Source organism: Adelges cooleyi, unplaced genomic scaffold (assembly GCF_023614345.1).
Source record: "Adelges cooleyi isolate 19-005CV unplaced genomic scaffold, UGA_ACOO_1.1 ACOO_flye_CR_arks_rails_tigmint_CR_PRNA_519, whole genome shotgun sequence".
Classification (NCBI taxonomy): domain Eukaryota; kingdom Metazoa; phylum Arthropoda; class Insecta; order Hemiptera; family Adelgidae; genus Adelges; species Adelges cooleyi.
In genome coordinates, this window is record NW_026096208.1 from 746,054 (window position 1) to 1,034,411 (window position 288,358).

The 288,358-nt window shown below is 29.9% G+C and overlaps 16 protein-coding genes and 1 long non-coding RNA gene across 21 annotated transcripts; 7 read left to right on the plus strand and 10 right to left on the minus strand.

Moving 5' to 3' along the window:
- Window positions 1–19,935: 19,935 nt before the first annotated feature.
- Window positions 19,936–55,167, minus strand: LOC126842419 (BTB/POZ domain-containing protein 9-like). The gene is made up of 11 exons (XM_050579430.1): window positions 55,044–55,167; window positions 49,266–49,392; window positions 46,430–46,513; window positions 45,343–45,472; window positions 45,001–45,231; window positions 44,666–44,933; window positions 21,358–21,487; window positions 20,743–20,981; window positions 20,434–20,659; window positions 20,098–20,287; window positions 19,936–20,037 (listed from the first exon to the last, which is right to left on the minus strand). Exons 1-11 carry the CDS (start codon window positions 55,093–55,095, stop codon window positions 19,936–19,938), a joined length of 1,779 nt encoding a protein of 592 aa, XP_050435387.1. The 5' UTR covers window positions 55,096–55,167.
- A 4,277-nt stretch (window positions 55,168–59,444) lies between these two features.
- LOC126842420 (BTB/POZ domain-containing protein 9-like) lies at window positions 59,445–63,458 on the plus strand. The gene is made up of 6 exons (XM_050579431.1): window positions 59,445–59,583; window positions 61,899–61,982; window positions 62,539–62,668; window positions 62,807–63,037; window positions 63,107–63,280; window positions 63,447–63,458. The coding sequence occupies exons 1-6, from the start codon at window positions 59,501–59,503 to the stop codon at window positions 63,456–63,458; spliced, it is 714 nt and encodes a 237-aa protein (XP_050435388.1). The 5' UTR covers window positions 59,445–59,500.
- Window positions 63,459–68,592: 5,134 nt separating this feature from the next.
- LOC126842421 (BTB/POZ domain-containing protein 9-like) lies at window positions 68,593–78,096 on the minus strand. The gene is made up of 11 exons (XM_050579432.1): window positions 77,980–78,096; window positions 73,378–73,504; window positions 71,323–71,406; window positions 70,620–70,749; window positions 70,295–70,525; window positions 69,955–70,219; window positions 69,769–69,889; window positions 69,402–69,640; window positions 69,093–69,318; window positions 68,755–68,944; window positions 68,593–68,694 (listed from the first exon to the last, which is right to left on the minus strand). Exons 1-11 carry the CDS (start codon window positions 78,029–78,031, stop codon window positions 68,593–68,595), a joined length of 1,767 nt encoding a protein of 588 aa, XP_050435389.1. The 5' UTR covers window positions 78,032–78,096.
- Window positions 78,097–85,705: 7,609 nt separating this feature from the next.
- On the plus strand, window positions 85,706–87,625 carry LOC126842422 (BTB/POZ domain-containing protein 9-like). Its single transcript, XM_050579434.1, has 7 exons — window positions 85,706–85,747; window positions 85,817–86,090; window positions 86,157–86,283; window positions 86,462–86,691; window positions 86,781–86,970; window positions 87,255–87,447; window positions 87,509–87,625. Exons 1-7 carry the CDS (start codon window positions 85,706–85,708, stop codon window positions 87,623–87,625), a joined length of 1,173 nt encoding a protein of 390 aa, XP_050435391.1.
- Window positions 87,626–94,796: 7,171 nt separating this feature from the next.
- On the plus strand, window positions 94,797–101,160 carry LOC126842423 (BTB/POZ domain-containing protein 9-like). Its single transcript, XM_050579435.1, has 6 exons — window positions 94,797–94,882; window positions 95,635–95,830; window positions 95,892–95,997; window positions 100,326–100,518; window positions 100,779–100,974; window positions 101,038–101,160. Exons 1-6 carry the CDS (start codon window positions 94,797–94,799, stop codon window positions 101,158–101,160), a joined length of 900 nt encoding a protein of 299 aa, XP_050435392.1.
- Window positions 101,161–108,414: 7,254 nt separating this feature from the next.
- LOC126842424 (BTB/POZ domain-containing protein 9-like) lies at window positions 108,415–129,368 on the plus strand. The gene is made up of 5 exons (XM_050579436.1): window positions 108,415–108,501; window positions 128,443–128,641; window positions 128,827–129,013; window positions 129,072–129,158; window positions 129,261–129,368. The coding sequence occupies exons 2-5, from the start codon at window positions 128,472–128,474 to the stop codon at window positions 129,366–129,368; spliced, it is 552 nt and encodes a 183-aa protein (XP_050435393.1). The 5' UTR covers window positions 108,415–108,501; window positions 128,443–128,471.
- Window positions 111,674–113,383, plus strand: LOC126842369 (uncharacterized). The gene is made up of 3 exons (XR_007686323.1): window positions 111,674–111,784; window positions 112,806–112,923; window positions 113,300–113,383. It is a non-coding gene; the product is annotated as an uncharacterized LOC126842369 (long non-coding RNA).
- Window positions 129,369–132,364: 2,996 nt separating the features above from the next.
- On the minus strand, window positions 132,365–213,732 carry LOC126842364 (BTB/POZ domain-containing protein 9-like). Of its 3 annotated transcripts, none has more exons than XM_050579303.1 (11): window positions 213,617–213,711; window positions 136,135–136,249; window positions 135,080–135,163; window positions 134,724–134,853; window positions 134,399–134,629; window positions 134,056–134,323; window positions 133,861–133,990; window positions 133,367–133,599; window positions 133,049–133,283; window positions 132,712–132,901; window positions 132,365–132,651 (listed from the first exon to the last, which is right to left on the minus strand). In XM_050579303.1, exons 1-11 carry the CDS (start codon window positions 213,666–213,668, stop codon window positions 132,550–132,552), a joined length of 1,770 nt encoding a protein of 589 aa, XP_050435260.1. In that variant the 5' UTR covers window positions 213,669–213,711; the 3' UTR covers window positions 132,365–132,549. The 3 variants fall into 3 exon arrangements, with proteins under 3 accessions (XP_050435260.1, XP_050435259.1, XP_050435261.1); XM_050579302.1 differs by lacking the exon at window positions 213,617–213,711 and adding an exon at window positions 136,850–136,973 and having other exon boundaries at window positions 132,366–132,651; XM_050579304.1 differs by lacking the exons at window positions 132,365–132,651; window positions 132,712–132,901; window positions 133,049–133,283; ... (5 more) ...; window positions 135,080–135,163; window positions 136,135–136,249 and adding exons at window positions 208,484–208,626; window positions 208,684–208,873; window positions 209,245–209,353; ... (5 more) ...; window positions 211,346–211,429; window positions 212,944–213,058 and having other exon boundaries at window positions 213,617–213,732.
- On the minus strand, window positions 173,539–179,132 carry LOC126842363 (BTB/POZ domain-containing protein 9-like). 2 transcript variants are annotated; one of them, XM_050579301.1, is made up of 12 exons: window positions 179,017–179,132; window positions 178,403–178,517; window positions 176,899–176,982; window positions 176,160–176,289; window positions 175,753–175,983; window positions 175,395–175,674; window positions 175,205–175,328; window positions 174,683–174,924; window positions 174,402–174,603; window positions 174,047–174,242; window positions 173,863–173,983; window positions 173,539–173,616 (listed from the first exon to the last, which is right to left on the minus strand). In XM_050579301.1, exons 1-12 carry the CDS (start codon window positions 179,063–179,065, stop codon window positions 173,606–173,608), a joined length of 1,785 nt encoding a protein of 594 aa, XP_050435258.1. In that variant the 5' UTR covers window positions 179,066–179,132; the 3' UTR covers window positions 173,539–173,605. The 2 variants fall into 2 exon arrangements, with proteins under 2 accessions (XP_050435258.1, XP_050435257.1); XM_050579300.1 differs by lacking the exon at window positions 173,539–173,616 and having other exon boundaries at window positions 173,744–173,983.
- Window positions 213,733–220,178: 6,446 nt separating the features above from the next.
- Window positions 220,179–221,126, minus strand: LOC126842367 (BTB/POZ domain-containing protein 9-like). The gene is made up of 4 exons (XM_050579309.1): window positions 220,900–221,126; window positions 220,713–220,821; window positions 220,373–220,562; window positions 220,179–220,312 (listed from the first exon to the last, which is right to left on the minus strand). Exons 1-4 carry the CDS (start codon window positions 221,102–221,104, stop codon window positions 220,214–220,216), a joined length of 603 nt encoding a protein of 200 aa, XP_050435266.1. The 5' UTR covers window positions 221,105–221,126; the 3' UTR covers window positions 220,179–220,213.
- A 16,065-nt stretch (window positions 221,127–237,191) lies between these two features.
- LOC126842366 (BTB/POZ domain-containing protein 9-like) lies at window positions 237,192–239,129 on the plus strand. The gene is made up of 7 exons (XM_050579307.1): window positions 237,192–237,289; window positions 237,365–237,632; window positions 237,698–237,827; window positions 238,107–238,339; window positions 238,423–238,648; window positions 238,762–238,954; window positions 239,014–239,129. Exons 2-7 carry the CDS (start codon window positions 237,515–237,517, stop codon window positions 239,113–239,115), a joined length of 1,002 nt encoding a protein of 333 aa, XP_050435264.1. The 5' UTR covers window positions 237,192–237,289; window positions 237,365–237,514; the 3' UTR covers window positions 239,116–239,129.
- A 2,392-nt stretch (window positions 239,130–241,521) lies between these two features.
- Window positions 241,522–246,357, plus strand: LOC126842365 (BTB/POZ domain-containing protein 9-like). Of its 2 annotated transcripts, none has more exons than XM_050579306.1 (12): window positions 241,522–241,644; window positions 242,247–242,361; window positions 243,263–243,346; window positions 243,841–243,970; window positions 244,065–244,295; window positions 244,371–244,638; window positions 244,704–244,833; window positions 245,089–245,321; window positions 245,405–245,630; window positions 245,744–245,936; window positions 245,997–246,167; window positions 246,261–246,357. In XM_050579306.1, the coding sequence occupies exons 1-11, from the start codon at window positions 241,596–241,598 to the stop codon at window positions 246,096–246,098; spliced, it is 1,761 nt and encodes a 586-aa protein (XP_050435263.1). In that variant the 5' UTR covers window positions 241,522–241,595; the 3' UTR covers window positions 246,099–246,167; window positions 246,261–246,357. The 2 variants fall into 2 exon arrangements, with proteins under 2 accessions (XP_050435263.1, XP_050435262.1); XM_050579305.1 differs by lacking the exon at window positions 241,522–241,644 and adding an exon at window positions 241,692–241,790.
- A 5,370-nt stretch (window positions 246,358–251,727) lies between these two features.
- LOC126842425 (BTB/POZ domain-containing protein 9-like) lies at window positions 251,728–255,628 on the minus strand. Its single transcript, XM_050579437.1, has 11 exons — window positions 255,546–255,628; window positions 255,039–255,122; window positions 254,290–254,419; window positions 253,808–254,038; window positions 253,454–253,727; window positions 253,247–253,382; window positions 252,745–252,980; window positions 252,472–252,658; window positions 252,026–252,212; window positions 251,890–251,964; window positions 251,728–251,775 (listed from the first exon to the last, which is right to left on the minus strand). The coding sequence occupies exons 1-11, from the start codon at window positions 255,626–255,628 to the stop codon at window positions 251,728–251,730; spliced, it is 1,671 nt and encodes a 556-aa protein (XP_050435394.1).
- A 2,134-nt stretch (window positions 255,629–257,762) lies between these two features.
- On the minus strand, window positions 257,763–263,735 carry LOC126842426 (BTB/POZ domain-containing protein 9-like). Its single transcript, XM_050579438.1, has 12 exons — window positions 263,658–263,735; window positions 262,519–262,636; window positions 262,059–262,142; window positions 261,584–261,713; window positions 261,177–261,419; window positions 260,815–261,100; window positions 260,618–260,747; window positions 258,865–259,097; window positions 258,567–258,765; window positions 258,119–258,305; window positions 257,973–258,059; window positions 257,763–257,870 (listed from the first exon to the last, which is right to left on the minus strand). The coding sequence occupies exons 1-12, from the start codon at window positions 263,722–263,724 to the stop codon at window positions 257,763–257,765; spliced, it is 1,872 nt and encodes a 623-aa protein (XP_050435395.1). The 5' UTR covers window positions 263,725–263,735.
- A 3,107-nt stretch (window positions 263,736–266,842) lies between these two features.
- Window positions 266,843–275,108, minus strand: LOC126842427 (BTB/POZ domain-containing protein 9-like). The gene is made up of 11 exons (XM_050579439.1): window positions 275,102–275,108; window positions 274,561–274,681; window positions 274,098–274,181; window positions 269,386–269,515; window positions 269,019–269,261; window positions 268,672–268,945; window positions 267,853–267,909; window positions 267,568–267,766; window positions 267,123–267,309; window positions 266,976–267,065; window positions 266,843–266,890 (listed from the first exon to the last, which is right to left on the minus strand). The coding sequence occupies exons 1-11, from the start codon at window positions 275,106–275,108 to the stop codon at window positions 266,843–266,845; spliced, it is 1,440 nt and encodes a 479-aa protein (XP_050435396.1).
- A 1,829-nt stretch (window positions 275,109–276,937) lies between these two features.
- LOC126842368 (BTB/POZ domain-containing protein 9-like) lies at window positions 276,938–277,837 on the minus strand. Its single transcript, XM_050579310.1, has 4 exons — window positions 277,795–277,837; window positions 277,346–277,532; window positions 277,199–277,288; window positions 276,938–277,097 (listed from the first exon to the last, which is right to left on the minus strand). Exons 1-4 carry the CDS (start codon window positions 277,797–277,799, stop codon window positions 277,050–277,052), a joined length of 330 nt encoding a protein of 109 aa, XP_050435267.1. The 5' UTR covers window positions 277,800–277,837; the 3' UTR covers window positions 276,938–277,049.
- An 86-nt stretch (window positions 277,838–277,923) lies between these two features.
- LOC126842428 (BTB/POZ domain-containing protein 9-like) lies at window positions 277,924–279,201 on the minus strand. Its single transcript, XM_050579441.1, has 6 exons — window positions 279,090–279,201; window positions 278,744–279,017; window positions 278,546–278,675; window positions 278,089–278,321; window positions 277,981–277,987; window positions 277,924–277,936 (listed from the first exon to the last, which is right to left on the minus strand). Exons 2-6 carry the CDS (start codon window positions 278,865–278,867, stop codon window positions 277,924–277,926), a joined length of 507 nt encoding a protein of 168 aa, XP_050435398.1. The 5' UTR covers window positions 278,868–279,017; window positions 279,090–279,201.
- Window positions 279,202–288,358: the final 9,157 nt, after the last annotated feature.

The following is a 288,358-nucleotide window of genomic DNA, read 5'->3' on the forward strand; positions in this document are numbered from 1 at the left end:
AGTCAAAATCCACTATAGACAAAGCATAATCTTATAACAACATTTAAGTTTACAAGTATCAATAGAAGGAATAATTACTTTAGCATGTATAGACATAAATTTCGTCACTAATTGTTTATTAATGACTGATTCATTTTTTTTGAAAAATTCTTTTTTGATGGTATGTGTTAAGGCGGAGGGTTCAAAAATAATATGACCTTATCTGGCCTTAAAGATCAAAATATTAAATCGTTTGACGCTAAATCCAAAAACTGGTTCTACTATTAACTATTAAATATGTACTGTATAGGTAATTTTGCTCATTAAAATAAAAAATAAAAACATTTGTTGTATGTAATTCTATAAAATTACTTCTCTATTGAATATAATATAATAACTCATATAATAATCTTACTTTCTGGCCAGAATACTAAGGAATATTGAAATACTTAAAACTAACATATAATAATAGGTGTTAACAATACCGACAATAATTTGATTTCCACTGTTGTTAACTGCCACTATGACGACCCGAAATTTTTGTGTGAAAGAAGACGGTCCCCGTTATGGCGCGCAGAACATGAGCTTAACTGGATATGAAACTTTCGGCGCGGCTCCTATGACTGCGACCGGTTATACGACGATAAACTATTTTATCTTTTTAGATAAAATTTTACAATTAAATAAAAAGCAGAAAAACAAAACAAAACGCCTCGACGGCCGAACACAACATAAAAAACGTCTCTGGTACGTCGCAGCGCGCGTAATTTGATTTGAATCCTATTTGCTGCACGAACAAACAATATCACTAAACTTATTTAAATATTTTTTTTTAGTATCGCTAATACAATTAATTCAATTTTAATGCCATTCAATTTATAACATTATATCCTTAAAGCAGAATATTTTAATTTATGTTGTAGTAAAAGCGCGTAAGAATATTATTATTATTAATAATTTTATTGAAGTATCAGCTTAAAACTATTTACTTCTACAATTAATAGGAATATGCTATGCACAAATTTGAATATTAACATCAACATCAAGTATACTTATTTAGCTATCTCTGAAACACTCCCTTTAATATGAATACAAAATGTATATAATTTATAAATATATTAAATATATAAAAAACACAAGCAGTTTGTAACTAAACTTATTTTTAGAATTTCTCTGTATTATTTTTAAAGATTTAATATTATACTTAAGTATTATTCATTTGTAGTATTTATAAGTATACTACTAATATATTTTAACATTTATTTTAGGTTTTCGGATGTTGTTTTAGTTGTAGATAATGAACGATTTCCCGCCCATCGTGATGTGTTAGCCTCACGCAGTGATTTTTTCAAGTAATAATATCTTTAAGCATATTATTCTATTTTTTAATTGATTGGTCAATTGTTCTAATATTAAAATTTTTTTTTACTTGTTTACTATTTTTAGAAAAGAATATTTTTTAATTTTTACGGTTAGGTTAGGCTCACTAATTTCCTAATCTACCAACCTAAATGTTTTTGAAACAACCGCAACATCGATTGCCTTAAGATTTTTTACTGTTTTGTAATCTATAATTTTTAGTTTACTTACTTGATATAAATTGATACTATGAACCATTACCACTTATACATGTTTATGACAACATTAATATATTTTTGTAAAACAAGTAAACAAGTGATTTAGTAATTATGCAAACTGATTGTATGGCTTATTACATATCTGTTAATTATAATCTAACATAATCAAACAAAACGAAAGTAAATTGAGTAGAACATACAATGTGCCTTACTGGTTGTAGCACATACAATGTATTTTTTTATGCTAATATTGGATACCTTTTTTAGTGGATTTCTGCGTAGCGGATATGAAGAAGCTCATAAAAAGGTGGTGACAATAAAGGAAGGATCGCCAACATCAATTAAAGAACTTCTTAAATATATTTATTTCGGTAAAATGAATTTAAGTGTTCTAGAGGTAACTTGTAATGTATATATTTAGAATATAAACATATTTTATAGAAAAGGATTTGTCGATAATACATATTATGTATTTTTTATGTATTAGGGTAACGTTATTTTGGAGTTATTAATTCTCTCGAATATATGGCGTTTTACAAACTTACAATTTTCACTGTCCGAGTACTTGTGTAATCACATCAATCTTGACAGTGTGATTGCGTTGTTTGTTGTTGCATTTTACTATCAAATCAAAGAACTTGAAGTCGCATCAATCAATTTTATTGACGCACACGCTTTGGACGTATTGCAATCTGAAGATTCTCAATCTTTGTCGGCCGTAATTATATTTTATAGTAAAAAATCAGTATTACTCTTGTTAGCTAACTAGTTGTGACAGAAATATTAATTTTTAGGAAGAATTAATTATAATTCTCAGTCGTCCCAAGGCGTGTGCTAACGAATTGGATATATTCCGTGCGGTTTGTCAGTGGATCAAAAAAAAACAAGACCACCTTAATCCTAACGATAAAATTAATATTTTATCGGCCGTCAGATATCAGCTTATGGATGAAAAAGAACTGTCTGAAGTTAGGCGATCAGAGCTGGTTTGTTCGGATACAATTATTTTAGATGTCATAAAGAAGTCCCTCACACAAATATTAATTGATCGAGGACGATTAGGTATGCTCAATGTAAATATAATATGTTAGGCAAACTATGTTAGTAACTACTACTTTATTCTTTAGAACCAAATGTGAATTTCGCTCAAGAAAATTTGATAGAGGTTTCTCAAATTGACGGCGGTACCATGATGGTGCTGGATCATCCAGTGAATATAAACTATATCGAAATGGAATTATGTTATTGGTGTGTTTTTATTTAATAATATTCTAATCAAAGATTAAAATTTAGTTTTTTTATGATTTATTTTAATAGTTGTTCATTTAAATTGTTCATGAATAAAAAAAAATGTAAATGCACCGACTTATAAAAATTTTGCACAACAATTAAATACATGATTTGCTTTTTTGCCATCCGTATTTATAAAAAGAAATACCACCATTCATTTGATCGACTTATTTAATTCTTTAGGATTGACTCCTATTATATTGAAGTATCAATAAATAAGTACAGTTGGTTTCGTGTGATTGATCATTCAAATTACGATTGTCGGTCAATTCAACGCTTGTGGATTAACCGATCATTTGTGAGATACATCCGTATTGTTGGCACCAAAAGTTCTCGTAATGAGACTTGTACTTTTAACATTTTAAAAGTCATGTACAATACGGATAAAATGCACTTGGTTGAAATCAAAAACGGATTAATAGGTATGGATTCCATGAAATTACATGATTCTTTAAATTATATAAAAAGAACTTATTTGTTTAATTAACTGATTTTAATCTATTAGCTCCAAAGTACAATGTTGCTTTATCATCTATGGATGCGACTGTAACCGAAGGATATCCAAATTGGATTATCTATACAAGGGAGAAATCGCCCGATAAGATTCAAAACGCCATTTTGTACGATGACTATAAAAACTTCCTTTTGGATCGTGGATATACATTTCATAAGCTGAAATCGGGGTGTATAGAGGTTCGACTCGCCCAACCGTATTTGCTAAGTTCAATGAGGTAATCGTTTACAGAATATTTACTTTTTACTTTGGTATCTGTTTTTTAATTATAATACTTCTTGTGCCTGAAATATATTTAAAAAAAATTTTAGGTCAACTGTGGCAATAAGATTAAGATTATATTAGTATTGTCATTATTTATAGGATGCTGCTTTGGGATGACAATAACGATACCTACGGTTACACTGTTTATGTTTCAGTCAATCATGAAGATTGGAACTTGATAATAGATAAATCTAATAAATCGTGCCGATCGTGGCAGTTGTTACAATTTGAACAAAGGCTGGTAGTGTATATACGTATTACTGGCGTTAACACTTCATATAGGAAACAAGTAAAATAATTGATCTAAGAATGTTTTTTAGACATTATTAAAAACTTTTTATTTTGTAGACTTTTAATTTAAAATATTTGGAGGCACCCGCTCAAGTATCGCTAAATTTTAAAATCACAAAACAGTGGCAGTCGATACGGCGGCTTTTGAAACGGAAATAGCGCAACCATTCGCCCGAGGGCCAACTTCTAAATGGAACTAATAGGGTGTTTTACATATTATTGTAATAGGTTACTATCAATTTTATTGCTTAATAAATATATATATTCAATTAAATTATTACTATTATTAGTTACTTATGCGCAAAAAAAAAAATATATATATAAATCAAATAATAAAGAAGATAGTTGGATGTCTAGTGTCGTTATCCATTTGACCGCGTTATCAGTAGGTTCTTTGAATTTTTTAATGCATTATAAATATAAATAATATTGAATGTAATGTTCACATACGACTATATATAGTTTTTAGCTTCGATGCAGAGCGGCGAAGGTAATGGTTTTACGCTGATGTGTGTTTTTTTTTATCTGTATACACTGTCACTTTTTTAATACTGGACCAATTACAAACATGGTGTACCAGATGTGAGTAACGAACAGACGCTAATAACTGTTGGTTGGTAAAATCGGCTCGTGTTAGGTTAGGTTAGGTCCCAACTGTCGGTATCAAAAATTTTGGTTTCTAGTAGGGAGGTTGTAAACGAGTTGGTTCGGATGACTATTGAGTTTAGAGTGGAACTTGCATAGTAGATTATGGCAGTTTAGTAAACTGTTTTGGCGTTTAAGTCTGAACAATTACTTCGACTAATGCAAACGCGACTGTTTATGTACTATAACAATAAAATAAATAATAATCCTACTTATTAAAAGACTAAAAAACAAAACTTCTCTTATCGAAGGGGAAAAAATTACAAGGACCTTGAAATAATATCGTATTAAAAAAAAACCAAAAACAATTCACGTAAATTGTTTTTTTTTATTATTCTAGAAAATCGTCAACAAGTCGGGTTGGTCATAAATTTCTTAAGACCTTGAATTGGTCGATTCGTATATTTCAATTTATGTAAACAGTGGAAATGGGAAAGCACATCGAACAACCCAAGTGTCTTTCCCAAATGCTTAGGCGAGAATTCGATAAATAATACTTCCATAGAAAATCGTAGATATAAATCTTTATTTACTTTTGAATTCGGTGGAACTTTTGAAACACATGCGCCAATGTGCGAAATTATACAAAATCATCCCTCTCTAACAATTAAATTAATTTATACACCTATCTCCTGGTCTTATCATATCATTAATGACTTATTGGTTCGTTTGACTTAAAACAATACCCTTAATTTGTTGAAAATTTTCCACCATCTTCACGGTCTCCGCCATTTTAAATATTTTAAAATTGAACGGAACACAAAGCAATAGGCATTTTCAAAATTGGTAAAACTTTTTTTATTAGACAAAAAGTTCTTTATGCAATTGTCACGGATGAATGTAGATTTCCCATTACAAAAACATTTAATCCTCTTTTACCCTGGATCTCAACCAAAATGTGTTAAATAAAACACACAACTATAGACACAGCAAAATCAGACGCGTTTTTGGAATTCTAATAAACACATTTGGAATACACTATCAAAAACTAAAAATTTGTCCAGACAATCTTGATAAACAGTTTGTGTACTTATTTTTTTATAGGAGACGATAATAATTTGTGGCATCTAGGTGAGTTATATAACTTTAATACAATTTTTAGCATACAAAATTTGCTCATAATCAGGGAAAATGCAACCAAACGAAGCAATCATCATAAGAGACTGCTTTAGTTCTTATTTCAATTTAAATGAGGACAGTGTTAAATGGTAAAATTATAAGCTTTATAGAAAACTACTATTTAATAATACTACATTTTTAGCTTCGATGCAAAGCGAGAAGGTATTGGTTGTACTCTGATGGGGGCTATTTTTTTATCTGTATACACTGTAACTTTTTTAATTTTGGACCAATTCCTTCGATTAGCAACTCTATTAATCACAAATTTTATTTAGTTTGTATTTTGGGGGGTAAAAGTTGAAACCGTTTACTTCTGTACAGTCTAAATTTGAAAAACAAAAAAAACCATACTAATTTTTAAGTTAGAACTTTTACTGGCTATAATTTTGAGAAAAAGAGTCGGATCGAGTTGAAATTTATAAGGAATATTTATTTGGTATGCCCGCATACGTCAGTTGTATCAAATTTAAACTTTACCCATTTCCCGACCCCCTAGGGGAATTTCATATTTCTTTAGTTTTTCAGTCGCAATTTTAAGACATGTAAGTTGAAAATTTGTCAGTAGTTAGAACTCATATGTATTCATAACATATTAAACGGAAAGCGAAAATTCGGCACTACAGTTTTATTTTAATTGCTGGAAAACTGTGTTTTCGCAGATTGCGTATTTATAAAAACAACTAAAATCTTTAAAAAAAATGTATCAAATTATTAAAATAATTTTATGTATATCTAAAATGTTAATTTTTTACCTGACTGACGTGCATGCATACAAAAATGATACCAGTGAACGTGTCAAATACTAATTATTTATTATGTTTTTTGCAGTTTTCTACTAAAAACATTTAAATAAGAACAAAATTGCTTATAAATTGTAACTGCTAAAATATAAACATATCGAGTTACGATAAACAGTTATCTAAGATGTATGTGAATTTATTATTTATTAAACTAATTAGAACAATTAACTTGCGCACGATGTTGTACAATGAGGGTATATACAAGACAAAGAATAAAGCCAAATTTAAATAAATAAAGAGGAGCTCAAAGAAGCTATCATTAACGTTTGCTTAGAAATTAATGGTTGTGTAATAGAAAAAGCCACAAATAACGATAATTCTGAAAAAAATAAATTTGTATTTACAGAATGGGCATCATTTTCAACATCTTTTGTAACAAATGTAAATAATGTACTTTTAAAAACAAATATTATAATAATTTAATGCTTCTAAAATTGTTTACTTTGATTTACCTAAGTGGCATAACTAATATAGAGAGTTGCTTACGCCTACTACTAAAGTTTACAATATTGTTATTATTTTAAATCTAAAGTAAAAAGTCATATTCTGCATACTGTATATTTATTTGTACAGACTTTTGAACTAAATAAATCAGTTTAGCATTAGAACCTGAAAAAAATATTTCAAAAAGTTTAGCCAAGTCATAGATTACAATTAAAATGCTTAAAATATGTCTTATTTTACCGGGTTGTTATATGATTCTTCTTCTTCAGGTGCCTATCCGATTCCAAATGTTGGTGAGTATCATAGCAATTTCCACTATGTTGGCCGCAACGTGGAACAACTCATGACATGATCTGCCAGGTCCTCTCTTCAAATATTTTTCCTTGCAGAATGGATTGAAGTATAGAATATCTCCTTTTATTTCTTATGATGTGTCTCAAGTATTATAATAATGGTGTTAATGAACTCAGTGTCTTAGTTTATTCTTCTGAGAAATTAGATGTTTGTAATCCGACAAGTCCAAGGTATTTTCAGTGCTATTTTTTATAATCACATCTCAAATGCTTCCAATTTATTTGTGATGTCATCGTTCAGAATCACTACTTCATAGAGCAGCACAGAGAACAAATAGAATATTGTAAGTCTCATATTTGTTTCAAGAGAGAGATTGTGACTTGATGGTTGCGATCATTTTTGTTAAATGTTGGTCTCACTTGTCCAATGTGATACTTTATTTTTATATGATTAGATAATACTTATTTAATAATCCGTACTTCAAGACTTATTTACGTTAACCACGAAGTTATTTATTAAAAAAAAATAAGTTTAAAAAAATATAGAACAATAACATAAGTAGTATGCAACTATAAAGTATAATCTATGAAATGCATAATTATTAATTATTGACATTCGACAATCTACAGACTACATTATCTTTATCAATTTAGTCTGTTTTGTTTCATAATATTAAACAAAATAATGATAATATGTATAAAATACTCAACCGTAAATAACCACAACGCTTCTATATTATAATATACTATCTTCTATATTATCTAATAGTGATTAATGATAAGTATGAAAGGTCAACCGAAAATAATTAGTTAGGTATATAATTTCATTATTATTGTGGCGACATGCATCCGCCACGTCATTATCTATAATAACTTTGTTATGTGGGATCAATGACTAGAGAAATTTATGACGGAATGTCCAGTGGATGAAAACTTAATTCTATAAATTTTCCCACAGCGATTATGATACCTCACAATAGCACCTACATAAAAGTGTTTACGAGCAGCATTGACGCGTGCTTTCCATTCCCCCCTGCCTATAAATTCAAATGATTGTATCTATGTAACTACACATCCAAAATTAAAAATTCAAGTGCACATATTTAAATACACTATAGCACTTGATAATTTTAACAATAAAAATATATGTCGCTATTTGAAAATCAAAAGTTGCTATCAAAATAAAAATTTGTGGATATTTGAGATCACATTATATAAAAGCTGTGTAAAAAAAAATCAATTATTAAATAAACCCAACGAAATATTAACTGGCCAATGATAAAAAAATCACCTTGTATATAGGTTCAACTTGCCTAACCGTATGTGCTCAGTTCAATGAGGTAATCGCTTCCATAACATTTAACTTAAATACTGTGGTTTCTATTATTTAATTATTATATACTTGTGTCTGAAATATAACTTTTAATTATTTAAATTATTATTTTATCTGAACTGTGGCAATTAGACTAAGCTTATATTAGTATTGTTATTATTTGAAGGATGCTGATGTTGAAGTTTCATCGATATCAGGGTTTATCAGTCGTAACAAATAGCTCAATCTTTCGCACGAACGCTCACTTTTATGTGGATCTAATAGAGTTTTTTTACATTTCATTATTACAGATTACTGTCATTGTTGTTGTTTAATTAATATAAATATATTTATAATTCAATTTAATGTATACACATGACTATAAATTATATATTGTTTTCAAACATAATCATATTGGTTCATGTATTTCTGTAATTATTTTTTCAAACTCATATATTATGACGTTGTGTGTTGGCTGATATGTTCTGTCAGCAGACATTTAGATCGATTTTCGATTGAATATTATAACTGGCTTTAAGGTCTGAGCTGAATGTCATGGAAATCATAAGATATATTCATCATCCAATGTCATTCCTTCAAGGAAGATACTAATATTTTTGTTGAAGAGCAAGTGGTAAATTATTTTAATGGTCCCTATAAAAAGACCGACGACGAAGAAGAAAACCCATACATATTAATTATCATTAAACATTTAATTCAGTGTATTCTAATACATCGACATCCATTTCATTAACACTCTGAAATCCGAAATACCAACTACTACATAAATATATTTTTGACTTGCATGGGTCTTATATTCGTCTTCCAGCCTCCACGTACCATAGGACATATTCATGATCTAATGTTATTCCATTAAGGGAAAAACTAACCCTGGCCAAAATACTGATGCCAATAGAATGACCAATGATGAAAAAGAAAATACTTATATAAAAATAATCATTATACATTAAATTTAGATCTTATTTACTGGGGGTGACATCAGGCTCAAATATGATCAACCAGAAACATAATTTTTATAAACAAACCTAATAGTCTATTTTTTAAAAACTCTTCTAAGAAAATATGGATGAAAAATCATCAAAAAAAAAAAAACAATTCCGTACACGTTTTTTGGCCTCAGTGTCGTCGAATTTCTAAAAACCGATATTCCCGCTTAATATCAGACAATAGGGTTACAGGAATAAAAAATATTTTGCTGATAAACTTTGCTACTGCATAATCCAATTCAACGAGGCGTCCCACAAAAACCGCACACCAGTTGAGTACACAATTCTTTCGTTTAAAAACACTATGTGAGCTAAAAAATTGTGCGCGATTTTATTAAAACAATATATTTCAGCTGGTTTTCAATACTTTTGGTCGGTGTATTATTTTATAAGTGTTTCATATAGTATTCATAAATCTTATTAACACGTAAACAAGATGGTGTTTATTTATTTTATTGTGCTCATCGTTTTAAGGTCAACACTAGGTACGTAATATATATATATCATACATGCCTGCTAAATTAATAATTATCTTATAATACAAGCAAATAGTCTTAAGCTATAAGTTCTGAACACAATTATGGAAACAATCGTATTCAGCGGAATTTGCTATTTGCTCAATAAAAGATGACCTAGTAAGGTTTACTTATCCTTTCACAAACCTCCTTTCCGACTAGTAATAATGTCTAAGATAAGCTATAAAAAGCTATAGGGGAGGCTTATTTAATATTTTAAACAAGTTTAACGGTTAATTAAACTTTAAGTTAGCTAAGGTTAGTTCGCAGTCTCTGTCCTTAATTTTATTTTAATTGCTAAAATTGGTAAATGATTTTACAATCATTATTAAACCTTACTGCAAATACGCAATTAATTTATGGTTATTTTTTCTTATGAAAAACCGAAAAAACAACATTTGAAAAAAAAATGGAAAATTTTTCAATTATCTTACAATTGTAAAACTATACTGCACTAGCGCATTAAAGATATCATTATTTTTTTTTTTTAAAGTAATACACACAATTTTAAAAACATATATCGTAAATAAAGTATACAAATTCGTTTGCAAAATCAGTTTTACTTTTTAGCAATCTCTGATCCTACCGAGGATCCATCGTCGTCGGTCAATCCGCTCGGTTACGAGCATATCGATCACGCTCACTTCATGGTCAACGACATTAGCAAGTTATATCTAAATGAAAAGTATTGTATTTATAACTTCTAAATTGTACTATTGTTCGTTAGGTACAATTTATGAACATTACCGTCAACATTATTCATTATACTTAAACAGCTATCGCTGAATCTATACCTCATATATAACACAACTTTTTTTAATAACTAAACAAATCGGGCTGTCTAATATTCACAGGTTGCCAGAAACGACACAGCATACGGTCAATACTAGACTGCATAGTTATAGTACATAGATTCTGTATATTTATTAATTTCTGCGCTAATGCAATTTGTTGAATTAATACCTCCCATGTAACCTTAAGCCTCTAAATTATTGACCAGAATTAACAATATCATTTAATATTGTCGAAGACAGTTATGAGCCCTGGGGAACCTCAAGCTTCATGTTAATTTGGTCAGTATATGTGAATGACCAATTATATCGAAGGAATTCGATATATCTATCATGACTATACAACAATCTGGCTTGTTAAATCTTGCGCTCTTAGACTATCGTCAAGCAATATGTTGTTGATGCTAGTGCCGCAAAAGCCCATGACAAAACCTCTTTGTGCACAATGAAACTTTATACAGCGACGCACTTCTCGTTTGAGACTGCGTCGTAAAAAGTGCCATATAATACTAAAAATGTTATAGGTTGCCATATTTTTGATCAGTCGGTCTTCTTTTGTCATTGTATATGAACATTTCTCTACCTAAGTGAAACTTTTTAGGTACTTCTTAGGGTAAGCGATGTATCAATCAAAATGTTCCTTAAGGAATCAAGGAACAATCGATTCAAAGGATAGATTAAAAAGCTCTGTACCAGTATGGCCAGACTCCTTATCAACGGGTCTTACAATATCATTAGATTTTTTTTTATTATTACTATTATACATTAGATAATTATTCCTTTTTTATTATACTAAGTTTATAAATAATTTGTTTTAACATTTATTTTAGGTTTTCGGATGTTGTTTTAGTTATAAATAATGAAGAATTCCACGCCCATCGTGTTTTGTTAGCATCACGCAGTGAATATTTTAGGTATTTAATTCTTATCATTAAATATATTATTCCCTTAGTAATAACGATACCTTAATAAGCATAACATTGTACATATTTGTCTAAAATCATTGTTAAACTTCTTTATTTATTTACTATTTTTTACGGTATCAGCAATTTTTTTGAAAAAACAACACGACGGCTTTGAATGTACAATATTTTTTATTTTTTTGTAAATGTTAAAAAAAAAATATAATTAGTTAACTTCCTTAATATAAATTTGTTATGTGAACCATTTATTAGTTAAAATATGATTCCGTTAGATGAGACCAATACATTGTTAAGACAATATTAATTAGTTCATGAAAAACAAGTGATATAGTATATATTTGAAATGATTGAATGACTTTTTATATATCTGTTCAATATTATGATCTATCCCACTCAAACTAATCGAGAGTAATATTGTATTTAATTTTAGAATAAAAATACACTTTTTGTAGCCCATACAATATGCCTTACTAGTTGTAGCATATAAATGCATCCTTTGTAATTATATTGTATACATTTTTCAGCTTATTACTGTATGGAGAGCATATAGAATCTCGAAAATTGAAGGTGCCAATAAAAGAAGGATCAGCAACTTCAGTTAAAGTTCTTCTTCAGTATATTTATTTTGGTCGAATGGATTTATGTATTCTTGAGGTAACATATTATCGACTTAGGTAATAAAAACGCAATATAAAGTACTTTTATCAAGGTTGTGCGTTTTTTTAGGATCGTTCAGTCGATCTGCAAGGGCATTTGAACGGCCAAAAATGTTTGATAAAGTAAAATAAGACCAAAACTTATTTTTTAAACACTACTTCGCTATTGCAAAATTAACTAAAAATAACACAAATTTAATCTGGCCAGGGCTTAAGCTTAAGGGACCATAGAAAAAAGGGGGGGGAATAACTTAAAACTAATAATTGGTTATAAATAAATATAAAGTATATAATATATTATCGACTTAGGTAATCGGTATTAAAAACGCAATATAAAGTACTTTTTTCAAGGTTGTGCGTTTTTTTAGGATCGTTCAGTCTATCGGTTGTGTTTAATATATTTGTTTACAAACCGAATATATCATTATGAAAGCGATTATTTAAAGACACATGTTATGCAATATACTATTTTTTAGAGTAATATTATTTTGGAATTATTAATTCTCTCGAATGTATATCGTTTTACGAACTTACAATTTTCAATCACCGAGTATTTGCAGAGGAAGATTAATGTACATAAAGTTAGTTCTTTGTTTGCTGTGGCACTTTTCTACCAACTCAAAGAACTCGAAGTCGATGCGCTCAACTATATGGTCATCCACGTATTGGACGTTTTGAAATCTGAAGATTCTGTCTCTTTGACGCCCGTAATTATCTTTTACATCATTAAATCAATATTTCTCGTGTTAAGTAACTAGTTTTGACAAAAATATTTATTTTTAGGAAACATTAATTCTAATTCTTAATCGTGTCACGGCCCGTGCCAACCAATTAGATATATTCCGGGCGGTTTGTCACTGGATCAAAGAAAACCAAGACGAACTGGGTCCTGATGATAAAACCAACATTTTATCTGCCATCAGATACCAGCTTATGGATGATGATGAACTTTCTGAAGCTGAGCGATCAGAGCTGGTTTGTTCGGATTCAATTATTTTGAATACCGTAAAATCGATAAAAGAGTCTCTCATAGGTGCACTTGATAACTATCGAGGGAAATTAGGTATGCTTAATGTAAATATAATATGTTAAGCAAACTATGTTAGTATCAACTACTTTATTCTTTAGAACCCAATGTGAATTTTGCTCATGGTACTCCGAGAGGGCCTGCTCAAATTGATGGCGGTACCATGCTCATGTTGGATCATCCATCGAATATAAACTATATAGAAATGAAGTTATCTGACGGAGATTCAAAGTATGTTTTTTTCTACCGATATTTCTAATTAAAGATTTAATATATTTTTATTTGAATAACAATGTGGTCAAAAATTTTCTTTTTATCAAGAATGGTATCATACCTTATAAATAATTTTGAATAGCCAATAATTTACTTTATACATGAAGAAAATATCAAATTTTTATCCACTACAATGTTTATCCACCGAATAATCAATTTGGTATGACTTTTAATCATTATTCCAATTATTTTTGCACAACAATTATACAATAATTAATTTCTTACATCTTTATTGATTGAAAAATTACACATTTTTTCATTTGATACTTTAGTTCTTACTCATATTACGTTGAAGTAACAACGGATATGCTCGATTGGTCGCGTGTAATTGATCATTCAAATTATAATTGTCGGTCAATTCAACGTTTGTGGATCCCCCGACAATATGCTCGATACATTCGAATTGTTGGCACCAATACTAATAGTAAAAAGACTTTCATGTTTTTGAAAATCATGTACAATACCGACCAAATGCACTTGATGGAAATCAAAAACGGATTAGTGGGTAAAGACAGCACAAAAGTAACTCATTTCTTTTTTTTTTGTTTATCAATCTAAAGATTGGTTTTTAACAAATTTTTCACAATAAATGCCTTCTCCATTTTTCTCTGTCATTCGCCATATTCTTGAGCTCCCTGTAGGAAGTAACTCCTGCATCCAATCATTACTTGGCTAATGTATCTCGTCCTAGGTCTGCTTCTTGATCTTGATCCTTCTTACATTCCTTCAATTATCCTATCATCTGCCATCTCCTTCTCTTTATAATGTCTATCAATGTTTTCATCTATTGTCCACAAGATGTCTTCATTTGATATTCTATCAGTCCAGCTTATTTACTGCATCTTTCTCCAACACCACCAGCATTTCCTTTATATAATATAAAAAACAAATTAAAATACGAATTATCTGATCAACTGATTTTAATATATTAGCTCCAAAGTACAATGTAGCTTCAAAATCAATGGATGCAATTGTAATTGAAGAAAGAATAAATTTCAAATCCCCTTTAAATGACGACATTCTAAACTACGAAACGATTAACAATTTTACATATCATTTACTGTCATCGGGGTGTATAAAGATTCAACTCGCCCAACCGTATATGCTTAGTTCAATGAGGTAATCGTTTATACAAAATTTAACTTAATTACTATGGTTTTTATTATTTAGTTATTATATATTTGTGCCTGAAATATAACATTTTAATATTGAAAATATTGTTTTGTCTCAACTTATTATTTATAGAATGCTGCTTTGGGACTGCAATAGCCGAACCTCCTATGGTTACACTGTTGAAGTTTCAGTCAATAATGAAGTGTGGGACATGATTGTAGATAGATCTAAAGAGTGGGCACGATCGTGGCAGTTGTTGCAATTTGAACAAAGGCCGATAATGTATATACGTATTACTGGTGTTCGGTCTTCAAATAAATATGACAGAGTAATATAATTATTAATCTAATAGTATAATTTAAATTGTTAAAATTTATTTTTAATTTGTAGGATTTTAGATGTGTATATTTGGAGGCACCGTCTCAAGTGTCACTAGATTCCACCGTCACGCCTAAACAGCAGCGGTCGATACCACGGCTTTTCGGTCGTAATAATTAGCTCCATCTTTCGCACAAAGGCTGACTTCTATGATTTCTACAAATACAGTTTTTTACATTTTATTATTATAGATTACTGTTACTGTTGCTGTTTAATAAATATATATATATATATATATTTATTTTATTTATTTATTTACGGAATTAATTCCATTAAACATAAATAATATTACAGCAGTATAGACAAAAAAGAACAGTATAAGAAAAACTTACAAACTGACAAAAACATTTTTACAACTACACACTAAATGTAGACCTAATATCACTTATACTACAAGAAAATAAATCTAATTTTACTGAATTTGTAGTAGACATTAAAATGTTTACAACCGAGGATAAATTATAATTAGTACGTATATTTTTTATAATAAACAAATCATTGTTTCTCGTAGAGTTAGACTTAACTCTAAAATTTAGTTTTTCTAATATTTGATGGCAATCAATTTGGTTGATTAATAATTTAAAAAGAAAAACGAAATTTAAATATTTTCTACGATTTCTTAAAGTAGGAATATTAAAAAATCCAGAAATTTCTTCATAACCCGAATGAGGAAGTCTTTCGACATTGCATTTATAAGATAAAAAACGTAAAAAAAAGTTTTGAATTGAATCTAGTGTTTGATTTAAAATTAAGGAGTGTGGAGACCAAATAAGTACCGCATATTTCAACTGTGGTCGCACAATAGTAAAATAGACATTTCCTAAAGCAAAATAATTATTAAAATTTGAACAAATTCGCTCTATTTTTTATCTGATTGATATGTTCTTTGAAATTCATTTTTGTATCAAAAAATACACCTATCTATATATATATATATAAAAATGAACGAATGTCTGTTTGCTTGTCCTTTATGCATTAGTGCACCATTCATCCGGTCGCCATGAAACTTTGCTTTGAAAAATTTTATCAAGATCAGTTAAGTAGTTTCGGAGTTCATAGCGAACAAATATCGTGAGTCGAGATTTTTATATACATAAAGATTTCAATTTAATGTATGAATATGACTAAAAATTATATATTATTTTCAAACATAATAATATTGGTTCATGAATGTTTGAAATCCAACCGAGTGCTACCGTTGAGTCGCTCCAAAAATAGTATGTTATGGTGGTATTGACAAATTAGTATGAACTCTATTAGCTAAGCGTGCAAGTATCAACTTGCCGCACAATTCTTAACTTGGAATGGATACTTTTTTAAAAGGAGTAACACGGGTTTTTGAACATAGGAGATTTACGTCAACCTTGTAGTCCTGTGTTTGTTGTCGTTAGTGAATACATGCCCCGTACCAATTTTTAGAAGCAACATAAAATGCGTGTATTTCTGCAGTGGATGTGCTGAATAATTGACTATGTGGACATATTATGTATCAAGGTATTGTTAAATCTTCTAGTTGTATAATTGATTTGAGTAACAATTCCAATTTAATTCGAGTTCCTCTGGTAATGGTTCATTCCACGATAACTTTAAAGCCCATAAACTTTGCATGATCATTTTTGTTTTTAGTACTACTGGCCCTAAAAGTACAAGTGGATCATAAAACTTTGCGATTTGTGATAATACTGATCTCCTTGTTTTGGTTGTAGGCTTATCAACATTAATTTTATAGAATAATGTGTCTGATTTTGAATCTCATTGGATGCCAAAGGTTTTAATAATATTATCATTGACGATTAATTTTTGTGTATTCAGTTGTCCAGTTGCGGCGATACCTTTCAAAATGTATGGTTGATTTGAGCATTATTTGTTGAGTACAAAACCACCTTTGGCTAAGACAAATATTAAACGGTCTTTTGTTGTTATTATATTTTCAAATTATCCCTTCTGCTGTTCGTTATTGAATGATTTAAAAAAATCCTCTTGCGAGCAAATCATCGACGTAGAAATCATGCAAAATAATGTGTCGTACATCAGGCATGTTCTTACATCCATCATTAGCTAAACTTCTATGTGCTTTGATAGCAAAGTTTTGGAGCTGACACTGTACCGTATGTGACTGTTGTTAATCTATATTTTTCGAGTTCCTTTTTTGAAAAGTTTCTCCACAGTATTATTTGTAAATTACAGTCATCTGTTATCAAAATATGATATTTCAAACTTTAAATATAGTATTTAGATATTTATAAAATACTGTTTAATATAATATAATATAGTGTATAATATAAAATTATAAACTTCATAAAATAAAATGTATTATTATGTTTCTGGAGTTGACCATATCCCAATACGGCTAAAAAATAAATCATCATCGTGTTTTTTCCCATTAATCAAACTTTTAAAAAATAGAACAAAATACATTCCGTTCAATTTAAACAATATAAATAAACTTGCTGCAACCAGTAAAAAGACTGTTATGCTTGAAAAAAAAATAGCTCACCTTTTTTGGCCCAACCATTAAGTCAATGATTTACACAAGGAAGTCAGGAAGAAATTATTTTGTTACATATCAAACCTCCAACCCTTAAGAGAAAATTAAAAGTTATGTTATATATTTCATAGACGACTACTAAAATTGTATTCTAATAATCCTAAGCGATAAGATCTGAACTCAGTTATGAAAAGTATCGCAATCTACGTTGATGTTTGCTCGCTAAGAGATGGTCCTATAAGTTATTTATTTTACTTTCGCAAACCTACTTACTGACTTATTTAAAATGTCTGAGATAATCTCTAGAAAATTCTGGTGGGCGCTAATTTGATATTTTTAACAAGTCTAACGGAAGGTCTGTCCTTAATTTTATATTTAACGCTAAACATGTTTAACGAATTTACAATTAATAACCATACTGCACTCGTGCAATACAGTTGTAATTTTTTTATTGGATTACCTCATTCCATTAGTGAAAAAATTCGACAAGTAACATTTTTCTGGATTTCAGTGTAAAAGACTTCAAAGGTGGTCAAATTATATGTTTTTGGGGTCGGTGATTACGAATTTAATATGAGTTCTAAATTTATATCAGCCAGAAATAAATTAAGTAAAAAAAAAAATTTAATTTGTGTAAACTTAAAGTCAAAAGTGGTACTTGAGCACAAATCTAGTATCATTCTGCATAGGTATACATAAAATTGTTTTAATGATTTGATACATTTTTTTTAAAGATTTTAAGTGTTTTATAAATACGCAATCTGCGAAAACACAGTTTTCCGGCAATTAAAATAAAACTGTAGTGCCAAATTTTTGCTTTCCGTTTAATATGTTATGAATACATATGAGTTCTAACTACTGACAAATTTTCAACTTACATGTCTTACAATTACGGCTAAAAAACTAAAAAAAATATGAAACCCCCTTAGGGGGGTGGGAAAAGGGTATAATTTAAATTTGATACAACTGATGTGTGCGGGCATACCAAAAAAACATTCCTTATAAATTTCAACTCGATCCGACTCTTTTTCTCGAAATAATAGCCAGTAAAAGTTCTAACTTAAAAACTCGTACGGTTTTTTTTGTTTTTTCAAATTTCGTCTGAGAATAAGTAAACGGTATCAACTTTTTCCCCCCAAAGTACCAACTAGATAAAATTTGTGATTAATAGAGTTGCTACTCGAAGAAATTGGTCCAGTATTAAGAAAGTTACAGTGTATACAGATTAAAAAAAAGCCCACATAAGAGTAAAACCAATTTATCGAATTCTCACCTAAGAGTCAACTCGAAAACGCAATTTTCTTATCTGAATTATAAATTACCTTAAAATCTATATGTTATTACTTGTTATAATTTTACATATTAGTATTATTATACAATTTACCAATCGAAAAATTCAAAGTCTTAAGAAATTCATGGCCAACCCGACTTATTGACGATTTTCTAGAAAAATAATAAAAAAACGACCTATGTCGATCATTTTTAATTTTTTTTTTTGTAATGCAATGTTATTTTAAGGTCATTGTGATTCTTCCTCCTTCGGTAAGAGGATTTAGGGAATGGGTGATTTTGGAATCTCTTATAATAACCTCTATAATAAATATAATAGATGTGCATATGTTGTTATTTTTTGTTTTTAAACAAGTTTTTAACTAGATCCGACTTTTTTTATCGAAATTATAGCCGGTAAAAGTTCTGTCTTAAAAACTCGTACGGTTTTTTTTGTTTTTTTCAAATATCGACTGTACAGAAATAAATTTTTCCACTTTTACCACCCCCCCCCCCTTAAAGTAATAACTAGATGAAATTAGTGATTTATAAAAATGCTACTTAAAGGAATTGGTTAATTATTAAAAAAGTTACAGTGTATACAGATAAAAAAAAACACACATCAGAGTAAAACTAACACCTTCGCCTCTCTGCATCGACGCTAAAAATTATATATAGCCCTATGTCAACATTACATTAAATGCTATTTATATTTATAATGCATTAAAAAATTCAAAGAACCTACTGATAACGCGGTCAAATGGATAACGACATTCGACATCCAACTATCTTGTTTATTATTTCATTTATATATATCTTTTTTTTGTGCATAAGTAATTAATAATAGTAATAATTTAATTGAATATATATATTTATTAAGCAATAAAATTGATAGTAACCTATAACAATAATATGTAAAAGAACCCATTAGTCCATATAGAAGTTTGCCTTCGGGCGAATGGTGCCGCTATTTCCGATTTAATAGCCACGATATCGACTTCCACGGTTTTTTGATGATGAAAGCTAGCGATACTTGAGCGGGTGCCTCCAAATATTTTAAATTAAAAGTCTACAAAAAAAAAAGTTTTTTAATAATGTCTAATAAACATTCTTAGATCAATTATTTTACTTTGTAAGTATCTGAAGTGTGAATGCCAGTAATACGTATATACACTACCAGCCTTTGTTCAAATTGCAACAACTGCCACGATTGGCACGATTTATTGGATTTATCTATAATCAAGTACCACTCTTCATGATTGACTGAAACATGAACATTGTAACCGTAGGTATTCTTATTGTGTTCCCAAAGCAGCATCCTATAAATAATGACAATACTAATATAATCTTAATCTTATTGTCACAGTTGACCTAAAATTATTTTTAAATATATTTCAGGCACAAAAAATATTATAATTAAAAAATAGAAACCAAAGTAAAAAGTATATATTCTGTAAACGATTACCTCATTGAACTTAGCAAATACGGTTGTGCGAGTTGAACCTCTATACACCCCGAATTCAGGAAATGATATGTATGCCCACGATCCAAAAGTGAGTTTTTATATTCATCGTACAAAATGTTGTTTTGAATCTTATCGGGCAATGTCTCCATTCTGTAGATAAACCAATTTGGAGTTCCTTTGGTTACAAACGCATCCATAGATGGTAAAGCAACATTGTACTTTGGAGCTGATAGATTAAAATCAGTTAATTAAACAAATACGTTTTTTTTATATTATTTAAAGAATCATGTAATTTCATGGAATCCATACCTATTAATCCGTTTTTGATTTCAACCAAGTGCATTTTGTCCGTATTGTACATGACTTTTAAAATGTTAAAAGTACAAGTCTTATTACAAGAATTTTTGGTGCCAACAATACGGATGTACCTCACATATATTCGGTTAATCCACAAGCGTTGAATTGACCGACAATCGTAATTTGAATGATTAATCACACGAAACCAACTGTACTTAGCTATTGATACTTCAATGTAATAGGAGTAATTCCTAAAGAATTAAATAAGTCGATCAAATGAATGGTGGTATTTCTTTTTATGAATACGGATGGCGAAAAAGCAAATCATGTATTTAAATAATTGTTTTGCAAAATAGTTTAAAAAAATTATTATAAGTCAGTGCATTTACAATTTTTTTTATTCATGAATAAATTAAATTAACAACTATTAAAATAAATCATGAAAAAAATAAATTTTAACTTTATTGGTATTCAAACAATATTATACTAAATCATCGATTAGAATATTATTAAATAAAAACACACCAATAACATGATTGGGGTTCATAATATATTTTAGTTCAAATGAATATTAAAATAAAATTATATAAAATCTTTGATTAGAAATATTGATAAGTAAAAACATACTTTGATGGTTTTTCTATTAATTCCATTTCGATATAGTTTATATTTACTGGATGATCTAGCATGATCATGGTACCGCCGTCAATTTGAGAAAGCTCTATCGAATCTTCTTGAGCAAAATTCACATTTGGTTCTAAAGAATAACGTAGTTGATACTAAAATAGCTTGCCTAACATATTATATTGCCATTGAACATACCTAATCGTCCTTGATCATTTAATGTTTGTGTGAGGGACTTCTTTATGACATCTAAAATATTTCTATCCGAACAAACCAGCTCAGATCGCCTAACTTCAGACAGTTCTTTTTCATCCATAAGCTGATATCTGATGGCCGATAAAATGTTGGTTTTTTCGTTAGGACCCAGTTCGTCTTGGTTGTCTTTAATCCACTGACTGACCGCATGGAACATATCCAATTCTTTAACATACGCCGTGTTACGATTGAGAATTAGAATTAATGCTTCCTAAAAATAATATTACTGTCACAACTAGTTACCTAACAAGAGCAATACTGATTTTTTACTATAAAATATAATTACGGCCGACAAAAAGCGAGACTCTTTAGATTGCAATACGTCCAAAGGTTGTGTGGCAATAAAATTGTTTGAGGCGTCTTCGAGTTCTTTGAGTTGATAGTAAGAAGCCACAACAAACAACGAACTTACATTGTGTACATCGATGTTATTACACAGGTACTCGGACAGTGAAAATTGTAAGTTTATAAAACTCCATAGATTCGAGAGAATTAATAACTCCAAAATGACGTTAATCTAATACAAAAAAAATACATAATATATATATATAATATATATTCGACAAATCCTTTTCTATAAAATATATTTATATTCTAAATATATACATTACAAGTTACCTCTAGAACACTTAAATTCATTTTACCAAAATAAATATATTTAAGAAGTTCTTTAATTGATGTTGGTGATCCTTCATTTATTGACACCTCCTTTGTATAAGTTTCTATATGTCCGTTACACAGTAATGCACTAAAAAAGTTATCTAATATTAGCATAAAAAATACATTGTATGGCTACAACTAGTAAGGCATATTGCATTGGCTACTCAATTTACTTTGGTTTTGTTTGATTATGTTAGATTATATTGAACAGCTATGTGATAAGTCATACAATCAGTTTGCATAATTTCTATATCACTTGTTTATACACTTGTTTTCCAAAATATATATTAATGTTGTCATAAATGAAGAGTGAAATTCAAGATGCAGCCGAAGAGACGATAGGTAGAGAACATCGATTAAAGAAACCGTGGTTCAATAAAATCTGCGAAGAAGCCATACAGAGGAGAAAGATCGCAAGAGCAATATGGTCTCCCACTAAAATTAGTCAATCTCATAAAGGCAAGCGTCATGAATACGGAAATTAAAGTACAGGTAGGAAACTCCTTATCAACAGCAGCCCAAGTCAGAACAGGATTAAGACAAGGGGATGCATTATCGCCGATTTTGTTTAACTTAGCACTGGAAAAAGTGGTTCAAAGCACTAGCTTCGAACAAAGAAGTGTACAAATAGGTAAGACAAAGTTTGGACTACTGGCGTACGTGGATGATTTAGTGCTATTAGCAGAAAATAAAGAAGAGCTCATTGAAAAAACTCATGAAATACTTGAGACAGAAAAAAGTTGCGTTAGAAATAAACGTGGAAAAAACAAAGTACATGATAGCTTATAGGACGATTTTGCCGGAGGATAAACGCACTCATCTTGAAGTGGGGGCATATAAATTTATGAGTTCAGAAGTTCAAGTACCTAGGTACACTTATAACTCAGAGTAGTGAAATACAAGAGGAGATAAAAACAAGAATACAGGCAGGCAATAGATGCTATTTTGTATTGAACAAGCTGTATAAGCTGTGTAAGTCAAGAATGTTGCCTAAGAGCTTAAAAGTACAACTGTATAGAACTCTTATTCGGCCAGTGGTGATGTATGGATGCGAAACTTGGACGCTTCATAAGATACAGCAGAATAACCTCTTAGTACATAAACGAATAGTTTTGAGGTCGATTTTTGGCACTTGCACAGATAGGAATACAGTTGAATAGAGAATAAGACATAATGTGGAGATCAGTGAGCTATACCAGAAACCAAACATAGTCGACGATATAACAAAGAGGCGGCTCTTTTGGGCCTGCCACGCATGGCGAAAAGAAAGCGCTCTTATACACAGAGTACTATGTGGCTCCCCAAAAGGTGTAAGACCACTTGGTAGACCAAGGTTGAGGTGGGAAGACCAGGTGTCAAAAGATGTGGAGCGGGTTGAACCGGATGCTGATTGGCAAGTCCTAGCACAAGATAGAGGGAAATGGCATGGAATATGTTGTCAGTTTGGTTTTAAAATCCGTCAACTACAATGAAAAGAAAACAATTATAATAAATATGTATAAGTGGTTATGGTTCATAGTATCCATTTATATCAAGCAAGTAAACTAACAATTATAGATTACAAAACATTCAAAAATCTTAAGGCAATCGATGTTGCTGTTTTTTCAAAAACATCTAGGTTGGTTGATTAGGAAATTAGTGAGCCTAACCTAACCGTAAAAATTAAAAAATATGCTTTTCTAAAAAATAGTAAAAAAGGAAAAAAAAGTGTACTATTAGTACAATTTACCAATCAATAAAAAAAGAGAATAATATGCTTAAAGATATTATTACCGGAAATAATTACTGCTTGAAGCTAACACAGCACGATGGGCGGGGAATCGTTCATTATTTACAACTAAAACAACATCCGAAAACCTAAAATAAATATTAAAATAAATTAGTAATATACTTATAAATACTACAAATGAATAATAATTTATGTATAATTTTAAATCTTTAAAAATAATACAGAGAAATTATAAAAAAAAATTTAGTTATTAACTGCTCGTGTTCTTTATATATTTAATACTACGTTTTGATAAATTATATATATTTTGTGTTCATATTTAAGGGAGTTTTTCACAGATAGCTAAATAAGTATAGTTGATGTTGATGTTAATTTATTTATTTATTTATTAAATAAACGCCCGTAGGCTCAAGTACATTACAGTAAAATAAAATAACACAATGAATAACGAATTGATAAAATTGATAAACATGACACATATAGAGAGAAAAAATTACTACACTTAGTACAATATAAAATAATTAAAGCAAGATAACACAAAATTTTAATGAGTAACAGTGCATATAATAGTCGCTCCAAGAAAAAAATCTTCTTCTTTATATAATCAACTTATTAAAGTACTAAACAATATATGTAAATCTATAGTATTATAAAAGTTAACGACCCCAACGGAATAGGTTAATTCATTTGTCCCTGTAATTAAGAAGAATAATAGGTCTGGATCCAAAAAAATTGAATAAGCCATCAAAAATTCACATTATATTCTTCCTACTTTTAATGTACTTTCAAAATTCAACTATCTAACGCCAAACATTTTCCAACATTAGATGCCAACTCAGTTTCTTGGCAAGAAAATGGTATAGGAGAAATAGAAAACAAATTATTATTTACATTGAAATATAATGAAGATGAGAATAAATTGCAGTAAGAAAACTAATTATTGAAATTGTCTCATAGTTCTTAAACAGCATAAGGCAGTAAACAGATATGGTAGGAAATAGTAAAATTTAAGATATATTTATGTTAATTGTTCATCATTTGTATGCCTGTATTATTTATTTTTATCTTGTTTTGTCCCTAATAGTTTTTGACATTTTCATGTCTTAACTCTGGCACATACCGAAAAAAGTTTTTCAGCCGAGTCTGCAACCACGAAAGAGCATTTTCATGTCTCGTTGAAGTACCGAATAAATTTAGAGTAGTGGTGGAATTATAGATAATGATATAGTATATTAACAAGCTAGTATAATAAAACGTCAAGTTTCTGGCTAAAATTGTAGTGTTTATTATCTGGCTTAAAACAATTCATTGAGAAATTGGGCCCTTAAACTGTTTTGAATGTATTATTTCGTTCTAATTTGAACGTTGAACATACAAAATATCTTTTATCTCCTATATCTTACCCCTATCACTAACCCCCATCCTCTACCCCTATCTCATATCACATAACAGCATAACAATTTTTTGGTAACACTTTTTTCGTTATTTTCGTTATGCTTTTTTGACATTTTCATGTCTTGGCTCTGGCACATAACCGAAAATATTGTAACGAAAATATTGTAACGAAAATATTGTAACGAAAATATTATAACGAAAATATTGTAACGAAAAATGCGTTACCAAAAGAGCGTTACCAAAAAAGAAATGGGGTTGAAGATGAGGTGGGAATGGGAAAAGGTTGGAATTAGCTATGGCAAATAACCGAAAAAAAGCGTAACGAAAAATGCGTTACCAAAAGAGCGTTACCACACGGAGATGGGTTGGAGGTGGAAATAGGGAAAGGAGATAAGGGGTGGGGGTTGGGGTTGGGGATTGAAGATAGGGGTGGAAGATAGGGGTGAGTGATAGGGACGGATAAGATATCGGAGCTAAGAGCTATGTTGTACGTTCAACGTTCAAATTAGAACTAAATAATAAAATCAAAACACTTTAATGGCCCAATTTCTCTATGAATTGTTTTAAGCCAGATAATAAACACTACAGTTTTAGCCAGAAACATGATTGTACATAACTTTTTAAATCTCTTTGGCTTATGCTGTAACTAGAGGCTCCGTATAATTTTTTTTTTTTATATTATAATTCCACAAATAATCTATATTTATTCGGTACTTCAACGAGACATGAAAATGCTCTTTCGTGGTTGCAGACTCGGCTGAAAAACTTTTTCGGTTTTCGGTTGATTTCCACAGCTAATTCCCACCGTTAACCTCATTCCGACCTCCACCTCATCTTCATCCCCATTTAAGGGGGGGTTGAGGGTGGGAATAGTGATGGGATGGGGTGGGAGATAGGAGATAGAGCTAGGGGTGAGAAATAGGGGTTGGAGATAGAGTTGAGTGATAGGGGTGGGAGTTAGTGGTAATAGATTGGGGTGAGAGATATGTTGTATTCACGACGATCAAATTATAGCTGAAAAACAAACTCAATTGTAATTTAACAGGTTAATTTCCGATGAATTGTTTTGGGCCAGATATTATGAAAACGCTAAAATATTAGGCAGAAACTTGATATGTTTATTAGCCACCTTAGATACTAGCTTGTTAATATACTCTAAATTTATTCGATACTTCAACAAGACATGAAAATGCTCTTTCGTGGTTGCAGATTCGGCTAAAAAACTTTTTTAATTTTATTGCTTTATTTTCTTATATGTGATAATTTTATATTTTATAATTACTATGTTTTGTTTATAAGAATTATTTTTATTTACTAGTTCAATTTTTTTTTTTTTAAGGGCATGTTATAGTAGGCAACACTGTTACAACACTGTCATTATACATATATTGTACAGGTATTATTATACATATATTAAACAGGTTAAGTGGTCAGTACTTAATAAAATGTAATGTACTTAATAATCAAAAACCACCAGTCCTTTACATCTAATGGAATATTATAAAATGTCATAATACATACTCCTCATTTAAAAACTGATTGTGATCGAAACGACGACATTCGTCGGTCAAGAAGTGAGTGTGATCAATTTGCTCGTCACCGGCCGGATTTGCCGAAGACGATGGATTCTCGGTAGGACCACAGTATGCTAAAATATAAAATTAATTTTACAAATGAATTTGTATTGTTTATTTACAGTATAAATTAACGTCCAGCGGTTTGATTTAACATTTATTTTTTAAATGGTAAATTTTGATATTTTTAATGAGATAATAATAATAATTATATAGCACTAGTGCAGTAAAGTTTTATAATTGTAAAATAATTGAACAATTTTTCATTTATTTTTAAATATTGTTTTTTAGTTTTTCAAATGAAAAACAACAATAACTTAATTGCGTGTTTGCAGTACGGTTTAATAATAATTGTGAAATCGTTTACCATTTTTTTAATTAATATAAAATTAAGGACAGAGACTACGAACTAACCTTCCGTTAAACTAGTTAAAAATATCAAATTAACCTCCACCAGAGCTTTTTATCGCTGAACTTAGATATTATAATTAGTCAGCAAGGAGGTTTCGTGAAAGGATTAGTAAATCTTACTAGGCCATCTTTTATTAAAAAAATTGCAAATACCGTAGATAATTACCATAGTCGGGTTTAGAATATATCGCTAAAGATTATATGCTTCGATTATAAGAAGGCGAAAAAAATTTATCGAGAAAAAAAAATTCTATCCGAAGCTTCTTTGGATACAAAAAGTGTTTCCTGCTTAACAAATAGATTATTAAATTGTCTTATAAAAAAAAATGACTTTTGTTAATGGTATATAACCCTGATCAACCCCTGTAAATACGACGCTTAATTAAATTTATCATGGTAATTTATATGTATGTGTTTTCTTTTTCTCCATCGGTCATGCTACAGGTGCCTTTAAAACAATTTACCACTTGCTATTGAAAGAAGGTTTATTTATTCCCTAAGATAAAGATAGTGCATCATGGATATGTTTATGGTACTTGGAGGCATACTTTATGGTACGGGAAGACGAATATATGATACATATCATGTCAGTACAGTATCAGCTGTTGTGCAGTTAACACGTATTTTACCGCGATAATCTAGAGCCTACTTTTTTCTTTAATACCTTATTTTATTCTATCTCATTATGCCTAAAAGTGATACTCCTATAAAAAAAACGGTTTCCTCAGCTAACGTGGCTCGAGTGGAGCCAAGTTTAACTGATATTCTTTTATCGCTAAACTCACTACAGTCATCCCAAGATGCCATGTTTGCTGCGATTGAAAGTAAGCTCAGTAATTACGAAAACAATTTTTCCTCTATTCAAATAACTATGAATAACATTACAGCTACCCTTAAAAGTTTGGAAAAAGAGAATGATTCTTTAAAAACTGAAATTAAGACATTACATGACAAAATACATCAGCTAGAATCTGCCGCACCATCAAATAATTCCACCGTTGATTTAATTAGAGAAACCCAAGACTGTATGCGGAGAGCTCATTATGTTATTGTTTACAATATACCTGAGGAATAAACTGAAGACTCGATTTCTATCCTTAGAACTGCGAAGACTCTAGTAGCTGCTCTAAACATTGATGTGCCTATTTGTAATGCTAAGCGCTTAGATAGCAAACAAGAAGAAAAAGGTCGTCCATTACTCTTAGAACTTAATAGTATAAATGATGTTTCCATCATACTTAAATCTAAATCAAAACTCCGTACGTTGAAGAACTGGGAAAAAGTTTGGATTGACTCTGATCAAACCTTGCACCAACTAAATGTCATGAAATCACTACGGCAAGAACTGCTTCAGAAGAGACAGCTAGGCGATTTCAACTGGATCATTAAGTATAAAAACGGTATTCCATCATTGTTTCAAAAAACTAAATACTCGGTTAATTAATATTTCTAATAATGTATATTATTCTAATTGTAAACAAAAATGTATTAGTAATAAGGGTATTCTATCTGGTTACTACTAAAATGTTCGAGGTTTGCGAACTAAACTAAACGTTTTAAAATGTAATATCCCATTGTGTCGGTTTGATTATTTTATACTAACTGAGACCTGGCTAAACGAATCTATTTTAAATGCAGAACTTGGTTTTGATGAGTACAATGTTTACCGTGTTGACCAGAGTGATAAAACTAGTTTTTGTTCAAGAGGTGGTGGGGTAGCCGTTTGTGTCCGTAAAAGCCTAATATCAGGTATTATTACCACTCCACACGATAACATTGAACAACTGTTTGTATCTGTTACCGGGAGTGGGAAACATAAGTATATTCTCGCAACTTGCTATATTCCGCCGGCTAGCTCGGTCAGTGTTTATTCTACCCATGCCGAGTCCGTTGAGTATATTTTATCGAACGCTAGTGCTAATACGACTATTATTTTGGTAGCCGATTACAATCTACCAGGTGTTAAATTTTATAATGATGGAGTTGGACTAATATATAGTGGTATAAGGACAAGTAGTTCTGACGTGATTTTTGACAGCTTTTCTTCCCTAAATATGTATCAACATAATTCAGTTCTTAATTTTAATGGTATATCCCTAGATCTACTGTTTTCAAACTCTAGTTTAGTTTTGATAAATCAAGCTCCAGATGTCTTAGTGCCTCTTGATCCTCATCATCCAGCACTTTCAATAGTCTGTAATAATAATACTCCAGTTCAACATGTTTGGTAGCCCACTTGGTTCTATAATTTCAAATCAGGGGACTATATATATAGGTATGTCTTATTCACTAGCTATGGCAGATTGGTCGCCTTTATATTGTTGTGAAAATGTAAACGATGCCTTAGATATTGTTTATGGTTTGATTCTACAAAACATTGATATCTTTGTTTGACTGACTAGTTTAGCTCATCGTCGATTTATTGCAGATGTTTGTTGGATTCATGGTCTAATTAATAATACTATACACTATCCTGAAATATTAAATATTGTTTGTCTTAATGCTCCTTCCTTTTCCTTACGCTCAAACCAACTATTTCATATCCTCATACAAACAGAACTATAGTTATTATTCTCCGGTAAATCGCATGTTAATGGCTTCTAATAAAGCAATACATGATTACAACTAAGATTTATTTAAGATTCCTTTAGCCAGGTTAAAAATGATTCTTAATAATGTCGTTTAATTATTTTTGTATAATTTTTTAATTAGCGTTATTGTAATTATTTAAAATTAATTTAAAAAAAATATTATCCTGTACTCTATTGCCCCATGGGCGTAAACTATTTTTTATATTTAAATAAATAAATAAAAATAAATATGTACGATATGAAGTAGCGTCCAGTCATTTGGTCTTACATTTTTTTAATATTGTATTCTGGTTACTTTTAAATTAAATAAAAGTAATGGATTTATGTCGCATTATGACAAAATAATTATACAATTATTTTAATGTTTTTAGCGTTTAATATAAAATTAAAGACAGAGCCTGAACTAACCTTACAATGTACATGTTGAAAAATATCAAATTAGCCTCAACTAGAGCTTTCTACAGAGTGGTTCTTTTATCATGAACCACTCAATATCTCAAAAGGTTTAATAGGACATTTTTTTTTACTTATAGGTTTTATACAATATGATCTCAATTTTTCACAACGTTCTTTGTTTTAAGTCGTAATTGTATTCAAAATCTATCGCTGAGGACTAATTGTTTGGCATACAAAGAGGATATTTATGTAAAATTGTATGAGTCATATTACGTACCTGGAATTGCGTACCTTAAAATGATCAAAGCTAAAAAATAACTAAACGACATCGTGCTATACTTGATAGTAAATTACTTTTTAAATTCTCTATAAAACACCTAAAAACAAACCTTTGTTCAAAATTCTTGAAGACCGATTGAAATATAAAAATGTTTGTAAGTAACGAACCATCTTTTTTCATACTCGATAGCGTTTATAAACATGTAATTGTGCTCATAACCTGTGTAAATACAAAAACATGTTATTGTTGTAAATATTGCCAAATAATACACAAAGATTCGAAAATGACGTAAAACATATACACCACGCTCACGCTCCACTGTTGATACTGAATTAAGAACAAACCGACATAACTTGGCAATAAGTGTAGGACAGCAAGATTACAATTTATCCTATTAATTTAAGTAATATATTTAATTATTATTAAATACCTGGAGTTGACCATAAAAAAATAATAAAATCTAATAATAACATCATTCTAGTGTTGTTTTATTATTGGAATATGTTGGGCGCTCTATAACCTAATCTTGTCTTAATATTTTTATAACCAATGTGACTATTTAGTTTTATTATGTGAGCTTACAATCGTTTTCCATACTTGATAATGTTAATAAACGATAAATTGTGTATACAATTGGTGCACGTTTTTTTTGTTTAAGCACATTAACACGACGATATTGTTGCACCTCTCTTGACTAATATTGCCCAAAAGATTTAAAAACGATTACGATTAAATTACGATTTTTGTATAGGTACAAAAACATGTTATCGTTGTACACTGTTAAAAATTAAACACAGATTTGACTCTGACGTCAATTATTTATTTATTTTTTTTATTGTTTGTTTTAACAAAAAATGTTTTACTAATTACCTACAAACCGCTTATGCAGATAAGTAATATATTTTTCTTTTATATTATGTATATTTAAAAAAAAAACAGAGCGATAATTTGGAGTTAAAGGAACATCGCCCCTTTAGAGATATTTTATAACCCTCATATATCACATGACAGTAAAAATAATAAATTTAAAAAATATTAAACACAACTGCAATAATTTAAAAGCACAATAGCACAGACACAAATTGTACAAACATGGCTGAACTAAAAAGTAATTTAAACAATTATTACTTAACGCAATATTTTATGAATCACGCTGCACCTACCATAATCAGTGGCATGGTAAAGAAAAAAAGGAGAACAAAAAATATTTAATCAGAATTTTTAACTAATCTTCCAATGAGTTAATGGCAAAAGTGATAAATTACAAGTTGAAAAATTGTTATGGAATACAAAACGTCATACTATTTACCTGATGTGGATGTTAAAACTATATAGACTAAAAAATAAATAAACATATTTGTATTCTTCTTGTTAATGTGCTGTCGAATTCTTGAATACTCTGTAAAGCAAAATAAAAAAAAATCAATGGATATTAAGAATGAAGATGGTAAGAATTAATAAAGATTGCTCAATGATAATTTAATTCCAGCAGTCTGCTTCAGCCGCCCTTTTAATTAAATAACTTGGTGGTCATTTCAATGATGAAATTTTAATTGACGGTAAACACATTCTATTACAACTTGTGTTTATCATATATTATAACATAAAATTATTTATGTTTGAATCTATATCAAACTCCAATATTATTATAAATACTACGAACTTGCATATTGTTCGGTAAACTGTGTCTCAAGACAACTCAATCGTTTGAGAAGTCCACTTTATTGTTTTTCTATTAATAATTTTTTTATATTTAATGACAACAATATCTGTTTTTAGGAGAATAACAAAACAGTTGATCAGATACCAGAAATATTGGCTCGATATCCTGTCGTTTTACCGAATTTAAAAAATAAGCATATTGTTGTTCCTTGTGAGCTTATAAAGATTGAAAGATATTAACATCTTTTTTATTATATATGGTACTGTTCTATTATTTGTATGTAATTACCTAAATATTTGTTTTTTGTTTTACGATTGTAAGTGAATTTTAGAGTCTAACATTATGTAGTTATACAGTAAATTTAAAAATAATCAAAAACTTCCAATCAGTTTATTGTGTATAATCTTGTAATGTCGTTGTCAATCCTTGCTGTATTTGGGGAAATGTTGTATAATTTTACATCAATTATATTACAAAAACCGAAAATAAATATAATAGTCATAAAATTGAATGTCCGACTTACCGGTTAAGAGTATGAAATAATGTGGATGTTGCTATTTATTTTGTAGTGATAGTAGGGAATGGTAAGATATCAAAAATAAACTCATAGATGATTTTGGCTAACAATTTGAGTGTGTGGTTAAAAAAAAATAAAAGTGTGTCGTAAAAAAAAATAATTTCTAGTAGATCTAATGGTTTTAAAATGAAAATACTTGAGCAACAAACCGCAAACGTATATAAAGATATTAACCCATTTCCGCCGACTGTTACATTCATGTAACAGAGAACTTGCCGACGCCTGTCTATTCCTGCAACGACCTGCATGAATATGTAAATTAGGATTTTTTTACAAACTTTGAATTCTCGGTGGATTAGGGTTAATTCATCACGGTGCCGCTGTAATGTTAGAAATGTGTCGTAGTTAAGAAGCTTTGTATAACACTGTAGACAAATATAAAACTACCAGCTATCTGCTATCCTTTTGTACTAACCACCAAAACACTGTACATTCCTTTCCTAATTTTGTGTTCCTGACTGAGTCTCACTTCACTAATAGTTTGAAATCTTCTTTTTTAAGTACCTTACCATACCACTCAATATAATTGAAACCATATATACATGAAATGTTGCATTAACCAAATGACCATTGATCCAACCTCATTAGTTTTTAGATACCTTTTAAAATTATTTTCTAGTCACTTTGAACTATACTTAAAAATACAACGAACTGAACTGTGTGATCATTAAGTGAATATTTTAAAATAATGTAAATTTACATTCATAATATATAGATACACAAAAGTATATATATATATATATACAGTAATATATATATAAAAAAAATTAAACAACATAAAATTTAAAAAATACTGCGTTATTGAATTGTCAATTATAGTAATTCTATACCACAAATTAATTTTTTTTTCTTAAAAATATCTCTAACATAATAGTGTTTAGCTAAAACACGTTGTTAAAATGATACTTGTCTTTATTAGCTACCAAAAATAATATATACCATTAAGAACAATATATTAATATGCAGGGTTATTCATTTAACGCAATGCACTCAATATCTCCTAATCTGTTGTTCTCCTAAATATAATTTTGTAGATTTAATTTATGTGCTTATGTTTTGTCAACTAATTGGATTTGCTGTACACTGTAAACAAATATTCTCAATTTTATCTGGTATTTTTCACAACTTTAAGAAATCTACCGACCTTTGAAACAAACTCATCTGAATTATTTTAATAAAACATATTTATCATACATTTTGTATTATAAATATGCCAATAAATAAAGATGTGCTGTTTTATAGTTTCAAAGGTCGATAATGTTTAGAGTACAATGTTAAGCTGTAGTTTTTGGATACACTGTAATTTATAGATATCGTTTCTTACAAGTTTTATGATATAATATTGTGTGTTTACTCGCGGTTTTTTAGTAATTTTATTTACAATTAATAAAGATTATAATATACTTGTGTGTAGCTTTTCAATGTTAGTACATTACTCGCGTAATAAACTGTTATTAAATAATGTATAAAACATAAATCGTTTTGGAGACCACAAAAAATTCTGTGACCTGTTTTAGTTTTGAAAATGCGCCCAATTTTTAATGTTCATACATAACCATATTATAATATAATACTAATACATAGAAGAATACTCTGCCGCTCATGATTCATAGTAAAAAAGCTGTTAAGTAAAAACAAATAATAAATATAAGCAATTAGACTAGCGTCATTTTCATATATTTGTTTAATATTTACCATATGCGAACTAGACTATTGTTTTAAGATATATCCTATAAAGTATAGAAAAAGTTGGTGCAGTATTTAAAAAAAAACATACACTCAATTGGCTCTCAATATCTTTTGACAAGAAGTCTTTTCAAAGTGTTTAAGAATTTGACAACATATTAGATAACGAAAATGTACAAGTCTCTTTTAGCCTTTATCGTCTTAACGTTTACTTTAGGTACATAATAGGTTTTGTATTCCATAATCATTTTTAGGGTATAAGCTATATAGTTCATAAAAATATTGCTTTTTATCGATTACTTAATTTACTCTTTAGTTCCACCAGTGCTAATTAGACTTATTGCTATCAAATCATTACATATGCGTGTATTTTATTTTATTATTATTTTTACTGTGCAATACAGTATACATTTTCAGTTGTGTGAAGTACGAGGGGCACGACTATAATACATACATAATTCATATAAACTCGTCCGGATAATCAGCTGTTCTTTTAATTTTTTTAGCATGTCCTGATCCTGTCGATTGTAAGTTGCCTTCGCCTATGCCCGAAGAGCACAGTAACGAGGAAATTGATCACAATCACATCTTGATCAACGATATAAGCAATCTGCATCGGAACGAGAGGTATGTGTTAATGCATTGGCCCTTATTGACTTTTTTATTTTCAGTAATGGAGTTTGAAATAATTATGAATGATGTTAAATATATTTTTATGATTTAAATAAAAATGGTAAATGTATGTTCTTATAAAATTGGTGAAACTGAACAAATTACATTTATCGTTAATTTATATTTTAGTTTTGCAAACTCAATTATTTATCTTTTTTGTAATAGATATGACTACATCGTGATGGTCGTTATAACTTTGATAATAATTTAAGACATACGAGTTGATCTTGTATACAGTTCTTTAATACTATAGGCTATAGCCCAACATGTATTCCAATATGTTAACTTTATAATGTGTTATACATGTAATACGATGGTATTACTTATTATTTTTTTATTTTACATAGCAAACGAAAATGTTCATCAATTATGTAATACATAGTACATATGTCTATGTCGTATAGATTGTTTTAATTTGGCATTAACTTGTATATGGTTTTGTCAAAGAAAAATACTTAAATAACATAATATGACGCATTATTAAATACAATTTTTCAGTCATTTAACTTGATGAGCATGTTGATTTTTAAAACTTTAAAAATATGAAACATAATAATTTTGAATTTTTGATAAATCGTAACTGTATAATACTGAACTTTGATGTTTATTTTACGTATTCTGATGTTGTTTTAGTTGTCGGTGGAAATCGGTTGCACGCCAATCGAGATGTTTTAGCCTCACGCAGTTCATATTTTAGGTATTTAATTTTTTTCATCAAGCTTACCACCTTAGTATTAATCGATGTTAATTCAAGGCCACTCGGTGGACGCAAGCAAAGCCAGACACCAACAAAATCATATTACACATCAAATAACCACAACGCTTCTATATTATAATATACTATCTTCAATATTATCTAATAGTGATTAATGATAAGTATGAAAGGTCAACCGAAAATAATTAGTTAGGTATATCATTTCATTATTATTGGGGCGACATGCATCCGCCACGTCATTATCTATAATAACTTTGTTATGTGGGATCAATGACTAGAGAAATTTATGACGGAATGTCCAGTGGATGAAAACTTAATTCTATAAATTTTCCCACAGCGATTATGATACCTCACAATAGCACCTACATAAAAGTGTTTACGAGCAGCATTGACGCGTGCTTTCCATTCCCCCCCTGCCTATAAATTCAAATGATTGTATCTATGTAACTACACATCCAAAATTAAAAACTCAAGTGCACATATTTAAATACACTATAGCACTTGATAATTTTAACAATAAAAATATATGTTGCTATTTGAAAATCATAAATCACTATCAAAATAACTAATTTGTGAGGGGGATAGGATCATACAAATTTGTGGATAATTGAGATCACATTATATAAAAGCTGTGTAAAAAAAAATCAATTATTAAATAAACCCAACGAAATATTAACTGGCCAATGATAAAAAAATCACCCTGTATAAAGGTTCAACTTGCCCAACCGTATGTGCTCAGTTCAATGAGGTAATCGCTTCCATAACATTTAACTTAATTACTATGGTTTCTATTATTTAATTATTATATATTTGTGTCTGAAATATAACTTTTAATTATTTAAATTATTATTTTATCTGAACTGTGGCAATTAGACTAAGCTTATATTAGTATTGTTATTATTTGAAGGATGCTGATGTTGAAGTTTCATCGATATCAGGGTTTATCAGTCGTAATAAATAGCTCCACCTTTCGCACGAACGCTCACTTTTATGTGGAACTTATAGAGTTTTTTTACATTTTATTATTACAGATTACTGTCATTGTTGTTGTTTAATTAATATAAATATATTTATAATTCAATTTAATGTATACACATGACTATAAATTATATATTGTTTTCAAACATAATCATATTGGTTCATGTATTTCTGTAATTAAACATATTATTTTTTCAAACCCATATATTATGACGTTGTGTGTTGGCTGATATGTTCTGTCAGCAGACATTTAGATAGATTTTCGATTGGATATTATAACTGGCTTCTGAGCTGAATGTCATGGAAACCATAAGACATATTCATCATCCAATGTCATTCCTTCAAGGAAGATACTAATCTTTTTGTTGAAGAGCAAGTGGTAAATTATTTTAATGGTTCCTATAAAAAGACCGACGACAAAGAAGAAAACCAATACATATTAATTATCATTAAACATTTAATTCAGTGTATTCTAATACATCGACATCCATTTCATTAACACTCTGAAAACCGAAATACCAACTACTACATAAATATATTTTTGACTTGCATGGGTCTTATATTCGTCTTCCAGCCTCCACGTACCATAGGATATATTCATGATCTAATGTTATTCCATTAAGGGAAAAACTAACCCTGGCCAAAATACTGGTGCCAATAGAATGACCAATGATGAAAAAGAAAAGACTTATATAAAAATAATCATTATACATTAAATTTAGATCTTATTTACTGGGGGTGACATCAGGCTCAAATATGATCAACCAGAAACATAATTTTTATAAACAAACCTAATAGTCTATTTGTTAAAAACTCTTCTAAGAAAATATGGATGAAAAATCATCAAAAAAAAAAAAAACAATTCCGTACACGTTTTTTGGCCTCAGTGTCGTCGAATTTCTAAAAACCGATATTCCCGCTTAATATCAGACAATAGGGTTACAGGAATAAAACATATTTTGCTGATAAACTTTGCTACTGCATGATCCATTTCAACGAGGCGTCGCACAAAAACCGCACACCAGTTGAGTACACAATTCTTTCGTTTAAAAACACTATGTGAGCTAAAAAATTGTGCGCGATTTTATTAAAACAATATATTTCAACTGGTTTTCAATACTTTTGGTCGGTGTATTATTTTATAAGTGTTTCATATTGTATTCATAAAGCTTATTAACACGGAAACACGATGGTGTTTATTTATTTTATTGTGCTCATTGTTTTAAGGTCAACACCAGGTACGTAATATATATATATCATACATCGATATTAATCGATGAGTATAGTTTCTCTAAAGCTTGCAAAAAAATAATGCACATTGTAAAAATCTATTGCTTTGTAATTTGTGGATAATAACCAGTACAGTGGGGTCAGGGCATATTGTGGACGGAGCATAGTTGTGTCGGGGCAGAGTGGGGATGGGGAGGTCCCAGGTTAACAGGCATTTTTAAATTAGAAAGTGATAAAATCACTTTCGAAAAAATCGATGTTGCCTCTTTACATAAAACTTACCATTTATAAACTCTTACTTAAACCACTATGGACATATGTAGTCCAACTCTGGGGTTCAGCTAAAAATTCAAACCTTAACAAAATACAAGTCTCACTAAATAAAATACTCCGTCTCATCATTAATGCACCACCATACATCTCAAACCATACTCTACACTCTGATTTACAAATAAAAACAATAACACAAGTTGCCAAAGACTACTACAGACGTTACCACAATTCTCTTCAAAATCACCCAAACCCCCTTGTAAATAATCCCACATTACCCTCAATGCCCAACAACCCACCAAAAAGACTTAAAAGGAAGTGTGCCGAGACCTTCTCAATACCAATTAATAAAAAACGAAGTTAATAAGAGTGCCGTCAGTGGACGGTTTCTCTTTACATGCTTTCAATGACTATAATTTACCTGTGTCATCGAATATACTTAGTGTACTAAAATTAAAATATATTATTGTAATATTGTATTATTACTTTTATGGAAGCCCCAATTTTATCAATTTTTACGTAGTCATTTGTTGAAAAATGTTTGTATTGATTATGATTAAGCTGATGCCATCCGTAAATACTATAATTGTCTATTTATTACCTCATTTTGGAGTTGATGCAATAGGTTTACAGAAATTGTTAACGCTTGATTCGGTGTCCGTTTCCTTTTTAAAATATTGAAATCCCAGTTTTAAGATATTTTGTAGTTTTTTATTAGATTTTCGACAATTTGTTTAAACGTGTTGTCAATGTGTGTTATTAAATATTCGACCGCATCATAGTAAGTAATTATTGTCAAATGCATGTGACTTCTATAATATTATTCTTGATGTCTCACAGACGTTCCACATCATTGAAATGCCCACACATTCGATCACGTTCATAAGCCAAATAAATGCGTCGACGTAACGTCCTTTATCTAAACACTCAACCACTACGTTGTACAATGATTTGCCCATGACAGTACCATCATAGTTTATCTGTACATAGGCCATTTAACTGTCTGGATATTGGTCACCGGTCATCAGCGATTTTTTAGTAAATAAAATATTACTGCTCAGGTTTTCAGTTACCGGGAAATGTGCAATCACACAGTATTTATTATAATCTACCATAACGTTCAGGATACTAACACATCTCATCGTCTCGTTAGTATAGCACGTACCATTCAACAAGAACTATATTTCATAAATTTGGACTCGGTTTCTTGTAAAGTTTTAAGGGTTTTCAATGTAGTCGACGTTTGACAACGGTCAAGACAGCATAGTGCAGTAACACAGACTTGGAACAAAAACATTTTTTAACATATACTTAATTATTTTACAAAAAAAAAAAAACAGGTGGGTATATTATAAACAATTGATATTGATTTATTTTAGTATGAAACGTACTATTTTTCACAAATATATAACTGCGCCCTACAAACGCTCATATCGACTGAATCATTATTGTTACGTATCAGCAGTTTATATAAATACATATGGTGGGAATTGTCTACCATACTTATGTGCTACACCGGCACAACTTGTCATTCGTATAATTTGGGTTTCATAATAAACATCAGCGAATATTATTATTTATATTAATCTAATTGTGTTCATTTACTTTCATACTAAGGTATAACAATTGTTATAAATTGCGTGGCAATCCAAAACACATTTTACAGAGACATCAAATATGTTTTTAACGCTAGTATTTTTGCTAGAAGATATATTTCTATTGTTTTTAATTTTTTTTTATTTTACAAAAACAATCTATACAAATATGTATGTACAATAAGTTTTTTTTTTATCTAAATTATAACAGGGCATATTTATCTTGAAAAGGATGCTACCCATTGGTAACACCTCTATAGTAAGTTGGGTTAGGTTATAAGTTGTTTATTTTATGTTAGTCAGGCTCTACTCGAGTTACGTTTTAGTCTGCGTGGAGGGTCGTCAGGGATATTGGCCGTGAGCATGCGTTTTATTAGGGGGTTTGAGTTTGAATTTAGTTTTTAGTGGAATCTAAAGTAATGTTTTTTGGCTAGTTCGTTAACAGTGACTATTTTTAGGTCTTTATGTAAGTTATTGTTTGTTATGTACCAAAGAGCATTTGTAATCATTCGCAGTGTAATATTTTGGAACGCCTGTATTGGTCTTATAGTTGACGGTTTAGCTGGTCCCCATATTTGTATTCCATAAGCCCATATTGGACGAATTATTGACTTGTATATAAGCAGTTTAGTCTTGAGTGACAGATTAGACTTTAGCAGAGGGCGCAAAAGATGTAGTCTGATATTTGATTTTTTCCTTTTTTCTTTGAGGTGTGGTCCCCAGGTTAGACGTTTGTCAAGAGTTAGACCAAGATATTTTGTTTCATTTTGAGTAGCGATAATTGTATTGTTAAGTATTATAGCGGGACTTATTTCCGGACGGAGGGCGAAGGTGACTTGACTGGACTTTTTTACATTGATTTTGATTTTCCAATTCCTTAACCATTTCTCACAAGCGTTAGTGTGTGGTTGGAGATGGTGAGCCACATCGTTTATATTTTTGTGACGACTTAGAATCGCTGTATCGTCAGCAAAAGTAGCTAGTAATGTGTTACAACTTTGCGGCATATCAGCAGTAAGTATGTTTTAAAGGTCGGGAGAAAGATCACTACCTTGAGGGACCCCGGCCTCAATTGTGCAGTAAGATGAATAAGCAGAACCTTGTCTGACAATCTATCTATCTATCTATCTATTTTCTATCTTGTGAATATGATTTTATAATGAGATATAAAGAGGCTGGAAATATTTTTTTTAATTTGAAAAGTAAACCATTGTGCCAAACTCTATCGAACGCTTGTGCGACATCAAGAAATAAGCCAGTACAATATTGCTTGTTTTCAAAAGATGAAGCGATCGCATCTGTCAGTCGGTGGATTTGATGAATTGTGGAATGCCTTGCACGAAACCCAAACTGGGTATTAGGGATTATATTGTGTTCCTGTATGACCGGTCGAATTCTTTTTAATAGTAATTTTTCAAAGAGTTTGCTCAATGTAAGCAATAAACTAATAAGCCTGTATGACATAACTAAGTTTTTTGGTTTGCCGGGCTTAGGTATGACAATAACTACGGCTATTTTCCAGATAGGGGGAAAGTAAGAAAGTCGGATTATAGCATTATAAATAAAGGTTAAAAGAAGAATACATTTTTGGGAAAGGTTCATCAATAATTTATTGGTAATAAGATCATTACCAGGAGCTTTGCCTTTAGGTAATTTTTTGATTGTCGTTTGAACTTCTCCTGGGCTGAAAGGTTTGACAGGCTTGGACATTGGCAGAGGGCTCGATAGAAAGTCATTGACCATATTAACGTGGCTTATATCTGGTATGATGTCTTGGTGTGGTTTGAATGTATTACTGAGATACTCAGCAAATAATAAAGCTTTTTCGTCATCTGTTAAAGCTAAGGTACCATCTTCTTTAAGTAATGGTGGGATAGTTTCTTTAGTTTTAGTTAGCCTTTTGGTAGCTCGCCATAGAGAGTTGTCCATGGGGTTGAGAGATCTTATGTAATTTACGTATTCTTCTGATTAATAATTTTGGAGTTCTTTTTTTAATTTATTAGCTAAATGATAAAATACGCGTTTATCAGAATAATAACGAGTGTGTTGCCATGTGGCTCTAGCTCTTCTTTTATCAATAATTAGGCATTTTATATGGAGTGGTCGTCGTAATTCTTCCCCCTTCGGTAAGAGGATTTAGGGAATGGGTGATTTTGGAATCTCTTATAATAACCTCTATAATAGATATAATAGATGTGCATATGTTGTTATTTTTTGTTTTTGAGTAAAATAGAATTTGATTGAACTATGAAGTTTATAATATTATTTCAAAGGGCCGTAGCCTTTAATTTAAAATAGTAAGGTAACGTGAAATAATAAGTAATGGCTTTAGAATAATTAGGTCGCGGTCCGAAGAAATTACGACTAAAAAACTAAAAAAACTTGAACCCCAACTAAGGAGGTAGGAAATGGGTCTCATTTAAATTTAATACAACTGACGTGTACCAAATAAATATTTCTTATAATTTTCAACTAGATCCGACTTTTTTTCTCGAAATTATAGCCGGTAAAAGACTTAAAAACTCGTACGGTTTTTTTTGTTTTTTCAAATATCGACTGTACAGAAGTAAACTTTTTACACTTTTACCAACCCCCCCCCCCTCAAAGTACTAACTAGATGAAATTAGTGATTTATAAAGTTGCTACTTAAAGGAATTGGTTCATTATTAAAAAAGTTACAGTGTATACAGATAAAAAAAAAAACACATCAGAGTAAAACCAACACCTTCGCCGCTCTGCATCGAAGCTACAAACTATATATAATCGTATGTGAACATTACATTAAATATTATTTATATTTATAATGCATTAAAAAATTCAAAGAACCTACTGATAACGCGGTAAAATGGATAACGACATTTATATATATTTTTTTTGTGCATAAGTAATTAATAATAGTAATAATTTAATTGAATATATATTTTTATTAAGCTATAAAATTGATAGTAACCTATAACAATTATATGTAAAAGAACCCATTAGTCCATATAGAAGTTTGCCTTCGGGTGAATGGTGCCGCTATTTCCGATTTAATAGCCACGATATCGACTTCCACGGTTTTTTGATGATGAAAGCTAGCGATACTTGAGCGGGTGCCTCCAAATATTTAAATTTAAAAGTCTACAAAAAAAAAAAGTTTTTTAATAATGTCTAATAAACATTCTTAGATCAATTATTTTACTTTGTCAGTATCTGAAGTGTGACTGCCAGTAATACGTATATACACTACCAGCCTTTGTTCAAATTGCAACAACTGCCACGATTGGCACGATTTATTGGATTTATCTATTATCAAGTACCAATCTTCATGATTGACTGAAACATGAACAGTGTAACCGTAGGTATCGTTATTGTCATCCCAAAGCAGCATCCTATAAATAATGACAATACTAATATAATCTTAATCATATTGCCACAGTTGACCTAAAATTATTTTTAAATATATTTCAGGCACAAAAAATATTATAATTAAAAAATAGAAACCAAAGTAAAAAGTATATATTCTGTAAACGATTACCTCATTGAACTTAGCAAATACGGTTGTGCGAGTTGAACCTCTATACACCCCGAATTCAGGAAATGATTAGTATGTCGACGATCCAAAAGTGAGTTTTTATAGTCATCGTACAAAATGTTGTTTTGAATCTTATCGGGCGATGTCTCCATTCTGTAGTTAATCCAATTTGGAGTTTCTTTGGTTACAAACGCATTCATAGATGGTAAAGCAACATTGTACTTTGGAGCTAATAGATTAAAATCAGCTAATTAAACAAATAAGTTCTTTTTATATTATTTAAAGAAACAGTTAATTTCATGGAATCCATACCTATTAATCCGTTTTTGATTTCAACCAAGTGCATTTTGTCCGTATTGTACATGACTTTTAAAATGTTAAAAGTACAAGTCTCATTACGAGAATTTTTGGTGCCAACAATACGGATGTACCTCACATATATTCGGTTAATCCACAAGCGTTGAATTGACCGACAATCGTAGTTTGAATGATTAATCACACGAAACCAACTGTACTTATTTATTGATACTTCAATGTAATAGGAGTAATTCCTAAAGAATTAAATAAGTCGATCAAATGAATGGTTGTATTTCTTTTTATGAATACGGATGGCAAAAAAGCAAATCATGTATTTAAATAATTGTTTTGCAGAATAGCTTAAAAAATTATTATAAGTAGGTGCATTTACAATTTTTTTTATTCATGAATAAATTAAATTAGCAACTTTTAAAATAAATCATGAAAAAAATAAATTTTACTTTATTAGTATTCAAACAATATTATACTAAATCTTTAATTAGAATATTATTAAATAAAAACACACCAATAACATAATTGGGGTTCATAATATATTTTAGTTCAAATTAATATTAAAATAAATTTATATAAAATCTTTAATTAGAAATATTGATAAGTAAAAACATACTTTGATGGTTTTTCCTTTAATTCCATTTCGATATAGTTTATATTCACTGGATGATCCAGCACCATCATGGTACCGCCGTCAATTTGAGAAACCTCTATCGAATTTTCTTGAGCAAAATTCACATTTGGTTCTAAAGAATAACGTAGTTGATACTAAAATAGTTTGCCTAACATATTATATTGCCATTGAACATACCTAATCGTCCTCGATCAATTAATATTTGTGTTAGGGACTTCTTTATGACATCTAAAATATTTCTATCCGAACGAACCAGCTCAGATCGCCTAACTTCAGACAGTTCTTTTTCATCCATAAGCTGATATCTGATGGCCGATAAAATGTTGGTTTTTTCGTTAGGACCCAGTTTGTCTTGGTTCTCTTTAATCCACTGACTAACCGCATGGAATATATCCAATTCTTTAGCATACGCCGTGTTACGATTGAGAATTAAAATTAATGCTTCCTAAAAATAATATTACTGTCACAACTAACAAGATCAATACTGATTTTTTACTATAAAATATAATTACGGCCGACAAAAAGCGAGACTTTTTAGATTGCAATACGTCCAAAGGTTGTGTGGCAATAAAATTGATTGATGCGTCTTCGAGTTCTTTGAGTTGATAGTAAGAAGCCACAACAAACAACGAACTTACATTGTGTACATCGATGTTATTACACAGGTACTCGGACAGTGAAAATTGTAAGTTTATAAAACGCCATAGATTCGAGAGAATTAATAATTCCAAAATGACGTTAATCTAATACAAAAAAAATACATATATATATATATATATATATATATATATGTATTCGACAAATCCTTTTCTATAAAATATATTTATATTCTAAATATATACATTACAAGTTACCTCTAGAACACTTAAATTCATTTTACCAAAATAAATATATTTAAGAAGTTCTTTAATTGATGTTGGTGATCCTTCATTTATTGACACCTCCTTTGTATAAGTTTCTATATGTCCGTTACACAGTAATGCACTAAAAATGTTATCTAATATTAGCATAAAAAATACATTGTATGTGCTACAACTAGTAAGGCATATTGCATGGGCTACTCAGAGTAGTGAAATACAAGAGGAGATAAAAACAAAAATACAGGCAGGCAATAGATGCTATTTTGTATTGAACAAGCTGTATAAGTCAAGAATGTTGGCTAAGAGCCTAAAGGTACAACTGTATAGAACTCTTATTCGGCCAGTGGTGATGTATGGATGCGAAACTTGGACGCTTCATAAGATACAGCATAATAACCTTTTAGTACATAAACGAATAGTTTTGAGGTCGATTTTTGGCACTTGCACAGATAGGAATACAGGAGATTAGAGAATTAGACATAATGTGGAGATCAGTGAGCTATACCAGAAACCAAACATAGTCGACGATATAACAAAGAGGCGGCTCTTTTGGGCCTGCCACGCATGGCGAAAAGAAAGCGCTCTTATACACAGAGAACTATGTGGCTCCCCAAAAGGTGTAAGACCACTTGGTAGACCAAGGTTGAGGTGGGAAGACCAGGTGTCAAAAGATGTGGAGCGGGTTGAACCGGATGCTGATTGGCAAGTCCTAGCACAAGATAGAGGGAAATGGCATGGAATATGTTGTCAGTTTGGTTTTAAAATCCGTCAACTACAATGAAAAGAAAACAATTATAATAAATATGTATAGGTGGTTATGGTTCATACTATCCATTTATATCAAGCAAGTAAACTAACAATTATAGATTACAAAACATTAAAAAATCTTAAGGCAATCGATGTTGCTGTTTTTTCAAAAACATCTAGGTTGGTTGATTAGGAAATTAGTGAGCCTAACCTAACCGTAAAAATTAAGAAATATGCTTTTCTAAAAAAAGTAAAAAAGGAAAAAAAAATGTACTATTAGAACAATTTACCAATCAATAAAAAAAGAGAATAATATGCTTAAAGATATTATTACCGGAAATAATCACTGCTTGAAGCTAACACAGCACGATGGGCGGGGAATCGTTCATTATTTACAACTAAAACAACATCCGAAAACCTAAAATAAATATTAAAATAAATTAGTAATATATTTATAAATACTACAAATGAATAATAATTTATGTAAAATTTTAAATCTTTAAAAATAATACAGAGAAATTCCAAAAAAAAATTTAGTTATAAACTGCTTGTGTTCTTTATATATTTAATACTACGTTTTGATAAATTATATATATTTTGTGTTCATATTTAAGGGAGTTTTTCACAGATAGCTAAATAAGTATAATTGATGTTGATTATAATTTATTTATTTATTTATTAAATAAACGCCGGTAGGCTCAAGTACATGACAGTAAAATAAAATAACACAATGAATAACGAATTGATAAAATTGATAAACATGACACATATAGAAAGAAAAAATTACTACAATTAGTACAATATAAAATAATTAAAGCAAGATAACACAAAATTTTAATGAGTAACAGTGCATATAATAGTCGCTCCAAGAAAAAAATCTTCTTCTTTATATAATCAACTTATTAAAGTACTAAACAATATATGTAAATCTATAGTATTATAAAAGTTAACGACCCCAACGGAATAGGTTAATTCATTTGTCCCTGTAATTAAGAAGAATAATAGGTCTGGATCCAAAAAAATTGAATAAGCCATCAAAAATTCACATTATATTCTTCCTACTTTTAATGTACTTTCAAAATTCAACTATCTAACGCCAAACATTTTCCAACATTAGATGCCAACTCAGTTTTTTGGCAAGAAAATGGTATAGGAGAAATAGAAAACAAATTATTATTTACATTGAAATATAATAAAGATGAGAATAAATTGCAGTAAGAAAACTAATTATTGAAATTGTCTCATAGTTCTTAAACAGCATAAGGCAGTAAACAGATATGGTAGGAAATAGTAAAATTTAAGATATATTTATGTTAATTGTTCATCATTTGTATGCCTGTATTATTTATTTTTATCTTGTTTTGTCCCTTATAGTTTTTGACATTTTCATGTCTTAACTCTGGCACATACCGAAAAAAGTTTTTCAGCCGAGTCTGCAACCACGAAAGAGCATTTTCATGTCTCGTTGAAGTACCGAATAAATTTAGAGTAGTGGTGGAATTATAGTTAATGATATAGTATATTAACAAGCTAGTATAATAAAACGTCAAGTTTCTGGCTAAAATTGTAGTGTTTATTATCTGGCTTAAAACAATTCATAGAGAAATTGGGCCCTTAAACTGTTTTGAATGTATTATTTCGTTCTAATTTGAACGTTGAACATACAACATATCTCTTATCTCCTATATCTTACCCCTATCACTAACCCCCTATCCTCTACCCCTATCTCATATCAGATAACAGCGTAACAATTTTTTCGTTATTTTCGTTATGCTTTTTTGACATTTTCATGTCTTAGCTCTGGCACATAACCGAAAATGTTGTAACGAAAATATTATAACGAAAATATTGTAACGAAAATATTTTAACGAAAAATGCGTTACCAAAAAAGAAATGGGGTTGAAGATGAGGTGGGAATGGGAAAAGGTTGGAATTAGCTATGGCAAATAACCGAAAAAAAGCGTAACGACAAATGCGTTACCAAAAGAGCGTTACCACACGGAGATGGGTTGGAGGTGGAAATAGGGAAAGGAGATAAGGGGTGGGGGTTGGGGTTGGGGATTGAAGATAGGGGTGGAAGATAGGGGTGAGTGATAGGGACGGATAAGATATCGGAGCTAAGAGCTATGTTGTACGTTCAACGTTCAAATTAGAACTAAATAATAAAATCAAAACACTTTAATGGCCCAATTTCTCTATGAATTGTTTTAAGCCAGATAATAAACACTACAGTTTTAGCCAGAAACATGATTGTACGTAACTTTTTAAATCTCTTTGGCTTATGCTGTAACTAGAGGCTCCGTATAATTTTTTTTTTTTAAATTATAATTCCACTAATAATCTATATTTTTTCGGTACTTCAACGAGACATGAAAATGCTCTTTCGTGGTTGCAGACTCGGCTGAAAAACTTTTTCGGTTTTCGGTTGATTTCCACAGCTAATTCTCACCCTTAACCTCATTCCCACCCCACCTCATCTTCATCCCCATTTAAGGGGGGGTTGAGGGTGGGAATGGTGATGGTATGGGGTTGGGGTGGGAGATAGGAGATAGAGCTAGGGGTGAGAAATATGGGTTGGAGATAGAGTTGAGTGATAGGGGTGGAATATAGGGGTGGGAGTTAGTGGTAATAGATTGGGGTGAGAGATATGTTGTATTCACGACGATCAAATTATAGCTGAAAAACAAACTCAATTGTAATTTAACAGGTTAATTTCCGATGAATTGTTTTGGGCCAGATATTATGAAAACACTAAAATATTAGGCAGAAACTTGATATGTTTATTAGCCACCTTAGATACTAGCTTGTTAATATACTCTAAATTTATTCGATACTTCAACAAGACATGAAAATGCTCTTTCGTGGTTGCAGATTCGGCTAAAAAACTTTTTCAATTTTATTGCTTTATTTTCTTATATGATATAATTTTATATTTTATAATTACTATGTTTTGTTTATAAGAATTATTTTTATTTACTAGTTCAATTTTTTTTTTTTTAAGGGCATGTTATAGTAGGCAACACTGTTACAACACTGTCATTATACATATATTGTACAGGTAATTACACGGGTTAAGTGGTTAATACTAAATAAAATGTAATGTTCTTAATAATCAAAAACAACCAGTCCTTTACATCTAATGGAATCTTATAAAAATTCATAATACATACTCTTCATTTAAAAACTGATTGCGATCGAAACGACGACATTCGTCAGTCAAGAAGTGAGTGTGATCAATTTGCTCGTCACTGGCTGGATTTGCCGAAGACGATGGATTCTCGGTAGGACCACAGTATGCTAAAATATAAAATTAATTTTACAAATGAATTTGTATTGTTTATTTACAGTATAAATTAGCGTCCAGCGGTTTTATTTAACATTTATTTTTTAAATGGTAAATTTTGATATTTTTAATGAGAAAATAATAATAATTATATAGCACTAGTGCAGTAAAGTTTTATAATTGTAAAATAATTGAACAATTTTTCATTTATTTTTAAATATTGTTTTTTAGTTTTTCAAATGAAAAACAACAATAACTTAATTGCGTGTTTGCAGTACGGTTTAATAATAATTGTGAAATCGTTTACCATTTTTTTAATTAATATAAAATTAAGGACAGAGACTACGAACTAACCTTCCGTTAAACTAGTTAAAAATATCAAATTAACCTCCACCAGAGCTTTTTAGCGCTGAACTTAGACATTATAACTAGTCAGCAAGGAGGTTTTGTGAAAGGATTAGTAAATCTTACTAGGCCATATTTTATTGAAAAAATAGCAAATACCGTAGATAATTACCATAGTCGGTTTTAGAATATATCGCTAAAGATCATATGCTTCGATTATAAGAAGGCAATTATTTATGTAGATGCAATTGACACGATTAGCATAATAAAATAAATAAACACAATCTTATTATAAGTGTTAAATTATCTATGAATACTATACGAAACGCTTAAAAAATAATACACCGTCCATAGGTATTGAAATCTAACGAGAAAATATTGTTTTGATAAAATAGCGCACAATTTTTTAGCCTACGTGATAGTGTTTTTCATAACAAGAAATATGTACACAACTGGTGTGCATACTTGGTGCGAGACCCTGGTGAATTTGATCATGCAGTAGCAAACTGTATAGGCAAGGTTTATTATTGTATTTTAAATTCATGTAACCATATTGTCGTATAAAAAACGGGACTGTCTGTTTTCAGTCAAAAACACGGGGCCAAAAAAGGTGAACTATAATTTTTTTTATATAAAAAATTTTATCGAGAAAAAAAAATTCTATCCGAAACTTCTTTGAATACAAGAAGTGTTTCCTGTTTAACAAATAGATTATTAAATTGTCTTATAAAAAAAAATGACTTTTGTTAATGGTATATAACCCTGATCAACCCCTGTAAATACGACGCTTAATTAAATTTATCATGGTAATTTATATGTATGTGTTTTCTTTTTCTCCATCGGTCATGCTACAGGTGCCTTTAAAACAATTTACCACTTGCTATTGAAAGAAGGTTTGTTTATTCCCTTAAGATAAAGATAGTGCATCATGGATATGTTTATGGTACTTGGAGGCATACTTTATGGTACGGGAAGACGAATATATGATACATATCATGTCAGTACAGTATCAGCTGTTGTGCAGTTAACACGTATTTTACCGCGATAATCTAGAGCCTACTTTTTTCATTAATACCTTATTTTATTCTATCTCATTATGCCTAAAAGTGATACTTCTATAAAAAAAACGGTTTCCTCAGCTAACGTGACTCGAGTGGAGCCAAGTTTAACTGATATTCTTTTATCGCTCAACTCACTACAGTCATCCCAAGATGCCAAGTTTGCTGCGATTGAAAATAAGCTCAGTAATTACGAAAACGATTTTTCCTCTATTCAAATAACTATGAAAAACATAACAGCTACCCTTAAAAGGTTGGAAAAAGAGAATGATTCTTTAAAAACTGAAATTAAGACATTACATGACAAAATACATCAGCTAGAATCTGCCGCACCATCAAATAATTCCACCGTTGATTTAATTAGAGAAACCCAAGACTGTATGCGGAGAGCTCATAATGTTATTGTTTACAATATACCTGAGGAATCAACTGAAGACTCGATTTCTATCCTTAGAAACTGCGAAGACTCTAGTAGCTGCTCTAAACATTGATGTGCCTATTTGTAATGCTAAGCGCTTAGGTAGCAAACAAGTAGAAAAAGGTCGCCCATTACTCTTAGAACTCAATAGTATAAATGATGTTTCCATCATACTTAAATCTAAATCAAAACTCCGTACGTTGAAGAACTGGAAAAAGTTTGGATTAACTCTGATCAAACCTTGCACCAACTAAATGTCATGAAATCACTACGGCAAGAACTGCTTCAGAAGAGACAGCTAGGCGATTTCAACAGGATCATTAAGTATAAAAACGGTATTCCATCATTGTTTCAAAAAACTAAATACTCGGTTAATTAATATTTCTAATAATGTATATTATTCTAATTGTAAACAAAAATGTATTAGTAATTAGGGTATTCTATCTGGTTACTACCAAAATGTTCGAGGTTTGCGAACTAAACTAAACGTTTTAAAATGTAATATCCCATTGTGTCGGTTTGATTATTTTATACTAACTGAGACCTGGCTAAACGAATCTATTTTAAATGCAGAACTTGGTTTTGATGAGTACAATGTTTACCGTGTTGACCGGAATGATAAAACTAGTTTTTGTTCAAGAGTTGGCGGGGTAGCCATTTGTGTCCGTAAAAGCCTTATATCAGGTATTATTACCACTCCACACGATAACATTGAACAACTGTTTGTATCTGTTACCGGGAGTGGGAAACATAAGTATATTCTCGCAACTTGCTATATTCCGCCGGCTAGCTCGGTCAGTGTTTATTCTACCCATGCCGAGTCCGTTGAATATATTTTATCGAACGCTAGTGCTAATACGACTATGATTTTGGCAGCCGATTACAATCTACCAGGTGTCAAATTTTATAATGATGGAGTTGGACTAATATATAGTGGTATAAGGACAAGTAGTTCTGACGTGATTTTTGGCAGCTTTTCTTCCCTAAATATGTATCAACATAATTCAGTTCTTAATTTTAATGGTATATCCCTAGATCTACTGTTTTCAAACTCTAGTTTAGTTTTGATAAATCAAGCTCCAGATGTCTTAGTGCCTCTTGATCCTCATCATCCAGCACTTTCAATAGTCTGTAATAATAATACTCCAGTTCAACATGTTTGGCAGCCCACTTGGTTCTATAATTTCAAATCAGGGGACTATATAGGTATGTCTTATTCACTAGCTATGGCAGATTGGTCGCTTTTATATTGTTGTGAAAATGTGAACGACGCCTTAGATATTGTTTATAATTTGATTCTACAAAACATTGATATCTTTGTTCCCTAAGTATTTCCATATAAGTCATCTTATCCAAGTTGGTTCTCCAAGAAACTTCAAAGTTAAATACATAAAAAAAATAAATTACATAAAAAATGTAAACGCACAGGCTCTCAAGTAATTTATAATTAATTCTCGGGAACTAGAGCTAAGTGTACATTTTTATCTAAGCAATGCTATTCTTATTATTTAAATGCTGTTCAAAAAAGTCTTATCCATGATCCCGAGTACTTTTGGAAGTTTGTCAAATATAAAAAGAAAAACGACTCATTACCAAATCTTATGGAACTAAATGGCAAATGGTCTGAAGATATAAATGATATAACTGAAATGTTTAGTGATTTTTTCTCTTCTAATTATGTCGCTTCGGATAATCCAACTTTATTTAACTCCTATGAAGATTTTCATCTCAACACTTTGTCCTATTATTCTTTAACCATTGCTGAGCTATTTGATGCGTTAACAAAGCTTAACTTAATCACTAAATATGGACCAAATCTCGTTCCTGATATAGTTTATAATGCATGTTGATATTCACTTTCTCGTCCAATACACTTCCTCTTCAACTTATCATTGTCCTCTGGGATCTTTCCTAGTAGATGGAAGTCAAGTTATATCTCTCCTGTTTTTAAATCGGGGAATAACTCAAATATACTTAACTATCGACCAATATCTAAATTAAACGCTTTGCCTAAGCTGTTTGAGCAACTAGTAGAAAATAAATTATCTGTAGTTTTTAAAAATATATTATCTAGCTCTCAACATGGTTTTCGAACTTCCAAATCAACTGTCACTAATTTGCTTGTCTTTTATTCTGATATAATTTCTGCTGTTGCCAGAGGTAGTCGCGTTGATGCAGTGTATACTGATTTAAAAAAGGCATTTGACTCCGTAGATCACTCCATCCTAGTGCATAAATTAAAAATGTATCGTATGGGGGAACCCATGCTATCATGGTTTGAGTCTTATCTTACTGGTAGACAACAAGTTAAAATAAGAAATATTATTTCATCTAGTCGTAAAGTCACTTCTTAGGGTCCACAAGGTGGGCATTTGTCACCTTTATTGTTTATAATATTTATGAATGACCTTGTTAGTATTTTCAAACATTCACGATGTCTGCTGTTCGCTGATGACGTAAAAATATTCATGCATATTGAATCCATAAATGACTGCTTCAATCTTCAAGAAGATTCGCATAGATTCCATGAGTGGTGTGTTTCTAATAGTCTTAGTCTTAATGTAAGTAAATGTTTACAAATAACATTCAATCGTAGCCGATTTATTGAATATTTTTCTTATAGTATAGACGGATCTAACTTAGTTAAAGTTTCGTATATAAAAGATCTCGGGGTTACGCTTTCTTCTGATCTTTCTTTCAAAGAACACATAACTGTAGTGTATTATAAAGCTTTAAGAACTTTTGGGTTCCTTAAACGTAATTGTTGGGAATTTTCTGACCCAGTCTGCCTTATAGTACTATATTGTGCTCTTGTGCGGTCTTTAGTAGAATACGGCTCTGTCATTTGGTCTCCATATCAATCAGGGTTATCTGACAAAATTGAAAGCCTCCAACGACGCTTTTTAAGAATGATAGCATATAAAATAGGCAAAGTCGCGACAGATCTAAAAGTTATTGAATCTAATATTTAGACTGACTAGTTTAGCTCATCGTCGATTTGTTGCAGATGTTTGTTGGATTCATGGTCTAATTAATAATACTATACACTGTCCTGAAATATTAAATATTGTTTCTCTTAATGCTCCTTCATTTTCCTTACGTTCAAATCAACTATTTCATATCCTCCTACAAACAGAACTATAGTTATTATACTCCGGTAAATCACATGTTAATGGCTTCTAATAAAGCAAAACATGATTACAACTTAGATTTATTTAAGATTCCTTTAGCCAGGTTAAAAATGATTCTTAATAATGTCGTTTAATTACTTTTGTATAATTTTTTAATTAGTGTTATTGTAATTATTTATAATTAATTTAAAAAAAATATTATCCTGTACTCTATTGCCCCATGGGCGTAAACTATTTTTTATATTTAAATAAATAAATAAAAATAAATATGTACGATATGAAGTAGCGTCCAGTCATTTGGTCTTACATTTTTTTAATATTGTATTCTGGTTTCTTTTAAAGTAAATAAACAGTAATGGATTTATGTCGCATTATGATAAAATAATTATACAATTATTTTAATGTTTTTAGCGTTTAATATAAAATTAAAGACAGAGCCTGAACTAACCTTACAATGTACATGTTGAAAAATATCAAATTAGCCTCAACTAGAGCTTTCTACAGAGTGGTTCTTTTATCATGGACCACTCAATATCTCATAAGGTTTAATAGGACATTTTTTTTTACTTATAGGTTTTATACAATATGATCTCAATTTTTCACAACGTTTTTTGTTTAAATTCGTAATTGTATTCAAAATCTATCGCTGAGGACTAATTGTTTGGCATACAAAGAGGACATTTATGTAAAATTGTATGAGTCATATTACGTACCTGGAATTGCGTACCTTAAAATGATCAAAGCTAAAAAATCACTTATCGACATCGTGCTATACTTGATAGTAAATTACTTTTTAAATTCTTTATAAAACACCTAAAAACAAACCTCTGTTCAAAGTTCTTGAAGACCGATTGAAATATAAAAATTTTTGTAAGTAACGAACCATCTTTTTTCATACTCGATAGCGTTTATAAACATGTAATTGTGCTCATAACCTGTGTAAATACAAAAACATGTTATTGTTGTAAGTATTGCCAAATAATACACAAAGATTCGAAAATGACGTAAAACATATACACCACGCTCACGCTCCACTGTTGATACTGAATTAAGACCAAACGTACCGACATAACTTGGCAATAAATGTAGGACAGCAAGATTACAATTTGTCCTATTAATTTAAGTAATATATTTAATTATTATTAAATACCTGGAGTTGACCATAAAAAAATAATAAAATCTAAAAATTACATCATCCTAGTGTTGTTTTATTATTGAAATATGTTGGGCGCTCTATAACCTAATCTTGTCTTAATATATTTATAACCAATGTGACTATTTAGTTTTATTATGTGAGCTTACAATCGTTTTCCGTACTTGATAATGTTAATAAACGATAAATTGTGTATACAATTGGTGCACGGTTTTTTTGTTTAAGCACATTAACACGACGTTATTGTTGCACCTCTATTGACTAATATTGCCCAAAAGATTTAAAAACGATTACGATTTAATTACGATTTTTGTATAGGTACAAAAACGTGTTATCGTTGTACACTGTTAAAAATTAAACACAGATTTGATTCTGACGTCAATTATTTTTTTTTTTTTTTATTATTTGTTTTAACAAAAAATGTTTTACTACAAACCGTGCCGCTTACAAACCGCTTATGCAGATAAGTAATATATTTTTCTTATATATTATGTATATTTAAAAAAAAAACAGAGCGATAATTTGGAGTTAAAGGAACATCGCCCCTTTAGAGATATTTTATAACCCTCATATATCACATGACAGTAAAAATAATAAATTTAAAAAATATTAAACACAACTGCAATAATTTGAAAGCACAATAGCACAGACACAAATTGTACATACATGGCTGAACTAAAAAGTAATTTAAACAATTATTACTTAACGCAATATTTTATGAATCACGCGGCACCTACCATAATCAGTGGCATGGTAAAGAATAAAAAATGAGAACAAAAAATATTTTATCAGAATTTTTAACTAATCTTCCAATGAGTTTATGGCAAAAGTGATAAATTACAAGTTGAAAAATTGTTATGGAATACAAAACGTGATACTATGTACCTAATGTGGATGTTAAAACTATATAGACTAAAAAATAAATAATCATATTTGTATTCTTCTTGTGAATGTGCTGTCGAATTCTTGAATACTTTGTAAAGCAAAATAAAAAAAATCAATGGATATTAAGAATGAAGATGGTAAGAATTAATAAAGATTGCTCAATGATAATTTAATTCCAGCAGTCTGCTTCAGCCGCCCTTTTAATTAAATAACTTGGTGTTAATTTCAATGATGAAATTTTAATTGACGGTTAACACATTCTATTACACCTTGTGTTTATCATATATTATAATATGAAATTATTTATGTTTGAATCTATATCAAACTCCAATATTATTATAAATACTACGAACTTGCATATTGTTCGGTAAACTGTGTCTCAAGACAACTCAATCGTTTGAGAAGTCCACTTTATTGTTTTTCTATTAATCCATTTTTTTATATTTAATGACAACAATATCTGTTTTTAGGAGAATAACAAAACAGTTGATCAGATACCAGAAATATTGGCTCGATATCCTGTCGTTTTACCGAATTTTAAAAATAAGCATATTGTTGTTCCTTGTGGGCTTATAAATATTGAAAGATATTAACATCTATTTTATGATATATGGTACTGTTCTATTATTTGTATGTAATTACCTAAACATTTGTTTTTTGCTTTACGATTGTAAGTAAATTTGAGAGTCTAACATTATGTAGTTATACAATAAATTTAAAAATAATCAAAACCTTCCAATCAGTTTATTGTGTACAATCTTGTATTGTCGTTGTCAATCCTTGCTGCATTTTGGGGAAATGTTGTATAATTTTTCATCAATTATATTACAAAAACCGAAAATAAATATAAAAATAGTCATAAAGTTGAATGTCCGACTTACCGGTTAAGAGTATGAAATAATGTGGATGTTGCTATTTATTTTGTAGTGAGAGTAAGGAATGGTAAGAAAGCAAAAATAAACTCATAGATGATTTTGGCTAACAATTTGAGTGTGTGGTTAAAAAAAATAATTTCTAGTCGATTTAATGGTTTTAACATGAAAATACTTGAGCAACAAACCGCAAACGTATATAAAGATATTAATTCATCACGGTGCCGCTGTAATGTTAGAAATGCGTCGTAGTTAAGAAGCTTTGTATAACACTGTAGACAAATAAAAAACTACCAGCTATCTGCTATCCTTTTGTACTAACCACCAAAACATTGTACATTCCTTTCCTAATTTTGTGTTCCTGACTGAGTCTCACTTTACTAATAGTTTTAAATCTTCTTTTTTTAGTACCTTACCATACCACTCATTATAATTGAAACCATATATACATGAAATGTTGCATTAATAAAATGACGATCCAACCTCATTAGTTATTAGATACCTTTTAAAATTATTTTCTAGTCACTTTGAACTATACTTAAAAATACAACGAACTGAACTGCGTGATCATTAAGTGAATATTTTAGAATAATGTAAATTAACATTCATAATATATAGATACACAAAAGTATATATATATATACAGTAATATATATAAAGAAAAAATTAAACAACATAAAATTTAATAAATACTGCCTTAATGAATTGTCAATTATAGTAATTCTATACCACAAATTAATTTTTATTTTCTTAAAAATATTTCTAACATAATAGTGTTTAGCCAAAACACGTTGTTAAAATGATACTTGTCTTTATAAGCTACCAAAAATAATATATACCATTAAGAACTATATAATGATATGCAGGGTTATTCATTTAACGCAATGCACTCAATATCTCCTTAACTGTTGTTCTCCTAAATATAATTTTGTAGATTTAAATTGTGTGCTTATGTTTTGTCAACTAATTGGATTTGCTGTACACTGTAAACAAATATTCTCAATTTTATCTGGTATTTTTCACGACTTTAAGAAATCTACCGACCTTTGAAACAAACTCATCCGAATTATTTTAATAAAACATATTTATCATATATTTTGTATTATAAATATGCCAATAAATAAAGATGTGCTGTCTTTATAGTTTCAAAGGTTGATAATGTTTAGAGTACAATATTAAGCTGTAGTAATAGGATATACTGTAGTTTATAGTTATCGTTTTTGATAAATTTTGTGATATAATATTGTGTGTTCACTCGCGGTTTTTTGGTGTCTTTATTTAAAAATAATAAAGAGTATAATATACTTGTGTATAGTTATGCAATGTTAGTAAATTAATTGCGTAATCAATTTTTATTAAATAATGTGTAAAACATAAATCGTTTTGGAAAACCCAAAAAGTTTTGTGCCCTGTTTTCGTTTTGAAAATGCGCTCCATTTATCATGTATGTACATAATCATATAATATAATACTAAAATTTAGAAGAATACTCTGCCGCACATGATTCATAGTAAAAAAGCGGTTTTAGTAAAACCAAATAATAAATATAAACAATTATACTAGCGTCGTTTTCATATATTTGTTTAATATTTACCATATGCGAACTAGACTATTGTTTTAAGATATATCCTATAAAGTATAGAAAAAGTTGGTGGAGTGTTTAAAAAAAAACATACACTCAATCGGCTCTTAATATCTTTTGACAAGAATTGTTTTCAAAGTGTTTAAGAATTTGACAACATATTAGATTACGAAAATGTACAAGTCTCTTTTAGCCTTTATCGTCTTAACGTTTACTTTAGGTACATAATAGGTTTTGTATTTCATAATAATTTTTCATCTTGTAATTAAATTATTATGCATAAGGTCATTGGAAGATGATTTCTCTTTTCCTTAATAATTTATTTGGAGTTCCTATTCGATACGATTGTCTTTGTTCTTCTATTTCCATTTTTACCATGCTACTGATTAGGGTATAAGCTATATAGTTCATTAAATATTGCTTTTTATTGATTACTTAATTTCTCTTTAGTTCCACCAGTTCTAATTAGGCTTATTGCTATCAAATCATTACATATGCGTGTATTTTATTTAATTATTATTTTTACTGTGCAATACAGTATACATTTTCAGTTGTGTGAAGTACGAAGGGCACGACTATAATATATAAATAATTCATATAAACTCGTCCGGATGATCAGCTGTTCTTTTAATTTTTTTAGCATGTCTTGATCCTGTCGATTGTAAGTTGCCTTCGCCTATGCCCGAAGAGCACAGTAACGAGGAAATTGATCACAATCACATCTTGATCAGCGATATAAGCAATCTGTATCGGAACGAAAGGTATGAGTTAATGTATTCATTTTTATTGAATTTATTATTTTCAGTATAGGAGTTTTAATAATTATGAATGATGTTAAACATATTTTTATGACTTAAGTAAAAATGGTGAATGTATGTCATTATAAAATTGATGAAATCTGAATAAATTACAATTTACTACATAAATATGATGCAGTAAGATATTACCACATCGTCAGGGCCGGACTTAGAGGGGGGTGTGGGGGTTTGACACCCCCCCCCCCCACTCGGAAAACTCAAGTATACCTAGTCGGCACATTCGGAACAAAAAGTCGGTTAATATTATAACCCCCATTAAATTATACAAATAACATATTTATTATTTTTATTTTATAAAAGTAGGTAGGTACATAATTTTTATTGGAATCTGGTGACTGAATAGTGAATAGTCGGCATACGGACGACCATACGAAAATACAATTTTAGTTTTAAGTAAAAACAAACAATGCATTTTCGGTTATTCCCGATTTTAGCAGAAGTATTATTATTTGTTTATAATAACTGTGGTGTATATTATATCAAACGATGTTCGGTCATGGGACCTATTGGTCTATTGTAAACAAACATTCTATCCCTCTGTAAGTATATATTTTTTTTTTAGTTTTAAAATTCTAAAAGATTCCCTACTATAAAAAAAAACATACTCTTCTGTTTTAGACATATCACATAACCCACAGTATTAAGTCTGCAGGCAAAGAGTTAGCGGGTTTATTTTTACTTGTCCCGTGCGCGCGTGTAAAATAATAAGTTTTGGTTATAAATGTGTGTAATCAAATATATATATATATATATATATATTAAATATATATATATATGGTTAGAGAATAAATATGAAACACCAAGGGCTGCTAACAATCCTTTTGAGCCTGCCCGAGTAAATTTCGAACAAAAGGTATGAGATGGATACGTATTTAGAATAAATCATTAAGCCAGATTTTTAAGGCCTATGAGAGTTCCTTAGTACTACTTCACTACGTCTTGTTTTTTCTTTATTACTATCGTTGCGGTGAGATATTACCTACTATAATATCCTACTATACTATATATATATATATAGCGAGCAGGGAGCAGACATGAGCATTATTTTTAAATAGTGTACCTAACTATAATAAAAATAAAATTGTAATAACTCATAAAAAAATAGATTTTTGTTTTTATTTCAAAGATTTTAATAATAATTTTGAATACAATGTCATTATTTTTTATAAAATTATTTAAAATATTAGGCTATTTGGATTATATCTCGGTTAAATTGCAGTTTCAACTGCAATACGTTATAATTATGTTAAATAAATTCAAACTTTTTAAAATAATGCTTTAAAAGTAGGGCTCAAATTGCTTTAGTACTGGTGACTGAGATCTGAAAATTTGTTAGCTGCCTAAAATATTTCTATGCTCCGAAAAACATTTTAATAATCAAAAAAAATCTAGTCACAATTTATAACAATATCACATCATTATAATTGTTCGTCTTCTTATTCTTTTAAATAGACCTTCACGATTTTAAACTCCACCAGAGATATTCTCGATATAATTGATTTGGAAGAAATAACAAGGAAATAGTCCGCATTAAAAAAAACGCCATATTAAAGTTTAACTTTTAATGGTTTTTTTACTATCTAAATTTGTTTGTATTAATTAATACTTAAAAAAATAATAATTAAAGTTAAAAAAAAAATAATTTTCAACAATTATTAATTCCCACTAATTTTAGCAAAAAATTGTGATTTGTGATGTAAAATGTCATAAAATATTTACGAAAGTACCCAAATATTTTAGTCGGCAATTAAAATTTTAAAGTCGGCATCTTCATTTTGACACCCCCCTTTGTATATTTCTTAGCACCGGCCCTGCACATCGTGTTGGTCATTATATCTTTGATAATAGATTAAGACATGTGAGTTTTTCTTGTATACAGTTCTTTAATACTGTAGCCCAACATGTATTCTAATATGTTAACATTATAATGTATTTTACAATTTATACGATGGTAATACTCATTATTTTTTTATTTTACATAGCAAACCAAATTGTTCATCAATTATGTAATACATAGTAATACATAGTACATATGGCTATGTCGTATAGATTGTTTTAATTTGGCATTAACTTGTATATAGGTTTTGTCAAAGAAAAATACCTAAATAATATAATATGCACATTAGTAAATACAATTTTTCAGTCATTTAACTTGATGAGCATGTTGATTTTTAAAACTTTAAAAATATGAAACATAATAATTTTGAATTTTTGATAAATCGTAACTGTATAATAGTAAACTTTGATGTTTATTTTAGGTATTCTGATGTTGTTTTAGTTGTCGGTGGAAATCGGTTGCACGCCAATCGTGATGTTTTAGCCTCACGCAGCTCATATTTTAGGTATTTAATTTTTTTCATCAAGCTTACCACCTTAGTATTAATCGATGTTAATTCGAGGCCACTCGGTGGACGCAAGCGTAGCCAGACACCAACAAAATCATATTACATATCAATTCAATATGATTTCTTCTCCTGATTTTAAATCTGAAACAATTTGTTTCATAAGACATTTTTTTAATGAGATACAAGTTCTATTTTTAATAATTTTAAAATTAACAAAAAATGAATACCATTTATTGTACCCATAGAACATCCTGAATGTCTCATTTGAAGCTCGGTAGAACTTTACATTACACCTTGTATATATATATATATATTTGTATTTTGTAAAAAATGTGTTATAAAAGGTATTTAGACTGATTTTAACGTGTCTATTTCAAACGTATGTAGTAATGTTTCAATATTATCTAACATACCGAGTCAAATCAGTGTTAGTATAGTACTGATAACAATTCAATTGTGTAGTCGATTAAGTAATACTCACAATACAATGGGCAATACAGATTGTAGCACACATCATATGTGATTTCATCTAATACCGTGTAAACATTTTTAGCAAATTATTTTATGGAAATTATGCAGAAGCGAAAAAGTCTGAGGTGCCAATTAAGGAAGGATCAGTAACCTCATTTACAATACTTTTAAAGTATATTTATACTGGTCAGATGAGTTTAAGTGATCTAGAGGTAAAGTATTAGTGATTTACTATACCGCTATTTGAACGGTATAAACACTATTTTTTTTTATATGAAGTGTTTATGTGTTTGGTTGACAAAAATGTTTTTATCAAAAACCGATAAAACTAATATATGGTTTTTTTTTAGTATGAAGTTATTGTGGAATTATTTAGAATTTCGGATTACTACGAATTTCAAAAGTTACAATATTCCCTGTCCGAGTATTTGCGGAGTACCATTAGTATACACAATGTATGTTCGTTGTTTACTGTGGCACGACTTCATCAACAAAAAAAACTCACAGGCGACTTAATCGAATTTATTGAAACCAACGCTATGGATGTATTGCAATCTAAAGAATTTCTGTCTTTGTCGCCCGTAATAATTTCGTTTTAAATAATATTGCTAGTGTTAGCTGACAAGATGAGAAACAAACATTTATTTTAGGTAGTCCTTCGAGAAATCCTCATTCGTGACACGTTTTATGCTAGAGAATTCGATATATTCAGTGCGGTTAATCGCTGGATCCAAAAGAACGGAAAACACCTGGATCGTGATGCAAAAACTAAAGTTTTATCTGCTGTCCGATGTCCGTTGATGAGTGATGAAGAACTGGCGACGGTTTGGGAATCACGACTGATTAGTTTGGATACAATTTCGGGTGCCAAACTATTAAGAAACACCGGGCGACCACATAAGATTGGGTTTCGAGCACAGCGAAGTATGCCTGCTGTACCGATAATTTTGTTGTTATTATTATAATGGTTTTAATTATTTTATTTTTTAGAACCCAATGTAAATCTTGCTGAGGGTTCTTCGGTTACATATAACAATAACGGTGGTACTATGATAAGGTTGAGTCATCCATCAACCATAAACTATATCAAAATAATATTACCTGATGAAGATTTAGCGTACGTTTTAAAATTATCAATTCTTTCAAACAAAAAAAGAATATCATTCAAACAAATATTATTTTGAATCAACAAATAGTTGTACAACAAAATTATTTTTTTTTTAATTTTAATACCAAAAATAAATGCACAGCAGTTGGTTTGATTCATTTAATACTTTATGGATTACAGTTATTACATTGATGTTTCAATGGGCGAGAACGATTGGGTGAAGGTTATAGATTATTCAGATTATATTTGCCGTTCAGTTCAACGTTTGTGGGTTTATCCAATTGCAGCATGGTATATTCGTATAGTATATATTCGAACCAAAAATACTGTTAATAAACCATGCAAATTTGTTGAAATCTCGTTCAAAACAAACAGACGTCACTTGGTGGAAATCGAAGATGGACTAGTTGGTGAGAACACCCAAAAATAAAAGCTACCTTTTCTTAATAATATAAAAAATATTAAATGTTTTTCTTATTTACTGTTTTTAATCATTTAGCTCCAAAATGCAATGTTGTTTCGTCGTCTAAGAATGCAATTATACTCAAAGGGGAAAGTCGTTTTGACAATAATACGCTATTGGACCACTTAAATACATGCGATATGTATGACAGGCATACTTGGCATAAGCTGGGATCGGGTTGTATATTGGTTCAGCTACCACAACCTTATATGCTTAGTTCAATGAGGTAATGGTTTAAGAAACTTGCCATTATTTTATATCTTAACAATTATCCTCTAAACTTGTAGTGTAAACCCGTTAGGTAATTTTTACCTAAGGTACCATTTATATCTGGCAACTATTGTATGCGTTTAGCTGCATTGAGCCACTTTAATGTTTAACTCATTCGTAGACGGCTAAATAGTTGTAATTATTCAATTTCATATCAGCAACATTTGTGTTGCTATTTGTGTACACTCTAAATTTTAGAGTGTATTACCGATATTACTGCCATATTTTGCAGGATGTTGCTGGAAATCGATCCAGACGAGTTAATATTCTTCAAGTACACTATCGAAGTATCGGTAAATAACAAAGAATGGAAAATAATCGCAAATAAAACTAAAAGGGAGACACAATCAATGCAGTTGTTGAACTTTGATCCTACCCCGATAGTGTTTATCCGAATTACTGGCGTCCACTGTTCAGATGGCGATGTTAGTTAAAAGTAATCTATGAGCGTTTTATTTAACTATTGATAACTCTTTTATGCTGTAGGAGTTTCGTTGTGTATATTTAGAGGCTCCCGCTAAAATAAATTTTGTTTCGGACGATGACAGTGATGACAGCGACGAATCAGATGATCCGATGTCAGGTGCATCAGATTATAGCTACAGCCAATAACCCAATTCGTAGTGGAAGTAAATGTTTGATTTCATTTGCACTTACTAAGATTGACATATATATCTAACAACTGTCTTATTGCATTTTTCATTGTTATATTATTTGTATTCCTTTGAAATAATTACATTTCGTTTTATTTTGTGTTTGAAAATACATTTTTTTCCACATTGTGTATTTTAATCTGTTAATTTTGATTATACTTATTTTGTACTTGTCAAGCTTTGCTGGGTTTTAGGAATTTTATCAAAAATAATTACTTAATAAGGTGAGCGAGTAAGTAAGTAGGTGAAGTAAGAGTAAAAAATGGTGAGAAATAAATAAATATTAAGTATATTTATATAATTATAAACGAATAGATGATTTTCGGTTACCACTTTTAGTGCTTGGTAAAATTAGAAATGACATAACTTAACATGGTGACAGGTGTAAGTCCGTGTTTTATGCCTATTGTTGAATTAACAACAGTGTTAATATGTGATTACCAGGGCTATTTATCACCTCTTTCTTAGAAAGGTAATTTATCTATAAATTAAAAAAAATAAATACAAGATTTTGATATTTATCTCACTGCCAGTGAATATAACACACTGAGTGAATTTAGAAAAGCATCTATCTTCATTTGTTTTTTTGGTAAACTGTCTGAAAAAATGTTCGATTAATTTTAAAGGATATTGCTTGCATTAAATTGTAGTTGTAAATAATTGGACGAATAAAAAAGGATTTGTATATTATTATTTAATCGGTTTTTATAATTTTGTTTATTAAAAAAATATTATAATTAAAGTCCATCGAAGTTGAAGTAGGTCACATTTACCCCGGCAGATGGCAATGTAATTTTTTTTTTACACACAGGACCTAACCTCTTAATAACCTGTTATACCAAACGTGGTAAGTAAATAGAAAAACTATTGACTTTCCGACATAATGTTAGAATATTTAAACGAAAGTGTTTAAAATGTTTAATATTAAAGTGGAACCGATTAGGGTTGATCTTCTCTTTATAATACATTGCTGTAGTGTTTTCCCATAGAACGTAAAACTATTTTTAAGATACCTGTTGATTTTATGAATACAGATCATTATAGGAATACACGATGATCCATCTAAGGACACTATTTTTCTCAAAAAATAATAATATTATAAAAATATGGTTTTCCCTATATTTGTACATAATTTACTATTTTTTCACTACGTTGAAAATGTTTACCTTCATCCCTTACATAAAAACAGGTATAAATCTGATTTTTTATACCTATTACCTTTTACTCTTCATAAACAAATCTTTAATAAACCCAAACTCAAAACGAAAATGGAATTTTAAAAATAACGCAAAGTTCAATTCCAAAGAATTCTAGACTTTTGCTATAGTTGGAAAAATTAGCGACTATTTAGTTAGTGAGACGTTATTTATAGTACAAATCATATTATATAATGCTAAAAAAAAGATAAACATGGACGAGATGTACTATGCTGACAAAATTTTCAAAACTTTTGGGCAATTTTAAACAATATTCAATATACAACAAAAACATATTTATGTGCGTACACAATAAACCGCACACAAATTGTATGTACAGTTTTTCGTGTATCAACGTTAGTCTGTATGTATGAAAACATATAGTACGCACTACGCTACTAGAGTAAAATTATTTTCTAGTCACTTTGAACTATACTCAAAAATACAACGAACTGAACTGCGTAGTCATTAAATGAATATTTTAGAATTATTTAAATATACATACATAATATATAGGGACACAAAAGTATATATATATATATACAGTAATATATATAAAGAAAAAATGTAAGAACATAAAATTTAATAAATACTGCGTTAATGAATTGTCAATTATAGTGATTCTATACCACAAATTAATTTTTATTTTCTTAAAAATATCTCTAACATAATAGTGTTTAGCCAAAACACGTTGTTAAAATGATACTTATCATTATAAGCTACCAAAAATAATATATACCATTTAGAACTATATAATTATATGCAGGGTTATTCATTTAACGCAATGCACTCAATATCTCCTTAACTGTTGTTCTCCTAAATATAATTTTGTAGATTTAATTTGTGTGCTTATGTTTTGTCAACTAATTGGATTTGCTGTACACTGTAGGCAAATATTCTCAATTTTATCTGGTATTTTTCACGGCTTTAAGAATTCAACCGAAGTTTTGTGATATAATATTGTGTGTTCACTCATGGTTTTTTGGTGACTTTGATTATTCTTTTATGATTAATTATTACAGTATAGAAAAAGTTGGTGCAGCATTTAATAAAAAAACATACGCTCAATCGGCTCTCAATATCTTTCGACAAGAACTTTTTTAGTGTTTAAGAATTTGACAACATATTAGATTACGAAAATGTACAAGTCTCTTTTAGCTTTTACCGTCTTAACGTTTACTTCAGGTACATAATATGTTTTGCATTTCATAATCATTTTTCATCTAGTAATTTAATTATTTTGCATATGATCATTGGAAGCGTCTGTTCGTTCCTCACATCTGGTACACCATGTTTGTAATTGGTCGAGTATTAAAACATTTACAGTGAATACAGATAAAAAAAAGCCCACATCACAGTAAAGCCGCTCTGCATCGAAGCTAAAATATTTTTCTGGGTTTTTATGTAAAATGCTTCAAAAGTGGTAAAATTATATATTTTTGGGGTCGGTGATTACGAATTGATTATTAGTTTTCAATTTCACTCAGCCAAAAAAAAACAAAAATTAAATTTGTGTTAGCTAAAAGGCAAAAGTGGTATTTGAGAACAAAACTTAATAGTATCATTCTGCATAGATATACATAAAATTGTTTTAATGATTTGATAAAATTTTTTTTAAGATTTTATATGATTTTTGTTCAAATATACGCTATCCGCGTTAACACAGTTTTCCGGCAGTTAAAATAATACCTTTAGTGCCGAATTAGTTTTCCGTTTAATATGTTATGAATACATATGAGTTCTAACTACTGACCAATTCTCATTTTATAGGTCCTAAAATTACGACTAAAAACTAAAAAAACTTAAACCCCACCTAAGGAGGTGGGAAATGGGTCTCATTTAAATTTGATACAACTGACGTGTGCAAGCATACCAAATAAATATTTCTTATAAATTTCAACTAGATCCGACTTTTTTTCTCGAAATTTAGTAAAAGTTCTGACTAAAAAACTCGTACGGTTTTTTTGTTTTTTTCAAATATCGACTGTACAGAACTAAACTTTTTCCACTTTTACCCCCCCCCCTCAAAGTACTAACTAGATGAAATTAGTGATTTATAAAGTTGCTACTTGAAGGAATTGGTTCATTATTAAAAAAGTTACAGTGTATACAGATAAAAAAACACACACATCAGAGTAAAACCAACACCTTCACCGCTCTGCATCGAAGCTAAAAATTATATTTAGTCCTATGTCAACATTACATTAAATGCTATTTATATTTATAATGCATTAAAAAACTCAAAGAACCTACTGATAACGCGGTTAAATGGATAATATTTTATTTATATATATTTTTTTTTTTGTGAATTAGTAACTAATAATAGTAATAATTCAATTGAATATATATATTTAATAAGTAATAAAATTGATAGTAACCTATAACAATAATATGTAATAGAACCCATTAGTTCACATAGAAGTTGGCCTTCGGGCGAATGGTGGCGCTATTTCCGATTTAATAGCCACGGTATCGACTTCCACGGTTTTTTGATGATGAAACCTAGCGATACTTGAGCGGGTGCCTCCAAATATTTTAAATTAAAAGTCTACAAAAAAAAAAGTTTTTTAATAATGTCTAAAAAACATTCTTAGATCAATTATATTACATTGTTAGGATATGAAGTGTGAATGCCAGTAACACGTATATACACTACCAGCCTTTGTTCAAATTTCAACAACTGCCACGATTGGCACGATTTATTGGATTTATCTATAATCAAGAACCAATCTTCATGATTGACTGAAACATGAACAGTGTAACCGTAGGTAAACTTATGGTGGTCCCAAAGCAGCATCCTATAAATAATGACAATACTAATATAATCTTAATCTTATTGCCACAGTTGACCTAAAATTATTTTTAAATATATTTCAGGCACAAATAGTATTATAATTAAATAATAGAAATCAAAGTAAAAAGTATATATATTCTGTAAACGATTACCTCATTGAACTTAGCAAATACGGTTGGGCGAGTTGAACCTCTATATACCCCGATTTCAGGTAATGAAATGTATATCCACGTTCCAAAAGTAAATTTTTATAGTCATCGTACAAAATGGCGTTTTGAATCTTATCGGGCGATGTCTCTACTTCTTTGATAGTCCAATGTGGATATCCATTGGTTACAGTGGCATCCATAGATGATGAAGCAACATTGTACTTTGGAGCTAATAGATTAAAATCAGTTAATTAAACAAATAAGTTCTTTGTATCTTATTTAAAGAATCAGTTAATTTAATGGAACCCATACCTATTAATCCGTTTTTGATTTCAACCAAGAGCATTTTATCCGTATTGTACATGACTTTTAAAATGTTAAAAGTACAAGTCTTATTACCAGAATTTTTGGTGCCAACAATACGGATGTATCTCACATTTATTCGGTTAGTCCACAAGCGTTGAATTGACCGACAATCGTAATTTGAATGATCAATTACACGAAACCAACTGTATTTAGCTATTGATACTTCAATATAATAGGAGTAAGTGCTGAAATATAAAAGAATTTGATCAAATGAATACCTGTGTAATTTTTTTATCTATAAAGATTAACTTTTTGGAATTCAAACAATATTATACTAAATCTTTGATTAGAATATTATTAAATAAAAACACACCAATCACGTAATTCCATTTCGATATAGTTTATATTCACTGGATGATCCAGCACGATCATGGTACCGCCGTCAATTTGAGAAACCTCTATCAAATTTTCTTGAGCGAAATTCACATTTGGTTCTAAAGAATAACGTAGTTGTTACTAACAAAGTTTGTTTAACATATTATATTGCCACTGAACATACCTAATCGTCCTCGATCATTTAATATTTGTGTGAGGGACTCTATGACATCTAAAATATTTCTATCCGAACGAACCAGCTTAGATCCCCTAACTTCAGACAGTTCTTTTTCATTCATAAGCTGATATCTGATGGCCGATAATATGTTGGTTTTTTCGTTAGGACCCAGTTTGTCTTGGTTGTCTTTAATCCACTGACAAACCGCACGGAATTTATCCAATTCTTTAACATACACCGTGTTACGATTGAGAATTATAATTAATGCTTCCTGAAAATAATATTACTGTCACAACTATTTAGCTAACAAGAGCAATACTGATTTTTTACTATAAAATATAATTACGGCCGACAAAAAGCTAGACTCTTTAGATTGCAATACGTTCAAAGGTTGTGTGGCAATAAAATTGATTGATGCGTCTTCGAGTTCTTTGAGTTGATAGTAAGAAGCCACAACAAACAACGAACATACATTGTCTACATCGATGTTATTATACACGTACTCAGACAGTGAAAATTGTAAGTTTGTAAAACACCATAGATTCGAGAGAATTAATAACTCAAAAATGACGTTACTCTAATACATAAAAAATACATAATATATATATATATTCGACAAATCTTTTTCTATAAAATATATTTATATTCTAAATATATACATTACAAGTTACCTCTAGAACACTTAAATTCATTTTACCGAAATAAATATACTTAAGAAGTTCTTTAATTGATGTTGGTGATCCTTCTTCTATTGGCACCTCCTTTTGATGAGTTTCTTCAAATCCACCATACAGTAATCCTCTAAAAAAGGTATCCAATATTAGCATAAAAAAATGCATTGTATGTGCTACAACCAGTAAGGCACATTGTATGGGCTACTCAATTTACTTTGGTTTTGTTTGATTATGTTAGATTATTATGAACAGCTATGTAACAAGTCATACAATCAGTTTGCATAATTTCTAAATCACTTGTTTACTTGTTTTACAAAAATATATTAATGTTGTCATAAATGAAGAGTGAAATTCAAGATGCAGCCGAAGAGACGATAGGTAGAGAACATCGATATAAGAAACCGTGGTTTAATAAAATCTGTGAAGAAGCCATACAGAGGAGAAAGATCGCAAGAGCAATATGGTCTCCCACTAAAATTAGTCAATCTCATAACGGCAAGCGTCATGAATACGGAAATAAAAGTACAGGTAGGAAACTCCTTATCAACAGCAGCCCAAGTCAGAACAGGATTAAGACAAACCGTAATAATTAAAAAATATGCTTTTCTAAAAAATAGTAAAAAAGGAAAAAAAAATTTACTTATAGAACAATTTACCAATCAATAAAAAAAGAGAATAATATGCTTAAAGATATTATTACCTGAAATAATCACTGCGTGAGGCTAACACAGCACGATGGGCGGGGAATCGTTCATTTTCTAAAACTAAAACAACATCCGAAAACCTAAAATAAATATTAAAATATATTAGTAATATACTTATAAATACTACAAATGAATAATAATTTATGTATAACATTAAATCTTTAAAAATAATACGGAGAAATTCCAAAAAAAAAAATTTAGTTGTGTTAACTGCTTGTGTTCTTTATATATTTAATACTACGTTTTGATAAATTATATACATTGTGTATTCATGTTTAAGGAAGTTTTTCAAAGATAGCTAAATAAGTATAGTTGATGTTGATGTTAATATTCATATTTGTACATAGCAAGATCTTATTAACTGTAAAAATAAATAGTTTTAAGCTGATACTTCAATAAAATTATTAATAATAATAATAATCTTACACGCTTTTACTACAACATAAATTAAAATATCCTGCTTTAAGGATATAATGATATAAATTGAATGGCGTTAAGCAGAAAGCAACCAACCCAAAAAAATCGAGATTTTAGTTTAACTAGAGTAGTTTTTATAAACATTACGTTTGTATGTCAAAATCAGATTCGTCTTGGTTATGAAGTAAGTTAATTAATCTATTAACGGTAATGTTATGGAGGGTTAGCTGGACACTGATAAATCTATCATTAATAAACAATTAGTGACGAAATTTATGTCTATACATACTAAAGTAATTCCTTCTATTAATAATTGTAACTTAAATGTTGTTATAAGTTTTTAATTTTTCTATAGTTTAACTTGAATGTACTACAATTTTAGCTCTACTAACATGTGATAATTAAAATAAACTTAGATAATTTAATTGTGTTAACGATACTGATAAAAATATTAAAAATAAGTGTAGTGATATTGTTGAAGCCCTAGACAGCTTTCCTATATAATGTCATATACACATTGATCACTAGCTGTAGATTAAAGATAGTTAATCAAAATTTAAAAAGAAACTTTTAATGATTTTTAAAAAGTGCATGTTTTAGAAAGTTTTATGATATAAAGCTTCAAACTGAAAATGGTATAGGAGAAAATATAGAAAACATAGTATCATTTACATTGAAATATTATGAAGACTTTAGATAAGAATAAATTGCAGTAAGAAAACTAATTATTCAAATTCTCCCCTAGTTCTTAAACAGTTAGAGGCAGTAAACAGTTATGGTAGGAAATAGTAAAATTTAAGACATATTTATGTTAATTGTTCATTATTTGTATGTCTGTATTATTTATTTTTATCTTGTTTTGTCCCTAATAATTTTTGACATTTCCATGTCTTAACTCTGGCACATACCGGAAAAAGTTTTATTTACTTATTGTTATTAAAAAAGCGTTACCACACGGAGGGGGTTGAGGGTGGGAATGGTGATGGAATGGGGTTGGGATGGGAGATAGGGGTGAGAAATAGGGGTTGGAGATAGATTTGAGTGATAGGGGTGGGAGATAGGGGTGGATTATAGGGGTGGAAGATAGTGGTAATAGATTGGGGTGAGAGATATAATGTTGTATTCACAACGATCAAATTATAGCTGAAAAACAAATTCAATTGTAATTTAACAGGTTAATTTTCGATGAATTATTTTGGGCCAGATATTATGAAAAAACTAAAATATTAGCCAGAAACTTGATATGCTTATTAGCCACCTTAGATACTAGCTTGTTAATATATTCTAAATTTATTCAACACTTCAACTAGAAATGAAAATGCTCTTTTGTGGTTGCAGACTCTGCTGTAAAACTTTTTTATTTTTATTGCTTTTTTTTTTTGTATGTGATAATTTTATATTTTATAATTAGTATGTTTTGTTTATAAAAATTATTTTTATTTACTAGTTAATTTTTTTTTTTAAGGGCATGTTATAGTAGGCAACACTGTTATAACACTGTCATTATACATATGTTGTACAGGTAATTACACGGGTTAAGTGGTTAATACTAAATAAAATGTAATGTTCTTAATAATCAAAAACAACCAGTCCTTTACATCTAATGGAATCTTATAAAATTTCATAATACATACTCTTCTTTTAAAAACTGACTGCGATCGAAACGACGACATTCGTCGGTCAAGAAGTGAGTGTGATCAATTTGCTCGTCACCGGCCGGATTTTCCGAAGACGATGGATTCTCGGTAGGACCAGAGTATGCTAAAATATAAAATTAATTTTACAAATGAATTGTTATTGTTTATTTATAGTATAAATTAGCGTCCAGCGGTTTGATTTAACATTTATTTTTTAAATGGTAAATTTTGATAATTTTAATGAGATAATAATAATAATTATATAGCACTAGTGCAGTAAAGTTTTATAATTGTAAAATAATTGAACAATTTTTCATTTATTTTTAAATATTGTTTTTTAGTTTTTCAAATGAAAAATAAAAACAATAACTTAAATGCATGTTTGCAGTACGGTTTAATAATAATTGTGAAATCGTTTACCAGTTTTTTAATTAATATAAAATTAAGGACAGAGACTACGAACTAACCTTCCGTTAAACTTGTTAAAAATATTAAATTAACCTCCACCGAGCTTTTTAGCGCTTAACTTAGACATTATAACTAGTCAGCAAGGAGGTTTTGTGAAAGGATTAATAAATCTTACTAGGCCATCTTTTATTGAAAAAATAGCAAATACCGTAGATAATTACCATAGTCGGGTTTAGAATATATCGCTAAAGATTATATGCTTCGATTATAAGAAGGCAATTATTTATGTAGATGCAATTGACACGATTAGCATAATAAATTAAATAAACACCATCGTATTATACGTGTTAAATTATCTATGAATACTATACGAAACGCTTAAAAAATAATACACCGTCCATAGGTATTGAAATCTAACGAGGAAATATTGTTTTGATAAAATAGCGCACAATATTTTAGCACACGTGATAGTGTTTTTCATAGCAAGAAATATGTACACAACTGGTGTGCGTTCTTGGTGCGAGGCCCTGGTGAATTTGATCGTGCAGTAGCAAACTGTATAGGCAAGGTTAATTATTGTATTTTCAATTCATGTAACCATATTGTAGTATATAAAACGGGACTATCTGTTTTCAGTCAAAAACACGGGGGCCAAAAAAGGTGAACTATGATTTTTTTTTCTAGAAAAAAATTTAACGAGAAAAAAAAATTCTATCCGAAGCTTCTTTGAATACAAGAAGTGTTTCCTGTTTAACAAATAGATTAATAAAACTGAAATTAAGACATTACATGACAAAATACATCAGCTAGAATCTGCCACACAATCAAATAATTTCACCGTTGATTTAATTAGAGAAACCCAGGACTGTATGCGGAGAGCTCATAATGTTATTGTTTCAGACTCGATTTCTATCCTTAGAACTGCGAAGACTATTTGTAATGCTAAGCGCTTAGGTAGCAAACAAGTAGTAAAAGGTCGCCCATTACTCTTAGAACTCAATAGTATAAATGATGTTTAAAATCCGTAAATGCCTAATATCAGGTATTATTACCACTCCACACGATAACATTGAACAACTGTTTGCATCTGTTACCGGGAGTGGGAAACATAAGTATATTCTCGCAACTTGCTATATTCCGCCGGCTAGCTCGGTCAGTGTTTATTCTGCCCATGCCGAGTCCGTTGAATATATTTTTCGAACGCTAGTGCTAATACGACTATTATTTTGGTAGCCGATTACAATCTACCAGGTGTCAAATTTTATAATGACGGAGTTAGACTAATATATAGTGGTATAAGGACAAGTAGTTCTGACGTGATTTTTGACAGCTTTTCTTCCCTAAATATGTATCAACATTATTCAGTACTTAATTTTAATGGTATATGCCTAGATCTACTGTTTTCAAACTCTAGTTCAGTTTTGATAAATCAAGCTCAAGATGTCTTAGTGCCTCTTGATCCTCATCATCCAGCACTTTCAATTGTCTGTAATAACAATACTCCAGTTCAACTTGATTGGCAGCCTTTTTGGTTCTATAATTTCAAATTAGGGGACTATATAGATATGTCTTATTCACTAGCTATGGCAGATTGGTCGCCTTTAAATTGTTGTGAAAATGTGAACGACGCTTTAGATATTTTTTATAGTTTGATTCTACAAAACATTGATATCTCTGTTCCCAAAGTATTTCCATATAAGTCATCTTATCCAAGTTGATTCTCCAAGGAATTTCGAAGTTTAATACATAAAAAAATAAAATACATAAAAAATTTAAACGCACAGGCTCTCAAGTAATTTATAATGAATTTTCGGACACTAGAGCTAAGTGTAAACTTTTATCTAAGCAATGCTATTCTAATTATTTAAATGCTGTTCAAAAAAGTCTTATTCATGATCCCAAGTACTTTTGGAAGTTTGTCAAAGATAAAAAGAAAAACGACTCACTACCAAATAGTATGGAACTAAATGGCAAATGGTCTGAAGATATAAATGATATAACTGAAATATTTAGTGATTTTTTCCCTTCTAATTATGTCGCTTTGGATAATCCAACTTTATTTAACTCCTATGAAGATTTTCATTTCAACATTTTGTCCTCTTATTCTTTTACCATTGCTGAGATATTTGATGCGTTAACAAAGCTTAACTTAATCACTAAATATGGACCAGATCTCGTTCCTGATATAGTTTATAATGCATGTTGCTATTCACTTTCTCGTCCAATTCACTTCCTCTTCAACTTATCATTGTCCTCTGGGATCTTTCCTAGTAGATGGAAGTCAAGTTATATCTCTCCTGTTTTTAAATCGGGGAATAACTCAAATATACTTAACTATCGACCAATATCTAAATTAAACGCTTTGCCTAAGCTGTTTGAGAAACTAGTAGAAAATAAATTATCTGTAGTTTTTAAAAATATATTATCTAGCTCTCAACATGGTTTTCGAACTTCCAAATCAACTGTCACTAATTTGCTTGTCTTTTATTCTGATATAATTTCTGCTGTTGCCAGAGGTAGTCGCGTTGATGCAGTGTATACTGATTTAAAAAAGGCATTTGACTCCGTAGATCACTCCATCCTAGTGCATAAATTAAAAATGTATCGTATGGGGGAACCCATGCTATCATGGTTTGAGTCTTATCTTACTGGTAGACAACAAGTTAAAATAAGAAATATTATTTCATCTAGTCGTAAAGTCACTTCTTAGGGTCCACAAGGTGGGCATTTGTCACCTTTATTGTTTATAATATTTATGAATGACCTTGTTAGTATTTTCAAACATTCACGATGTCTGCTGTTCGCTGATGACGTAAAAATATTCATGCATATTGAATGACTGCTTCAATCTTCAAGAAGATTCGCATAGATTCCATGAGTGGTGTGTTTCTAATAGTCTAGTCTTATTGTAAGTAAATGTTTCCAAATAACATTCAATCGTAGCCGATGTATTGAATATTTTTCTCTATAGTATAGACGGATCTAACTTAGTTAAAGTTTCGTATATAAAAGATCTCGGGGTTACGCTTTCTTCTGATCTTTCTTTCAAAGAACACATAACTGTAGTGTATTATAAAGCTTTAAGAACTTTTGGGTTCCTTAAACGTAATTGTTGGGAATTTTCTGACCCAGTCTGCCTTATAGTACTATATTGTGCTCTTGTGCGGTCTTTAGTAGAATACGGCTCTGTCATTTGGTCTCCATATCAATCAGGGTTATCTGACAAAATTGAAAGCCTCCAACGACGCTTTTTAAGAATGATAGCATATAAAATAGGCAAAGTCGCGACAGATCTAAAAGTTATTGAATCTAATATTTAGACTGAAAAATTTAGCTCATCGTCGATTTATTGCAGATGTTTGTTGGATTCATGGTCTAATTAATAATACTATACACTGTCCTGAAATATTAAATATTGTTTCTCTTAATGCTCCTTCCTTTTCCTTACGTTCAAATCAACTATTTCATATCCTCCTACAAACAGAACTATAGTTATTATTCTCCGGTAAATCACGTGTTAATGGCTTCTAATAAAGCAATACATGATTACAACTTAGATTTATTTAAGATTCCTTTAGCCAGGTTAAAAATGATTCTTAATAATGTCGTTTAATTATTTTTGTATAATTTTTTAATTAGCGTTATTGTAATTATTTATAATTAATTAAAAAAAAATATTATCCTGTACTCTATTGCCCCATGGGCGTAAACTATTTTTTATATTTAAATAAATAAATAAAAATAAATATGTACGATATGAAGTAGCGTCCAGTCATTTGGTCTTACATTTTTTTAATATTGTATTCTGGTTTCTTTTAAATTAAATAACAGTTATGGATTTATGTCGCATTATGATAAAATAATTATACAATTATTTTAATGTTTTTAGCGTTTAATATAAAATTAAAGACTGAGCCTGAACTAACCTTACAATGTACATGTTGAAAAATATAAAATTAGCCTCAACTAGAGCTTTCCACAGAGTAGTTCTTTTATCATGGACCACTCAATATCTCATAAGGTTTAATAGGACATTTTTTTTTACTTATAGGTTTTATACAATATGATTTCAATTTTTCACAACGTTTTTTGTTTTAAGTCGTAATTGTATTCAAAATCTATCGCTGAGGACTAATTGTTTGGCATACAAAGAGGACATTTATGTAAAATTGTATGAGTCATATTACGTACCTGGAATTGCGTACCTTAAAATGATCAAAGCTAAAAAATAACTAAACGACATCGTGCTATACTTGATAGTAAATTACTTTTTAAATTCTCTATAAAACACCTAAAAACAAACCTTTGTTCAAAATTCTTGAAGACCGATTGAAATATAAAAATTTTTGTAAATAACGAACCATCTTTTTTCATACTCGATAGCGTTTATAAACATGTAATTGTGCTCATAACCTGTGTAAGTACAAAAACATGTTATTGTTGTAAGTATTGCCAAATAATACACAAAGATTCGAAAATGACGTAAAACATATACACCACGCTCACGCTCCACTGTTGATACTGAATTAAGACCAAACGTACCGACATAACTTGGCAATAAATGTAGGACAGCAAGATTACAATTTGTCCTATTAATTTAAGAAATATATTTAATTATTATTAAATACCTGGAGTTGACCATAAAAAAATAATAAAATCTAAAAATTACATCATCCTAGTGTTGTTTTATTATTGAAATATGTTGGGCGCTCTAACACCTAATCTTGTCTTAATATTTTTATAACCAATGTGACTATTTAGTTTTATTATGTGAGCTTACAATCGTTTTCCATACTTGATAATGTTAATAAACGATAAATTGTGTATACAATTGGTGCACGGTTTTTTTGTTTAAGCACATTAACACGACGATATTGTTGCACCTCTATTGACTAATATTGCCCAAAAGATTTAAAAACGATTACGATTAAATTACGATTTTTGTATAGGTACAAAAACATGTTATCGTTGTACACTGTTAAAAATTAAACACAGATTTGATTCTGACGTCAATTTTTTTTTTTTCTATCTTACCTATCGTTTGTTTTAACAAAAAATGTTTTACTACAAACAGTGCCGTTTACCTACAAACCACTTATGCAGATAAGTAATATATTTTTCTTATATATTATGTATATTTAAAAAAAAACAGAGCGATAATTTGGAGTTAAAGGAACATCGCCCCTTTAGAGATATTTTATAACCCTCATATATCACATGACAGTAAAAATAATAAATTTAAAAAATATTAAACACAACTGCAACTAATCTTCCAATGAGTTTATGGCAAAAGTGATAAATTACAAGTTGAAAAATTGTTATGGAATACAAAACGTGATACTATGTACCTAATGTGGATGTTAAAACTATATAGACTAAAAAATAAATAATCATATTTGTATTCTTCTTGTTAATGTGCTGTCGAATTCTTGAATACTTTGTAAAGCAAAATAAAAAAAATCAATGGATATTAAGAATGAAGATGGTAAGAATTAATAAAGATTGCTCAATGATAATTTAATTCCAGCAGTCTGCTTCAGCCGCCCTTTTAATTAAATAACTTGGTGTTAATTTCAATGATGAAATTTTAATTGACGGTAAACACATTCTATTACAACTTGTGTTTATCATATATTATAATATGAAATTATTTATGTTTGAATCTATATCAAACTCCAATATTATTATAAATACTACGAACTTGCATATTGTTCGGTAAACTGTGTCTCAAGACAACTCAATCGTTTGAGAAGTCCACTTTATTGTTTTTCTATTAATCCATTTTTTTATATTTAATGACAACAATATCTGTTTTTAGGAGAATAACAAAACAGTTGATCAGATACCAGAAATATTGGCTCGATATCCTGTCGTTTTACCGAATTTTAAAAATAAGCATATTGTTGTTCCTTGTGGGCTTATAAAGATTGAAAGATATTAACATCTATTTTATTATATATGGTACTGTTCTATTATTTGTATGTAATTACCTAAACATTTGTTTTTTGCTTTACGATTGTAAGTGAATTTGAGAGTCTAACATTATGTAGTTATACAATAAATTTAAAAATAATCAAAACCTTCCAATCAGTTTATTGTGTACAATCTTGTATTGTCGTTGTCAATCCTTGCTGTATTTGGGGAAATGTTGTGTAATTTTTCATCAATTATATTACAAAAACCGAAAATAAATATAAAAATAGTCATAAAGTTGAATGTCCGGCTTACCGGTTAAGAGTATGAAATAATGTGGATGTTGCTATTTATTTTGTAGTGAGAGTAAGGAATGGTAAGAAATCAAAAATAAACTCATAGATGATTTTGGCTAACAATTTGAGTGTGTGGTTAAAAAAAATAATTTCTAGTCGATCTAATGGTTTTAACATGAAAATACTTGAGCAACAAACCGCAAACGTATATAAAGATATTAATTCATCACGGTGCCGCTGTAATGTTAGAAATGTGTCGTAGTTAAGAAGCTTTGTATAACACTGTAGACAAATATAAAACTACCAGCTATCTGCTAACCTTTTGTACTAACCATCAAAACACTGTACATTCCTTTCCTAATTTTGTGTTCCTGACTGAGTCTCACTTTACTAATAGTATACATGAAATTTTACATTAATCAAATGACGATCCAACCTCATAAGTTTTTAGATACCTTTTAAAATTAATTTCTAGTCACTTTGAACTATACTTAAAAATACAACGAACTGAACTGCGTGATCATTAAGTAAATATTTTAGAATAATGTAAATTTACATTCATAATATATAGATACACAAAAGTTTATATATATATATATATATATATATATATATATATACAGTAATATATATAAAGAAATAACTAAACAACATAAAATTTAATAAATACTGCGTTAATGAATTGTCAATTATAGTAATTCTATACCACAAATTAATTTTTATTTTCTTAAAAATATCTCTAACATAATAGTGTTTAGCCAAAACACGTTGTTAAAATGATACTTGTCTTTATAAGCTACCAAAAATAATATATACCATTAAGAACAATATATTAATATGCAGGGTTATTCATTTAACGCAATGCACTCAATATCTCCTAATCTGTTGTTCTCCTAAATATAATTTTGTAGATTTAATTTATGTGCTTATGTTTTGTCAACTAATTGGATTTGCTGTACACTGTAAACAAATATTCTCAATTTTATCTGGTATTTTTCACAACTTTAAGAAATCTACCGACCTTTGAAACAAACTCATCTGAATTATTTTAATAAAACATATTTATCATACATTTTGTATTATTAATATGCCAATAAATAAAGATGTGCTGTCTTTATAGTTTCAAAGGTCGATAATGTTTAGAGTACAATGTTAAGCTGTAGTTTTAGGATACACTGTAATTTATAGATATCGTTTCTTACAAGTTTTATGATATAATATTGTGTGTTTACTCGCGGTTTTTTAGTAATTTTATTTACAATTAATAAAGATTATAATATACTTGTGTGTAGCTTTGCAATGTTAGTACATTACTCGCGTAATAAACTGTTATTAAATAATGTATAAAACATAAATCGTTTTGGAAAACCCAAAAAGTTTTGTGCCCTGTTTTCGTTTTGAAAATGCGCTTCATATATCATGTACGTACATAATCATAAAATATAATACTAAAATTTAGAAGAATACTCTGCCGCACATGATTCATAGTAAAAAAGCGGTTTTAGTAAAAACAAATAATAAACATAAACTTTAAGACTAGCGTCGTTTTCATATATTTGTTTAATATATTTTACCATATGCGAACTAGATTATTCTTTTATGATATATCATATAAAGTATAGAAAATGTTGGTGCAGTATTTAAAAAAAAACATACACTCAATTGGCTCTTAATATCTTTTGACAAGAAGTCTTTTCAAAGTGTTTAAGAATTTGACAACATATTAGATTACGAAAATGTACAAGTCTCTTTTAGCCTTTATCGTCTTAACGTTTACTTTAGGTACATAAAAGGTTTTGTATTCCATAATCATTTTTCATCTAGTAATTAAATTACTATGCATAAGCTCATTGGAAGATGATTCCTCTTTTCCTTAATAATTTATTTGGAGTTCCTATTCGATACGATTGTCTTTGTTCTTCTATTTCCATTTTTACAATGCTACTGATTAGGGTATAAGCTATATAGTTCATAAAATATTGCTTTTTATCGATTACTTAATTTACTCTTTAGTTCCACCAGTTCTAATTAGGCTTATTGCTATCAAATCATTACATATGCGTGTATTTTATTTAATTATTATTTTTACTGTGCAATACAGTATACATTTTCAGTTGTGTGAAGTACGAAGGGCAAGACTATAATATATAAATAATTCATATAAACTCGTCCGGATGATCAGCTGTTTTTTTAAATTTTTTTAGCATGTCTTGATCCTGTCGATTGTAAGTTGCCTTCGCCTATGCCCGAAGAGCACAGTAACGAGGAAATTGATCACAATCACATCTTGATCAGCGATATAAACAATCTGTATCGGAACGAAAGGTATGTGTTAATGTATTCATTTTTATTGAATTTATTATTTTCAGTATAGGAGTTTTAATAATTATGAATGATGTTAAACATATTTTTATGACTTAAATAAAAATGGTGAATGTATGTCATTATAAAATTGGTGAAATCTGAATAAATTACAATTTACTACATAATTATGATACAGTAAGATATTACCACATCGTCAGGGCCGGACTTAGAGGGGGGTGTGGGGGGTTTGACACCCCCCCACTGGGAAACTCAAGTATACCTAGTCGGCACATTCGGAACAAAAAGTCGGTAAATATTATAACCCCCATTAAATTATACAAATAACATATTTATTATTTTTATTTTATAAAAGTAGGTGGGTACATAATTTTTATTGGAATCTGGTGACTGAATAGCGAATAGTCGGCATACGGACGACCATACGAAAATATAATTTTAGTTTTAAGTAAAAACAAACAATGCATTTTCGGTTATTCCCGATTTTAGCAGAAGTATTATTATTTGTTTATAATAACTGTGGTGTATATTATATCAAACGATGTTCGGTCATGGGACCTATTGGTCTATTGTAAACAAACATTCTATCCCTCTATAAGTATATATTTTTTTTTAGTTTTAAAATTCTAAAAGATTCCCTACTATAAAAAAAAACATACTCTTCTGTTTTAGACATATCACATAACCCACAGTATTAAGTCTGCAGGCAAAGAGTTAGCGGGTTTATTTTTGCTTGTCCCGTGCGCGCGTGTAAAATAATAAGTATTGGTTATAAATGTGTGTAATCAAATATATATATATATATATATATGGTTAGAGAATAAATATGAAATACCAAGGAGCTGCTAACAATCCTTTTGAGCCTGCCCGAGTAAATTTCGAACAAAAGGTATGAGATGGATACGTATTTAGAATAAATCATTAAGCCAGATTTTTAAGGCCTATGAGAGTTCCTTAGTACTACTTCACTACGTCTTGTTTTTTCTTTATTACTATCGTTGCGGTGAGATATTACCTACTATAATATCCTACTATACTATATATATATATAGCGAGCAGGGAGCAGACATGAGCATTATTTTTAAATAGTGTACCTAACTAAAATAAAAATAAAATTGTAATAACTCATAAAAAAATACATTTTTGTTTTTATTTCAAAGATTTTAATAATAATTTTGAATACAATGTCATTATTTTTTATAAAATTATTTAAAATATTAGGCTATTTGGATTATATCTCGGTTAAATTGCAGTTTCAACTGCAATACGTTATAATTATGTTAAATAAATTCAAACATTTTTAAAATAATGCTTTTAAAGTAGGGCTCAAATTGCTTTAGTACTGGTGACTGAGATCTGAAAATTTGTTAGCTGCCTAAAATATTTCTATGCTCCGCAAAACATTTTAATAATCAAAAAAAATCTAGTCACAATTTATAACAATATCACATCATTATAATTTTTCTTCTTCTTATTCTTTTAAAATGACCTTCACGATTTTTAACTCCACCAGAGATATTCTCGATATAATTGATTTGAAAGAAATAACAAGGAAATAGTCCGCATTAAAAAAAACGCCATATTAAAGTTTAACTTTTGATGGTTTTTTTACTATCTAAATTTGTTTGTATTAATTAATACTTAAAAAAATAATAATTTAAAGTTAAAAAAAAAATAATTTTCAACAATTATTAATTCCCACTAATTTTAGCAAAAAATTGTGATTTGTGATGTAAAATGTCATAAAATATTTACGAAAGTACCCAAACATTTTAGTCGGCAATTAAAATTTTAAAGTCGGCATCTTCATTTTGACACCCCCCCTTGTATATTTCTTAGCACCGGCCCTGCACATCGTGTTGGTCATTATATCTTTGATAATAGATTAAGACATGTGAGTTTTTCTTGTATACAGTTCTTTAATACTGTAGCCCAACATGTATTCTAATATGTTAACATTATAATGTGTTTTACAATTTATACGATGGTAATACTCATTATTTTTTTATTTTACATAGCAAACCAAATTGTTCATCAATTATGTAATACATAGTAATACATAGTACATATGTCTATGTCGTATAGATTGTTTTAATTTGGCATTAACTTGTATATAGGTTTTGTCAAAGAAAAATACCTAAATAATATAATATGCACATTAGTAAATACAATTTTTCAGTCATTTAACTTGATGAGCATATTGATTTTTAAAACTTTAAAAATATGAAACATAATAATTTTGAATTTTTGATAAATCGTAACTGTATAATAGTAAACTTTGATGTTTATTTTAGGTATTCTGATGTTGTTTTAGTTGTCGGTGGAAATCGGTTGCACGCCAATCGTGATGTTTTAGCCTCACGCAGCTCATATTTTAGGTATTTAATTTTTTTCATCAAGCTTACCACCTTAGTATTAATCGATGTTGATTCGAGGCCACTCGGTGGACGCAAGCGTAGCCAGACACCAACAAAATCATATTACATATCAATTCAATATGATTTTTTCTCCTGATTTTAAATCTGAAATAATTTTTTTCATAAGACATTTTTTTAATGAGATACAAGTTCTATTTTTAATAATTTTAAAATTAACAAAAAATGAATACCATTTATTGTACCCATAGAACATCCTGAATGTCTCATTTGAAGCTCGGTAGAACTTTACATTACACCTTGTATATATATATATATTTGTATTTTGTAAAAAATGTGTTATAAAAGGTATTTAGACTGACTTTAACGTGTCTATTTCAAACGTATGTAGTAATGTTTCAATATTATCTAACTTACCGAGTCAAATCAGTGTTAGTATAGTACTGATAACAATTCAATTGTGTAGTCGATTAAGTAATACTCACAATACAATGGGCAATACAGATTGTAGCACACATCATATGTGATTTCATCTAATACCGTGTAAACATTTTTAGCAAATTATTTTATGGAAATTATGCAGAAGCGAAAAAGTCTGAGGTGCCAATTAAGGAAGGATCAGTAACCTCATTTACAATACTCCTAAAGTATATTTATACTGGTCAGATGAGTTTAAGTGATCTAGAGGTAAAGTATTAGTGATTTACTATACCGCTATTTGAACGGTATAAACACTATTTTTTTTAATGAGTGTTTATGTGTTTAGTTGACAAAAATGTTTTTATCAAAAACCGATAAAACTAATATATGGTTTTTTTTTAGTATGAAGTTATTGTGGAATTATTTAGAATTTCGGATTACTACGAATTTCAAAAGTTACAATATTCCCTGTCCGAGTATTTGCGGAGTACCATTAGTATACACAATGTATGTTCGTTGTTTACTGTGGCACGACTTCATCAACAAAAAAAACTCACAGGCGACTTACTCGAATTTATTGAAACCAACGCTATGGATGTATTGCAATCTAAAGAATTTCTGTCTTTGTCGCCCGTAATAATTTCGTTTTAAATAATATTGCTAGTGTTAGCTGACAAGATGAGAAACAAACATTTTTTTTAGGTAGTCCTTCGAGAAATCCTCATTCGTGACACGTTTTATGCCAGAGAATTCGATATATTCAGTGCGGTTAGTCGCTGGATCCAAAAGAACGGAAAACACCTGGATCGTGATGCAAAAACTAAAGTTTTATCTGCTGTCCGATGTCCGTTGATGAGTGATGAAGAACTGACGACGGTTTGGGAATCACGACTGATTAGTTTGGATACAATTTCGGGTGCCAAACTATTAAGAAACACCGGGCGACCACATAAGATTGGGTTTCGAGCACAGCGAAGTATGCCTGCTGTACCGATAATTTTGTTGTTATTATTATAATGGTTTTAATTATTTTATTTTTTAGAACCCAATGTAAATCTTGCTGAGGGTTCTTCGGTTACATATAACAATAACGGTGGTACTATGATAAGGTTGAGTCATCCATCAACCATAAACTATATCAAAATAATATTACCTGATGAAGATTTAGCGTACGTTTTAAAATTACCAATTCTTTCAAACAAAAAAAGAATATCATTCAAACAAATATTATTTTGAATCAACAAATAGTTGTACAACAAAATTATTTTTTTTTAATTTTAATATGTTTTAACCAAAAATAAATGCACAGCAGTTGGTTTGATTCATTTAATACTTTATGGATTACAGTTATTACATTGATGTTTCAATGGGCGAGAACGATTGGGTGAAGGTTATAGATTATTCAGATTATATTTGCCGTTCAGTTCAACGTTTGTGGGTTTATCCAATTGCAGCATGGTATATTCGTATAGTATATATTCGAACCAAAAATACTGTTAATAAACCATGCAAATTTGTTGAAATCTCGTACAAAACAAACAGACGTCACTTGGTGGAAATCGAAGATGGACTAGTTGGTGAGAACACCCAAAAATAAAAGCTACCTTTTCTTATTAATATAAAAAATATTAAATGTTTTTCTTATTAACTGTTTTTAATCATTTAGCTCCAAAATGCAATGTTGTTTCGTCGTCTAAGAATGCAATTATACTCAAAGGGGAAAGTCGTTTTGACAATTATACGCTATTGGACCACTTAAATACATGCGATATGTATGACAGGCATACTTGGCATAAGCTGGGATCGGGTTGTATATTGGTTCAGCTACCACAACCTTATATGCTTAGTTCAATGAGGTAATGGTTTAAGAAACTTCCCATTATTTTATATCTTAACAATTTTCCTCTAAACTTGTAGTGTAAACCCGTTTGGTAATTTTTACCTAAGGTACCATTTAAATCTGGCAACTATTGTATGCGTTTAGCTGCATTGAGCCACTTTAATGTTTAACTCATTCGTAGACGGCTAAATGGTTGAAATTATTCAATTTCATATCAGCAACATTTGTTTAAATTTAGGTTATTACGAATTAGATCTAAATTTTAGAGTGTATTACCGATATTACTGCCATATTTTGCAGGATGTTGCTGGAAATCGATCCAGACGAGTTAATATTCTTCAAGTACACTATCGAAGTATCGGTAAATAACAAAGAATGGAAAATAATCGCAAATAAAACTAAAAGGGAGACACAATCAATGCAGTTGTTGAACTTTGATCCTACCCCGATAGTGTTTATCCGAATTACTGGCGTCCACTGTTCAGATGGCGATGTTAGTTAAAAGTAATCTATGAGCGTTTTATTTAACTATTGATAACTCTTTTATGCTGTAGGAGTTTCGTTGTGTATATTTAGAGGCTCCCGCTAAAGTAAAGTTAGATTCCGACGATGACAGCGACGAAACAGATGATCCGATGTCAGGTGCATCAGATTATAGCTACAGTCAATAACCAAATTCGTAGTGGTAGCAAATGTTTGATTCCATTTGCACTTAACAAGATTGACATATATATCCAACACCTATTTTATTGCATTTGTCATTGTTATAATAATTGTATTCCTTTGAAATAAATTCATTTCCTTTTATCTTGTGTTTGAAAATACATTTTTTTCGCTTTGTGTATTTTAATCTGTTAAATTTGTTTATACTTATTTTGTACTTGTCAAGCTTTGCTGGGTTTTAGGAGTTTTTTTTCAAAAGTAATTACTTAATAAAGTGAACGAGTAATACGAGGTGAATTAAGAGTAAGGAATGGTGAGAAATAAATAAATATTAAGTATAATTATATAGTTATAAATGAATTGATGATTTTCGGTTAGCACTTTTAGTGTTTGGTAAAATTAGAAATGAAATAACTCATCATAGTGTCAGGTGTAAGTCCGTGTCTTCTTGTTATATGTCCGTTATTGAATTAACAACAGTGTTAATATGTGATTACCAGAGCAATTTATCACCTCTTTCTTAGAAAGGTAATTTTTCTCTAAATTGGAAAAAATAAATACAAGAATTTGATTTTTATCTCACTGCCAGTGAATATAACACAATGAGTGAATTTAGAAAAGCATCTATCTTCATTTGTTTTTTTGGTTAACTGTCTCAAAAAAGGTTCAATTTATTTAAAAGGATATTGCTTGCATTAAATTGTAGTTGTAAATAATTGGACGAATGAAAATAGGTTTGTATATTATTATTTAATCGGTTATTATAATTTCGTTTAATAAAAAAATATTATAATTAAAATCCATCGAAGTTGAAGTAGGTCATATTTACTCCTCATCCCCCGGCAGATGACAATGTCATTTTTTTTACACACAGGACCTAATCTCTTATACCAAATGTGGTAAGTAAATAGAAAAACTATTGACTTTCCGACATAATTTAATATTAGAATATTTGAAACGATATTAAAGTGTTTAAATGTTTAATATTAAAGTGGAACCGATTAGGGTTGATCTTCTCTTTATAATACATTGCTGTAGTGTTTTACCATGTATCATTAACTAGAACGTAAAACTATTTTTCAGATACATGTTGATTTTATGAATACAGCATCCTATAGGAATACAGCGAAAATCCATCTAATGACACTCATTTTCTCAAAAAATATTAATATTATCAAAATATTGTTTTCCATATATTTGTACATATTTTACTATTTTTTAAATACGTTGAAAATGTTTACCTCCACCCCTTACATAAAAACAGGTATAAATCTGTTTTTTTAAAACTTTTTTACTCTTCAAAAACAAATCTTTAATAAACTTAAACTCAAAATGGAAATGGAATTTTAAAAAGACCGCAAATATCGATTCCAAGGAATTCTAGACTTTTGCAATAGTTGGAAAAATTAGCGACTAATTAATTAGTGTGACTTGTAATTTATAGTACAAAATCATATTATATTATGTTTAAAAAAAAACATGGACGAGATGTACAATGCTGACAAAATTTTCAAACCTTTTGGGCTATTTTAAACAATATTCTATTTACAACATAAACATATTTAGGTGCGTACACAAAAAACCGTACACAAATTGTATACACAGATTTTCGTTTATCAACGTTAGTCTGTATGTATGAAAACATATAGTACGCACTACGCTACTATAGTAAAATTATTTTCTAGTCACTTTGAACTATACTCAAAAATACAATGAACTGAACTGCATAGTTATTAAATGATTATTTTAGAATTATTTAAATATACATACATAATATATTGGTACACAAAAGTATATATATATATATATATATATACAGTAATATATATAAAGAAAATATTTAAGAACATAAAATTTAATAAATACCGCGTTAATGAATTGTCAATTATACTGATTCTATAACACAAATTAATTTTTATTTTCTTAAAAATATCTCTAACCTAATTGTGTTTAGCCAAAACACGTTGTTAAAATGATACTTATCTTTATAAGCTACCAAAAATAATATACACCATATAGAACTATATAATGATATGCAGGGTTATTCAATTAAAGCAAGGCACTCAATATCTCCTTAACTGTTGTTATCCTAATTGTAATTTTGTAGATTTAATTGTTGTACTTATGTTTTGTCAACTAATTGGATTTGTTGTACACTGTAAACAAATATTCTCAATTTTATCTGGTATTTTTCACGACTTTAAGAACTCTACCGACTTTTGAAACAAACTCCAAAATATTTTAATAAAACATATTTATCATATATTTTGTATTATAAATATGCCAATAAATAAAGATGTGCTGTCTTAATAGTTTCAAAGGTTGATAATGTTTAGAGTACAATGTTAAGCTGTAGTTTTAGGATACACTGTAATTTATAGATATCGTTTCTTACAAGTTTTATGATATAATATTGTGTGTTTACTCGCGGTTTTTTAGTAATTTTATTTACAATTAATAAAGATTATAATATACTTGTTTGTAGTTTTGTCATGTTAGTACATTACTTGCGTAATAAACTGTTATTAAATAATGTATAAAACATAAATCGGTTTGGAGAACAAAAAATATTCTGTGGCCTATTTCGTTTGGCTCTAAAACTGCGCCCAGTTTTTAATGTACGTACATAATCATATAATAATATATTACTAATATATAGAAGAATGCTCTGCAGCTTATGATTCAAAACAAAAAAGTTGTTTTTAAAAAACAAATAATAAATATAAACTTTAAGACTAGCGTCGTTTTCATATATTTGTTTAATATATTTTATCATATGCGAACTAGATTATTCTTTTATGATATATCATATAAAGTATAGAAAATGTTGGTGCAGTATTTAAAAAAAAACATACACTCAATTGGCTCTTAATATCTTTTGACAAGAAGTCTTTTCAAAGTGTTTAAGAATTTGACAACATATTAAATTACAAAAATGTACAAGTATCTTTTAGCCTTTATCGTCTTAACGTTTACTTCAGGTACATAATATGTTTTGTATTTCATAATAATTTTTCATCTTGTAATTTAATAATTTTGCATAAGTTTTTTGGAAGATGATTCCTCTTTTCCTTAACAATTTTTTTGGAGTTGCTATTCAATACGATTGTCGTTTGTTCTTCTATTTTCTTCTTTACCGTACCACTGATTATGGTAGAAACTATGTAGTTTATAAAATGTTGCTTCTATCAATTACTTAATTTACTCTCTAGTTCCACCAGTTCTAATTAGACTTATTGCTATCAAATCATTACATATGCGTGTATTTTATTTAATTATTATTTTTCCTGTGCAATACAGCATACATTTTCAGTAGTGTGAAGTACAAAGGGCATGACTAGAAAATATAAATAATTCATATAAACTTGGTCGGATAATCAGCTGTTCTTTTAATTTTGTTTAGCATGTCCTGATCCTGTTGATTGTATGCCGCCTTTGTCTTCGGCTATGCCCGAAAAGCACAGTAACGAGGAAATTGATCACAATCATATCTTGGTCAACGATATAAGCAATCTGTATCGGAACGAGAGGTATGTGTTAATGCATTGACCCTTATTGACTTTTTTGTTTTCAGTAATGGAGTTTGAAATAATTATGAATAATGTTAAAAATATTTTTATGATTTAAATAAAAATGGTAAATGTATGTTCTTATAAAATTGGTGAAACTGAACAAATTACATTTACCGTTAATTTATATTTTAGTTTGCAAACACAATTATTTATCTATTTTGTAATAGATATGACTACATCATGATGGTCATTATAACTTTGATAATAATTTAAGACATGCGAGTTGATCTTGTATACAGTTCTTTAATACTATAGGCTATAGCCCAACATGTATTCCAATATGTTAACATTATAATGTGTTATACATGTAATACGATGGTAATACTTATTATTTTTTTATTTTACATAGCAAACGAAATTGTCTATGTCGTATATATTGTTTTAGTTTGGCATTCACTTGTACATGGTTGTATCAAAGAAAAATACCTAAATAATATAATATAACACATTATTAAGTAAAAGTCGTTAGCCATTTACCTTGATGAGCATGTTGTTTTTTAATACTTTGAAAAAGTGAAACATAATAATTTTTGATAAACCGTAATTGTATAATAGTAAACTTTGATGTTTATTTTAGGTATTCTGATGTTGTTTTAGTTGTCGGTGAAAATCGGTTGCACGCCAATCGTGATGTTTTAGCCTCACGCAGTAAATATTTTAGGTATATAATTTTTTTCATCAAGCATACCACCTTAGTATTAATTGACGTTAATTCGTTGTGCAGTAATGATAAAAATTGCTATTATTAAATACGTTTTTAACGATAACTGTAACGATAGACAGAATGGACAGAGATATAAAAGATAGCTGGGATGATTGAACGAGATTTAGAAGCTTGACCTGCATGGGGTTGTAGGACTAAGGTGGTCGATCCCATGTAGTTGGGAGTGTAAGACAAAAATAAAGAATACAGTATCTTATCTATAACTGTAATAATTAATAACTACTAACTATTGTTTATCAGAATGCGGTTATAACACAAACCATTTAATATATACCGTCAAAAGTTGTAGTTTTAAAATCATTTAATTTAAGAACTTAAATAGTATGCTAATGTACAGATATTGACTAAAATAAAAACTTTTTATGAAAATATTTTGAACAGTTATTACCCTTCATTTTTTTTTAATATACATGATGTAATGTAAAGTTTTACCAAGCTTCAAATGAGGCATTCAGGTTGCTCTACGGGTACAATAAATGGTATTTATTTTTTTTAATTTAAAAATTATTTAAAATAGAACTTGAAAAATAGAAAAAATCGTATTGAATTGATATGAAACATGATTTTTTGGTCTCTGGCCACCGAGTGGCCACACTGTGGCCAGTATGTGACTAAAACCAACATTTGACATGCGACACATCATTAAATATAAAATAATTCTAAGGACACCAATGAAATAAGAATAAAATTCTAACCTAAAATGATGTGTCACATGTCATATGTTGGTTTTGGTCAAATGCCGGCCACTCAGTGACACCAACAGAATCATATTACATCTCAATTCAATACGATTTTTTCTCCTGATTTCAAATCTGAAATAATTTTATTCGTTAGATAATTTTATAATGAGATACCAGTTCTATTATAAATACTTTTTACATTAGAAAAAAAATGAATACCATTTATTATACCCATAGAGCATCCTGAATGTCTCATTTGAAGATATATACTTGTAATTTGTCAAAAGTGTGTTATAGAAGGTATTTAGACTTATTTTAATGTATCTATTTTAAACGTATGTAGTAATATATGTAGATAATATTCAAATATTATCTAACTTACCGAGTCAGATCAGTTTTAGTATAAGACAGATAACATTTCAGTGTGTAGTCTATTAAGTTATACTCACAATACAATGGGCCATACAGATTGTGGCACACATCATATGTGGTTTCATCTAATACCGTGTATGATTTTTAGCAACTTATTTTATGGAAATTATGCAGAATCGAAACAGTCTGAGGTGCCAATTAAGGAAGGATCAGTAACCTCATTTACAATACTTCTAAAGTATATTTATACTGGTCAGATGAATTTAAGTGATCTAGAGGTAAAGTATACTTGATTTAAAAAACACTATTTTTTTTTTAAATGATGTGTTTATGTGTTTAGTTGACAAAAATGTTTTTATCAAAAAACAATAAAACTCATATGTAATTTTTATTTTATAGTATGGAGTTATTGTGGAATTATTTAGAATTTCGGATTACTACGGTTTTCAAAAGTTACAATATTCACTGTCCGAGTATTTGCGGAGTACCATTAGTATACACAATGTATGTTCGTTGTTTACTGTGGCACGACTTCATCAACAAAAAAAACTCATAGGTGACTTACTCGAATTTATTGAAACCAACGCTATGGATGTATTGCAATCTAAAGAATTTCTGTCTTTGTCACCGGTATTAATTTTGTTTTAAATAATATTGCTAGTGTTAGCTGACAAGATGAGAAATAAACATTATTTTCAGGAAGTCCTTCAAGAAATTCTCATGCGTGACTCGTTTTATGCTAAAGAATTCGTTATATTCCGTGCGGTTAATCGCTGGATCCGAAAGAATGGAAAACACCTGGATGGTGATGCAAAAACAAAAGTTTTATCTGCTGTCCGATGTCCGTTGATGAGTGATGAAAAACTGACTAAGGTTTGGGAATCACGACTGATTAGTTTGGATACAATTTCGGGTGCCAAACTATTAAGAAACACCGGGCCACCACATAAGATTGGGTTTCGAGCACAGCGAAGTATGCCTGCTGTACGGATCATTTTGTTGAAATTAATATGATTATTAAATTTTAATGTTTTAATTATTTTAATTTTTAGAGCTCAATTTAAATCTTGCTCATCTGACTAAGGGTTCTTCGATTACATATAGCAACAACGGCGGTACTATGATAAGGTTGAAATATCCATCAACCATAAACTATATCAAAATAATATTACCTAATGAAGATTTAGCGTACGTTTTCAAATGATCAATTCTTTTAAACAAAAATGGATATATTTCAAACAAATATTATTTTGAATCGAATATCATTCGTTTGTTTTTATCACAAATTAATTATTTTTAGTGCAATTTTTTGACCGACAATATATATTTTTTTTAAATTTTATTATATTATAACCAAATATAAATGCACAGCAGTTGGTTCCATTAATTTGATACTTTATGGATTACAGTTATTACATAGAAGTTTCAATGGACGAGAACAATTGGGTGAAGGTTATAGATTATTCAGATTTTATTTGCCGTTCAGTTCAACGTTTGTGGGTTTATCCAATTGCAGCGTGGTTTATTCGTATAGTATATGTTCGAACCAAAATTACTGTTAATAAACCATGCAAATTTGTTGAAATCTCGTACAAAACAAACAGACCACAATTGGTGGAAATCGAAGATGGATTATTTGGTGAGAACACGCCAAAAAAAAGCTACGTTTTCTTAATAATATATAACATATTAAACGTTTTTCTGATTGACCGTTTTTAATCATTTAGCTCCAAAATACAATGTTGTTTTGTCGTCTAAGAATGCAATTATCCTCAAAGGTGAAAGTCGTTTTGAAAATAATACGCTATTGGACTACTTTGTTAAATACGATATGTATGACAAATATACAGAACATCAGCTGGGATCGGGTTGTATATTGGTTCAGCTACCACAACCTTATATGCTTAGTTCAATGAGGTAATGGTTTGCGAAACTTCCAATAATTGTTTTATCCCATACAAATTTTCCTCAATACTTGTAGGGTCCTTTAGATTAACTCATCATTATCATTTTCTAAAGGCAATGCCTTGTCGTTGTAACCAAACTTCTCTATCACGTGCTGTATTCTTCAGGTATGAATAAAAATCCATTCGTTGTATGAAGTCGTTGAAGTATGATTGTCTGGGTCTTTCTCTTGGTCGTTTACCCATAATCTTCCCCACCAACATGTTTGTGACAAAATAATGGTGTCTTATCAGATGTCCGTTGAGCTATATTTTTCTTCATATAATAGGAGTAATGATGTTTCTTTCTCCGCCTATTTCTTGCAACGTGTCGTTCTTTTTCCTCTCCGCCCAGCTCGTCCATGATGTTCTTTTCCAAATTCACATCTCCATCGTTTCCAATTGTTCTATTCATACTTCTTAATGGTCCACGTTTCGCATCCATATAACAAAAAAATCCATATGCAGCTCTTCCTAGTTTTAATGCTTAAGTTCTTGTTCTTCTTCGTCTTGTTCTTGTTAGATTACCTAAGATACCGTTTATATCTGGCCACTATTGTATGCGTTTAGCTGCATTCAGCCACTTTAGTGTCCACTGACTCATTTGTTAACGACTAAATGAATGCTATTCCTTCGCATACCAGTAACATTGTTTAAATTGAGGTTTATACGGATCATATATTAAGATGTAAACTGTACTAATGATATTATTGTCATAATTTGCAGGATATTGCTTTGGGAACTCGATGCAGACGAGTACGTATTCTATAAGTACACTATTGAAGTTTCGGTAAATAAAAAAGAATGGAAAATGGTCGCAAATAAAACTAATAAAGCGACACGATCGTGGCAATTGTTGAACTTTGATCCTACGCCAATAGTGTTTATTCGAATTACTGGCGTTTACAGTTCGGATGGCGATGTTAGTTAAATTTAATCTATAAGCGTTTTATTTAACTATTAATAAATCTTTAATGCTGTAGGAGTTTCGTTGTGTATATTTGGAGGCCCCCGCTCAAGTAAAGTTAGATTTCGACGATGACTATGATGACAGCGACGACACAAATGTTTCGATGTCAGATGAATCAAGTTAAAGCTCCAGTCAATAACCAAATTCGTAGTGGAAACAAATTTTTGATTTCATTTGCACTTACCAAGACTGACATATATATCTAAAACCTGTTTTATTGCATTTTTAATTGTTTTATTATTAATATTCCTTTGAAATAAATACATTTCGTTTTATTTGTGTTTGAAAAAACATTTTTTTCGCATTGTGTATTTTAATCTGTTAATTTTGCTTATACTTATTTTGTGCTTGTTAAGCTTTGCATTGTTTTAGGAATTTTTTCATTAATTATTACTTAATAAGGTAAACGAGTAAGTAAGGGGGTAAGTAAGTAGGTGAAGTAAGAGTAAGGAATGGTGAGAAATAAATAAATAATATGTATATTTATATAATTATTAATGAATAGATGATTTTCGGTAAAAACTTTTAGTGTTTGGTAAAATTAGAAATGAAATAACTCATCATAGTGTCAGGTGTTATCGAAGTCTGTGTTTGCTCGTTTTATGTCTGTTGTTGAATTAACAACAGTGTTATATATGATTAACGGGCAATTTATCACCTCTTTCTTAGAAAGGTAATTTTTCTATAAATTGGAAAACTAAATACAAGAATCTAATATTTATCTCACTGCCAATGAATATAAAATACCGAGTGAATGTAGAAAAGCATCCATCTTCATTTGTTTTTTTGGTAAACGGTCTCGAAAAAGGTTCAATTTATTTTATAAGGATATTGCTTGCATTAAATTGTAGTTGTAAATAATTGGACGAATGAAAATGGGTTTGTATATTATTATTTAATCGGTAATTACAATTTTGTTTATTACAAAAATGTTTTAATTAAAATCCATCGAAGTTGAAATAGGTCTACTATTTTTTCAATACGTTGAAAATGTTTACCTCCAGCCCTTACATAAAAACAGGTATAAATCTGATTTTTTAATATTATTTTACTCTTCTAAAAAAATCTTTAATAAACTCAAACTCAAAATGGAAATGGAAATTTAAAAAAGTTCGGTTCCGAAGAATTCTAGACTTTTGCTTAGCTGGAAAAATTAGCGACTATTTAATCAGCGTGACTTGTAATTTATAGTACAAAATCATATTACATTATGTTAAAAAAAAATAAATATGGACGAGATGTACAATGCTGACAAAATTGTCAAACCTTTTGGGCAATTTTAAACAATACTCAATATACAACAAAAACATATTTATGTACGTACACAAAAAAACGCACATAAATTGTATATACAGTTTTTCGGTTATCAACGTTAGTCTGTATGTATGAAAACATATAGTACGCTACTAAAATAAAGTATATTATAAAATTTTATATTTCAATTTGTTTTCAACCTCTAAAGACAAAGTTTTTTTTTAATTTTTCATAAAGTATACAATATTTGATATTATACTACACATAACTTAATACAATAATGATTTCTTTTTTAATATTTACTGTTTTTTTGTCAACATCAGGTAAGTAATTTATTTAATTGATACATAAATAAATTTGTTTCTTTATAATTTGATCGCAGCAATCTCTAAGCGTTATTATTACTCAAGATGTATAACACCTTCATGATTATTAAACATTTTTTAGACAACGCTAGTATCACTACTAAGTTAAAACTAGAACACAAAAAAACCTTTAACATTCATTAACACCCTACATGAATAGTGGTTCACAGTTAATTTGTCATAATATTAGTATAATTTTTGCGTTCAGCCAAAATATATATGTATTTCAAGGTCTTAAATTGTTGTCTGGTATTTACGTAGGTAAGATGTTATTTATTTGAACAAACCAACACAAGTGTTGATTTAAGTTTGTAATTGTTTTAAGAGCAAACTAAAGCTTTGCATCTATTATTATTTGACGTTAACAGTTTTATAATTATTAAAACGTATTGTTTGCGTCCAATAACACTTTTGTAATTGTTTTATTTAAAAACCTGAAGTGTATAATATGAAAAATTTGTAAAGCTTGATGTTACCGTGAATCGTATCGTGAATAAATAATTATTCATGCTTACTTTACCGCAAATTCAGTTTATTTATAAACACTTTGTAGCATGCTATTATCCTGTCGAGTGTACATCATCATCATCATCATCTTACGGGACAGAAGAGGTGTCCACTTCTTCTACAAAAGAAGAGCGCCGTATAAAGCAAATTAATCACTCTCAATTCTTGATGAAGAACATTAGCACCCTTTGCCTAATTGAAAAGTATGTAGCTAGAATTGTATTTTTATTATTGGATTAATTTTCTGGTATTATAAGGTATTTATTAAATAGATTAAAAAAAACAGTTACAAAATTCCAATATCAATTAAAAGTTTTAAACTGTTTTCTCTAAATTTGGAAAATGTATGAGCTAGTGCCTTCCTACCACAGACATTATATTATTGATAAGTGAATTATTCGTGATAAGTATTAATAGTTAACAATAAAAATGCCTAACTAGTATAATGTATTTACTAAAAAAATATCGTAAGGCATTAATTATAGTTATCAGTAGATCTATATTTATCTTCATTCAAAGTTAAATATAATAATATGATTTGATTATAAGTCTATGTATAATAGTAAATTATGATGTTCATTCAGATTTTCTGATGTTGTCTTAGTTGTCGACAATGAACGAGTGCCCGCCCATCGTGTTGTCTTAGCCTCAAGCAGTGAATATTTTAGGTATTTAAGTTTTGTCATTAAGCATAGTAATTTAGTATTAATTGATAGTAGCTGGTTTTTATAATGATATTAGTAACAATAACCGTAAGAATACTGCTTATATCGTGTATAATTTTCAGCAACTTATTGTATGGACCTTTTAATGAATCCGGTCAGTCTGAGGTGAATATTAGTGGAATACCACTAACCTCTTTTAAAATACTTCTGGAGTATATTTACACCGGTCAGATGAATTTAAATGTTCTTGAGGTAAACTATAATCGATTTACCTTATCGCTATTCAAACAGTTTTACCAGAAACCGTGATGTTCTTTTAAATTTTAGCCTGAAGTTATTATGGAATTGTATAGAACCTCGGATTTCTTTCGTTTACCAGAATTACAATTTTCACTGGCCGAGTATTTGCGGAGTAAGATTAGTACAGAGAATGTTTGTCCGTTGTTTGAAGTGGCACGACTTTATCAACACAAACAATTCGTAGAAGAATTACTGAACTTTATCGAGGACCGCCCTATTTATATATTGCTATATAATGATGATTATCTGTCTTTGTCGGCGGTAATGATTTTTTTTTAAATAAAAAAATAACATTGTTCTTGTTAGATGACAAGTTGAACGAAAAATTGTCTTCTTAGGGAGCTATCCAAGACATTCTCGTTCGGGACTCGTTTTATATCAAAGAAATAAAAATATTCCGTGCGGTTTATCGCTGGATCCAAAAGAATAGAGTCGGCCTGGATTCTGATGCAATAGACAAAGTTTTATCTGTTGTCAGATATCCCTTAATAAGTGATGAAGAACTTTTAGAGGTTGAGAATTCACAATTGGTTAGTTCAGTTACAATTTCGGCTGCGAAGCAATTAAGAAACACGGCTCCGCCAAATAAGCTCCCTTTTCGAGGATATCGAAGTATGCCTCCTGTGCACATGATTTTGTATTCTACAAATTATTAATATGTTTTCAATTTTAAGAACCTTATATCATAAACGGCAATTTCATATTCAAGCTAAAGCGCCCTCGAACCGTAAACTATATTGAAATGACGTTACCGGATGAAGATGTACGGTATGTTTATATTTTATCAATGCTTACCATATAAATGGATATATTTCATTAAAATGGTTTTTAAATAAAATATATTCTAAATATGAAAATAACTCGATTTTTATCATTGATATTTTATGGATTAATAATAACTGAAATGATTGTCGTTAATAAATAATTTATTTTTAATTATTACAATAATTTTTGGCACAATAATAATTTTTTTTTATATTTTATTAGTAACAAAAAAAAAATACACAACATTTTGTTTGATTAATTCGACACTTTATGGATTATAGTTATTATATAGAAGTTTCAATGGGTGAGCACGATTGGTTGAAGGTTATAGATTATTCACATTATATTTGCCGTTCAATTCAACGTTTGTGGATTCTTCCAAGGTTGATGTTATATATTCGTATAGTATATGTTCACATCAAAAATACTGTTAAAAAAACATGCAAATTGTTTAAAGTCTGTTACAACACAAACAAACGGCACTTGGTGGAAATCATTAATGGATTAGTTGGTAAGATTAAAAAAAAAAACCCGATTTCTAAAAAATATAAAACATATTAAATGTTTAATTGACTGCGTTTAACCAATTAGCACCAAAGTACAACGTCACTTCAACGACTAATGGTGCAAATGTAATCAAAGGTGAAAATAATGGTTTTGAAACTAATATGCTTTTGCACAGCTATAAACCCAGAAAAAGGCATAAATATTATACATGGCATAAGCTGGAATCGGGTTGTATTCGGATTCAACTTGCACAACCTTATATACTCAGTTCAATGAGGTAATGATTTAACGAGCTTGTCATTTTTGAATGGTTATGGTAATGGTTTACAAAAATAATTCCCCTTGTTTTATATCAAAACAATTTTCCTCAAAACGTGTAGAATAGACTCGTTAGATTACCTGGGATACCATTTATATTTGGCAACTTTGTGATTCATTTGTTATCTGATAATGAATACTGTTCACTATCATATATTAGCAACATTTGTTTGAATTTAGGTTTATATGTATTACCGATATTATTGCCATAATTTGCAGGATATTGCTTTGGGAGTACAGTGCAAAAAATTACGTTTTCTACAAGTACACTGTTGAAGTTTCGGTCAATAATGAAGATTGGAAAAGGGTCGCAAATAAAACTGACAAGGCGACACGATCGTGGCAGTTGTTGGAATTTGATCCTACGCCGATAGTGTTTATTCGTATTATTGGCGTTCACAGTTCAGATGGTGATGTTAGTTAAATTAAGCTAACATTTTTTTTTTTTTAAACTTTTAATGACTCTTTTATGCTGTAGGAATTCCGTTGTGTATATTTGGAGGCTCCTGTTCTAATAACAATAGATTCCAACAGATACCTTGAAGATGGTAGCAGAGAAACTGATGTTTTTGTATCAGATGCTTCAAGCTCTAGTGGTTAAACTAAATTCGAAATATAAGCATATTTTTGGTTCCATATGCACTTACCAAGATTGACAGAACATCTATTTTATTATATTGTTTATTGTTATACTATTTGTATTCCTTTGAAATAAAAACATTTCCATTTATTTGTAATGCTACCATTAAATCATTAATAGTAAAAATCTTTTAATCTGTTCATTTTGATTTTCTTGTTTTGTAATTGTCAAGCTTTGCTGGATTTTAGCAAATAACAAAACCCAAAAAGAAATATATAAAAATTCATAAAATTGAGGGCCAGCACTGTTTACATAACGGATAGAGAATGAAATATGTGGTGTATATCAGGTGGATAGTATTATTTATTTTAAAGTAAGCGTAAGGAACGGAATGTTTATTATTTTAGCCATTTGGCTTCAAGTAAAATGTAACTATTTTTTTATCATAATGTCATAATATATTAAAGTACGAATAGTTTTTTAAAGTTACAAATAATTGTACACAATGCGAAAATCCTATTATTTGATTACATTCATCTAATAAAGTTAAATAAAACAGAAAATGAAACGTTTATTATTAAACGTTTATTCGGCATATGGTTTAACCGACTGGATCTTGGGCCGATGTTTCTGTCATTGTAATATCTGTTTCGTTGTTTTCCTGAAAACAGATATTTTCGTTCAATTTGCGTCTTTAAGATAGTAAAAAACAAAATTGGTACAATAAACCAACAATAGAATGCATTGACTTTGATGTACTTACCCTATAATGTGTTACATCATGACCGTCATCATAGTAGGTTAAATGTAATCGTACTTGAGCGGGAGCCTCAAAATCTATACAACGAAATTCCTACAGTATAGAAGAGTTATTAATAGATGAAAAAAATCTTTTAGCTTAATTTTACTCACAGTGCCATCTGAAACGTAAACGCCAGTGATACGAAAGAACACAACCGGCATGGGTTTGAATTGTAATACCTGCCAATCATATGTCTGCTCCTTAGAGTTGTTTATGACTATTACGCAATCCTGGTTATTGAGAGAAGTTTCTACGGTGTAACCGTAGAATGGTTCCCTCCAACGGTAGTTCGCAAGCAGCAATCTGTCAATTATGATCATAATATCAATAATTCTATCAATATAAAATCTAACATTTGAACAAATGTTGCTGAATAAAACACAATAACATTCATTTAATTGATAACGAATGACTTAGCAAAAACCACAATTTTGTTTAACTAACATGAAGATACAGAACAAAATAGTAATTTAAAAAATAGCAAGTTCTTTAGATCATTACCTCATTGAACTTAGTATATAGGGTTGTGCAAGTTGAACCAGAATACAACCCGATCCCAGATCATGCGTCGTAAGATCAAGATCCCTAGAGTCATCGTCGTAGGGATTTAATAGCGTATATTCTGTATATTGTTTTTTACCTTCAAGTACAATTGCATCCATAGATTTTCTAGCAACATTGTACTTGGGAGCTAAAAAATAAAAATAAGTCAACTAGATAAAATATATGTATTATATTTTTATGATTTTTCTGGAATGAGGAGGGGTGATCTAACCAACTAAACCGTTTTCGATTTTTACCAAGGGCCAACTATCAGTATTGTACGAGACTTCTAATAATTGGACAGTCTTATTAACGGTATTTCTTGTGCCGACTATACGCATAAACCACACTATCTGTGGAGGAATCCACAAACGTTGAACTGAACGACAAATATAACCTGAATAATCAACTACCCGCGCCCAATTGTGTTCATCCTTTGAAACATCAATGTAATAACTGTAATCCCTAAAAAATTAAATAAATCATTTAAATCGTTTTTTTATGGCTAAAAAATTGAAACTGAATTGTTTTTGTGGAGAAAATAAATAGTTAAACATTAATTTCACTAATAATCATGTTATTTTATAAATAAATAAAGTATTTAACAAATAAAAATAAAACTATTCGGGAGAAAAGCCAGTGGATTATTCTGGCTTTGATTAATTTAATTTTTAGATGTGAATCTTATTCGTGGTTCTCGAGGTGTACTGGATATCAATGAAATTGACGGTGGTGCTATGATAAATTTGGGTCAGTTAACAATAATAAACAATATGAAAATTATTTTCGGGGATAAAGATTTAGGGTATGTTCAATATAATTATTTTAAATTAGATTTCGCTAGTTTTTATTCTAAATTATTTTATTTTATTTATGATGAAATAATTTTGATTTAAAATTAAATAATTATTAGTAAAAAATAAGTAATTTTTAATTGTTAATTCTTTACAGAACACTTATATTTATTTTTATTTTATAAGTTATAAAAAAAATACACAACTGTTCATTCGATTTATTTGACTTATTAGGAATTATAGTTATTACATCGATGTTTCAATTGATGGCCACCACTGGGTGCGTGTTGTAGATTATTCAGAATATATTTGTAGTTCTGCTCAATATTTGTGGATTCCTATACAAATAGTGTGGTTTATTCGAATAGTTGGTACAAAAAATACTGTTAATAAGAAATTCCAATTATAAGAACTATCCTAAAACTATCGGTAAAAAAAAAAAACCCCGGTATTTTAATTACATAAAAACATATACATATTTATCTAGTTGGCTCATTTCAATTTTTTAGCTCCCAAGTACAATGTTGCTATACAATCTATGGATGCAACTGTAATTGAAGGTACACCAAATGAATCATAGCATCAAATGCTTAAACCCTACTATGGGGACTGCCGGCCTATTTTAACCAATTAGGTAAGCAGGCACGTTATAAAAACAAAGTTGTAATTATTTTGAAAGAAAATGTGTGTGTTTCAGGCAATGCACATATTTATTTAATATTTATAAATTAATTTTCCATTTTTTGGTTCGATATAAAAATAGAGCTAAATGTATGTATCCTAATTCAGACAATTCTTATCATGTATAATAAATTGAGTGAAGGGGTGCAGCTTGTGAAACAAGTTTAAAGTTAGGTACATAAATAATTTGCGATTTAAACATAACACTTATTACTCTTTATTTTGAAATGTTTACATCATTAAGGGCGACCTACAAATATATTAAAAATTAAATAAATTTTCGTTTATGAAAAAATTTCAGTATGATATTGAATTTATTTACCATTCTGTACACTGAATGGTAAATAAATAGTACCCAACAATTGAATAATATTTTAGATATTAATTTCTGCCCTTCTTAATTGGTTTTACCGCTTTACATCGCGTAATAAATATTCAGAAATTCCCTTAAAGACCGTTGGGCTCTTCGAATATAAAACAAAAATGAACACAATTGGCAAATAATATAATGGATATAATATATTAAATATCTAATATATTCTAATCTAATATTGTAAGTGGAATCAAATAGTATATCAATGTATCGCCATATATTGTGTAATGCTAGAATTGAGATCTGATAAACATCTTATACATTATATCAAGTTTAAAATTGTATCTACATTAATTTATAAATCACATTCAATCACACTGGTAGTGAACTGACCGCAAACTTTTCCAAACACAAAAAAAGTCTATGTTATTTCAAATGAACTGCGATAATTTTTAAAAATTAAGTTTTCCGTTTTTTTATTCAAAGTTTTGAAAAGAGCAAGTGTTAAATCTATATATTCATGATGCCTACAGAAAAGCCGATCAATACAGCTTTTTGTTTTCAAATACAGGTAAATATTTGCAGCATTTAGCTATACACCGCACGCCAACAAGACGCATTTGGCGGCATTATGAATTATGTTGAAGTGTATGGTTTCGAACATATAAATGTACTCATTGAATATACAGGGTTTCCCACAAATATTTGACAAATTAAATAACTTTTTTTAATGGCTTTTTTTTCTTAAATTTGATATTAATAATTTAAAGTTATAATAGTAAAAAAGATAGGACGGGAGGGGAAGTGTGCGTAGATAAAAATAATAATATACTGCACCTTTCTTTACAGTGAGATCTTGACTGGCCCACGATAAAAAAATCACCCTGTATATTAGACTAATGTCGGTTTCAAACTTTCTGGGCATTAGTCAAACATCAGTTAAAATACAGTAATAGTTACTTTATGTACCTACACAAAAAAACGAACACAAATCGTATACACAGTTTTTCGTTTATCAACGTTAGTATGTAAGTTAAAAAAATATGTTACGCTACTGTGATATAAGTAAATTTTTCAATGGGCTTTCAAACACTCATTACCATATAGTGTTCAACATTTGGTATTATATTCTCATATGATTTAATAAGAAGATGATTTGTTTTTCAGTCGTTATTATTTTATGGACAACTCCAGGTACATAATATATTTTTAAAAAACATTAATAATTTTGTTTCTTTATAAATTGATCGCAGTAATCACTAAATGTAAGTGAATATTTTTGAGATTTTTTTTTTTAATAAGTTAGTAGTGTAAACCGCGTAGAGTTATTTTTATTTACGCGCGTTACCTACCGCACTCCACTTCCCGTCATCAGTCATCCTCACTTTCAAATGAATATAACCTTTGAACGGATGAATAAAAATAGACATTTTTTCACCAATTATTTTTTAAAAATTATTTTGAATAAAATGGCTACCCTGAAAAAAAATTTAAAAAATGTAATAAAATAAATAAAACAATTAAAACAGGTAGGTACAATAAAAACCGTGATGCTTATAGCGCTAATGAGTTCAAATAATTAAAAAAAAAAATCTCAAAAATATTCACTAGAACAAAAGTTATTTAATTTTTCAAATCTTTGTAGTCCATCCTGTATAAATTATACTTATTCTACAGCAAAATCATTTTTTTTTTTAATTTCTTTTAGCGTGTTACGAGCCTGTTGAGTGTTCACCATCTCGTTCTACAGCCAAACAGCACAGCAAAGAACCAATCGATCACAGTCAGTTATTGACCAAAGACTTTAGCGATCTGTATCTAGACAACAGGTATGTCCGTTACGTTAGGTCTTTGCACCAATAACATTATTATTATGTCAATTCTTTTCATTAACATAAATAATTTACTATTTCAAATATTTCTAATTATAATTAAACATGTATACAATTTTAATTTTAATTATAGGCTATAATTTATTTTTAATATATTTGGGAAAAAATTTAACTAATGTCTTTCTATACCAGGTAGAGGATTATTAATAGGTGAATTATTTTTGTAAATTATTAAAGAAAAGTCGTCTACTGTCAAATCAGTGTGTCAGTTTATAACTACATAAAAAGTGAATCATAATAATTATTATATTTTCGATAATTCGTATCTGTATAATAATAAATTATAATGTTAATTTCAGATTTTCTGATGTTGTATTAATTGTCGATGAGGTACAATTGCCAGTCCACCGTGATGTTTTAGCTTCACGCAGTGAATATTTTAGGTACGTATAAAGTTCTTGATATTAAGCATATCACCTTAGAATTAATTGATATTTAATAGTTTTTAGGGTGCTAATAGTGTTGCTCTTAATAAAAAAGTACTTATCGATAAACGTAATAAAAACGAATTATTGTTGGTCAGTGGCAGTCACAAGCCAATACGTTTAATTTGTTCCGACAAAATTTATCATATTATATTTCTTTATATAAAGGTTTTAAAAATTCATTACAAAATTAAGATAGTCTGGAAGTCATACTACAAAAGCCTTAGCCTTACTGATTGTGGAACATATATTTCGACACTGCCCCTATGAAAACGGTTTTAACTCACTTTATCTTTAACTGGTTATATAGTTTTTTTTCCGTTGGGATCGTTGAAATAATTGTTCGCATTAATATCATGTATAATTTCTAGAAGGTTATTGTTCGGAGGTTTTCAAGAATCCGGTAAGCCTGAAGTGAACATTAGTGATGCATCATTGGCCTCATTTAAAATAATTCTTGAGTATATGTATACCGGTCGGATGAGTTTGAGAGATCTAAAGGTGACGTATAATCGATGTACTTTAAGGCTATTTACACTATACCGTTTAATTAGTTAGTTTGAAATAAGATAATTATATGAAAACAATTAATTAATGATTTAATTATATATTTTTCAGGATAAAGTTATTGTGGAATTATTTAGTCTCTCGAATTTGTATGAACTTTCAGACTTACAATACACACTGTCTCAGTATTTAAGCAATAACATAAATGTACATAATGTATGTTCTTTGTTTGCTATGTCACGACTTTGTCAACCCGAAACCTCCGTGGTAAAATCACCCGAATATCTGCTCAACTTTATCGATACTCACGCTTTGGATGTATTGCAATCTGAAGATTTTTTAACATTGTCAGCCGTAATAATATTTGGATAAAAAAACTTTTATTCCTCGTGTTAGATCTCAAGTTGAGAAACAAATTTTATTTTTAGGGAGCTCTTCAAGAAATTCTCATTCGTGACTCGTTTTTTGCTACCGAATTAGAAATATTCCGTGCGGTTTATCACTGGATCATAGAGAACCAAGACTACTTAGATTCTGATGCCATCAACCAGGTTTTATCTGTTGTTAGATATTCATTAATGAGTGACGAAGAACTGAACGAGATCAGCATAAAATCACAGCTGATTAGTTCAAATACAATATCGAATATAATATTGGAAGCCAAGTTGTTACGAAACACGGTGTCACCACATGACCTGCAGCTTCGAGTACAACAAAGTATGCTTGTTGCACTCATACTTTATTATTCATCAAATTATGTTAGTTTTAAAAATTTTAGATGTGAATCTTATTCATGGTTCTCAAGGTGTTCTGGATATCAATGAATTTGACGGCAGTGCTATGATAACTTTGGGTCATTTAGCAATTATAAACAAAATTACAATTATTTTCGGGGATAATGATTCAGGGTATGTTTATCAATGCTTTTAATCACAAATGGAAATTTGTGTATGTGTCCAGTATAAGTATTCCGCTTTAAGTTTCCCTTAATTTATCCCAAATTAGTTTATTCTTATTTGTCAATAACTTTTATTTATAAAATGAAATTATTGTTAGTAATAATTAATAATTTATATAATGATTTATCAAATAATCCAGCACTAATTATCTTTTTTATTTTAGAAGTAATAAAAATATATAAAACGGTTCGTTTAATTTATTTGAATTTTTAGGAATTACAGTTATTATATTGATGTTTCAATTGATGACCACCATTGGGTGCGTGTTGTAGATAATTCAGATTATATTTGTCGTTCTGTTCAAGATTTGTGGATTCCTAAGCAGATAGTTAGGTATATTCGAATAGTTGGTACAAAAAATACTGTTGATAAGAAATTCCAATTATTAGAACTATCGTACAATACTGAAAGATTGGACTCATTGAAAATCGAAAATGGATTCGTGGGTAAGAACACATATTTCTCGCCCGTAAAAAACAACGATATTTTAACATAATAAATTATAAAAACATAATACATTTTTATTTAGTTAACTTTTTTTAATTTTTTAGCTCCCGAGTACAATGTGGCTAATGAATCTATGAATGCTACTGTAAATGAAGATGAACCACATAATAGGAGACATTTCTTAACTGATCCCTACTATATTGGCTCTAGAGACTTTCGGCATAACAAATATAAATGGCATCTTCTAGGGTTGGATCGCATTCGGATTCAACTCGCACAACCTTATATACTTAGTTCAATGAGGTAACGATTAAATAAACGTGCCATTTTATAATGACTACTTTATCGTATATTGTCATGCTTGTAGAAAAAAATTGTGATGTCTTGATAGATTGCCAATTTGTATGCGTTCAGCTAAATAGACATAACTTAAATGTTCATCAACACTTTCGTTATAGGTTTTAATATTCGGTTTATATTGATAACAATATAGATATTATTGTCATAATTAACAGAATGCTACTTTGGGACCAGAGTGACCGATTCTACAGTTACACCGTCGAAGTTTCTGCCAATAACCAGGAATGGGTAATGATCATAAACAATTCTAAGAAACAGACACGTGGTTGGCAGGTGTTGCATTTTAAACCCAGGCCGACTGTGTTCATTCGTATTACCGGCAATCGCAATCCAATATACTGTGTGAGTAAAAATTAATTAACAATTTTTTTTAAATTTTAATAAATCATTTATTTTATAGACTTTTCGTTGTGTATATTTTGAGGCACCCGCTCAAGTACCATTAGATTCCACCAACTTTGGTGACGGTCATGTTGTAACACATTATTGGGTAATGCATACTATTGTCGGTTATTTATAGCAATTATGGTATTTACTATCAAAAAGACGAACATTTAACGATAATTTCTGTTTCAGGAAAACAACGAAACAGATATTACCATGACTGATGCATCGGGAAGTTGATAAATTTTAGATTTATATATATCTGCAGTTAATGGTTAGCGCCTTACTGTTACAGAAGCATCGGGTCATCTTTTAGTCCATAACCAAAATATTCTAAGATATTTGTTTTCCTTCTGCGCTAACTTAAATTGACAGATAATATTAAATATCTATTTTACTGTTATATTCTTTGTATTTACTAGGAATTTTCTAGGTTTTTTTAATGAGGTTTTTTAACAAGCAATGAGCATTTTTATCTAATATTTATATATATTAATTTTAATAATATATTATTTCATATGAGCTTCGCTGATTTTTAAAATTTCGTTTTCCATTTTGACTTAAGAGTTCTAGAAAGAGCAACTGTTAAATCTGTATATTTCTGATGCTCATAGAAAAACCGATAAATAAGTGATAGATCAGATAAATGAAGATATATAAGTGTGTGGATGTTTTCGAATATATTGAATCTGGGTCGTGATACAGCTTTTTATTTTCAAGTTCACGCAAAAATTTGCAGAATTTAGTTATACACCGCACGCCGACAAGACACATTTGGCGGCATTATGAATTATGTTGAAGTGTATGGTTTCGAACATATAAATGTACTCATTGAATATACAGGGTTTCCCACAAATATTTGACAAATTAAATAACTTTTTTTAATGGCTTTTTTTTCTTAAATTTGATATTAATAATTTAAAGTTATAATAGTAAAACAGATAGGACGGGAGGGGAAGTATGGTTGGGAAGTGCGCGCAGATAAAAATAATATTACACTGCACCTTTCTTTCCAGTGAGATATTGACTGGCCAATGATAAAAAAATCATCCTGTATATTAGACTGATGTCAGTTTCAAACCTTCTGGGACCGTTTTCTTTATAGTGTTTTGTATAGTGTTAAACGATTGATATTATATTTCCACATAATGTAACACGAAGATGATTTATTTATTTGTCATTATTATTTTATGTTCAACTCCAGGTACATAATATATTTTACAAATGCATTAATAAATTTGTTTCTTTATAAATTGATCGCAGCAATCTTTTAATGTAAAATCAGAATACTCGATAATACACCGTATCATTAATATACAGGGTGGCCTACAAAGATTTGACAAATTAATTAACTTTTGTTCAATTGGATATTTTAGAGATTTTTTTTTTTAATAAGTTAGTAGAGTAATCCGTGTAGAGTTATTTTTATCTGCGCACGTTACTTACCGCACTCCACCTCTCGTCATCAGTCATCCTCACTGTCAAACGAATATAACTTTTGAACGGATGAATAAAAAAAGAAATTTTTTCACTAATTATTTTCTAAAAATTAGTTTAAATAAAACTATGGCTATCTTGAAAAAAAAATGTAATAAAAAAAATAATAAATAAAATAGGTTGTATTATTTTATGGTTGAAATAAAAATTTAGTTTTTCGCAATGCACTTAACACCGTATAGCTTGTAAGATATAATAGTTTGTGGAGACAACATATAAAAGGGTCAATGAGCCGTGTCACCAATGCTCAGTTAGTTGACATACTACCATCTTCGGACCAATAACTAATTTATTTTAAGCCATAACTTCTTTAGAGGTACGATCGCCTGTTATGCTCCTCAGACGGTATAGTAAATATTTGTAAAAGACTTGAGGGATATTTATGTTTAAATACGGCTTGGCCATCCATCCTGTCTTTGGCCCACTAACTTTTTTATTTACTATAACTTTAATGGACAAACGTCCTCTAATAGATATGGACAAAAAGATATATATCATAAAGACTATTGAAAAATTGCATGATTACCTTAATTAAAATAAATTCACAAATAATTTAATCCTATCGACTGTCGTTTTGGCCTAGCCTAGTCAAGTCAACTGGCTAAGGAAATTCTAAATTTTTTTAAATGAACTTTGCTGATTTTTTAAATTTAGTTTTCCATTTTGACATTGGGTTTTATATAGAGCATTTGTTAAATCTGCATTATAATGCCTATAGAAAAAACGATGAATAAGTATAAGACCTTTATTCGGTTTAAACCTTCTGGGCAATATTAAACGTTAGTCAATATACAGAAATAACATATTTATGTACCTACACAAAAAAAACATATCGTGTACACAGATTTTCGTTTATCAACGTTAGTATGTAAGTATAGAAAAAAATGGTACGCTACTATGATAAAACTACATTTTTAAACACTCATGACGATTTTCTTTATAGTGTTTTATAAAGGGTTCACATTTAATATTAAATGCCTTCATCATTTAACACGAAGATGATTTATTTTTTTGTCGTTATTATTTTATGGACAACTCCAGGTACATAATATATTTTACAAATAAATTAATCAATTTGTCTCTATATAATTTGAACGCAGCAATCTCTAAGCGTTATTATTACTATAGATGTACAATACCTACATGACATTTAAAAATATTTTAGACAACACTAGTATCACACTTAAGATAAGACTAGAACATACACAAACTCTGACATTCAATAACTACACTAGTTATATAGTTTTTGATCAACTTAAGTGGTTCTTAACCATCGTTAATTTTTCATAAGCTTAGTTAATTTTTTGTGTTAATCCGATAAATGTACACAACCGTTACGATTTTTTTTATCGTGTTTACGTAGGTATGGTGGTATTTATTTGAACAATCCAACGCTATTATTTTATAGATTTTATACACCATACAACGTACTACACGTCCCTTACACACTTATAAACATTATTAATTATATTCAAAGATAACTAATGTCATAAATGTACTATAGCTCCATGTACATACCTAATATATTTTACAAATAAATTAAGAATTGTGTTTTTGTATTATTCGAACGCAGCAATCGCTAAGTGTTATTATAAGTTATTACTAATGATGTAAACCACAGTTAGTTTTTTGATAATCGAATTATAATAATTTTTGTGTTCCGCCAAAATATTTATGCATTTCTAAGTCACAAATGTTTTCCTTGTTTTTACATAAGTAACATATTATTTATTTGAACAAACCAACGAAAATGTTTTTTATAGTTTATACGCTGTACAACGTATTACACGTCCATTACACGCTTCAAAACTTCAAAAAATTGTAATTATTTTCAGAGAAATCTAATGTCATACATTTATTATTATTTGACTATGACAGTTTTTTAATTATTAAAACGTATTATTTGCGCTCAAAAACAATATTTTTATTATTTTATTTGATTAACTAAGTAAACAGTATGAATAATTAGTGAAATTGGATGGCTTGATAGTACACCGCATTCTAAATAAATAAACCATACTTTCTCTACAGCAAAATCAGTTTGTTTTTTAATTTTTTTTAGCATGTTATTATTCTGTTGATTCTACACCATCTTCTTCTACAGCCGAACAGAACGAAAAGCAAATCGAACACCGTGACTTAGTGGTCAAAGACATTAGCACTCTGTTTCTAGATGACAGGTAAGTTGGGTAGGTTAGGTCATTGCGACAATTACTTTATTATTTAACCAATTATTTTTATTATGGGTTTAATTTTCTGTAACATAAGGAATTTATTATTTCATATATTTCCAATAATAGTAAAATAGTTATAAAATTTAAATATAAATTTTAATCTTAAATTTATGTTTCTTAAATTTGAAAAAAGCTTAAGCTAGTGTTATGGAATCATAGATATAATATTATTATTAGGTGAATTATTTTTGATAATAATTTAAAAAAAGTCATCTAATATTATTTATCTTAATCAGGATGTCGGTTTTTAACAACGTAAAAAGTGAAAAATATTAACTACTATTTTTTGATAATTCGTTTCTGTATATAATGTTTATTTCAGATTTTCTGATGTTGTTTTTATTGTCGATAAGGTACACTTGCCAGTCCACCGTGCTATATTAGCTTCACGAAGTGAATATTTCAGGTACCTAAAAAGTTTTTTAATTAAGAATATCACCTTAGAATTAATTGATTTTGAGTAGTTTTAGACAGATAGTCTGGGAAGTCATACTACAAAAGCCTCAGGCTTACTGATTGTTACACATATTTTCGACGCTCCCCCTATGAAAACGGTTTTAACTCACTTTATCTTTAACTGGTTCACAGATTACTTCTTTGGCCCATTTATAATACCACTATCTATTCCGGTTCAACAGAAAACATGTGTTTTCAGGTCAAAACACAACTTAGTTTCAAAAATGATTTACGACTTTTTTCGTTGGGGTCGATGAAATAATTTTTTGCATTAATATCATGTATAATTTCTAGAAGGTTATTGTTCGGAGGTTTTCAAGAATCCGATAAGCCTGAAGTGAACATTAGTGATGCACCATTAGCCTCATTTAAAATAATTCTTGAATATATTTATACTGGTCGGATGAATTTAAGTGATCTAAAGGTGAGGTATAACCGATATATTTTATGGCTATTTACACTACGTATACCCTATTTTATTAAGAGGTGTGCGATGGTTTAAATCGATCGGTTGTGTTTAATAAGTTAGTTTAGAAAAAGATATTCATATGAAAACAATTAAACAATGATTTAATTATATATTTTTCAGGATAAAGTTATTGTAGAATTATTTAGTCTATCGAATTTATATGAACTCTCAGACTTACAATACACACTGTCTCAGTATTTAAGCAATAACATAAATGAACATAATGTATGTTCTTTGTTTGCTATGTCACGACTTTGTCAGCCCAAAATCTCCGTGGTAAAATCACCCGAATATCTGCTCAATTTTATCGAAACTCACGCTTTGGATGTATTGCAATCAGAAGATTTTCTAAACTTGTCAGCCGTAATAGTATTTGAATAAGAAAAAAATTATGTTATTCGTGTTATGTGACAAGTTGGGAAACAAAATTTTAATTTTAGGGAGCTCTTCAAGAAATTCTCACTCGTGACTCGTTTTGTGCTAACGAATTGGAAATATTTCGTGCGGTAAACCGCTGGATGATAGAGAACCAAGACTACTTAGATTCAGATGCCATCAACCAAGTTTTATCTACTGTTAGATATGCATTAATGAGTGATGGAGAACTGGATGAGGTTAGCATATCACAACTGGTTAGTTCGGAAAGAATATCGGAAACAATTTCGGATGCCAAGTTGTTACGAAACACGGTATCACCACACGAGCTTCAGTTTCGAGTACAGCAAAGTATGCTTCTAGCACACAACATTTTATATTCATCATATTATGTCGGTTTTAATTTTGAAATTTTCAGATGTGAATATTATTAATGGTTCTCAGGGTGTTTTGGATATTAATGAATTTGACGGAGGTGCTATGATAACTTTGGATCATTTAACAGTTATAAACAAAATTATGATTATATTCGGGGATAATAATTCCGGGTATGTTTATTAATATTTTTTAATCATAAATGAAAATTATTCAATAGAGTTGTGTTCAATATAATTATTCTTTATTAGATTCACAGGTTTTTATTTTAAATAATTATATTTTTACACTATTTACATAACTTGAGGTTACTCCCACTTGGATGTCTTGACTAGTTCGATAATGTTTCGGAATACTTGCACGTTCCATCTTCAAGGCTGTGGTTCGATGCTGCTCGCTCCGCGCTCTTCTGCAGACTGACCGATTCGCTTCCGTTGGTGCAGGTTATATACCATACCCCCAACCGCATTATCCGCTTCCTCTTGCCGCTGCCAGCTTTTTTCTACGGCCACGCCCCTTCGCCATGGTCGGCTACAGCATGACTGATTACTGTTGTCAATAGTTTCTTGCTGCCAGCTGTTTTTTACGGTCACGCCCCTTTTTCTTGACCGGCTGCCGGATGACTGATTTTTGTTTACGCTATCAATAGTTTCTTGCTGTATTTCCGGCTCTCTTCGTCCCGCTTGGTCTCTGGTTTCTTTTGGTCCTTTTTTTAATTGACGTATCACCGGTTTCCACGTTTTGCTCAGTTTCCAACCATCTTCTCGGTTGAAGTTTGTTGTGCATTTTTCGATTTCTCTGGCTTCCCTCAGCATACGTTTCGAGTAATAGGATTCTCGGGACAGGACCATGATTTCTTCAAAGTTTACGCTATGACCTTCTTGACCCACGTGTTCTGCTACGGCCGATTTTCCAGTTCTTTTGTAGTCAACATCTTATTCGTGTTCTCTGGCACGTACTTCAATAGGTCGTTTTGTTTGCCCGATGTATGAATGACCACAGGTACACTGAAGTTCGTAGACTCCCGGTGTTTGTAGTTTCGGTAGTTCATCTTTTGGACTCCAGAAGGGGTGTGGCCGTAGAAAACAGCTGGCAGCAAGAAATAATTGATAACGGCAATCAGTCATGCGGTAGCCGGCCAAGGCGAAGAGGTGTGGCCGTTGAAAACAGGTGGCAGCGGCAAGAGGAAGCGGAGAATGCGGTTGGGGGTATGGTATATAACCTGCACCAACGGAAGCGAATCGGTCAGTCTGCAGAAGAGCGTGGAGCGAGCAGCATCGAACCACAGCCTTGAACATGGAACGTGCAAGTATTCCGAAACATTATCGAACTAGCCAATATATCCAAGTGGTAGTAACCTCAAGTTATGTAAATAGTGTAAATATAATACCCCACTCAAGCTTTATTAATTGTTTAATTATATTTATATTTTTGAAAATGTGTAGTGCAAGCCACTGGCGGTTTGTTCCTCTGGGGGGCAATTGTGTAGAGGAACAAATTGCCACCTGCACTAAATCGTTCATTTGGCGGAAAAACGCACGTTAACCGTAAGGGAGAGAGATTTATAAAAATGTTTTTTTTTATGTGGAATAACTATTAATTCTATACACAACAATTATGTGTTATTTTTATTTTATACATCTAAAAAAATATATAAAACGGTTTGTTTGTTTTATATGATTTTTTAGGGATTACAGTTATTACATTGATGTTTCAATTGATGACCACCATTGGGTGCGTGTTGTAGATTATTCAGATTATATTTGTCGTTCTGTTCAAGATTTGTGGATTCCTAAGCAGATAGTTAGGTATATTCGAATAGTTGGTACAACAAATACTGTTAAAAAAAAATTCCAATTATTAGAACTATCGTACAATATTGAAAGATTGGACTCATTGAAAATCGAAAATGGATTCGTGGGTAAGATCACCACACCTAATTGCAAAATATAAATATCCAAAAAATATAATTTTTATATATGTAGTTGGCTTATTTTTATTTCTTAGTTCCCAAGTATAATGTTGCTGTAAAATCTTTGAGTGCAAATGTAGATGTCGGTGAATCGAATGAATCAAGATTTTTCCTACTTGAACCCTACTATAGTGACTATAATAACTTTCGGTATAACAAATATACATGGCATATTCCGGGATCAGGTTGTATTCGGATTCAACTTGCACAACCTTATATACTCAGTTCAATGAGGTAATGATTTAATGAACTTGCCATTTTTAAATGGTTGCTTTTTTTTTATCATCATATATGTTAAAAAAAAATGTGATGTCTCAATAGATTGCCTAAGATATCATTTATATCTGGCCAATTTGAATGCGTTCAGCTGCATAGATCTAACTTGAATGTTGTTATCGTTTTTATGACTTTTATTGGTTTTCATATCGGCAACTTTTGTTTTAATTTTTTGCTTTCATTGATAATAATATTAATATTTTTGTAATAATTGATAGAATGCTGCTTTGGGACCAGAGGGGCCTATATTACCGTTACACTGTAGAAGCTTCTCTCGATAACCAGAAATGGGTAATGATCATAAACAATTCTAAGAAACGGACACATGGTTGGCAGGTGTTGCATTTTAAACCCAGGCCGATTGTATTCATTCGTATTACCGGCAAGGACAATCCAAACTACTGGGTGAGTAAAAATTAATAAAACATTTTTTTTTAATTTTAATAACAATTTTTATTTTATAGACTTTTCGTTGTGTATATTTTGAGGCTCCCGCTCAAGTACCATTAGATTCCACCAACTTTGATGACGGTCATGATGTAACACATTATTGGGTAATGCATACTATTGTTGATTTTTTATAGCAATTATGGTATTTACTATCAAAAAGACGAACATTTAACGATAATTTCTGTTACAGGAGCACAACAAAACAGATATTACCATGACTGATGCATCGCGTCATTGATAGTTTTTAGATTTATATATATCTTCAGTTAATGGTTGGCGCGTTATAATGACAGAAGCATCGGGTCATGTTTTAGTTCTTAACCAAAATATATTAAGATATTTGTTTTCATTCTGCTCTAACTTAAACTGATAGATAATATTAAATACCTATTTTACTGTTATATTCTTTGTATTCACTTAAATAAACACATGTTGTATTGTTTTCCGATTGTGTTTCACAATGTTAAAATTTTAACGGTCACATTTAACCATCCCAATTCACCTCCAAATATGCTTTAATAGCACTTTACCCCGTTTATCGTGTAAGCCATAATAGTTTGAGGAGACAACAGACAAACGAAACAATGAGCTAGAGCACCGATACTCAGTTATATGACATACTACCATCTTCGGACCTTAAGCCATTGTTTATTTTGAGGTACGATCGCTTGTTAAGCTCCTCAGGCGGTAAAGCAAATGTATACAAAATACTTTAAAGATATTTAAGTTTAAATACGGCTTAGCTATTCATCTTGTTTTAAGTCTAATTTGATCATATCGTCCGTCGTTCCGGCCTATTCTAACCAATTAGGTAAGCAGGCACGTTATAAAAATAAAGTTGTAATTATTTTGAAAGAAAATATGCGTGTTGCACAATATATTTTTTACAATTATCTTTTTAATATTCTTATATTACACCTTAAATTTAAAACAAATAACGGTAAGAGATTTTCACAATTATTAAGCCATGCTAATAATTACGCGCGATAAAACTGTAATAATTATTTTATTTAAAATTTATAATACTCATTCCGTTAAAAAAATATAAAATCGGGTATGTGGATGTTACCCGAATAAACAAATTATACAAACTCGTTCAAAAAATGAGTTGATTTTTATATTTAATTAGCATGTTATTTTATTGTTTTGCGTTATTTTTTAAAGTATTTTTATAGAAGATTTATTTAGCTATTTCGCTATCCTACTTATATTATAGAGGTTTGTGAAAACCGAAAATTCAAAAAAAATATTACCTTGGTTCTATGGTAAAAACATCTGTGGCTCCTTTGCACTTTTAATTCAATAGTATTATATTCTGTGTGAATTTTCTAGGTTTTTTTAATAAGGTTTTTTAACAAGCAATGAGCATTTTTATCTAATATTTATATATATTAATTTTAATAATATATTATTTCATATGAGCTTCGCTGATTTTTAAAATTTCGTTTTCCATTTTGACTTAAGAGTTCTAGAAAGAGCAACTGTTAAATCTGTATATTTCTGATGCCCATAGAAAAACCGATAAATAAGTGATAGATCAGATAAATGAAGATATATAAGTGTGTGGATGTTTTCGAATATATTGAATCTGGGTCGTGATACAGCTGTTTATTTTCAAGTTCACGCAAAAATTTGCAGAATTTAGTTATACACCGCACGCCGACAAGACACATTTGGTGGCATTATTAATTATGTTGAAGTGTGTGGCTTTGAAAAGTATACAAGGTTTCCCACAAAGATCTGACAAATTAAATAACTTTTTTTATTGGTTTTTTTTAAATTTGATATTAATAATTTAAAGTTATAATAGTAAAACAGATAGGACGGGAGGGGAAGTGTGGTTGGGAAGTGCGCACAGATAAAAATAATATTACACTGCACCTTTCTTTCCAGTGAGATATTGACTGGCTAATGATAAAAAAATCATCCTGTATATTGGACTGATGTCGGTTTCAAACCTTCTGGGACCGTTTTCTTTATAGTGTTTTGTATAGTGTTAAACGATTGATAATATATTTCCACATAATTTAACACGAAAATGATTTATTTATTTGTCATTATTATTTTATGTTCAACTCCAGGTACATAATATATTTTACAAATGCATTAATAAATTTGTTTCTTTATAAATTGATCGCAGCAATCTCTAAATGTAAAATCAGAATACTCGATAATACACCGTATCATTAATATAAGGAATTAACTATTTTAAATATTTCTAATAATAATTAAACATGTATACAATTTTAATTTTAATTATAGGCTATAATTTATTTTTTATACATTTGAGAAAAAATTTAACTATTGCCTTTCTATGATAGGTAGAGGATTATTAATAGGTGTATTCTTTTTGATAATTATTAAAGAAAAGTCGTCTAATGTCAAATCAATGTGTCAGTTTATAACTACATAAAAAGTGAATCATAATAATTATTTTAATTTGGATAATTCGTATATGTATAGTAGTAAATTATAATGTTTATTTCAGATTTTCTGATGTTCTTTTAATTGTCGATGAGGTACAATTGCCAGTCCACCATGATGTTTTAGCTTCGCGCAGTGAATACTTTAGGTACCTATAAAGTTCTTGTAATTAAGCATAACACCTTAGAATGTATTGATTTTTAATAGTTTTTAGAGTGCTAAAAATGTGCTATTAATAAGAAGTAATAAACGTAATAAAAACGAATTATTGTTGGTCAGTGGCAGTCACAAGCCAATACGTTCAATTTGTTCCGACAAAAATTATCATATTAAATTTATTTGCATTAAGATTTTCAAAATTCATTACAAAATGTAGATATCGGCTAAACATAATGTTCCATAATTATCATGGAATACTTATTTGGCTAAGAACCTTGATTTTTTTAATATTTTAAATTTGTTTATGCAATTAATGAGATATTATAGGTATTTAAACTTAATTTAACATATTTGTTAGAAACGTGTGTACATTTGACTTAATGTTATTTAACTACCTAAACCATACCAGAGTTATTATAGACAGATAGTCTGGAAGTCATACTACAAAAGCCTTAGCCTTACTGATTGTGGCACATATATTTCGACACTCCCCTCTGAAAATGGTTTTAACTCACTTTATCTTTAACTGGTTACACAGTTTTTTTCCGTTGGGATCGTTGAAATAATTGTTTGCATTAATATCATGTATAATTTCTAGAAGGTTATTGTTCGGAGGTTTTCAAGAAGCCGGTAAGTCTGAAGTGAACATTAGTGATGCGCCATTAGCCTCATTTAAAATAATTCTTGAGTATATATATACCGGTCGGATGAATTTGAGTGATCTAAAGGTGCCGTATAACCGATATACTTTATGGCTATTTACACTATACTGTTTAATTAGTTAGTTTGAAATAAGATATTTATATGAAAACAATTGATTAATGATTTAATTATACATTTTTCAGGATAAAGTTATTGTGGAATTATTTAGTCTCTCGAATTTACATGAACTCTCAGACTTACAACACACACTGTCTCAGTATTTAAGCAATAACATAAATGTACATAATGTATTTTCTTTGTTTGCTATGTCACGGACTTGGTCAACCCAAAACCTCTGTGGTAAAATCACCCGAATATCTGCTCAACTTTATCGAAACTCACGCTTTGGATGTATTGCAATCAGAAGATTTTCTAAATTTGTCAGCCGTAATAATATTTGAATAGGAAAAAAATTATGTTACTCGTGTTATGTGACAAGTTGGGAAACAAAATTTTAATTTTAGGGAGCTCTTCAAGAAATTCTCACTCGTGACTCGTTTTGTGCTAACGAATTGGAAATATTTCGTGCGGTATATCGCTGGATCATAGAAAACCAAGACTACTTAGATTCTGATGCCATCAACCAGGTTTTATGTGCTGTTAGATATTCATTAATGAGTGATGAAGAAATATACGAGGTCAGCATGATATCACAACTAATTAGTTCGGATACAATATCGAATATAATATCGGATGCCAAATTGTTACGAAACACGGTGTCACCACATGACCTGCAGCTTTGTGTACAGCAAAGTATGCTTGTTGCACACATCATTTTTTATTCACCAAATTATACAGGTTTTAAAAATTTTAATTTTTAGATTTGAATCTTATTCATGGTTCTCAAGGTGTACTGGATATTAATGAATTTGACGGAGGTGCTATGATAACTTTGGGTCATTTAACAACTATAAACAAAATTATGATTATATTCGGGGATAATATTTCCGGGTATGTTTATCAATATTTTTTAATCATAAATGAAAATTATTCAATAGAGTTGTGTTTAATATAATTATTCTTAATTCGGTTTCACTGGTTTTTACTTTAAATAATTATATTTATATTTTTGAAAATGTGTAGTGCAAGCCACTGGCGGTTTGTTTCTCTGGGGGGCAATTGTGTAGAGGAACAAATTGCCACCTGCACTAAATCGATCAATCGGCGGAAATAACGCATGTTAACCGTAAGGGAGAGAAATTTATGAAAATTGATATTTGTTTAAGTGGAATAATTATTAGTAAATAATAATTTATTTTAAATAATTATTTCTATACACAACATTTATGTGTTTTTTTATTTTATACGTAATAAAAAATGTACAACGGTTGTTTGAATATTTAGGGATTACAATTATTATATTGATGTTTCAATTGATGACCACCATTGGGTGCGTGTTGTAGATTATTCAGATTACATTTGTCGTTCTGTTCAAGATTTGTGGATTCCAAAGCAGATAGTTAGGTATATTCGAATAGTTGGTACAAAAGATTCTGTTAATAAGAAATTCCAATTATTAGAACTATCGTACAATACTGAAAGATTGGACTCGGTAAAAATCGAAAATGGATTAATAGGTAAGATCACATCTTTCTTGCCCGTTAAAAAAAACTGATATTTTAATAACATTGAAACATAATACATTTTTATTTAGTTGTCTTATTTTATTTTTTAGCTCCCAAGTACAATGTTGCTAATGAACCTATGAATGCTACTGTACACAAGGTGAACCATATAATAGGAGACATTTATTAATTGACCCCTACTATATTGGCTCTAGAAACTTTCGGAATAACATATATACATGACATTTTCTAGGATTGGGTTGTATTCGGATTCAACTCGCACAACCTTATATACTTAGTTCAATGAGGTAATGTTTTGAAGAACTTCTAAATTACTATTTTGTTGTTTGTCTTCATGTTAGTTGAAAAAAATTATAGTATCTTGTTAGATTACATAAGATACGTATAAGTTGTATGCATTCAGCTGCATAGACCTAACTCCAATGTTCACCAACTCATTCATTATCTGTTAAATAAATGTTATCGACTCTCATATCAGCAACTTTTTTTTAACGATAGGTTTATATTAAATAGATTATTGATATTATTGTCATAATTGACAGAATGCTGCTTTGGGACCAGAGGGGCCTATACTACAGTTACATTGTAGAAGCTTCTCTCGATAACCAGGATTGGGTAATGATCATAAACAATTCTGTGGAGTGGGCAGATGGTTGGCAGGTGTTGCATTTTAAACCAAGGCCAATGGTATTCATTCGTATTACTGGTGTGCGCAATTCCAAAGGCTCTACTGTGAGTAAAAATTATTTTTAAGTTGTATGAACTTTTAATATTTCATTTAAATTGTAGTTTTTTCGTTGTGTATATTTTGAGGCTCCCGCTCAAAAACCATTACATTTAACCAACTATAATGACGGTCTAGATGTAACACATTATTGAGTAAGTACCAAAGTCAATGCATACGTTGACTTAATATAACAGCTATATGGTTTTTACTATCATAAAGACGAAAATTTCACGAGAACTTCTGTTTTCAGGAGAACGACTAAACGAGTATTATCATGTCAGAAGCACCGGGACAAGTTCCAGTCCTTAATCAAATTTGAATTATAAAGATGTTTTTTTTCCTTCTGCGCTTACCAAATTGACAGATAACAAATATCTATTTCATTCTACATTATACTGTTTTACTCTTTGTATTTTCTTAAAATAAACACAAGGTGTATTATTTTATGGTTGAAATAAAATTTTAGTGTTTCGCAATGCACTTAACACCGTATAGCTTGTAAGATATAATAGTTTGTGGAGACAACATACAAAAGGGTCAATGAACCGTGTCACCAATGCTCATTTAGTTGACATACTACCATCTACGGACCAAGACCTAATTTATTTTAAGCCATAACTTCTTTAGAGGTACGATCGCCTGTTATGCTCCTCGGACGGTATAGTAAGTAGTTGTAAAAGACTTGAGGGATATTTATGTTTAAATACGGCTTGGCCATCCATCCTGTCTTTGGGCCCACTAACTTATTTATTTACTATAAATTTAACGAATAAAAGTCTTTTAATAGAATATATGGACAAAAAAACATATATTATAAAGACTATTAAAAATTGCATGATTACCTTAATTATAATAAATTCACAAATAATTTAATCTAAGGAAATTCTAAATTTTTTTAAATGAACTTTGCTGATTTTTTTAATTTAGTTTTCCATTTTGACATTGAGTTTTATAGAGAGCAACTGTTAAATCTGCATTATAATGCCTATAGAAAAAACGGCGAATAACTATATGACCTATATCCGGTTTAAACCTTCTGGGTAATATTAAACGTGAGTCAATATACAGCAAAAACAAATTTATGTACCTACACAAAAAAACACAATTCGTGTACACATATTTTCGTTTATCAACGTTAGTATGTAAGTATGGAAAAATATGGTACGCTACTACGATAAAACTACATTTTTAAACACTCATGACGATTTTCTTTATAGTGTTTTATAAAGTGTTCACATTTAATATTAAATTCCCGTATCATTTAGCACGAAGATGACTTATTTTTTAGTCATTATTATTTTATGGACAATTACAGGTACATAATATATTTTACAAATAAATTAATAAATTTGTCTCTATATAATTTGAACGCAGCAATCTCTAAGCGTAATTATTACTATAGATGTACAATACCTACATGACTTTTAAAAATCTTTTAGACAACGCTAGTATCACACTTAAGATAAAACTAGAACATACACAAACTCTGACATTCAATACCTACACTAGTTATATAGTTAATGATCAACTTAAGTGGTTCTCCACCATCGTTAATTTTTTATAAGCTTAGTTAAATTTTTGTGTAGATCCAATTTTTAAGGCCCAAATTTATTTTACCGTGTTTACGTAGGAATGGTGTCATTTATTTGAACAATCCAACGCTACTATTTTATAGATTTTATACCCCATACAACGTACTACACGTCCCTTACACACTTATAAACATTAATAATAAGATAACTAATGTCATAAATGTACTATAACTCCATGTACATACCTATTATATTTTACAAATAAATTAAGAATTTTGTTTCTGTATTATTCGAACGCAGCAATCTCTAAGTGTTATTATAATTTATTACTAACGATGTAAACCACAGTTAATTTTTTGATAGTCGAATTATAATAATTTTTGTGTTCCATCAAAATATTTATGCATTTCTAAGTCTCACATGTTTTCCTTGTTTTTACGTAAGTAAGATATTATTTATTTGAACAAACCAACGAAAATGTTTTTATAGTTTATACGCTATAAAACGTGTTGCACGTCCATTACACGCTTAAAAACTTCAACAAATTGTAATTATTTTCAGAGAAATCTAATGTCATACATTTATTATTATTTGACTATGACAGTTTTTTAATTATTAAAACGTATTGTTTGCGCTCAAAAACAATATTTTTATTATTTTATTTGATTAACTAAGTAAACAGTATGAATAATTAGTGAAATTGGATGGCTTGATAGTACACCGTATTCTAAATAAATAAACCATACTTTCTCTACAGCAAAATCAGTTTGTTTTTCAATTTTTTTTAGCATGTTATTATTCTGTTGATTCTACACCATCTTCTTCTACAGCCGAACAGAACGAAAAGCAAATCGAACACCGTGACTTAGTGGTCAAAGACATTAGCACTCTGTTTCTAGATGACAGGTAAGTTGGGTAGGTTAGGTCATTGCGACAATTACTTTATTATTTAACCAATTATTTTTATTATGGGTTTAATTTTCTGTAACATAAGGAATTTATTATTTCATATATTTCCAATAATAGTAAAATAATTATAAAATTTAAATATAAATTTTAATCTTAAATTTATGTTTCTTAAATTTGAAAAAAGCTTAAGCTAGTGTTATCAAATCATAGATATAATATTATTATTAGGTGAATTTTTTTTGATAATAATTTTAAAAAAGTCGTCTAATATTATTTATCTTAATCAGTATGTCGGTTTTTAACAACGTAAAAAGTGAAAAACATTAATTACTATTTTTTGATAATTCGTTTCTGTATATAATGTTTATTTCAGATTTTCTGATGTTGTTTTCATGGTCGATAAGGTACAATTGCCAGTCCACCGTGCTGTATTAGCTTCACGAAGTGAATATTTTAGGTACCTATAAAGTTTTTTAATTAAGCATATCACCTTAGAATTAATTGATTTTGAGTAGTTTTAGACAGATAGTCTGGGAAGTCATACTACAAAAGCCTCAGCCTTACTAATTGTGGCACATATTTTCGACGCTCCCCGTATGAAAATGGTTTCAACTCACTTTATCTTTAACTGGTTACACAGGCTACTTCTTTGGCCCATTTATAATACCACTATCTATTCCGGTTAAACAGATGACATGTGTTTTTAGGTCAAAACACATCTTAGTTTAAAAAATGATTTACGACTTTTTTCGTTGGGGTCGTTGAAATAATTGTTTGCATTAATATCATGTATAATTTCTAGAAGGTTATTGTTCGGAGGTTTTCAAGAAACCGGTAAGCCTGAAGTGAACATTAGTGATGCACCATTAGCATCATTTAAAATAATTCTTGAGTATATTTATACTGGTCGGATGAATTTAAATGATCTAAAGGTGAGGTATAACCGATATACTTTATGGCTATTTACACTATACTGTTTAATTAGTTAGTTTGAAATAAGATATTTATATGAAAACAATTAATTAGTGATTTAATTATATATTTTTTTAGGATAATGTTATTGTGGAATTATTTAGTCTGTCGAATTTATATGAACTCTCAGACTTACAATACACACTGTCTCAGTATTTAAGCAATAACATAAATGAACATAATGTATGTTCTTTGTTTGCTATGTCACGACTTTGTCAACCCAAAACCTCCGTGGTAAAATCACCCGAATATCTGCTCAACTTTATCGAAACTCACGCTTTGGATGTATTGCAATCAGAAGATTTTCTAAATTTGTCAGCCGTAATAATATTTGAATAAGAAAAAAATTATGTTTTCGTGTTATGTGACAAGTTGGGAAACAACATTTTAATTTTAGGGAGCTCTTCGTGAAATTCTCACTCGTGACTCGTTTTGTGCTAACGAATTGGAAATATTTCGTGCGGTATATCGCTGGATCATAGAGAACCAAGACTACTTAGATTCTGATGCCATCAACCAAGTTTTTTCTACTGTTAGATTTGCATTAATGAGTGATGAAGAACTGGATGAGGTTAGCTTATCAAAACTGGTTAGTTTGGAAAGAATATCGCGTGCCAAGTTGTTACGAAACACGGTATCACCACATGAGCTTCAGTTTCGAGTACAGCAAAGTATGCTTGTTGAACACATCGTATTATATTCATTGAATTAGGTCGGTTTTAATTTTTTAATTTTCAGATGTGAATATTATTAATGGTTCTCAGGGTGTTTTGGGTATTAATGAATTTGACGGAGCTGCTATGATAACTTTGGATCATTTAACAGTTATAAACAAAATTATGATTATATTCGGGGATAATAATTCAGGGTATGTTGATCAATATTTTTAAATCATAAATGAAATTTATTCAATATAATTGTGTTGAATATAATTATTCTGAATTCGATTTTACTAGTATTTATTTTAAATAATTATATTTTTACACTATTTTCATGACTTGAGGTTACTCCATCTCGGATGTCTTGACTAGTTTGCCATCGTTTCGGAACACTTACACGTTCCATCTTCAGCGCTGTTGTTCGATGTTGCACGCACCGCGCTCTCTAGCAGACTGACCGATTCGCTTCCGTTGGTATCGAAAAATGCACAACAAACTTCAACCGTGAGGATGGTTGGAAATTGAGCAAAACGTGGAAATGGGTGATACATCAATTAAAAAGAGGACCAAAGGAAACCGGAGACCAAACGGGTTGAAGAGAGCTGGAAATACAGCAAGAAGCCGGCCATGGCGAAGGGGCGTGGCCGTGGAAAACAGCTGGCAGCGGCAAGAGGAAGCAGAGAATGCGGTTGGGGGTATGGTATAAAACCTACACCAACGGGAGCGAATCGGTCAGTCTGCAGAAGAGCACGGAGCGAGCAGCATCGAACCACAGCCCTGAAGATGGAACGTGCAAGTATTCCGAAACATTATTGAACTAGTCAAGATATCCAAGTGGGAGTAACCTCAAGTTATGTAAATAGTGTAAATATAATACCCCACTCAAGCTTTAATAATTGTTTAATTATATTTTTATTTTTGAAAATGTGTAGTGCAAGCCACTGGCGGTTTGTTCCTCTGGGGGGCAACTGTCTAGAGGAACAAAATTTTTTAAGTGGAATAATTATTAATTCTATACACAACAATTATGTGTTTTTTTTATTTTATACATTTATAAAAATATATAAAACGGTTAGTTTGATTTATATGATTTTTTAGGGATTACAGTTATTATATTGATGTTTCAATTGATGACGACCATTGGGTGCGTGTTGTAGATTATTCAGATTATATTTGTCGTTCTGTTCAAGATTTGTGGATTCCTAAGCAGATAGCTAGGTATATTCGAATAGTTGGTACAAAAAATACTGTCAATAAGAAATTCCAATTATTAGAACTATTGTACAATACTGAAAGATTGGGCTCGGTAAAAATCGAAAATGGATTTGTAGGTAAGATCCCCTCTCTCCATCTAAAATAAAAACAACCAATTTTTAAAAATATATTACATATTTATCTAGTCGACTTAATTAAATTTTTCAGCTCCCAAATACAATGTTGCTATAGAATCTATGAACGCAACTGTACACGAAGGTGAACCACATAATAGGAGAAATTTCCTAATTCATCCCTACTTTATTGACTCTAGAGACTTTCGGAATAACAAATATACATGGCATTCTCTAGGGTTGGGTTGTATTCGGATCCAACTCGCACAACCTTATATACTTAGTTCAATGAGGTAATGTTTTGAAGAACTTCTAAATTACTATTTTGTTGTTTGTCTTCATGTTAGTTGAAAAAAATTATAGTATCTTGTTAGATTGCCTAAGATACATATATTGTATGCGTTCAACTTCATAGACCTAACTTAAATGTTTACCAACTTAATCGTTGATTTATTGATACTATTGTCATAATTGACAGAATGCTGCTTTGGGATGATGATGACTTATTCTACAGTTACACCGTAGAAGTTTCTATCAATAACCAGGATTGGGTAATGATCATGAACAATTCTATGGAAAAGGCACATGGTTGGCAGGTGTTGCATTTTAAACCAAGGCCAATGGTATTCATTCGTATTACTGGCTTGCGCAATTCAATAGGCTCCGTGAGTAAAAAATTATTTTTAAACTGTAACAACTTTTAATAACTCATTTAAATTGTAGTTTTTTCGTTGTGTATATTTTGAGGCTCCCGCTCAAAAACCATTACATTCCCCCTACCCAGACCGTCATGTTGTAACACATTATGCGGTACGTACATCAAAGTCAAAGCATACTATTGTTGGTTTATTAAAACAATTATGGTTTTTACTATCATTAAGACAAAGTTGTAACGAAAATTTCTGTTTTCAGGAGAACAACGAACCATATATTACTATGGCAGAAGCACCAGGTCAACAAAATGAGGAGACAGCAGACCAACAAGACAATGATCCAGGGAACCGATGCTCAATTAGTTGACATACTACCATCTCAGACACATTATAAAATAAATATAATATTTTTGTCATCATACGGTAAAATAGACCAACACATAACGCATGTTTACAAACTCATATTTAGTTTAATTATAATTAGTAAAAAAAATATGAAAATTTATTATTTTTGTTTAATTAACATACCCTGTAAAATTATTCCCAAACGTTATTTTAATATTATTTATACTTGTTGGATGGGGCAAGTATACCATAGTACCGCCAATATTGCAAGATATTTTATACTATTATCTCATTAAACGAAGTATTTAATGATTGTGTAAGACAAATCACTATGAAACCCTATCCCAGCTGATGATGTGTATAATTGTATACACATTATCACATTATTTATAAAAGCCATTTTAAACAGCGACTGGCTTCAGAAATTATTTTTCCCTTATAACTAGTGGAATTCCTGGTTTACTTATTTTTAACGTCGCTGACGACCTGAATATTTTGATACTTAATGGAATATGCCGATGGATATTTTTGAAAATTGATAAGACTTTTTTTAATAGAATTGGGCACTCAGAATAAAGGCTTTTATCAACCCAAAAGCAAGACGAGTACAATTATATTTTTTACTCTTAAATAGGGTATCATTTTGATGGTTTTTTTCCTGAACTATGAAATTGACCAAAAAATATTACAATTTTAATATTATCTGATGTTAAAGTGCTGTAGAGTAACGCGTGCAGATAAAAATAACTCTACGTGCTCTACTCGTGCTATTTTGTTTTTGTTAATTATTACATTTTAGTGTTTATTGTAGATACGAACAAAAGCTTAGTGACAAAGTGGATGATATTTTTATTATTATTATTTTTTAATTATTTATCATATAATCACAAGTACTTTATTATTATTAATATTGTATAAAAATCCTAATAACTATGTTCTCTACTATTGACCAGTATGCTGTGTCGTTATATATAAAATAATTAAGTTTCAGCGATCGTTGTTTAAGTAAAATGTATGATGCTGACGTTAAAAAATTGTACTTAACAAACAATAATAAAACTAATAGTTATAAATACAATACTTTTCGCTTAGATATAGACTACTAATGTCGTTGAACAAGAAGTGAGAGTGATCGATTTGCTCGGAACCGGACGGATTGGCCGATGACGATGGATCAGAAATTGCTAAAAAAATAAAACTGTTTTTGAAAACGAATTGTACAGTTTTTTTACGATATTAATTAACGTCCAGCTATCTGGTTTTAATTTTTTAGAGACTATTTTAGACAATATAACAATTCAGTAAGGAGGTTTGCGAAAGGAAGTTAAAAACTAATTAGGCCATCAATTAGTGAGCGAATAGCAAATACCGTAGATTACGATCATTTCCATAATTGTATTCAAAACTTACCGTTTAAGATTATATGCTTCGATTATAAGGAGACAATTATTTATGTAGACGCGTCTGAAATATAATATAACGTACCTGGAGTTGACCTTAAAACGATGAGCACAATCAAATAAAATATAAACACCATCATTTTATGCGTGTTAATATGATTTATGAATACTATACGCAACACTTATAAAAAAAATACACCGTCCATGGGTATTGAAAACCAAGTGAAATATATTGTTTCAATAAAAAAGCGCACAATTTTTTAGCAAACGTGATAGTGTTTTTAAAAGAAAGAATTATGTACACTACTGATGTGCGTTTTTTGTGCGATGCCTCGTTGAATTTGATCGTGCAGTAGCAAAATTTATAGGCAGGGTTTTTTTTTTATATTTATCTTTAAAAATGTATTGAGAAAATAAAGTTTACAAAAAACGTCTTCGTTAGGGGAAAATAGGAAATTCAGTTGCTATACTTTTTTTATAAACATATAACAACTTTACCAAATTTAGTGTTTGCGTGTAGTGTAAGTATACCGCAAATGTAATAATCAACGAGACCGTTTAGTTCAAATTTTCATTTATTCGCGTTTTGTACTCACTGAGCCCTGCTGGATTTTAGGGATTTTTAAACAATTATTAAGTTATATTTAGTATTAATAGTAGTTGAGTTAACTTTGAAATTGCTAAAACAGTGTTTTTCAACCGCAGTAAAGTAAATATTACCTTATATTTAATTAAATTAAATTTATGCTGATCCAGTATTTATCCAGAACAGTTATTTGCTTTATTATTTATTTTAATTTTAATTGATTACATAAGTATAACACTGTATTAAATTTGTCTAAAAATAAACCTAACTGGTCATGTGTGCAATGAGTTTTTTCAAGGTTGACATTACTAAGTGGTAGTGGAAGTTCTTTTGAACACAACAAGCACCGGCGATAGTAAGACCTCGATAAATTAGTCGATAAATAACCCCCCCCCCCATCTCCTTCTACCAATTCAGGACCTCTTATTCATACTCTGTAAGTTGGAAATGGTTTTCCTCCCATGTGAGTCTTCAGAAAAGTTAAAAAGATGAAAGTTTGAAGGCATCAAGTCAGAGGAATACACGGGGTTGCTCAAAATGCCCCAAATCAATACTTTCAAAGACATTCCTAAAGAAAATTAAATCGATTTTTTTTTTTGAGATATCCGTTTTTTGCGCCAAACATTGTGACACATGCTTATCTATGACATTTAGCTCAGTCCTTAAAACAGGGTATAATATTCAGTGAAAAAACCGATCTAAGAGTCTGCTAACAGAACTTGTATCCAACTTTCTTGTCGAATTTTGTCACTTATGGGAAGAGATAATCCGAAATTTTTGAATTTTTCATTCTCCTACCGACAACGTCAAATGTGGTTTGGGAGAAATAAAACGTATAATTACAGACAAACGTGAGCTAATATTGTTATGTTTTAAAAAACTGTATATATTCGTATGTAAACGTTACATTAAATGTTATATATACTTACAATGCATTAAAAATAACTCAAAGAACCTACTGATAACGCGGTCAAATGGACAACAACACTAGACATCCAACTGTAGACACCTTAACTATTGACAAACTTACAACATAAAATATCTTATTTCTTATTTTATTTATCCTTTTTTTGCATAAGTAACTAATAATAGTAATAATTTAATTGAATATATATATATAATTATTAAGCAATAAAATTGAAAGTAACCCATAATAATAATATGTAAAACACCCCATTAGTTCCATATAGAAGTTGGCCCTCTGGCGAATGGTGGCGCTATTTCCTACTCAAAAGCCGCCGTAGCGACTGCCACTGTTTTGTGATTTTAGAATCTAGCGATACTTGAGCGGGTGCCTCCAAATATACAATTCTAAAAGACTACAAAAAAAAAATGTTTTAAAAAATATTTAAGAACCACTCTTAGATTAACTATTTTACTCTGTCATCATTTGAAGTGCGAATGCCAGTAATACGTATATACGCTACCGGCCTTTGATCAAATTGCAACAACTGCCAAGATCGTGCCGATTTATTAGACTTATCTGCAATCACGTCCCATTCTACATTATTCACTGAAACTTCAACAGTGTAACCGTAGGTTCGGCTATAGTAGTCCCAAAGCAGCATCCTATAAATAATGACAATACTAATATAATCTTAATCTTATTGCCACAGTTGACCTAAAATTATTTTTGAATATAATTTAGGCACAAATTATATATATAATTAAATAATAGAAATCAAAGTAAAAGTTAAATGTTATGTAAACGATTACCTCATTGAACTTAGCACATACGGTTGGGCGAGTTGAACCTCTATACACTCCGATTCCAGGTAATGAAATGTATATCCACGATACTTTGCGGAGTATCCATAGTTTTTATATTCATCATTTAAAATGTTGTTATTAGCCCAATGGGGCCATGTCGACCTTTGTATGGTATAAGAATTCGGAATTCCTTTGATTAAAGTAGCATTCATAGATGATAAAGCAACATTAAACCTTGGAGCTAGTAGGTTAAAATCAGTTAATTAGATAAATAATTTTTATTTATATTATTCAAAGAACGAGTAACTTTCGTGTTGTCCTTACCAACTAATCCATTTTTGATTTCCACCAAGTGCATTTTGTCCGTATTGTACATGACTTTTAAAAATTTAAAAGTTTTATTACTAGTATTTTTGGTGCCAACAACACGGATGTACTTAACATATATTCGGTTAATCCACAAACGTTGAATTGACCGACAATCATAATTTGAATGATTAATTACACGCAACCAATCGAGCCTATCCACTGATACATCAATGTAATAAGAGTAAGTGCTAAAATAACAAGAATTCGATCAAATGAATACCTTTGTATTTTTTTTATCAATAAAGATGTCAAAAAAGCAAATAATAATTTTTGTGCAAAAAAGATTAAAACAATTATTATAAGTCATAACTGATTGATCAGTGCATAAACAAATTTTTCTATTTATTAATAACAACTATTAAAATAATTCGTAAAAAAATAAATTTTAACCTTATTTGTATTCAAATACAATTATACTTGATTAGAAATATTGATAAATAAAAACGCACCATGAATATACGTCACATAAATTCATTTCGATATAGTTTATATTCGATGGATGATCCAACATGATCATGGTACCACCGTCAATTTGAGAAACCTCTATCGAATTTTCTTGAGCGAAATTCACATTTGGTTCTAAAGAATAAAGTAGTTGTTACTAACATAGTTCGCTTAACATATTATATTTGCATTGAGTATACCTAATCGTCCTCGATCATTTAATGTTTGTGTGAGGGACTTCTTTATGACATCTAAAATATTTCTATCTGAACGAACCAGCTCAGATCCCCTAACTTCAAACAGTTCTTCTTTATCCATAAGCTGATATCTGACGGCAGATAAAATGTTGATTTTATCGTCAGGAGCTAGGTTGTCTTGGTTCTTTTTGATCCAGTGACAAACCGCACGGAATATATCCAATTCGTTAGCGTACGCCGTGTCACGATTGAGTATTAGTTGCAATGCTTCCTAAAAAATAACATTTCTGTCATAACTAGTTAGCTAACAAGAGCAATGTTGATTTTTACTATTAAATATAATTACAGCCGACAAAGAGAGAGAATCTTTAGATTGCAATACGTCCAAAGTGTGTATGTCAATAAAATTGATTGATGCGTCTTCGAGTTCTTTGAGTTGATAGAAAAGTGCCACAGAAAACAACGAACTTACAATGTGTACATCGATGTTATTACACAAGTACTCGGACAGTGAAAATTGTAAGTTTTCAAAACGCCATACATTCGAAAGAATTAATAATTCCAAAATGATATTACTCTAATAAATGAAAAAACACATGGTATTATGTGTATTTAACAAATCCTTTTCTCTAATATATATTTATTTTCTTATTTAATAAATTATAAGTTACTTTTAGAATGCTTAAGTTTATTCGACCAAAATATATATATTCAAGAAGCACTTTAAATGATGTTGGTGATCCTTCCTTTATTGGCACATCCTTATTATAAGTTTCTATATGACCGTTATACAGTAATGCACTAAAGAATTTATTCAATATAAGCATAAAAAAATGCATTATAATATGTTCTACAACCTGTAAGGCACATTGTTTGGGCTACACAATTTATTTTCGTTTAGTTTGAGTATGTTAGGTTATAATGAACAGCTATGTAATAAGTCATACAATCATATTGCATTACTATTAGAACAATTGACAAACACTTAAAAAAGAGAACAATATGATAAAAGATAAGATATTATTACCCGAAATAATCACTGCGTGAGGCTAACACAGCACGATGGGCGTGGAATCGTTTATTATCTACAACTAAAACAACATCCGAAAACCTAAAATATATATTAAAATTTACAAATACTACAAATTAATAATAATTAATGTATAATATTAAATCTTTAAAAATAATACAAAAAAATTGCAAAAAAAAGTTTATTCATACACTGCTTTTGCTTTTTTATATATTTAAATTACATTCTGATAAAGTATATGCATTTGTTCTATTGATTGAAGGAAGTGTTTCAGCAATAGCTGTTTAAGCATAATCAATGGTGTTAATTTTAATAGTCATAATCCGTAGCTAATATCGAGATTTTAGTTTAACTAGTGTAGCTTAATATAAACGCTAAAATTTGTAAGTCAAAATCTGTAAGATTCGTCGTGGTTATAAAATAACTTGATTTATCTATTAACGGTACTGTTATGGGGGGTTAGCTGGACACTGATGCCCAGGTGGTCACTAAACATAGCATCAAAATATAATTTTTCAAAACAATAAAAAAATGAATCTATCATTATATCTGTTATAGGAAAAATAGAAAACATATTAAATTATAATAAAGACTTTAAATAAGAATACATTGCAGTAAGAAAATTAATTATTCAAATTCTTCCATAGTTCTTAAACAGCAAGAGCCAGTAAATAGACATGGTAGAAAATAGTAAAATTTAAGATGTATTATGTTAATTGTTCATCATTTGTAAGTCTGTATTATTTATTTCTATCTTGTTTGTCCCTAATATTTTTTAATTTTATTGCTTATTTTTTTTTTATGTGTCAATTTTATATTTTATAATATGTTTGTTTTGTTTATAAGAATTATTTTTATTTTCTAGTTCATTTTTTTTTTTTTAAGGGCACGTTATAGTAGGCAACACTGTTATTATACATATATATATATATATGTACAGGTCATTACACAGGTTATGTGTTTAATACTAAATAAAATTGAATATTCTTAATAATTAAAAACCACCAGTCCTTTACATCTAATGGAATCTTATAAAATGTCATAATACATACTTTTCATTTAAATACAGATTGCTAATGTCGTTGGATAAGAAGTGAGTGTGATCGATTTGCTCGTAACCGGCCGGATCGGCCGAAGACGATGGATTCTCGGTAGGAACAGACAATGCTAAAAAATAAAATTTATTTTCACAAACGATTTTGTATTGTTTATTTACAGTAAGCGATAGCGTCCAGCCAATTGATTTAATATTTATTTATAAAATTGTGTATTTTAGTTTTTTAAAAAAATAATAATGGTAGTTTTGATGGACGAGTGTAACATAGTTTTATAATTGTAAAGTAATTGAACAATTTTTCATTTATTTTTAAATATTGTTTTTCAAATGAAAAAATAACAATAATTTAATTGCGTATTTGCAGTACGGTTTAATAATAATTGTGAAATCTTTTACCATTTTTAGCAATTAATATAAAATTAAGGGCACCGACTACAAACTAACCTTCCGTTAAATTTGTTAAACATATCAAATTAGCTTCCACCAGAGCTTTATAGCGCTTAACTTAGTCATTATAACTAGTCAGCAAGGAGGTTTTGTGAAAGGATAAGTAAATCTTACTAGGCCATCTTTTAGTGAGAAAATAGCAAATACCGTAGATTACGATAGTTACCATAATCGGGTTCAGAATATATCGCTTAAGATTATATGCTTCGATTATAAGGAGACAATTATTTATGTAGACGCGTCTGAAATATAATATAACGTACCTGGAGTTGACCTTAAAACGATGAGCACAATAAAATAAAATATAAACACCATCGTGTTATACGTGTTAATTCGATCAATGAATACTATAAGAATCGCTTATAAAAATAATACAATGTCCGTAGGTATTGAAAACCAAGTTTAAAATATTGTTTTAATAAAATAGCCACACAATTTTTAGCATACGCGATGTTGTTTATAAAAGAAACAATTATGTACACAACTGGTGTGCGTTTTTTGTGCGATGCCTCGATGAATTTGATCGTGCAGTAGCAAAATTTATAAGCAAGGTACCTTTAAAATAAAAAATATTCTCGTTAATTATTGTATTTTCAGTTCATGTAACACTATTGTCGTATATAAAACAGAACTATCGGTTTTCAGAAAATCAAAAACACGGGGGCCCAAAAAAGGGGAACTATGTTTTTTGTCTTAAAAAAAATTTATCGAGAAAAGAAATGTCTGCATAAGTCGTGTTCGCTAGGTGTAAATGTAAAATTAAGCTAAAATACTATTGTTGTAAACATATAATACTTCACCTTAATGATTATTTATATGTACTCGTTTTCTTCTTTTTCATCGGTCATGCTATAGGTGACTTTAAAACAATTTGCCACTTGCTATTCCAAGAAGGTATATTGTTTCCTTATACCAAGTGCCGCCAGTTATATAGTAATTATGACATAACAAATCCTTTGTGATTTTAAAAAGTAAGAATGCTCTATTGAAAGCCAACTATTATCTTTACTACTACAGGTATTCATCACAACGGCTCTGGTCAGTGGTATACTGATTTAACTCACACAACCGTATATGCTTAGTTTAATGGGGTAGTAGTTTAAGTAACTTAAAATTTATATAAAACTTAATTTAAATTCATTCAAATTACTATAACTTAATTATTATTAAATTGTTTTGAGTACATTTCTATTACAGCATTATTTAATTTGTCTAATAATATACCTACTTGGTCATATATGTAAGCTTTATTAGAAATTTAGATTTTATAATTTATTTATAAGTATAGACATTGTTTAGTATCAATTCCTATGCCCCTCCAACATAAAAAAAGCAATGACAAATTTAATTGGACATCCTTATCTAAATTAATATTGAGTTAAAATTAAGTAATTTATTATTGTTATACTTATATCTACCTATTTATATAAATATATACCTATTAAGGTATTTTATATCTATTAAGCTAGGATTAACGTGAACTAGTCAAATAAAAAGTTCGGACAGTAAGAAAAGGGAATTTCATTTATCTATACATATTAGATAAAAATGAAAATTACTTATAATGATATGTAAAAAACCCAATTAGTTCCATTTAGAAGTCGGCTTTCATGCAAACGGCGGCGTTATTAAAGACCGAAACGGCGTAATATTAAAGGCCACCGTTTTGATTGGACGTCGGAATCTAGTGAAATAGATGTACCCAAATATACACAATTCAAAATCTAAACAAAAAAAAGTTCTTAAGAAATAAAAGAAAACCTCATAGATGAATTATTATACTCCGTCATTTTTTGATGTTTGAACGCCAGTTAAAAGTTTATACACTATCGGCCTGCGTTCAAATTCCAAAAACTGGCACGATCGTGCCGACTTTATCGATGTATCTACAATTATTTCCCAATCATCATCATTGACCGAAACTTGTAAATTATACCCACAGGTTCGGCTATAGCCATGATTAAGCAGCATCCTATAAATAATTATAAAACTAGTAAAATCCTGATCCTATTGGCAGAGGTAACAAAATGTTTTTTTTTTTTAATAATATTAAGTTTTATTTCAGGCACAAATAATATAATTAAATAATAAAAACCAAAGTAAAAGTGAAATGTTATGTAAATGATTACCTCATGGAAATAAACACATACGGTTAAGGGAGTTTAACCAGTATACTATTTGATTCTCTTTCGACTTCAATTGCATCCAAAGATGTTAAAGCAACATTGTACTTTGGAGCTAATTGATTTAAAATTAATTGAGTAGACAAATATATTTTTTTAATATTATTTAAGGAATAAGTACGGGTTGTCCTTACCCACTAATCCGTTTTTGATTTCCACCAATTACATTTTGTCCGTACTTTAAAATCGTTAAAATTCTTATTACTAGTATTTTGGGTGCCAACAATTCGGATTTACCTGTCAAATCTTCGGTTTTTTTTTTTTATAAATAAATGTGTCAAAAAAGTTATAACTATAAAAAATTGTTCAGTGAATAAAAAACATGAATTTGAATATATATATTATTATTTATTTGTATTTAAATTGAGTACATAAGTATTACATCATGTTTAGATCATCCAACTGTAGACACCTTAACTATTGACAACCTTACAACATAGAATATCTTGTTTATTATTTAATTTATATATATTTTTTTGTGCAGTAGTAACTAATAACAGTAATAATTAAATTGAATATACATATTTATTAAGCAATAAAATTGACAGTAACCTATAATAATAATACGTAAAAAATACCATTAGTTCCATATAGAAGTTGGCCTTCAGGCGAATGGTGGCGCTATTTCCGACTCAAAAGCCGCCGTATCGACTGCCACTGTTTTGTGATTTTAGAATCTAGCGATACTTGAGCGGGTGCCTCCAAATATACAATTCTAAAAGACTACAAAAAAAAAAAATGTTTTGAAAAATATTTAAGAACCACTCTTAGATTAACTATTTTACTCTGTCATCATTTGAAGTGCGAATGCCAGTAATACGTATATACGCTACCGGCCTTTGATCAAATTGCAACAACTGCCACGAACGTGCCGATTTATTAGACTTATCTGCAATCACGTCCCATTCTACATTATTGACTGAAACTTCAACAGTGTAACCGTAGGTTCGGCTATAGTAGTCCCAAAGCAGCATCCTATAAATAATGACAATACTAATATAATCTTAATCTTATTGCCACAGTTGACCTAAAATTATTTTTGAATATATTTTAGGAACAAATAATATTATAATTAAATAATAGAAATCAAAGTAAAAGGTAAATGTTATGTAAACGATTACCTCATTGAACTTAGCACATACGGTTGGGCGAGTTGAACCTCTATACACTCCGATTCCAGGTAATGAAATGTATATCCACGATACTTTTGGGAGTATCCATAGTTTTTATATTCATCATTTAAAATGTTGTTCTCAGCCCATTGGGGCCATGTCGACCTTTCTATGGTATAAGAATTTGGAATTCCTTTGATTAAAGTAGCATTCATAGATGATAAAGCAACATTAAACCTTGGAGCTAGTAGGTAAAAATCAGTTAATTAGATAAAACATTTTTATTTATATTATTCAAAGAACGAGTAACTTTCGTGTTGTCCTTACCAACTAATCCATTTTTGATTTCCACCAAGTGCATTTTGTCCGTATTGTACATGACTTTTAAAAATTTAAAAGTTTTATTACTAGTGTTTTTGGTGCCAACAACACGGATGTACCGAACATATATTCGGTTAATCCACAAACGTTGAATTGACCGACAATCATAATTTGAATGATTAATTACACGCAACCAATCGAGCCTATCCACTGATACATCAATGTAATAAGAGTAAGTGCTAAAATAACAAGAATTCGATCAAATGAATACCTTTGTATTTTTTTTATCAATAAAGATGTCAAAAAAGCAAATAATAATTTTTGTGCAAAAAAGATTAAAACAATTATTATAAGTCATAACTGATTGATCAGTGCACAAACAATTTTTTCTATTTATTAATAACGACTATTAAAATAATTCGTAAAAAAATAAATTTTAACCTTATTTGTATTCAAATACAATTATACTTGATTAGAAATATTGATAAATAAAAACGCACCATGAATATACGTCACATAAATTCATTTCGATATAGTTTATATTCGATGGATGATCCAAAATGATCATGGTACCACCGTCAATTTGAGAAACCTCTATCGAATTTTCTTGAGCGAAATTCACATTTGGTTCTAAAGAATAAAGTAGTTGTTACTAACATAGTTCGCTTAACATATTATATTTGCATTGAGTATACCTAATCGTCCTCGATCATTTAATGTTTGTGTGAGGGACTTCTTTATGACATCTAAAATATTTCTATCTGAACGAACCAGCTCAGATCCCCTAACTTCAAACAGTTCTTCTTTATCCATAAGCTGATATCTGACGGCAGATAAAATGTTGATTTTATCGTCAGGAGCTAGGTGGTCTTGGTTCTTTTTGATCCAGTGACAAACCGCACGGAATATATCCAATTCGTTAGCGTACGCCGTGTCACGATTGAGTATTAGTTGCAATGCTTCCTAAAAAATAACATTTCTGTCACAACTAGTTAGCTAACAAGAGCAATGTTGATTTTTACTATTAAATATAATTACAGCCGACAAAGAGAGAGAATCTTTAGATTGCAATACGTCCAAAGTGTGTATGTCAATAAAATTGATTGATGCGTCTTCGAGTTCTTTGAGTTGATAGAAAAGTGCCACAGAAAACAACGAACTTACATTGTGTACATTGATGTTATTACACAAGTACTCGGACAGTGAAAATTGTAAGTTTTCAAAACGCCATACATTCGAAAGAATTAATAATTCCAAAATGATATTACTCTAATAAATGAAAAAACACATGGTATTATGTGTATTTAACAAATCCTTTTCTGTAATATATATGTGTTTTCTTATTAAATACATAATAATTTACCTTTAGAATACTTAAGTTCAATCGACCGAAATAAATATACTTAAGAAGCAATTTAAATGATGTTGCTGATCCTTCCTTTATTGGCAGCTCCTTATTATAAGTTTCTATATGACCGTTATACAGTAATGCCCTAAAGAATGTATTCAATATTAGCTTAAAAAAATGCATTATATGTGCTACAACCAGTAAGGCACATTGTTTGGGCTACACAATTTATTTTCGTTTAGTTTGAGTATGTTAGGTTATAATGAACAGCTATGTAATAAGTCATACAATCATTTTGCATAATTACTATATCACTTGTTTACTTGTTTTACAAAAATATATTAATATTGTCATAAATATGTATAAGTGGTAATGGTTCATAGTATTAATTTATATCAAGCAAGAAAACTAACAATTATAGATTACAAAACAGTAAAAAATCTTAAGGCAATCAATACTGCTGTTTTTCAAAAACATTTAGGTTGGTTAATTAGAAAATTATTGAACCTAACCTAACCATAAAAGTTAAAAAATATGCATTTCTAAAAAATAGTAAATCGTATAAAAAAAATTACTATTAGAACAATTGACAATCAGTTAAAAAAGAGAACAATATGTTTAAAGATAAGATATTATTACCTGAAATAATCACTGCGTGAGGCTAACACAACACGATGGGCGTGGAATCGTTTATTATCTACAACTAAAACAACATCCGAAAACCTAAAATATATATATCAAAATATAATAGTAATATACTTATAAATAGGTACTAAAAATGAATAACAATTTATGTATAATATTAAATCATTAAAAATAATACAGAGAAATTCCAAAAATATGTTTAGTTATAAACTGCATTTAATGGCAAGGAGTTAAAATAGACCATGTGGACAACCCCAAGGAGTGAAACTGGACCGTGCTCTAACATATAGGATGTACATTGCGAAGATTCAGAGAAAAAAGTTGCGACAAGAAATAATAAATTAGCAAAAATTAGCAGGGACAAAATGGGGTGCTTGTCCAAAGGGACTTCGAATGTCCGGTCTAGCCCTTTGTTATTCAGCCGGAGAGTATGCCAGGTCAGTATGGCGGCTTTCAGCACACGCCAAAAAAGTAGACGTTGCCTTTGATAACACAAATAGAATAATTACTGGATGTCTGAAACCCACGCCTGTAGGAAAAATACAGATTTTAAGTGGGATTGCTCCTCCAGATTTAAGAAGAGAAGTAGCAGCGATGGTGGAGAGGAAGAAACAGATAAATTACCACAGACAATCCATGTTTGGTGAAGTTCAAATTAATAGGCGACTCAAATAAAAAAAAACCGTTATCAAAACTAGTGAACCCATCACAGAAATGCCAACAGTAACAAGACTAAAAAAGTGGCAAGAACGCGTCACCGATAACGACAAAAGTACAATATGGGGACATCAGACAGAATCCCTCCCCCCAGGATACAACTTACCTTGGTGCACATGGAAGACCATTAACAGAATACGTTCGGAAGTAGGAAGAACTAAAGAAAGTATGCGGAAACGGGGCCTAACCACAGTCGCGGACTGTGAATGCGGGAACGTGCAAACAAAAAGATATTTATTGGAATTGAAGGACAACAATTAAAGGACAATGCAATTAAAATTGCTGATTTCCGGGAGAAGAAGGGGATTTAAAACTCTACCATTGACCGACACGAAAAGAAGAGAAGAAGATAAACTGCTTTTGTTTTTTAAATATTTTATACATACTACATCCTGATAAATTTTATGCATTTTGTATCCTTATTTAAGGGAATGTTTCAGATATAGCTAATTAAGTACATTCAATGATGCTGATGTTGATATTCATATTTGTGCATAGCAAGTTGCTAGTTGTAGAGTTAAATAGTTTTAAGCTGATATTTCAATAAAATAAATAATAATAATCATAATCTTACACGATTTGGACTATAACATAAATTAAAATATCCGGCTTTAAGGATATAATGTTATAAATTGAATGGCGTTAAGCAGAAAGCAACCAACCCACAAAATAGAGATTTCAGTTTAACTAGTGTAGCTTAATATAAACGCTAAAATTTTCAAATCAAAATCTGTAAGATTCGTCATGGTTATAAAATAAGTTCGTTTATCTATTAACAGTACTGTTATAGGGGGTCAGCTGGACACTGATGCCCAGGTGATCACTAAACATAGCATCAAAAAATAATTGTTCAAAACAAAAAAAAAATGAATCAATTACTAAAAAAACAATTAATGGTGAAATGTATGTGTATACATGCTAAAGTAATTTTCTATTGATGCTTGTAAACTTAAATGTTGTTATACGATTATGCTTTTTCTATAGTGGATTATGACTGCACTACAATTTTAGGTCTACTAACATGTAGTAGTTAAAGAAAATTAGAATAATTAATTGTGTTAACGATACTGATAAAAACATTAAAAATAAGTTTAGTGATATTGTTGAAGCCCTAGGCAGCTTTCCTATATAATGTCATATACGCATTGATCACAGTGACCAACATATAATAGACGCTCCAAGAAAAAAATATTTTTCTTTATATAATCAACTAATTAAAGAACTAAACAATATATGTAAATCTGTAGTATAAAAAGGTAACGACACCTACGGAATAAGTTAATTCAATTGTCCTTGTAATTAAGAAGAATAACAATTCTGGATCCAAAAAAATTGAAAAAGCCTTCAAAAATTCACATTATATTCTTCCTACTTTTAAAGTCATCAAAATTAAATTATCTAACGCCGAATATTTTCCAACATTAGATGCCAACTTAGTTTCCTGAATGATTCCCCTAGGAAGGAAATTCTAAACTTTGTTGTTTTAATACACTTTTAAGGTTTTACATTAGTAATCATTTAAAGAGAATTAACTGTAGATGAAAGATAGTTAATCAAAATTTAAAAAGAAACTTCTAATGATTTTTAAAAAGTCCATGTTGTAGAAGGTTTTATGATATAAAGCTAAAAACTGAAAATAGTATAGGAGAAATAGAAAACTTATTATAATTTACATTGAAATATAATGATGAATTTAGATGAGAATAAATTGCGGTAAGAAAACAAATTATTTAAATTCTCCCATAATTCTTAAACAGCATGAGCCAGTAAATAGATATGGTAGGAAATAGTAAAATTTAAGATATATTTATGTTAATTGCATATCATTTGTATAATTTGTATGTCTGTATTATTTATTTCTATCTTGTTTGTCCCTAATATTTTTTTTTTTATTGCTTTATTTTTTATATGTTATAATTTTTTTTCTTCAATTAGTATGTTTTGTTTTTAAGAATTATTTTTATTTAATAGTTCAATTTATTTTTTTTAAGGCATGTTGTAGTAGGCAACACTGTTATTATATATATAAATATATATATATAAATATTGTACCAATCTTTACACATGTTAAATGGTTGATACTAAATAAAATGTAATGTTCTTAATAATTGAAAACCACCAGTCTTTTACATCTAATGGAATCTTATAAAATATCTTAATACATACTTTTCATTTAAATACAGATTACTGATGTCGTTGGATAAGAAGTGAGTGTGATCGATTTGCTCGTAACCGGCCGGATTGGCCGAAGACGATGGATTCTCGGTAGGATCAGACAATGCTAAAAAATAAAATTAATTCTTACAAACGAATTTGTATTGTTTATTTACAGTAGGAATTAGCGTCCATCGGTTTGATTTAACATTTGTTTTTTTAAATGGTAAATTTTAGTATTTTTAATGAAATAATAATAATAATTGTTTTGCACTAGTGCAGTAAAGTTTTATAATTGTAAGATAATTGAACAATTTTAACGGGCAATATAAAATTAAGGACAGAGCCTAAAAACCTTCAGATAAACTTGTTGAGAAACACCCAAACGAGTTTTTGTAGAGCTTATCTGTCTTAGACATCATAGCTGGTCACTAAGAAAGTTTGTGAAAAGATAAATAAAAACTTATTAGGCCATCTTTTAGTGAGCATTTAGCAAAGACCGTAAATTACGATAATTTCCGTAAGTGTGTTCAGATTTTTCACTTAAGATTTTAAGAGGACAACTTATGTAGACGTCTAAGAAATATAATACATACCTGGAGTTGACCTTAAAACGATTAATAATGTACAAATAATAAACATCATCGTGTTGTACGTGTTAATATGATTTATGAATACCATAAAAAACAATATACCGTCAATAGGTATTGTAAGCTGACTGATATATTTTGTTGTATTGAAAATAGCGCACTATTTTTTTTTTTTTTTGCACACTTTACAGAGGTTTTGAGCAAATAATTGTGTACACAACTGATGTAACTTGTTTATGCATTGAGTTTCATTGTGCAGTATCAAACTTATAGCGTAGATACCTATCAAATCAATAAAATATATTCTATCATTTTGTTACGATTTTTCTTACTTGTAGTCCTATCGTCAGTAATTTAACGGAAATTTCGATTTCAGAAAGCCACCGAGGGCCAAAAAAAGGGTACTATGTTTATTTCTTTTAATAAAACTTATCGAAAAAAAAATAGCATACAAGCAAATCAAAAGTCAACAAAACGGGGAACGTAGTATAAGATACTTTTTTTTTTTATCGAATTAAATATCTGGAATATCAGTGAAGTGTTAAATTATATTCATTTAGCAGTCAGAGTAAGGAATGGTAAATAAATTGAAAAAAGCATAATTGATTTTGTGGTACAAATATGTATATATTTTGTGGTGTACAAAATATATAAAAAGAAATTAAAACAGTAGCGTACTTAGTTCTAGACACCCTATAAAATGGGCTCTCCAAAAATGATAGTGAGACACAAGCAGTGGAAACAATTGTAAAGTTTATAGGCGTTTTAATAAATAAAGGAGAAGGTATATGAACAGTATACATTTTTTTATTTATGTTAGCTATATGTGTTTTATGTGGTCTGGGATAAATAATACGTTTAGTTACCGACTTACGTGATCCAATATTCATCTTTTTCAAAAAACTATATACAGGGTGTTCAAAAAGTTTGGAACTCCTTGATTTTCAGTGCCTCGTACCGCTCGTTGTGTTCTGGAGAACATCCACTACCACTCACTATTGTCAACCTTCGAAAAAAAATTACCTACAACCCCGGAGGGCAATAATACTCTTGCTTTCTGGACGTGCCTTATATGTATACGTTATTATTATATTTTATTATAATTAAAAAACTATAGAAAAGTTTATAAGAATTATCCATACAAAAATTACTTTATATGACACATGACGTTCCTAAAGGAAATTAAATTGATTTTTTTTTGCGAAATGCGTTTTTTGCGCCAAACGTTGTAACACATACTTATCTATGACATTTAGCTCAGACCTTAAAACAGGGTATAATATTCAGTTGAAAATCGATCAAAGAGTCTGCTAACAGAACTTGTATCCAACTTTCTTGTCGAATTTTGTCACTAATGGAAAGAGGTTATCCGAATTTTTTGAATTTTTCATCCTCCTACCGTCAACGTCAAATGTGGTTTGGGAGAAATAAAACGTATAATTACAGACAAACGTGAGCTAATATTGTTATGTTTTAAAAAACTGTATATATTCGTATGTGAACGTTACATTAAATGTTATATATACTTACAATGCATTACAAATAACTCAAAGAACCTACTGATAACGCGGTCAAATGGATAACAACACTAGACATCCAACTGTAGACACCTTAACTATTGACAACCTTACAACGTAAAATATCTTATTTATTATTTTATTTATATTTTTTGTTTTTTGTTGTTATAAGATTATGATTTTTCTATAGTTGAACTTGACTGTACTACAATTTTAGCTCTACTAACATGTGATAATTAAAATTAACTTAGATAATTTAATTGTGTTAACGATACTGATAAAAATATTAAAAATAAGTTTAGTGATATTGTTGAAGCCCTAGGCAGCCTTTCTATATAATGTCATATACACGTTGATCACAGTGTCCAACATATAATAGACGCTCCAAGAAAAAAATCTTCTGCTTTATATAATCAACTTATTAAAGAACTAAACAAAATATGTATATCTATAGTATTATAAAAGGTAACGGCCCCAACGGAATTTTTTTCATAAACTGCTCTTGCTTTTTTATATATTTAAATTACATTCTGATAAAGTATTGCATTTGTTCTATTGATTGAAGGAAGTGTTTTTTTAAATACGTTTGACTTTTATTGAAAAAAACATACAATCTGTAAATTATATTTTACAATGAGTATTTTTCATAAACTATTTACAATAAACTATACACATGATTAACATGAGGAGGATACCCCACACTAGGGGCACCTTAATGAATATAAAGATAAATTAGTGTCTTAAATCGCGGCACCATCTTCTTTTGAGGCGTCTGGGGGGATTTACAGGGAGGTTTTCAGCTGATAACTGCACAATAAGTTGGTTTGAGCTTGAGCCCAGTTTTGAGTGAAAGCGGTTGTAATACACCTCGGCGATCTCGTTTACCGATTGAAGATTAAGATCTCGCTTTAGAGTGTCATTTGTAACAAACCATGGAACACCGGTGATTAAACGCATATAAATATTTTGGAAAGCCTGAATATTTTTTATATTTGAGGATTTCGCTGACCCCCAGATGGCAATCCCATAGGTCCACATATGTCTTAAAAGAGTTTTGTAGAGAATGAGCTTGTGTGCCAGTGAAATATTTGATTTGAGCAGAGGTCTAAGAAGGTGAATCCTAGAGTTCAGCTTTTACGCTTATCCTTGAGACGAGGAGCCCATGTTAAACGTCTATCAAAGATAAGGCCTAAGTATCTAATTTGAGTAGAATGTGGTATAATAGAGTTGTTAAGTGTGACTGGAGGGCAATCATGCGGTCGGAGTGAAAATGTAACATGTGTTGATTTAGACTCATTTATTTTTATTTTCCATTTCGTGCACCACTGAGAAATGATATCCAAAGGAGTTTTGAGGTGTAAACTGGCTGTGGCTGGATCTGCAGAGGTTGCTAGGATGGCAGTGTCGTCTGCATAGGTTCCAAGAACAGTGGTTTCAGAAGTAGGTAGGTCGGAGGTTTATGTTAAGTATAGGAAAGGTGCTAAATCGCTACCCTGAGGAACTCCAGCAGAAATAGCGAATTGGTTTGAATTACTGGTTGGACATTACTTCGAACAACAAAAGACCGGTTTTCAAGGTAGGATCTAAGTACTAGATAGTACGGAGCCGGGCCGTGTCAAAGACCTGAGCAATGTCAAGAAAAATACCAGAGCAGTCTTTCTTAGTTTCTAGGGCTGTTGAAATAACATCGGTGACTCGATGAAGTTGGTGTACAGTTGAATGCTTGGGTTTGAAGCCAAACTGAAATTCAGGAATTGAGTTACAAGAGTTTGCTGTGCACATGATTCTTTTTAGGATAATTTTTTCCAGTATTTTTCCCAATACCGATAGAAGGCTGATTGGGCGGTAAGATGAAGAGCAGTCAAGAGGCTTGCTTGGCTTAGGAACTGTAATGATTATAGACATCTTCCATAATTTTGGAAAATAAGATTAGCGAAGAGCTGCATTGAAAATGTAGGTCAATAGATGATTATTTTAAGTGGGAGGTTTTTCACTATTTTGTTGTTAATTAAGTCATGTCCAGGTGATTTGTTGTTATGAAGTTTTTTTATGATGTTACGTACTTCTGCAGGCGATGTAGGTTTGGCAGGTAGAGACATAGGTAGAGAAGAGTTGATAAAATTTGAGACAGTTTCCAGTTGTTGAATAGAGGGTGAAATAGGATGAGGTTTGAAGACGTTTGAAAGAACTTCAGCTAATAGATCCGCTTTTTCTTTGTCAGTGGTGGCCCAAGAGTTATCTGAGCGTCGGAGGAAGTGAGCAGTGTCTTTTGTTCTAAGAACAGATTTAGTTTTCCTCCAAAGGGAACCATTTTGAAAACTAAGATTTTGAAGGTATTGATTATAAGAATTTTGTTTGTGTTTTCTTAGTAGGTGTTTTAATTTGTTTGAAAGAGAGTTATATCTTTGCTTATCGTCAGCGTATTGGGTTTGCTGCCATCTTGATCTTGCTCTAATTTTTTCGGCAATAAGAAGCTTTAATTTATTTGGTAGATTAGGAAGGGATTTAGTTGGGAAAGCTTGGTCAGTGGAGTCCATGGCTGCACTTTGTATTTTGTTTGTGAGAAGATTGATCTCACGATCTATGTCCGGTGGGGAATTTAGTTTTATATTTAAAGTACAATTATTTAACAGTTTGTCTCTAAACTTATTCCAATTTGTCCGTCCTGGGGTGATAGTTGGTCTATTTGGCTTGTTGTGGGGTATAGCATCAATATGTAAAAGAATATATGTGTGGTCCGAGGCTGGATCGTTTAAGTTAATTACATCTAAGTTAAAACGATTTGGTATATTTGCAATAAAGAAATCAATTGTGTCTGGATTCCGATTTGCGTGAGTATGCCAGTATGTCGGGGAACTAGGTGAAATAATTTTAAGCCGTTTAGTTATTATTAAACTATAAAGTGAGCGGCCTCTTGTGTTAGTTGAAAGACTTCTCCACATTTGGTGTTTAGCGTTGAAGTCAGCACCGATCACAAATGATTGATTTAGAGTTTGTATAAGAATATTTAATTCAGGTATGGGGAAAGGGCGCCCAGGGGGAATTAGCAAGATGCTATAGAGATTGGCATTGAGTTTATTTTTATTGTTGTTGCGGCTGATTGAAGATTCGTATCACAGAAAGTTGGTAAAGGATAGTGGTCAATTTTATTTGATATGAGGAGAGCTGCTCCTCCTTGTGCTGAATCGTCAGGATGGTCCGCTCTTATGACTTCGTATCCGAACATTTTGAAAAAGTGTCTTTCAGTTAAGTGAGTTTCAGTGATAAGAGCTATGTCGGCCTTTTTTTCCTGTAGTACAATTTGAAGTTCATCATAGTGTTGGATTATACCGTTAGCGTTCCATAAAAATATATTTAGGGGTTGGAACAATTGATTAGTTGGCACTTTTGATTAATTTGTCAATGACGGTGGTAAGTAGTGACGGAGGTTTATTAGCGCTTTTAAGTCGTTTATAAATGAAGACAGTTGACTTGTAAGATCATTAGACTGATTTATGTGGTTATTTAGTGGGGGAAATTATTATGATTTGGTTGAGGACAGGAATCTCTTTCGTTATCCCTTTGACGTTGTTCGTTATTTTTAACCCAAGGGTTTATGACAGATTTAGTTATTTTCTTTTTTAAATCTTTGTGTGAGGGACAGCCTCTATAATTTGCAGGGTGGTCGCCGTGACATAAAGCACATTTGGCAGGGGAACTGCGATCTTTGGTACAATTTGAGGACTCGTGTTCTGCGCCACAGCGCTCACAACGAGGTGTGTGGTTGCAATATCCTCGAGTGTGGCCATAAGACTGGCAGCGGAGACATTGAGTTATTTCCCTTTTTGGACGTGGTGGTTCAATTTTTATTTGAGAATAACATAATGAAGTTAGTTTATAGATATCTGCGTTCGATGGTCCGGGTTCAATGTCAATAAAAAAAATGGAAGTGGTGCTTTAGTTTGTCTGTGAAGTACAGGCATAATGTTTCGAACAGAGAAGCCCTTATTGAGAAGTTCTTCTTTGATAAACTCTAAATCTGTTGTAGGGTGTAAGTTTCTCAACACAACGCTGAATGATTTTTCTTCCTTTGGTTGAAAGGAATGGTAGGAGACATTATTTTCTTTTAAGTATTTAATTACTGTTCTGTAGGAATCAGAACTGTATGTTTGTAATCTAATGCCTTTAGTTGAGATTTTACATACGAAGCTAGTAGGGGCAGTTAATACTTTCATTTTTTCACAGAATTGTGTGAAGTTTATTGGTGTCTGAATACATATGGGAGGTGGATTAGGTGGCTTAATTTGACTGTTATCCACGTTGGAATGATCGTTTACTACCATAGGCTCGACAGTTCGATGTGCGATAGGAGAAAAACGATTTTTTGATACAAAAATATTGTTATCAGTTGCTTTTTTTGCTTTTGGAGAGTTGGAATTTGGAGATCTTACTCGTTTGTTATCAATCGTTTGCCAGTCATCTTCGGAAATATCAGACAACGACAATTTATGAGATTGACGGTTCAAGATAGCACTGCTTGCTGAGGAAATTATTGGTGATACCGTTTTAGCAATAATGTTCGGCAGACAGCGAGATGATGCGGCATTGCTATTAGACATGGCGGAGAGGAGGAAGAGCGATGAGACCGGTTCGAAGGCGACCTTGACCAGTTGTCGATCGCGTTGCGCGGTTTTATTGTTATGTACAACACTTATCAACCAAGTTAGTGTAAAATGACTTACTTACAGTGTAAATTACACCTAAAAGTGGGCGAATCCCTTGGCGAAGGGACGCACCACTGTCGTATTTGGATAGGGAAGCCACTTGCGGTGAGGTGGGTACCAAACTTGATGGAAAAAACACGATATTTACTTTGTTAGGTTTAGAAAAACACGTAGTAAAATACACAAGTGCGCGCATAACGAAATCACGCGGCGGACATGCTAAAAAATATAATTAATTTTACAAACGAAATTGTATTGTTTATTTACAGTAAAAGATAGCGTCCAGCCAATTGATTTAATATTTATTTTTAAAATTGGTATTTTAGTTTTAAAAAAAAAATAATAATGGTAGTTTTGATGGACGAGTGCAATAAAGTTTTATAATTGTAAAGTAATTGAACAATTTTTCATTTATTTTTAAATATTGTTTTTCAAATGAAAAAATAACAATAATTTAATTGCGTATTTGAAGTACGGTTTAATAATAATTGTGAAATCGTTTACCATTTTTAGCAATTAATATAAAATTAAGAGCACCGACTACAAACTAACCTTCCTTTTAATTTGTTAAAAATATCAAATTAGCCTCCACCAGAGCTTTTTAGCGCTTAACTTAGACATTATAACTACTCAGCAAGGAGGTTTTGTGAAAGGATAAGTAAATATTACTAGGCCATCTTTTAGTGAGAAAATAGCAAATACCATAGATTACCGGAATATCGGTTTTCAGAAAATCAAAAACACGGAGGTCAAAAAAGGTGAATTATGTTTTTTTTTCTTTAAGAGAAATTTATCGAGAAAAGAAATGTCTGCATAAGTCGTGTTCGCTAGGTGAAAATGTAAAATTAAGCTAAAATACTATTGTTGTAAACATATAATACTTTACCTTAATGATTATTTATATGTACTCGTTTTCTTCTTTTTCATCGGTCATGGTATAGGTGACTTTTAAACAATTTACCACTTGCTCTTAAAAAAATGTTTATTGTTTCCCTTAAAGGATAGACAGTGCATCATGAATATGTTTAGAGTACTTGGAGGCTAGAAGACTAATATAAGATACATTAAAGTCAACAAATATTATATTAAGCTGATAGTGAGAATTTCGGTAATCAGTAAGTCAACTAAACGAAGAAAGATCTATATGACTACATGTTTCTTGGATATTACCGAGATTGAGTGTATTAATATTACACCGTATTTTATGATTGCGTGTTGTGTAAAATACCACAAATTTAATAATTTCCGAGACCGTTAAGTTTGAAAATTTTATTTATACACGTGTTGTGCTCACTAAGCCCTGCTAGATTTTAGGAATTTCGAAGTAATTATTTCTCAATTAAGTGGTTAATACCGCGAAGGAAATGTTTTGAAGCCGAAATAAATAAAAAAAAAAAATCAGTTAAGTATTGTGTTTTATTTATTTAATTCCAGAAATAAAAGAATACATTTTTTATTTTATGAAGTTTATATTATTATATTAATTATTGTTTACGCCGTTGCTAATCATGGCGACGTATTTACATCCGGTGCAAACTATTTTTAGCTACAACAAAACCTATGTTTTGTTTAAATGGTTGTTGTTACCACGGCTATTACTATTTTTGCCTACGGAAAAACCCATCCTTTGTTCGCTTAGTTATTCTTACCACAACCAATGAGAGTACTCGACACCGCCACATCCACGGCCATTCAACAGCTCCCATGCTCCAGCGTGAGAATATATAAGAAGGTCCACACAAGCTTATCAGGCAGTCGTTCAGACGGATCAAAGGAGTCATCATCTCTTAGGTCCAGGTCCCGGTCCAAGTCCAACCTCCACTGGTGTCCACATGCTGGTGTCTACATACTGGCGACCACTTCGGCTCATTTTCTGTCAACATAAGCAAGCGAATAAAAAACACTTATTTCATTAACATGTCCATAACAAAACCATCAAGTTAACGAATTACTTGAAAACGCAACAACCGCCACTGGCGGAAACAATTATATTTTATAAACATCTAAAGAATCTTACTGGGAGTTAAATTAACGCTTCATCTATTCTTTCAGAGTATTATTTTGGTGTTGCTATTCGATAGAAAAGCTTCTGTAGTCTTCTTTTGTTCTACACCATGCTGCACATTATAAACTTTTACACTTATGAACAGTTATAATTTGCAAACGAGGAATCTACTTTTGACATTTCAACCACATACCAAGCGCGTTGAAGTACCTCCAGTTATATAAAAAGGATTTTTTATGACATAATAAATCCTTTAACATTTAAAAAAGTAAGAATTCTTTGTTAAAAGTCCACTATAATCATTTGTATAAAAATTTATTTAAATTCACTCAAATTACCAAAACTTACTTATTATTAAATTGTTTTGAGTAAATTTATATTACAGTATTATTTAAATTGTATAAAAATATACCTACTTGGTCCTATATGATAGCTTTATAATAAGTTTAGATTTTTATATTTCATTTATAAGTATAAACATTATAAAGTAACAATTTCTATCTCTCTCCAACATAAAAAAAGCAATGACCAATTTAAAAAGACCTCCATTTAAACAATTTTTTTTTTAATTTTAGGTGTTTTTGTTAAAATATATGCAATTAAAATACATAATTTTTCGGCAATTAAAAAAAAACCGTAATGCCGAATTTGATTTCCGTTCAATATTTTATATACATATGAGTTCTAACTACTGACAAATTTTCAACTTAAAGGTCCTAAAATTACGGCTAAAAAACTAAAAAAAAAACTTAAACTAGGAGGGTGAAAATTGGGTTGAATTAAAATGTAATACGACTGACTTATGCGGGCATACCAAATAAATATTTCTTATAAATTTCAACTAGATCAGACTTTTTTTCTCGAAATTATAGCCAGTAAAACTTAAAAACTCGTATGGTTTTTTTTTTTTTAATTTTGACTGTGAAGAAGTAAACTTTTTCAACTTTTACCCCCCCCCCCCCAAAGTACAACCTAGATGAATCTTGTGATTTATAGAGTTGCTACTCAAAGGAATTGGTTCAGTATTAAAAAAGTTACAGTGTATACAGATAAAAAAAACCACACATCAGAGTAAAACCAGCCGCTATGCATCGAAGTTAAAAATTATAGATAGTCGTATGTGAACATTAAATTAAATGTTATTTATATTTATAATGCATTAAAAAACTCAAAAACCTACTAAAGGTACTTTATCAGGCCCAAAATTAAAAAAGTCACCCCTTCCCCATCAAAATCGAGAAAAACACCTAAAAAATGTATAAATTTTTCAACTTAAAATTACAATGCTCTATAACTTTTTTAAAAATAGTAGAAAATGTTCCAAATTTATATAAATTGTTCTTCAAACATAGTACTATCGATAAACCTTAACAAACCAAAAAAATATCAAAAGCCGTTTTCCTTAGAAGAGATAGAGTTTTTTCTTTATTTCACTTTTTCAAGCAAAGTTTTAGAGATTTAGATCTGAAAATTGGACAAAGGTAGATCTAAAATAGAACTATAACATATAGAATTTTTTTGAAAATCTGTTGCCATTTTTTTTTATTAAGGAAACCCCCAAAAATGGGGTAAATTTACACTTTGGCCGTAGTCAGTTTCTATGTTGCTATGTGCGAATGAGTCAACAGTCAACAGGTAATGAAACTTTTTATTATATTGTTAATTACGATACATGGTTAAGTTGGCAATAAATTATTATAGACAGATGATCAACCCTTATCGTATCCACCCTGCATAGGACTAAATATTAAATTTTAAGTAAATTATTGCTGGCCCACGATATCTTCTAAACCGCTATAACTGGTTTGAACATACTATCCACATATTCGCATCGAAGCGTTTATTTAAAAGTGATTTGATCACTTTCAGATATAATAAAATCTATAGACCTGTGACCTCTCCGTCTCCACTATGCCCGGACCCCACTTTACTGGCTCTTTTTGTGCATTAGTAACTAATAATAGTAATAATTAAGTTGAATATATAAATATTTATTAAACAATAAAATTGACAGTATTCTATAATAATAAGATGTAAAAAAAACCATTAGTTCCGTATAGAAGTTGGCCTTCGGGCGAATGGTGGCGCTATTTCCGATTTAAAAGCCGCAATATCGACTTCCACGGTTTTGGGATTTTGGAATCTAGCGATACTTGAGCGGGTACCTCCAAATATACAATATTAAAAGACTAAAAAAAAATTAGTTTTTTAACAATGTCTAAAAAACATTCTTAGATCAATTATTTTACTCTGTCAGTATCTGAAGTGCGAACGCCAGTAATGCGTATATACACCACCGGCCTTTGTTCAAATAGCAACAACTGCCACGATCTTGCCGATTTATTAGATTTATCAATAATCATGTCCCAATCTTTACGATTGACTGAAACATGAACAGTGTAACCGTAGGTTCGGCTATCGCAGTCCCAAAGCAGCATCCTATGAATAATGACAATACTAATATAATCTTAATCTTATTGCCACAGTTGACCTAAAATTATTTTTAAATATATTTCAGGCACAAAAAATATTATAATTAAACAATAGAAAGCAAAATAAAAAGTAAATATTCTGTAAACGATTACCTCATTGAACTTAACAAATACGGTTGGGCGAGTTGAACCTCTATGTACCCCGATCCCAGGTAGTGATATGTATATCCAAGATCCCTATAGTAGTTATTAAGGTCATCATTCTGAAACATGTTGTGTTCAAACCTTTGGGTCCGTGACGCCATTCTTCTGACAAAAAAATGTCCTCTGTTTACAGCCGCATTCATAGATGGTAAAGCAACATTGTACTTAGGAGCTAATAGATATAAATCAGTTAATTAGATAAATAAGTTTTTTTTTATATTATTCAAAGAACGAGTTATTTTCGTTTTGTCCTTACCAACTAATCCGTTTTTGATTTCCAACAAGTGCAATTTGTCCGTATTGTACATGACTTTTAAAATTTTAAAAGTCTCCTTATTAGTATTTTTGGTTCCAACAATACGGATGTATCTAACATATATTCGGTTAATCCATAAACGTTGAGTTAATAGACAATCATATTTTAAATGATCAATTACACGCAACCAATCGTACCCATCCAATGATACATCAATGTAATATGAGTATTCGCTAAAATAACAAGAAATCGATCAAATGAACGGCTGTGTATTTTTTTGTCAATTAAGATGTCAAAAAAGCAAATCATGTATTTAAATAATTGTTGTGCAAAAATGATTAAAAAAATGATTATAAATCATAACTGATTGTTCGGTGCATTTACAATTTTTTTTTATTCATGAATAAATTTAATTAACAACTATCAAAATAATTCATAAAAATATAATATTATACTAAATCTTTGATTAGAACATTCATAAATAAAAACACACCATGCCCATAAATAAATTTCGATATAGTTTATATTCACTGGATGATCCAACATAATCATGGTACCGCCGTCAATTTGAGAAAGCTCTATCGAATCTTCTTGAGCGAAATTCACATTTGGTTCTAAAGAGTAAAGAAGTTGATACTAACATAGTTCGCTTAACATATTATATTTACATTGAGCATACCTAATCGTCCTCGATCATTTAATGTTTGTGTGAGGGACTTCTTTATGACATCTAAAATAATTGTATCCGAACAAACCAGCTCTGATCGCCTAACTTCATACAGTTCTTCATTATTCATAAGCTGATATCTGACGGCAGATAAAATTTTGGTTTTATCGCCAGGATGAAGGTGGTCTTGGTTCTTTTTTATCCACTGACAAACCGCACGGAATATATTTAATTCGTTATTATACGCCGTGTTACGACTGAGAATTATGACTAATGCTTCCTAAAAGTTAATATTTCTGTCACAACTAGTTAGCTAACAAGAGCAATATTGATTTTTTACTATAAAATATAATTACGGCCGACAAAGATTGAGAATCTTCAGATTGCAATACATCCAAAGCGTGTGTTTCAATAAAATTGATTGATGCGACTTCAAGTTCTTTGAGTTGATAGTAAAATGCAACAACAAACAACGCACTCACACTGTCTACATTGATGTGATTACACAAGTACTCGGACAGTGAAAATTGTAAGTTTGTAAAACGCCATATATTCGAGAGAATTAATAACTCCAAAATGACGTAACTCTAATACATAAAAAATACATAATATATATATATTCGACAAATCCTTTTCTATAAAATATATTTATGTTCTAAATATATACATTACAAGTTACCTCTAGTACTCTTAAATTCATTTTACCAAAGTAAATATATTTAAGAAGTTCTTTAATTGATTTTGGCGATCCTTCCTTTATTATCACCACCTTTTTATGAGCTTCTTCATATCCACTACGCAGTAATCCACTAAAAAAGGTATCCAATATTAGCATAAAAAAATGCATTGTATGTGCTACAACCAGTAAGGCACTTTGTATGGGCTACTCAATTTACTTTAGTTTTGTTTAAGTATGTTAGATTATAATGAACAGCTATGTAATAAGTCATACAATCAGTTTGCATAATTACTATATAACTTGTTTACTTGTTTTACAAAAATATATTAATATTGTCATAAATATGTATAGGTGGTAATGGTTCATAGTATAAATTTATATCAAGCAAGTAAACTAACAATTATAGATTACAAAACAGTAAAAAATCTTAAGGTAATCGATGTTGCTGTTTTTTCAAAAACATTTAGGTTGGTTGATTAGGAAATTAGTGAGCCTAACCTAACCGTAAAAATTAAAAAATATGCTTTTCTAAATAATAGTAAAAAAGTAAAAAAAAATTTACTGTTGGAACAATTGACCAATCAATCAAAAAAGAGAATAATATGCTTAAAGATATTATTACCTGAAGTAATCACTGCGTGAGGCTAACACAGCACGATGGGCGGGGAATCTTTTTATATCTACAACTAAAACAACATCCGAAAACCTAAAATAAATATCAAAATAAATTAGTAATAAACTTAGAAATACTATAAATGAATAATAATTTATGTATAATTTTGAATCTTTAAAAATAATACAGAGAAATTCCAAAAATAAATTTAGTTATAAACTGCTTGTATTTTTTTTATATTTAATACTACATTTTGATCAATTATATTCATTTTGTATTCATATTCAAGGGAGTGTTTCAGAGATAGCTAATTATGTATAATTAATGTTGATATTAATATCCATATTTGACCATAGCATATTCCTATTAATTGTAGAAATAAATAGTTTTAAGCTGATACTTCAATAAAGTTATTTATAGTAATGATAATCATACACGCTTTTACTACAACATAAATTAAAATAATCTGCTTTAAGGATATAATGTTATAAATTGAATGGCATTAAAATTGAATTAATTGTGTTAACGATACTAAAAAAAAAAAAATTTAAATAAGTTTAGTGATATTGTTTGTTCGTGCAGCAAATAGGATTCAAATCAAATTACGCGCGCCGCGACGTACCAGAGGCGTTTTTTATGTTGTGTTCGGCCGCCGAGGCGTTTTGTTTTGTTTTTCTGTTTTTTATTTAATTGTAAAATTTTATCTAAAAAGATAAAATAGTTTATCGTCGTATTACCGGTCGCAGTCATAGGAGCCGCGCCGAAAGTTTCATATCCAGTTGAGCTCATGTTCTGCGCGCCATAACGGGGACCGTCTTCTTTCACACAAGAATTTCGGGCCGTCATAGTGGCAGTTAACAACAGTGGAAATCAAATTATTGTCGGTATTGTTATCACCTATTATTATATGTTAGTTTTAAGTATTTCAATATTTCTTAGTATTCTGGCCAGAAAGTAAGATTATTATATGAGTTATTATATTCAATAGAGAAGTAATTTTATAGAATTTCATACAAAAAATATTTTTATTTTTTATTTTAATGAGGAAAATAACCTATACAGTCCATATTTAATATTTAATAGTAGAACCAGTTTTTGGATTCAGCGTCAAACGCTTTAACATTTTGATCTTTTAGGCCGGATAAGGTCATATTATTTTTGAACCCTCCGCCTTACACATACCATCAAAAAAGAATTTTTCAAAAAAAAAAAAATGAATCTGTCATTACTAAACAATTAGTGACGAAATTTATGTCAATACACGCTAAAGTAATTATTCCTTCTATTGATACTTGTAAACTTAAATGTTGTTATAAGATTATGCTTTTTCTATAGTGGATTTTGACTGCACTACAAATTTAGGTCTACTAACATGTAATAATTAAAGAAAATTAGAACAATTAATTGTGTTAACGATACTGATAAAAACATTTAAAATAAGTTTAGTGATATTGTTGAAGCCGTAAGCAGCCTTTCTATATAATGTCATATACCCATTGATCACTAGCTGTAGATGAAAGATAGTTAATTAAAATTTAAAAAGAAACTTCTAATGATTTTTAAATAGTGCATGTTGTAGAAGGTTTTATGATATAAAGCTTTAAACTGAAAATGGTATAGGAGAAAATATAGAAAACATAGTATCATTTACATTGAAATATAATGAAGCCTTTAGATAAGAATAAATTGCTGTAAGTAAACTAATTATTCAAATTCTCCCATAGTTCTTAAACAGTATGAGGCAGTAAATAGATATGGTAGGAAATAGTAAAATCTAAGATATATTTTTGTTAATGTTGACCATTTGTATGAATTGTATGTCTGTATTATTTATTTCTATCTTGTTTTGTCCGTAATATTTATTTTATTTTATTGCTTTTTTTTTATGTGCGATAATTTTATATTTTATAATAAGTGTGTTTCGTTTATAAGAATTATTTTGATTTACTAGTTAAATTTTTTTTTAAGGGCATAATATAGTATGAAACACTGTTACAGCGTTTGATGTCATCGTGGTTGACGGGTTAGGGTAATTAACGTTGAAATAAAAAGTCGGGTTTAAATATTACGGATCAAATATGTATTGGCTTACATAAACAATGACAAGGTAGGTTAGCTTATTATCCAAAACGGAAGTGTCCGATCGTCCAGCGGGGGCGGCAGCGTTTCCCAACGGTTCACGCTGCCGGTGCGCGACCTGACTGACTGGTGTTTAAATAGTGCATGTTGTAGAAGGTTTTATGATATAAAGCTTTAAACTGAAAATAGTATAGGAGAAAATATAGAAAACATAGTATCATTTACATTGAAATATAATGAAGACTTTAGATGAGAATAAATTGCAGTAAGAAAACTAATTATTCAAATTCTCCCATAGTTCCTAAACAGCATGAGGCAGTAAACAGATATGGTAGGAAAGAGCATTTTCATGTCAGAGGGCGGGAAAGAGGGGGAGGGAGATATGGGTGGGAGATAAGAAATATGTTGTACGTTCAACGTTCAAATTAGAACTAAATGATAAATTCAAAATAGTTTAATTCTCTATGTTAAAATATTTTTGGCCAGATAATAAACACTACAATTTTAGCCAGAAACTAGATTGTACATAATTTTTAAATCTCCTTGGCCTTATGCTGTAACTGGAAGCTCCATGTAATTTTTTTTTTTAATTATAACTCCATAACTAATCTAAATTTATTCGGTACTTCAACGCGACATGAAAATGTTCTATTGTGGTTGCAGACTCGGCTGAACAGCTTTTTGGGTTATGTGCCAGAGCTAAGACATGAAAATGTCAATTTTACTTAGTGTTATCAAAAAAGTATTATCACACGGAGATGGGGTAGTGGGAGGGAATGAAGATGGGATAGGGTTGGGGTGGAAGATAGAGGTGAGAAAAATGGGTTGGAGATAGGGATGAGTGATAGGGGTGGGAGATAGGGGTAATAGATTGGGATAAGAGATATGTTGTATTCACAACGATCAAATTATAACTAAAAAATAAATTCAATGCAAATTAACAGGTTAATTTCCTATGAATTGTTTTGGGCCAGATATTATAAAAACACTAAAATATTAGCCAGAAACTTGATATGTTTACTAGCCACCTTAGATAATAGCTTGTTAATATACTCTAAATTTATTCAATACTTCAACTAGACATGAAAATGCTCTTTCGTGGTTGCAGACTCGGCTGAGAAACTTTTTTAATTTTATTGCTTAATTTTTTTAAATGTGATAATTTTATATTTCATAATTAGAATGTTTTGTTTATAAAAACTATTTTTATTTCCTAGTTCAATTTTTTTTTTTAAGGGCATGTTATAGTAGGCAACACTGTTATTATACATATATTGTACAGGTTATTACACGGGTTAAGCGGTTAATACTAAATAAAATGTAATATTCTTTATAATTAAAAATCACCCGTTCTTTACATCTAATGGAATCTTATAAAATGTCATTATACATACTTTTCAATTAAAAACTGATTGCTATCGAAACGACGACATTCGTCGGTCAAGAAGTGAGTGTGATCAATTTGCTCGACACCAGCCGGATTTGCCGAAGACGATGGATTCTCGGTAGGACAAGAGTATGCTAAAATATAAAATTAATTTTACAAATGAATTTGTATTATTTATTTACAGTAAGAATTAACGCCCAGTGGTTTGATTTAACATACATTTTTTTAAATGGTAAATTTTGATATTTTTAATGAAATAATAATAATAATTGTATTGCACTAGTGCAGTAAATTCTTACAATTGTAAAATAATTGAACAAGTTTTCATTTATTTTTTAATATTTTTTTTGGTTTTTCAAATGAAAAAATAACAATAAATTAATTGCGTATTTTCAGTACGGTTTAATAATAATTGTGAAATCGTGAATCTGTGAAAGGATGAGTAAATCTTAATAGGCCATCTTTTAGTGAGAAAATAGCAAATACAGTAGATTGCGATAATTAGCATAATTGGGTTCAGAATATATCGCTTAAGATTATATGCTTCAATTATAACAAGGCAATTATTTACGTAGATGCAAATGAAATATATCACGTACCCGGAGTTGACCTTAAAACAATGAGTACAATAAAATAAAATAAAAACACCATCATGTAATACGTGTTAATATGATTTATGAACACTATACAAAACACAACGTCCGTAGGTATTGAAATCTAACGGGAGTATAATGTTTTGATAAAATAGCGCACAATTTTTTAGCATACGCGATGGTGTTTTTCATAGAAAGAATTATGTATACAACTGGTGTGCAATTTTTGTGCGAGGCCTCGATGAATTTGATCGTGCAGTAACGAAATTTATAAACAAGGTACCTGTAAAATAAAAAAAATATTCTCGCTTGTTATTGTATTTTAAATTCATGTAATATTACTGTCGTATTTAAAACGGGACTATCGGTTTTCCGAAAGTCAAAAACAAGGGGGCCAAAAAAGGTGAACTATGTTTTTTTTTCTTGAAAGAAATTTATCGAGAAAAAAAAATTCTATCCGAAGCTTCGTTGAATACAGGTGTACCTTGGCTTTAGTGGTTCATCCCGAAGGGATCCCTTATGACCGCGGACCGACTAGTAGCATTGGATGCTAATTGTGGGCCGGGGAAGGTGTGTCTCAAGAAGAAGTGACCTGTTGGAAGGCCACTTGTCGGAGGGCTCTACGTCACGTTAGTCGCCTATTTACGACAAGCGTGAAGAGAATACAGGTGTTCTTTGAATACAAGAAGTGTTTTCTGTTTAACATATAGATTTTTAAATTATTTTATAAAAAAATATGACTCTTGTTGATGGTATATAACCCTGATCAACCCCTGTAAATACGACACTAAATTAAATTTATCATGATTATTGATATGTACGTGTTTTTTCTTCTCCATCGGTCATGCTATAGGGGCCTTTAAAACAATTTACCACTTGCTAATCAAAGAAGGTCGGGTTGGCCATGAATTTTTTGATTCGTAAATTGTATTAAAATACTAATATGTAAATTTATAACAAGTAATAACGTATAGATTTTAAGGTAATTTATAATTCAGATAAGAAAATTGTGTTTTCGCGTTGACTCTTAGGTGAGAATTCGATAAATAATACCTGCATAGAAAAACATGTTTTAAAATCTTTGTTTACTTTTGAAACACATGTGCCAGTGTGCGAAATTATACAAAATAATCCCTCTCTAACAACTAAAATAATTTATACACCTATCTCCTGGTCTTATCATATCGTTAATAATTTATTGGTTCGTTTGGCTTAAAACAATACCCCTAATTTGTTGAAAATTTTCCACCATCTTCATGGTCTCCGCCATTTTAACTATTTTAAAATTGAACGGAACACAAAGCAATAGGCATTTTTAAAATTGGTAAAACTTTTTTTATTAGACAAAAAGTTCTTTATGCAATTGTCACGGATGAATGTAGTTTTCCCATTACAAAAACATTCAATCCTCTTTTACCCTGGATCTCAACCAAAATGTGTTAAATAAAACACACAACTATAGACACAGCAAAATCAGACGCGTTTTTGGAATTCTAACAAAGACATTTGGAATACACTATCAAAAACTAAAAATTTGAGCAGACAATCTTGATAAACAGTTTGTATATATATTTTTTTAAGAGGAGACGATAATAATTTGTGGCATCTAGGCGAGTTATTAAACTTTAATACAATTTTAGGCATACAAAATTTGCTCATAATCATGGTAAATGCAACCATATGAAGCATTCATCATAAGAGACTACTTTAATTCTTATTTCAATTGAAATGAGGACAGTGTTAAATGGTAAAATTATAACATTAATAGAAAAAGACTATTTAATGTTTATTTGGTATGCCTGCACACGTTAGTTGTATAAAATTTAAATTAAACACATTTCCCACCCCCTTAGGGGGGTTTCATATTTTTTTAGTTTTTTAGTCGTAATTTTAAGACATATAAGTTGAAAATTTGTCAGTAGTTAATTTATTTATTATTTATACAATTTCCTATAAGATATTGCAAAACCACCCCTCCCTAAAATCCTCTTATCGAAGGGGGAAAAATTACAATGACCTTGAAATAGCATTGTATTACAAAAAAAACCAAAAACAATTTACATAAATTGTTTTTTTTTATTATTCTAGAAAATCGTCAATAAGTCGGGTTGGCCATAAATTTCTTAAGACCTTGAATTTGTCGATTCGTATATTTCAATTTATGTAAACAGTGGAAATGGGAAAGCAAATCGAACAACCCAAGTGTCTTTCTATAGTAGAAAAATAGTGTTTTCGAGTTAATGCTTAGGCGAGAATTCGATAAATAATACTTCCATAGAAAATCGTACATATAAATCTTTATTTACTTTTGAATTCAGTGGAACTTTTGAAACACATGCGCCAATGTGCGAAATTATACAAAATCCTCACTCTCTAACCATTATTAAAGCAATTAATACACATGTGCAATGGTCATATCGTTAATGACTTATTGATTCGTATTGGCTTATAACGGAACCCCAATTTTATGAAAATTATCCACCATATTTTATGATCTCGGCCGTTTTAAATATTTTTAAATTGAGTGGAACATGAAACAGTAATGGGTATTTTTAAAATTGACAAAAAAAATGTTATTGAACTCAAACCGAATGTTTTTGTCATGGTTAAAGATGGAATGAGTACATTTAAGTAATTGCAATTTTGTAGTATTTTTTTTTTTTTGAAAACATTTTTGGTTGTCATATCTTATAATTTTATAAAAATACTAAACATTAACCTTTTTTATTATTGCTTTCCGTAAGCCTATCAACTTAAAAAAACTTAAACAGTAACTTTTGTACATATTCAATTTACTTTTAATGCTGAGAATTATTTTCTGAATAGTATACTGGTCGATAACCTGTTTTGGCTAATTACTTTGGAAATTGTTAAACACTCAAAATTAGGACAGGAGGAAGGGTGGATTGAAATATTAGTTTTTGTGCTGGCACTACGCTTCTGTTAAAACTCTGAGCTGTGAAAAAAAAAATTGAAAAGGCAAATGTTTAGTAATAGTTTTATAAATTTGTAAAATAACACCAACTTAAGTGCCTCCAATTATTATAAAAGCTACAAAAATGCTATTAGTTTAAGAGAAAACTAGTGTTCTGTCCTTAATGAATCAATCAATTTTCTTGTGTATTTTGATTTATTGAAAATAGTAGAATAACATGTTTTTGTAATAAACTCGAAGATACACGTGTATTAATATCGGGTGTTTGCTTTATAACGATTTATCGTTTTGTTTTCTTTATCGATGTGAAAAATGTAGTCACAAGAAACGAATTTAGCAAAATAACGACTGGAAAGGCATAAAACTTTTCCTAAGGGTCTAAAAAGTTCTTTTAGTTCCTGGCGTGTAAATTATAAAATGTATTATCTATATTTCCTTTTTTAATGTAATGGTATATCAGATCAAAATTGTCTTTATTATAATTTAATAGGTAGATGAAAAAAAAAGGTTAAGGGAACAAATGCCCTTGTTTCTGGCCAGACATGAATTGACGTTTAACCCAAACAACGTTTCTGTAATACATTTCTTGGGTTTTTCGGTTAAAAAAATACTGCTACAGTTTTTTTTATACTTAAGCTAATAAATCAAGACGGTCTCATTTTGATTTGAGGCGTTTTAACTTTCTACTTGACAATAATTCTTAACCAGATGACACTGGTGAAATAATAACAAACTGTCACATTTTGTCTTGTAGCCATATATTAATAATCTAAAAAGAAGAACAAAATTGCCACATTTCTCATTACGGCTTATAAAATATTTAGAATGGTAAACTGGCACAACAAACAAATTTAGCCGTTGGGTTTGTTAAAACCTATTTGCTAAATAGCCGTTACCTCAAATTGTAGTGTCTAGCTGAGATTTAACTAAGTAGTTTGAAATTAAAATAACAAGCATTGGGTAACAAAAAAATAATTGAAAAGTAATAAAACTAAAGCTTTCAAAGTTAAAATTAACCATTTGGGAGCAGGTTCAATCTTTAAGTTGTATTTGCTCATAACTTCAGTTGTGACAGGTAATTATATGCAATATTTATTGGGTAATTTTAAGTGCATTGTCTTTACAGTGTTTCTTAATCAATACCTATTTATATTTTTTAATATATAAAATGTACTATCGGCGGTAATATCACATTAACAATTCACTGCATTTTTTCCCAGAGTGATTTTATCAACCAGGAATTGTTTTTGTGATTAGTTTTCACCTTAGTGACTGGAATAATGCTATTATTTTTAATTCTTTCGATTTTCTTTACTCTAATCCTAATTAATTTTTATCACAATTGTTGCTATTTAAGTACATTTTTTAAATACTATGGACATATTAAAAGTAACAGTATTTGGTTTGTTTGGTTATCAAAACACAAAAAACCAAATTTAGGACAAAGTGATACTAATTATAATTTTTTTTATATTTTCAAAATTTTAAATTAAATTCCTCCCGTAATAATACTAATAATAATACAAGGTACAACCTTATAACACCTTATAATAAGGTGGTACTTGTTGGTAGCGGTCAGCTAGCTCGACCCCGACAAACTTGACACAACATTTACCTTGTTAACCTTTCTCGTTGAGTTTATTGTAAGAAACCGAAACTCTTAATTCTATGCGGTTTAGCATGAAGTTTTGAAATCTTTTAATGACATATTATTGTCTGCTAACTTTTTGTAGACCAGTCTAGTATAAAACGAGTTTTGTTTGAAAACGCAAAAGAAATTAAAATTGTTTCTAATTATATCACAATCGAGTTAAGTCCAATTTCAGACTTAAATACACACAAGAGATATTTTTCTATACGTTTCTATATAGTTCTATCGAAATAGTCTATCATATGGTCTTGTTTGGCGAAAATAAAATCATTAAAAACCACTAGACTATTACCATGACATCCGTCAAAGAAGGTTCTGTCATCCTGATGGAAAATCCACGAGTTACGCCTTCAGTGCTTTCCACATATTGGTATGCTTTCTGTAAAGTAGCATAAAATGGTTGTTCTATAGATTTGGTGAACACGTATAAATACTTGTACTTTACTCATTTTATTTGGTTCCGCAAGCGAACTGTTTTACAGCACCCACATGTAAATTGGTGTCATTTTTATCAATTAGATATGATTCTATGTGATACATGATTTACAATACTCTTATGGAAAGATCTAAGTCCCTAACTAAGACTAGGATGGTAATAAAAAGGGGTTTGATCTGTGGTTACTTGTATAGGTATAAAATATTTTTTATTAAGACTGCACATATTAATGCATTGAAATACTTGAAAATTTTCGAAAAATAAAATTGTTGGAAAATAAATTTAGAAACATCCATCGCTGTTGCGGAAAACACTCAGCATAAGATTTAAGTTACTAGTCTTGTATTGATTTGAAATTGATTCGAAATACGGTGGTACAATGTGCCCAAAATAAATTGGGAGGAAACCGATCAAGACAAATTTAAGGAAAAAAATTAACACTTGGGTGTCGTTAAGGTACCAAAAATCAAGGTACTTCAAAACACGTGGTTGATAGTTTTAACACTTAAGTTAAAACAATTATTAAAAATATTTCTTTGAGTAATGTTGTGGACCAATATAAACTATCTATAAAGACTAATGCAGGTCAAACGAAACCTGTTTTATGGGTCAAATATTGAAACATGTCCCCATCTATGACATTCAGCTCACACCTTAAAGCAGGATATGATATTCAGTCGAAAATCGATCTAAAGGTCTACTAACGGAATTTGTAACCAACTTTATCAGCTAATCAACAACGTCACGTGTATCATATTTGTTTTAAAAACAATATATAATCTATAGTCATGTGTAAACATTAAATTAAATGTTACATATATTTATTAAGTGATAAAAATGACAATAGCATTTAATAAAATATAAAAAAAACCAAATTAGTTTCATATAGATGTCATTCTTCGGGCAAACGGTGGCGTTCTTTATGACCGAAAAGACGTGACATCAAAGGCCACTTTTTTCGATGGAGTGACACGACGTCGGAATCAAGGGGTACTTGAGCAGGTGCCTCCAAATGTAAACATTTCAAAGTCTACAAAAATAAATATTTTAACAATTTAAAAAACACTCTTAGATGAATTATTTTACTCTGTCTTTCTTTGAATTTTGAACGCCAGTAATAAGTATATACACTATCGGCCTTTGTTCAAACTCTAAGAACTGCCACGATCGTGCTGACTCATTAGATTTATCTGCAATCATGTCCCAATATTCATCATTGGCCGAAACATGAACAGTGTACCCACAGGTTCGCTTATAGCCTTCATTAAGCAGCATCCTATAAATTGTTATTATAATACTAATATCTTATCGCAAAAATTATTAAAGGTTGTATTTTAGACATAAATAGTATAATAATTTAATAATAGAAACCAAGTTATAAGTTCATGTTACGTAAACGATTACCTCATTGAACTTAGCACATACGGTTGGGAGAGTTGAACCTGTATCCTATTTGAGTCTGTTTCAAAATCTCCAAAAACTTCATTCAAATCCATAGAATATGAAGCAACATTGTATTTTGGAGCTAATAGATTAAAATCAGTTATTTAGACAAATCTATTTTAATAAGTATTTTTATATTATTTAAAGAAGTAGTTACTTTTATGTTTTCTTTACCCACTAATCCGTTTTTGATTTCCACCAAGTGCATGTCGACCGTATTGTACATGACTTTCAAAAAGTAAAAAATCTTATTTCTAGTGTTATTGGTGCCAACAATTCGAATGTATCGAACAAATCTTCGGTTAATCCACAAACGTTGAGTTGACCGACAATGATAATTTGAATGATCTATTACACGTAACCAACTGTTCTGATCCAGTGATACTTCAATAAAATAAGTGTAATACGAGTAAGACCTAAAGTATCAATTGGAACTATCAAATGAAGAGTTAAGTAATTTTTTTATAATTAAAAGTATCAAAACAGAAATAGCTTTTAATTTGTCATTTGAAAATAATTGGAATAGTTATTATAAGTCACACCAAACTAATTATTCGGTTTCTATCCATTGATACTTTAATGTAATAAGTGTAATTCCTAAAGTATCAAATAAGTTGAACAAGTGAATGGTCGTGATAAGTAAAAACATACTTTGATAGTTTTTCCTTTAATTTCATTTCAATATAGTTTATACTCGATGGTTGATCCAACATGATTATGGTACCGCCATCAATATAAGAAATCTCTCTTGGAGTATCTTTAGCAAAATTCACATTGGGTTCTAAAAAATAAAGTAGTTGATACTAACATAATTTGCTAAACAAATAATTGCATTAGGCATACCTAATCGTCCTCGATGATTAAATGTCTGTGTGAGGGAGTCTTTTATAACATCCAAAATGGCTGTATCCGAACGAACCAGCTCTGACCGCTTAACTTCAGACAGTTCTTCTTCATTCATAAGTTTGTATCTGACGGCAGATAAAATTTTGGTTTTATCATCGGGATCTAGGTGGTCTTGGTTCTTTTTGATCCAGCGACAAACCGCCCGGAATATATCTAATTCGTTAGCATAAGCCGTGTCACGACTGAGAATTAGTTGAAATGCTTCCTAAAAAAAAAATATCTGTCATAACTGCTTACCTAACCCGAGCAATACTGATGTTTTATCATGTAAATATTATTACGGGCGTCAAGGAGAGGGAATCTTCAGATTGCAATACGTCCAAAGCGTGGATGTCGATGAAATTGAGCGATTCGATTTCGAGATTTTTGATTTGATAAAAAAGTGCCACAGCAAACAACGAGCTTGCGTTGTGTACATTGATGTTCCTCCGCAAATACTCGGTCAGTGAAAATTGTAAGTTTGAAAATTGATATACATTCGAGAGAATTAATAATTCCAACACAACATTACTCTAAAAAATAAAAATAACATTTGTATTTCGATAATCGATTTCTGAATAATATTTTTTTTCAATTAAATACATAAAACACAATCAATTGACCTTAACGTTCCTTAAAAAATGCACAACCTTGAAAAAAGTACTTTTTTGACCTTTAAATAATGGCCATCTAAGTCTACTATAAGTTACCTCGAGATCACTTAAATTTATTCGACCAGAATAAATATACTTAAGAAGTACTTTAACTGAGGTTGCTGATCCTTCTTTTATTGGTACCTTCATTTCACGTGATTCTATATGTTCTCCATACAGTAACGCACTATAAAATATACAAAACATTAGCACAAAAATGCATTATATTTGCAACAACCAGTATGGACTACAAAAGGTTTGGTTTTACACTAAAACTCATTTTAAATTTACTTTGTTTCATTTAAGTTGGTCAGATTATTCTGATCAGTTATAAAATAAGTAATACGATCAGATTACACAGTCATTATAACTTTTAGTTAACAAGATACGGTCCATATTACTAATTTATTTTAAGAATGAAAACTAACTATTATATGTTTTTTAGTATAAAATTTACAAAACATTAAAAGTCTTAAGGCCCTTAATGCCACTGTGTTTTTTTTCAAAAACATTTAGGCTGGATAATTAGAAAATTGGTGATACCATTAAAAAAATATCCAAACTAGAAAAAAAATATACAAAATTGACAAATTTGTATATTTTATACTTATTAAGGTATAATTATTACTGATAGAATAATACGCTACATGATAAGATTTAATTACCTGAAATAATCACTGCATGAGGCTAACACAACACGATGGGCGTGCAATTTTTCATTATCTACAACTAAAACAACATCCGAAAACCTAAAATAAATATCAAAATATATTATTAATATACTTATAAATACTAAAAAATTTAATATTACATTCTGATAAAGTATATGCATCTGTAATCCTTATTGAAGATAGTGTTTCAACGATAGCTGTTTAAGGTAATCAATAATGTGGTTAATAGTCATAATTTGTACCTAGCTAGTGAGTATATAAAACTGTCCATCTTGCTTAATTTTTTTAATAATCCGCCACTAAAAATATTTAATTCATTTGATGAGGATATCACTAAAGTCAAATTGAAGGAGGTGATAGTTCTATTCGCTGCACACTTTATTACAAAATATTAGATTGGTATGCCAAGTATAGATTTAAAAAAAATAAAAACGTCACTCCATAGATAAAAGTTTTCTCTATACATTGTGGGAATCTGGTAAATCTACCTATTAAGGGAGACGGAGTCTAGTTTTCATACAGCCCAATGTTCGATTTTAGTTTTTAGAATATTATGTATGTATTCGTTGACAAATTTCCTAGGTTTCTTAGGAAGGCGATTTTTAATTTCATCTATCGAAGATCTCCAAAATTAATTTTTGTTATTTTTGAAAGATCAGTAGTAATTCCCGAATTACATTTAAATTTATTTTAGGCATACCAAATTTTAAATTAAAAATTTGTTTTTTAAGAAACCTAGACTATTTATCAACAAATCCAAACAAACTTAAAAATTAGTTGTAAATATTTAATTTTTCTAATAATTAAAAACCACCAGTCCTTTTCATCTAATTGAATTTCTATATATATATATAGATTCAAATATATATATATCAATTATAGTAATATAACACATACCTTTCGTTAAGATACAGATTGCTAATGTTGCCGAACAATAGGTGAGCGTGATCGATTTGCTCATAACCAGCCGGATTGGACGAAGATGATGCATAATTGGTAGGATCAGAAAATGCTAAAAAATCAAAATGATTTTTCAAACAAATTCGTATAGTTTATTTACGAAATGAATTAGCATCCAGCTATTTGATTTATTATTTGTTTTTAAGATTGTGTATTTTAGTTTTTTAAATAAATTAATAATGATAGTTTTATTGCTCGGTGCAGTATTGTTTTATAATTGTAATAAATTAAATAATTTTTACGCTCAATATAAGGATAGAGCCTGAAAACATTCCGATAAACTTGTTGAAAAATATCTAATTAACTTCCACAAGTTTTTTTGATATCTTAACTTAGACATTATAACTAGTCAGTAAGTTATAGGTTTGTGAAAGGATAAGTAAAAACTTATTGGGCTATCTTTTAATGAGCAAATAGCCAGTACCGTAGATTACTATAATTTCCATAATTGTTTTCAGAACTTATCACTTAAGACTCTACTATGCTTCTATTATAAGATAATTATTTACGTGTATGAAAAATATCACGTACCTGGGGTTGACCTTAAAACGATGAGCACAATAAAATAAATAAACACCATCGTGTTAACGTTTTAATAAGATTTCTTAATACTATATGAAACAATTATAAAATAATTCACCGTCCATAGGTATTGAAAACTAAAATATATTGTTTTACTTAAATAGTGCACTATTGTTTAGCATTGGTGATAGAGTTTTTATAAGAAGAAAAAGTGTACACAGCTGGTGTGCATTTTTTTGTGCGACGCATCGTGCAGTGCAGTGCAAATTTAATGCGAAGATACCTATTAAATAAAAAATATTCCAGGTTTTTGTTATAAGATTTTTCGTGTAACCCTATTGTTGTATATTAAATAAAAGTTTCGGTTTTAAAAAAGTCAACGACACGGAGGACAAAAACTAAGAGCTACGTTTGCTTTCTATAAGTAAAATTCATCGAGAAAAGAAAAAGTGTTAAGAAATGTGTTCTTTAGATGAAAGAATGAAATGAAGTTGCTATACTTTTGTTTTAAACATATTATGATACTTTATCTAATATTTTAATGAATTTTTTTTTAATACGACACTGTATAATGATTATTTATATGTATGTGTTTTCTTCTTCTCTATCGGTCATAGGCACCTCTAAAACAATTAACCACTTGCTCTTCAAAACAGGGTTAGTTTTTCCCTTAAAAGAAAGACATTGGTTCATTAATATGGCATATTAATATATAATAATTGGTATATTAATATCAAATCATAATATTTTAGAATTTTTTTTACTTCCTGTATTTTAGAATTTTAGCGCTGTGTAATTATATCACAAACAAGGTTTGTATATTGAAATAAGTATTAAAAAAATGACAGTAACCAGTAATAAAATATGTAAAAAAAACCCTATTTGTTCCATATAGAAGTCATCCTTCGGACGAACCGTGGTTTTTACTACGACCCAAAAGCCGTGATATGAACAGCCGCCGTTTTGGTTGGAGAGGCGCGACGTTGGAATCTAGCGATACTTGAGCAGGTGCCTCCAAATGTACACATTTAAAGTACTACAAAAAAAAATGTTTTACAATTTAAATAACAACATTAGATTAATTACATTAATAAATTACTATCTCATTCTTTATTGAACAGCGAACGCCAGTAATTCGTATGTATACTATTATCCTGGGATCAAATTTCAACAACTGCCACGATCGTGCCGACTCGTTAGATTTATCTACAATCATGTACCAGTCTTTATAATCGACCGAAGTTTCAACAGTGTAACCGTAGGAGGTTCGGCTATCGCAATCCCAAAGCAGCAGCCTAAAAGTAATGAAAGAAGTATTATAATCCTTATCTTTATGCCAGGGTTAACCGAAAATTAATTTTTAAATATATAAAAAGCTGTATTCAATGCACAAATAATATAATTATCAAATACCAGAAACAATAGAAAAAGTTAAATGTTATGTCAACGGTTACCTCATTGAACTAAGCACATACGGCTGGGAGAGTTGAACCTCTAAAAACTCCTTTTCTAGGATATGATACATAAATCCCCTATTCTTATCGTAATTTTTATAGTCACCATCCAAAAGAATGTTTTTTTGGACTCTCAAATTCCATGACTTTCCTTCAATTACAGTTGCACTCATAGATGCTAAAGCAACATTGTACTTTGGAGCTAATTGAATTAAAATTAGTCAAGTAGACAAATATGTTTTTTTTATATTGCTTAAGGAATAAGTATGTGTTGTCCTTACCCACTAATCCGTTTTTGATTTCCACCAAGTGCATTTTGTCTGTATTGTACATGACTTTCAAAATGTCAAAAGTCTTATTTATAGTATTGTTGGTGCCAATAATTCGAATGTATCGAACAAATCTTCGGTTAATCCACAAACGTTGAACTAACCGACAATTGTAATTTGAATGATTTATTACACGTAACCAACTGTTCTGATCCATTGATACTTCAATAAAATAAGTGTAATACAAGTAAGACCTAAAGTATCAGTTGGAACAAACAAATTAATAGTTAAGTATTTTTTTTATAATTAAAAGTGTCAAAACAGAAATAGCTTTAAATTTGTCATGTGAAAATAATTTGAATAATGATTATAAGTCATACCAAACTAATTATTCAGTAGATAAACAATGTTGTGGATAACAATTTGATATTTTATTATAAGTGTAAATTAAATTCTTTTTTAACCAAAATTATTAACTATGTATGATATTATTCTAAAATCTTTAATTAGAAATATAGATAAGTAAATACACACCCTAAAACTTCATCACGTAACATAATTTCAATATAGTTAATATTCGATGGATGATGCAACATGATCATGGTACCACCGTTAATTTTAGAAGGTTTAATTCCTTGTGCAAAATTCACATTGGGTTCTAAAGAATAAAGTAGTTGATACTGTAAAATTTACTTAACATATATACATTAAGCATAGTGCATACCTAATTTCCCTCGATAGTTACCAAGTGCACTTATGAGGGACTCTTTTCTCGATTTTATGACATTCAAAATAATTGTATCCGAACAAACCAGCTCTGATCGCCTAACTTCAGACAGTTCTTCTTCATCCATAAGCTGATATCTGACGGCAGATAAAATGTTGGTTTTATCATCAGGTTGCAGTTGGTCTTGGTTCTTTTTAATCCAGCGACAAACCGCATGGAATATATCTAATTCATTAGCATAAGCCGTGTCACGACTGAGAATTAGTTGAAATGCTTCCTAAAAATAAAAATGTCTGTCAAAACTGGTTACCTAACCCGAGCAATACTGATTTTTTTATCATGCAAATATCATTACGGTCGTCAAAGAGAGAGAATCTTCAGATTGCAATACATCCAATACGTAGAAGTCGATAAAATTGAGTGAACCGATTTCTAGTTCTTTGATTTGATAGTAAAGTGCCACAGCCAATAACGTACTTACATTGTGTACATCGGTGTTACTCAGCAAATACTCGGTCAGTGAAAATTGTAAGTTTGAAAATTGATATACATTCGAAAGAATTAATAATTCCAAAACAACATTACTCTAAAAAATAAAAATAACATTTGTATTTCGATAATCGTTTTCTGAATAATATTTTTTTTCAATTAAATACATAAAACACAATCAATCGACCGAACGTTCCTTAAAAAACGCACAACTTTGAAATAAGTACTTTTTTGACCTTTAAATAATGGCCATCTAAGTCTACTATAAGTTACCTCAAGATCACTTAAATTTATTCGACCAGAATAAATGTACTTAAGAAGTACTTTAACTGAGGTTGCTGATCCTTCTTTTATTGGTACCTTCGTTTCACGTGATTCTATATGTTCTCCAAACAGTAACTTACTAAAAATATATACTTAAAAATTAAATTGTTAAGATGTTATTGTTCATAATATATTAAATTTTCATTAAGCAAGTAAACGAACAATTAAACATTTTTGTTTCGATGCCACTGATGAGAATGTATTGTATTTACAATGATGTGTTTTTATTTTTTTAAATATTTTTATTTTATACTTCTGTGTATACCAACGATATATATTAGGCTACTTAACCGATTTTTTCATGTAGCCGCTATTAAGATCAGATATATATATATATATATATATATATCAGAAAATCATAGTGGTTGTACGGACCGTATTGCTATAAAATAATATCCATGGTTAAATGTTTTTCCGGAGAGCATAATAAATAAATAAGGTTTTTATTCTTTTCTTTTTTTTATAACATTTACAAAACATTGAAAAATCCTAAGGCACCTAATGCTGCTATGTTTTTTTTTTAGGCTAGTTGATGAGGAAATTGGTGATACCGTTAAAAAAGAGCAAACAAATTATATAAATAAATATCAAAGTTGAACAACGTTTTTCGATAAATTTGAATAATGCTTATTAAGGTATCATTATAAATAAGGAAAGAATTCCATGAATATCATTAAGAATAAACTACCTGAAGTATTCACTGCGTGAGGCTAACACAACACGATGGGCGTCGAACTCTTCATTATCTACAACTACATAAACATCCGAAAACCTAAAATAAATATTAAATCAAATTATAATTATAAACGAAAGTACTAAAAATGAATAATAATTTATGTATAGTTTAAGATAAAATAATACAAAGCAATTGAAAAGTAAGTTTAGTGTTTCTTTGTTGAAACTATTGTTTCAGCGATAGCTGTTTAAGCATTATCAATTATTTTGATGTCATAATTTGTATCTATTTGTAAGTGAATTCTTCCTTGAAATTCCATAATTTTATTGGTTAACCGTCACTAAAAATATTCAATTAACTTGATACGGATAATACTAAAGTCAGGTTGAAGGCTGTGATAGTTCTTTATTCCAAAAAAATATCACGGTGAAAGGACATAAACTATTTACTCGCTTGCAGTCAGCAGACAAAGCATCAGTGTTGCATAGCTGATTTGTAAAATAAATATTGTGTCGTTTAAATTTGACAAGCTTCGAGAGAGCCTAATTAAAGATGCCTTTATAATTGGTCTTTATCATAAATAGCTAAAAAATTAACCAAAGCCTATTATTAGGGGAAGATAAATTAACAATAGAAAATGCATAGGAAATTTGTTTGTCAGCGAAGTTATTTAAGCAACGTACAGAGGGAATCAATCAAAGTGAAAATGTTTTAGATGTTCAGTCAAGGATAGAGTCAATTCAAGAAGAAGTTCATAATATATTCCATTAGCATTCAGCTCAATGGAGTCAAAATAGAGAGACATCCTACACACGGTACCAAAGCAGTTATAACAGAGGTACTAAGTTAGATTCTAATAATGTCTATATTTCTAATCCTACAATCTGTGAATCAAAATTTAACTATCTTATTTTATGAGTACAATGTTAAAATACCTAATTGTAAACGTTTTAAGTTAAAAGCTGTAAGATCATGCATGGTTAATGAAATACGTGGGTCCTCAGAAAGTTATTTTATTGGTTCTATTAATAATAGTGGTAAGACTGTTCTGACTTGGTTGGTTGAATTATATACAACCGGTATTGTTATGGGGTGTCAGCTGGACGCTGGTGCCCAGGTTAACATACCATCAAAACAAATTTTTTTAAAACTAAAAAAAAAATCTATTTTAAACTGTTTTATAAAGTAGATTTTGACCGCGCTACAATATTAGGTCTACCTACTTGTAATATATTTGATTTTCCTAAAATAATTAATTGTGTTAAGGATACCTACTGATAAACACATTATAAATAAATATAATGATAATTTTGAAGGCCTATGCATCCTTCCATAAAATGTCTTATGATCATAATGTCCACGACATAATTGACGCGCTAGGAAAAATATCATTCTATTTATATGATCAACTAATTGAAGAACTAAAAAAATATGTGTAAATCTAAAGTAACAAAAAGGTTACGACACTTATGGAATGAGTTAATTCAATTGTCCTTGTAATTAAGAAAAAACATACCTTTTGCTTAGATACAGACTGCTAATGTCGTTAAACAAGAAGTGGGTGTGATCGATTTGCTCGTCACCGGCTGGATTGAACGATGTCGATGGACACCCGGTAGGATTAGAAAATGCTAAAAAATAAAACTGATATTGCATACGAATTTGCATAGTCTATTTACGGTATGAACTTGCGTCGAGCCATCTGGTTTAACATTTTTTTTTTTTAACAGTGTATTTTAGTTTTTTGCAAATGAAATAATAATAATAATTGTATTGCACGAGTGAAGTATGGTCTAATAATAATTGTAAAATCGTTTAACAGTTTTTTTAATGTTTAATATAAATTTAAGAACAGAGCCTGAACTAACTTTTCGTTCAATTTGTTAAAAATGTCAAATTATCCGCCACTAAAGCATTGTAGAGCCCATCTTAGACACAATAACTAGTCAGTAAGAAGGTTTGCGAAAGGATGAGTAAAAACTTATTGGGCCATCTTTTATTGAGCGAATACCATAGATTCAGAACTTACCGCTTAAGAATATACGCTTAAAGAACTTATTGCTTAGGATTATAAACTTTTATTAAAATAACACAACATTTATGTAGTCTTCTATGAAATATATTACATACCTGGAGTTGATCTTAAAACGATAAAAGAAATACAAATAATAAGCATCATCGTGTTCAATATGATTTAATAACACTATACAAATCACTAAACACTACAAAACAATAAACCGTACAAAGGTGACAAAGTAAACTGACTGATATATTTTGTTCTATTGAAAATGGTGCGCTATTTTTTTTGCATACTCGACAGAGTTTGTGAACAAATAATTGAGTACACAACTAGTGTACGTTTTTTGTGCGAACATTACACTTCTAGCATTATGATACGGTTTTTTTTTTGTACAATCCTATTGCCAGATACTAAACGGGAAATTCGGTTTTTAGAAAGTCGACGGAGGCCAAAAAAGGGGACCTATGTGTTTTTTCTTTAAGAGAAAAAAAAAATATATAAATATATAAGACACATTCAAGTCAAAAACATATTTACCTATTGAATAGAATTTCGGTTTTCAGAAATTCAACGAAATGGAGAATACGAATACTAATTTGTTAGGGATTATGGAGATTGATAGATTTTATTATTAAATCTTATTATGTTATTTTATTTGAATTAGTATATTTTAGAATTTACGTGTTGTGTAATTATACCAAAAAACGTTATAATTGTCGAAACCGTTCAGTTTTAAATTTTCAATTATTCACGTTTTGTGCTAATTGAGCCCGACTGGATTTGGGGATTTTGATGTAATTATTGCGAAAATTGTGTTTTTTAACGTCAATAAAGTAAATATTATCTTACATTTGATTAAATTAAATTTATTCTTATGTATATATTATCTACGACAGTAATTTGATTTATTATTTAGTTTATTTAAACTAAGTACATAAGTATTACACTGTTATAAAATGTGCCTAAAAATAAAATTCATGTTCGTTAGCTATATCATGAATTTAGATTTGTATTATTTAATTATGAGTAAAGACATTGTTTATTGTTATCTCCTTCTAAAATAAATTCAACATTGACAAGTTTAAATGGACCTCCTTATCCAAATGTACCTTGAGTTAAAGTTAAGTCAATTATTACTGCGATACTAAAAATTATATATTTATCTAAATATATGCCCATTCAGGTTTTTTATTTAAATATATTAAGTTAGGATTAACGTTCACTAGTCAAATAAAATGTTCGGAGAGTATGAAAAGGGAATTTCATTGATCTTCACGTAAAAACACTTAGTAGGAACATTTAACAATTCTTTTTTATATAATAGCATGGTCAATAAGAGACGTTTACAGGTATTATTTTTTTTTATGATTTTATAATTATAGAAGCATTTATAAGAACGATCCATACATATTTAAATTTATGTGACGCCTAACATTACATAAGCACGGTATGGTATTCGTTCGAAAATCAATTTAAATGTCTTCTAACGGGATGTGGTAATAATCAAGATCCAACAACTTATATGGGTTGGGAAAAACATTTTTGTTTAATAGTAGACATACGCGAACAAATATTGTTGTTAATAAGATAATACGAGTATATAGCTATTAGTCATAAGTGAACATTAATTTGAATGTTATATATATAAAGCTAAAAAAATGTGTACTAACATATAATATGCAAAAAAAAATCCCCATTAGATCCTTATATGTGTAGGCCTTCGGGCGAATGGTGGCGCTATTAAAGACTTATAAGGCGTAATATCGACCGCGACCGTTTTGGGGCGGCGTTGGAATCTTGAGCAGGTGTTTCCAAAAGTACAGATTGAAAAAGCTACCAAAAAAAAGTTTTGAACAGTTTAAAAAAAACCTCTTAGATTAATTATATTACTTCGTCTTTTTTTGAAGTGCGAACGGCAGTAAGACGTATATACACTATCGGTGTGGAATCAAATTTCAACCTCTGCCACGATCTTGTTGACTTCTTAGATTTATCTACAATCATTTTCCAATCTTCATTATTGCCCGAAACATGAATAGTGTAACCACAGGTTCTGCTTTCGCCGTCATTAAGCAGAATCAATAAATAATTATAACACTAATACAATTCTGATCTTATCGCCAGAGTTAAGCAAAAATTATTTTCAAAAAAAAAATAAAAAGTTGTATTTCAGGCATAAATCATTTAAACAGTTAAACAATAGAAGCCTAAGTAAAAGTTAAATGTTATATAAAAGATTACCTCATTGAACTAAGCACATACGGTTGGGCAGAAAATTATTCTGCTGTAGCAAATTTTTAGCGAAGGTACCTATTAAATCTATACATTTTCTAGGTTTTGGTTATGAAATATTTTTCGTACTCTTTTTATATGTATTTTTGGTTTACAGAAAGTTAACGAAACGAAGGCCAAAAAAGGCGAAATGTATTTTTTTTCTTTAAGCGAAATATATATTCATAAAACTTGCTCGTTGGGGGAAGATATGAAATTAAGTTACTATACTTTTGTTTAAAACATATTATAATACTTTACATAACATTATAATGATTTTTTTTTTCTGTTGATATCTTATCAAAACTTCTCTGAATACTAGAATAGTTTTCTATTTAACTGATAGATCATTAGGTTTTTCTAAAAATAAATTAGTACTCTGAGGGAGCGAAATATCACCCTGATCACCTACTGTAAATACGACACTAAATTATATAATGATTTATAATGATTAGTGTAAACAAGTATCTTAAACTAAACATTAATCATAAGGGCAGAAAATAGGATGAAGCATTATTAAGAAAACGTAGCATTCGGTGTAAAGGATGGTTAACAACCGTAAGAGGTTGAATAAGGAGGACTGTAAAATAGAGTATGGTTTCTAGTACTATAAAAAGGAACACATTTTCTTATATCAAATAAAATATCAGGAACATTCAAGGAACCATTGAGAACAGATGAGATGGATTTAAAGTCAGCCTCTGTACGACAGGTTGAGAGTAAGGGTATGTTTAAGTTTACACGAATGAGTGAATAGTGTTGAAGTGGGTGTGCTATTTTTAGTAAATAAGCGACATAGGAGAGAAATCTATTTTGAACATGTTCTAATCTAATCAGATATTTTTCTAGGTATGGATGCCAAATAATTGCACTATATTCTAGAATAGACCGAACTAAGGTAAAATAAAGAATACGAAGGCGGTTTGCAGACTTAAACATCGATTTATTGCGTTTTATAAAACTCATCACTTTGAGTGCTTTACTGACGGTAGTATTGATATGATAGTCAATGTTCAAAGACGGTGTATAATATATACCTCTAAGATCCCTCTAAACAAGAAAACTCGCTGGAGAGGAATATCATTAAGAAAATAAGAGTAGGAGATGGGATTACGTTGCCTGGTGAAAGTCATAATATGGCATTTGTGTATATTAAGCCCAAGTCCAAAGTGTTCGACCCGAAAATAAAACATGTTAAGCTCAGATTAAAGCGTGAGACAGCTTTCCTAGTCGTCAATTTTTAAATATATTTTTATATCATTGACAAAAAGTAAGAATTTAACCTTACTTATCACTTTGTTTATAGAATGGACAATTAAAATGAAAAGTAGAAGGCTGACATGACCACCCTGCGAGACACCTGGTGATACATTAGTCATGGTAGATACGGAATTGTTTAACTTGACGTATTATTTTCTGACCGTTTGGTAAAAGGTTAGCCAAGAAAGCAGCTGTTCAACCACGCCTAGTGCTTAGAGTTCTCTTATTAGGAGACCATGATGAACCGTATCAAAGGCTTTTTTTAAAATCAGTTATAATCACATCGACCTGGCTACTGCGTTTTATAACATCAGTCAAGTAAGATGCGAATACAACACTGCTAGTAAAAATTGATTTTCCTGGTCTAAAACCATGTTGTTCCTCGACAACTATATGATTCAAGCTTCTTTTAATGTTTGAATAAACTAGAGATTCAAAGAGTTTAGGAATATGGGGGATGATTGATATTGGCCTATAATTTTTAACATAAGATGATTCACCAGATTTATGGACAGGTGTTACAGAACCAATTTTCCAAACAGAAGGGAAAACGCTTTCTGTTAAGAAAGCGTTGTTCTGAAAGTTTATTATAATTGTATATTTATAGTAGAATTGACAGTCTATAATAAAATGAATTCAATTTTTAATCACAAACACTTTTTTACTCCAAACATTGTAACATGTTCCCATTTATAACATTCAGCCCAGACCTTAATGCGAGGTATAATATTCACCCGAAAACCAAACAAAAAATCTGCTAACAGAACGCGTAACCAACTATTTTCAAATGTTGTCACTACTGGAAAGAGGTAATTGATTAGGGAATTCCGTAATTATTAAGATTTTCATCAGCCAATTGACAACGTCTTGAGTGGGTTGGGATAAATAAAACGTATAAATACAGACAAACGTGATTCTATTTTGTTATGTTTTAAAAATAATATATTATAATCTATAGTCATGTTTGAACATTAAAATTAACGTTTAAAAATATACTTATTAAGCATTAATAATGACAGTCCTCTAAAATAATAATATGCAAAAGACCCTATTGGTTCCACGTAGATGTCAGCCTTTATGCGAACGGTGGCAATAGTAACCGATGATCGAAGAACCGTGATATCGACCATCGCTGTTTTGGTTTGAGAAATCTGATTGGAGCAGGTGCCTCCAAATGTACACATTTAAAATACTACGAAAAAAAAATTTGTTAACAATTTAATAATACTATTAGATTAATTATATTACTATCTCATTCTTCAATGAACAGTTAACGCCAGTAATTCGTATATACACAACCAGCATGGGTTCAAATTTCAACAACTGCCACGATCGAGCCGGCTCATTAGATTTATCTGCAACCATGTCCCATTCTCTGTTATTGACCGAAACTTCAACAGTGTAACCGTAGGATTGCCCATGGAAACTTGAAAGCAGCATTCTATAAATAATGACAATAGCAATATAATCTTAGTCTTATTACCAGAATTAGGCTAATATAATTTTTTAAATATCGAAAAGTTGTATTTCAGGCACAATTAATATAAATATTAAATTATAGAAACCATAGTAATTAAGTTGAATGTCATGTAAGTTATTACCTCATTGAACTAAGCATATACGGTTGGGCAAGTTGGACCTTTATACACTCCCTTTTCAGGTAATGATATGAAAAATTTCGAAGCTTTTCGTAGTATTTTAAGTTGTCATCCAAAATGATGTGATATGGCAATACCGATTTTCCTTTGATTACAGTTGCACTCATAGAAGATGAAGCAACATTGTGCCTAGGAGCTAACAGAATAGAATAAGTCAGTTAAACAAATACGTTTTCTTAAATTATTATAGGAATAAGTGCGTGTTGTTCGTACTTATGAATCCGTTGTTGATTTCTACCAAGTGCATTTGTTCTGTATTGTACATAACTTTCAAAAAATCAAAAGTATTAATACTATCATTATTGGTGCCAACAATTCGAATGTATCGGACAAGTATTCGGTTAATCCACAAACGTTGAATTGACCGACAATGATAATTTGAATGATCTATTACGCGCAACCAAACGTTCTTATCTGTTGATACTTCAATGTAATAGGAGTAAGTCCTAAAGAATTAAAAAAGTCGATCAAATGAATGGTTGCGTTTTTTTTTTTTTATAACTAAAGATGTTAATAAAGCAATTATTTTTTAATTATTGTGCGAAAATAATTGGAATAATGATTTAAAGTCGTACCAAACTGATTATTCGATGAAAAAACAATGTAGTAGATAATAATTTGACATTTTATCCATGTTAAAATTAAATTATTTTCTGAACTAATCAAAACTATTATTGTTGTACAATATAATTAGTGATAACAATATATATTTTTTCCCAAATTGTTATTAAAATAAAGTGATATTAAATCAATAATGAGAAATATTAAAGTAAAAAAAGTAACCTCGTATTGGATCTTAAAATGATCATGGATAAGTTTCAATCATTTTTTGAGAATCTATTAAACAATCAAACAGACGACGAAATAAACAATATAGATGGAACTTGGAGACCGGCTGAGGAAGAAATATATACTACAGTGAAACCAGAAGTGCCAGAACCTAGTTTTGAAGAGACTAAATCAATAGTGGAGTCACTTAAGAATAACAAAGCATCAGGACAGGACAACATAGATCCGGAGTTACTCAAACTTGCAGGACGGGAACTCTTAGAAAACTTACATAAAACCATCTCAATTATATGGAAGCAAGAAAAACTAGAGAAGGATTGGAACACCGCTGTTATTTGTCCGATTTACAAAAAAGGGGACCCCCAAGAAAGCAGGGGCATATCCCTATTGGACACTGCTTACAAGGTCTTATCAACAGCCATTTTACATAGACTCGTAAAGTATTCAACAGAAATAATATGTGAATATTAATGTGGTTTCATGCAAAGCAAGTCCAAATGTGACCATATATTAACCCTTCGATAAACTATGGAAAAGTTCTATGAAAATGACAAAGATATACACATGATATTCATCAATTTCCAACAAGCTTATGACAGCATTATTGGATACTGGCTATGGTCATCACTTAGTCTTTTCGGAATAAAGTGTTGCGATTCAAGCGCATTGTGTAAAGTGCGTTTTCTTGGAGAAACATCAAAGGAGTTTGAGGTCAGTCGTAGATTGAAACAAGGGGACGCGTTATCTTTCAAGAGACACAAAGAAAAAACTATACATTGCCTAATTACACCCCATAGTTATGTACGGGTGTGAAACGTGGTCCACGACGCAAGGTGACGAGAATAAACTATAGACCTTCGAAAGGAAAATACTTAGGAAAACTAATGGATTTATATTAAACCTTAATATTGGTGTATACGAGAGGAGAAAAACGCTGACTTAAACAGACTGTATAATGCACCTAATTTACAAAAATTTTTGAGGTCGAAAAAGTTAGATTGGGCTGGTTATGTATGGCTAGCGAAGGTTGGATTGATTAGACAAGTACTCAATAACAAGCCAAATAAAAAACGACCTGTGGGAAGACCAAGACAACGGTGGATGGACCGAGTTAAAGATGACTTATAGAGATTAAGAAATGAAGCGAATATTGAAGATGCAGAGTATCGAGAAGGTTATAGGGCTCTGGTAGAAGATGCAAAGCGCCTGAATAGCTCGTGAAGCAAATAAAAAAAGTAAAAACATACTCAGCTTTGTTGCTTAACTTCATTTCGATATAGTTGATATTCGATGGATGATCTAACATGATCATGGTACCGCCGTCAATTTGGGAAGGTTTTTTCAGAGTACCTTGCGCAAAATTCACATTGGGTTCTAAAGAATAAAGTAGTTGATACTACATAATTTACTTAACATATATTATAAACATTGAGCATACCTAATTGCACTTGATAATTATCGAGTGCACGTATGAAGGACTCTTTTCTTGAATTTATGACATCCAAAATAATTGTATCCGAACGAACTAACTCTGATTGCCTAACTTCAGACAGTTCTTTATCATCCATAAGCTCATATCTAATGGCAGATAAAATTTTGGTTTTGTCATCATTATCCAGTTCGTCTTGGTTCTTATTGATCCATTGACAAACCGCACGAAATATATTCAATTGGTTATCATACGCTGTGTCACGGTTAAGAACAAGAATTACTGCTTCCTAAAAATAAATGTTTCTGTCACAACTAGTTTCTTAACACGAGCAATATTTATATAATGATATAAAATATCATTACAGGCGTCAAAGAGACAGAATCTTCAGATTGCAATACGTCCAATGCGTAGATGACGATATAGTTGAGCGCATCGATTTCGAGTTCTTTGATTTGATAGTAAAGTGCCACAGCAAATAACGAACTTATATTGTGTACATTGAAGTTCCTCCGCAAATACTCGATCAGTGAAAATTGTAAGTTTGTAAAACCATATATATTCGATAGAATTAATAATTCCAAAATAACATTACTCTAAACAAAAAAAAATTACATTGAATGTGTATATAATATTCATTCTCTGAATTATATATTTCATTTTTTTGACCTTTATATACCGGTCATCTAAGTCGACTATACCTTACCTCTAGTTTACCTAAATTCAATCGACCAGAATAAATATACTGGAGAAGTACTTTAACTGAGGCTACTGATCCTTCTTTTACTGGCACATCCTTTAGACGGGATTCTTGATGATCTCCATACAGTAATGCGCTAAAAAATATTTATTTTTTTAAGTTTAAACAATTACATAAAAATAATAAAATACAATCTTTCGTGGTTCGTAAACAAATAGTATGATACAATAAGAATACAATGTGATAGTGTGATACAATATAGTGAGAATTATTAACTAGAATTTTTAAATATTAAATTACAATAAGTTTTAAACGAGTGAAAGTTGGATGAGATGAACGTATCAATTTTTAATTCATTTATGATTTTCATTATTCTTTTGCTTGGAGTATTACTTGCAAAATCATTTACTTTTATGTTTAGATAAAATATATTTTTAGACCGAGTACTTCGAGTAGGAATGTGGAAAGAAAAACAAATTAAAAATTCAGGACAATCAATAATGCCGACAAAAAGCTTATATGAAAAATATAAATCTAAACGAAAACGACGTTGTTCTATTGTTTAGATGTAGAGAAGAGACAAAAGTGGAGAGTAAGAAGAATGAGGTTCCCTGGGTATTGAATATTTAAATGAAAGAAAGCGCAAGAATTTTCGTTGAACTTTTTCTAATTTGCATTTAAGACCTAATTGGTAAGGAGACCATATTACCGATCAATATTCACAAATAGAACGTATCAAAGGGCAGTATAAGGATTTCAAGGTATGTTTATTCGTAAAGTCGGCACAATTTCAATTAATAAAGCCTAAAATTTTATTTGACCTGTTAATATTGTTATTAATGTGACAGTCAAATTTAAGTTTAGGGTCAAAAAGAATACCAAGGTCCTTAAGAGGTCCCAAAGTCCGATGTAGTATTTCACCATTGATATAATAAATACAATTTGGAACCACTCGAGCCCTGGAAAAAGTCATTAACTGGCATTTATTAATATTAAGAGAAAAATTATTAATAGTACACCATTTGTAAAAAAATATTGAGTTCAGACTGAAGTAAGTCAGCATCAACTTTACAATTTACTTTACGGAAAGTTTTGATATTATCAGCAAACATTAATTTAGTGCAATTTTGAAAAGTTATGTCATTAATGAAAATAAGAAATAAAATTGGTGCTAAGTGGGATCCTTGAGGAACTCCCGATGTAACATGTATTAGATTAGACCAAAACTCTTTATAAGCTACTATTTGATAACGATTTCCAATGAAGGATATAAGCCAAGATAAAATAGAGCCACAAATACCAATCTGTTTTAGTTTTATAAATACGATTTTATGATTGATTTTATCGAATGCCTTATTAAAATCAGTGTATACAACATCAACATTAAAACCATTAGAAAGGACGTCAGATACATAAGTATGAAAATTAAGTAGATTAGTAATCGTACTCTTATTTCTTCTAAAACCATGTTGATCATCTACGGTTACATTATTTAAATCAAATGAAACTTTATTAGCAACTATAGATTCAAATACTTTAGGTATGGGGGATAGCAGCAATATTGGCCGGTAACTAGAGATGACTTAGGAATAGGTAGAATAAAACTAGTTTTCCATGCATCAGGAAAAATACCAGCGGAGATAGATAAATTAAACAAGTATAAGTATGGTGGAGAAAGAACATAGTTACAATTTTTTAATAATATACAAGGAATTAAATCAGGACCAGGAGAGGAGTTTAAAGTTAAAGAGCTAATAGATAGGAGTACCTAAATTAAATCAATAGAACAAGAGTGTATAGGGGAAGAAAGAACTTTAGGGGGGTTATGTAGTGGATTAAGTAATATTAACACAGTCATAGTTTTCATAAACACTAGAAAAATAGTTTGCAAAAGCATAAACAATTTTATTAGGAGTGTTAAGCTCTTCATTACTTAAATACATGTTATTTGGTAAAAAATTATTTTTACGTTTATCATTGATAAATTTCCTAAATTGACTTGGTCGGACTTTTAAATTGTTTTGAATTTTTGTTATGTAATTTTGATAATATTTTTGATAAAAATTTACATTAAGCACGAAGATTAGAAAAAATAACATAATCACACACCAAACCAGAACTCTTTTACAACTTATATGCAACTTTTTTCTTAAATATTAAATCTTTTCGATTTTTACTATAATATAAAGGGTAGTTCGATTGATTTTTAATTATATTAAGTAAAAATATATCAATAATTTCATAAATTATGGAATAAAATAAAGTAACAGCTTGATTTATATCAAGACCTTTAAATAAACTATTTCAGTTAATCGATGCTAAAGTGAAAGTTAAACCCACGTAGTTACAATTAAACAAATTATATATACATAAATTATATTCAATGGGTTCATTAACAATTTTGGGAATAGAAATATGTAAGCCTAGATAATAAATATCACATGGAACAAGAGGATAAATATATTTATTTACATTTTATTATTTAAGTCAGAAAGAACTAAGTCTAGAATTGAACCAGTAGTATTCACAACATTATTAAATTGAGATAAATTAAAAAAGGATATTTTTGATAGAAAATCTGAATCAGTTTTGCTTAAATTAAAAAAATCAGGAAAAAATCCCTTAAAGCTAGGCAGCCATTGAAGTTTAAGAAGGTTGTAATCACCAACCAAAATTATGTTTTTAACATAAGGATATTTTAATAGTAAATTATTAATGATGTCAAAATGAATATTTTAAATTTCAATTTCAGTACGTGGTGGAAAATAAACATTACCTATTATAATATAATTAAAATTAATTTTAACAATGACAAAAATATGTTCAGCTGGACTACACGGTACAGGTAATACCCGAGAATGATATTTATTTTTAACTGATAGTAGGACACCACCACCTCTGGAGCAATTACTCGTGGTTTGGTTTCGGTCGCAGCGATAAGTTACATAGTTATTGAGGTTTAACTCAGATGTAGTGAAATTTGGAGATAACCAAGTTTCACATAAATTGATAAAGTCGTAGTCAGATAATACATATACTACGCATTAAAACATTTAATTTGTTATTGAGTCCGTGAACATTTTGCATATATAAATTTAAGTTATTGTGAACTGGCCCATTAGATAGTTTTTTGAAATGTTTGGTATAACTTTAACAAACTTCATAAATAAATTAGATTCACCAGACTTTTTACGTTCATCAATTTTTGCTATGACGTCACGAAGTTGATTACGTTGCATTAAGGTGCGATCCGGAGATATACGAATGGACCCGTAGGCTTGAGAAGTACGCAATTTGTGTTTATTTATAAGTACAACAAAACCATCAGACGGTTCTACTAAAGTAACTTTTAATGGACGAAGTTTGTTTGATTTACGGCCTAATCTAGAGACTACTGTCGTAGACAAGTTAGGATGTATACAATCAGAAACATATTTAATTAAAATGAATCATTCTCTGCGGTATTTTTACCAGATACAGGAGCATTAAAAATTATTAAATTACGTGTCCTTGACTGTCTATCAAACACTTCAGATATTATAGTTTCATCTGAGGGAGAGTTTGAGGCTTCAGTATTAGACAACCGAATTTCTATTTGGTTAACTCTATTTTTGAGTGTAGTAGTACGGCAACCCAAGTCACGCAGTTGACTAGAGACTTCGTCAAGTTTACTATCAAGTTTAGAGAAAAAGGATTCATGCTTTGTAACCGATTTTTTATTTCATTTACTGCTGCAAGTATGTTATTAATTTTAGAAGGTAAGGCTTAGAGCATTTAGAACACTTAACAAGATCATTATCAACCACCACACAGTTACACTTAAAACCATTCATTCTATAAAAATAGCGACAACGCAACTAGCCCGAACGAAAGTCAGTGATACACCGAATATACACAATATTAGCCCAAAAATGTATTATGCTCGCTCCATTTAGTAAGGCAAAATGTATGGGATACAACAAGTGTGTTTTCACTCATTTTAAATTTACTCTTATTTAATTTGAGTTGGTTAGATCATATTAATACACATAAAATAAGTAATACGATTAGTTTAAACACTCACTATACCTATTGGTTAACAATAAACGGTCCATAAAATCAATTTATATTAAGCAAAAAAATTAACAATTATACCTTTTTTTGTATAACATTTACAAATCATCAATAATCTTAATGAACCTAATTCTGCTGTTTTTTTTTCAAAACATTTAGGATAGATTTGGAAATTGTTAGTACCGTAAAAAAAATAGCAAAACTATTTTAATAATGTATTATTATTACTAAGATTATAATATACTAAATGATAAGATTTATTTACCTGAAATAATTACTGCGTGAGGCTAACACAACACGGTGGGCGTGCAATTCTTCATTATCTACAACTAAAACAACGTCAGAAAACCTAAAACAAATATTAAAATATATTATTATACTTATGAATACTAAAAATTCATAACGATTAATGTATACTATTATATCTTTAAGAATAATAAAGAGCAATTTAAAAAAAATGGTTTAACTTAATTTATGATTCATCTTAAGTCATTTGTTCTGCATTATAAATATCGTCATCTTTAGTACATATTGATTTTAGGTTACAGTTAATTTTAAGTTCCTATTAATTATAGAAATAAAAAACCCAGTACAGTGGGGTCAGGGCATAGTGGGGACGGTAATTACGATACATCGTAATTAACATACATTACGATACATTATTACGTACATACATTATTACGATACATCGTAATATAATACAATTATTTTCATTAACTGTTGACTGTTGATTTACTCACACATAGCAACCTAGAAACTGACTACGGCCAAAATGTAAATTTACCCTATTTTTGGTGGTATATTTTCCTAAATAAAAAAAAATTTTGACTACTGATTTTTGAAAAAATTGTATATGTTTTAGGTCCATTTTATATCTACCTTCGGTCTAATTTTCAGATCTAAATGTCTAAAACTTTGCTTGAAAAAGTTAAATATAGAAAAAAATTCTATCCCTTCTAAGGGACAGGGTTTGTGACATTTTTTTGGTTTGTTAATGTTTATCGATAGTACTATGTTTGAAAAACAATTCTTATAAATTTGGAACATTTTAAACTATTTTTGAAAAAGTTATAGTGCATCGTAATTTTACGTTGAAAAATTTGTAAATTTTTTAGGTGTTTTTCTCGATTTTGATGGGGAAAGGGTGACTTTTTTAACTTTTGGTACTTATATAGTACCTTCCAGGTATGATTTCTGATCTATAAAGTTGCTACACAAAGTCGGTCCAGCGGCTTACAAGATATCGTGGGACCAGACACCAAAAAAAAAAATTAAAATTAAAAACACATCATTGTAAAAACAATACCTTAAAATGCTTAACCAAATCCACCCAAGGCAGTCATAACACCTTGGAAATGGCCCCAAAGTCAGTGGATTAAGATACATATAGTTATTTTTAGCTCATATCAAAACAAAACATTTTAAATTATTATTGATGCATTAACTAAATGGCTAGAAGTATTTCCAGTAAATGCGATGACAGCAGAAACAGTCATTATAAAAATGTCTGAGTTAATTGCACGTTTCGGAATCCCGAGAACAAGCGATGGCGCAAAAAGTTTTTGCGGTGTTGAATTTCAGGCATAATGTAAAAAACTTGTTAGGCCTTAACATGAGTACCTTTTCACCCTGCTAAAACGGGTTTGCTGAGTCAGGTGTTAAAATCGTAAAATAATTTTTTGACATTTTCACTTTAAAAATGTTCTACTTCATTAAGTTATTTAAATAAGTTTTTGCTGATGTATTGGAATACACCTCATTCAACAACAAGCGAATCTCCCGCTCAACTTATGTTAGGTTATTTGACTATATATTATATAATCTATCTATATAATATTAAAAACGTAATTATAGTTAAGTATATTATTTTTTATTTTATTTTAAATTAAAAAAAAGGAAAGAAGTGTCATGTATCAGCAGTTTATATAAACATATATAGTTGGGATTGTCCACCACACACGAGTGCTACACTGGCACAATATTTCATTTGTGTAATTTGGGTTTCATAATAAACGTCAGCTAAAAATCTAATTGTGTTTTACTTTCATACTAAAGTATAACAATATGTCTAGACCCAAAGAATTTGAATAAAGTCATCAAAAGGTTATTTTATCCTCTTCCTACTTTTTATGTTATCAAGACTATATTGTCTAACGTCCAATATTTTTTAGCATTACATGCCAACTCGGTTTCTGGATGATTCCCCTAGATGAAGAAACATCTAATCTTTGTACTTTTAATACACCCTTTTTTTGATATAAATTGTATAGATTGTCATATCGTAGACTGAATTGTACGCCTGAAATCTTTAATAGGACAAAGTTAGATCTATTTACTTTAAAATTATTTGAAATCACGCTGTCTGGCGCCCAATCTATATCTAACTCTGTCTCTAGTGACCACTGGAGTTGGCACCACACACGAAAAATGTGTGTTCGGCATTATCCCAGGGATGTTGACAGTACACGCATACTAGACTATTTAGGCGTTTAAACTCGTAAAGGTATGCGCCATGACAGCCATGCCCTGTCAGAAGCTGAGTAATATATCTAGTATACATCATTGTCAACAAATAAAATCAGTCAACATATCAAACCAGGCATGAAAAAATCAAAATTTAGTTTACTTGGCCAGAAGTCATAAGTCTGTTTTCCTACTTCTTACGTAGTAAATATAGCACATGTTAAAAAAGGGACATAGTAGGATAACTATAGCAGGAAAAAAATTCAACTTTCAGCCAAGTAATCTAAATTTCCATTTTGTCATGACTGGTTTGATATGTTAACTGATTTTTTTTGTTGACAATGATGTATAATAAATATATTACATTATGGTATTTACTTAGTTCCCATATTATATCACGTATTTAAGGCTTATGTTGAAACACTTTTTTATTTTTTGACTTACACGGAGTTAGCGAAGTGTTTTTGATGGGATATCATTAGTTTTTTTTATATTATTATATAAAAATATAGTATTAACCTCAGTATTATCATTAGCAGATTAAACACTGATACAATACATCACAAGGTAGCACAGTACACAACAATCGTCTGACAGTGTAGCTGTAGACATAAAAAAAGTGGGGACTCCCCCGATCCGACCTCTCACCGTCATACACAACGCCTGGCACCGTGCGGCCGTCATAATAATTTTTTGACTAAAACAAGTATCTCGAAACCTCAGAAATGTAGTACTGTTTTGCTTGTAACTAAGAAAGCACTCAACCAATAAATATGTTAATTTACTCGATTCAATCTACATAACTTTTCCAATCTACTGATGTTTCATATGTTCATTTCTGTCCAGCCGTTTGCCCACAAAATTATTCCAAAATTTATGGTAAAAATTACACTCGTTTAATGGGATTACGGTGCTTCGCGTAAAGTATACACAACGGCGAGCGATCGCTATTTTTTTTACTAAGCTCCGCTCCACTACCGTGTAGCTGGATTGTATATTTAGTACGCTTTGTTTATGAAAAACATTTTAATTTACTAGTGCATACAATTTTTTTTTTTTAAAGTCATGTCATAGTAGGCAAGACAGCGTTATGATACATTGTTGTAACTCTCGGCACACACACGTACAGTTGTCAATAATAAATCAAATGTAATGTTCTTAATAATTAAAAACTACCAGTCGTTTTTATCTTTACGAATCTTACATAATATATATTATAAAATGTCGTAATATATCACATACTTTTTATTTAGATAGAGACTGCTAATGTCGTTGACCAAGAAGTGAGTGTGATCGATTTGCTCGTAACCGGCCGGTTTGGACGAACACGATGCATAATCGGTAGGACCAGTAAATGCTAAAAAATAAAACTGATTTCACAAACGAATTTGTATAGTTTATTTACGACATGAATAAGCATCCAGCAACTTGATTTAACATTTGTTTATAAAAATTGTGTTTAAATTTTTAGTCTTTTAAATAAAATAATAATGATGCTTTTATTGCTCGAGCGCAGTATTGTCTTATAATTGTAATAAATTAAACAATTTTTGCACTTAATATAAACTTAAGAATAGAGCCTAAAAACATAACGTTATACTTGTTGAAAAATATCAAATTATCCTCCACAAGGTTTTTTTAGAGCTTATCTTAGACATTATAACCACTCAGTAAGGTGGTTTGCAAAAGCATAATTAAAAACTTATTGGGTCAGATTTTATCAGCGTATAGCAAATACCGTAGATTAAGATAATTTTCATAATTGTGTTCAGAGCTTATCGCTCAATATTGTATACTTCGTTTATAAAAAGATACTTATTTATGTAGACATGTATGGAGTATATTACATACCTGGAGTTGACCTTAAAACTATGAAAGCAATAAAATAAACAAACATCATCGTGTTATACGTGTTAATTTGAAATATGAACACTATAAAAAACACTTAGAAAAACGCTACACCGTCCATACGTCTTGTAAACTGACTGAAATATATTGTTTTATTTAAATAACCCACTATTTTTTTGCATACTTGACAACAGAGTCTTTGACAAATAATTGAGTACACACTGTTGCACGTTTTTTGGGTAACGCATGAACGAATTTCATTTTGCAGTGGCAAATTTTTAGCGAAGATACCTATTAAATCAATAAAATATATTCTAACTTTTGGTTGTATTTTTTTTTTGTGTAATCCTATTGTCGGATTTAAACAGTATATGTGGTTTTTAGTAAGGCAACAAAATGGGGGCCAAAAAAGGTGAACTGTGTTTTTTTTATTTAAGTAGAAATTTTCGAGCAAGTAAAAAGTGTTTAAAAATGTTTTTAGGCGAATGAAATATTTTATTTTCCCAAATTGTTATTAAAACAAAATTATATTAGATTAATTATTAGAAATATTAATATAAAAACATACCCTGCTTCTTTATCCTCTAACATCATTTCAATATAGTTTATATTCGATGGGTGATGCAACATGATCATTGTACCGCCATCGATTTGAGAAAGCTTTTTGAGAGTTTTTTCAGCAAAATTTACATTGGGTTCTAAAGAATAAAAATATTGATACTAACATAATTCGCTAAACAAATAATTGCATTAGGCATACCTAAACGTCCTCGATCATTAAATTCTTGTGGGAGGGACTCTATTCTGAATTTTATAACATCCGAAATATTTGTATCCGAACTAATCAGCTCCGATCGCCTAACTTCAGACAGTTCTTCATCATCCATAAGCTCATATCGGACGGCATATAAAATTTTTGTTTTATCATCAGCATTTAGTTCGTCTTCGTACTTTTTAATCCATCGACAAACCGCACGGAATATATCTAATTCGTTAGCATACGCCGTGTCACGATTGAGAATTAGTTGAAATGCTTCCTAAAAATATAAATTATGTCTCAACTGGCTACCTAACACGAGAAATATTGTATTTTTACTATAAAATTTCATTACGGGTGTCAAAGAGAGAGAATCTTCAGATTGCAATACGTCAAAAACATGGATGCAGATAAAATTAAGTGATTTGACTTCGAGACTTTTGATCTGATAGTAAAGTGCCACGGCAATCAACGTACTTACATGGTTTACATTGATGTTCTTTATCAAATACTCGCACAGTGAGAGTTGTAAGTTTGTAAGACGATGTACAATCGAGAGAATTAATAGATCCAAAATAACTTTACTCTAAAAAAACACAAAATTACATAATATGTGTATTTAAATAATCGTATTCCGAGTAATATTTATTGTTTTTTCATTAAATACACCAAAAACACATTACACAAGCCATAATAGGTAATACCGATTACCTAAGTCGATAATATGTTACCTCGAGAATACTTAAATCAATTCGACCAGAATAAATATATTGAAGAAGAACTTTAACTGAGGCGGCTGATCCTTCATTTATTGGCACTTTACTTTTTCGGGCCTCTTGTTGTTCTCCATACAGTAATGAGCTAAAGAATATACACAACATTAGCAAAAAATGAATTATGTTCACTACAACCATCACATCGCATGGGATACAACAGATGTGTTTTTACACTAAAACTCATTTCAAATATTTTACTATCGATTAATTTGAGTTGGTCAGATCATATTGAGCAACATAAAATAAGTAATACGATCAGTCCATATCATCAATTTATATTAAGCAAATAAATTAACATTTATACCTTTTTTTGTATACATTTACAAAACATCAATAACCTTAAGGAACCCAATTTCGCTGTGTTTTTTTTCAAAAACATTTAGGCTAGTTAATTAAGAAATCGTTAATACCATAAAAAAAACAGCAAAACTATTTAAAAAAATGAATTAAAAAATAATTACTGCGTGAGGCTAACACAACACAATGGGCGTGCAATTCTTCATTATCTACATGTAAAACAATATCCGAAAAACTAAAATAAATATTAAAATATATTAATTAAACACTTTTGGGTAATATAAATGAATTATGATGTATGTATAATATTTTATCTTCAAAAATAATACAGAGCAATTAAAATTATAATTTTAGTTTTAAACTGCTTTTGATACAAAAATAAATATACGGAAAGTAATATCGATAGGGAAAACATTGATAAGAAGTTAGATTCATTGTTCAATATCGTTAATTATCTATAACTAAAACCATATCCGAAAACTTCAAATAAATATTAAAATATATTGTAAATAAACCTATGAATACTAAAAATAAATAATAATTTATGTATATTATTATATCTTAAAAAAAAAAATACAGAGCAATTCAGAAAATAAGTTTGTTTTTATTTACTTAGTTTATAATTAATCTTAAGTTATTTTATAATGCAGAACCTGCAATATAAAATATATCGTCATCATTAGTATATAATAATTTTAAGTTCCTGTTAATTGTAGAAATAAATATTTATAGGCTATGATTTTAATAAAAAAAAGATAATAAATGATAATAACAATTATAATCCTATACTGTTTGGTCAAAAACATTAATTAAAATATCTTGCTTTAGGGGCAATAAGTTATAATTCTAAACGCTTTAATCCTTTTGCTGTATTTGTAAGTTAAAAATTGTAAGATCTGCCATGCTTATGAAATTAACGAGTCCCCCTCACAGAGTTATTTTGTTGGTAATATTAATTATACTGGTAAGAATGTTCTGCCTTGGTTGGTGGATTTATCGATTAACGGTATTACTTATGGGGTTTCAGCTGGACATAGGCCCAGTTAAACATACCATCAAGAAATATTTTTTTAAGACTAAAAAAAAAAAAAACTTTTGTAATGTTTTATTTAGAATATTTTGACTGCACTACAATTTTAAGTCTACTTACTTGTAATAATATATTAAATTACAATGATTAATTGGGTTAACAATACTAATAAAAACGTAATAAATAAGTTTATTGATATTTTTAAAGGCCTATGCAGTTTTCCTACAAAATTTCATATACACATTGATCGCAATTTCCAAACCATAATAGACGCTCCAAGGAAAATATCGTTGTCCTTACACTATTTACATGACATGAGGTTACTCCCCACTTGGATGTCTTGACTAGATCGCCAACGTTTCGGAACACTTGCACGTTAAATCTTTAGGGCTGTGGTTCGATGTTGCTCGTACCGCGCTCCCCTATAGACTGACCGATTCGCTTCCGTGGGCGTAGATTATATACCATACCCCCCACCGCATTCTCCACGCCTCTTCGCCTTGGCCGGCTACCGCATGACTGATTTCCGTTGTCAATAGTTTCTTGCTGCCAGCTGTTTTCTACGGCCACGCCTCTTTTTCTTGACCGGCTGCCGGATGACTGATTTCCGTTTCCGTTATCAATAGTTTCTTGCTGTATTTCCGGCTCTCTTCGTCCCGTTTGTCTCGTTTCTTGGTCTCTTTTAATTGATGTACACCGGTTTCCACGTTTTGCTCAATTTCCAACCATCTTCTCCGTTGAAGTTTGTTGTGCATTTTTCGATTTCTATGGCTTCCCTCACCATGCGTTTCGAGTAATGGGATTCTCGGGACAGGACTTCGATTTCTTCAAAGTTTACGCTATGACCTTCTTGACCCATGTATTGTGCTACGGCCGATTTTCTAGTTCTTTTTTAGTTCAAATCTTATTTGTGTTGGTGGGGGTATGGTATAAAACCTACGCCCACGGAAGTGAATTGGTTCTAGCGCATAAAAGATACAATACGTCAATACAAATTATTTGATACCAAAATCTCGTTTTAAAAAAAAAATTGACATTGATATTTTTTCCCCGCAGCCTTCATTTGTGTGCTAATTCAATTTGCAAATATAATTTATTATTTGTCAAGTGCAGTGTATTCACAATAATACACAATTATCACAGCTGACTCCGAAAAAAAATTCAATCAAATATTGGTTCTCATGGAACTTTTGAATCAGGTATGGACATCACCAGTTATTTCAAGTTTAGTGCAGTATTGTATAAAAACAATATGAAAAAAACATTTTAATTTCTTATTAAACTCTATGAGTTATTGAGTGGTTCACGATAAGTGGATTACCCTGTATTGTTATTACTCTCGGTACACACACGTATAGTTGTTAGTTTTAAATAAAATGTAATGTTCTTAATAATTAAAAACCACCATTCCTTTACATCTAATTAAACATCATATATAAATATATATATATTTAAATAAATAATATAAAATGTCGTAATATAGCACGTCATATCTTTTGTTTAAATACAGTTTGCTAATGTCGTTGACTAAAAAGTGAGAGTGATCAATTTGCTCATAACCGGTCGGATTAAACGAAGACGATGCAAAATCGGTAAGACCAGAAAATGCTAAAAAATGAACGAATTTGTGTGGTTTATTTACGACACGATTTGGAATTCAGCTATTTAATTTAACATAATATGTTTTCAAAATTTTGTAATTAATATTTTTAGATAAAATAATAACAATAGTTTTATAATTGTAAAATAACTTGATAATTTTAACGCTCAATATAAAACTAATGACAGAGTCTGAAAACTTTCCGATAAACTTATTGTAAAATATCTAGAAAGCCTCCACAAGAATTTTTTAGAGTTTATCTTAGACATTATAACTAGTCAGTAAGGAGGTTTGTGAAGTGAGCGAATAGCACCTACTGTAAATTAAGATAATTTCCATAATTGTAATCAGAACTTATCGCTTAGGATTGCTGAAGATAATTCTTTTTGTAGACGTGTAAGAAATATATTACGTACCTGAGGTTGACCATAAAACGATACAAGAAATACAAATAATATACATTATCGTGTCTATGGGTGTTAATATGATGTGTGAGTAATTTAGAAAACACTAAACCGTCCATAGGCGTTGAAAGCAAACTGAAATATATTGTTTTATTTGAATGGCGCACTATTTTTTAGTATACGTTATAGTGTTTTTAAAAGAAAAAAATGTGTACACATATGGTGTGCGTTTTTTTGCGACGATCATGCAGTAGCAAATGTATAGGCATGCCTATACATTTATATTTTATTGTTTTCTCGTGCAACCATATGGACATTTAGTTTTTCAGAAAGTCTATAAACATATTATAATACTCTATCTAATATTGTTATGAAATTATTATTTTGGTTTTGGTGATATTTCATTTAAAACTTTGAATACTAGATGAGTTTTCTATTAAACTAACATATTATAAGGTTTTTGTACGACAAATTAAGACTCTTGGGGGATGATATATCACTCTGATCACCCCCTATAAAAACGACACTAATTTAAATCTATAATAATTATTTATATGAATGAGTTTTCTCCTTAATCGGTCATTCTATATGTGCCTTTAAGACAATTTACCATTTGCGCTTCTAAGAAGGGTTATTTTTTCCCTTAAAGGAAAGACAGTGCATCATGAATATGTAATATGGTACTTGGAAGCTGAAAGACTAATACAGAGTGATCCACTTATCGTGAACCACTCAATATCACACTGGGTTTTATTAATAATTCAATTTAGTCATGTGTGAACATTAAAATTATTGTTATAAACTACATTTATTAAGCATTAATAATGACAGTCACCAATAATAATAATAATTTGTAAAAGACCCAATTAGTTCCACGTAGAAGTCAGCCTTCGGGTGAACGGTGGCGCTATTTATTAGTCGTAATAAACCCGTGATTTCGACCGCCCCTGTTCTAGTGATTCTTGAGCAGGTGCCTCCAAATGTACAACTTTTAATAACTACAAAAAAAAAGAGTTTTTAATAACTTACAAAACACTCTTAGAATACTAATATTACCCTGTCATTCATTAAAGAAAAATAGCCAGTTATACGTATATACACTATCGGTCTGAGTTCAAATTTAAACAACTGCCATGATCGGCACGTATCATAATATTTAGGTGGAATCTCTTCCCAATCAATATTATTGACCGACGATGCAACATCGAATCCGTAGGTTCGGTGATCGCAATCCCAAAGCAGCATCCTAGAAATGACGACAATAATAACATAATGTTAATCTTTGGTTTAATAAGGCACAAATGGTATAAATATTAAATAATAGAAACCAAAGTAAAAGTTAAATGTCATGTAAACGATTACTTTATTGAACTAAGCATATACGGTTGGGCAAGTTGAACCTTTATACAATCCATTTTCAGGGTATGATATGTATAATTGCGATTCTCATCGTAATTTTTATAGTCGCCATTCAAAAGGTTGGTCCTCAACCATTTTCCTTCGATTACAGTTGCATCCATAGATGATAAGGCAACATTGTACGTTGGAGCTAATAGAATAAAATCAGTCAAATAGACAATTAATACGTTTTTTTATATTATTCAAAGAACGATTTACTTTCTCGGTGTCCGTACCTACTAATCCGTTTTTGATTTTCACCAAGTGCATTTGTTCTGTATTGTACATGACTTTCAAAAAGTCAAAAGTATTAATACTATCATTATTGATGCCAACAATTCGAATGTATCGGACAAGTATTCGGTTAATCCACAAACGTTGAATTGACCGACAATGATAATTTGAATGATCAACAACACGCAACCAATATTTCTTACCCGTGGATACTTCAATATAATAAGAGTAATGCCTAAAGTATCAAATAAGTTGAAGCAATTATTTCAAAATTATTTGGTGAACAAACAAATGTTTAAATATAAGGATAAAAAATTTATATTTTCATTGTGAATAAATTAAATTCTCGACAAATCTATATTATTATTACTGTATGATAATAGATAATTAGAAATATTGATAAGTAAAACCATACATTGCTTGTTCGTCCCTTAACTTCATTTCAATATAGTTTATATTCGATGGAAGAGCCAACCTCAGCATGGTACCGCCATCAATTTGAGAAAGCGTTTTGGAAGGATATTCAGCAAAATTAACGTTAGGTTCTAAAGAATAAAGTAGTTAATACTAACAGAAATTGCTAAACAAATAATTGCATTAACCACACCTAGCCGTCCTCGGTCATTTAATGTTTGTGTGACGGAGTCATTTATAACATCCAAAACGATTGCATCTGAACGAACCAGCTCTGATCGCCTAACTTCGGACAGTTCTTCATTATCCATAAGCTCATATCTGACTGCAGATAAAATTTTGGTTTTAGCATCAGGAGCTAGTACGTTTTGTTTTTTTTTTATCCAGCGACAAACCGCACGGAATATATCAAATTCGTTGGCATACACCGTGTCACGATTGAGAATACGTAGTAATGATTCCTAAAAATAAAAAAAATCTGTCTCAACTGACTACCTAACACGAGAAATATTGTATTTTTACTATAAAATTTCATTACGGGCGTCAAAGAGAGAGAATCGTCAGATTGCAATACGTCCAATGTGTGGATGACGATAAAATTAAATGATTCGACTTCGAGTTCTTTGATTTGATAATAAAATGCCATAGTAAACAACGAACTTACGTTGTGTACATCGATTTTCTTTATCAAATATTCGCACAGTGAGAGTTGTAAGTTTGTAAAACGATATACATTCGAGAGAATTAATAGATCCGATATAACTTTACTCTATAAAACACAAAATTACATAATATGTGTATTTAAATAATCGTATTCCGAGTAATATTTATTGTTTTTTACATTAAATACATAAAACACAAGCAATAATAGGTAATACCGAATACCTAAGTCGATAATTGTTACCTCGAGAATACTTAAATCAATTCGACCAAAATAAATATATTGAAGAAGTACTTTAACTGAGGCGGCTGATCCTTCATTTATTGGCACTTTACTTTTTTGGGCATCTTGATATTCTCCATACAGTAATGAGCTTAAAAATATACACATTATTATTAAAAAATACATTATGTTCACTACAACCAGTAAAGCACAGCGCATGGGATACAAGAATTGGGTTTTTATACTAAAAGTCAATTAAAATTTGCTCTCGTTTAATTTAAGTTGCTTAGATCATAGCATCATAGAGCGGATTATTTAATATTAAATAATATAAAAAATTAGCGTGAATCTCTTTAAATGAACAACAGTATAACAATATGTAAAACATTAGTGATCCTTTAAAAAAATTGTGTAATATGAAATACATTTTGGGGTGGTATACTGCATAAAAACCAACACTTAATCTGGATCCAAAAAACAACAGTTCTCTTATTTTTGCGTCTGTTCGTTTCTCACATCTGGTACACCGTGTTTGTAGTTAACAAAAAAAAAAAAATTGACTGTAAAGAAGAAAACTTTTTCAACTTTTACCCCCCTCCCCCAAAGTACCAACTAGATGAAATTTGTGATTTATAGAGTTGCTACTTGAAGGAATTAGTTCAGTATTAAAAAAGTTACAGTGTAACTGTAATTAGTAAGTAAACTAACATGTATATGTTTTTTTGTATAACATTTACAAATCAATACAAATCTTAAGGCACCCAATGCCACCGTTTTTTTAAACATTTAGCTAGTTAATTAGAAAATTGTTAATACCGAAAAAAATAATAGCAAAACTATTTAAAAAAATGAATTAAAAAAATTTGTATTTTTTATACTTACTATTGTATCATTGTTACTAAGAGAATAATATACTAAATAATAATATTTTTTTACCTGAAATAATTACTGCGTGAGGCTAGCACAACACGATGGGCGTGCAATTCTTCATTTCCTACTTGTAAAACAACATCCGAAAATCTAAAATAAATATTTATATACATTATTAATACACTTATGAATAATATAAATGAATAATGATGTATGTATAATATTTTATCTTTAAAAATAATACAGAGCAAATCAAATAATAATTTTAGTTATAAACTGCTTTTGCTACAAAAATTATTATAAGGAAAATAATATCGATAGGGAAAACTTTGATAAGAAGTAGGTTGACATTTACAATAATTTATATAGTAACTGGTCACCAAGGATGGTTAAACAACCTAGGTCTTATCAAATACAAGCTGAAAATGGACAATGGTATAGGAGAAATGGAAAACATTTTATCAAACTGCGTTGAAAAATAATGATGTCGTTAGATGATAATTGCAGTAAGGAAACTAATTTTTCAAATTCTCCTATAGCTCTTAAACCTCATGAGATAGTAAAAAGTCATGATAGGAATATAAAAAAAAATTGTGAGATATATATGTTGATTTTGGATCATTTGTATGATTTGAATACCTGTATTTTTATTTCTATCTTGTTTTGTCATTAACATTTTTTGTTTCATTACTTTCTTTGTTTGATATGTGATAATATTATATTTTATGTCCAGTATGTTTTGCTTATGAGTATTATTTTAATTTCCTAGTAAATAATACACTATTACCTGGTTATCTTATTATGTTGTTATCACTTTCGACACAAACGTAATGTTGTCAATTATAAATAAAATGTAATGCTCTTAATAATTATTTATTACAAATCACCATTCCTGTTTGAAGCGATAACGACAATCATGAGATAACGAGATGTCGAACACATTTTTTAAGGTTATAATATTTTATGTTTTACAAGCGTTTAATCTGGTTAATAGAACGGTTGAAAAAATATTTGAAGAATTACAGAAGTATGTTGATCCAAAAAAAAGTGTTATTGCTGAACAATTTAAATTTTTTAAACGACACCAAAATGAAGGAGAGTCATTTGATAAGTTTTTCGTCGAATTTAAAAAAATGGCAAAGTAATGTGAGTTTGTTAATCAAGTAGATAACTTGCATTAAGTGAGAATTGTACTTGGTGTGAATGATACTAAGTTACAAGAAAGATTGCTCAGAACACCAGACATTTGTCTCGACAAGATAGTTGACCATTGTAAAGCATTTTTAATTTAGCTGTAGAAATGGTAAGATTCATATATAATAGTAATAGTACTAACAATGTAAATGAAATATTTGTAATTGATACTATTGTCAGTAATGTTAATACCAAATGAAAAAAAATAATATGTATTAATAACGTTGATATTTAATTTTAAGTGGAACTCTGGTTCTGATATAAATGTTTTACCATTACATTATTTAAGTAGATTGAATATTGATGAAAACAGAATGATTATATGATTATGGGTGGGAGACTCATTTAACTGATTTTATAGATAATTCTGAATTAGGAAAATGTGTTAAGCAAAAAGAGTTTATTAATGTTTGTGATGGGTTAATATCTTTAATAACTGTATTGCAGTTCTTAAAACGTTGAGAAAAGAGTTCATGACAAAGTTGCATGCAGATCATATGTTGTGTAATTGATAAAAACATTACAAAGGTAAAACAAGTTGTATACTGGCCATATATGGCAAATGATTTCAAAAATTGTATTTTTGAGTGTGAATCTTGTAATAAGTATAAAAGGGCTAATGTAAAACAACCTTTATTATCCCATGAGTTAGTAGGAAATCCTTGTATAGTGGTAGTTTTAAAAAGCCAAATGAGATTATATCTGATAATGTACCGTATACCTCGTATGAGTTTAAAGCATTTTGTACAAGTAATGACATTAGGCATCTTTGTATAAGTCCTAAACACAGTCAAAGTAATGGGATGGTAGTGAAGAGTGTGGGTATATATTTAAGGCTCAGCCTATAGAAAAAAAGAACATTGAAAGGAAAGATATGACTGGAAATACAGAAAATATAAAGATTAGGCAAAATAGAGTAATTAAAATGCCTGCCTGGTGGAATGATTGCATAATATAATAGTTTATATATTTTTATTTTGTTAAAATATATGTTTTTTTTTTTAATAAATAATTTGTACTTTGTTGTTTGAAAATGTTTTGATTTGTTAATTTATTGGTTTTTGTATATTTAGCTATATCTATGTTTATCTATGTTTTAAACCTATGTTTAAAAAAAAGACGAGTTTGGAGTGATAACGATGACAAACACAAGACAACGAGATGTCGAACACATTTTTTAAGGTTATAATATATTATGTTTTACATTGTACACGTTGTGTTTTTTGAAGTAATTCATATCTGATAAATATTCTTAAGTATTTTTTAAAATGTGTTTTTCGTTTTTTTAAATAAATAATACACCTAATCAATAAGAAAAGAATACTTAAGAAAACTTTCTTTTACATCTAATTAAATATTATATATATTTATGTAATAAAATGTCGAATTAAACACCTACTTTTTGTTTAGTAACAAATGGCCAATGTCGTTGACGAATAAGTCAGTGTGATTTATTTGCTCGCAACCGGTCGGATTCGACGAAGACGATGCTTGCCCGGTAGGACCAGCAAATGCTAAAAAATAAAACAGATTTTGCAAACGAATTTGTATAGTTTACTTACGACTCGACTTGGCATCCAGCAATTTGATTTAACGTACCTGGATTTGACCTTAAGACGATGAGCGCAATAAAATAAATAAACATCATCGTGTTATACGTGTTAATATGATTTATGAATACTATACGAAACACTTAGAAAAATTATACCCGGTCCATATGTATTGTAAACTGATTGAAATAAATGGTTTTTGCTAATAGCGCAATACATTTTAGCATACGCGATAATGTTTTTAAAAGAAAATGTTGTGTACACAACTGGTGTGCCATTTTTGTGCGATGCATCGTTGAATATAATCGTGTAGTTGCAAATATATAAGCTTTTTATTGTATTTTTTTTCTCGAGTAACCCTATTCAGTCAGATAATAATCGGTTTTTTAGAAAGTCAACGAAATGGAGGCCAAAAAAGGTGAACAATATTTTTTCTTTAAGCAATATGTGTAGGTATATATTCATTAATTATGTTAGGGGGAGATACCAAATTAAGTTGCTATACTTTTGGTACAAACATATTATGGTACTTAACCTAATATTATAACAAAATAATAATTTTTGGTAAAATTTCATCAAAACTTCTTTGCATACTAGAATAGTTTTCTGTTTAACAATTAAATCATTAGATTTACCTATAACGATTAGGACCCTAGGGGGTGTATATCTCCTTGATCACCTCTGTAAATATGACACCAAAATAAATCTAAAATGATTATTTATATAATTGTGTTTTATTATTCGTTTATCGATCATTCTATAGACGCCTTTATGACATTTTACCATTTACACCTCAAAGAAGGGTTATTTTTTCCTTTAAAGGGGAGACAGTACATCATAAATATTTCTTATAGTACTTGGAGACTGGAAGACTAATAGAACCCACATTTAAGTCGAAAACACATTAACCTATTAGTTAATATTTCGTTGTATAAGAATACTCATTTCTTGGGATATTATTAAGATTAAAATATAATAATATCAAATCGTATTATATTATTTTATTTTTACTTGTTGTATTTTAGATATTGCGTGTTGTGTAATTATAGCACAGATGTAATAATTGCCGTGACCGTTCACTTTTAATTTTTATTTATTCATGTTTTAGGTTCACTGAGCCCTGCTGGATTTTAGGGATTTCAAAATAATTATTTCTCAACTCAGCGGTGAAAACCGTGAAGCACATTTTTAAAGCAGATTTAAATTTCTGTTATATTGGACAATGTTGAGTTCTATTTATTTAGCAACCACGGTAATGAATCTAACTTTTGGGGAGAGGTTTTTTAGTAAACTTGTTGTCAGATAATCGAAGGAAATTTCGGTTTTCAGAAAGTAAACGATATGGAGGCCAAATAAGGTAAACTATGTTTTTATTCTTTAGGAGAAATTTACGGAGAAAAAAAGTTATAATTTTGTTATCGACATATAATACTTTTCCATATAATTACTTTTATATTATAGTACTTTTAAAATTATTTTTTGTTTTTTATTTTTTTGATGAAATTCATCCAAAATTTTTTTGAATATACAAAGAGTTTTCGACTCAACAAATAGATTATTAGGTTTATTTATACAATTCATATTGTTATATTTATAAAACAATTTAGAGCCATATGTAAATTTTAATTTGAATGTTATATATATTTTAAAGCAAAAACAAATTAGAGTAACATATTATAATATGTAAAAAACCACATAAAATCCATATAAAAGAAGGTCTTCGGGCGAATGATGGCGCTATTTACGACCTAAAAGCCGTATAATCGACCACGATTGTTTTGTGGGGGCGTCAGAATCTAGCGATACTGGAGCAGGTGTCACCAAATGTACACTTTTAATCAGCTAAAAAAAAAAAGTTTTGAAAAGTTTAAGAAAAATCTCTTAGATTAATTATATTACTTCGTCTTTTTTTGAAGTGCGAACGGCACTAATACGTATATACACTATTGGCGTAGGATCAAATTTAAACAACTGCCACGATCGTGCCGGCTTCTTAGAGTTATCTACAATCAGTTCCCAGTCTTCATTATTGACCGAAACATGAATAATGTAACCACAAGTTCGGCTGTTGCCATCATTAAGCAGAATCCTATAAATAATTATAATACTAATATAATACTGATCTTATTGCCAGACTTAACCATAAATTTTAATTTATTAAATTAAGTTGTATTTCAGGCACAAACAGTGCACTGGGCGCGAGCGGTCAGCTTACTGGCCACGGTTATCTCTGTGGATAGGGGAGAAAGAATACTTCTAAGGTTACACGCCAGTCGTAAAAGGCGACTAATGTGTAGACGTTGAGGTCGAACGTTAAGTCACCTTTCTACAGGACCACTTCACTTGTGACATACCTTCCCCGGCCCGCAATTAGCGCCTAGCGTACTTGTCAGGCACAAACAGTATAATATTTAAATAACATAAGCCCAAGTAAAAGTTAAATGTTGTGTAAACGATTACCTCATTGAACTAAGCACATACGGTTGGGCGAGTTGAACCTGTAAACAATCTGGTTGTCTTTTGTTTACAGCTAAACCCATAGATGGTAAAGCAACATTGTACTTTGGAGCTAATAGAATTACAGTCACTACATTAGACAAATATGTTTTTTTATATTAATAAATGGAGGGGTTCAAATTGTCCTTACCCACTAATCCGTTTTTGATTTCCACTAAGTGCAATTTGTCTGTATTGTACATGACTTTCAAAAAGCTAAACGTCTTATTACTAGTATTGTTGGTGCCAACAATTCGAATGTACCGAACAAGTATTCGGTTGGTCCACAAACGTTGAATTGACCGACAATGATAATTTGAATGATCTATTACACGCAACCATTTGAGCCTATCCTTTGATACTTCAATGTAATAAGTGTAAGAACTAAATAGACAAATAAGTTAAAGCAATTATTTATAAATTATTTAGCGAATAAACAACATGTTTTAATACAAGAATAAAATATTGATATTTTATTTGTGAATAAATTAAATTATTTTAATTTAATTTTGTTAAAGAATCTATAAGTGAAGCACCAATGAAAATTAATTCGATCAAATAAAAGGTCGTGGAATTTTTCTATAAATTAAGTTATTAAAAGAGCAATATAATTAACATGTTTTTGATTATAAATAAAAAAATGATATTTTATTGTGAATAAATTAAATTCTTGACTAATCATAATTGTTATTATTGATTAATAGTTGTCATAAAAATACATTTTAGTTCAAATTTTTAAAACATGTAAAAACATACATTGCTTGTTCGTCGTATAACTCCATTTCAATATAGTTTAAAGTCGATAAATGATTCAACACTATCATGGTACCGCCATCAATTTGAGAAACCTTATTGGGAGGGCCAACAGCGAAATTCACATTGGGTTCTAAAGAATAAAGTAGTTACTTGTGACATAATTTGATAGACAAATAATTTCATTATGCATACCTAATCGCCCTCGGTTATTCAATTCTCGTGGGAGGGAGTCTATACTCAATTTTATAACATCCAAAATATTTCTATCCGAGCTAACCAACTCTGATTGCCTAACTTCAGACAGTTCTTCATCATCCATAAGCTCATATCTAATGGCAGATAAAATTTTGGTTTTATCTCCAGGAACTAGGTGGTCTTGGTTCTTTTTGATCCACCGACAAACGGCACGGAATATATCCAATTCGTTAGCATACGCCGTGTCACGATTGAGAATTAGAAGTAATGCTTCCTAAAAAAAAAAAACAATTCAGTCACAACTGACTACGTAACACTAGCATTATGCAATTTTTATTATAAAATATCATTACGTAAGTCAAAGAGAGAGAATCTTCAGATTGCAATACATCCAAAGCGTGGCTATCGATATAATTGAGTGAATCGATTTCTAGTTCTTTGATTTGATAGTAAAGTGCCACAGCAAACAACGTACTTACATTGTGTACATCGATTTTACCCCGCAAATACTCGCACAGTGAAAATTGTAAGTTTGTAAAACGATATACATTTGAGAGAATTAATAATTCCAAAATTACTTTACTCTAAAAAAAAAAAAAATTACATTGTATGTGTATATAAATAATCGTTTGCTGAATTATACATTTCTTTTCTAACTAAATACATAAAACACAACCGATCGAACGAACGATCTTTAAAAAATGCACATCCATAAAAAGTAGATTTTCGGCTTTTAAATACCGGCCATCCAAGTCGACTATAATTTACCTCTAGAATACTTAAATCCATTCGACCGGAATAAATGTACTGGAGAAGTACTTTAACTGAGGTTGCTGATCCTTCTTTTATTGGCACCTTCTTTTTATGTGATTCTATATAACCACCATACAGTGATACGCTAAAAAATATAAACAATATTAGCATAAGAATGCATTATGTTCCCTACAACCAAAAACACCCATTTTATAGAATACAAAAAGTTTATACAATAAGTCATTTCCAATTTACTCTTGTTTAGCAAAACTATTTAAAACAATTCATTTGATATATTTGTATAGTTATGCTTATTAAGTTGTTATTACTAACAGAATAATGTACTAAATGATTAAATTACCTGAAATAATCACTGCGTGAGGCTAAAACAATACGATGGGCGTGAAATTCTTCATTATCTACAACTAAAACAACATCCGAAAACCTAAAATAAATATTAAAATATATTATTAATATACTTATAAATACTAATTACAAAATATAATGATTATTGTATAATATAATTGTTTTTAGAATATTACAGAGCAATTCGAAAAAAAAGTTTAGTTATAAACTGCTCTGTATTCTTATACGAAATTAGCCATAGTTTCATTTATGTACCCCGTTGATAATAGGCGCCTTAACCTAAAATCAGCTGCCCGGGATTTGGTGAAAATTTTATTTCCCTTAATGTGAATATTTTTCCATGGCATCAGATCCTTGTGCAGCCCTTAGGGCAACGAAATAAATATAATCGACGAGGTTAATTGTACACAACAACTTGCAAATGGTACGCATAATAATAATGACCACAATGTTATTAATAATGTAGTTCATACGCCTACAGATTCAAATTTTACACCCCCCCTCTCTCCTAAAAGAAGATACTTTACAAGCACTTCTAGAACAAACCACTATATTTTCAAACACAATTCACAATATTTTATCTATGATTTAGTTACAACATTTTAAAATCTTGTTTTCAACTACTTTTACATTTTAAATTATTTAACATTACATTCTTATAAAATATAATATGCATTCGGTATCCTTTTTGAAGGTAGTGTTTCAGCGGTAGCTGTTTAAGCATAATTAAGGACGTTGATGTTAACAATCATAATTATGTATCTAGCAAGTGAATATCGAATATCCTTCCTTAAAATTTTTTTGGTAAACCGTCACTAAAAATATCCAACAAATTTGATATGGATATTACTAAAGTTAAGTTGTAAGATGTAATAGTTTCTGTTTGCGGAATGTCACTAACTTTATACTCCCTTGCAATCAGCAGAAATTGTATTGTTGAATATATAGCGGATTTGAAAAATAAGAGCATGTCAATTGTCATGTGAACTTGACAAGTTTCGGCCTAATTAAAGTTTCCTTATTCAATAATTATTGATCTTCATAATAAACAAAACTTAGATCTAGACAGCATTCTTATTAAATGTCCTATACACATTGATATCAATGTCCAACCACAAAAAACGCTCAAAGATAAATAACTTTTTCTTTATATAATTAACTAATTGAAGAGCTAAACAATATGTGTGAATCTAAAGTAAGGTAATTAAGGTATATTTAACATATTTATGTTACCTGTTGATAATTAGTGTGGTTTGAGTATCTGTATCTTTTATTTCTATCTTTTTTTGTTATCAATGTTTTTTTATCTTATTACTTTATTTGTTTTTATTTGCAATAATTTAATATTTTATATATGTTTTGTTTGTTTGTAAGAATTATTTCAAATAACTAGTTTGTTTTTTTAAAAAAGATCATGCAACACTGTTACATTGTTATCATATATTGTTATTACTCTCAACACGCACACGTAAAATTGTAATTATAAAACAAAAATTAATGTTCTAAAAAATTAAAACCACCAGTCCTTTACATAAAATTGAATTATATATATATATATACATATTTTATAAAATGTCGTAATATAACACATACTTTTCATTTAGATACAAACTGCTAATGTCGTTGACCAGTAAGTCAGCGTGATCTATTTGCTCGGGACCGGTCGGATTCGACGAAGACGATGCATGCCCGGTAGGACAAGAAGATGCTAAATAATAAAAGATATTTTACAAACGAGTTTAAATAATTTATTTACGACATGACTTAGCATCCAGTCATTTGATTTAGCATTTTTTTTAGTTTTTTAAATAAAATAATAATGACACTTTTATAGCACGAGTGTTGCAGCATTGTTTTATAGTTTAACAATATTAGCAATCAATATAAAATTAAGGACAGAGCCTGAAAACCATCCGATAAACTTAATTCAGTACGGTTTAATAATATTTGTGAAATCGTTTACCATTTTTAGCAATAATTATTAATATAAAATTAAGGACAGAGACTACAAACTAACCTTCCGTTAAACTTGTTAAAAATATCGAATTAGCCTCCACAAGGTTTACTAGAGTTTATCTTACACATTAAACTAGTCAGCAAGGATGTTTGTGAAAAGATAAGTGAAAATTTATTGGGCCTTTTCTTAGTGCCCGAATATATTAAGATAATTTCCATGATTGAGTTCAGAACTAACTGCTTAAGACTATATGCTTCTATTATAAGAAAACAATTATTTATGTAGTAGTGTATGAAGTATAATACATACCTGGAGTTGACCTTAAAACGATGAGCGCAATAAAATAATAATCAATCATCATTGTATTATACGTGTTTATATGGCTTATAAATTCTATACGAATCACTTATAAAAAAACAATTCGCCGTCCATAGGTACTGTAAACTGAATAAAATATATTGTGTTATTTAAATAGCGCACAATTTATTTTGTACACTTGACAGAGTTTTTAAACAAACGATTGTGTACACAACCGGTATATGATGGTTTGTGGTACAGGTGAATGATATTTATTGTGCAGTAGCAAACTTATAGCGAAGATACGAATATAGGACACATTCAAGAAAAAAACTATTAACCGATTAGTTAGAATTTTGGTTTTCAAAGAACCAACGAGATTAATGGATATTGATATTCATTCGTAAAATATTATTTAAGTTATTTTATTTAGCCATAAGCGATCTAACTCTTGTCAGCCAACAGTTTCGGGTGAAGGAGCCGTCAAGAGAAGGGTAATCTCTTGTCCTAAAGTTGGGAAACCGGCTGTAAAGGCGGATGAATTGCAAAAGGTGGTCAACGGCATAAGGGTATCAAAGAATTTTCAGAAAAAACACCTTATTAAAGGTCCATAATGGACAAGTTCTAGTATAAAACTTAGAAAACCTTAAACGGCTGTACCGATAAGTTGGAAAAATGTAATTTTCATTAACATAAATGGAATATGGTAGGTCAATAACATATTTTAGAAATCCTAAAGTTCTATGCTAACACATTATTTTTAAAATTTTTTTTTAATTAGTATAAGCAGTAGAATCAATTTTAAAGTTTATACTTGTAATGTTTATAAATTAATATATAGACATATATCATATGTGAACATAAATTTGAATGTTATATATTATTTATTAAGCAAAAAAAAAATTATACATAAAATAATATGTAAAAAACCCCATTGTATCCACATAGAAGTAGGCCTTCGGGCGAACGATGGCGCTATGAACGACCTAAAAGCCGTAATATCGACCAAGACTGTTTTGGGGCGGCGTTGGAATCTATCGCAGGTATCTCAAAATTTAAACTTCTTAAAAGCTACAAAAAAAAAAAAAAGTGTTGAACAGTTAAAAAAAACACTGTTAGATTAATTATATTACTATGTCATTTTTTGAAGTGCGAATGGCAGAAATACGTATATACACTATTGGCGTAGGATCAAATTTCAACAACTGCCATATTTGTGCCTGCTTCTTAGATTTATCCACAATCAGTTCCCAGTCTTCATTATTGACCGAAACATGAATAATGTAACCACAAGTTCGACTGTTGCCATTATTAAGCAGCAAACTATAAAACATTGTAATACTAATATAGTCCTGATCTATTTGCCAGAGTTAATCATAAATTATTTTTTAAATAATAAAAAGTTGTACTTCAGGTATTACCCAAAAAAAAAGTTAAATACTATGTAAACGGTTACCTTAATGAACTAAGCACATATGGTTGAGCGAGTTGAAGCTGTGCACAATCCTCATCTTTTTTGACAACAGCCCAATATGTTGAAGCAACATTGTACTTTGGAGCTAAAAGAATTATAATCAGTTCATTAAACAAATATCATATTTTTTTATATTATTCAAGGAATAAGTACGTATTCTCCTTAAAATTACAGTTTTATCATACGTCATCATATTGTTATTACTCTAAGCACGCACATATAATGTTGTAAAGATCAAATACAATTTAATGTTTTTTACATTCAATTAAATTTTATATAAATATATATTATAAAATACCGTAGTAAAACACATACTTTTTGTTTAGATACAGCTGACTATAGTCGTTTGCCATTAGGTGAGCGTGATCTATTTGCTCGGGACCGACCGGATTCGAGGAAGATGACGCATGCCCAGTAGAATAAGAATAAGCTAAAAAATAAAACAGATTTTATAAACAAATTTGAATAGTTTATTTACGACATGACTTAGCATGTTAGCCATTTGATTTAGAATTTTTTTAGTTTTTAAATAAAATAATAATGATAGTTTTATTGCGCGAGTGCAGCGTTGTTTTATATTTTTTAAATAATTTAACAATATAAGCACTTAATATAAAATTAAGGACAAAGCCTGAATATCTTCCGATAAATTTGTTGAAAAATATCTAAATAGAATCCACTTCGATTAGCCTCTTTTTTAGAGTTTATCTTAAACATTATAGCTAGTCAGAAAGAATGTTTGTGAAAAGATAAGTAAAAACGTTTTGGTTTTATCTTTCACGCAAATACGGATTACCTGCATCAATTACCTCCTTCCATTAGTGAAAAAATTCGACAATAAAATTGGTTACATGTTCAACTATCAGAATTTTAGATCGATTTTCAACTGAGTATTATACCCAGCTTTAAAGTCTGAACTGAATGTAAGAGATATGGTCATGTTACAACGTTTGGCGCATAAAACAAGTTTCGCAAACAAATGTAAATTTACTTCCTTATGAAATGTCAGGTTTCGTATAAAATCACTATGCATGGATTTAAGCTATCAGCTGAATATCATAAATGGGCTAAGGTTAGGTTAGGTAATAGGCTAAATGTTTTATGATAAATCGAATGATCTATTACACGCAACCAATCGTGCCTATCCACTGATACTTCAATGTAATAAGTTTTATAACTAAATAATCAAACAAGTTGAAACAATTATTTAGTGAATAAACAACATGTTTTAATATAAGAATAAAATATTAATATTTTTTTTGGTGAATAAATTTAATTATTTTAATTAAATTTTGTTAAAGAAACTATAAGTGGAGCAACAACGAAGGTATAATGGAAAAAAATATCAAAGGCAAAACCGCGGTTCAATAAGATAGTAAAGAAGCAGTACTAAGAAGAAAACTAGTAAGAGTAGAATGGGTAAATGACACCAGCAATGAAGTAATGTTGACAAGGTTTAGAACACGCCAATGGGAAGCCAGCAGAATACTGAGATGTGAAAGGAGAAAATACATTCAAAATATATTAGAAACAGCAAAACTTGACTATAAAGTGCGTAGAGCTAGGGATATGTATAACCGAGTGAATGACCTCAGTGGTGGATACAAAAAACTACAAATGAAGAGTAAGTAATGAAATTGGGTGATTATTTTAGAAAGTAATTAAACTATAAAGAACCAGTTGAAATTTTTTATTTTAATCAGGAAATCCGAAAAGAACAGGGTTGTGAAGAACCTACCCTGGAGGAAATAAAATTGCAGATAAATATACTGAAAAAACAATAACTCTCCCGAGGAAGATGAGATTCAGTCAGAACTTCTAAAGAAAGGAGTAGAAGCAATGGCTTTATGATTATGGAAGTTAATTTGGGAGGTTTTGCCAACAGCAAAAATGCCAGAAGGGAAGACCGCGGTGATTTGTCCAATACATAAACAAGGAAGTAAATAATACTGCAATAAGTATCGCGAGCTAGCTTTCTTAAATGTGTCTTATAACTTTATTTCTGGACCTATATATGACATGATAAGTGGTGAGTAAAAACTAAGAAAAACCGATGAATTAGAAACGCTTTTCAATAAACCCAGTATCTTGGAAACGTTAAGAAACAATAGGTTACAATTGGCTGGGCATGCTTGGCGTAGCCAAAAACTTACGATTTACTTATGAAGAAATTAAATTCTCAACTCATTAAAATTATTATTATTGTATCATAATATTTATGATAAAAATATATTTCAGTTAAAATTTGTATTAAAATAAAATTATATTAAATCTTTAATTAGAAATATTGATATGTAAAACCATACTCTGCTAGTTCGTCGTTTAACTTCATTTCAATATAGTTAATATTCGATGGCTGGCCCAACATGATCATGGTACCACCATCAATTTGAGAAAGCTCTTTGGATGAATCTTCAGCGAAATTAACATTAGGTTCTAAAGAATTAAGTAGTTACTACAAACATGATTTACTAAAGAAACAATTGCATTAGGCATACCTAATCGTATTCGATCATTAAATTCTTGTGGGAGGGAGTCTATTCTCAAATTTATTAAATTTAAAATAATTCTATCCCATCGAACAAGATCTGATCGCTTAACTTCAGACAGCTTTTCATCATTCATAAGCTGATATCTGACTGCAGATAAAATTTTGGTTACATTAGGCATACCTATTCGTCCTCAATCATGAAATGTTTGTGTGAGTGACTGTTTTATGACATCCAAAATATTTCTATCCGAACGAACCAGCTCTGATCTCCTAACTTCAGACATTTCATCATCATTCATAAGCTGATATCTGATGGCAGATAAAATGTTTGTTTTATCACCAGGATTTAGGTGGTCTTGGTTCTTTTTGATCCAGTGACAAACCGCACGGAATTTATCCAATTCTTTAACATACGCCGTGTCACGATTGAGAATTAAAAGTACAACTTCCTAAAAAAAAATATCCTGTCACAACTGGTTACCTAACATGAGCAATACTGATATTTAATAAGCAATTGTTATTACGGGCGTCAAAGAAAGAGAATCTTTAGATTCCAATACGTCCAAAGGATGAATGTTGATAAAATTGAATAATTTGACTTCGAATTCTTTGATTTGATAGTGAAGTGCCACAGCAAACAACGTACTTACATTGTTTACATCGATTTTACTCCACAAATCCTCGGACAGTGAATGTTGTAAGTTTGTAAAACGAAATACATTCGAGAGAATTAATAATTCCACAACAACTTTACTCTACAAAATAAAATATTACATAATATGTGTATATAAATTATCGTTTTTTGAATAATATATTTAATTTCCAATTTAATACATCAAACACAAAAATACTTTTTTGAGGTTTTTAACTAAGTCGACTATAAGTTACCTGTAGTGTACTTAAATTTATTCGACCAGTATAAATATACTGAAGAAGTCCTTTAACTGAGGTTGCTGATCTTTCTTTTATTGGCACCTCCTTTAGACCTGCTTCTTTAAGACCACCATACAGTAATGCGCTAAAAAATATACACAATATTAGTACAAAAATGCAATACATATGTTGGCTACAACCAGTAATGGACCGTGTGTACAGGATACAACAAATGTGTTTTTAAACTAAAACTCATTTCAAATTTATTCTTGTTTAATTTTAGTTGGTTAGATCATATTGATCAGCATGAAATAAGTAATTCGATCATTTTAAACAATTTATATACCTATTGGATAACGTCCATAAAATCAATTTATATTTGGCAAGTAAACTGACAATTATACCTTTTTTTGTATAAAATTTACAAAATATGAAAAATCTTGAGGCACCTAATGCCTCTGTTTTTTTTTCAAATACATTAAGGCTAGTTAATTAGAAAATTAGTGATACCATAAAAAAGTAGCAATACTATTGACAAAATACTTATTAATGTATCATTACTAACAGAATAATATACTAAATGATAATATTTGATTACCTGAAATAAACACTGCGTGAGGCTAACACATTACGATGGGCGTAAAATCGTGTATTATCTACAACTAAAATAATATCAGAATCCCTAAAATAAATATTAAAATATATTATTAATATACTTATAAATACTAATAATTATTATTAATTTATGTATAATATAATTTCTTTAAAAATAATACAGAGCAATTAGAAAAAAAAGTTAATAAAAGGTGCAGTACCCTAAAATCTGAGTCCCGGGATACCATGAACATATTATTTCCCTTAATTGGCATATTTACCCATGGCGTCAGAGCCTTGTGCTGGTTAATCGTACACAAAAACTTACAAATGGTACGAATAATAATAATGATCACAATTTTATCAATAATATCGTCCAAACGCCTACAGATACAAATTTAACTACCCACACCTCCCACGAAGAAGATCATTTACAAGCACTTCTGGAAAAATGTCGATATTTTCAATCAAAATTCACAATAGTTATATCTCTAATTAAATTACAGAATTTTAAATTGCTTTTGCGTTTTTATGCATTTGTTATTCTTATTGAAGGTAGTGTTTCGGCGATAGCTATTTAAGCATAATGAGGTATTTAAGAAAGTTGATAGTCATAATTTGTAACTAGCAAGTGAATATACAAATCCTTCCTTAAAATTCCTTATTTTATTGCTACTTGAAAAACACTTATCATGGTTATGGGATGAAGACATCAGTTTATTTTTAATAAATAATTGATAAGTAAGCCTACTTTAATCCGTTATAATCAATCATTTTTATTAAATTTTTTTATTGAATTCATCGACATCTTAATGGACTAACTGTCCTTAAAGAGGTTTAAAGAAAACATTGTTGAAGAGTCAGGGAAATCGATTTATAAGTCTACTAACGGAACTTGTAACCAACATTCTTGTCAAATATGTTCACTACTACAAGAAGGTAATAGTTACGATCCAACGTCTTATAGGGGATGGGATAAATGGTTTGTTTAATTACAGACATACGTGAACCAATATTGTTATGTTTATAAAATAATATACTGACATTACTTGTATGTGACCATTAATTTTCACCATACATATATTCATTAAGCAGAAAAAATTAAAATAACATATAATGACATGTAAAAAACCCCCTTGGATCCACATAGAAGTAGGCCTTCGGGCGAACGATGGCGCTATGAACGACCTAAAAGCCGTAATATCGACCAAGACTGTTTTGGGGTGCCGTTGGAATCCACTTGAGCAGGTGCCTCCAAATTAACACATCTAAGAAACTACCAAAATAAATATTTGAACAGTTAAAAAAAAAAACTCTCTTAGATTAATTATATTACTTCGTCTTTTTTTGAAGTGCGAACGGCAGTAACACGTATGTACACTATCATCCTTGGATCAAAATTCAACAACTGCCACGATCGTGCCGACTTATTAGATTTATCTACAATCATATCCCAATCTTCATCATTGACCGAAACATGAACAATGTAACCAGAGGTTCGGCTTTCGCCGTCATTGAGCAGCAACCTATAAACCATTATAATACTTATACCTGATATTATTGCCAGAGTTAATCATAAATTATTTTTTTAATAATAAAAAGTTGTACTCCAGACACAAAAAATATAATAAATAATAGAAACCAAAGTAAAAGTTAAATGTTATGCAAAAGATTACCTCATTGAACTAAGCACATACGGTTGGGCGAGTTGAACCTGTAAACAATCTGGTTGTCTTTTGTTTACAGCTAAATCCATAGATGGTAAAGCAACATTGTACTTCGGAGCTAATAGAATTAAAATCACTTCATTAGACAAATGTGTTTTTTTATATCAATTAAGTGATGGGTTCAAATTGTCCTTACCCACTAATCCGTTTTTGATTTCCACTAAGTGCAATTTGTCTGTATTGTACATGACTTTCAAAAAGTTAAACGTCTTATTACTAGTATTATTGGTGCCAATAATACGGATGTACCTAACAAATCTTCGGTTAATCCACAAACGTTGAATTGACCGACAATGATAATTTGAATGATCTATTACACGCAACCAATTGTGCCTATCCATCGATACTTTAATGTAATAAGTGTAAGATCTAAATAATCAAATAATTCGATCAAATGAACGGTCATTTATTTTTTTTATAAATAAATTTATAAAAAAAAGCAATTGTTTTTAAACTGTTTGGTGATTAAACATGTTTTTGATTATAAATGAAAAAAACAATATTTTATTTGTGAATAAATTAAATTATCGACTAATTAAAATTCTTATTACTGTATGATATTATTTATTATAAAATATTTTTTTTTCCAATTTTTATTAAAATAAAATTATAATAAATCATTAATAAAAAATATCGATATGTGAAACCATACGTTGCTTGTTTGCTGCCTAATTCCATTTCAATATAGTTTATATTCGATGGATGATCCAACATGATCATAGTACCGCCATCAATTTGAGAAACCGTATTCGGAGTATCTTCAGCGAAATTCACATTGGGTTCTTAAGAATAAAGTAGTTGATACTAACATAATTTGCTAGAGAAATAATTGGATTAAGCATACCTAATCGCCCTCGGTCATTAAATTCTTGTGGGAGGGATTCTATTCTCAATTTTATCACATCCAAAATATTTATATCAGAACTAACCAGCTCTGATCGCCTAACTTCAGACAGCTCTTTATCATCCATTAGCTGGTATCTGACCGCAGAAAAAATTTTGGTTTTAGCTTCAGCATCTATTTCGTCTTGTTTTTTTTTTATCCAGCGACAAACCGCACGGAATATATCCAATTCGTTAGCATACGCCGTGTCACGATTGAGAATTAGAAGTAATGCTTCCTAAAAAAAAAAACAATTCAGTCACAACTGACTATCTAACACTGGCATTATGCAATTTTTATTATAAAATATCATTACGTTAGTCAACGAGAGAGAATCTTCTGATTGCAATACGTCCAAAGCATGAATGTCGATAAAATTAAGTGATTCGTTTTCGAGTTCTTTGATTTGATAAAATAGTGCCACAGCAAACAACGAACTTACATTGTGTACATCGATGTTTCTCCGTAAATACTCGGACAGTGAAAATTGTAAGTTTAAAAAATGATATACATTCGAGAGAATTAATAATTCCACAATAACTTTACTCTAAATACCGAAAAAAAAAAACATGTGTACTTGGACAATCGTTTTCTGAATAATGTATTTATTTCCCAATTTTATACATAAAACATAACCGATTGACCGAACGATCATTAAAAAACGTACAGCCTTGAAAAAATTACATTTTTGGCCTTTCAATACCGGTCATCTAAGTCGACTATAATTTACCTCTAGAATACTTAAATCGATTCGACCAGAATAAATATACCGAAGAAGCGCTTTAACCGAGGCTGCTGATCCTTCTTTTATTGGCACCCCCTTTAACCGGGCATCTTTATGATCTCCATACAGTAATGCGCTAAAAAAATATACACAATATTAGTAAAAAAATGCAACATGTGCGCTACAACCAGTAAGGCACATCGCATGGGATACAACAGATGTGTTTTCACACTAAAACTGATTAGTGTCGTTTAATTTAAATTGGTCTGATCATTTTGATCAGCTATAATATAAGTAACAGGATCAGTTCAAACACTCACTATACCTATTGCTTAACAATAAACAACTATATAATTAATTTATATTAGGTAAGTAAACTAAAAGTTATAACTTTTTTGTGTATAACATTTACAAAACATTAAATGTCTTTAGGCACCCAATGCCCACGTGTTTTTTTCTAAGACTTTAAGGCTAGTTAATTTGGAAATTGGTGATACAGAAGAAAAATTAGTAAATAAGTTTTTGAAAAAAATTAACAAATTTGTATATGTTACGCTTATTAAGGTATTATTACTAAAACATTATTATACTAAATGATACAATTTAATTACTTGAAATAATCACTGCGTGAGGCTAATACCATACGATGGGCGTGAAATCGTGTGTTATCTACAACTAAAACAACATCAGAATACCTAAAATAAATATTAAAATATATTTTTAATATACTTTTGAATGTTAAACAAGAATGATGGTTTATGTATAATTTTATATCTTTAAATATAACACAGAGCAATTAAAAAAAAACCAGTACAGCGGAGTCGGAGCATAGATGGGACGGGTAGGTCACAGTTTTACAGGAATTTTATAATCTCAAAGTGATAGAATCACTTTTGAAAAAACGCTTCGATGCAAATCAGTAGTTAGTATTTTCAAGCCAGCACAGTCCAAACCAAGCACAGTATGAACCATTAAAGTAAGAAAGTATTTAATTGAGGTGCTTTATTTACAAATAAGCATTTATGCGTTAAATTTAAAGTGATTTTATCCATAAGTACTAGTACTGCAGTAGAGTATAGGCAGAATGGAATCAATGCATAGAGGCGACAGAGAGGACACAGGTCATAGGAATGGTTATAAATAAAAGTGAATAAAATTAAAAAAAATATATAAATTATATGATAAGGAAAACATTAATGAACAGTTAGGTTTACCGGTACAATAACTTACAGAATAACTGCTCACTAGGATGTGGGTACACAAATTAGGTCATATGAATTAAAAGCTGAAAATGGACTATGGTATAGGAGAAACAGAAAACATATTATCAAGTTTGCGTTGAAAAATAATGATGTCATTAGATGATTGTTGCAGTAGGCAAACTAGTTATTAAAATACTCAAAAAGTTCTTAAACAGCATGGGACAGTAAATAAACATGGTAGGGAAATAGTAAACTTTAAGAGATATTTATGTTAACTGTTGAAAATTTGTATGGTTTGAATATCTGATTATTTTATTTCAATATTGTTGTTCATTAACATTTTTTATTTTATTTGTTTTTATGTGTGATAATATTATATTTTATGTCTAGTACGTTTTGTTCATGAGAATTATTTTAATTTACTAGATTTTATCCTTGTTTTTTTTTTTAGAAGGCATGTTATAGTAGGCAACACTGTTACACCGTTATAATACAATATCATATAATGTTATTACTCTCGGCACACACGCGTAAAGCTGTAAATATTAAATAAAATGTATTGTTCTAAATAAATAAAAACCACAGTCTTTTTTCTGTTACTAAATCTTGTGTATATACAGGGTGGCTACGAAACACCTTTACATTTTAAAAATGCAAAATAATATTAATTTTAAAAAAATTATATATTTAACTTAATATGTAACACGTTTGTGGGTGTACGCAATTTATTTTAGCGACATTTTCGATTCTTTCGACGAAGTTCTTTTCATTGGAATTTTTTATGTGATTTTTGTACGTGTCCTTGGAGAGTCATGGCGAGGTCAGGGGGCAGTCATTCAAATTTCCAAGAACGGCCATGCAGATTACTCAGTCACAATGGAGCACTAATCACGAGTGAGACACTAGAACGACTGTGGTAGAACTTCCTCGAAAGAATCGAAAATTTCCTCATGGAAGACGGACATCACCTTCCTGACCTCATTTTTGCCACCCACAAACATGTTATATAATTTAAGTACATTTTTTTTTTTATTAATTAATATGATTTTGCTTTTTTTAAATATATATATATATTTTTAAATCTCGTAATACAACACATACTTTTCATTTAGGCACAGATTGTTAATGTCGTTGACCAATAAGTGAGCGTGATCTATTTGCTCGCAACCGGACGGATTCGTCGAAGACGATGCATAATCGGTAGGAGCAGAAAATGCTAAAAAATAAAAACAAATTTGTATAAATAGAATTTGTAGATATTACAAACGAATTTGAATAGTTAAATACGACATGACTTAGCATCTTAGCCATTTGATTTATCATTTTTTTTTAGTTTTTTAAATAAATTAATAATGATAGTTTCATTGCGCGATTGCTTTAAAGTTTTATAATAATTGTAAAATAATCTAAAAATTTTAGCGTTCTTAAACTTATTGGAAAATATCTAATTAGACTCAACAAGATTTTTTTAGAGCTTATCTTAGATATTATAAACAGTTAGTATGGATGTTTGTGAAAGGATAAGTGAAAAGTGGTCATCTTTTAGTGCGCCAATAGATTTAAATAATCCCCATCATTGTGTTCAGAACTTTACGCTATAGACTATATGCTTCGATCATAAGAAGACAATTATACTTTTTGAAGACATGTATGAAATTTATTACATACCTGGAGTTGACCTTAAAACGATGAGCGCAATAAAATAAATAAACATCATTGTGTTATACGTGGTTATGTGGTTTATGAATTCTATACAAAACACTTAGATTAAAACAATGTGCCGTCCATTGTTATTGTAAGACGACCGATATATTTTGTTTTATTGAAAATGGCCCATAATTTTTTTTTTTGTACACTCGACAAAGTTTTTAAACAAATAATTGTGTACACAACTGGCAAACGTATTTTGTGCGATGCGGGAATGAATTGCATTGTGCAATAGCAAACTTGAAGCAAAGATGCGAATATAGGACACATTCAAGTAAAAAAAAAAAAATTAACCAATTAGATAGAATTTCGGGTTTCCAAAACTGGCATTCCATAAGGAAATAAATATGACTTTTTCTGCGAAACCCATTTTATGTGCCAAACATTGTATCATGTCCCATGATATCTATGACATTCAGTCAAAAAACGATCTAAAAGACTGTCAAAAGAACTTGTAACCAATATTTATATTGAACTTACGCCACTAACGGAAGGAGGTAATTAATCCGGGTAATCCGTAATTATTTATATTTACATTAGCCAACCAACAACGTTATATGTGGTTTGGGATAAATAATATATGTAATAACAGATATACGTGATGTGTGAATGTTATATATTACACCAATATGTATAACTCAATATATCACTGGACGTTTAATATCAAATATTATTACATTACTTTAGGTATTTTATTTAGCAATATTAGTTTTGAACTAACGTGTGCTACTCAATAAAAAAGGTGACAAGGAAAAAAAGAATTTTAATAATCTATACATATTAGTTACCCAATAGGAACACTTAATTCATTAATATATATTAGCATGATCCATGATCCAAATGATCCATGCATAGTTGATAGTATTTTATTTTTCATGAAGAAATTAATTCAATTTTTTATCTATGGCATTCAGCTTAGACCTTAAAATGAGGTAAAATATTCAGCCGAAAATTGATCTAAAAATTTGCTAACAGAACCAACTTTCATATCAAATGTTGCCATTACTGGAATGAAGTAATTCATCCGAGAAACCGGTAATTATTATGATTTTCATTATCCATTCAACAACGTCACATATGGGTTGACATAAATAATACATATTATTTATAAATTCATATGGACAATGTCCAATTCACGATAGTTTAGTATAAATAACAATAATATAGTATAATTTAAAATAATACGATGTAAAATCATAAAAGATAAATAGAATAATAATAATATATAAAATGTTTATTAAAATAATTGATTGTTTCCAAAAGATATTAAAATATTAATTGGGTCGTTTAACGTATACTTTTTAGAAATATCAGGACTATGACATAAATGATAGTTGCGAGTGTAGTGGTTATTAACTTTAAAATTCAATTGTTGACTAAATAAAAATGAATCATTAATTTCGTTATTTAGCAATTTAGAGAGAAAAGTGTTAAGTGATATATTTCTACGTACTTTTAAATTTTTTAAGTTTAAAATTTTTAAATGTTTTCGTAACCAGTGTGACGAGTTATTTGGATATTATATTAATAACATATATATTTAAGGACTTTATTTTGCACTTTTTCAAGTTGATCATTATGTCCTGTAACGTTGTGGTCCCAAATTAATGGAGTGTATTCTAATAAGGAACGGACTAGTGAGGTATATAAACATTTGAGAGCAAGCTGATCATGAAAATCGGAGCAGTATCTTCTTAACCTACTAGAGAAAGTATAAATCTGCAATTGAATAAAAATATAGGAGAGAGACCATCAGGACCAACAGAGTTTTTATACGAGAGAGTATCTAATTCATTAAAAACTCCAAAGAGTAGAGTATGAAGTGTGTGGACTGATGTTGTTATGTTTAAAAAACAATAAATTATAATCTATAGTCATGTGTAAATATTAAAATCAATGTGATATATATAAATATAAAGCAATAAAATTGACAGTCAACTAGAATAATAATATGTAAGAAACCCTATTAATTCCATATTAAAATCAGTATTTGGACGAATGGTGTAGCTAATTACGACACATAAGTCGTGATATGTGTTTTATGTGATATTGACCTCTGCTTTTTTGATTAGAGCGGCGTGACGTTAGAATCTAGTGATTCTAGTGATAAGGTGCCTCCAAAAATATACCTTTGAAACGCTACAAAAAAAAAAAAAGGTTTCAATTTTTTTAAATACCACTTATAGATTAATTATATTACTCCGTCTTTCTTTGAAGTGCAAACAGCTTTAATACGTATGTACACCGTTGGCCTGGATTCAAATTGCACGAACTGCCACGTTCGTATCAACCTATTAGATTTATCTAAAATCATACCCCAATCTTCATCATTGACCGAAACTTCAATAGTGTAACCACCGTTTAGGTCGTCGCCATTATTAAGGAGCATCCTTAAAATAATTATAATCCTGATCATAAGGCTCGAGTTAACCGACAATTATTTTTTTAAATAATAAAAAGTTATATTTCAGGGACAAATAATATTATAACGAAATAATAGAAACCAAATTAAAAGTTAGATGTTGTATAAACGATTACCTCATTGAACTAAGCATATACAGTTGGGCGAGTTAAACCAAAACACAGTCTGAATCATTTTGGGCAACAGCCGCGCCCATAAATGCTGAAACAACATTGTACTTTGGAGCTAATAGAATTATTGTAGTATAATTAGTCCAATTGATAAATATGTTTTTTTATATTACTCAAGGAATGAGTTCCTTTCGTGTTGCTCTTACCCACTAATCCGTTTTTGATTTCCATCAAGTGCATTTGATCCGTATTGTACATAACTTTTAAAAAGTTAAAAGTCTTATTGCTAGTATTATCGGTGAATATTATTGGTTAATAATGACTTAACAAATTAAAAAAAATTATTGGCTGTATAATTAACCCTTTGGACATATAATTATTTTATTCATTACTTCTGGAATTTTCCACACTTGACTAAGGAAATTTATATAATTTCACTCAATAAACTGGGGAATAAAAATATTTGTGCAAATTGTCTTCCGATACTTCTGACTTATACTTAACCCAAAGTATTGGAAAATGTATAAAAATAAGATTGTGTGAGTACTGAAAAAATCTTGCATTTTTTCTGAGAGATAATTTGGTTTTAGAAATAAATAAGGTGCTTCTTAAGTGTTACAAAATCGAATAAGATCTATTTACAGAAAACTAAATGAGGGTAATTTAGTATTTGGAGTGTTTTTAGATGTAAAAAAAGCCTTTGATACAATATATCATAATTTGTTAGTAAAAAAATTAGACATACGGCATTCGCAAAGTAGCAAATAATCTTATCAAACGTTTTCTAACAATTGGTACCCAGTGAGTTAAAGTAAATAGTGCCCATAGGAAACTTAATACATTAAATTGTAGTGTTCCAAACGGAATTGTTTTTGGTCCTAAATTTTATTGTTTGTATAAAATGACTTACTTGAAATGAAATGTGAAGGTTCGATTTTTTTGTTTTGCTGACGATACCACAATATTAGTTAATATTAGTAATTTAAATAGAACAAAATTATTTCTATAGCAGTCCAAATTATGTCCAAAGTTAATAAATTCTGGATTTCAAATATGAAAAAATTTCATATAAATCATGGTATAAAAGTACATGATTTTAAATGTTTAAAAATTAAAACTTTAAATTATAACTGTATTTATATCAAATCTGTGGATTCTGTAAATTATCTTTGTATGACTACAGATCGATATTTTAAAATGGAAATTCACATAGAAACCACTATTAAACACGTTAGAAGCATGTTATATAGTTTCAAAGCTATGAAACAATATTTTATTGACTAGCACCATGATAATGACTTATTGTGCAATTGCTCAGTTTTCTCCAATGGAATAACTGCTTGGGGAGGAGCTTATGATACGCATTTTAAAAAATTATATCAACGATAAATTCCTTACTGAGGATAGCTTTCAAAAAACCGTATCGTACCAATATGGATATATTCAATACCTACAATCTAAAACAACATAATTCAAAAGAAAATGTATGAAATTTGTCTTACTCCAAACATAAAGATTATAGTTTTAATCGCACATATAGTACACGTGAAATTGTTAAAAATGTTTTTAGGATTTTTAAATTTAATAGTGAATTTGGTAAATAAAATCCGTTTTATATTGGTTTGAGTCTCTGAAGTTCTCTGTGTATTAATTCAAATAGTACCCATAATTTTAAGTAATTTTACATAAAACATATCTCAATTATAAATTACGAGTGTCAAAATTCTGAACATTTATATTTTATCTACAAATAGTTAACACACTAAATTACTTATTATTGTTATATATATATATATATTTTGTTTTATTTTTATTTTTAAAATGTTGGTATACTACACGGTTATTACTCATTTGTAATTTATTTAAGAATATTGTAAACATAAAAATGTGTCAAGTTAAGACATGAGATATGAAATTTTGTCTCCTACACAAACTCAGTCTTATGGTGAAACATTTTTTTCTTTTAAAAGTAAAATATTTTATACTATGTATATTCTGTTTAGAATAATAATAATAAAACAAGTTAAAAGAAACTAAATCAGTAGCGAACTAAGTTATATCTAGAAATCCTCTGACAACCAGTGAAAGAAAATTTGGAGAGAGCTCGATTTTTTATACTTACTTTAATTAGTAGTAGCAGAAGAAACAATTGTAAAGTTTTCAGGTGTATGAATAAATTAGTTAGGATTAACATGTACTAGTCAAATAAAAAGTCCGGAGACTAAAAATGTTATTAATCTATATATATACGTACTTAGCAGGAACACATAAATCTTTGTTATATAATAGTAAGGTTTATAAGATATTTTCAAAAGTATATGTCATATTTTTATTTTTATTTTATAATTATAGTAATATTTATAAGAATGATCCAGGCATATTTGATTTTATATGATGCCTGACATTTCATAAGCATGGTATGGTAATCGTTCGAAAATCTATTTAAAAGACTACTAACAAAACTTGTTCAAAACTAACATTCTTATCAAATATGTTCACTATTACAAAAAGGTAATAATTACGATCCAACATATTATTTCGGTTGGGGAAAATAATTTGTTTAATTACAGACATTTGTGAACCAATATTGTTATGTTTAAAAAATAACATAGAGCCATTAGTCATATTTGGTTGTTATATATATTTATTAGGCAAAAAAAAATGCCATTATGTGGACACCATTATGTAGACACCAGAATGTGGACATAAATATGTGAACACCAGCATGTTGACACCATGTGGACACCAGTGAATGGACACCGATATGTGGACGCCAGTGAATGGACACCATTATGTAGACACCATTGAATGGACACTAGCATGTTGACACTACGTAGACCCCAATATGTGGACGCCAGTGAATGGACACCAGCATGTGGACACTAATATGTGGATACCAATATGTAGACACCATTTTGTGAATAGAAACATGTAGACACCATTATGTGAACACCAATATTCGGACACCGATATGTGGACGCCAGTGAATGGACACCATTATGTAGACACCATTGAATGGACACTAGCATGTTGACACTACGTAGACCCTAATATGTGGACGCCAGTGAATGGACACCAGCATGTAGACACTAATATGTGGATACCAATATGTAGACACCATTTTGTGAATAGAAACATGTAGACACCATTATGTGAACACCAATAATCGGACACCGATATGTGGACGCCAGTGAATGGACACCATTATGTAGACACCATTGAATGGACACCAGCATGTGGACACCAATATGTGGACATCAGTGAATGGACAACAATATGTGGACGCCAGTTAATGGACACCAGCATGTGGACAGCAATATGTGGATACCAATATGTAGACGCCATTATGTGGACACCAGTAGAGGTTGGACTTGGACCGGGACCTGGACCTAAGAGATGATGACTCCTTTAATCCCTCTGAACGACTGCCTGATAAGCTTGTGTGGACCTTCTTATATATTCTCACGCTGGAGCATGGGTGCTGTTGAATGGTCGTGGGTGTGGCGGTGTCGAGTACTCTCATTGGTTGTGGTAAGAATAACTAAGCGAACAAAGGATGGGTTTTTCCGCAGCCGTGGTAACAACAACCATTTAAACAAAACATAGGTTTTGTTGTTTTTGTTGAGGCTAAAAATACTTTGCACCGGATGTAAATACGTCGCCATGATTAGAAACGGCGTAAAAAATAATTAATATAATAATATAAACTTCATAAAATAAAATGTATTCTTTTGTTTCTGGAGTTAAATAAATAAAACTCAATGCTTAACTGATTTTTTTTTTATTTATTTCGGCTTCAAAACATTTCCTTCGCGGTATTAGCCACTTAATTGAGAAATAATTATTTCGAAATTCCTGAAATCTAGCAGGGCTTAGTGAGCACAACACGTGTATAATTACAATTTTCAAACTTAACGGTCGCGGAAATTCTTAAATTTGTGGTATTATTACACAACACGCAAATTATAAAATACGGTTTAATATTAATATCACTCAATCTCGATAATATCCAAGAAACATGTATTCATATAGATCTTTCTTCGTTAGTCTAAGTCAACTACTTACTGATTACCGAAATTCTCACTATCAGGTTGGTATAATATTTGTTGACTTTAATGTATCTTATATTAGTCTTCTAGCCTCCAAGTACTCTAAACATATTCATGATGCACTGTCTATCCTTTAAAGGAAACAATAAACATTTTTTGTAGAGCAAGTGGTAAATTGTTTTAAAGTCACCTATAGCATGACCGATGAAAAAGAAGAAAACGAGTACATATAAATAATCATTAAGGTAAAGTATTGTATGTTTACAACAATAGTATTTTAGCTTAATTTTACATTTTCACCTAGCGAACACGACTTATGCAGACATTTCTTTTCTCGATAAATTTTTTTTAAGAAAAAAAACATAGTTCCCCTTTTTTGGGCCCCCGTGTTTTTGATTTTCTGAAAACCGATAGTTCTGTTTTATATACGACAATAGTGTTACATGAATTGAAAATACAATAATTAACGAGAATATTTTTTATTTTAAAGGTACCTTGCTTATAAATTTTGCTACTGCACGATCAAATTCATCGAGGCATCGCACAAAAAACGCACACCAGTTGTGTACATAATTGTTTCTTTTAAAAACAACATCACGTATGCTAAAAAATTGTGTGGCTATTTTATCGAAACAATATATTCCCGTTAGTTTTCAATACCTACGGACATTGTATTATTTTTATAAGCGATTCTTATAGTATTCATTGATCGAATTAACACGTATAACACGATGGTGTTTCTTTATTTTATTGTGCTAATCGTTTTAAGATCAACTCCGGGTACGTAATATATTCCATTTGCATCTACATAAATAATTGCCTTCTTATAATCGAAGCATATAATATCTTAAGCGATATATTCTAAACCCGATTATTGTAATTATCGTGATCTACGGTATTTGCTATTTTCTCACTAAAAAATGGCCTAGTATGATTTACTTATCCTTTCACAAAACCTCCTTGCTGACTATATATAATGTCTAAGTTAAGCGCTCAAAAGCTCTGGTGGACGTAAATTTGATATTTTTAACAAGTTTAACGGAAGGTTAGTTTGTAGTCTCTGTCCTTAATTTTATATTAATAATTATTGCTAAAAATGGTAAACGATTTCACAAATATTATTAAACCGTACTGAAAAACACACAATTAAGTTATTGTTATTTTTTTTATTTGAAAAACTAAAAAAAAAAATTTAAAAACTAATGAAAAATTGTTCAATTATTTTACAATCGTAAGAATTTACAGCACTAGTACAATACAATTATTATTATTATTTCATTAAAAATATCAAAATTTACCATTAAAAAATAAATGTTTAATCAAACCGCTGGACGCTAATTTATACTGTAAATAAACAATAGAAATTCATTTGTAAAATTAATTTTATATTTTAGCATACTGTGGTCCTACCGAGAATCCATCGTCTTCGGCAAATCCGGCCGGTGACGAGCAAATTGATCACACTCACTTCTTGACCGACGAATGTCGTCGTTTTGATAGCAATCAGTTTTTAAATAAAGAGTATGTATAATGACATTTTTAAAGATTCCATTAGATGTAAAGGACTGGTGGTTTTAATTTTTAAGAACATTAAATTTTATTTAGTAATAACCACTTAACCCGTGCAATAACCTGTACAATACATGTGTAATAACAATGTTGTAACAGTGTTGCCTACTGTAACATGCCCTTAAAAAAAAAAAAGTTGAACTAGTAAATAAAAATAATTTCCCAAAACAAAACCTCCCACCCCTATCACTCACCCCTATCTCCCACCCCTTTCTCTATCCCACTATCTCCTACCCCTATCTTCCAACCTAACCCCATCCCATTTCCATTCCCACCCTCAACCCCAACTCCGTGTGGTAACGCTTTTTTGATAATACTAAGTAAATAACACTTTTTTCGGTTATGTGCCAGAGTTAAAACATGAAAATGTCAAAAAATATTAGGGACAAAACAAGATAAAAATAAATAATACAGATGTACAAATGATGAACAATTAACATAAATATATCTTAAATTTTACTATTTCCTACTATATCTGTTTACTGCCTTATGCTGTTTAAGAACTATGGGAGAGTTTCAATAATTAGTTTTCTTACTGCAATTTATTCTCATCTTAAATCTTCATTATATTTCAATGTAAATAATAATTTGTTTTCTATTTCTCCTACACCATTTTTAGTTTTAAGCTTTATATCATAAAACCTTCTAAACATGCACTTTTTAAAAATCATTAGAAGTTTCTTTTATAATTTTGATTAACTAGCTTTAATCTACAGCTAGAATCAAGAATTTGGCTTTTTTCAATTTTTTTGGATCCAGACCTATTATTCTTCTTAATTACAGGGTTAAATGAATGAACCTATTCCGTTGGAGTCGTTACCTTTTATAATACTATAGATTTACATATATTGTTTAGTTATTTTATAAGTAGATTATATAAAGAAGAAGGTTCTTTTCTTGGAGCGTCTATTATATGTTGGACACTGTAATCAACGTGTATATGACATTATATAGGAAGGCTGCCTGGGGCTTCAACTATATCACTAACACAATTAATTAATCTAAGTTTATTTTAACTATCACACGTTAGTAGAGCTAAAATTATAGTACAGTCACATTCAACTATAGAAAAATCATAATCTGATAACAACATTTAAGTTTACAATTATCAATAGAAGGAATTACTTTAGTATGTATAGACATAACTTTCGTCACTAATTTTTTATTAATGATAGATTTATCAGTGTCCAGCTGACCCCCCGTAACATTGCCGTTAATAGATTAATCAACTTATTTCATAACCATGATGATTCATATAGATTTTGACTTACAAACGTTGGGTTTATATTAAGATACTCTAGATAAACTAAAATCTCGATTTTTCTATGGATTGGTTGCTTTCTGCTTAATGCCATTCAATTTCTAACATTATATCCTTAAAGCAGGATATTTTTATTTATGTTGTAATGAAAGCGTGTAAGATTATTATTATAAATAATTTTATTGAAGTAACAGCTTAAAACTATTTCTACAATTAATAGGAACTTGCTATGTACAAATATGAATATTAACATCAACATCAGTTATACTTAATTAGCTATCTCTGAAACACTCCCTTAAATATGAATACAAAATGTATATAATTTATCAAAACGTAGTATTAAATATATAAAGAACACAAGCAGCTTATAACTAAATTTATTTTTGGAATTTCTCTGAATTTTTTTTAAAGATTTAATGTTATACATAAATTATTATTAATTTGTATTATTTATTAGTATATTACTTATATATTTTGATATTTATTTTAGGTTTTCGGATGTTGTTTTAGTTGTAGATAAAAAAAAATTCCCCGCCCATCGTGCTGTGTTAGCCTCACGCAGTGATTATTTCAGGTAATAATATTTTTAAGCATATTATTCTCTTTTTTTATTGATTGGTAAATTGTTCTAATAGTAAATTTTTTTTTACTAGTTTTTAGAAAAGCATATTTTTTTATTTTTACGGTTAGGTTAGGCTCACTAATTTCCTAATCAACCAACCTAGATGTTTTTGAAAAACAGCAACATCGATTGCCTTAAGATTTTTTAATGTTTTGTAATCTATAATTGTTAGTTTACTTGCTTGATATAAATGGATACTATGAACTATTACCACTTATACATATTTATGATAATTGTTTTCTTTTCTTCGTAGTTGACGGATTTTAGAACCAAACTGAAAAACATATGCCATTCCATTTCTCTCTATCTTATGCAAGGAATTGCTAATCAGCATCCGGTTCAACCCGCTTCACATATTTTGACACCTGGTCTTCCTACCTCAACCTTGGTCTACCAAGTGGTCTTAAGTCTTCTGGAGAGCCACATAGTACTCTGTGTATAAGGTCGCTTTCTTTCCGCCATGCCTGGCCAGCCCAAACGAGCCGCCTCTTTGTTATGTCGTCGACTATTTTTGGTTTCTGGTATAGCTCCCTGATCTCCACATAATGTCTAGTTCTCCATTCTCCTGTAAATTGCCGTTTTCCAATCTTCCGGAATCGCCTCCTTTTCCCAAATTTCCTTTACCAACAAATATATGTACTCAGTTAGTTCATTTCCCATGTTCTTTAACAGTTCCTCGGCAATTCCATCTTCTCCGGGTGCTTTGTGGTTCTTAAAAAACCTTATTTGCAATAAAAACTCTTCTTTTGTTAGGGCTTGGCATGTTGTTAGGTTTCCCTGGGAATCATCAAATGGGAATGGATCCTCAGGTTCTGGACAATTTAAGAGCTCGCCAAAGTATCTAACCCACTTATCTGATAGTTACCGTGTCACCACCGGCCAGTGTGAGCTGTCAGTCAAGGTGTCCAGGTCAGCGTACTAATTTTTGTCGATTATTTTATTGTAAATAATTACTACCATCGTTATTATTATACCTTGTTGATATTACATACTAACCCTAGTTTTAAGTATATCGATGTTTTATATTGAACTTTTGGCAATAGTAGTTGAGTTTTATAGAGTCGACTTAATTAGTTAATTTTTTTTTGTTCCTTTCTCCCCTTTTGTTTCTCGCTAAACCATTTACTCCTATCCGGCCTAGACGGGTTTTCTCCCGGCAAAAGAGTTATCTGTCGGGCATACGCGTCGCACATATTCTTTGCGATCGTTCTCCTCTGTATGGCTTCTTCGCAGATTTTATTGAACCACGGTTTCTTTAATCGATGTTCTCTACGTATCGTCTCTTCAGCTGCATCTTGAATTACACTCTTCATTTATGACAACATTAATATATTTTTGCAAAACAAGTAAACAAGTGATATAGAAATTATGCAAACTGTTTGTATGACTTGTTACATAGCTGTTCATTATAATCTAACATAATCAAACAAAACCAAAGTAAACTGAGTAGCCCATACAATATGCCTTACTGGTTGTAGCACATACAATGCAGTTTTTTATGCTAATATTGGATACCTTTTTTAGAGGATTACTGTATGGTGGACTTGAAGAAACTCATAAAAAGGAGGTGCCAATAAAAGAAGGATCACCAAAATCAATTAAAGAACTTCTTAAATATATTTATTTCGGTAAAATGAATTTAAGGGTTCTGGAGGTAACTTGTAATGTATATTTTTAGAATGTAAATATATTTTATAGAAAAGGATATGTCGAATATACATATTATGTATTTTTTTTTTTCATTAGAGTAACGTCATTTTGGAATTATTAATTCTCTCGAATCTATGGAATTTTACAAACTTACACATTTCACTGTCTGAGTACTTGTGTAATAACATCAATGTAGACAGTGCGAGTGCATTGTTTGTTGTGGCACTTTTTTATCAACTCAAAGAACTCGAAGTCACATCAGTCAATTTTATTGACATACACACTTTGGACGTACTGCAATCTAAAGATTCTCGCTCTTTGTCGGCCGTAATTATATTTTATAGTAAAAAACCTGTATTGCTCTTGTTAGCTAACAAGTTGTGACAGTAATATTATTTTTAGGAAGCATTAATTCTAATTCTCAATCGTGACACGGCGTATGCTAACGAATTGGATATATTCCGTGCCGTTTGTCGGTGGATCAAAAAGAACCAAGACCACCTAGTTCCTGGAGATAAAACCAACATTTTATCTGCCGTCAGATATAAGCTTATGAATAATGAAGAATTATCTGAAGTTAGGGGATCAGAGCTGGTTCGTTCGGATAGAAATATTTTAGATGTCATAAAAGAGTCCCTCACACAAACAATAAATGATCGAGGACGATTAGGTATGATCAATGTTAATATAATATGTTATTTAGACTATGTTAGTATCAGCTACTTTATTCTTTAGAACCAAATGTGAATTTCGCTCAAGAAGATCCGATTGAGGTTTCTCAAATTGACGGCGGTACCATGATCATGTTGCATCATCCATCGAATATAAACTATATCGAAATGAATTTATGTGACGTAGATTCATGGTGTGTTTTTATTTATCAATATTTCTAATCAAGTATAATTTTATTTGAATACCAATTAGGTTAACTTTTATTTTTTTACGATTTATTTTAATAGTCGTTATTCAGTTTATTCATAAATAGAAAAATTTGTTTATAAGCCGAACAATCAGTCATGACTTATAATAATTTCTTTAATCTATTTTGCACAACAATTTTTTTAATTTATTATTTGCTTTTTAGACATCTTTATTGATAAAAAATTACACAGGTATTCATTTGATCGAATTCTTGTTATTTTAGCACTTACTCGTATTACATTGATGTATCAGTGGATAGGCTCGATTGGTTGCGTGTAATTAATCATTCAAATTATGATTGTCGGTCAATTCAACGTTTGTGGATTAACCGAATATATGTTCGGTACATCCGTATTGTTGGAACCAAAAATACTAGTAATAAGACTTTTAACTTTTTAAAAGTCATGTACAATACGGACAAAATGCACTTGGTGGAAATCAAAAACGGATTAGTTGGTAAGGACAACACGAAAGTAACTCGTTTTTTGAATAATATAAAAAAAATTTGTTTATCTAATTAACTCGTTTTAACCTACTAGCTCCAAGGTTTAATGTTGCTTTATCGTCTATGAATGCTACTTTAATCAAAGGATATACGGAAACTTTGGTTAGAGGAAGGAGGACTCCGTCACGATGGATAACAAGTAACATTTTGAGTGGTGACTATGAAAACTGCAGTAAATTACGCGCATATACATATCATGGCATAAACTCGGGATGTATAGAGGTTCAACTTGCCCAACCGTATGTGCTAAGTTCAATGAGGTAATCATTTGCATAACAATTAACTTTTTCATTTGATTTTATTATATAATTATTATATTATTTATGCCTTAAATTATATCAAGGTTACATTAGTTTTTTCATTATTTATATAGGATGCTGCTTAGAGACTGCGATAGCCGAACCTTCTACGGTTACACTGTTGAAGTTTCAGTCAATAATGTAGAATGGGACGTGATTGTAAATAAATCTAATAAATCGGCACGATCGTGGCAGTTGTTGCAATTTGATCAAAGGCCGGTAGTGTACATACGTATTACTGGCGTTCGCTCTTTAAATGAAGATGAAGTAAAATAGTTAATTTAAGAGTGGTTTCTAAATATTTTTTAAAACCTTTTTTTTTGTAGACTTTTAATATTGTATATTTGGAGGCACCCGCTCAAGTTTCGCTAGATTGCAAAATCACAAAACGGTGGCAGTCGATGTTGCGACTTTTAAATCGGAAATAGCGCCACCATTCGCCCGGAGGCCAACTGATAAATGGAACTATTGGGGTGTTTTACATATTATTATTACAGGTTACTGTCAATTTTATTGCTTAATAAATATGTATATTCAATTTAATTATTACTGTTATTAGTTACTACTGCACAAAAAAATTTATATAAATTAAATAATAAACAAGATATTCTATGTTGTAAGGTTGTCAATAGTTAAGTTGTCTACAGTTGGATGATTTAAACATGATGTAATACTTATGTACTCAATTTAAATAAAAATAAATAATAATATATATATATTCGAATTCATGTTTTTTATTCACTGAACAATTTTTTATAGTAATAACTTTTTTGACACATTTATTTATAAAAAAAAAACCGACGATTTGTCAGGTAAATCCGAATTGTTGGCACCCAAAATACTAGTCATAAGAATTTTAACGATTTTAAAGTACGGACAAAATGTAATTGGTGGAAATCAAAAACGGATTAGTGTTTAAGGACAACCCGTACTTATTCCTTAAATAATATTAAAAAAACATATTTGTCTACTGAACTAACTTTAATTCAATTAGCTCCAAAGTACAATGTTGCTTTGACATCTTTGGATGCAATTAAAGTCGAAAGAGAATCAAATAGTATACTGGTTAAACTCCCTTAACCGTATGAGTTTAGTTCCATGAGGTAATCATTTACATAACATTTCACTTTTACTTTGGTTTTAATTATTTAATTATATTATTTGCGCCTGAAATAAAACTTAATATTATTAAAAAAAAAAGTTTTGTTACCTCTGTCAATATGATCAGGATTTTACTAGTGTTATAATTATTTATAGGATGCTGCTTAATCATGGCTATAGCCGAACCTGTGGGAATACTTTACAAGTTTCGGTCAATGATGAAGATTGGGAAATAATTGTAGATACATTGATAAAGTCGGCACGATCGGGCCAGCTTTTGGAATTTGAACGCAGGCTGATAGTGTATAAACTTTTAACTGGCGTTCAAACATCAAATATGACGGAGTATAAAAATTCATCTAAGAGGTTTTCTTTTATTTCTTAAGAACTTTTTTTTGTTTAGATTTTGAATTGTGTATATTTGGGTACATCTATTTCACTAGATTCCGACGTCCAATCAAAACGGTGGCCTTTAATATTACGCCTTTTCGGTCTTTAATAACGCCGCCGTTTGCATGAAAGTCGACTTCTAAATGGAACTAATTGGGTTTTTTACATATCATTATAAGTAATTTTCATTTTTATCTAATATGTATAGATCAATGAAATTCCCTTTTCTTACTGTCCGAACTTTTTATTTGACTAGTTGACGTTAATCCTAGCTTAATAGATATAAAATACCTTAATAGGTATATATTTATATAAATAGGTAGATATAAGTATAACAATAATAAATTACTTAATTTTAACTCAATATCAATTTAGATAAAGACGTCCAATTAAATTTGTCATTGCTTTTTTTATGTTGGAGGGGCATAGGAATTGATACTAAATAATGTCTATACTTATAAATAAATTATAAAATCTAAATTTCTAATAAAGCTTACATATATGACAAATTAAATAATGCTGTAACATAAATGTACTCAAAAAAATTTAATAATTATTAAGTTATAGTAGTTTGAATGAATTTAAATTAAGTTTTATATAAATTATAAGTTACTTAAACTACTACCCCATTAAACTAAGCATATACGATTGTGTGCGTTAAATCAGTATACCACTGACCAGAGCCGTTGTGATGAATACCTGTAGTAGTAAAGATAATAGTTGGCTTTCAATAGAGCATTCTTGCTTTTTAAAATCACAAAGTATTTATTATTTCATAATTACTATATAACTGGCGGCACTTATATAAGGCAGGCACTTGTATAAGGAAACAATAAACATTCTTTGAATAGCAAGTGGTAAATTGTTTTAAATGCACCTATAGCATGACCGATGAAAAAGAAGAAAACGAGTACATATAAATAATTATTAATGTAAAGTATTATATGTTTACAACAATAGTATTTTAGCTTAATTTTACATTTTCACCTAGCGAACACGACTTATGCAGACATTTCTTTTCTCGATAAATTTTTTTTAAGAAAAAAAACATAGTTCCCCATTTTTGGGCCCCCATGTTTTTGATTTTCTGAAAACCGATAGTCCTGTTTTATACACGACAATAGTGTTACATGAATTGAAAATACAATAATTAACGAGAATATTTTTTATTTTACAGGTACTTTGCTTATAAATTTTGCTACTGCACGATCAAATTTATCGAGGCCTCGCACAAAAAACACACACCAGTTGTGTACATAATTGTTTCTTTTAAAAACATCATCGCGTATGCTAAAAAATTGTGCGCTATTTTATTAAAACAATATATTCCCGTTAGTTTTCAATACCTACGGACATTGTATTATTTTTATAAGCGATTCTTATAGTATTCATTGATCAAGTTAACACGTATAACACGATGGTGTTTATTTATTTTATTGTGCTAATCGTTTTAAGGTCAACTCCGGGTACGTAATATATTCCATTTGCATCTACATAAATAATTGCCTTTTTATAATCGAAACATATAATCTTAAGCGATATATTCCGAACCCGATTATGGTAATTATCGTAATCTACGGTATTTGCTATTTTCTCACTAAAGGATGGCCTAGTAAGATTTACTTATCCTTTCACAAAACCTCCATGCTGACTAGTATAATGTCTAAGTTAAGCGCTTAAAAGCTCTGGTGGAGCTAATTTGATATTTTTAACAATTTTAACGGAAGGTTAGTTCGTAGTAGGTGCCCTTAATTTTATATTAATTGCTAAAAATGGTAAACGATTTCACAATTATTATTAAACCGTACTGCAAGTACGCAATTAAATTATTGTTATTTTTTCATTTAAAACCGAAAAACAATATTTAAAAATAAATGAAAAATTGTTGAATTATTTTACAATAAAAAAACTTTACTGCACTAGTGCTATATAATTATTATTATTATCTCATTAAAAATATCAAAATTTACCATTTTAAAAATAAATATTAAATCAATTGGCTGGACGCTATCTCTTACTGTAAATAAACAATACAAATTCGTTTGTAAAAATTAATTTTATTTTTTAGCATTGTCTGATCCTACCGAGAATCCATCGTCTTCGGCCAATCCGGCCGGTTACGAGCAAATCGATCACACTCACTTCTTATCCAACGACATTAGCAATCTGTATTTAAATAAAAAGTATGTATTATGACATTTTATAAGTTTCTATTAGATGTAAAGGACTGGTGGTTTTTAATTATTAAGAGTATTACATTTTATTTAGTATTAAACACTTAACCTGTGTAATGACCGGTACAAGTATGTATAATAACAGTGTTGCCTAATATAACATGCCCTTAAAAAAAAAAATGAACTAGTAAATAAAAATAATTCTTATAAACAAAACAAACTTATTATAAAATATAAAATTATTGAAATAAATAATACAGACATACAAATGATGAACAATTAACATAATACATCTTAAATTTTACTATTTCCTACCATGTCTATTTACTGGCTCATGCTGTTTAAGAACTATGGGAGATTTTGAATAATTAATTTTCTTACTGCAATTTATTCTTATTTAAAGTCTTTATTATAATATAATATGTTTTCTATTTTTCCTATAACATTGTTTATTAATGATAGATTCATTTTTTTTATTGTTTTGAAAAATTATATTTTGATGCTATGTTTAGTGATCACCTGGGCATCAGTGTCCAGCTAACCCCCCATAACAGTACCAATAATAGTAAATCAAGTTATTTTATAACCACGACGAATCTTACAGATTTTGACTTACAAATTTTAGCGTTTATATTAAGCTACACTAGTTAAACTAAAATCTCGATATTAGCTTCGAATTATGACTATTAATAATTAACACCATTAATTATGCTTAAACGGCTATTGCTGAAACACTACCTTCAATCAATAGAACAAATGCAAATACTTTATCAGAATGTAATTTAAATATATAAAAAAGCAAAAGCAGTGTATGAATAACATTTTTTTTGCAATTTTTTTGTATTATTTTTAAAGATTTAATATTATACATTAATTATTATTAATTTGTAAATTTTAATATTTATTTTAGGTTTTCGGATGTTGTTTTAGTTGTAGATGATAAACGATTCCACGCCCATCGTGCTGTGTTAGCCTCACGCAGTGATTATTTCAGGTAATAATATCTTATCTTTAATCATATTGTTCTCTTTTTTAACTGATTGTCAATTGTTCTAACAGTAATTTTTTTTTACTTTTTTAGCATTTTTTAGAAAAGCATATTTTTTACCTTTTATGGTTAGGTTAGGCACCCTAATTTCCTAATTAACCACCTAAATGTTTTTGAAAAAACAGAAACATCGATTGCCTTAACATTTTTTACTGTATTGTCATCTATAATTGTTAGTTTACTCGCTTGATATAAATTGATACTATGAACCATTACCACTTATACATAATTATGACAATATTAATATATTTTTGTAAAACAAGTAAACAAGTAAAATAGTAATTATGCAAACTGATTGTATGACTTATTATATAGCTGTTCATTATAACCTAACATACTCAAACTAAACAAAAGTAAATTGTGTAGCCCAAACAATGTGCCTTACAGGTTGTAGCACATACAATGCATTTTTTTACGCTTATATTGAATACATTCTTTAGTGCATTACTGTATAACGGTCATACAGAAACTTATAATAAGGATGTGACCATAAAGGAAGGATCACCAACATCATTTAAAGTGCTTCTTGAATATATTTATTTCGGTCGAATAAACTTAAGCATTCTAAAAGTAACTTATAATTTATTAAATAAGAAAATAAATATATATTACAGAAAAGGATTTGTTAAATACACATAATACTATGTGTTTTTTCATTTATTAGAGTAAAGTAATTTTGGAATTATTAATTCTTTCGAATGTATGGCGTTTCGAAAACTTACAATTTTCGCTGTCCGAGTACTTGTGTAATAACATCGATGTACACAATGTAAGTTCGTTGTTTTCTGTGGCACTTTTCTATCAACTCAAAGAACTCGAAGACGCATCAATCAATTTTATTGACCTACACACTTTGGACGTATTGCAATCTAAAGATTCTCTCTCTCTGTCGGCCGTAATAATATTTAATAATAAAAATCAATATTGCTTTTGTTAGCTAACTAGTTGTGACAAAAATATTATTTTTTAGGAAGCATTGCAACTAATACTCAATCGTGACACGGCGTATGCTAACGAATTGGATATATTCCGTGCAGTTTGTCGGTGGATCAAAAAGAACCAAGACCGCCTTCATCCTAACGATAAAACCAACATTTTATCGGCCGTCAGATATCAGCTTATGAATAATGAAGAATTATCTGAAGTTAGGGGATCAGAGCTGGTTCGTTCGGATAGAAATATTTTAGATGTCATAAAAGTGTCCCTCACACAAGCATTAAATGATCGAGGACGATTAGGTATGCTCAATGTAAAAATATTATGTTAAGCAAACTACGTTAGTGTCATGTGCTTTATTCTTTAGAACCAAATGTGAATTTCGCTCAAGAAAATCCGATAGAGGTTTCTCAAATTGACGGCGGTACCATGATCATGTTGCATCATCCATCGAATATAAACTATATCGAAATGAATTTATGTGACGTAGATTCATGGTGTGTTTTTATTTATCAATATTTCTAATCAAGTATAATTTTATTTGAATACCAATAAGGTTAAAATTTATATTTTTACGAATTATTTTAATAGTTGTTATTTAATTTATTCATGAAGAAAAAAATTGTAAATGCATCGAACACTCAGTTATGACTTGCACAACAGTTATTAAAACTTTTTTTTCGCTTTTTTGACATCTTTATTCATAAACAAATTACACAGGTATTCATTTGATCGAATTCTTGTTATTTTAGCACTTACTCGTATTACATTGATGTATCAGTGGATAGGCTCGATTGGTTGCGTGTAATTAATCATTCAAATTATGATTGTCGGTCAATTCAACGTTTGTGGATTAACCGAATATATGTTCGGTACATCCGTATTGTTGGAACCAAAAATACTAGTAATAAGACTTTTAACTTTTTAAAAGTCATGTACAATACGGAAAAAATGCACTTGGTGGAAATCAAAAACGGATTAGTTGGTAAGGACAACACGAAAGTAACTAGTTCTTTGAATAATATTAAAAAAATTTGTTTATCTAATTAACTCTTTTTAACCTACTAGCTCCAAGGTTTAATGTTGCTTTATCGTCTATGAATGCTACTTTAATCAAAGGAAATACGGAAACTTTGGTTAGAGGAAGGAGGACTCCGTCACGATGGATAACAAGTAACATTTTGAGTGGTGACTATGAAAACTGCAGTAGGTTACGCGAATATACATATCATGGCATAAACTCGGGATGTATAGAGGTTCAACTTGCCCAACCGTATGTGCTAAGTTCAATGAGGTAATCATTTGCATAACAATTAACTTTTTCATTTGATTTTATTATATAATTATTATATTATTTGTGCCTTAAATTATATCAAGGTTACATTAGTTTTTTCATTATTTATATAGGATGCTGCTTAGAGACTGCGATAGCCGAACCTCCTACGGTTACACTGTTGAAGTTTCAGTCAATAATGTAGAATGGGACGTGATTGTAAATAAATCTAATAAATCGGCACGATCGTGGCAGTTGTTGCAATTTGATCAAAGGCCGGTAGTGTACATACGTATTACTGGCGTTCGCTCTTTAAATGAAGATGAAGTAAAATAGTTAATCTAAGAGTGGTTCCTAAATATTTTTTAAAACCTAATATTTTTGTAGTCTTTTAAAATTGTATACTTGGAGGCACCCGCTCAAGTATCGCTAAATTCCAAAGTCCCAAAACCGTGGCAGTCGCTATTGCGACTTTTAAATCCAAAATAGCGCCATCATTCGCCCGGAGGCCAACTGATAAATGGAACTAATGGGGTGTTTTACATATTATTATTACAGGTTACTGTCAATTTTATTGCTTAATAAATATATATATATATATATATATTCAATTATTTTTTACTATTATTATCGTATGGTATGATATGTTAGTGTTACAGACAAGATACAGTTATCAATTCAAAATACAAAAAATATAAATAAAATAATAAACACAATATTTTACGTTGTAAGGTTGTCAATAGTTAAGGTGTCTACAGTTGGATGTCTAGTGTCGTTATCCATTTGACCGCGTTATCAGTAGGTTCTTTGAGTTATTTTTAATGCATTGTAAGTATATATAACATTTAATGTTATGTTTACATATTACTATATACATTTTTTAAAACATAACATTATTAGCTCACGTTCGCCTGTAATTATACGTTTTATTTCTCCCAAACCACATTTGACGTTGACGGTAGGAGGATGAAAAATTCAAAAATTTCGGATTACCTCTTTCCATTAGTGACAAATTTCGACAAGAAAGTTGGATACAAGTTCTGTTAGCAGACTCTTAGATCGGTTTTTTCACTGAGTATTATACCCTGTTTTAAGGTCTGAACTAAATGTCATAGATAAGTATGTGTTACAAGGTTTGGCGCAAAAAACGCATTTCGCAAAAAAAAATCGATTTAATTTTCTTTAGGAATGTCATTGAAAGTATTTGTTTGGGGCATTTTGAGCAACCCCGTATATTTCTCTGACTTGACGCCTTCAGACTTTCATCTTTTCAACTTTTCTGAGACTCACATGGGAAGAAAACCATTTCCAACTTACAGAGGATGAATAAGAGGTCCTGAATTGGTAGAAGGAGTTGGGGGGGGGGTTAAGTATCGACTAATTTTCCGAGGTCTTACTATTGCCGGTGCTTATTGTGTTCAAAAGAACTTCCACTACCACTTAGTAATGTCAACCTTGAAAAAACTCATTGCAAACATGACCAGTTAGTTTTATTTTTAGACAAATTTAATACAGTGTTATACTTATGTAATCAATTAAAATTAAAATAAATAATAAAGCAAATAACTGTTCTGGATAAATACTGGATCAGCATAAATTTAATTTAATTAAATATAAGGTAATATTTACTTTACTGTGGTTAAAAAACACTGTTTTGGCAATTTCAAAGTTAACTAAACTACTATTAATACTAAATAAAACCTAATTATTATTTAAAATTCCCTAATATCCAGCAGAACTCAGTGAGTGCAAAACGCGAATAAATGAAAATTTGAACTAAACGGTCTCGTTAATTATTACATTTGTGGTATAATTACACTACACGCAAACACTAAATTTGGTAAAGTTGTTATATGTTTATAAAAAAAGTATAGCGATTGAATTTCCTATTTTCACCAAACAAAGACGTTTTTTGTAAACTTTATTTTCTCAATACATTTTTAAAGATAAATATAAAAAAAAACCCTGCCTATAAATTTTGCTACTGCACGATCAAATTCAACGAGGCATCGCACAAAAAACGCACATCAGTTGTGTACATAATTTTTTCTTTTAAAAACACCATCGCGTTTGCTAAAAAATTGTGCGCTAGTTTATCAAAACAATATATTCCCGTTAGTTTTCAATACCCATGGACGTTGCATTTTTTTTATAAGTGTTTCGTATAGTGTTCATTAATCATATTAACACGTATAGCATGATGGTGTTTATATTTTATTTTATTGTGCTCATCGTTTTAAGGTCAACTCCAGGTACGTTATATTATATTTCATACGCGTCTACATAAATAATTGTCTCCTTATAATCGAAGCATATAATCTTAAACGGTAAGTTAAACGGTAATACAATTATGGAAATTATCGTAATCTACGGTATTTGCTATTCGCTCACTAAAAGATGTCCTAATTAGTTTCTTATTTCCTTTCGCAAACATCCTATCTGACTTGTTATATTGTCTAAAATAACCTCTAAAAAATTTAAAAAAATTTAAAACCAGATAGCTGGACGTTAATTTATATTGTAAAAAAACTGTACAAATTTGTTTTCAAAAACAGTTTTATTTTTTTAGCAATTTCTGATCATACCCAGGATCCATCGTCATCGGCCAATCCGCCGGTTCCGAGCAAATCGACCACTCTCACTTCTTGTTCAACGACATTAGTAGTCTATATCTAAACGAAAAGTATTGTATTTATTACTATTAATTCTATTATTGTTTGTTAAGTACAATTTATTAACGTCAGCATCATACATTTTACTTAACGGCGATCGCTGAAACTTTATTATCTCATATATAACGACAAAGCATACTGGTCAATAATAGAGAACATAGTTATTAGGATTTTTATACAATATTAATAATAATAAAGTACTTGTGATTATATGATAAATTATTATACAAAAAAAAAAAATAATAGTATTAAAAATACAATTTATTACTTTAAGTGGCCAAGTGTGGTCATACCATCCACTTTGTCACTAAGCATGTCCGTATCTACAATAAACACTAAAATGTAATAACTAACAAAACAAAATATATAAAAAAGATTAATATATAAATAAATAAGTAAACTATAAAATTAACGAACAATTCATATAAATTCAACTAGTATATGGTATAGTATGTTTCATAAAGGAAAACTTTATAGCTGGAAACGTGAAAAAATGATTTGTGCATATTATTATATATTTAATCGGAATTTAATTTTAAATATATTACAAAGCAAAAGCAGTTAATAACTAAACTTATTTTTCCAATTATTTTGTTATACTATATCTAAACTATACATAAGTTATTATTCATTTTTAGTACTCACTTTTAAATTAATAATTTTAATATTTATTTTAGGTATTCAGATGTTGTTTTACTTGTAGATAATGAAAAATTGCACGCCAATCGTGCTGTGTTAGCCTCACGCAGTGAATATTTTAGGTATTTAACTCTTATCATTAAGCATATTACTCCCTTAGTAATAATGATACCTTAATAAGCATAACATTATACAAATTCGTCGAAAATCGTTGTTCAACTTTTTCATTTAATTTTTGGCTATTTTTTTACTGTATCACCAATTTTCTAATTATTTAGCCTAAATAAAAAACACAGCGCCATTGGGTGCCTTAATATGTATAAAGTATAAAAAGTTCTCAATTTGATTTATTATTTAATTATTTTTTTAAATATTTTTTGAAATCAACTAGCCAACATACTTATGAGGAAAACCGGTAAAAATGGGTGTCTTAAGATTTTTTTTTTTTTTAATTGTAAATTATACAATAAAAAGTATATAATTGTTATTTATCTTGCTTAATATACATTTGTTATGTAAACCGTTTACTGGTTAAACTCAATGATTTCGTTAAGAGAACCTAGTTTATTTTTAATGAAAATATTTATAAAGTAGTTGATAATTTTAACGTTATTTGATTAACAAATAATTGCGTTAGGCAAACCTAATCGTCCTCGGTCATTAAATGCTTGTTCGAGGGACTCTTTTCTCGATTTTATTTTACACAAAATATGTGTATCCGAACGAACCAGCTCTGATTGCCTAACTTCAGACAGTTCTTCATCATCCATAAGCTCATATCTGACGGCAGATAAAATGTTGGTTTTATCATCAGGATCTAGGTGGTTTTGGTTCTCTTTGATCCAGCGACAAACTGCACGGAATATATCCAATTCGTTAGCATACGCCGTGTCACGATTGAGAATTAGTTGTAACGCTTTCTAAAAAAAAAAAGTTTTGACATAACAGGTAACATAACAAAAGCACGTTGGTTTTTTTATTATGAAAGTATCCTAACGGCTGACAAAGAGAGAGAATCTTCTGATTGCAATACATCCAAAGCGTGCATGTCGATAAACTTTAGTGATGCGACTTCCAGTTCTTTGGTTTGATAACGACGTGCCACAGCCAACAACGAACTAACATTGTCTACATTGATGTTACACCGCAAATACTCGGACAATGAAAATTGTAATTTTTTAAAACGCCATACATTCGAGAGAATTAATAAATCCACAATAACGTTACTCTAAAAAAAAACATAATGTATTTATTTGAAAATAAATAGTTTTTCTAATTATATACATAAAACACAACCGATCGACCGAGCGGTCTATAAAAATAGGTACAACCTTAAAAAAGTAATTTGTATGACGTTTAAATACCGGTCATCTAAGTCGACTATAAGTTACCTCTAGTATACTTAAATTCATTCGACCGGAATAAATATACTTAAGTAGTACTTTAAATGAGGTTGCTGATACTTCTTTTAATGGCACGTCCTTTTCACGGGATTCTTTATGTTCTTCATACAGTAAAGTACTGAAAATTATGCATATTATTAGTAAAAAAAATGCATTTTAATATGTGCTACTACCAGATAGGCACAGTATACGGGCTACATAATGTGTGTTTTCATTCCAAAACTCATTACAATATTACTTTCGTTTAGTTTGCGTATGTTATATCACACACACTATAACATTTTTTTTACATTTGTACGACTTATTTGATACTTTAGGCCTTACTCATATTACATTGAAGTTTAAATGAATGGGTACCATTGGATGCGAGTTGTAGATCATTCAAATTATCTTTGTCAGTTAGTTCAACGTTTGTGGATAACCCGAAGATTCGTTCGATACATCCGTTTTGTTGGCACCAAAAGTACTAGTAATAAGACTTTTAAAATTTTGAAAGTCATGTACAATACGGACAAAATGCACTTGGTGGAAATCAAAAACGGATTAGTGGGTAAGGACAACACGAAAGTAAATCATTTTTTGATAAATATAAAAAATGTTTATTTGTTTATTTGACTGATTTTGATGCCATAAGCTCTAAAGTACGATGTTGCTTTAACATCTATGGATGTGCGAATAGTCAAAATAATGCCACATACTATGCATGTTACTCTCGCCCAACCATATTTGCTTAGTTCTATGAGCTAATCATTTACATAACATTTAATTGCGTTTAAATATTTTGATGCTGCTACATTGAGTGTACTACAGTGCTGCCTATGATAATAAATTGATAAATATAAATTTAGGAATATGTTAAAACTTAATGGATTGAATTAGTAAGTAGATAATTTTTGGTTGCATACATGTATTTAGTTAATACAGACGTAAACTTCCTTACACTCGAAAGCACCATTTTATCTTAACCAGGGATGCGTTCTATTGAATCCCCGTATATCTTAATACGTCCAATACATACAAATAAACGAAGGTATAAAAAATCTATCCCCGAAAAGGTAAAAATCACAGAATACTAGATGACCTTAGAACACTAACATGTCACATGATTAAAGAGCGATGGACAGAAAAATGGATCAAGAGAAAATCATATCCGTGGTAAAGATTCTTCATTATGCGAAGCCGAAAGAATGGTGCAAACGGTAAACCATATAGTTGAAGAATGCACAGCTATCATAGGTGTAAGAACGCACAAATTTACTTACAATAATTTTAAACCAAAACAAAACTTTTTTATTGTAAGTAAGTTCAATAAGTTCAAATAACAAACAAGTAAAATATATATTAATATCTGTCAATCATGACAGACACACAAGAAATTAAAATTTTCTATTATTTTGAATTTGGTCATGCAACAGAACTTTGAGCCAATGTTTCTGATATCAGATTATCTTCCTAAGAACAAAAATGTTCGTAAGTATTTGTCAATATGATAGTAAAAAAGTATATATAATATACAACAAATATAGTATGTATTAGATTTGATGTAACTACCTTTTAATTTGTTACTTCACGGCCGGCTTCGACGACGTTGGAATCTAATGGTACTTGAGCAGGAGCTTCTAAATATACACAACGAAAATCCTACAGAATAAAATGGTTGTTTAAAGTAAAAATTAAACACACTTAAATTAATTGAACTGACATAGCCTACTGAACTGTAAACGCCAGTAACACGAATATACACAATTGGCCTGGGTTCAAATTGCAACACCTGCCAAGAACGTGTCGGCTCCTTAGATTTGTTGACGATAATTTCCCAATCGTTCTTATTGACTGAAGCTTCAACAGTGTACATGTATACTCGGTCATCGTGGTCCCAAAGCAACATCCTGTAAATTGTGGCAATAATATCGATAATTTAATCTAAATTATTAAAACATATAATTCGTAGAAACCTACTACTTAAACAAGTGTTACTGATATGATAGTGGATAACATTAAAAAGACCGACAAAAAATGAGTTTGGGAATAGTAGTACCGCATAAGTGATATCTATGGTAATCTACAGGATACTACAGTTTTTGACAACAGGTAAGAAGATATAATACAAAAGCATATTAAACATTTCAAGTACTTATAAACCATTACCTTATTGAACTTAGCACGTAAGGTTGGGCGAGTTGAACCAGTATACAACCGGATCCCACCCAATGCCACGTATATCCTTCAGAACCATCGTAGTACCCACCACTCAATAAATGATAAAAGTTGAGATTCTTAAATCCATCGATTACAATTGCACCCTTAAGTAATAAAGCAACATTTTCCTTTGGAACTGAATTATTGAAATCATTCAATTAGATAAACGTATAAAACATTTTATTTGATATTCAAAGAACGGTTATTTCTTGGTTCCCTTACCTACAAATCCGTTTACTATTTCCACCAAGTTCTTTTTTATTGTGTTATACGAGATTTCAAGATATTTGATAGTCGTTTTAACTGTACTATTGGTTCTACGTACACGCATATATGACACTACTACGCTAGGATGAATCCATAAATCTTGAATTGAACGAAAAATATAATTTGAATGATCAATAACACACCACCAATGTTGCCCATCCATTGAATTTTCAACGATATAACTGAAATCCCTAAAGTATCAAATAAATTGGAAAACCGTTGTGTATTATTTATAATATAGTATAAAAATTAAGTATTGTTGTAAACAAATTAGTTTTAACATTTTAAAATTGATTATTTTTTGCTTTCAATTTTTTTTTTTTTTTTATAACAAATAAAATAAATAACATTATTCCTGTTAGAAACTCATGAATTATAGTCTTATTTATTATAATTTTTTGAATAGTTTTATTGAATAATGTCTATTTATGACTAAAAGAATTGATAAAATGTATACCCTAAATTTATATCGTAAAATACCATTTCAATATGGTTTATGATTGATGGATGTCCCAACTTTATGATAGCACCTCCGACAACGTTACTCATAATCTGAAAATCTTGAGAACGATCAGCAAGATTCACATTCGGTTCTAAAAAAATTAATAATTTAGACAAACTTTATATTTTGCTAAATACCAAATAAAATGTCCAGCAGGCATACTTAGCTGGCCTCGAAATTGAAGTATATGTGGTGGCCCCGTGTCTCTTAAGTGCATTGCAGCCGAAATTGTATCAAAACTAACCAGTTGTGAATTCCAAACCTCAAACAGGTCTACATTACTCATTAGCGGATATCTGACAGTTGATAAGACTTTGCTTATTGCATCAGATTGTGGGTCGTATTGATTCTCTTTGATCCAGCGAAAAACCGCCCGGAATATATCAATTTCGTCCGCACAAAACGAGTCATGAATGAGAATTTCCTGAAGAGCATCCTAAAAATAAATTGCGTTTCCCGACTTGTCATCTTGAACGAGCAATATCGGTTTTTTATGTAAAAAAAAAAAATCATTACGGCTGACAGAGACAGAAAATCTTTAGATTGCAATACATCCAAAGCGTGGGTTATGATAAAGTCGAGTATTTCGAATACAAGTTGTTTGTGTTGATAAAGTCTTGCCACAGTAAACATCGAACATGCATTGTTTATTCTAATGTTACGCCGCAAATGCTCGGACAGTGAATATTGTAAGTTTGGAAAACTAAAGTAATCCGAAATAGTAAATAATTCCAAAATAACTTCATCCTAAAAAATAATAATTACAGATTTAATTTATAGTTTTCTGATAAAAACGTTTTTCCAATTAAATACACAGCTAGTTGACCGAATGATCGCACAATCTTAAAAAAAAAAATACTGTTCAAGAGAGGAATGTATTATGAAAAATATTACTATCATTTTTCCAAACTTCTAAGACTTCAATGAGAATTTGAGAACGAACTCAATAAAAAGAACACACTTAGTTGGTAGAATATCGGTAATCGGCTGTACTGTACCTCAAGATTATCTAAACTCATCCGACCGGTATAAATATACTCTAGAAGTATTTTGAATGAGAATGCTGATGCTTCTTTAATATTCACCTCAGAATTATGGGACTCTATGTAATTACCATGCAATAAGGATCTAAAAGTGATACACAATATTAATACAGAAAATAAACTATATGTACTATAACTTGTACACAAGCACAGTACATTGCAGTCCATCTCAAGGAATACAATAAGGATGTAAGTATTCGAAAACTCATTATGAACTTACTCTATTTTATTTTGCGTAATTTAGATATAGGTCCTAACCATGAAAAAAGTTCCAGACCCCTTCCCAAAAGTTAAGTAAATAATAAAAAAAAGCCAGCACATTACTATCGGAGAAGTCACAGAGTTTTTATCATTGAGATTCTCTACAAATCTCCAAAAGTTATGATTATGTTTATGCAATTTGAATAGCGTTAAGGTATATCGATTAAACGTTACCTTTGAACTACTTAATCTCATCCGACCGGTATAAATATGCTCAAGAAGTATTTTAAAGAAGGTTACTGATGCTATACTAATTATCACATTAAGCTGATGGAATTCATTAAGACCTCTATGCAATAAGGTGTTAAAATGTATACACGGTTTTATTAAGTTTACCGATAAGTAATTATTTTACCAATATTACCAATATTTACTACCATTACAAAAACAAATTACCATCAATAAATACTAAGGTAATATGCTTAATGTCAAGAATTAAATACCCAAAATATTCACTGCGAGATGCCAAAACAGCACGATGGGCTTGCAATCGTTCTTCATCGACAATTAAAACAACATCAGAAAATCTAAAATAACATTAAAATGTATTATTATACTGCTACGAATTATCAAAAAATAACAATTATTATGTTTCACTTTTCACGTAGCCAATAATTAATATTATCGACTGTGGTATTTAAAAACTGAATATAAACTAAACATGCTTAATTTTAATTGATGTCAAATTTAATTCACCTATAAGTCATATCTCTTACATAATCGATTAATTGTTTTTGCAATCCAAAATATAAAATAACAATTATTCTTTTGTATTTAGTATTCAGATGTCATCCATGTTTTAAGAGCATGCGTTTACCTAACCTACCAACTTTATGCTATGCACAGGATCAACAAAATCTTTCTAAGTATAATGTTTAACCTCAGTCCTATCTAAAACCCCAAATAGTTAAAATAATAAAGTTAACAGGTACAAATTTAATATCACATACTTGTCGCTTAGATACAGATTCCTTAAGTCACTGACTAAGAAGTCGGTGTGATTGATTTCCTTATTACTATGCTGCTCGGTCATAACCGAAGAAGACGGACGACCGGCAGGTACAGAACACGCTAGTTAAAATTTAAAAAAAAAACAGATGATTTTTTGGACAAGATAGTATGATTTATTTATTTATGATACGGAGTACAATCCAGCTATCCAATTTTACATTTTGTTCGGATTACTCTAAATACAAATGTGAAGTACGTTGTACAGTGTATACAATCAACAAAACGTTTGCGTTAGTTTGTTCAAATAAATAACATCTTACCTACGTAAACGGAATAAAGAAAAAAAATTATAATTTGAAAATAAACCATAATACATAATATTTTGACTACACACAAAATGTTTTACTAAACCTGCCAGAAATGTAACCGTGGTTTAGAAACACTTAAGTTGAATTTCACTATTTATTTAGGGAAGTAGTTATTCAAAGTTTTTATTATATTATAGTTTTAATATAATTGTGGTACTAGGATTGTCTGTGAAGATTTTTAAAAGTAATGATGTTATTATACACGTTAAGTAACAATTGTTATAACCAATCCAACTAGGTGGTTAGTGATACTTTAAAGCTTGTGGTATTAGGTTAAGAAATCAAAAGTGACACTCTAATTTTACTAATACGTTCATAAGTATGGTAACTTTTAAAAGTTATCTTGTTGAAAAATGGAAAATTAGTCTACAATCTTCATAGATGAACAAATACCAAAACACATTAGATTACGTTAAGTTCCATAATTATGTACAGAAATTAACGCTAAAATTAAAATACAAAAAATAAATATATATAATTAAGTATTAATAATACATATTATATACCTGGAGATGACCATAAAATAATAAAGGCTAAAAAATAAACGAACATCGTGTTAATATAATATCAAAAGTTGAATATTTTATAAAAAAACGCTAAAGAAAACTTTGCTATTGGAGGCAGAAAACCAATTGAACTATGTGTAGTTTTGTTATAATAGCGCACCACATTTTTTCATACTTACATACCAAAGTTGATAAACGGAAGACTGTATATACAATTGGTGTACGGTGTTTTGTGCTGTTTATTGTTTAATATTGCCCAGAAGATTTGAAACCAATATATTCTTATACATTATGTCCATGTTTATTTTTTTACTTAGCTATAGGGTTTTGTATTATAAATTAAATGGCACACCGATTGAATAGTCGCTAGTTTTTATCGACGCATTTTGACTCTGAGTTTTGGAAAGAGTTATTTTTGAAGAGCAAGCGGCAAATTTATTTAATGGTGCCTATAAAAATACTAATGAATAAGTATGGATAAATGAAGATAATATTGTATAAGCGTATGGAGATTTAAAAAATGAATTTATACTGATTTGCGCAATAAACACCACGTTTTTTATTGCACTTGCTGTTTTACTTTTTTAAGATATTAAACGTTAACATTTAAGACGGGAGGTGGAGTGCTGTAGAGTAGAGCACGTAGAGTTTTTTTTATCTGCACGCGTTACTCTACAGCACTTCAACATCAGATAATATTAAAGTTGTAATATTTTTTGTAAACTTCATAGTTCAGAAAAAAAAAACAATTAAAATGATACTCTATTCAAGAGTAAAAAAAAAATAATTGTACTCGTCTTGCTTTTGGGTTGATAAAAGCCTTTATTCTGAGTGCCCAATTCTATTAAATAAAATCTTATCAATTTTCAAAAATGTCCATCGGCATATTCCATTAAGTATCAAAATATTTATCGTCAGCAACTTAAAAAATAAGTAAACCAGGAATTTCACTAGTTATAAGGAGAAAATAGTTTCAGAAGCCAGCCGCTGTTAAAACGGCTTTCATAAATAATGTGATAATGTATACATTTATACACATCTTCAGCTGGGATAGGGTTTCATAGTGATTTGTCTTACACAATCATTAAAATATCTTGCAATATTGGTGGTACTATGGTATACTTGGCCCATCCAACAAGTATAAATAATACTAAAATAACGTTTGGGAATAATTATACAGGGTATGTTAATTAAACAAAAATAATTAATTTTCATATTTTATTTACTAATAATAATTATACTAAATATGAGTTTGCACACATACATTATGTGTCGGTCTATTTTACCGTATGATAACAAAAATATTATATCTATTTTATAACGTGTCTGAGATGGTAGTATGTCAACTAACTGAGCATCGGTACTCCGGATCATTGTCCTGTTGGTCTGCTGTCTCCTCATGTTGTTGACCCGGTGCTTCTGCCATAATAATATATGGTTCGTTGTTCTCCTGAAAACAGAAATTTTCGTTACAACTTTGTCTTAATGATAGTAAAAACCATAATTGTTTTAATAAACCAACAATAGTATGCATTGACTATGATGTACGTACCGCATAATGTGTTACAACATGACGGTCTGGGTAGGGGGAATTTAATGGTTTTTGAGCGGGTGCCTCAAAATATACACAACGGAAAAACTACAATATAAAATGAGTTATTCAAAGTTAAAACACTTAAACACAAAAATTGTACTCACAGAGCCTTTTGAACTGTGCACGCCAGTAATACGAATGAAAACTATTGGCCTTGGTTTAAAATGCAACACCTGCCAACCATGTGCCTTTTCCATAGAATTGTTCATGATCATTACCCAATCCTGGTTATTGATAGAAACTTCAACGGTGTAACTGTAGAATAGGTCCCTATCATTCCAAAGCAGCATTCTGTCAATTATGACAATAATATCAATAATTTAATTAAAATTAACCTAACATTAAAACAACAGTTGCTCATATGAAAGTCAATAACATTCCTATAACTAATAACGATTGAGTTGGTAAACATTTAAGTTAGGTCTATAAAGTTAAACGCATACAATATAGGTATCTTAGGCAATCTAACAAGATACTATAATTTTTTTCAACTAACATGAAGACAAACAATAAAATAGTCATTTAGAAAAAGCAAGTTTTTCAAAACATTACCTCATTGAACTAAGTATATAAGGTTGTGCGAGTTGGATCCGAATACAACCCAACCCTAGAGAATGCCATGTATATTTGTTATTCCGAAAGTCTCTAGCGTCAGTAGAGTAGGGATGAATTAAGAAATTTCTCCTTATACGTGGTTCACCTTCGTGCACAATTGCGTTCATAGATTCATTAGCAACATTGTAATCGGGAGCTAAAAAATTAAAAAAAGTCTTGTGTGTTATAAATGTTTTTATAATTTATTATGTTAAAATATCGGGGTTTTTTACGGGTGAGAAAGATGTGATCTTACCAACAAATCCATTTTCGATTTTTACCGAGCCCAATCTTTCAGTATTGTACAATAGTTCTAATAATTGGAATTTCTTATTGACAGTATTTTTTGTACCAACTATTCGAATATACCTAACTATCTGCTTAGGAATCCACAAATCTTGAACAGAACGACAAATATAATCTGAATAATCTACAACACGCACCCAATAGTCGTCATCAATTGAAACATCAATGTAATAACTGTAATCCCTAAATAATCATATAAATCAAACAAACCGTTTTATATATTTTTTTAGATGTATAAAATAAAAATAACACATAATTGTTGTGTATAGAATTAATAGTTATTCCACTTAAAAAAAAAAACATTTTTATAAATCTCTCTCCTATACGGTTAACGTGCGTTTTTTCCGCCGATTGAACGATTTAGTGCAGGTGGCAATTTGTTCCTCTAGACACTTGCGCCCCAGAGGAACAAACCGCCAGTGGCTTGCACTACACATTTTCAAAAATATAAATATAATTAAACAATTAATAAAGCTTGAGTGGGGTATTATATTTACACTATTTACATAACATGAGGTTACTCCCACTTGGATATCTTGACTAGTTCGATAATGTTTCAGAATACTTGCACGTTCCATGTTCAAGGGTGTGGTTTGATGCTGCTCGCTCCACGCTCTTCTGCAGACTGACCGATTCGCTTCCATGGGCGTAGGTTATATACCATACCCCCAACCGCATTTTCCGCTTCCTCTTGCCGCTGCCACCTGTTTTCAACGGCCACACCTCTTCGCCTTGGCCGGCTACCGCATGACTGATTGCCGTTATCAATTATTTCTTGCTGCCAGCTGTTTTCTACGGCTACACCCCTTCTAGAGTTCAAAAGATGAACTACCGAAACTACAAACACCGGGAGTCTACGAACTTCAGTGTACCTGTGGTCATTCATACATCGGGCAAACAAAACGACCTATTGAAAATACGTGCCAGAGAACACGAATAAGATGTTAACTACAAAAGAACTGGAAAATCGGCCGTAGCAGAACACGTGGGTCAAGAAGGTCATAGCGTAAGCTTTGAAGAAATCGTGGTCCTGTCCCGAGAATCTTATTACTCGAAACGTATGCTGAGGGAAGCCAGAGAAATCGAAAAATGCACAACAAACTTCAACGGAGAAGATGGTTGGAAATTGAGCAAAACGTGGAAACCGGTGATACATCAATTAAAAAGAGGACCAAAAGAAACCGGAGACCAAACGGGACGAAGAGAGCCGGAAATACAGCAAGAAACTATTGATAGCGGAAACAAAAATCAGTCATCCGGCAGCCGGTCAAGAAAATGGGGCGTGACCGTAAAAAACAGCTGGCAGCAAGAAACTATTGACAACAGAAATCAGTCACGCTGTAGCCGGCCATGGCGAAGGGGCGTGGCCGTAGAAAAAAGCTGGCAGCGGCAAGAGGAAGCGGATAATGCGGTTGGGGGTATGGTATATAACATACACCCACGGGAGCGAATCGGTCAGTCTGCAGAAGAGCGCGGAGCGAGCAGCATCGAACCACAGCCTTGAACATGGAACGTGCAAGTATTCCGAAACATTATCGAACTAGTCAAGACATCCAAGTGGGAGTAACCTCAAGTTATGTAAATAGTGTAAAAATATAATTATTTAAAATAAAAACCAGTGAAATCGAATAAAGAATAATTATATTGAACACAACTCTATTGAATAATTTTCATTTATGATTAAAAAATATTGATAAACATACCCGGAATTATTATCCCCGAATATAATCATAATTTTGTTTATAACTGTTAAATGATCCAAAGTTATCATAGCACCTCCGTCAAATTCATTAATATCCAAAACACCCTGAGAACCATTAACAATATTCACATCTGAAAATTTCAAAATTAAAACCGACATAATATGATGAATATAAAATGTTGTGTGCTAGAAGCATACTTTGCTGTACTCGAAACTGAAGCTCGTGTGGTGATACCGTGTTTCGTAACAACTTGGCATCCGAAATTGTTTCCGATATTCTTTCCGAACTAACCAGTTGTGATATGCTAACCTCATCCAGTTCTCCATCACTCATTAATGCATATCTAACAGTAGATAAAACTTGGTTGATGGCATCTGAATCTAAGTAGTCTTGGTTCTCTATCATCCAGCGGTTTACCGCACGAAATATTTCCAATTCGTTAGCACAAAACGAGTCACGAGTGAGAACTTCTTTAAGAGCTCCCTAAAAATAAAATTTGTTTTTCAATTTGTATTTAAACAGAAGTAATGAATTTTATTTTTAAATTAAATATTATTACGGCTGACAAATTTAGAAAATCTTCTGATTGCAATACATCCAAAGCGTGAGTTTCGATAAAATTGAGCAGATATTCGGGTGATTTTACCACGGAGGTTTTGGGCTGACAAAGTCGTGACATAGCAAACAAAGAACATACATTATGTTCATTTATGTTATTGCTTAAATACTGGGACAGTGTGTATTGTAAGTCTGAGAGTTCATATAAATCCGACAGACTAAATAATTCTACAATAACTTTATCCTGAAAAAATAAAATTAAATCATTGTTTAATTGTTTTCATATGAATATCTTTTTCCAAACTAACTTATTAAACACAACCGATCGATTTAAACCATCGCACACCTCTTAATAAAATAGGGTATACGTAGTGTAAATAGCCATAAAATATATCGGTTATACCTCACCTTTAGATCACTTAAATTCATCCGACCAGTATAAATATATTCAAGAATTATTTTAAATGAGGCTAATGGTGCATCACTAATGTTCACTTCACGCTTATCGGATTCTTGAAAACCTCCGAACAATAACCTTCTAGAAATTATACATGATATTAATGCAAACAATTATTTCAACGACCCCAACGAAAAAAGTCGTAAATCATTTTTGAAACTAAGTTGCGCTTTGACCTGAAAACACATGTCTTCTGTTTAACCGGAATAGATAGTGGTATTATAAATGGGCCAAAGAAGTAATCTGTGTAACCAGTTAAAGATAAAGTGAGTCAAAACCGTTTTCATAGGGGGAGCGTCGAAAATATGTGCCACAATCAGTAAGCCTGAGGCTTTTGTAGTATGACTTCCCAGACTATCTGTCTAAAACTACTCAAAATCAATTAATTTTAAGGTGATATGTTTAATTAAAAAACTTTATAGGTACCTAAAATATTCACTTCGTGAAGCTAATACAGCACGGTGGACTGGCAATTGTACCTCATCGACAATAAAAACAACATCAGAAAATCTGAAATAAACATTATATACAGAAACGAATTATCAAAAAATAGTAATTAATATTTTTCACTTTTTACGTTGTTAAAAACCGACATACTGATTAAGATAAATAATATTAGACGACTTTTTTTTAATTATTATCAAAAATAATTCACCTAATAATAATATTATATCTATGATTCGATAACACTAGCTTAAGCTTTTTTCAAATTTAAGAAACATAAATTTAAGATTAAAATTTATATTTAAATTTTATAATTATTTTACTATTATTGGAAATATTTGAAATAATAAATTCCTTATGTTACAGAAAATTAAACCCACAATAAAAATAATTGGTTATATAATAAAGTAATTGGTGCAAAGACCTAACCTACCCAACTTACCTGTCATCTAGAAACAGAGTGCTAATGTCTTTGACCACTAAGTCACGGTGTTCGATTTGCTTTTCGTTCTGTTCGGCTGTAGAAGAAGATGGTGTAGAATCAACAGAATTATAACATGCTAAAAAAAATTAAAAAACACACTGATTTTGCTGTAGAGAAAGTATGGTTTATTTATTTAGAATACGGTGTACTATCAAGCCATCCAATTTCACTAATTATTCATACTGTTTACTTAGTTAATCAAATAAAATAATAAAAATATTGTTTTTGAGCGCAAACAATACGTTTTAATAATTAAAAAACTGTCATGGTCAAATAATAATAAATGTATGACATTAGATTTCTCTGAAAATAATTACAATTTTTTGAAGTTTTTAAGCGTGTAATGGACGTGTAATACGTTGTATAGCGTATAAATTATAAATAACATTTTCGTTGGTTTGTTCAAATAAATAATATCTTACTTATGTAAAAACAAGGAAAACATTTGTGACTTAGAAATGCATAAATATTTTGGCGGAACACAAAAATTATTATAATTCGATTATCAAAAAATTAACTGTGGTTTACATCGTTAGTAATAACTTATAATAACACTTAGAGATTGCTGCGTTCGAATAATACAGAAACAAAATTCCTAATTTATTTGTAAAATATATTAGGTATGTACATGGAGTTATAGTACATTTATGACATTAGTTATCTTTGAATATAATTAATAATGTTTATAAGTGTGTAATGGACGTGTAGTACGTTGTATGGTGTATAAAATCTATAAAATAATAGCGTTGGATTGTACAAATAAATACCACCATACCTACGTAAACACGATAAAAAAAAATCGTAACATTTGTGTACATATATCGGATTAACACAAAAATTAACTAAGCTTATGAAAAATTAACGATGGTTAAGAACCACTTAAGTTGATCAATAACTATATAACTAATGTACTTATTGAATGTCAGAGTTTGTGTATGTTCTAGTTTTATCTTAAGTGTGATACTAGCGTTGTCTAAAAGATTTTTAAATGTCATGTAGGTATTGTACATCTATAGTAATAATAACGCTTAGAGATTGCTGCGTTCAAATTATATAGAGACAAATTGATTAATTTATTTGTAAAATATATTATGTACCTGGAGTTGTCCATAAAATAATAACGACAAAAAAATAAATCATCTTCGTGTTAAATGATGAGGGCATTTAATATTAAATGTGAATACTTTATAAAGACTATAAAGAAAATCGTCATGAGTGTTTAAAAATGTAGTTTTATCATAGTAGCGTACCATTTTTTTCTATACTTACATACTAAAGTTGATAAACGAAAATCTGTGTACACGATATGTTTTTTTTTGTGTAGGTACATAAATATGTTATTTCTGTATATTGACTAACGTTTAATATTGCCCAGAAGGTTTAAACCGGATATAAGGTCTTATACTTATTCATCGTTTTTTCTATAGGCATTATAATGCAGATTTAACAAATGCTCTATATAAAACCCAATGTCAAAATGGAAAACTAAATTTAAAAAATCAGCAAAGTTCATTTAAAAAAATTTAGAATTTCCTTAGCCAGTTGACTTGACTAGGCTAGGCCAAAACGACATTCGATAGGATTAAATTATTTGTGAATTTATTTTAATTAAGGTAATCATGCAATTTTTCAATAGTCTTTATAATATATGTTTTTTTGTCCATATCTATTAAAGGACGTTTGTCCATTAAATTTATAGTAAATAAATAAGTTAGTGGGTCCAAAGACAGGATGGATGGCCAAGTCGTATTTAAATATAAATATCCCTCAAGTCTTTTACAAATATTTACTATACCGTCTGAGGAGCATAACAGGCGATCGTACCTCTAAAGAAGTTATGGCTTAAAATAAATTAGGTCTTGGTCCGAAAATGGTAGTTTGTCAACTAACTGAGCATTGGTGACACGGCTCATTGACCCTTTTGTATGTTGTCTCCACAAACTATTATAGCTTACAAGCTATACGGTGTTAAGTGCATTGCGAAAAACTAAAATTTTATTTCAACCATAAAATAATACAACCTATTTTATTTATTATTTTTTTTATTACATTTTTTTTTCAAGATAGCCATAGTTTTATTTAAACTAATTTTTAGAAAATAATTAGTGAAAAAATTTCTTTTTTCATTCATCCGTTCAAAAGTTATATTCGTTTGACAGTGAGGATGACTGATGACGGGAGGTGGAGTGCGGTAAGTAACGCGCGCAGATAAAAATAACTCTACACGGATTACTCTACTAACATATTAAAAAAAAAATCTCTAAAATATCCACTAGAACAAAAGTTATTTAATTTGTCAAATCTTTGTAGGCCATCCTGTATATTAATGATACGGTGTATTATCGAGCATTCTGATTTTACATTTAGAGATTGCTGCGATCAATTTATAAAGAAACAAATTTATTAATGCATTTGTAAAATATATTATGTACCTGGAGTTGTACGTAAAATAATAATGACAAATAAATAAATCATTTTCGTGTTAAATTATGTGGAAATATATTATCAATCGTTTAACATTATACAAAACACTATAAAGAAAACGGTCCCAGAAGGTTTGAAACCGACATCAGTCTAATATACAGGATGATTTTTTTATCATTGGCCAGTCAATATCTCACTGGAAAGAAAGGTGCAGTGTAATATTATTTTTATCTGCGCGCACTTCCCAACCACACTTCCCCTCCCGTCCTATCTGTTTTACTATTATAACTTAAAATTATTAATATCAAATTTAAAAAAAACCAATAAAAAAAGTTATTTAATTTGTCAGATCTTTGTGGGAAACCCTGTATACTTTTCAAAGCCACACACTTCAACATAATTAATAATGCCGCCAAATGTGTCTTGTTGGCGTGCGGTGTATAACTAAATTTTGCAGATTTTTGCGTGAACTTGAAAATAAAAAGCTGTATCACGACCCAGATTCAATATATTCGAAAACATCCACACACTTATATATCTTCATTTATCTGATCTGTCACTTATTTATCGGTTTTTCTATGAGCATCAGAAATATACAGATTTAACAGTTGCTCTTTCTAGAACTCTTAAGTCAAAATGGAAAACGAAATTTTAAAAATCAGCGAAGCTTATATGAAATAATATATTATTAAAATTAATATATATTAAATATTAGATAAAAATGCTCATTGCTTGTTAAAAAACCTCATTAAAAAAACCTAGAAAATTCACACAGAGTATAATACTATTGAATTAAAAGTGCAAAGGAGCCACAGATGTTTTTACCATAGAACCAAGGGAATATTTTTTTTTAATTTTCGGTTTTCACAAATCTCTACAATATAAGTAGGATAGCGAAATAGCTAAATAAACCTTCTATAAAAATACATTAAAAAATAACGCAAAGCAATAAAATAACATGCTAATTAAATATAAAAATCAACTCATTTTTTGAACGAGTTTGTATAATTTGTTTATTCGGGTAACATCCACATACCCGATTTTATATTTTTTTTAACGGAATGATTATGTAAAATTTTATATAAAATAATTATAACAGTTTTATCGCGCGTACATAGCATGGCTTAATAATTGTGAAAATCTCTTACCGTTGTTTGTTTTAAATTTAAGGTGTAATATAAGAATATTAAAACGATAATTGTAAAAAATATATTGTGAAACACGCATATTTTCTTTTAAAATAATTACAACTTTATTTTTATAACGTGCCTGCTTACCTAATTGGTTAGAATAGGCCGGAACGACGGACGATATGATTAAATTAGACTTAAAACAAGATGGATGGCTAAGCCGTATTTAAACTTAAATATCTTTAAAGTATTTTGTTTGCTTTACCGCCTGAGGAGCTTAACAAGCGATCGTACCTCAAAATAAATAATGGCTTAAGGTAAATAGATCACGGTCCGAAGATGTTAGTATGTCATATAACTGAGTATCGGTGCTCTGGCTCATTGTTTCGTTTGTCTGTTGTCTCCTCAAACTATAATGGCTTACACGATAAACGGGGTAAAGTGCTAATAATGCATATTTGGAGATGAACTGGAAAGGCTAAATGTGACCGTTAAAATTTTAACATTGTGAAACACAATCGTAAAACAATACAACATGTGTTTATTTAAGTGAATACAAAGAATATAACAGTAAAATAGATATTTAATATTATCTGTCAATTTAAGTTAGCGCTGAAGGAAAACAAATATCTTATTATATTTTGGTTAAGGACTAAAAGATGACCCGATGCTTCTGTCATAGTAAGGCACCAACCATTAACTGAAGATATATATAAATCTAAAATGTATCAACTTCCCGATGCATCAGTCATGGTAATATCTGTTTCGTTGTCTTCCTGTAACAGAAATTATCGTTAAATGTTCGTCTTTTTGATAGTAAATACCATAATTGCTATAAAAACCAACAATAGTATACATTACCCAATAATGTGTTACACAATGACCGTCATCAAAGTTGGTGGAATCTAATGGTACTTGAGCGGGAGCCTCAAAATATACACAATGAAAAATCTAAAAAATAAATTATTTATTAAAATTTTAAAAAAATGTTTATTAATTTTTACTCGCCCAGTATTTTGGATTGTCCTTGCCGGTAATACGAATGAATACAATCGGCCTGGGTTTAAAATGTAACACTTGCCAACCATGTGTCCGTTTCTTAGAATTGTTTATGATCATTACCCATTCCTGGTTATCGAAAGAAGCTTCTACAGTGTAATGGTAGTATAGGCCCCTCTGGTCCCAAAGCAGCATTCTATCAATTATTACAATAATATTAATATTATTATCAATAAAAGCAAAATATTAAAACAAAAGTTGCTGATATGAAAACCAATAAAATTCATAAAAACGATAACGAACATTCAAGTTAGGTCTATGCAGCTGAACGCATTCAAATTGGCCAGATATAAATGATATCTTAGGCAATCAATTGAGACACAATTTTTTCAACATATATGATGATAAAAAATAAAGCAACCATTTAAATATGGCAAGTTCATTAAATCATTACCTCATTGAACTGAGTATATAAGGTTGTGAAAGTTGAATCTGAATACAACCTGATCCCGGAATATGCCATGTATATTTGTTATACCGAAAGTTATTATAGTCACTATAGTAGGGTTCAAGTAGGAAAAATCTTGATTCATTCGATTCACCGACATCTACATTTGCATTCAAAGATTTTACAGCAACATTATACTTGGGAACTAAGAAATAAAAACAAGTCAACTAGATATATAAAAATTATATTTTTTGGATATTAATATTTTGCAATTAGGTGTGGTGATCTTACCCACGAATCCATTTTCGATTTTCAATGAGTCCCATCTTTCAGTATCGTACGATAGTTCTAATAATTGGAACTTTTTTTTTTCAGTATTTGTTGTACCAACTATTCGAATATACCTAACCATCTGCTTAGGAATCCACAAATGTTGAACAGAACGACAAATATAATCTGAATAATCTACAACACGCACCCAGTGGTGGTCATCAATAGAAACATCAATGTAATAACTGTAATCCCTAAAAATTCAAACAACCATTGTATATTTTTTTATTACTTATAAAATAATAAATCCATAAACGTTGTGTATATAATAAATAATTATTTCATATTAAAAAAAAATATAATTTTTTATAAATCACTCTCTCTTTCTCTCTCTCTAATACGTTTAACAAGTTGGCCCCAGAGAGAGGTGCAAGTGACCATTTCATGCCAGACATTTGCACCTTCAGAGGAACAGACCGCCAGTAGCCACTGGCTACTATATTTTATTTACGAAACATTTTCATAAATAAAATATGAAATTATTTAGAATAAAAATCAGTGAAATCAAATTCAAAATAATTATATTGAACACAACTATATTGAATAGTTTCCATTTATGATTAAAAATATTGATAAACATACCCTTGATAAACACAATTTTTATAACCGAACAGAAATATAATTTTGTTTATAATTGTTAAATGACCCAAAGTTATCATAGCACCACCGTTAAATTTATTGATATCCACAACACTTTGAATAAGATTCACATCTGAAAATTAAAATATTTAAAACCAACATAATTTGATGAATAATAAAGTATGTGTGCAACAAACATACTTTGCTGTACTCGAAGCTGCAGGTCATGTGGCGACACCGTGTTTCGTAACAACTTGGCATACAAAATTTTCTCTGAACTAACCAGATTTGATACGCTAACCTCATTCAGTTCTTCATCATTCATCAATGGGAATCTAACAGCAGATAAAACATTGTTGATGACATCAGAATCGATGTAGAGTTGGTTTTCAAGGATCCAGCGATAAACCGCACGAAATATATCCAATTCGTTGGCAAAAAACGAGTCACGAGTGAGAATTTCTTGAAGTGCTTCCTAAAATTAAAATTTGTTTTTCAACTTGAGATCTAACACGAGTAATATAAGTTTTCTTTTTAAATATTATTACGGCTGACAAATTTAGAAAATCTTCTGATTGCAATACATCCAAAGCGTGAGTTTCGATAAAATTGAGCAGATATTCGGGTGATTTTACCACGGAGGTTTTGGGCTGACAAAGTCGTGACATAACAAACAAAGAACATACATTATGTTCATTTATGTTATTGCTTAAATACTGGGACAGTGTGTATTGTAAGTCTGAGAGTTCATATAAATTCGAGAGACTAAATAATTCCACAATAACTTTATCCTGAAAAATAAAAAATTACATCTTTTATTAACTTTTATGAATATCATTACCCAAATTAACTAATAAATCATAGCCGATAGACTTAAACGATCGCAAAGCTTTTAAAAAATAGATTATACGTCACCTTTAGATCACTTAAATTCATCCGACCAGTATAAATATAATAAAGAATTATTTTAAACGTGGCCAATGGTGCATCACTAATGTTCACTTCTGGCCCTTCGGATTCTTGAAGACCTCCGAACAATAAGCATCTAGAAATTAAATATGATATTAATACACACAACTAAATCAACCCCCTCAACGGAAAAAGTCGTAACTCGTTTTTAAAACGTTTTGTTTTGACCTGAAAACAAGTGTCTTCTGTTTAACCGGCATAGATGGTCGTATCATAAAGGGGCAATGAAGTAATCCGTGAAATCAGTTAAAGATGAAGTGAGTTACGACAGTAAGGCCATAGCTTTTGTTGTTTTTTTTTTTTGTGACATCACGTTCTATCGGTCTAAAACTTACCATAAACTCTGGTATGCTTTAAGAAGTTAAATAACATTCAATCAATTGTACACACGTTTCCAACAGATATGTTAAATTAAGTTCAAATATCTATAATTTCTTATTTATTGCAAAAAAACAAATTTACAATGTAAAAAAAAATCAAAGACCTAATCCATATAAAATGTTACATGCTAATTAAAGCATTATGGGTAGTTAATATCTATATCACCCGAAAAACGACTTAACATAAACTTATACCAAGAGGATATGCTCAATAACAAGAACTAAATACCTAAAATATTCACTGCGCGAAGCTAAAACAGCACGATGGGCTGGCAATCGTACTTCGTCGACAATTAAAACAACATCAGGAAATCTGAAATAAACATTATAATTTAATATTATACAGAAACGAATTTTGGTTAAAAACCGACATACTGAATAAGATAAATGACAGTTGACGACTGTTCTTTAATAATTATCAAAAATAATGCACCTATCAATAATATTTTGTCTTTGATAGGATAGCACCAGCACTTTTCCCAAAATTAGGAAGAATATATTAAAGTTTATAATTGACATTGAAATTTAATAATTTTTTTTATTGTTATTAGAAATATTTGAATAATAAATTCCTTATCATAACAAAAAATTAAACTAATAATAAAAATAATAAAGTAGATTGGTGTAAATATAATTTTACTAACATACCTGTTATCTAGATGCAGTGTACTAATGTCTTTGACCACTAAGTCACCGTGATCGATTTGCTTTTCGTGTTGTTCGGCTGTAGAAGAAGATGGTGTACAATCAACAGGATAATAACATGCTAAAAAATATTTAAAAAATAAACTGATTTTGCTGTAGAGTTAGTGTGATTTATTTATTTACGATGCGTTGTACCATTGAGCATTCCGGTTTTACATTTTTACATTAGTTTTTGAAATAAAATATAACAATAGTATTATTTAGCGTAATCAATACGTTTTAACAATTTTGAAAGTTGAATAATAATAAACTGTGTAGCTTATAATATCTATAAAATACTTGTTCTAGTTTGTTTAAGTAAATAACATCTTACCTACTTAATACAGTAAAAAATGTGTGACTTTAAAGTACATACATATTTTGGATAAACGCAAAAATTATACTAAGATTATGAAAAATTAACTTTGAACCACTTTAGAAGATCATTAAATACTTATTTAGTATAGTTATTAAATGCTAAATTATTTTTTATTTTCCAGTTTTAACTTAAGTGTGACACTATCCTTGCCTAAATGATTTTTATAGGTATTATGCATCTTGAATAATAAGAACGCTTGTCACGAGAAAGCTGCGATCAAATTATAAAGACACAAAATTATTAATGTATTTATAAAATTTGTTATGTACCTGTAGTTGTCCATAAAATAGTAATGACTAAAAAATAAATCATCTTCCGGTTAAATTATGTGGGAATATTATATCAAAAGTTGAACTTTTTATAAAACATTATAAAGAAAACATTGTCATGAGAGGTTGAAAACCAAATAAAATATGTAGTTCTATCATAGTAGCGTACCACATTTTTCCATACTTACATAAAAAAGTTAATAAACCAAAATCTGTGTATACAATGTGTGTACGGTTTATTGTATAGGTACACATGTTGTTGTTGTAAATTGACTATTGTTTAATATCACCCAGAAGGTTTGAAACCGATATCAGACTTATACATTATGCCTATGTTTAATTTGTAAACATTGTAAATCACATTCAATCACAAAAATTGATTAGTCGCTAGTCATTAAATACATAGGAAAGGTCTACTACTCACTCAAATTGAATTTTGCGGATTTTTTAAATTGAATTTTCCATTTTTACTTAGATTTTCATTTTTTCTGGTTGGTGATCAGTCAAAATGTTCAGCAAATTATTTTTAAAATTGTTTTTTTCTTAATGTATCTTTATTATACATTACTTTATAATACATTTTGTGTTCGGTTTTTTGTGTAGGTAAACAAACATATTATTGTTGTATATTGACTACTGTTTAATATTACCCAGAATATTTAAAACATATATCAGTCTTATACTCTATACCCATACCTGATACATTTTATAAACCAATAATTGTGTATATAGTCGATGTACGAATTTTTAGTGTAGGCACACAAAACATGTTAATGATGTATAAGTTCTATACATATCTGGTTAAAATCAGTGGACGTTTTTTAACAGTATACAACAATAGTATATTCGAGCCCTAACACAAAAAGCCAATTTTATACACAACTATTGGTTTAAAATGTTTTTTGTAGAAAAAGACGAAACACTAAAACTGTCAAATTACAAATTACCTATTCTAATACATTAGTTTTTGAATAGGTATTATCAATATACCGGGTATATTGATTATCAATGTATAGGTATCATCAATTTCATATTAAAGCCTTTTTGTACACACCGGCCGACACTCCTTTTATGACTTTATTAAATAAGTATATCTATGTAATATTTACATATATTAATATGTATTACAGCTCTACATGGATACTAAAGCGTTCCACGTAGTTCGTCCAGTTACGAACGGAGTTAAACACAAACAAAAAGTGATAGCTTGAAATTAATTAGGTCAAAGTCCAAAGGCAATAGTATGTCAACTAACTGAGCATCGGTGAACCCAGCTCATTGTCCGGTTTGACTGCAGACTCCCCAAACTATTTTGTCTTACACAATAAACAATACAGCATGTAAGATAAATACAAACAACATTACAGTAAAATATAGAATAAAATAGATGTTTAATATCCGTCAATTTTGGTTAGCACAGAGAGAAAAAAAATGTCTTTTTTATTCATATTTGGTTTAGGGTTGGAACATGACCAGATGCTTCTGCCGTAGGAATATCTGTTTCCTTGTTCTCCTGAAAACAGAAATTAACGTTAAATTTTCGTCTTTTTGATATTAAAAACCATAATTACTATACAAAACCAACAATCGTATGCATTGACTTTGATGTGCTTACCCAAAAATGTGTTACATCATGACCGTCATTAAAGTTGGTTGATTGCAATGGTTTTTGAGCGGGAGCCTCAAAATATACACACCGAAAGATCTACAATTTAAATGAGTTATTAAAAGTAAATAAAATTTAAAAATAATTTTTACTCACAGAGCCTTTGGGATTGCGCACGCCAGTAATACGAATGAACACTATCGGCCTGGATTTTAAATGCAGCACCTGCCAACCATGTGTCCGCTCCTCAGAATTGTTTATGATCATTACCCAATCCTGATTATTGGCAGAAACTTCGACGGTGTAACTGTAGAATCGGTCACTCAGGTCCAAAAGTAGCATTTTGTTAATTATGACAATAATATCTATATTGTTATCGATATAAACCGAATATTAAAACCTATAACGAAAGTGTTGATGAACATTTAAGTTAGGTCTATTTAGCTGAACACATACAAATTGGCCAGATAAAAATGGTATCTTAGGTAATCTATCAAGACATCACAATTTTTTCTACAAGCATGACAATATACGACTAAGTAGTCATTATAGAATGGCTACTAAATGGTTAATGGTAAAAAATGCATCTTTAATGTTTACTTCAGACTTATCGGTATCTTGAAAACCTCCAAACAATAAGCTTCTAGAAATTATACATGATATTATTGCAAACAATTATTTCAACGACCCCAACGGAAAAAGTCGTAATCAATTTTTGAAATCAAGTTTTGTTTTGACCTGAAAACACGTGTCATCTGTTTAACCGGTATAGCTGGTCGTATCCTAAATGGGCCAAAGAAGTTATCTATGTAACCAGTTAAAGTTAAAGTGAGTTAAGACCGTTTTCAGGGGGGAGGGGCATCGTTATATATGTGCTATTATCAGTAAGGCTAAGGGTTTTGTAGTATGACCTCCCAGAATATCTGTCTAAAACTTACCGTAAACTCTGGTATGGTTTAGGAAGTTAAATATCATTGAATCAATTCTACACACGTTTCCAACAAATATGTTAAATTTAGATTGGACATAATATCTCATTAATTGCAAAAACAAATTTAAAATGCAAAAAACACTCATGGACCTTAACGATATAAAATGTTTCATGCTAATTAAAGCATTGTGTTTAGTAAATATCTACATTTTGTAATGATTTTCAAAATGTAATATAAATAAATTAACTGTTTTAGGTTGTGACCACCCTTTGACAAACAATAATTAGTTTTTATTACATTTATCGATAAGTATTTATTTATTAATAACAACTTTTTTAGCATTTTAAAAACCACTCAAAATCAATTAACACTATGGTTATAATATGCTCAACAACAAGTACTAAATACCTAAAATATTCACTGCGCGAAGCTAAAACAGCACGGTGGACTGGCAAGTGTACCCCATCGACAATTAAAACAACATCAGAAAATCTGAAATAAACATTATAATTTTCTATTATACAGATACGAACTATCATAAATATAATAATTATTACGATTCACTTTTTATGTAGTTAAGAACTGACATACTGATCGTGATAAATAATGGTAGACAACTTTTCTTTAATAATTTTTTTCAAGGTCAACAGGCCTTTTACCGTGAGATGATAATTTTCTACTAGTTATAGGCAAACACTAGCTATAATTTTCCCAAATTAAAGCCTATAATTAAAATTTTATACATGTTTTATTATTATTAGAAGTACTTGAAATAATAAATTCCTTATATTACAGAAAATTAAACCAGTAATGAAAATAATTGGCATAATAATAATATTATTGGTGCAAAGACCTAATCTAACCTACATACCTTTTATCTAGATATAAAGCGCTAATGTCTTTGACCAATAACTGACTGTGATCGATTGGTTCTTTGCTGTGCTGTTTGGCTGTAGAAGGAGATGGTGTACACTCCACAGGCTCATAACACGCTAAAAGAAATTAAAGAAGAAAACTGATTTTGCTATAGAGTAAGTATGGATTATACAGGGTGACCCACAAAGATTTGACAAATTAAATAACTTTTGTACTAGTGAATATTTTTGAGATTGTATTTTAAAAAAAAATATATTCTCATTTGCGATATAAGCACAACGGGTTTTATTGTACTTACCTGTTTTAATTTTTTTACAATTTTTTTATTTATTTTATTAAATTTTTTTTTTCTAGATATCCATTTTTATAAAAATAATTTTTAAAAAATAATTGGTGTAAAAATTTGTATTTTTGTTCATCCGTTGAAAAGTTATACTAATTTGAAAGTAAAGATGACTGCGAGGTCATCATGGAGGTGGAGTGCGGTAGGTAACGCGCGCAGATAAAAATAACTCTACGCGGATTACTCTACTAACTGGTCATGAGTGTTTGAAAGCCCACTGAAAAATGTACTTATATCAAAGTACCGTAACATATTTTTCCATACTTACATACTAACGTTGATAAACGAAAAACCGTGTATACGATTTGTGTTCGTTTTTTGGTGTAGGTACATAAAGTTATTATTGCTGTATTTTGACTGATGTTTGACTAATGCCCAGAAGGTTTAAAACCGACATCAGTCTAATATACAGGGTGACTTTTTATCATGGGCCAGTCAATATTTCACTGGAAAGAAAGGTGCAGTGTAATATTATTTTTATCCACGCGCACTTCCCAACCACACTTCCCCTCCCGTCCTATCTGTTTTACTATTATAACTTTAAATTATTAATATCAAATTTAAGAAAAAAAAAACCATTAAAAAAAGTTATTTAATTTGTCAAATATCTGTGGGAAACCCTGTATATTCAATGAGTACAATTATTTGTTTGAAACCATACACATCAACATAATTAATAATGCCGCCAAATGTGTCTTGTCGGCGTGCGGTGTATAACTAAATTCTGCAAATTTTTGTGTGAACTTGGAAGCAAAAAGCTGTATCATGACATCTTCATTTATCCGATCTATCAATTATTCATAGGTTTTCCTGTAGGCATCATAAATATACAGATTTTAACACTTCCTCTTTAAAAAACTTGGAAAACTTAATTTTTAAAAACCAGTGCAGTTCATTTGAAATAATATAGACTTTCTTTATATTTGGAAAAGTTTGCAATCAGTTCACAATCAGTGTGATTGAATATGATTTATAAATTATAATATAAAATGTTATATGTAATAAAAATTTAAACTGGATATGATGTATAGGATGTTTGTCAGATTTCAATTCTGGCCTACATTAAACAATATATAACTATAAAGTGATATACTATTTGATTCCATTTACAATATTAGATTAGAATATATTAGATATTTAAAATGTTATATCCTTTATATTATACTTGTTTTTACCGTAGTATCTTAATATATTGCAATATTTCTACGTTGTGTTATTATTTATGGTAGATGTGATAATTTTAGAAACGTTTTAATTTGCCAAATGTATTCATATTTGTTTTATATTCGAAGAGCCCAACTGTCTTTATGGGAATTTCTGAATATTTATCACGCGATGTAAAGCGGTAAAACCCGTCAAAAAGGGCAGAAATTAATATCTAATATATAAGTCAATTGTTGGGTACTATTTATTTAGCATTCAGTGTACAGAATAGTAAATAAATTCAATATCATACTGAAATTTTTTTGTAAACTAAAAACTTTAAATTATTCGGTAGAACAAAAGTTATTTAATTTTTAAAATACTTTTAGGACGCCCTTAATGATGTAAACATTTCAAAATAAAGAGTAATAAGTGTTATGTTTTAAACGCAAATTATTTATGTACCGAAATTTAAACTTGTTACACAAGCTACACCCCTTCACTCTACTTATTATACATGATAAGAATTGTCTAAATTAGGATACATACACTTCGCCCTTTTTTTATATCAAACAAAAAAGAGAAAATTAATTTATAAATATTAGATAAATATACGCATTGCCTGTAACACACACATTATTTTTTCAAAATAATTACAACTTTGTTTTTATAACGTGCCTGCTTACCTAATTGGTTGGAATAGGCCGGAAGGACGGACGATAGGATTAAATTAGACCAAAGACGGGATGGATAGCTAAGCCGTATTTAAACTTAAATATCTTTAAAGCCTTTTAAAAATACAACATGTATTTATTTTAAGTGAATACAAAGAATACAACAGTAAAATAAATATTTAATATTATCTGTCAATTTATGTTAGCGCAGAAGGAAAATAAATATCTTAATATATTTTGATTAAGGACTAAAACATGACTTGATGCTTTTGTCATAGTAAGGCGCCAACCATTAACTGAAGATATGTATAAATCTAAGATCTATCAATGACGCGATGCATCAGTCATGGTAATATCTCTTTCGTTGTTCTCCTGAAACAGAAATTAACGTTAAATGTTCGTCTTTTTGATAGTAAAAACCATAATTGCTATACAAAACCAACAATAGTATGCATTGACTTTAATGCACTTACCCAATAATGTGTTACATCACGACCGTCATCAAAGTTGGTGGAATCTAATGGTACTTGAGCGGGAGCCTCAAAATATACACAACGAAAAATCTACAATTTAAATGAGTTATTAAAAGTTAATACAATTTCAAATTAGTTTTTACACACTGAGCCTCTTGAATTGCGCACGCCGGTAATACGAATGAACACTATCGGCCTGGGTTTTAAATGCAACACCTGCCAACCATGTGTCTGCTCCTCAGAATTGTTTATGATCATTACCCAATCCTGATTATTTACAGAAACTTCTACAGTGTAACTGTAGAATAAGTCATCATTATCCCAAAGCAGCATTCTGTAAATTATCGCAATAATATCAATAATTCAACTAAAATAAACCTAACGTTAAAACAAAATCTGCTGATATGAAAGTCGATAAGAATCATTTAACAAATAATGAATTAGTTGGTGAACATTCGAGTTAGGTCTATGTAGCTAAACGCATACAACATATACGTATCTTAGGCAATCTACCAATACACCAACATTTTTCAACAAATTTGAAGATACAAAACTGTGTAGTCATTTAAAAATGGCAAGTTCTTAAAAACTATTACCTCATTGAACGAAGTATATAAGGTTGTGCGAGTTGAACCCGAATACAACCCGATCCCAGACGATGCCCTGTATAATTTTGATACCGTATGCAGTCCCCATAGTAGGGTTTAAGCATTTGATGTCTTGATTCATTTGGTGTACCTTCAATTACAGTTGCATCCATAGATTTTATAGCAACATTGTACTTGGGAGCTAAAAAATTGAAATAAGCCAACTAGATAAATATGTTTTATGTTTTTATGTAATTAAAATACCGGGGTTTTTTTTTTTTAATGAGGTAGGTGTGGTCTTACCAACAATTCCATTTTCGATTTTTACCGCGTCCCATCTTTCAGTATTGTACAATAGTTCTAATAATTGGAATTTCTTATTAACAGTATTTTTTGTACCAACTATTCGAATGAACCACACTATTTGTATAGGAATCCACAAATATTGAGCAGAACTACAAATATATTCTGAATAATCTACAACACGCACCCAGTGGCGGCCATCAATTGAAACATCGATGTAATAACTATAATTCCTAATAAGTCAAATAAATCGAATGAACAGTTGTGTATTTTTTTTTATAACTTATAAAATAAAAATAAACATAAATGTTGTGTAAAGAATTAACAATTAAAAATTATTTATTTTTTACCAATAGTTATTTAATTTTAAATCAAAATTATTTCATCATATTCAAAATAAAATTATTTAGAATAAAAACTAGCGAAATCTAATTCAAAATAATTATATTGAACATACCCTGAATCTTTATCCCCAAAAATAATTTTCATATTGTTTATTATTGTTAAATGACCCAAATTTATCATAGCACCACCGTCAATTTCATTGATATCCAGTACACCTTGAGAACCATGAATAAGATTCACATCTAAAAATTAAAATAATTAAAACCAGAATAATTTTCTGAATAGACAATATTGTGTGCAACAAGCATACTTTGCAGTCCTCGAAATTGAAGCTCAGGTGGTGACACCGTGTTTCGTAACATCTTGGCAGCCGAAATTTTCTCCGAACCAACCAGATTTGATTTGCTAACCTCATTCAGTTCTTCATCATTCATTAATGGAAGTCTAATAGCAGATAAAACATTGTTGATGACATCAGAATCGATGTAGGGTTGATTTTCAAGGATCCAGCGATAAACCGCACGGAATATATCCAATTCGTTGGCATAAAACGAGTCACGAATGATAATATCATAAAGAGCTCCCTAAAAATAAAATGTATTTCTCAACTACTTCATCTAACACGTGAAATAGTATTATCTGTTATAAATCATTACGGCTGACAAATTTAGAAAGTCTTTTGATTGCAACACATCTAAAGCGTGAGTTTCGATAAAGTTCAGCAGATTTTCGGGCGTTTCTACTACGAAGAATCTGGGCTGAATAAGTCGTGACACAACAAACAGAGAACATACATTATGTACATTAAAGTTGCTACGTAAATACCTGGACAGTTTGTATTGTAAGTTTTTGAGACTATACAAATTCGAGAGACTATATAAGTCCACAATAACTTTGTCCTGAAATACATACAATTACATCTTGGATTAAATCTTTTCTTATGAATATCTTTTCCTAAAAAATTCCCAAAAAACAACCGATCGACTTAAACTGTCGGTCAGCTTTTAAATAATAGGATATACGTAGAGTGGTTATTATACGTTACCTTTATATCACTTAAATTCATACGACCGGTATAAATATAATAAAGAATTATTTTAAACGTGGCTAATGGTGCATCAGTAATTTCCAACTCAAGCTTACCGGATTCTTGAAGACCACTGAACAATAAGCTTCTAGAAATGTTATATGCTATTAATACAAAAAATTAACTCGACGCCCAAACAGAAGAAGTCGTAAAACATTTTTGAAACTAAGTTTTGTTTTAACCTGAAAACACGTGTCTTATGTTTAACCAGTATAGAAGGTCGAATCTTGAATGGACCAAAGGAGTAATCCGTGTAATTAGTGAAAAATAAAGTGGGTTACGAGTATTTTCAGGGGGGAGGGGCATCGAAATATATGTGCCACAATTAGTAAGTCCAAGGCTTTTGTAGTCTGACTTCCCAGACTATCGGTCTCAAAGTCACTGTTAACTGCGGTATGGTTTAGGAGGTTAAATATCATTGAATCAATTGTACACATGTTTCCAACGTTAAATTAAGTTCAAATACCTATAATTTCTTATTTATTGCAAAAAAACAAATTTACAATGTAAAAAAAAATCAAAGACCTAATCCATACAAAATGTTACATGCTAATTAAAGCATTATGTGTAGTCAATATTTATATCACCCTAAAAACCACTCAACATTAACTAAGACCAAGAGGATATGCTCAATAACAAGAACTAAATACCTTAAGTATTCACTACGCGAGGCTAAAACAGCACGATGGGCTGGCAATCGTACTTCGTCGACAACTAAATAAACATCAGGAAATCTGAAATAAACATTTTAATTTAATAATATACAGATAAATTATCAAAAAAATAATTATTACTATGACTCATTTTTTATGTAGTTAAAAACTGACATCCTGATAAAGATAAATTATAGTAGACGACTGATAGGATAGCACTATATTAAACTTTGCCATGATTAAAATTAAAATTTTATAAATTGTTTTACATTATTGGAATTATTTTAAACAACAAATTACTTATATTACAGAAAATTAAACCAATAATTAAAATAATTGGTAAAATAATAACGTTAATTACTGTAAATATAATTTTACCTACATACCTGTTATCTAGATATAGAGTGCTAATGTCTTTGGCCACTAAGTTACCGTGATCGATTTGCTTTTCGTCCTGTTCGGCAGTAGAAGAACATGGTTTACACTCAACAGGATAATAAAATGCTAACAAAAATTTTAACAATAGTGTTAATGAGCGCAAACAATATTTTTTATTTATCGAATAATGGTTAACGTCAAATAATAATAAATATAAGACATTAGATTTCTCTGAAAATAATAACTATTTAAGTGTGCAATGTGTAGTACAATTTATAGTGTATAAAATCTATGAAATACTTGCGTTAGTTTGTTTAAATCAATAACACCGTACCATTGTAAATAAATAATACATTTTGTAACCTTAAAGTACATACATATTTTGACTAAACGCAAAAAATGTACTAAGCTTATGAAAAACTACCTATGGTTAAGTACCACTTAAGTTGACCAATAACTATATACCTAGTACCTAGTGTAGTTCGTTAATGTAAAGTTTGTTTTTTATTGTAAAATATATTAAACATTAGCTGATTATATTAACTATTTATTTAATGTAGTTACTGTATGTCAACATTCTTTTATGTTTTAGTTTTACCTTATGTTATACAGCAACGAAATTATTTATGTATTAATAAAATACTACCTGGAGTTGTCCATAAAATAATAATAACTAAAAAATAAATCATCTTTGTGTAAAATAATGTGTGAATATAATATCAAATGTTAAACACTTTATAAAACACTACCAAGAAAACTTTGTCGTGAGAGGTTGAAAACCAAATAAAATATGTAGCTCTATCATAGTAGCGTACCATATTTTTCCATACTTACATAAAAAAGTTAATAAACGAAAATCTGTATATACAATGTGTGTACGGTTTATTGTATAGGTACACATATTGTTGTTATAAATTGACTATTGTTTAATATCACCCAGAAGGTTTGAAACCGATATCAGACTTATACATTATGCCTATGTTTAATTTGTAAACATTGTAAATCACATTCAATCACAAAAATTGATTAGTCGCTAGTCATTAAATACATAGGAAAGGTCTACTACTCACTCAAATTGAATTTTGCGGATTTTCTAAATTGAGTTTTCCATTTTTACTTAGATTTTCATTTTTTCTGGTTGGTGATCAGTCAAAATGTTCAGCAAATTATTTTTAAAATTGTTTTTTTCTTAATGTATCTTTATTATTTGTCGATGAAGAACGATTGCCAGCTCATCGTGCTGTTTTAACTTCGCGTAGTGAATATTTTAGGTATTTAGTTCTTATTGTTGTACATATCACCTTGGTTTTGATTGATGTTGAGCGGTTTTTAGACTGATAATAAAAATTGCTACTAATAATAAGTACTTATCGATGAACGTAGTATGAACTAATTATTTGTCAAAGGGTGGTCACAACCCAAAACATTTAATTCGTTCCGACAAAATCTGTCGTATTAAATTTATTTATATTAAGATTTTAAAGATCATTACAAAATATAGATATTGACTTTTTTAGTCAATATCTATATTTTGTAATAATTTTTAAAGCATATTTTTTATATGCTTTAAATATTATAAAACATTATATATGGTTTAGGTGGTTTTATTACTATGTTAATTTGTTTTTGTAATTTCTAGAATCATGTTTTTCGGAGATCTTCAGGAATCCAATAAGTCTGAGGTGGACATTAGTGATGCATCAGTAACATCATTTAAGATAATTCTTCAGTATATTTATACTGGTCGGATGAATTTGAGTGATCTAGAGGTGATGTATAATCGATGTACATTAACGTTATTTCACTAGCATATTTTATTTAAAGCAGTCCGATTGTTAAGGTCGATCTGTTGAGTTATATTAGTTAACTTGGAAAAACATAGTCATAAGAAAACGATTAATCAATGTGTATTTTCAATTTTTAAGGATGAAGATATTGTGGAATTATTTAGACTCTCGAATTTATATACTTTCTCAGAACTACAATACACACTGGCCGGGCACTTAAGCAATAACATAAGTGTACGTAACGTATGTTCGTTGTTTGATATATCACGACTTTATCAACCTGCAAGATTTGTAGTAAAATCGCCCGAATATCTGCTCAAGTATATCGAATCTCACGCTTCAGATGTATTGCAATCCGAAGATTTTCTATCTTTGTCAGCCGTAATAACATTTAATTTAAAAATAAAATTCATTACTTCTGTTTAAATACAAGTTGAAAAACCAATTTTTAATTTTAGGGAGCTATTCAAGATATTCTTATTCGTGACTCATTTTTTGCCGATGAATTGGATATATTTCATGCGGTTGATCGCTGGATCAAAAAGAACCAAAACTACTATAATTCTGGTGTCATAAACAATGTCTTATGTGCTGTTAGATATCCATTAATGAGTGATAAAGAACTGAATGAGGTCAGCATTATATCACAGTTGGTTAGTTCGGATACAATATCGCATGCCAAATTGTTCCGAAACACTATGCCGCCACATAAGCTTCCGTTTCGAGTACAGCAAAGTATGCTTGTTGCATACATATTTTTATAATCAGAAAATTACGTGGTTTTAAATATTTTATTTTTCAGATGTGAATCTTGTTGATGGTTCTCAAGGTGTTCTGGTATTCAAAGAAATTGACGGCGGTACTATGGTAAAGTTGGGCCATACAACAATCATCAATAAAATTAAAATTATTTTTGGGGATAAAGATTCAGGGTATGTTTATCAATTATTTTAATCATAAATAGAAATTCTTAAACATAACTATGTTCAATATAATTGCTAATAACCTAATCATAGCAAGTACATATTTTCCACGAAAAAATATACAAAAACAAACCTGTGATATCACCAGATAGAAAAACAAGAAATAGCACAATAGCATATTCAGGAACGTACGTAACTTCAGAGGAGCCGACAATGACACAGATCATTTCCTAGTCATGATCAAACTCAGAATTAGACTATCGACTAAATGGAAACATGTAAAATAAAGCGTGAAAGTTCTGTACAACACAGAAACCTTGGCTGAGGAGGAAAAAAGAAATCAATATCAAGATTTAGTCTATCAAGAATGAGAAGTCGCACCTACAGAAAACGAAGTACCGAACGAGACAATAAACGTAGAAGGGATGTAGAAGAAAATAAAAAACGCAATCCAAGAAGCAGCAGATATGACAATGGGACCGATTAAACATACTAAAAGGGAGGAATGGTTTGACAGTGAATGCAAGAATGCGATAGAAAGTCGAACTAAAGCCAGACTCACGACGATACAAAACCCGTCTATGGAAAATATAGAAAACTACACGACTAACTACAAAGTTAAAGATTGAGGGTAGTGACTTGAAGGAAGTACTATATAAGAAATTAAATAGAAAAAGACCACGAAGAAGGCCAAGGCAAAATGGCTGGATACAGTACTGAAAGATCTACGAACCATAGATGAAACGATACGAGTGGAACTATGCAGGAGACAGGAAACGATGGAAAGGTGTGTGGCAGGCAGCGTTAGCCCTAAATGGGCCGTAAGCTGAGTAAAAAGAAGAAGGAGAAGATAATTATTCTGAATTAGATTTCTCTGGTTTTTATACCAAATCATTTGATTTTAATTTGTGACATGATTATTAGTGAAATGTATTAAATTTGTATTAATAATCATCAGGAGAATTTAGCAATAATTAATTTTTATATTTTATTAGTAATGAACAAATATACTGTTTGTTTGATTTATTTAATTTTATAGGGATTATAGTTATTACATTGATGTTTCGATGGATGAGAACGATTGGGTGCATGTTATAGATTATTCAGATTACATTAGTCGTTCAGTTCAACATTTGTGGATTCCTCCACAGATAGTGTGGTTTTTGCGAATAGTTGGCACAAGAAATACCGTTAATAAGACTGTCCAATTATTAGAAGTATCGTACAATACTGATAGTTGGCCCTTGGTAAAAATCGAAAACGGTTTAGTGGGTATGATCACCATCTCAAAAAAATCTGATTTTTTAATAACAACAAAATATAATACATATTTATCTAGTTGACTTATATTAATTTTTTAGCTCCACAGTACAATGTTGCTACACTACATATGGATGCTACAGTAATTGAAGGCAAAACAAAACATTGGAGACCTGTTACGCTATTTGATCAATACGATATTTATAGTGAAGATAGCTTTAGGGATCTCGTTTATACGACGCATGATCTGAGATCTGGCTGTATTCTGGTTCAACTTGCACAGCCGTATATCCTTAGTTCAATGAGGTAATGATTTAGAGAACTTGCCATTTTTAAATTACTACTTTATTTTTTGCTAACTCATTCGTTATCGGTTAAATTAATGTTATTGAGTTTCATTCAGCAACATTTGCTTAAATGTTAGGCTTCATAATGATAGAATTATTGATATTATTGTCATAATTGACAGATTGCTGCTTGCGAATGACCGTTGGAAGGAACCATTCTATGGTTACACCGTAGAAACTTCTCTCAATAAACAGGATTGGGTAATGATCATAGACAATTCTAAGGAGCAAACATTTGATTGGCAGGTATTGCAGTTTAAATCCAGGCCAATTGTATTCATTCGTATTACTGGCGTTTACATTTCAAAAGGCTCTGTGAGTAAAATTAACACTGAAGTGTTTCAAATTTTAACAACTCATTTTTATTGTAGACTTTTCGTTGTATATATTTTGAGGCTCCCGCTCAAGTACCATTACATTTAACCTACTTCTGTGGTAAACTTCGTGTTGCACATTATAGGGTAAGTATATCAAAGTAAATGCATACTTTTGTTGGTTAATTATTACAAGTTTGTTTTTTACTATAATAAAAACGAAAATTGAATGATAATTTCTGTTTTCAGGAAAACAACGAAGCACCTACTACCATGACAGAAGCATCGGCTCAAGATCTAGTCGGTTAAACCATTTACCGAATATAAGCCTATTTTTGTTTGTTGCCCGCCTACTATGAATTACAGAAAATACTATTAAAAGATTATTTTTTATGTTTTATACATAATTATTTGATGACTGTAATTAAATATTAGGATTTTTGAGTTGTGAATAATCATTTTTGACTTTATAAAATTATTTGTGCTATTTTCTGTTATAATTTAGACATTTTTGAATAAATGCTACTCGATATTAAGTGATACAAACTATAATATTTAGAGCCACTCTGCAAATATTGATTAGTCGCTAGTTTTTATAAACAAAGAAAAGGTCTACTATTCTTTAAATTAAATTTTGAGGACTTTTAAAATTGAGTTTTTCATATTTACTTAGATAATTATTGTTTCTGTTTGTCGATCAGTCAATATTTTAAACAAATTATTTTTAATCTGGTATAATGGTTATTTAATTTGTCAAATCTTTGTGGAAAACCCTTTATATTCAGTTTAGTTACTAAAAAAATTTATTTTTTGCAACTAACTTTTTTGTGACTTTTTGTAAATAAACTTCAAGGGAAGTAATGACGTCGTAAAATTGACCTGTTGGCGTGTGGTGTATAACATAATACTGCATAATAAACTTAAAAATAAAAAGCTATCCCATGACCCAAATAATCCATAAGACTGAGTAAATGAACTCTATTGGAAAAATATTCACACACTTAAGTTGAACAAATTTACCACTGTTTCTTAAAAAATAACTCTATACAAAACTCAGAGTCAAAATGGAAATCTGAATTTCAAATGTCGGCAATTCAATTACAAAGTGTACTTCGTCTTAATTAAAAAAAAAAAGTAGCTATTTAAACAGCGCGATATCTGATTTGTAGTATTTAACATGTATGCAATCAGTTTCAAACCTCTTGGGCAATATTAAACAATAGTCAATATACAGAAATAATATGTTTGTGTACCTACACAAAAACCGTACACAAATAATAGTTGTATGAACAGGTTTTCGTTTATCAACGTTAGTATATAAGTTTGGAAAAATATGGTGCATTATTTTAATAAAACTATATATTTAAATTAGTTTTCAACCTCTAATGACCAAGATTCTTTATAGTGTTCTATAAAGTGTTCAATACGATGATGATTAATTTTTTTGCCATTATTATTTTATGGACCACTCCAGGTACATAACATATTTCATAATTTTATCGCAACAATCTTTAAGCGTTATTTTGCTATTTGCTTGCTAGTAATAATTAATAAAATATTGTGTCTCAATTTCCTTTTGGCAAGCTTTTTATTGATTATACATGTTTTCTAATGTATCCTCTATCAATGATGAAAGCCTATTTGACATTATTAAACAAGTTTTTTATTGTTAGATTAAGCTACGTCCATTCTTTTAGAATATCATTATGGATTTTCTATACGATAGATAAACATTTGTGGACCTATTTTGTGGTATTGCTATTTACGAAAAGCTGTACTAAGGAAATAAGAATGCAATTTTTAGATTTCTTTACATAATACTACGCACGATGAAGTACCGTCAGCTTACCTAGAGATATTACTATTATTTTTAAGATGTAAATAGCTTTAAAAGATCTTATAGAATACTAAGAACCGTGTAGGCACTTAAAATAAAACTAGAACATCTTGAAACTTAACATTTAATAAGTACTACGCACAATAACTGTAATTAGTTGTAATTCTAAGCCACAGTTAATTTTCCACAATATGTACTATGGTATTTCAAAGTCATACATTTTTTTTAAATTGTTTTTAGGTAGTTCGGATTTTATTTATTTGTACAAGTGTTTTATAGATTTTATACAATATGTTATGTATAGTATAAAAACCTACATACTAAAACAATTTATATATAGGCATAATGTACAAGACCGATTGCGGTTTTAAACATTCTTGGTAATATTGAACAATAGTCAATATAGAGCAACAACATGTTTATGTACCTACACGAATAACAGTACACTGTTCGTATACTCGTATACATACACAGTTTTTCAACTTTTGTATCTAAGTATGGAAAAATATGTTTCGCTATTTTCATAAAACTACATATTCAAATTGGTTTTCAATCTCTTATGACAAAGTTTTCTTTATAGTGTTCAAAGTTTGATATTATATTCTCACATAAATTAACAAGAAGATGATTTATTTTTTAGTAATCATTATTTTATGGTCATCTCTAGGTATATAACATTTTTTATAAATAGATTCAAACAAACTCTTCGCGTTATAAATTTTAGAAATAAATTAATAATTTTGTTTCTGTATATTTTGAGCGCAGCAATCTTAAGCGTAATTATTAGTTATTACTGAAGATATAAACCACAGTTAATTTTATATAAACTTAGTATAACTTCTATGTTCAGCCAAAATATGTATGTATTTCAAGGTCACAATGTTTATTCTTGTATTTACATTATATGGTATAATGTCTTAAAGTTATTATTATTCGACGTTAACAGTTTTTTTATAATTATAATGTATTTTTTGCGCTCCATAAAACTCTTGTTATTACTTTATTTAAATAACAAAATTAAACAATATGATTGATGGTATACCGTATTGTAAACAAATAAATAATACTTACTTTTCCGCAAAATCAGTTAGTTTTTAATTTTTTTTTTAGCTTGTTACTATTCTGTTGAGTGTACACCATCTTCTTCTACAGCCGAACAGCACGAAAAGCAAATCGATCACGGTGACTTAGTGGTCAAAGACATTAGCACATTGCATCTAGATGGCAGGTATGTAGGTAGAATTATATTTACATCAATCTACTTTATAATTGTTTTAACTTTTTGTTAAATGTATTATTTAAAAAAATTCTAATAATAAAAAACAATTTACAAAATTTC

Excerpts from the sequence above, each read along its gene's own strand:
- LOC126842419 (XM_050579430.1), bottom strand. The coding sequence starts at position 55,095 with ATGTCGATAAGTGATTTTTTAGCTTTGATCATTTTAAGGTACGCAATT. Across the intron at positions 21,488-44,665 it reads AATTGATCGAGGACGATTAG|AACCAAATGTGAATTTTGCT; the intron begins GTATGTTCAATG and ends GTTATTCTTTAG. Across the intron at positions 20,982-21,357 it reads TTAATAGAAAAACCATCAAA|GAATTACTCCTATTACATTG; the intron begins GTATGTTTTTAC and ends TTAATTCTTTAG.
- LOC126842420 (XM_050579431.1), top strand. The coding sequence starts at position 59,501 with ATGCCCGAAGAGCACAGTAACGAGGAAATTGATCACAATCACATCTTG. Across the intron at positions 62,669-62,806 it reads TGAGTTTAAGTGATCTAGAG|TATGAAGTTATTGTGGAATT; the intron begins GTAAAGTATTAG and ends GTTTTTTTTTAG. Across the intron at positions 63,038-63,106 it reads AATTTCTGTCTTTGTCGCCC|GTAGTCCTTCGAGAAATCCT; the intron begins GTAATAATTTCG and ends CATTTATTTTAG.
- LOC126842421 (XM_050579432.1), bottom strand. The coding sequence starts at position 78,031 with ATGTCGTTTAGTTATTTTTTAGCTTTGATCATTTTAAGGTACGCAATT. Across the intron at positions 73,505-77,979 it reads TTTAAGGTACGCAATTCCAG|CATACTCTGGTCCTACCGAG; the intron begins GTACGTAATATG and ends TTTATATTTTAG. Across the intron at positions 68,945-69,092 it reads TATTTGCTAAGTTCAATGAG|GATGCTGCTTTGGGACCACC; the intron begins GTAATCGTTTAC and ends CATTATTTATAG.
- LOC126842422 (XM_050579434.1), top strand. The coding sequence starts at position 85,706 with ATGGATGTATTGCAATCTAAAGAATTTCTGTCTTTGTCGCCC. Across the intron at positions 85,748-85,816 it reads AATTTCTGTCTTTGTCGCCC|GTAGTCCTTCGAGAAATCCT; the intron begins GTAATAATTTCG and ends CATTTTTTTTAG. Across the intron at positions 86,971-87,254 it reads TATATGCTTAGTTCAATGAG|GATGTTGCTGGAAATCGATC; the intron begins GTAATGGTTTAA and ends CATATTTTGCAG.
- LOC126842423 (XM_050579435.1), top strand. The coding sequence starts at position 94,797 with ATGTATGACAAATATACAGAACATCAGCTGGGATCGGGTTGTATATTG. Across the intron at positions 95,831-95,891 it reads TTTACAGTTCGGATGGCGAT|GAGTTTCGTTGTGTATATTT; the intron begins GTTAGTTAAATT and ends TTAATGCTGTAG. Across the intron at positions 100,975-101,037 it reads TTCACAGTTCAGATGGTGAT|GAATTCCGTTGTGTATATTT; the intron begins GTTAGTTAAATT and ends TTTATGCTGTAG.
- LOC126842424 (XM_050579436.1), top strand. The coding sequence starts at position 128,472 with ATGAACGCAACTGTACACGAAGGTGAACCACATAATAGGAGAAATTTC. Across the intron at positions 128,642-128,826 it reads TATATACTTAGTTCAATGAG|AATGCTGCTTTGGGATGATG; the intron begins GTAATGTTTTGA and ends CATAATTGACAG. Across the intron at positions 129,014-129,071 it reads TGCGCAATTCAATAGGCTCC|TTTTTTCGTTGTGTATATTT; the intron begins GTGAGTAAAAAA and ends TTTAAATTGTAG.
- LOC126842363 (XM_050579300.1), bottom strand. The coding sequence starts at position 179,065 with ATGATGCTTATTATTTGTATTTCTTTTATCGTTTTAAGATCAACTCCA. Across the intron at positions 178,518-179,016 it reads CGTTTTAAGATCAACTCCAG|CATTTTCTAATCCTACCGGG; the intron begins GTATGTAATATA and ends TTTATTTTTTAG. Across the intron at positions 176,983-178,402 it reads AGTCTGTATCTAAGCAAAAG|GTTTTCGGATGTTTATGTAG; the intron begins GTATGTTTTTTC and ends TATTTATTTTAG.
- LOC126842364 (XM_050579303.1), bottom strand. The coding sequence starts at position 213,668 with ATGATGATTGATTATTATTTTATTGCGCTCATCGTTTTAAGGTCAACT. Across the intron at positions 136,250-213,616 it reads CGTTTTAAGGTCAACTCCAG|CATTGTCTGTTCCTACCGAG; the intron begins GTATGTATTATA and ends TTTATTTTTTAG. Across the intron at positions 135,164-136,134 it reads AATCTGTATTTAAATGAAAA|GTTTTCGGATGTTGTTTTAG; the intron begins GTATGTATTATG and ends TATATATTTTAG.
- LOC126842367 (XM_050579309.1), bottom strand. The coding sequence starts at position 221,104 with ATGGATAGGCACAATTGGTTGCGTGTAATAGATCATTCAAATTATCAT. Across the intron at positions 220,563-220,712 it reads TATGTGCTTAGTTCAATGAG|GTTGCTGCTCAATGACGGCG; the intron begins GTAATCTTTTGC and ends AATGGTTTATAG. Across the intron at positions 220,313-220,372 it reads GCACTTCAAAAAAAGACGAA|TTTCTTAGATGTGTTAATTT; the intron begins GTAATATAATTA and ends TTATTTTGGTAG.
- LOC126842366 (XM_050579307.1), top strand. The coding sequence starts at position 237,515 with ATGAATAATGAAGAATTATCTGAAGTTAGGGGATCAGAGCTGGTTCGT. Across the intron at positions 238,340-238,422 it reads AATCAAAAACGGATTAGTTG|CTCCAAGGTTTAATGTTGCT; the intron begins GTAAGGACAACA and ends TTAACCTACTAG. Across the intron at positions 238,649-238,761 it reads TATGTGCTAAGTTCAATGAG|GATGCTGCTTAGAGACTGCG; the intron begins GTAATCATTTGC and ends TTATTTATATAG.
- LOC126842365 (XM_050579305.1), top strand. The coding sequence starts at position 241,736 with ATGGTAATTATCGTAATCTACGGTATTTGCTATTTTCTCACTAAAGGA. Across the intron at positions 243,347-243,840 it reads TCACGCAGTGATTATTTCAG|TGCATTACTGTATAACGGTC; the intron begins GTAATAATATCT and ends TACATTCTTTAG. Across the intron at positions 245,937-245,996 it reads GCTCTTTAAATGAAGATGAA|TCTTTTAAAATTGTATACTT; the intron begins GTAAAATAGTTA and ends ATATTTTTGTAG.
- LOC126842425 (XM_050579437.1), bottom strand. The coding sequence starts at position 255,628 with ATGACCGAGCAGCATAGTAATAAGGAAATCAATCACACCGACTTCTTA. Across the intron at positions 252,981-253,246 it reads TTTTACGATATAAATTTAGG|GGATTTCAGTTATATCGTTG; the intron begins GTATACATTTTA and ends TTGATACTTTAG. Across the intron at positions 251,965-252,025 it reads TTTACAGTTCAGTAGGCTAT|GATTTTCGTTGTGTATATTT; the intron begins GTCAGTTCAATT and ends TTTATTCTGTAG.
- LOC126842426 (XM_050579438.1), bottom strand. The coding sequence starts at position 263,724 with ATGCCCTCATCATTTAACACGAAGATGATTTATTTTTTTGTCGTTATT. Across the intron at positions 262,637-263,657 it reads TATTTTATGGACAACTCCAG|CATGTTATAATTCTGTTGAT; the intron begins GTACATAATATA and ends AATTTTTTTTAG. Across the intron at positions 257,871-257,972 it reads ATGTTGTAACACATTATGCG|GAGAACAACGAACCATATAT; the intron begins GTACGTACATCA and ends TTCTGTTTTCAG.
- LOC126842427 (XM_050579439.1), bottom strand. Across the intron at positions 267,767-267,852 it reads AATCGAAAATGGATTCGTGG|TTCCCAAGTATAATGTTGCT; the intron begins GTAAGATCACCA and ends TTTATTTCTTAG. Across the intron at positions 267,066-267,122 it reads AGGACAATCCAAAATACTGG|ATTTTTCATTGTGTATATTT; the intron begins GCGAGTAAAAAT and ends TTTATTTTTTAG.
- LOC126842368 (XM_050579310.1), bottom strand. Across the intron at positions 277,289-277,345 it reads TGCGCAATTCAAGAGGCTCA|ATTTTTCGTTGTGTATATTT; the intron begins GTGTGTAAAAAC and ends TTTAAATTGTAG. Across the intron at positions 277,098-277,198 it reads GTGATGTAACACATTATTGG|GAGAACAACGAAAGAGATAT; the intron begins GTAAGTGCATTA and ends TTTCTGTTTCAG.
- LOC126842428 (XM_050579441.1), bottom strand. The coding sequence starts at position 278,867 with ATGAATGATGAAGAACTGAATGAGGTTAGCAAATCAAATCTGGTTGGT. Across the intron at positions 278,676-278,743 it reads TCAATTTCGAGGACTGCAAA|ATGTGAATCTTATTCATGGT; the intron begins GTATGCTTGTTG and ends TTTAATTTTTAG. Across the intron at positions 278,322-278,545 it reads TTTGGGGATAAAGATTCAGG|GAATTATAGTTATTACATCG; the intron begins GTATGTTCAATA and ends TTGACTTATTAG.